Below are 288,358 nucleotides of genomic sequence, written 5' to 3' on the forward strand. Positions count from 1 at the left end.
GAAACCTCCTGTTTAGTGGTACAGGGAGTTGTGCTGGGGACATGCCTACATTGCTGCAAGTTCGTTGTTGTGAGTGGGTTGCATGTGGGTGTCATCAACAGCACAGTCCTTGATTGGTGGGCTTTGGTGGTGTTTTAAGTGGTTATTGGGGGGGGCGTGTTTGAGCCCCCCGCTCCTAGTTTGAGCACATACAGTGGTACCTCGGGTTACAGACGCTTCAGGTTACAGATGCTTCAGGTTACAGACTCCGCTAACCCAGAAATAGTGCTTCAGGTTAAGAACTTTGCTTCAGGATGAGAACAGAAATCGTGCTCCGGCGGCACGGTGGCAGCGGGAGGCCCCATTAGCAAAAGTGGTGCTTCAGGTTAAGAACAGTTTCAAGTTAAGAACAAACCTCCAGAACAAATTAAGTTCTTAACCTGAGGTACCACTGTATATGACAGTCATTGTGCTGATGTAGCAACACATAATCACAATTTCTCTTCCCCTGCAGCATAATCAGAGTATAGTAATCAGTAAATGGGGTGTTTTGTTATCTGGAAAGTACTCCCCCCCCCAAAAAAAAATCCATAGCTGATATAGAATATACAGGACCGTCTTTAGCAGATGTGGCGCTGGGGTGCAAATATCCACTCAGCACCCCCAAATTACCACAGATCGGGGGGGCGAAGCTGCGCAACTCTCCCCCATGCCGCTACAGGAGAGCAATCCCCGCAGAGGCTTGGGAGGCAAGCTGCACGCCCGCCAGCCATATGTTTGAGGGGGCGCAGCTGGCGGGCGTGCAGGGAAAGGGGAGGCCCCCAGCAAAGCTGTGCAGCTCCCCCACTCGCTGGGGCGCCCCTGAGAGGCCGACGCCCTGGGGCAACGAACCACTAAGCCGTATGGAAAAGACGGCTCTGAGAATATGAACAACCAGCTCCCGTATCCGACAACCAAGGCACCAGACCGCATTGGCTGAAAAGATAGGTGATTGTGAATATTGGTAGCAATATTTTGTAGATAGGCAGTAACAGGCTTGGTTTTTTTTAACCCCCCAGGGAATGAAATCCACCATGTGCACCTCGACCAGAACAGGTTGGACCATGTTCCCATTAACACTGTTTTGCAACTTGCTGGAGTTCAAGCAGTAAACTTCACCAACAGATCTCCAATTATTGATGTGTGACTTCGTCAAAAGAAGAAAAAATCCAGGGGGCGAGTTAAACGATACATGTCAACAGTGTTTTCAGCAAATAATTTTGGGTGAGGTTGCTATAACATTGGAAGATTCCTGGCTACTGAATAGTTCGGTTTCCGGTGGGTAAAAATGGACGTCACACTTTATTGTTTCATTGAACACAAAGTTAAGTTGTGATGTGTTTAACAACAACAAAAGTGATGTTTAAACTTGCATAAAAATATACTTGGCATACAGTGTATAGGTTTTATTCCATCACAGCCTTTATTATTATTAGTGAGTTCTGTCTTCTGAACCCCCGTCTCACAATGACTTAATAAAAGGACATGTTTTTCTACAGATTAAATAAAAATGTAAATTTCTACTGTCTGTAAAACAGCTTCTTCGATGAGTCAAAACAAAATGGTTATGATTTGGACCCAGTGGTGGAGACTGTGCAGTCCTCTTCAAGAATATTGACATGGACTCAATGGGTAGTAGACAACTAAGTTTTATTCAGAGTAAATTCTAAGAAATGAATTAATTTGTCTGCTCTGAATAAAACTTAATTGAATACCACCTGATAGGCTGTGAGGAATTGAAACGTGCAAAGGAAAGTAATTTTGTGTCCTGTCCCCCAGAACTATGTAGGGAATTACTTCCAGACCTTGAGTTAAAACTTCTGCATTTTGGGGGGGGGGAGAGATAGGAAAACCTGTAACATCAAACATTGTACTCCATGTAAGCATTTAGGGCTATGAACTTTCATACCTTTTGCCCAATTTGGTCCCCAGAGGGTTCAATACAAAATAATGTGTGGATTCACCATAGAAAATACAAGGAAGGGTAGCACAAAATATGCATGCCATATGTGGAATAAATCTTGTTATTCAGTTTTTATTTGAGAGCGGTGCTTCCTGAGACCTGAGGCCTGATTTTGCACTACATATTAAATAGCATTTCTCCTTCTATTTACATTGCTATCAGTCAACATGCAACAATAAGGCAGTGCCCTCTCTCACTACTTTACATGAAGTGAAAATGGAGCACCTGTACAGGAGTACAGTAAAGTGAGTGTTGCTGCTTGTAGAGAAGGATAATAACAATAATAATATGATTTATGATTTATATGCCACCCATCTGACTGGGCTCCCCCAGCCACACTGGGCAGCTTCCAACAAATCAAAATACAATACACACAGGGGTCAGCAAACGTTTTCAGCAGGGGGCCGGTCCACTGTCCCTCAGACCTTGTGGGGGGCCGGACTATATTTTGGAGGAAAAATTAACGAATTCCTATGCCCCACAAATAATGCAGAGATGCATTTTAAATAAAAGGACACATTCTACTCATGTAAAAACACGCTGATTCCTGGACCGTCCGCAGGCTGGATTTAGAAGCCGGATCCGGCCCCCGGGCCTTAGTTTGCCTGGCTAATTAACCCAATGGCACCATCTCATAGATCCAGCCTAACAGGAATGGATCCACTGGAGCAAAATGTCTGCAGACATATATTTTTGATCCAGACATAGGCCATGGTCAATGACATCAAAAGCCACTGACAGGTCCAGGATAATTGTCAGGGTTATGTTTCTTCCTGGAGCAGGTCATCTAACAGTGCAACCAACTTGTAGATGCCAGATGAGTGTGTGTGTGTGTGTGTGTTAGAGAGAGACAGAGAGAAACACACAAAACCACCATGAATGTGATGTGTATGCACACGTACACACATCTATTGATGTGTATCACAAACACCACATACATTGCTGCAGATAATAAAATAATAATAATTATAATAATTATAATTATAATTATAATTTTTATTTATATCATGCCCTCCCCAGCCAGAGCCGGGCTCAGGGTGGCTAATACCAGTAAAATTACAGTAAAAACATAATAGGAAAAGGGGGGGGGAAACCAATTTAAAATACAAGTTAAAATGCAATTTAAAATGCAGCCTCATTTTAAGAGTAGCCCATAAATCAAAACCAAAACCATAAGGGGAGGGAAACATAAGGGTCAGACTGAGTTCAAACCAAAGGCCAGGTGGAACAGCTCCTTCTTGCAGGCCCTGCGGAAAGATGTCAAGTCCCGCAGGGCCCTAGTCTCTTGTGACAGAGCGTTCCACCAAGTCAGGGCCAGTACTGAAAAGGCCCTGTGGCCGTAGTTGAGACCAATCTAACCACCTTGCGACCTGAGACCTCCAAAATGTTGTCATGTGTGGACCTTAAGGTCCTCCGCGGGGCAGACCAGGAGAGGCGGTCCCGTAGGTACGTGGGTCCTTAAAAAACGTAAACAATAGGGTTAAATGTCTGACATTTCTCTGCAAACTCAAATGTTTGCAGTTATGCACAGGATATAGCACAGTGGCAGAGCACATGTTTGTATGATAAAGCCCCCGGGTTCAATCCATGCATCAAGTAGGGCTGGAAAGAAAAACTATCTGAACTCCCAGAGAGATGTTGCTGGTCACCCAACGCAGCAGAGCTGTATGGACCAACAGCCTCCCTTGGTCTAAGGCTGCTTCCTCTGTTCCAGAGGTGCTGCTTTGTTAAGTCCATTGCAGCAAAAACCACAGGGTAATCTGGCACAGATAACAGCACCTAAAGCAACATAATTGGTATAATACTTTCTTCCTGGCTAAGCTAGGGTGATTGTGGAATCACCAGATGCAGCTGTTGTGAATGGGCACAAAAACACACTGCATGAATTTTGCATAGAAATTCCAGAAAATTAGCCACTCCACATTAAGACTGGTTGGCCCCATTTTTTACGTCTTCATCGCTTTCTGTGTACCCATGAGAGCCTTTTATGCATCTGATGAAGTTTGCTCTGTTCCTTAAGATGCCACAAGACTGCTTTTCATTTTCATTTTTGCTGTAACAAGCATAGTTATCCTTGCAGCATTTAGGCTTGAATTTTTAAACTCTGATGCTTGAAAATGAGATGAAAACATAGCATTTTAATATCCAGCAGATGGCAGACATATCCTAAAAGGGAGCAGAGAGAGGAAGCATTATATGTTGGTGTGTTTATGAATAGGAGGAATGGAGGGCGAGCTACGAACAATTCAGACTGATGCCTTGTTTGTGACAAGGCATGGAAATTATGAATCATGCTTCCAGGCACCTGAGGGCAACAGCACACTCCTCAGGTGTTAATTCCTAGAGATTCCTGCATTACAGGGGGTTGGACTGGATGACCCTGGGGTGGGGAGAACCCTTCCAACTCTACAATTATATATGATTTTTTTTGGGCCGCCAGGACGCCAGCCAATAGCTTTCTATACCATGGGTAGGCAAACTAAGGCCCAGGGGCTGGATCTGGCCCAATCACCTCCTAAATCCAGCTGGTGGATGGTCCGGGAATCAGCTTGTTTTTACATGAATAGAATGTGTCCTTTTATTTAAAATGTATCTCCGGGTTACAGTGGTACCTCGGGTTAAGTACTTAATTTGTTCCGGAGGTCCGTTCTTGACCTGAAACTGTTCTTAACCTGAAGCACCACTTTAGCTAATGGGGTCTCCGCTGCAGAACGGCTGCACGATTTCTGTTCTCATCCTGAAGCAAAGTTCTTAACCCGAGGTACTATTTCTGGGTTAGTGGAGTCTGTAACCTGAAGCGTATGTAACCTGAGGTACCAATGTATTTGTGGGGCCTGCCTGGTGTTTTTACATAAGTAGAATGTGTCTTTTTATTTAAAATGCATCTCTGGGTTATTTGTGGGGCTTGCCTGGTGTTTTTACATGAGTAGAAAGTGTCCTTTTATTTAAAACGCATCTCTGGGTTATTTGTGGGGCATAGAAATTCATTCATATTCCCCCCCCCCCAAAAATATATAGTCCGGCCCCCCACAAGGTCTGAGGGACAGTGGACCGGCCCCCTGCTGAAAAAGTTTGCTGTTCTATACGAATCCGTGGACAGGAAAAGAGAGGAATGTCGAGGCCTTTGTCGCCTTGACGCCCCCCCCCCACCAGACGCAGGTGCTCAGGCGACTTTCACTATGACATCACCGGGGCCGAGCCTGGGGGATTATGGCGTCACGCCTCCCGGCCCAATGAGCGCCGGGCGGGCGGAGGGAGCGCCCGAATGAGGCGGGAGCGGCGCCCGAGCGCGGGAGCGGCAGCAACAGCAGCGGCCCGCGGCCGGTTGGGAGCCGAGCGGGGCGGCGCTTCTGGCCGCCGCCCGCCGCCTCCTGCTCCCGCTGGGCTGCGTGAGCCCCGCGAGGGGGGTAAGCGGCGGGGATGAGCGCCGGTGCGCTGCCGCCGCCGCCGCCTCCTCTGCCGCCGCCGCCATGAAGCGGAAGACCTCGGCGGCGGGCGGGCGGCGAAACTCGGCCCCGGCCAGCCTGCCCGACACGCCGCCGCCGCCGGCCGTCAAGAAGACGCGCAGCTCGGCCACGCTGCCCGCCGTCCTGGAGGCGGACGAGCCGGCGCCGCGGCCCCTCCGGAGAGAGCTCTACCTGCAGATCACAGGTGAGGGGGCGCGGGTCGGGGAAGGGGGTGGGCGTGCTGGGATGGACGGGGCGGCTGTTTTCCCAACCGGGGGGGGGACGGGACTCGCAGATCCGCCTCCCTCGCTTGGAAACCGGCCTCCCGAGTTACTTCGCGGCGCGGATTTTTCCGCAGCTGCCCTTTGAGTCCGCGCGGGGTAAACAATCCCCGGGCTTCCTTCGCGCTTCCAAACGTTGCGCGCTACCCGCGATCCCTTGGGATTGAAAATCTGATGCGCGAGGAAGCTCCCGATCCCCTCTCGATAATCGCGGTGTTGTTATTGTTGTTGCTTTTTGCCTCCGAATGCAAATAGGTCAGACGTTCCCCTCCTCCACCATCCCTGGTGCTATCCTGATTTCTTTTCTTTTTCCCCCAAAAATTTTTTGGGGGGTTTTCACAACATTATAAACAAACACATAAGACAAACAGACATAAATCATAACCTTATTGAAAATTACGCTTGTTAACATTGTTAAGTGACTTCCTGGCTTCCCCTTGGGTGAATTTCGTTGCATGTCCTTTTAACGGTTTTCCAAATCACAGTTCTTATGAAATTTAACTTAAACATTAACATCCTTAAATCTTCACATTATGAAATTCAACATATTAATTCATCACTTAACATAAATAAAATCCTAAGCCAATTAAGTATCTGCAAGCTGTTTTCAGTTAATTTAACTTCACATATGTAACTTAAGTAATCATTAAATTTATTCCACTCTTCCTGAAGGAGGAGGAGTATTAGGAAGAGAGGGTGTTCTCCTGATTTCTGATCAAATCTTCGAATTCTGTGCATTGCCTTTTGTATACAGATGGGGAGGATGTTTTTTCCCCTTGGGGGAAACTGCTGCCTCCCCAGAGTCGGTGTGCCTGTGTGGGATAAACAAGACTTCTCTATTGTCACCCGTTCAATGGGTGCTTGTTTTCCTCTTCACCTTTTATACAGGAAGCTTAACATGGCTCAAAACTGTCCTGATGATACAAATCCTGGGCAAAAGGACCTCCAGGTTGCTTTGCCACTAGCTCCCTGCTTTATAGACTTGTAGAGTTGGGAGAGACCCCAGGGGTCATCTAGTCCACCCCCTGCAATGCAGACATCTCGGCTAAAGCATCCATGAAAGCATCTTGTAATTTGCAGCCATTGGTTCGAGTCCTACCCTTCAGAGCAGGATAAAACAGCTTGCTCCATCTTCCATGTGACAGCCCTTTAGATATTTGGATATGGCTATTGTATCTCCTCTCCGTCTCCTCTTTTCCAGGCTTACCATAGCCAGCTCCTTCAACCATTCCTCATAAGGCTTGCTTTCCAGACTCTTGTTCACCTTGGTGGTCATTACGGTGGGAAACACTCTGTAGCACTCTTCTGAGTAATGCAGTACAGTGGTACCTCGAGTTAAGTACTTAATTCGTTCCAGAGGTCTGTTCTTAACCTGAAACTGTTCTTAATCTGAAGCACCACTTTAGCTAATAGGGCCTCCCGCTGCTGCTGCGCCGCCGGAGCACAATTTCTGTTCTCATCCTGAAGCAAAGTTCTTAACCCGAGGTACTATTTCTGGGTTAGCGGAGTCTGTAACCTGAAACGTATGTAACCCGAAGTGTATGTAACCCGAGGTACCACTGTAGTTCTAAGCTTCTCCGTACAGTATAGTTTAAAAAAGGTAAAGGACCCCTGACAGTTAAGTCCAGTCGCAGAGAACTCTGGGGTTGTGGTGCTCATCTCGCTTTACAGGCTGAGGGAGCTGACGTTTGTTCGGAGACAGTTTTTTCAGGTCATGTGGCCAGCATGACTAAGCCACTTCTGGCGAAACCAGAGCAGCACACAGAAACGCCGTTTACCTTCCTGCTGGAGTGATACCTGTTTATCTACTTGCACTTTTTGGCGTGCTTTCAAACTGCTAGGTTGGCAGGAGCAGGAACCGAGCAACGGGAGCTCACCCCGTCGCAGGGATTTGAACCGCCGACCTTCTGATCGGCAAGCCCAAGAGGCTCAGTGGTTTAGACCTAGACCACAGCGCCACCCGCGTCCTTCCAATAGTATATTATTATTTATTCATTATTACATGTAAAGCTCATCTATCCTCCAAGAAGCTCAAAGTGGCATGCACAGTTCTCCCTACTCCCCATTTCATCTACTCAACAACCCTGTCAGGTAGGTTAGTCTGAAACAATTGACTTGCTGAACATCACCCAGGGAGTTTCATGGCTGAGCAGAGAGATGCAAACCCAGGGACAGTATCCAGCTAAACAGTTCCGCTAGCACAAAGACTTTTGGGTGACCCCTAAGTCTGGTGGGTTGAAGGTGGGGGTGGTGGGTACCCAGAACAGATTTAGGGGTTGCATAGAGAGAGAGAAGAGAAAAGGATCAGGAAGTTGCATTGCATAGCTAAATGTCCCTGCACTACTTGTTGGTTGGGGCAGTAGCCAGGTAAACATTTCCACTTGTAGATATATTATAGATATATTGCAATATGGCACTACACAGGCTGTGACATCAGCGTGAACATTCTAAAACAATGCTAGGCTGCAATTCCTCTTTTCTAGTTAAGAGATGCCTTAACCTTATGAATCACAACATGATTCTCCGTCTGCATGTTTTAGATTTCAACATTTTATTGTATGTATATATGTTTGTACATAAAATTACACCTACAGTATAATAATATAATGCATCTACAAAAATTATAATCTGTAGAATGCCCTCCCTTATGTTCTTGTAGAAGCCAGGTAAACAAACACCTTTTTCCCAGGCTTTTACAGGCTGATAGATTGGAAAGTCCCCTTTTCATAATGCTGTAAATTATGTAACTGATGAGAATTATTATTTTTTGTTTCTATTTCTTAGGCTTTATTGCTTTCATACTATCTTGTTTTTGTAAACCACCATACAGCCATTTTTGCTGAAGGGTAGTATAGAAAGCTCATGATAAAAAAATAAAAAATGAATCTACATTCTGATCATTGTTACAAAACATATTTTAAGAAGGCAAACAAAGGCTTGGGCAGGGTTCTGGAGTTGAATAACACTCAAGGTTCTTTCCACTCACATGGTTGCTCTTCTGTCTCAGCCTGTCATGCTGGATAGATGGGGAATCATCAAAGGCCGCCAGCAAACTACTACTGAACAGCATCTCTGCTTTATTTGATTGATCTGCTTTCTTTTTCCTCCAGCTTTTTCCTGGAAACACTGTGTATTGTCCTGATCTGATGCATACATAATTTATATGCACAAAATGGAGTGGATTCTTAAAAATCAAAATAAAGAAGCTAATTTTAGTTTAAATTGGATGTTAACACACATTCAGCTGTATTGAGCCTTCAATTACAGTCATTTCAGTGAAACTCTGAAAGTAAGAAACATGTATGAAAGTTTAGACTCATGAGAACAGACCCAAAGGTCTGCTTGCATGAATCAATGGCAGTTTCCCCCCCACACAGGGGATTGCCCTGATTTCTGCAGATTTCCCCTCTAGAACCTGATCCCATGCCATTCTGAATAGGTTCCCCCCAACCCTTAGGAGCAGCAGGGAGCTAAAGTAAGAAAGAGGTGGGAAAGCCCTGTTCTGTGTGCAGAATTATCTGGATCCAGCCCATGATATCTGAAAACTGAAGCCATGACCTATGTGGCAAGATTCCCAAGAGATCAGAAAAGCACTTTAAATAGCAAATGTAGTTTGGGTCTTATTCTTCAAGTAGTGATCTTCCTTGCACGTATATGGGTGCAAAGAGAGCCAATTTCACCATTGTTCCTCTGTCTCTAAGCAAATATAAATTCTGCAGTGCAAAAGCCCGGAAGACTAATGTACTTAGAGATTTCAGATTATACTCCTTAGTAATTAAAAGGCTCTTCTTAGTTATAAATGGATACTGCTTTGATTATCATTTCAACAAATTTTTGTGTGGGCTTGTTGAAGAAAAATATAAGTTGGAAAATTAGGCTGAAACCAGTGATTTGATGTAAACTTTTTTCTTGGCAGTTTTAAATCAATGTTGCAATCATGAGTTCAGTTGACTCGATTTAACCCATCTAACATACAAAGCATTTAAATTCAGCCTGTCTCTGCATCTTGGGTGGAATCTACACACATATAACAAATGTTGTGAAAATGCTTTTTTTGGGGGAAAATGATTTGAAAAATATATTGAATTTGCCTTAGCTCACCATCACCATCTAGTGTCACATTTGTATAATGCACACACCTAAAACGTTTTATTTGCAGTTAAACTGAAAATCTTTTGAGTCCAGGAAATGTGCTTTATCAGCACCATGCACCTATTTGTTTTATCTTCTTGCAAGAAAGCAGTGAAGGATTGAATTCAATATAATATTATATTGTGGATGTGGAAATCAAACATGAGGGGGGGAAATACAAAATATTAGGAGTACAACATAACTAAGAATGTAGCATTAAAAGATCCCTTAAACTGCTGTTGTAGCTTTTATTTACGCCCAAAGTCTTAAAAGCCTTTTTCTATCTAAATTTTGGACTGCTTATAGCTGCTGAATCGAATTTCCTGTTGACATCTAGCTTTGTGTTTTCTTATCCTTCCACTTTTATTGTTCTTTGAAAGAGGGTATAAATAATGTTTTGATTTTTATGAACAGCATGTAATCAATGGTACATGTAAATGCCCATATAAATATTGCAAGAGTTATGAATAGCAGACTCTAGCATATTGCTTAGAGCTAGATATTTTAAATCATGTAGGGCTTTTCAAGCCCCAAACTCCTTGGTGCTTTATTTTTTATTTAACAAAATGTTTATACTACTTGATTATAATAAAACTTCCTGGTGGTTTGCAAGAGATATTAAAACTATCAATGAAAAACACTTAAAACAATTAGAAACATTTAAAACAATTAAGATTAGCTTTAAAAGAGACCAGTGTATGTCAACAACTGCATGTCTGGCTAGGCTTGCCTAAGAAAAAATGTTTGTAGCAATGGGTAGTGTGATGGGATGGTGAGCTGCTTGTGCGTAAAATCCTGATCCCTCAGAGTTTGGCTAAGTTCCCAAACCTCTGTCTGTGATGGAGCTCCTTAAGCATGGCTCCATCAATCGCTCGTAGAATCGGACAGTGGGCGTTTACGGAACTTCTTCCAGCATAAAAGCTCCTTAACGGAAACGCGTCTTCTGGACTCTCGGCGTGACAGTTTCCGCCGAGGAGTGGGTGTCCCTACGGGAGGTCCTGAAACCTCCCCACTGTTCTCGCTTGAAGTGTCTCTGAGCCCTCCCTCCGACTCACTTTCCCTTGGAACTCCACTTCTCCCCCTGCTGGTCCCCTCCTCCGCTGAGTGGTCTCTCTCACCCTCCATGAGCCCTTTCACCTCCTTCGTCTCAGATGACAGTTCCCTGACAGGTAGGCTGTAGGGCAATTGAAGAAGAAGAGGAGGAGGAGTTTGGATTTGATATCCCAACTTTCACTCCCTTGAAGGAGTCTCAAAGCGGCTAACATTCTCCTTTCCCTTCCTCCCCCACAACAAACACTCTGTGAGGTGAGTGGGGCTGAGAGACTTCAGAGAAGTGTGACTGGCCCAAGGTCACCCAGCAGCTGCATGTGGAGGAGCGGGGACGCGAACCCGGTTCCCCAGATTACGAGTCTACGGCTCTTAACCACTACACCACACTGGCTCTCCATAGTGCTAGGCTCTTGAGGCTCAGGGCTAGATAAGCAATAAGCTACTCATCCTAGTCCCAGTGTTCTTAGTGCCCAGTCTAATAGTATTGGTTTATAACATTTCTCTCCCTTCATTTCCCCAGTTCTTTGTAAGCCCCCACTTTGTGGGATGGCATGATGGAGGAACATCTAAGGGCTGTTTCATCTATTATGTTCTCAACATGCTCTTGTATTATGCATGCTAATAAACACAGGGCTTAGAAAGTGCAGTTGGTTTCATATCCCTGATATATGTTACATATATTGGAACCTTTTCAGAAAATTATAGCCTGGTTATAAACTCCGCCTTGGTCAGGTCTCTCCACTCCAGTTGTCCATCCATAGAACAGGAATGTCACTCACTTTCTGAAAAGGGATGCAAGGCATACGGGAGATAATTGTAAAGCACATCACCTCTTAAATGCGATGCTGCATAAACGGTTGGTAACAACAATAAGTAACAGTCTGTGAATTAAATTCCCAAAACAATTTTCGAAAAAACCCAGGCATTATTTACTCACAGCTCTCTCTCTCTCTTTGCATTGCTTCGCTGGAAAGTTCTGTTTTCATTCACAGGACTCTGCATTGCTCGTTCATGGTAGTACAGTGTTTACTATGGATATTTTCTGCATTGGATATTTACAGCACTCCTTCAAATGGGCATAGGTAAAGGTAAAGGGACCCCTGACAATTAGGTCCAACTTCCGGTTAGCGCCGGCGCTTAATGGCGGATCTCAACCGGAGCTCCGGGAGAGATCTGCCTCGCGGGTTCGGGTCCTGTCAGCTACGGCGAAGCGGGGACCCTTAAAAATCACAGGCGCGTTGCCTGTGAACTGGAGACTCGGCGGGCACCTTTGCGCCCCCCCCGACGCTGCGAAATAGCCTTTTTAAAGGCTCCGGAGCAGCGGAGGGGTCTTGGAGCGGTGCTGAGAGTCGTCTTCACCCAGCCTGCGAAGCGAAGCCGCGTCGCCATTAGTGGAGAGCGCTGACTTCTTCCCGTGAAATTGGATTAAAAGAACAACTATCCGTGAGTAGGATTGACTGCTAAAGTATAATTGGACTCTAAAATAAAGAAATTGGGCACCGAGACGGATAAGCACTAAAAAGGAAGTCTGCTTTCCGTCCTGTAGCAAGATCAAAGCGAAAGGCACTCTAGCTGTAACTGCTTGAGAGAAACTTGCGGGAATTAAGAAATCCACCACCAAAGCAAAGAACTCCCCCCCCGAAGGCAGGAGGGGGGGGGAAGAAGATTTTAAAAGTGTTTCCCTGCCAATTTAAAAGAATTGGATTAAGTACTGCTGCTCTTTAACCTGGGATCGGACTGCCGGAGATAAGGAACCGGCTAAGGACTGTTGCTATAAGAAGCTAAAAAGTATCTTAAATTGACTTTGGTTACTTCCAATTTGAAACACTGTTTCTGTGGTATTACAAAGTTACTTACAGGACACTATTGATTGGGATCCCCCTGAAAGAGAAAAGAAAAATTGAAAGGGACTAGGAAATTTTTATTCTTTTTTCTGAAGAGTGTGGGATTATTTTGAGAAGCATAGAACTGACTCTACGCCCTCTAGAGGACCTACAAATTGTTTCAGCAACAAGTGGAGTTTAAAATTTGAGAACTTTTGTTTGTGAGCTCCAAAGTCTGGGAATGACCTTGACTAAAAGACTTTGTTATGGCAGATGGTAAAGAGAAAGGGGATTTACAAGAAACAACCTTGAGATCTGGCAGACAATATAAAATTGACCCTTTCATGCAAAGAAGGGCTTTTGTAACAGGAGCCTCTGGAACTATAGTGGCTGCAAAGCCAAAAGTGAAAGCAATGTCTACAGAAGAATCATTTGCTAAGGTATTGGAGAAGATAAATGACTCTTTGGAGGAACTAAAAAAAACAAGGCGCAGAGACTAAACTGCAAGTTGCTGAAACTAAAGTACAAGTTGCTGAAACAAATAAAAAAATTGAAGAAATCTCTGGGAAAATTGACCTAAATACTAAAAGTATAACTGACCTTGGGAACAAAGTGAACTCAAATGCAGAAGCAATTGGGAAATTATTGGAAGATTCATCTATAACACGAAAGATAGCTGAGGAAGCTAAGGAAATTGTAACTGCTGCGGAGGAAAAATTTCCACCAGTTTACAAGAAATTGGATGAGTATGAACTGGCACTCTCTATGCAGGATATGCAACGCAAGGAGAGGAATTTAAGGATCAGACTTGTGCCGGAAAAGGAAGGAGACAACTTGGTGGATTATTTGACAAAAGAATTTTCTGATTTTTGGAAGCAGGAGTTGAAGAAAGAGGACTTTAAGATAGAAAGTGCATTTAGATTGGGAACAAGACAGAAGAAGAATCGACCCAGAGATTGTCTTATTACTTTAAGATCAAAGGAGGAGCGAGATAAAATACTGAACCTGCACTACCAAACAGCCCTTCGAATTGAAGACTTTTTTATTGAGATTTTTAAAGACATCCCTAAGAGTATCTTGGACGCAAGAGGACATTATAAGGACCTGGTGACACTGCTGAAGAAGAACTACATACCATTCAAGTGGGAATTTCCCCAAGGCCTGTCTTTTAAATATAAGGGAAAGAAGAGAAGAATAAAGACTGTAAGTGATAAAGACAAGTTCTTGGGAGAGCACGAAGAAGACCTACAGAAAGAGACTTTTCCAGGACAGGGGCATCCATCACTGGACACGAACACGGCACCACCGACGGACGAGGAACAAAAAAAGGGAGCTGTAGGAGGAAGGAGTAAATAATCCCATCATGGCTCTGCAACTTCTAACCTGGAATTGTAACGGCTTGAACATTCCCAGGAAGAGAAAAAGTATATTTCATGCCTTAAAGAAAGACCAATTGGACTTGATTTGCCTACAAGAGACCCATGTGACAAGAGCACACAGAAAATTACTAATAAATAAAAGACTGGGACAGGAATTTATATCCTCAGACAGAGTAAAAAAGAGAGGAGTAGTGATCTATGCAAAAGAAAAATTGCAACCGAAACAAATCTTTAAAGATGATCAAGGAAGATATTTGGCAATTGAAATTCAATCCCAAGGAGAGAAGTATTTGATAGTGGGAATCTATGCACCAAACGAAGGGAAAGCTGAATTTTTTAAGAAGTTGCATGAAATCTTGATGGACCATATGGATTACAACTTAATTTTGATGGGAGATATGAATGGAGTAGTTTCAACAAATATGGACAAGGCACAAAGACAGGTAATAACAAAAGATGGAAGACTACCAAAGACTTTTTTTGAAATGACTGACAATATGGACTTGATTGATATTTGGAGAACAAAACACCCACTAGAAAGAGAGGGAACCTTCTTTTCTGAAGCCAAAATGACATGGACAAGGATTGACCAAATCTGGGTGACTAGCAGTATGGCTCCGAACATAAAAAAAGTAGAAATCTGCCCAAAAACTTTCTCCGACCATAATGCTGTAAAGATGGTGATGAGGCAAACAACAACTGGTTCCTTCAGATGGAGAATGAATGACACCTTATTCAGAGATGAGGAGATTTGCAAGAAGGCCCAAAAAACCTTGAAAGACTACTTTGAAATCAACTTAAGGTCTGAAGTAGAAAAAAGAATAGTATGGGACGCAAGCAAAGCCGTGATGAGAGGGTTTTTGATTCAGCAAAATACTTTAAAGAAGAGAAAGCAAAATGAGAAGAAGGAGAGAATTTTGGAAAAGATAAAAAAAGGGGAAAAACAATTAAGATCAAAGCCAAAATCCCAAGAGATTTTAAGAGAAATCAAATTTCATCAAACACAATATATGGAACTGATGAATCAAGAATTAGAGTGGAAAATTAAACAAATGAGACAAAAGACCTTTGAATCTGCTGATAAATGTGGCAAGTTACTGGCTTGGCAAATAAAGAAGAGACAAAAACTCAACACGGTAACAAATATAGAAGTGGAAGGAAAAAACATAAGCAACCCAGCGGAAATTAGGAATTGTTTTCAGAACTACTTTAGACAACTTTACACACAAGGGCCGCAGAAAGAAATGGACATACAACAGTTCCTCGAGGAAAATGGGCTGAAAAAGGTTTCGCAAGAAAGTAAGACAATATTGAATCAGGAGATATCAGCACAAGAAATAGAAGATGCCATTCAAGGCATGACGCTGGGCAAATCCCCCGGACCGGATGGACTGACTTCCAAATATTACAAAGTTCTGAAGGAAGGGTTGATACAACCTTTGAAGGAAGTCTGCAATGAGATTATGAAGGGGAAAAGGGCACCCGATACGTGGAGAGAGGCCTACATTACACTTATACCAAAGACAGAGACTGAAAAGACCCAACTTAAAAACTACCGACCCATCTCGTTATTGAATGTGGATTACAAAATCTTTGCTAATATTTTAGCAAAGAGACTGAAAAGAGTTTTGATGGAGGAGATTCACGGGGACCAAGCGGGCTTTCTCCCAAAAAGGCATTTATCGAATAATGTAAGGAATATAATTGACATTTTGGAAAAGCTGGAAGTGAACATAAACACTAAAGCTGTTTTGATATTTGTGGATGCCGAGAAAGCCTTTGACAACATTTCTTGGAGTTTTATGTTGAAGAACCTCCGGGGGATGGGGGTAGGCCAAGGGTTTGAGAATGGTATAGGTGCAATATACTCTGAACAGAAAGCCAAATTAATTGTAAATAATGTGGTTACAGAAGAGTTCAAGATTGAAAAAGGGACACGTCAGGGGTGCCCTATCTCCCCATTACTTTTTATATCGGTCCTGGAGGTTTTGCTTAATATGATTAGGAGGGACCAGTTGGTTAAAGGGATTCAGGTCGGAGCTAAACAATATAAACTGAGAGCATTTGCAGATGACTTAGTACTTACATTACAAGAGCCAGAAGCTAGCACGAAAAGAGTTCTGGAAATAATTCAAGAGTTTGGTCAAATGGCAGGATTTAAATTGAATAAGTTTAAGACAAAGGTTTTGGAGAAAAATTTGACACAGATAGAAAAGGAAAGGTTTCAGAATGAGACAGGGTTGACTGTGGTTAAAAAAGTGAAATATTTGGGTATAAATATGACAGCTAAAAATGTGAATTTGTTTAAAGATAATTATGAAAAAACTTGGAGAGAAGTGAAAAAAGATTTGGAGATTTGGTCCAACTTAAAGCTTTCCTTGCTAGGCCGTATTGCAGCTATAAAGATGAATGTATTGCCAAGAATGTTGTTTTTGTTCCAAGCATTGCAAATAATTGATAAAATGGATTGTTTCAAGAGGTGGCAAAAAGACATATCTAAATTTGTCTGGCAGGGCAAAAAGCCCAGAATTAAATTTAAGATATTAACGGATTCAAAGGAAAGAGGGGGGTTTGCCCTGCCAGACTTTAAACTTTACTATGAAGCGGCAGCTTTCTGCTGGCTGAAAGAATGGCTACTTCTTGAAAACACAGACATTTTGGATTTGGAAGGTTTTAATAACATTTTTGGGTGGCATGCATATTTGTGGTATGACAAGGTTAAAGCACATAAAAGTTTCAAAAATCATATTGTCAGAAAAGCACTATTAAATGTCTGGGTCAGATATAAAGACTTGCTGGAAAATAAAACTCCAAGGTGGCTGTCGCCAATGGAAGCTAAGGCAGTTAAAAAGTTAAATATGGAGTCCAAGTGGCCAAGATACTGGGAAATTTTGGAAAAGGAAGGGGACAAATTGAGATTGCAGAGTTTTGAGAAATTAAAAGGGAAGGTGAGAGACTGGTTCCACTACCATCAAATAAATGAAGCGTTTAAACTGGACAGTAAAATTGGCTTCCAGGTGGAAAAATCAAAATTGGAGATAGAACTGTTAGAACCCAGTACCAAGAATTTGTCCAAAATGTACAATTTGCTGCTGAAATGGAATACACAAGATGAAACGGTTAAATCGGTCATGATTAAATGGGCTCAGGACATTGGTCATAATATTTTGTTTGCTGATTGGGAAAAGTTGTGGACCACCGGGATAAAATTTACGGCATGTAATGCCTTAAGAGAAAACATTATGAAAATGATATATAGGTGGTACATAACCCCAGTCAAGCTTGCAAAGATTTACCATGTGCCTGACAACAAATGTTGGAAATGTAAAGAAACTGAAGGTACATTTTTTCATCTTTGGTGGACTTGCCCGAAGATTAAGGCATTCTGGGAAATGATCTATAATGAACTTAAAAAGGTATTTAAATATACTTTCCCCAAGAAACCAGAGGCCTTTCTCTTGGGTATTGTCGGCCAAGGGGTGTTAAAGACGGATATAACTTTCTTTATGTATGCTACAACAGCAGCTAGAATACTCATTGCGAAGTACTGGAAGACGCGAGAACTACCCACACTGGAAGAATGGCAGATGAAGGTGATAGACTATATGGGCCTGGCAGAAATGACGAGCAGAATCCGAAACCAGGGAAGAGAAGCAGCGCAAGAAGAATGGAAAAAATTTAAGGACTATTTAAAGAAATGTTACAAAGTTAACGAAAGTTAGAATGATGTTGGACTGGAAAGTAAATGGTTACTATTAGCAATGGTTATGATAAGGAGAATAAGGAAGAATAGTCTAAATTTAAATTAAAATAAGGGAAGATTTGCTGAACAATCGATAAGAATTTGGAATACAGAAAGGGGAGGCATGAGGAAGTCGGGGAAGATAGGATATGAAATCAGGATATGAAATGATACATGTTTTTGTTTTGTTTTTGTTTTTGTATGTTTATGTTTGTTATATTGTGTCTATATGGAAAAATAAAAATATTATAAAAAAAAAAAAAGACAATTAGGTCCAGTCGTGGCTGACTCTGGGGTTGCGGCGCTCATCTCGCTTTACTGGCCGAGGGAGCCGGCGTACAGCTTCCAGGTCATGTGGCCAGCATGACTAAGCCGCTTCTGGCGAACCAAAGCAGCGCACGGAAATGCCGTTTACCTTCCCGCTGGAGCGGTACCTATTTATCTACTTGCACTTTGACGTGCTTTCGAACTGGTAGGTTGGCAGGAGCAGGGACCGAGCAACGGGAGCTCACCCCGTTGCGGGGATTCGAACCACCGACCTTCTGATTGGCAAGTCCTAGGCCCTGTGGTTTAACCCACAGCGCCACCCGTGTCCCTCAAATGGGCATACTGACACTTAAAAGTGACTTTGTCCTGTCCAAATAAAAAGGTCATTTGTTATGTCACATTGTGATCAACATGCCGCACAGCAGCCATGGACTAGGTATGTCCATTTTGCTGCTTATTTCACATCACACAAAAAAAGGGGGAAAAAAGATTGTATATTTGTGTGCCAAATCCTTTGGCAGACCACAGTACATAGCTAGTGGTTTTTGTTCAGCTTGGGATAGCCTAAGTCAGGGGACGGTAAAGTTTTTGTGGCTTGGGCTGGTTCACAGTCCCACAAATACCTCGGTGGGCCGGAGTGTGTGCACGAGCGCACACGCATGCGCTATTTCTGCATGCATGTGCTATTTTCTTTCCAGCGCAGAGGAGGCATGCACAGCTTCCCATTGGCTGCAGGAGCTTCCTGCAGCCAATGGGAAGCCAGCCAGCGTTGCGGAAGGTGGTCCCTGCTCTGCTCCGCGCCAGTTTAGCGCAGTGCATGGGAGCCAACTGAGCAGGCAGCGGGGGTCCATGGGCCAGTTAAAAGATCCCCATGGGCCAGTTGTGGCCCATGGGCCTTAGGTTGCCGACCCCTGGCCTAAGTAATGCATGACTCTCTTATGTGTGTAGAGTTAAATTCACTCTGAGTGCTTCTGTGTCAGAATACATGTTACAAAAAAGCTCAGTATAGCTGGGACTTTGCATATTTCCTGAGAATATGTCTCTGATTTTTCTTGGTGTTGAGCTGGTAATAGAAGATTGCAGTGATGGACAGGGAAAGTGTGTCTCCGTGATAATCCCAATACATGTCGCTCAGCAGCATGTTCCCTTACATAAATTATTCCAGAATCCAATAACAAATCTGATGCAAAAGAAGAACTTTAAAATTTGGCTAGGAATCTTGCTCTGTAAATGAAATGGTACCCAAGTGCCTAAATTTATCAATACTTATTTTGCTATTTTTGGAAAGTCAAGCCTTTTCCCTTTCATCTGGGGGGCAAAGGGCATCTTGCTAATAGACTATAAATAATCAGGGCATGAAGGTTCCCTTTTCACATTTATTTTAGAACTTCTAAGTTCAAACCCAAGTTCAGCTGTACCCCTAAGGCTGGTTTCTTGCCTGTGGCATCTGAGTTTATTAAATGAAGTCAAAAAGTCATAGAATCATAGAATCTTTGAGTTGGAAGGGATCCCAAGGGTCATCTAATCCAAGCCCCTGCAATGCAGGAATCTCAGCTAAAGCATCCAAGACAGATGGCCATCCAACCTCTCTTTAAAAACCTCCAAGGAAGGTTCATGAAGGTTCACCTATATCTCAGTGATGAAATGTCAGTCGTGTGCAACCCAGACATTCTCTGAAGAGATCCCTTTGACAATCAATCAATCAATCGTTTTTCCTATAACTGGGTGCACCAAGCAACCCCAGTTGTTTAGCTTTTCAGGGGGATGCTTCTAAGAGGCTAATCTGCATCACTTGGCATCAAAACATGCTACTTTTGCTGCAGACAATGAAAGCTGGCTTCTGTATCCTCCTGTAAGCTTTAGCTAGATGCCCTCCCTTGCATCTATTCTCCCCTGTTCCTCTAAGTCAGGCTTCCTCAGCCTCGGCCCTCCAGATGTTTTTTGGCCTACAACTCCCATGATCCCTAGCTAGCAGGACCAGTGGTCAGGGATGCTGGGAATTGTAGTCTCAAAACATCTGGAGGGCCGAGGTTGAGGAAGCCTGCTCTAAGTGTTTGTTGTTTTGATCTTGGGACTAGAAAGGGACCAGCCAGTGCATTTCTAAAGGGGGCGATTTGCAGCTTTTGCTCAAATTATTTCACGTCTACCATTGCTTTGTATGAAAGACCAGTATTATCCTTATACTATTGATAGGGGGAGGCTGAGAGTGGCCTTCCTAAATATGTAAACCATGTCAAGATTTGTACCAGAGGCATCTTGACCTGCACTGCCTGTTGGTAGCCAACCTGTGTCACCTACCGAAAGACTGCAGACAGCCACCCTGTGTCACAGACTGCAGACTGCTCTGAGCACTATCTTAAAGGCCTTTTAATATTGGATCAAATGCATTTCGCTCACTGCAGAGTTTGCCTCTGTCTTGGCCTCTTGCCTAATATGTTGAAGTAAGCTGTTAAGATGGGCTTTTGAAATGATAACACAGCAAGATACTATTGCTCCACTTGGTTTCTGTAGGATACACCACATGGTTCAGAGGAGATCAACATCAGTTTATAAAGGAATGTTCATGTGACCTCCTCAGGCATTCAAAGGACGTGTAAGGGGTCATGGGGCGCCAAGGGCTAGCTCCCCCCGACCTATGCACCCAGCAGCTATGCTCCACCTCTCACCATCTTTTTCTTCAACACACGAGAAAGGGCTCCACACACATATCAACATGCCTTCATATAGCTCATCCACATGAGGGGAATCATTCTGGGCCTGTCAGAATTTACCTTTACTATGTTTCAGTGTAAGTACATGGTAGAGAGTCCTGTGACAAAAAAAATCACAGCTCCAACCTTCTATCCCTGTAAGAATTCTTTGTCTGCCAAGGACTCGTACTTCCGTAACAACAACATGAGCAAAGCATGCAATTCGAAGCTTTGCAAAGCATGCAATTCAAAGTACACAAGCACATCTGGCAGGAAAGGCAGAGAGCTATCTCCTCTGAAATCTGCTTCGGTGGACTAGGAATGTGCCAGGTATCATTATCCTACCTAAGCCATCCAGGCTGGAGCTGCAGCCTAGAGGGCATCTTTTCATCAACAGAGGCAAATGTACCTGGTTTTCAGAGGAACCAGAACTGGTGGCACAGAGGACAAGGTGGCTGGAGACCCTGATTTGATCAAATCTACTTACAGCAAGTCACTCGAGTTGCAAAATAAAAACCATTTTGCTGAAATCAATGGGCAAATTTCCACTGACCTTTTAAAAATGGATGTAAATTGTAGAAGCTTGCCAAAAACCTGGGCATTGCAGTGTACAATGCTGAGCTGAGAATTGCAGCTGGTGGGGCTTTTTACAAGGGTTTGAAAATATATGTATGGAACAGGTAACATACAGAAATAAAAGGAACATGACCTGTGTAGATCCTAACTAAACTTCAAGTGCACCAAAATATTTGGTGGTTCCTTCCCCCAAGAAGAAGAGGGCTAAGAAGTCTTTTAATATTGACAGTCTTGCCCTTCCCCAAAAACATGGAGCCTGATCCTATGCACCTTTACTCTGAAGTACATCAAATGTACTGAGTGAGGCTTATTGCTGAATTAAGTGTGCCCAGGTTTGGGTCAGAGTGGATTTCCCATTTGTGAATATTTACTTAGTACAAAGTGTTCCATAACTCAAGGATATTGCTCTTTAAGTGTCTGTTCTGATTATTACAAGGCTGTCTCATGACAACCATTAGTCACTCTCTTAACTGCAGCACTTACCCTGTAAATATTGATAACTGCTTTACAGAAGTGCTGAAGTCTCAAAGGCACAAAATGAGCTGGAGCTCTTCCCAAACGTGTAACGAAATTAAAGAACTTTCAGAATTAGCTGTGGATGGATGCAAAATGAAAGAGTGACTAGTGAAATAAGGAATGTAACTATTTGTTCCTCTTAGGCTTCAGGTGTGTTGCACTGTGGAAGTAGAATGTATCTTAACGGGCAAAGGTAGGGTCATGTACCATTTTATCAATGTTGTGATAGTTATCACAAACACTGTAGCTTACATCCGCACTTCAGTAAATGCATTAAAGTCACTTACTTTTTTAATATGGACCCTGGATCCCTGAGTGGTGTGACATTACTTGAGAACAGAGACCTTGGGCAAGTTATCTTGGATAACTAAAATAGAAATAGTGATGTTACTCAGAGTAGTCATTAAGAAGGTGGTTGTAATGATGAAAGAGATTGTGATTGTGCCAAACCTTTAGCTTTTGGTATGGTACATAAAGTGAGTTGCAGTACTTTTCAGTTAGCATGCTAAAACAAATATTTGATATCTGAAGAAACTGTAAAACATTGACCCCCTCCTAAATAAAAGTGTCCATTTTTGGCTCGCCCTTTGAAACTGTCCTCTGTAGACACATCTATTATGGAAGGGTTTAAACATTATTATTTCTACATTTGGTTTCTTTCATAGTAATAGGTGTGGTAAGGAATTGTAAAAATGTTCTGCCATGAGCATTCCTTTAAAGTTAGCACCCTAAAACAACATCTCCACACCCTGCAATTAGCGTCTTAAAACTGCTAATACTTCTTTCATAATGTTCTGCCACTTGCTTGGGAAGAAGCAAATCCTCAGCTTACAAACAAATAAGCACATGATGTTTTCTTTTTACCCATGGATTTTCCCTTTGATGAGTAGCAAAATGAGGAAGTGTGTGTAGCATGCAGAAGTGAAGAAAACTAAAAGATGTAATTCTAAAAAGGCTGTGCTTTCATAACTGAGATACCTCTATGCTTCCAGCTGTCATAAGAAAGCCGCAGAGATAGTGCAGAATAGTGCACACCCCGGAAATGATCTCTTTCAGCTTCTGCCTTCTGGAAGAAGGTACAGGGTTATAAAGACTAGGACTAGCTGCCTGAGAAACAGTTTCTATCCAAATGTGATTTTGGTTTTAAACGCAGTGTAAGGTAGTCTCTGTGGGAGTATATTATATTTAATTATGGGGTATCAGAGTTTTTAGGGGGTTAACCAGGCTGGGATAGCAGGCTTGTTGGTTTTTGAATGTCTGATGTAGGTTTTTTTTCAATTTCGTTGTTCTGTATGGGACAATGACAATAAAGATTATCGTATTGTATCTCACATGCATTCCTCCCTTAGTCTGCAAATAGTATATCCCTCCCCATAAAAAGTTTAGGAACATAGGCAAGTTTCTAAGTAAGACCACCGATCAGTTGAGCTTGGTACTATCAGTGCTGGCCACCTGCAGCTTCCCAGGTTTCAGACAGAAATATTTTCCAGCCCTACCAGAAAATGCTGAGAATTGAAACTAGGATCTTCACCATGACCTATTGGGAAGGGCAGATCCTGACAATACTCCATTCATCCGTGGCGAGTCTCACAGTAAAGTTCTATAGTGTGAAAGCTTCCCTGTGCCCCTCTGAGGCCGCATCTTGCTGCATTATACTTCTATATGTTTTCTCAGGATGTGTGCATCATTCTTTAATCTGAAATAACAACTGTTGTTGTTGTTTATATCCCACCCATCTGGCTGGGTTTCCCCAGCCACTCTGGGCAGCTCCCAGCAGAATAGTAAAAACACAAGATAAACACTTGACAGTCACTTGAGATAGAACACAAAGCAGTGGCGTAGCGTGGGGGGCGCAGGGGGGGCCGGCCGCACCGGGCGCAACATCTGGGGGTTAGGGTTAGGGGGCGCAAATCCACGGTTTAGGGGGCGCAAATTACTTGCCTCGCCCCGGGTGCTGACAACCCACGCTACGCCACTGACACAAAGCATCACACAAGCCAGTTTCCCTGTTGCTGACAAAAAGCCAATTCATTTATTAGATTTCCTAGCTATGGAATCACACCTCCGAGTGCCATTTTCTTTTCCAGGGGAATGCATGCACTGTAAATCTCAACATGCATTATCAATTCCCCTCCTTTCTACATTTAAAGGTGGGAGTCTGATTTATGGGAAAGCAGCTCACACGTGGAAGCTTTGATAGACAGAGAATTGGACTAGGACACTAGTTCAAACGTCTGGGTGCGCTTAGCAAGTTACTCCCTATGTTTTTGCTCTCGGTAAAATGGAAAGGTTAGCAAGCCATACCATAAAACTCTTGAGGTTTGCATAGCACTTTGCTCATGCTGAGGTGCCAAAGAGGTGATACTTAGTGTTTATACAGTGCTATGAAATGTTCACAAGTTAACCATATTGTAACTGTTTCAGCAAACCTGTAACTTTGTTGTTGGCATACATCTGTCTCTAGAGACAATGGAGTGTGCCTGGGGGGCAGGGGGGCCTACCCTTCAGTGCCTACCCCAGAAGGAGTCATCACCCCTAAGGTACTACCCCTCCCCTAACACCCCATACGCCTGTAAATTAAATTAAGATTATTGCCCCCATTTTACAGAAGGGGCTGAGGTTGCGAGAGAGACTCTTGTGTGGCTTCCAAGGAACCATACTAGGGAATTGCACTGCCCCAGTGGCGTAGCGTGGGGGTGCAGGGGGGGCCGGCCGCACCGGGCGCAACATCTGGGGGTTAGGGTTAGGGGGCGCAAATCCACGGGTTAGGGGGCACAAATTACTTGCCTTGCCCCGGGTGCTGACAACCCATGCTACGCCACTGCACTGCCCCCCCTTTTTATTGTGCAATCCTGCGCATGGTTCCACAGAAGTAAATCTAAACTGTACTTGTGCATTGCAACTTTTGCCAAAGCTATGCTGGAGCATGTGAAAGTGAGAGTATTCTCAAACAATATACACAAAGTATCAAATGTGGTGACAGTAATAATAATGCAAAAAAAACACCACCACCACAAACTGGCTTATAAGTATGAAACCAAATTTACTAGAATAATAGCTAGAATAGAGATAGATTTGTAACTATTCAAGCAACAAACATACCGTACTAAGGTGCCATGTGCAAAACAATGGCTGGAGATACTGTAGATACAAGCTGTACATTTATCCACTCCCATGTTTACAGCATCTCCAGGCTTTGTTTTGCACATGGCACCTTAGTACGGTATGTTTGTTGCTTGAATGGTTACAAGTCTATTCTAGCTATTATTCTAGTAAATTTGGTTTCATACTTATAAGCCAGTTTCTGGCGGTGGTGTTTTGTTGCATTATTCTCCAACAATGCCTTCCAGCTAAAATGTTTTGAGGGCACAGTGGTACCTCGGGTTAAGTACTATAATTCGTTCCGGAGGTCCGTACTTAGCTTGAAACTGTTCTTAACCTGAAGCACCACTTTAGCTAATGGGGGCCTCCTGCTGCTGCTGCGCCGCCGGAGCACGATTTCTGTTCTCATCCTGAAGCAAAGTTCTTAACCTGAAGCACTATTTCTGGGTTAGTGGAGTCTGTAACCTGAAGCGTATGTAACCTGAAGCGTATGTAACCCGAGGTACCACTGTATTTGGGAGCCGCCTTAAGCACCTCATATTGCATAAAGGTGGAATATGAGAACTCTTACTTCTGTTTTTTTATTATTATTTTAAAAACCCATTATTTTGTTAAAACACACCCAAGCTTTCCGCTTGTGAAACCTTAGCCATCTGTTGCTCTCTTGTTTTAGTCTGGAACAAACCATACCCCCCCTATTTCTCTGAGGAGACTCAAGATGGCTACGGGGCTGCGATAAAAATGTCACGGACTCCCACAGCCGCTCACATTCAAATCAGCAAATCCCAGCAGTACAAAAGCAAGACAGAAGTTTCCAGAATGGCTGCCTAACTTCATTGAAATTCGCGTTGGTTTAGCGCGGGCCAAGAAAAGCAAAGAGGCAGCGGCGGCGGGCTGTTTTTGAGTTTTGTGGCTTCGCCCGAGGTCCCTTGGAAGCCGGCGAGCTGCGAGAGCCTGCCTCAGATATGGTCGCGGAGGGGAAAGGGGGGAAAGCGAGCGAGGCGCCTCAAATGTCGTCGTGGAGGGGAGAGGTTTCTGGCCGGCGCGCAAGCCTGCGCGTCGCCTCAGAGCCACAGGCCGGGCGGGCGGCCGCCCACCAAGGCATGGAGCTCTGCCTGCCAAGTCACTGGGCGAGCCCGGCTACTGCGTATCCCCCCGCGGGCCGGGCCAGCTCTCCTGGCGGCGGCTGCTGCTGCTGCTGGGCTGGGGGAAGAAGGGCCGTGCCCCGCTCGGAACGCGAAGGGCGGCCGCTGCTGCCTCCGGCTAGCGGGAGCGGCTCTGCCCCGTTCGCCAGCCAATGGCAGCCGCGGGGAGGCCTTCACCGACGGGGGTGGCTTTTCTCCTCCAGTCGCCTGCGCTTCCCCGCGGCCGCCGGGCGAGTCCCCCACCCCTCGGGCTTAGGACCGGGCGCGCTCTCGGCCGCTGCAGCGGGAGCGGTGGGGGCTCCGCGGCGTGTTTCTGAGGAAAACTTTCCGGAGAGAGAGCGCGGAGGGAGGAGGAGCCCTTGGCTGCCTCCCCGCAGCCATTTCCAGCGAGCTCTGCCTCGGCTTCCCCAACCTCGCCCGCCTTTGCTCTTCATGCCTGTAAACAATGAACGCCGGGAAGGACTTTCGCCTGTGCGCGGAGGTGGCGAAAGGTGAGGAGGGGGAAGGAAGGCTTGGGAAACGGAGCCGAGAAGGGCGGGCGGCGGGCGGGTTTCCTTGGCTCGACTTTTTGGCCCTTTAAAGACTCGCAGAAGTTTCCCGGCCAGCGTCGTGTGAACCCGGGACGCCGGCAGTGGCGTAGCGTGGGGGGTGCAGGGGGGGCCGGCCGCACCGGGCGCAACATCTGGGGGTTAGGGCAAATCCATGGGTTAGGGGGCGCAAATTACTTGCCTTGCCCCGGGTGCTGACAACCCACGCTACGCCACTGGACGCCGGGCAGCAGGGCGACTCCTCGGGAGCTGGTGGATCAGGCCCCGCCGGGGTTAATTTTTGCCCCCAATTTTTTTTATTGGTTTTCCAAATTTATCACAAACATAGCCAGAAACATATTAAAAAAAAATCAACAAACATATATCCTAACTGTAAAAATTCCACTTTTGTTATCATTGTTGGGTGACTTCCTTGAACTGAGTTTCCATAGAAATCATTGTAGCAGTTTTCCAAAACTAGTTTCACATAAAATGTACTTGATCCATTAACATCTTTCTTCCTTTTCATTTTGACTTTTATCATTCGACAACATCACATATTTAAATCCTAGGCCAATCTGTTACTCGCAAGTAAGTTATCTTAACATATCTAACTAAATAATCTTTAAATTTCTTCCATTCCTCTTGATACTCCTCCTCCTTCTGGTCGCGGACTCTTCCGGTTAGGTCGGCTACCTCTGATAAATCCATCATCTTCATAAACCCGCTGGGGTTTATACCCTGTTTGCAAGAAGTTTGGCGGGGGTGAAATACAAATGACAGTCTCGCAGCAAGTGTCGTTGCGTAACAAAAGGGGCCCCGAACTTTCCTTTCCTCGAGCTTCGTCTTTTATATAAGCCGTTTAAATTTGGCGTCTTTGTTTGGCATTAAATGCAATTGGTTTGTGGTTATTAGCTGCTTTGCAAAAAGGATACAAACTGCAGGCTGCCAGCAGCTGTCTGTCTGCACATGGGGGTGGGTGGGTAGACTGCGTTTGTAAATACTGTGCACACGCGAGCAAGCAAATCTGCTGGTGCAATACCCCATTGCAGGGGAAATAAAACAGAAACCTCAAGAGAACAAAACGGATGAATCTGAGAATACAACCCAACCCTAGCTATGTAAGCTCCCTTGACTTCAGGAGGGTTTTCCTCCGTGCTCTAAGGCTAGGATGTATATAATTCAAGGCCTGTGACTCTTCCAAGTAAACATGTTTATTGCTGTGTTGCACCACGGCCTTACAGGTATTTACTCGGAAGTAAGTCCCCTTGGAAATGGCTAGGGCATCCTAGTGGGGCAAAGACTAGTTGATTTAAATAAATTTGGAAAAGAATCCACTGGGATCCTACAGGCTGGCATGCTCATCTGTTTGGTTTGGAAATGTTTTAGAGTGCTGCTTTTGTTAATCAAGAGGCTTTTGTGAAATGATTGTTTTTCATTCAAAAGAGAACTTAAAAAAAAAAAAAAAAAGCTTCTCATTCTTCCATTGCAGTTGCATTTCATACTTCCTCCAGTAATTTAGAGATAGCCGTAAGGGTATGATCAAAGCCACTAGTTTGACCTGTGCTCTGACCCAAAGAGACTTTTAAGTGAATAATAACCTATTTTCTTTGTTTTCCCCTCCTCTTTGCCTTTAACAAAACAAAAACAAACAAACAAAGTCCAAGGCACACATTTTAAGCAAGTTTGATTACATGTAAATGATGTGAAGGGGAATTTGCTAGACTAAGAGTAGGGTTTCTAGACCCACCACAATGTCCACCTATTAGGTGTGGATATCTACCAGGGAAAGTCTCTGCATGTAGTGGTATTGAGGCACAGAGGGAGGAAAAGCCTAGGCTTTTTCTTGCAAATGTCCATTCCTATAATGCGTGGATGCTGGAGTGGAACCAGTGTCATTGCGCAAGCGCACAGCCCTGTTCTACACATTGTTCCCCTTAATAAAACGCATACATGAGGGCGGCTTTAGTAATGTATGATTTCCTTCTCACAGTGAAACTAAGTGGTGTTCTGGTCTCTGAACCACCCTGTGAAGTAGATTGGAAGAACTTTGCCAGAAACTGCCCACTGAGCGACATAGGTCAAAGCGGGTATGAGCCTGGGCTCCCTACATCCAAACACAGCATTTTGGTCACTTAATTCACCACCATGACCAGTTGTTAATGTTTTATGTTGCCTGGCACAAGAGCATATCCGGGGGTTTTTATATCTGCTGTTTTAACTCAGTTCAAATAGGATCAACATATTTGTATGCAGATATATTGGCTTTCATGACAACTACTAGTTTCATGCCTGTTTTTCAATTTCAGATCGTGTTTATTTTGCCATTCTCTTCCACAAACCAAAGAGTGGTAGCTCAAGCACACATTATTTCTGCGTAGATGATGAATTTGTATATGAGAAGTAAGTATAATATTATTCCCTTGTTCTTCAACACAGTGAAATAAAGCAGCATGAGGATGTAATAGGAATCTTTATCATAATAGGTATTATTATAATATCCCTGTCCCTGAAGGGAAAATATAATGGGAGAAATTCAGCAAAGCACTACGGCGATCATTCAGTCAGTGCAAGTGTTTCAGCTTGCCAGACAAACCTTTTCCCCTCTCCTCCCCCTATACACTGTTCTGGGTGTTCTCCCACCCACCCTCTGGCCCATAGGTTGAATCTGGCCCATAGGATCAAGTAAGATGGTTGAAGGTAACCAAACAATGTAAGAACATCTCTGCTGGACCAAACCAAAGGACTGTCTGGTCTAATATCCTGTTCCCCACAGCAGCCAACCAGATGCCTATGAGAAGCCTAGAAGCAGGATGTGAAGGCAAAAGCCCTCTCCCACTGTTGTTCCCCACCAGTGGTATACTGCTGGGGAGCCATACTGCTTCTGAGCCTCTGTTGTCTCCACCATGACTAATAACCATTGATTATTCCATTACAGTGGTACCTCTAGATGCGAACGGGATCCGTTCCAGAGCCCCGTTCGCATCCTGAAGTGAACGCACCCCGTGTCTGCACGTGCGCGGGTTGCAATTTGCCGCTTCTGCGCATGCGTGTGACGTCATTTTGAGCATCTGTGCATGCGCGAGCGGCGAAACCCAGAAGTAACACATTCCGTTACTTCCGGGTTGCCGCGGAGTGCAACCCGAAAATGCTCAACCTGAAGCAACTTCAACCTGAGGTATGACTGTAATTAGTTTAACCAAGAAAGTAGCCATCACTAGGTCTTATAGCAGCAAATTGCATATCCCCAACTAAAAATTAGCAAGGTTCTTGAGGGACCACTTAATACTTTATACACACACACACACAGTTCTCATCTCAATTTCTCCTCATAGCAACCCTGTGAAGTAGATTAGACTGGGAGTCCCAGTAAACTTATTGGCTGAGTGTAGATTTGAACCCTGTTTTCCAGGTCCTAGTCCAGCACCCTAGCTACTACACCAAACAGGCTCTCAAAGCATATACATAGATGATATTTTAAATAGCCTTTAACTGGTACATTTCAGAAAACGATTGTAGATGATGCCAGTGCCATATTATGAAATTTGTTGTCCATGGACCATAAGTCAGGGCCTTGTTAGCTTGCATTTTATAATATGGTCTTCATGAAAACAATTTCAGTTTCCCTTGTTAAAAAAAAAGCAGTCATGCAGACACAAGAACAGATGGTCTTAACTGTTCATCAGCCTTTCTGTGGATCACCTGAATAGGCCACAGTTTGAGGGAAAACTGTGTGTAACCAGTATAAACTGCTTAATCAAGATTCGGTATCTTTGCTACGTCATTGCAAGCATCCTGTTTTCTGAAAGAAGACAGGCTCAGATCAGAGGCTTCTTCAGCAAGAAATACGTAGCATCCTTTGTGGGTTGTCTTTGGTAGATATTCCTGACTTAAACACCCACAGCAGAGGCTGATTGGTAGGAGGCAAGGACAGAATAAGAATTATTCAGAGATCCAGTGGGCAACTTCCACCTTATTCAGTTCTTGTCATCTTCAGTATATATTTTAATTTGCAACGGAAAGGTTTTGAAGGGTTTTAACAGGGTGCTAACAAGCTTTTGTAATTGCTGCATTGTTACCTTTCAGACTGACTTTTCCTAAAACAATTGTCTGCAAATTGTTTTACAGAAAATTCCCAAATTGTTTCAACACACACTGACATTGTAATCCAGTAGACACCGCAGAGCTGTTTTACAATATGTATGAGGGTTACATAATTGTTTTTCCACCGATAATTGCAACGTATTCGAACAGTAATCTAGAAGTGAATCTGAATAAGTGGTATGTCAGCTATAATGCCGGGTTATGTGGGCAGTGCTGGCAGAGTTGAGGAGGGATGTGGTTCTTTTGAACAGCCATTTCAACCAAAGTATTTCAGTTTAAGCGAACTTTTTTTCTTCTTCACCCCTCTCTTACCCACCTGCCCCCTTTCCCCAAGTTTCTATGCAGATTTTGGCCCACTCAATCTGGCAATGATTTACAGATACTGTTGCAAGCTAAATAAAAAATTGAAGGTAAAAATGAATTTGTACTCAATGGTTTGTATGTTATTATGTTCCTTTATGAAATGTTGCTGGGAGTGAACATTATTCACTTGAAGTTCATGTGTGCACTGTTTTTACTACGTTATATTCACTGGCAGAAAATATTTAAAGTGAAAGGGATTTAGGTTGGTGTTCATATGGGTAATCCAGAGAATATTGTGTGTGTGTTTGGCAAAAGGGTGGGGAAGAATAATGTGGTAGAACTTGCTTGCTTTTATGTTGGAGTACAAATAACAGGGAATTCATTCTGTGGTTAATGGATAAAGGCAGAAGGCAAGAAGCTGAAAACCATGGAACTTAAAAGTCCTCATGGTATCACAGACAAAATAAACTTACTAGGAAACACTATTTGAAGTGCCCCATCCCCCTTGGAATTCCTTGTTTCTGGCAACCTGCCAGTGTCTGAAGATAATATGTATTTCAGTGGGTTTTATCTTTTTCATTAAAAAAATAAAATCTTAACAATGTTTGCCAGTACCTCTTGACGATTAAAATACTGGTTCTTTATAATAAACATACCCTGTTGTTTTTAACATTTTAAGGAAAATGTATCTTGTACTGTAACGAAATGGGTGGGATTCTAACCTAAGTCAAATATAGGCCCCCCATAGATGACGTGCGGCACCCACACAAGGGATCAAGTTGTAGCTCCTTGTGGACCATCATTCAGCATTACGTAAGAGGCAAGCCAAATAAAAACATATGACAAAAGTTCTGAGGCACTCTGCCCTAGTCTATTCAGCGGCATTTAATCTTTTGATCAATATAAAATTGAAAATTACTTACGTAATGGAATTTCCCCACACTCAACTCTCCTTGTGCATCCTGTGCTCTCCCTCCCCAAATACATCTCAGAGAGTTGGGGCAGGGGACCCAGAGCAAATTTAGGAGGTGTGTGAGGAAAGGAGGGGGAGGGAAAATTATGTTGCACAGCCAAAAGTCCTAGCGGAAGCGCTTCTTGGATTACCTCCCTAAGACCCCCAAAGTTAGGCTGTGGTCTCCCCTTTAAAATAATTAGGAAACCAACTCCCCAGATTCCACCTCCGCTGTAATGTTGGAACAAATAACTAGAAGAAGTAAAACTAGTTTTGTTCCTCATGGATTCTGTGAAGGCTAAATACATCTAGTTGCTGTTCTTCCCTGCTACAGATCCTGCTACAGATGACCACAAGCTTGTAATCTATTTTCTTTTTCCTTTATGATCAGATGGAACAGTTGACAAGGCAATCTGTTATTTTCAAGTTTTTACAAAAATAATACCCTCGGGTGTTTTATAGAACTGTAGTAGTATATAATGGCAATTAAGCCTTAAAACTGTACTATGTAGTAGTGTGAGGGATCTTGGAGCAGCCAGCATGCTGAAGAAATTGCTCATCCAGTCAAACAAATCATACTATTTCCCAGGCTTTCCCACATTTTTTCAAGTTATTTAGTGCAAGAATATCTGATAGTAGATGGGGAAAATGTCTATTGGGAAGACATTGCAGAATAAAGAAACAGAAGCTGCAAATATGTTTTCATTCAGCCTTTGAAATGCTGTTGCAAAGTTAAACAGTGAAAACTGAAGTTTGTGACTCAGCAGTTACACACAGCTGCAAGACTTAAAAGTGATGTTTGCTGTGGAGATCTGATAAATTGTAAGTTTGGAATTTGAAGTACTATGTGGAGGAGCTGGTTATGGGATTACTCTTGGATCTTCACATTCCAATTACTCTGCTTGGGCCACATTAACACCATACACTTAAAGTGCTGTGAAAACACTTTTAACAGTCATTGCACCATTAACAAACGACCATCCCAGGTTTCTTTGGGGAAAGCCATGATAGTTTAAAGTGGTATCGCAGTGCTTTAAAAGTATGGTGTGAATGTGGCCTTGTAGTAGTTATTTTTCAGCGAACAGGAAAGCTGTGTGCTCAGGAGCTAGAGGTTTATAAGAGCATGTCTAGAGAAGGACAGCAGTACAGGTTCAAATTTATGTTAGGGTGTGTGTGTTTTTTTGCTCTTCTATAAATGACTAATGAATCTCTGAGGTGTGTAAATAAATTTCACATTGTCTGGTACAATTAAAGTTTACAAAAGACCCTTTAAAACAGCAAAGTTGAGGAAATTGCTTCTCATAATAACCTCATGTTTACACAAGTTCTTTTGTTCCTGACTCAAACACTTATGTTATATTGTGGACTTCAGAATTGTTTCATTAAATTATATTTTAGCTTTGGATATTTGATCTTCTAGCTCATTTAATTTTTTTCTTCTTACCATTTCAACCTTCATTACTATGTATTCTGGGTCCCATTGTCCCTCTTTGTTGTAGAAAGGCATTGACAAAGAAGTAATTATTTGAATTATGTCTTAAATAAAATGTAACAATGTAACTACGTGTTACCAAATGAGGCTGTTTTCTATGTGTACTTACTACTTAAATATGACTCAAATGCAACTTTTTATAATGCAAGGAGTTGGATTATAACTCCATTGTTTATTTCCTTGGTACAGTCCTTTACCATGTTAAGAAAGAAGATTGTTCATTATACTGGCTTTGATCAGAAAAAGCAAGTCAACGCAGCCTTCCTCATAGGCTGTTACGCAGTAAGTATTCTAATGTTTAACTTTAAACTGTCAAAGACCCACAAGCCTGTGTCGTCCCTGCCCCCTCATGTCTAGTGGTCAAGTAACTTGTGGTTCATGTCCTTTGCCCCCAGTTTAGGAAAAGGAATGCATTCATAGTATAAAACTGCTTTACAGTTTTATCCCTAAGCCCATTTTCTTTCCCCATTTCCCACCTCACTTGTTGCTGCTGTTACTCTTATTACTAGATATATGGATTTATTTATTGCCAGACCATTTTGGCAAGCTCACCTGCCTTGCGAAACCAGATGTCATATATGATACCGTGTGAGACAGGTGAAGATGTCACTGGACCTACAAAGCCTCAAGTGCAGTTCTTTGCAAGCCCCAGTGCTCAGCTGATCTGTCCTGGCTTCCATGCACAGATCAATGCAAAAACTAGTCACCTGGTGGTCATTGTGATGTCAGGTGATTGACAGATGAGTCAGGGACATCAACCTGACAAGCGGGGTTGTGAGGAAGATGAGGATCAGGCCCAGTGCTTTTCTTCTAGAAAAAAAGGTGCCAGTACTGCGTACATTTGAATACCCCCCAGGAAAAGAAACACTGATTAGGCCCACTGGTAGATCTAGTTATACTCTATTATAAACAGTCCAGGGGTTTGAAGTTTTGAAGAAGAAGAAGAAGAAAGACTTTTTTAAAACAGCAATTGAATTGGGACAGCTGGGAATTAAGTGGGGCTAGTTTGAGGGAGCAGTGTTAAAATACAATGGAGGACAAACCATTCCCGTGAGGAATAGTTGTGTTTTTACTTTTAATTTCTTTTTGTTGGGAAATTTCAAATACAAAAAAGTAAAGTGAGCATAATGAAAAACATAACCCACAAAGCACACAGGTGTAGACTTGGGAAGGCAGAATAGCTTTGACACATATCCATGGCACCAGACCAAAGCATCCTTCTAGAATGAACCCTGTACGACTGGAAGCGTAATCCCATATGCATCAGTATTAATGAAGGAAAAAGAATGGGAACCATGTAATAAACCAAATTCTGTTCAAGGAAATCCTGGGTTTCCTCGGACACGAAGGGGTACATCAATGAGCCAATCAGTAATGGTGGACATGCATTCCTGAAGAGCATCTTGCTCATGATTGCCTCCTGGCACATGGGTGCAGTGGCACAGAAGGGGCAGTGTGCATTTCTAGGGTGAGGGGTGAGCTTTCTCTCACAGATCATATTTCTGGAAAAGAATGGTACATTTCACATTAACACTTCCATCCGAAACATACTTTCTTTGAAATAAGTCTTGCTGATCGGCAAGGTGTTCACATTCAAGTAAATGTGCTGAGAATTGCAGCCTTAGTGTAATTTCTAGTATATGATTCAGTTAAGATTTGTATGTGGAAAGTACATTTCCTTCAAGTAACCACAGAGGTCCAGCAATGGGTACAGCAGGCATGGGGAGCTTCAGACTTGGGACTAAATGTGGCCCTCTATGCCTCTCTGGCCCTTGGAACCATGCTCTCTCCCTCTTCCCCAGGCCACATCCATCATTGGCACTGCTGGACATACTCCTCAAGTCCGGAATATGAACTTGAACTGTGTAACCATGCCTCTTGCTTGCTTGGATGAAGGGAGGGGAAATTAGGGTTGAACACTTTGAGTTTTGAATGGATGGAATGGACCACACTTTTACCTCTGACCCTGCCCATCACAAAAGATTCTCCACAAGGGACTCCAGCTGTTAGGCTGAAGAATGTTATCCACCCCTGGGGTAGAGGGCACGTTATTTGTGTGGGCTGTACTTTTAGTCCAAAACCTAAGGAGGAGTCACCAGCTTGGGTACACCTTCCTTCTCTACAGCGTACTCTAGAATCCCTTGCAATGTGCCGAGCTGCTTAAATGGACATCCCAATCTGAAAAGAGTTCTGTGCTGAAGGTAGAAAGTTGGAAAATAATTTTTCTCAACGGTAATGCTCCTTCTGATACGTCCAGGCTGCACAAAGCTTAAATTGCTTCAAAAGCTTCTTGAACTGTAACTTTACTTTTTTCATACCGAGGATACCTTTTGTAGACAATATGTTTTGGATCCTTCTTTCTCCAATCTCCAAAGGGATATAAGCTGCTCTGTACAGTGTGGCTTGATTTGCTAACTGTTTCTGAAAGTCGCATGGTGTGTCCAGAATTCTTCTCCAGCTGAGTGGAAGTTCAGCTTCAGCAGGATTTCCGTTCAAAGAGCTACGTTATTCATACCCTGTTAAGCAATGATCACACGTTGGCATGGATATGGTTCTTGATTTGTCCTGTCCAACTTAGAACAATAAACCCTGCCTACACTGGTGCATTATGCAGTTGTCGCAAAGTAGGAGAAGTTAGAGCTAGAAGGGGATGTGAATGCAACTGTATGTGTGGTCCTCTCCTTCCAGAGCTATCCTTGCAATTGCTATATTGCAGGCATCCCCAAACTTGGCCCTCCAGATGTTTTGGGACTACAACTCCCATCATCCCTAGCTAACAGGACCAGTAGTCAGGGATGATGGGAATTGTAGTCCCCAAAACATCTAGAGGGCTGAGTTTGGGGGTGCCTGCTATATTGTATTCTTGAACATAGTTTCCCCATGCGATTCTTTGATTTTATTTGCCTTTAGATTTCTTAAATGTTTGGTCAGTTGGTTAGATTATTTGCAAAACACATTTTGTCTAATTAAAAACGTGTCTTCAATTAATTGCAACACTTTTTTAATGTTAATTAATATAAAAGCTTGAGATAGCAGGTGTAATTTAAAAAAGAGATATTCCTTCTTGACTCCTTTGGTGATTCCTGCTGCAGCACATGCATACACACACCATCTAAGACAAAACAAATCAAAACAAAAAGATTGTTTTCTTTGGGCAGGATTCAATTTATGAGTCGTGTCAGTGGAAACACAAGAGCCAGTGCTTTCGTGGCTTGCCTTGTCATATGGAAGCATTCTCAGTGTTTCCATTTTGTGGGAGTAATTATAACAAATTCAGGAAGGAGCAGCATTTGTATTTAATGTAAGAAATGTGTCATTTTAGTCCTGAATCACTGCTGCCTAGTGGAGCTTTGTATTTCTAAGCTGTTTTTACTGTTTAGCTTTAAATTTTTGCTTGATGTTTATAGAGGACAACTTGAACGTTTTCCGTGGGACTGGGATTTTAACCAGAAAGTAGTAAATCTGTTGTGCTAATTGTCTAGTTGTTGTGGCTGTTTTTCTAGACATTGTGTGGTGTCCTTTACGCACAGAGAATTTGACAGTTCTCAATATGGCAAGTTTTACTGTCTTCCTATTATTGATTTCTATGACTGGAGCTGTATGAAACTAATAGTAATTGAATAGAAATTTGATAAATAAACAAACACTGTAGAGTTCTCTATTTATTATCACCAGAATGTTAATGCTTTCGAGTATACTCTCTAATGGTAAAAGGAGTTACAATAAAATATTTGTTGTTGTTTTTCAATGTTTTGTAGGTGGTTGTATTAACCTACTGATACCTTGACATCCCCCCTTCAAAAAAAGAAATGATATATTTCACATACCCCTGCATGAATGTATTAAATGCATTTTTAGATGTTACTCTGGGGCTGTTGATTTCAGATACATCTAAGAATAATACGTAATTATGCAAGTGACTACAGCACTGCAAATAGTGCTATTCCTACAAGTTTTATTTTGGAAATAAACAGAGAACCAAAGAACTGAAGGATAGTGAGAGTGTTATTGAGAAAATATTAGACATGCCTTGAAATCAGTGGTCCTTGAATGCTCCAGTGAAAATTGGGTTTACAATTCAAATTACCACATATAACCACATATAACCTTAAGCCAAATAAGGCAAAATCTCAAATTAAGAAAACTGTTTATCATACCTGTTTTATCTAGAATGTTTTCAGAAAATGAATCTGAATGTGGTGTTCCTTCATTTCATGAAGATCATGAATCATTAATGGCATTTTCATTTATGTTTTCAGTGTTTGTAGGTGATGTAGTTTCTTCCGTTTGTCTTTTCCTATCAGGCCATTTGCTCTCTTGGATCTTTCAATAAGAGTTTCTTGTGGTATACCGTATCAAAAACTGGGTTATTTGGGGACCTGAACTTTAGAAACAGAAGAAAGAAGCGTTTCAAATAATGTGCAATAACTCAAAATAATTAATGGGACGGTTAAACAATCTGTTAGTGCCTTGAACATGATTTTTGGGTAGGTTTCGTCACTAATCATCTGTATGTAATTGTGACATATATTAAATTGAGCAGCATGTGTGTGCTGCTGGAAAAGGATATGTGACAACCTTCATTGACCTGGTGCTCTTCAGATGTTTAACACACCCATCATCCCTGACCATTGGTCATTATGACGGCTGGGACTGAGACTGGGACCGTAGTCTGAAACATCCTGAGGTCATCGCATTGAGGGAGGCTGATACATGGAATATTTGGTAGCAGAGTAATGATAAGTGTTGTGAAATAAGACATCATAGCTTTAGTTTTGCTCAGTTAAAATACCAGCCTGTTCATACTTAAAAGGCAGAACTGCATTAGCTAGAGAGGTTTATAGTTCTTTGTTAGCAGATAGAAATATACTTTGAGATTACTTCTGAAGTGGGTGCTTTTGATCTCCTCTATTATTTCACGGGTTAATATCCTTTCTTCTGACTCTCTCTGTCTGTTTTAATTCAGAAATAGCTCCTGTGTGTCCTGTCCTCCTCCTTTGTCTCCTGCCTCCATCTCAGCTCTGTATCCCAAATCCTGCATTAACTTAGTAACAGTGTTTCTTTTTCTCAGGCTTGGCACTAATTATGTCCTTTTGGAGGGCTACCCTTCTTGGGTCCCACCCTCAGGAATTGCTGTAATTCAGGTCATCTCCAGGACTCATCTCTGTGTACTTTATTTTCTCATCTTCTTCCTTCAGGGTAAGCAGTTTCCTTCACCTCTTGTGTTCTTTGTTTTTTTCCTTAATCCTTCCTAGGTTCAGTTTGCCAACTTTTCTAGATGTAACCTTATTTTAGGTGGAGCTGCAAAGCAGAATCACCACTGCTGATGTAACATTCAAATATCTAACCTTTCCATTAGTACTTCCAGTAGTACCTGAAATCAAAGTAAAAATTTCTACGTTAATGCATGGGGATTTGATACCAACAGGGTTTCTTGTGTATCTTGTGTTGGCTTTCATAGCCTTCTCTACATTTAAGCAAACAGGCGTGTGTGTATTTGTGGCCTGTCTCTTTTCTAAAACCTGTATTGGTTTGTGCGGGGTTTTCCCCCCCTTACAATGTTTTCTCTTCCTCTAAGGGTGCATATTTCACCAGTGTGGTTGTGTCTCATTTCCCCAAGGAATAATATGCAATCTTCTTCTTTGATCTCTGCAAGGTCTCAGTGTTTGCCTGCTCCTGTGATTTTTCATTTTTATACTTATTTACAGAAGCTGTCTCTTGGTAGAGTGCAGCTGCTACTCTAGCTTCCTGGCAGGTGGGTTGCTGTTTTCTACCAAGAGGCATTATGCAGCTGGGAGGTCAGTGCAGTGCAAACACACTGGCAGGAGTGCCAGATTGGTTCTACCAGTGGATTTGCACTGCGCTGACCTCCCTACTGTATCAACCCTCCCAGAAAGCAATAGTAACCCACTGCCAGAAAGCCAGGGTACTGGTTCTGCTGACTAGGCAAGTTGCTTCTGTAGTCTGTTTTTACACAGTGTTATTATTGTAAACAGTTTATGACTTATGTTTGTGCCTTGGCTTAGGAAAGTCATTTCTGCTGTATTTATTTATTTTCTGTCTTTCTGTGATGCTTTCTTTCCCACTCTTTTGTAAAGCTGATGAAGAGTTGCTATTTAAAAAAACAAAACAAAATCTATAGAACACAAGGGCTTAAAGTTCTACTTTTTCTAAACATAAAAATATGCACTTAACTTCCACAGGTTTTTCTCTCTCGCACACTTGAGCACAAGTCAACTGTTTTAACTTTAACTCAGATCAGTTGTATATTATATTTCCCCAGAATATTGCATGACTGATAGGGTATAGAAATGCCAGTTCAGTTATACTTCCTGCGACAGGAGCAGATGAACTGCTACCCATTTCTTAACCATGGTTAAGGAATCTGGAATGGACCTTCCCTCTTGCACTTGAACCTCTGTGCCTGCCTATGCAATGATTTGGTATCTGTACCAATGATTTAGTGAGCAGAAGGAATACAGACCGAAGAAGGGAAGGGCTGGGGCAGGGATTGTGAAGTCTGATGAACCACTCTTAATCCTTTAACCAGGGTTACAGCCAGCTAGTGTTGTCTGCACGGTACCTTGGGCTGAGTTTTGAAGAAAATAAAGTTATTGGTTGATGATACATTCACAAGCTTGCGCGCACTTGCATCCAGAACCATTTAAAACAAAAGCATCACCTGTTCTGAAGATTTGTAATGTTTTTACATGCTTGTGTCTGACTGGGGAAAGTAATAAAGCTAAATAGGCTCATGTCAGTGGGCCATTGAATGATCTGGGAGATTGTTTTGCTGAAGTACTGTTGAAAATAAGTAGTTGTGGACTCGGTGCCTGGTAGGGAGGTTGTTATTAGACTTATCATAGAATCCTATTATCATAGAATTGTAGAGTTAGAAGGGAACCCGAGGGTCATCTAGTCCAACCCCCTGCAATGTAGGAATATCATCTAAAGGATCCATGACAGATGGCCATCCAACCTCTGCTTAAAAACTGGAGTCCGCTACCTCCCAAAGGAGTCTCTTCCACTGTCAAACAGCTCTTACTGCCAGAAAGTTCTTCCTGATGTTTTGTCAGAATCTCCTTTCTTGTAACTTGAATCCATTGGTTCAGTTGACCCACTGTGGTGGGCGGAGAGGTCTGCTTCACCAGCACATTCCCTGCAAAGAAGGCAGTGGGAAAGCAACAACACAGCAGGATTGGCCGCACAATACCTGCGGACACCACCTAGTGTTGTCAGCTGATGGATCGGTGGGTGTGGCTTGTGAAGCAAAATGACCTGGCAGGCCAAGATGGACCAATGGGCTGGAGATTCCTCACCCCTGTCTTAGAGCAAGATGAGGAGACAGCTCTGGCAGATACCGTATTTTTCGCTCTATAGGACGCACTTTTTCCCCTCCAAAAATGAAGGGGAAATGTGTGTGCGTCCTATAGGGCGAATGCAGGCTTTCGCTGAAGCCTGCAGAGTGAGAGGGGAGACCCCGCCGCCAGCCCCGCAAGCTCCGGGGACAGCAGGGAGGCGCAGCGCATCTTCCCGGTGTCCCCGGACCTGATCTCAAGGCGGGTGGCGGGGAGAAGAGCGCTTCTCCCTGCTGCCTGCCCCGCAAGCTCCGGGGACAGCGGGGAGGCGCAGCGCGTCTTCCCGCTGTCCCCGGACCTGATCTCAAGGCGGGTGGCGGGGAGAAGAGCGCTTCTCCCCGCTGCCTGCCCCGCAAGCTCCGGGGACAGCAGGGAGGCGCAGCGCGTCTTCCCGCTGTCCCCGGACCTGATCTCAAGGCGGGTGGCGGGGAGAAGAGCGCTTCTCCCCGCTGCCTGCCCCGCAAGCTCCGGGGACAGCGGGGAGGCGCAGCGCGTCTCCCCGCTGTCCCCGGACCTGGTCTGAGGGCGGGCGGCAGGGAGAAGAGCGCTTCTCCCCGCTGCCTGCCCCACAAGCTCTGGGGACAGCTGGGAGGCGCAGCGCGTCTTCCTGCTGTCCCCTGACCTGATCTCAAGGCGGGCGGCGGGGAGAAGAGCTCTTCTCCCTGCTGCCTGCCTCGCAAGCTCCGGGGACAGTGGGGAGGCGCAGCGCGTCTCCCCGCTGTCCCTGGACCTGGTCTGAAGGCGGGCGGCAGGGAGAAGAGCGCTTCTCCCCGCTGCCTGCCCCACGTGCTCCGGGGACAGCTGGGAGGCGCAGCGCGTCTTCCCGCTGTCCCCGGACCTGGTCTGAAGGCGGGCTGCGGGGAGAAGAGCACTTCTCCCCGCTGCCGGCACCACAAGCGCCTGGGGGGGAAATAACATTTTTTTCCTTTATTTCCCCCCAAAAAAACTTGATGCGTCCTATGGGCCGGTGCGTCCTATGGAGCGAAAAATACGGTAAATCATAGTGAATAATAATAATAATAATAAATTTTATTTATACCCTGCCCTCCCCGGCCAGAGCCAGGCTCAGGGCGGCTAACACCAATAAAATCACAGTAAAAACATAATAGGGGAAAGGGGGGGCAATTTAAAATACAGGTTAAAAGGCAATTTAAAATGCAGCCTCATTTTAAAGTAGCTGATAAATCAAGAACATAAGGGGAGGGAAGTGTAAGGGTCAGACCGAGTCGAAACCAAAGGCCAGGTGGAACAGCTCCATCTTGCAGGCCCTGCGGAAAGATGTCAAGTCCCGCAGGGTCCTAGTCTCTTGTGACAGAGCGTTCCACCAAGTCGGGGCCAGTGCTGAAAAGGCCCTGGCCCTAGTTGAGACCAATCTAACCTCTTTGAAGCTCGGGACCTCCAAAGTGTTGTTATTTGTGGACCTTAAGGTCCTCCGCGGGGCATACCAGGAGAGGCAGTCCCATAGGCATGTGGGTCCTAGGCCGCATAGGGCTTTAAAGGTCAAAACCAGCACCTTAAACCTGACCCTGTACTCCACCGGGAGTGACCTTAACAATTGATGTGTCCCCCATTAGAAAAGCACTTTCTTCCACTGATTCCCCCCACCCTCACCTTATGATACCATTGCAACATCCTTATGGAAGAGATGATCTTTCTTAGGACATGGTTTTAATAGGTTATCACTTATGAAGTATACCAGAACTTCCAGCCTTACTGTCCACAGCTCTCGCCCAGCAGATGCAGGTGTACATGAATTTAGGAGGTTTTACAGCAGATGTTCCGTCCCACTTCAGCTTTTGCGTAGAAGCAGCTCCCGAAGAACCAGCACATTTCTGCAATAGTATTTTACTTGTTTGTAGGACAGCATTGTGTTCAAAGCAATTTGAAGCCGCATTTCTTAAAAAGAAATTTAAGCAAGGTAGTTTTCCAAGTGCAGTGCTTCTAATTTCTAAGCCCTTGTAGGGGTGGGGTGGTGGGTCCTGCTATTCACTCCATCAGTGCATATAGCCAGCGAAGCTCTCCTTCAAGATTAACAGTAATAGCTTGTGCTGTTGAACGTACAAGCCACTGAGGGTGTTGTGACACGATTCCAGCGCCCTAGTAATCAGAATGTGCAGGAGGGTCCCCAAGTGCAACAGTGCTCATTTCCCCCACATTTTGAAGTAACTGACTACAGTTTGCCATGTAAGCAGGGTCTCCTCTTAAGACCAGTAACTCCAGAGACTAAAACTACCCAGCTGTGCTACTTTGTGTAGCATCTGTTCATCAAAACAGGACTTGGATGTTACTGAAACATGACGTGTCTCTTCAGTCCATGCAATGGATAATTGCTTTGTGTACAGGCATATTGTATTGGGAATGCTAATTGGATAATCAAGAATTGCAGCTGCTGAATTATCTTTTGCCTATCATTTTATCCTTTGTTTTGTCTACTCGGAGAGCACAGTTGTTTAGGACGGCTGATTGCAAAAATTGTATCACCTAGCATTTTTAATATTTTAAGGATTAAAAACTGGGGAGGGTGAAACTTGATAGAAGTGTGTACAGTTGCTAAACTTTGCCTATGCTGTATTTTATATTTTCATTTTTAATGAAGCATTATTCTATAAATTTTCATTGCAAACTGTTTAGCATTTAAAATAATGATGAAATAAGCAGTGTGAGAACAGTCACAGCTCATGTCTTGTGCTGTTGGAGGCTTAAAACAATTGCATTTCCTGCATGACAAAGTTAGGTGTACGATTCCAGAGGTTATTTGTTTACCACACTATGAAAATAAGTAGTACAGATAGGAGTCTCACCTTTGCAAGCAGGTGTAGGCTGGTTGTGAGAGTCAGGACTAGCTGATATATTGTGGATATGGTGTGGATCCCACCAGAGTTGTCAAATCACGTGGGTGCTGTGCTGCTTGGGAAAAGCAGTTTGTGTGAATTGGCACCAACATGGTTGCACCAGCAGTAACCATAACACTGGGCTTGGGTTGCTTACATGCCAGTCTGCTGTACAGGCAAAGTCTTCTGTAGCCAATCCTGTTAGTTTAAAAACTGACCCATTTGATGGTTCTGAAAATTTCTTGGGACATGCTAATGGCTCATGAAGAAAATGTTGCAATGTTTTGAACTGGAATCTAATTCTGATCTGCAATTCTACTGCAATAACACTTTCTGGAGCTTGAACAGCATTTATGTCTGCAGAATGGTTATTGGTTCTATTTGCCTTTTTTCTGGCTTTGTATTGACCGCCATGTTACTTTATAGCCAGTTCTCTGTATCACTGTATGCACACTATCCTTTGTCCTACTGTATGCCTTGCTTTGGGGGGTGGGAGAATTGCAGAGAATATTACCTTGTAGTTAACTTAAAAGTACCATATGAATGTTTTCTCCCCCTTTTTCTCCTCTCTCTTTCCAAAATAGATAATATATCTGAGGGAATCTCCAGAAAACATATACAGGCATTTAGTGTCTGAAAATGTGACATATCTTCCTTTCAGGTAAATGAAAGCTTGTATTAAAACCACCCATCCTTTAAAAATATTCATTTTACTCTTTCTTGGCAGATGGGGCAAGGCAGGGGGAGAAACTGATCCCCTGCCCATTTGGAATTCCTACCTCAGCCTTCACTAACTTAGTGCTTTCCAGATGCTGTTAGAATTCAGCTCCCATCCACCCCAAAGAATATGGTCAGTGGTTAGGGAGGATGGGAGTTAAACTCCAAAACCTCTGGAGAGCACCTGATTGGTGAAGACTTTTCTAGATCTTTTTTACATGTGTGCTCAAGACTTACTATCCTTAAACAAAAATAAACCAGATAGAGGAGCCCCATGCAATTTGCTATGGCAAAATGTGTTAAGGAAACAATTTTTAACACTGTTGTTTAGTTAAAGGTAAAGGGTAAAGGGACCCCTGACTATTAGGTCCAGTTGTGACCGACTCTGGGGTTGTGGCGCTCATCTCGATTTATTGGCCGAGGGAGCCAGTGTACAGCTTCCAGGTCATGTGGCCAGCATGACTAAGCCGCTTCTGGCGAACCAGAGCAGCGCACGGAAATGCCGTTATCTTCCCGCCAGAGCGGTACCTATTTATCTACTTGCACTTTGACATACTTTCGAACTGCTAGGTGGGCAGGAGCAGGGACCGAGCAACGGGAGCTCACCCCGTCGCGGGGATTTGAACCACCGACCACCTGATCAGCAAGTCCTAGGCTCTGTGGTTTAATTCACAGTGCCACCCACATCCCTTGTTGTTTAGCTACTGATCCCTAAAATATAGTTTTGTGTTTACACCAGCTGAACACTTCTCGTATGAGAGATTGGAGTGCTCTACATGTAGACACACACACAGTGCAATCCTATTCATGTCAAGTAAGCTGCACTGAGTTCAGCAAGGCTCCCCTCCAATAAGTGTTTATTGGATTGCAGCTGCAGGCTTCAAGGTTGATGGGGGGCCAAGCTAGCTACTTACTTAAGTGGCTAGTGGATTTTGCCCCCATGACAACACAGCTTCCAAGTGCAGCAATTTATTTTTCTACCTGCGGCTGACTAGTGCCTAGCATAGCAAATGAACCCAGAGCTGAGAATTCAACACACATGCAGGGCAGATCATTCCAGAAAACGAATCGAGCAGTTGGGACTTAGCTTGGCACAGGATGCTCCCCGCACTGACCTGAATACTCATCTCATCATGGTGGTTAGCGTGAGCCTCAGTGAAGCTTGCAGCATCTGCTGGCTGGAGAGCTCTCAAGAAAGGGGCAGGTTGGCCCTGGGCAGACTCCAGCTAGTGGAGTGAGCCAGTCTGACCTCTCTGCCATTTCTCTCGCATTTGCTGTTGACCCAAGAGAGCAAGGCAACCAGCCACAACGAGATCCTTCCTTGCCATGGCACTGCTCCACTGGTGTGGCTTAGGGAACCAGTGCCCATACATTGAGACCATTTGGCTTTTGCTGGAAAAGCAGTAATTGTGTGCCACAAAACTAGGGAACGGTTCAAATGTCCTTTTGACAAGTATTTATCTGCTTGCTGTTAACTACAGTGGTACCTCTAGATACGAACGGGATCCGTTCCAGAGCCCTGTTCGCATCTAGAGGTAAGCATAACTAGCGACGGCACATCTGCGCATGTGCGTGACGTCCTTTTGAGCGTCTGCGCGTGCGCAAGCGGTGAAACCCGGAAGTAACGAGCTCCGTTACTTCCGGGTTGCTGAGGAGCACAACTCGAACGCGCTCAACTCGAAGCATATTTAACCCGAGGTATGACTCTAATAGAAATCACTAGCTAGAGTGTGTTGTAGCCAAGTCAGGAAGCCTTAAAATTTTTCCTTAGGAAAGTTGGCCAACATTGAGTTCACACTTGTGTGCCTTGCAGGGATGCTGCGTTTGGTACCTGCAGCTTTCATCTAACGCTGCTCGACTGCTTTCAGGCGGTAAATAAGGTTAGTGAAATAAATTCCATGTGTGATCTGGAACCCTGTACTTTGATCAGAACCTTATGGGATTCTGGACCATTTGAAATCTGAAAGATTACTCTTCCAAAAGATTGGATAATTAAGAAGAGGGGAAAATAAGCCAAATCACAATTACGGTTTAGATCCATAGTGAGATTAGACTGTACTTCCATGTTTGTATGATGTCTCCCACTCCCCCAAATTCCTGCAATTCCCCTCTTCTTGCAGCCCCTCATTCCAAACAATGCATCATTCTAGAGGGTCCTCTGACCTTCAGGAGTGGACTTTCACTGGTCAGTAAGCCCACTGTTGTCTATTTTTATTAGCTTTGTGGTGACCCATGGTTTTAAATGAATACATTGGACTGTAGTGACTGGATTCGGGGGAGGCTGCAATGAGGAGGAGGGGAGGAGGAAGAAGAAGAAGAAAATATTATTATTATTATTATAAAGTGTTGGGAAAGTTCCATTGTGTGAGCAGGAATGGTAGTCATAATTACACTTACATAGCAATTTCTGAGTGCTTTGCATGTATCATTTACATAAGTAAAGTTTTGGTTCAGACAATGTAGATAATATGGAATGGTAAAAGAGACAGACTAAAAGTCATCATTTATGGACCATTCTACAAGGCTTCTGTTGTTGTTTTTAAAGTTACTCTCTCGCAAATTTTAGGCTTTGCGATATGGCTTCCTTGATTTCAATTCATTTGATGTAGATGAATATGAACACTATGAGGTAAGCATCATTCTGTTTACTGATGTCTACTTATAATTACTGCTGAGACTGTCTTTGCTTAAAATTGGCATGCATTACTTATAGCTCTTGATTTTTTCTGTTTTCAAGATAGTCTATATCTAAGTATGTGGAATCAAGGAAAGTAAGGTAAATAACAAAAAGATGTTTCAATACACTTAAGGCTGTCGCATGACAGTGTGAGAGCATGTGGTCTATAATCCCAGATGAAATCGGAATTACACATTCTTATTCTGCAAAACCTTACATCAGCATTCCTCGTCACCCTCACTATGTTCACCGAAGCAAATGTGACTAATGTCAGGGATGCTTTAGGGATGAAGTAAACAATTCTTCTGTTTTCTTAACAGAGGGCTGAAAATGGAGACTTTAACTGGATAATACCAAAAAAATTCATTGCCTTCAGTGGCCCACACTCAAGAAGTAAAATTGAAAATGGTATGTTTAAAAGATAGAGGCACTTGCGGCGGAAACAGTACATTATTTGTTACTTATTGCTTTACCAACTATAGCAGCCACGTCCAACTTCCAAGAGACTGTGATCTACTCCCAGTATAAAAAAAACTGGCTGTGATCTACCCATAGTCATTGGAGGGAGGAGGGACTTATTTTAGGAGGGAAAGGCCAGAATTGTTGAGATTTTTTTGGGGGGTGGGGGGAGGCTAACCATTAACTACAACACTAGCAAGCACACAAAACAATAAAGCCAACTAATGTCAGCAGCAGACTAGAAATGATTGCCCTTTTGAAGCTACGTAGGGACAGGGCAGGGGGCGCAAACATTCGTTATACGTTGCTTTAAATCCCGCAATTGATAAGGATCCTGCGACTGACCGCGATCTTCCTGGAATCTACCTGTCGATCGCGGTCGACCGGTTGGACATAGCTGAACTATAGAAATCAGTATTTGATTTTTTTTTATTTTTTAAAAAGATATTTATTGAAGTTTTACAAAAACATAAATTTAAAAAGGTCATATAAAAAAAAAGAAATACAAAAAAACAAAGAAAAATACATAAAATAGAAAAAAGAAGAATAAAAACAAATCCATTTTTTGTAACCCTAACTCATTATCTTATTTCCTTGGCCTCCTCACACCTCCCCTTTTTGTATCCCCATTTAAATAATCAAATCAGCAAATCCTTACCCTCTTTCGTTTATCTTAACTCTGTATCTTAACATATTATAACTCTATATTTTCATCCATTTTCAATTCAATTTTGCAAATCAGTATTTGAAAACAGGCTGGGTTGATAGGTTTTGGTGGGGTATTTTGGGTGGTTTGCTTGATATTTTGTTCTACACTGCTGTAAATGTTCATTGGTTCCTTTCTTCCAGGTTACCCACATCACGCCCCCGAGGCCTATTTTCCCTACTTCAGAAGACATAATGTTACCACTATAATCCGTCTAAACAAGAGAGTGTATGATGCAAGGAGATTTAAAGATGCAGGGTTTGAGCATTATGAACTCTTCTTTGCTGATGGAAGTATACCTAATGATGCCATCATCAGAACATTCCTAAGTATTTGTGAAAACGCTGAAGGTGCTATAGCAGTTCATTGCAAAGGTACAGGAATCATGAGTTAAAGTAACTGACACTAACTTTTTGGGATAGCACTCACAGCATTATTAACCATCACTTAGTTCAGCCATTAAGCAGCATTTATTTTTTTTAGCAATTTGACCAAAATCACACCAGTTTCTCTTAAAAATCATTTGTACTGCAAGGATTCTGACATCTCTGTCATTAGGATGTTGGAAGTCTGCTTTTTCTTCCATCTTATCCCTATGCTGTGGCCTCTTGCTAGGTTACTACTTCCAACTTCCATGTGGAATCTTGCTAATCATACATAGTTTAGATAGAGTCTGAGAAATGGAAGCAGTAAGCCTCTAAAGATTCTGCTTTCGGCCTGTGTTCCAGTGGATTCCACTAAACTGTAACAAGCACAAATGTGAAATAAATAAGTTACCTGCATAAATGTGTAGTAAATAAAGAGCATTCTAGCAAGGCCACCTGCTACAGGTAAGCCTCATCATAAGTCACCCCGGAGGTAGTGATAACTTATGAAAGTTTTTTATGGGGGGAAAGTGACAGTGTGCAGCTCAAGCCTTTAGAAGTAACAATAAACGTGAACATCCTTACAGAATAACATATGGATACAGTGGTGCCTCGCAAGACGAAAAGAATCCGTTCCGCGAGTCTCTTCGTCTTGCGGTTTTTTCATCTTGCGAAGCAAGCCCATTAGCGGATTAGCGCTATTAGCGGCTTAGCGGATCAGCTGATAAGCGGCTTAGCGGCTTAGCAGATCAGCTGATAAGCGGCTTAGCGGATCAGCTGATAAGCGGCTTAGCGGATCAGCTGATAAGCGGCTTAGCGGATCAGCTGTTAAGCGGCTTAGCGGATCAGCTGATAAGCGGCTTAGCGGATCAGCTGTTAAGCGGCTTAGCGGATCAGCTGATAAGCGGCTTAGCGGCTTGGGAAAAAGGGGGGGGAAGGAAAAAAACCCCGCAGGAACTCGCAAGACATTTTCGTCTTGCGAAGCAAGCCCATAGGAAATTCGTTTTGCGAAGCACCTCCAAAACGGAAAACCCTTTCGTCTAGCGGGTTTTCCGCCTTTCGAGGCATTCGTCTTGCGGGGCACCACTGTATATTTCAGTTTGCTTTTTTGTATATTACAAATCTGGGTATCGAAAGCCAAGCTCACTTTGAAAGATCCCTTCCAGAACAAACTTTTGACTGCCACCTTATGTCCAGGTATGCCTTTGGTGCAGTTTAGAAAATTTTGATTACAGATACAGCGTGTTGAATCCAAACAGGTTGGAGAGCAGTTCCCGAATGGGGTGAGCTGTGAGCAACTTGGGATTAGGAGGGAGCAGAGTTGTTGAAAATTGGGTACCCCCCCCTGCCATTTCCCCAGAGGGCCACAGGTGGCTCAGCTCAGGAGCATCTCCATACCATTGGAAGAGATTGATGAAAGCTGAGGAGCTTCATCCAGGCTTGGATCTGCTCAGGCATTTGCTGTTTAAATTTGTTTATAAAATACATCAACAGGGCACTCTGAGTTGACCACAGAGGATACTGTCAGTTACAGAAAAGAGTATTATCTCAAGCCAGAATAGGAACATAGGTAACTGCCTCATAACAAGTCTATGGGTGGATCTAGCCCAGGGCTGTCTGCTCTGACTGCTAGTGGCTTTCCAGAAGCAGAAAAAGGGCAACCTCATCATCTACATCCCGATGGATCCTATTAACTGGAAATGCTGGAGATTTAACCTGGGACCTTTTGCATGCAGAGCATGTGATGTATGACTGAGCTTATATAGTGTCGTTCCCCCCCCCACACACACACACATACCAGATACATGGCCTGATGTGCTTGGGGTTGCTTTTTGTGAAGTCCTGGCCTAAGAAATGTAGGGCCCAAGCTATTGTGGTTTGCAGAGGGAGCATAAAAGCATGATAAAGCCTGAATGAGGACCTGCTTGCAAAAGCCAGAAAAAAGAACGAGCTTATTTGTGTTCCACGCAGCTGGACTTGGCAGAACTGGCACACTTATAGCCTGTTACATTATGAAGCATTACAGGATGACTGCTGCTGAAGCGATTGCCTGGATTAGAATCTGCAGACCTGGCTCTGTGATTGGAGCACAGCAGCACTTCCTGTTAGAGTAAGTAAACCTTTAAACCCATTTCCCCCCCAGAAGATTGAATCAGTGCTGAAACAATTTAATTATTTGCATGCTGTGACCGGGACCTGGCCTCACACAAACTGGTAATGACCATTCTGCCTTCTGATATATTAAATATAGGTTAAAGGAGTTTAGGAGCATAAAACAGCAGTTACCCACATAGAGAGCAGCGATTGGCTGTGTGCCTTCTGAAGACACTGGTAATTCTGACTACTGGCTTGGTCTGCTGCTTGCTGCTTTACATGTAAATCGGAAACTGCAGTATAAGCAGCCTACAATCACCGGCATCTGGTTAGAGTTGTATGTCTTTAACTTGCCTTCCCATCAGTAGCATACCTTCCAACACTATGAAGCCCAAATCAGGGATGCCGTCTTTACAGATACCATCTTCCCATTTTTTTTAATTATTTTTTTGTGAGAGCACACCAGCCAGTTTGGTTGCTGTGATCTCATGTGATTTTGTGCTGCAGCCCTTTCCCCAAAAACTGCTTTCTTCAGGCACAGCGCCCCAAAATCCATGTTTTGGGGCACCATGCGAGCTTGCGGCCCCCCAAAAGTGCTTTTTTCAGGGGGAAATCGCACCATGAAATCGCACAACATCGCAGCAACCCAAATGGCCACTGTTGTATTGTGAGAAAAAATGGAATCTCCCTTTCTTCCCCCTGAGACACTTGCAGGGTATGCAGTAGAATTCAGCGGCTGAATGTGCATTACTGACAGAAGCTGAAATCACAGAGCCTGTACAGTTGCGCACACATTCTCCCTGGACTGTCGCATTCACTAAGCCTTAAAGAAAAGGGAAGGAAAACAGAAAACCCAACCTCAAAATTATAGACTATGGCACAGAATTGGGTAGAAACATCAATATATATGAATTACTACTGAAGTGTATACAAAAATGAAATGAAACATTATTGTTTTTTAAGGTGAAGACCATGCACAAGACATAGCAATGAAATGTTTAAAATGCAGTGATTAAAATATCAATACTGATCAATGCCTTAGCATCGGAATAGTATGACAAACAAGTACGCTGAAAGACTTCAGTTGGCACTCATTAAGCCTGCCAGCAGACTGAAAGCAACTTTTAAATCTACTAATACGTCTAATTTTTTTAAACAAACAACAGCAATAGCTCTCTGAAATGTTTGTCTCCTGCCTTTCAGTAAAACTTTCAAGGTGGAAATAAAATTATAGTTGTTGTTTAAAAAAAACAAAAAACCAACAACTCTGGTTTGCATCCATCTGTTCACAAAAGGGCTTTTGATTCAGCCGAGATCCACTCCTCTAATGTAAGGGAGACAATTTTTAATTATTCCCCCCGGCATCCCTCCACACTACTTCCCATGCTGTTCCAAAGATTCCACCAACCCTCCAGAGCAGATTGCTTTTTTTGTTGTTGGGGAGGGTGTTGCAGAGAAGAGGAGGAGGAACTGGCAAAAAAAACCCTCATTTTCCAATTACTGGAAACCACTGCTAGGTCAAAGCAATTCTGCAAATGGAAGGGCATAGTTGGATGCAATGCGATAAATATTTTACATGACTATATTGAGACCATTTTGTACCACATTAGAGGATGGCACGCCTGCTACTGGACTCTGCATAACCTATGAATTTGGATTTATAAATGTAGTCAAAAATTGATGGTAATTTCTACTGTATTTTCTCTCCGTAACAGGAAACAGTCAGAACTTTGGTTGGAAGGTGATATTCTCCGTGCAAAGCTAAGGAAGACAGCAAAATACACTGTTACAAAAATTCTTTCAGGAGTAGATGACATTTCAATTCATGATTCCAAAAGTCAGATTGGCAGCAGTAAAGATTCTGAACCGGTAATCACCCGAACGTCGTGCTGTTGTAAATCTTAGGGCACTGCTAAATGTGGGTATAATAAAGCAAAAGTGGTTGGATTCTTTTTGTATGCTCTTCTGTATTCCTATTCCTGAAAAGCATCCTAAGAGTAGGGAAAAATGTGTGACGAATGAGCAAGATTGAAAGGACATTCTACAGGTGAGGTATGGGCATAATATAGTTGAATTTAGATGTTCTTTTTTTGAGTAGCAGAAGAGAGATACACACACAAGTTTCTGTTGCTGTGGAGAGGGCGTTCCTCCTGTGGGTTTTTATGCCTGTGTTAACAAGAAAATAAACAGATACGCACCAAAATGCTAAAGAAATGTTTTCATGAAATCTGTTGCAACTTTAGGTGAAAAGTTCATTAGTTCACTGGGGGTCTGGTATGCATCAAGCTTTATGCTTCAGCATCAAGACTTTGAAGTATACTATAAATTATTCCAGTGACTTACCATTTCTTTACAGTACAGTGATGATGAAGAAGAAATGCACTCCGTTACGCAAGGAGATAAGCTTCGTGCCCTGAAAAGTAAACGGCAGTCAAAAGGAAACTCAGTTCCACTAACGTAAGTTAATTTCATTTTGCATCTGTAAATGCAAAAGCCTCTTTCTTAAAGACTGATTTCTTCAGTATTTTTTTAGGTACTCTAAAAGTTGCACACAATTAATTCATTGCCACTAGCTGTCACCTTGATGTCCAAGTCCTCAGTTCCTTATCATCATTAAATTCTCCTCTCTGCCACATCTCCTAACATATCAGGCTCATTGGCTAAATCACAAAACACTTACTAAACCGAACATTACATCAATGCCTAAAAGCTTCTTTGTTTCACTGTATTTTTTAAAACAAAACTGCTACAAAACAAGGCCCTTCCAGATTGGTTTTCCTACCCATAACTTAGAAGTTTCTTGCTTTCTGCTTTTAGGGAAACTGGAGCAGTTCCCTGTGTTTGTGTTTGTGTTTGTGTGTGTGAGTGTGAAGGCTTTTGGCCAAAAGAAATTCCTTTGCATGTGCATTATGGTTAGAAAAAAAGCATATCAGGTAAAAAGTACGCAATACTTTTAAAATATAATTTTAATGTAGAAAAGCAGCACATCTCTCTGTGTGTTTTGTTTGAAGTGTGTATGTATGTATGTTTTGATGCTGATGTGCTGTTAGATCAGGCAGACCAAATATTAATGAAGCAGATGTAGCCTAATTGATGCATAGCTGTCATCTTTTCCCTTTTCTTGCGAGGAATCCTATTCGGAATAAGGGAATTTCCCTTAAAAAAAGGGAAGCGTTGACAGCTATGAATTGATGGACCCTCCCACAGAGAGCATATAATATTGGTACGCTATATTATGAACAAGGTTTTGTGTCTGTGGAGATTGCACTCAGGTCCTGCTTTTTAGCCTCCCATAAGTATCTACCACTTATATTACCACTGTGAGAACAGGATGCTAGACTAAATGGACCATTGGCATGATGCAACAGGCTCTTAAATTGTATTCTTAAATGGCATTTGGACAAATCTGTCAGTTAATTTCCATCTAAGACAGAGTTTGGGGTATTTTAGGTGAAAAGTGATTTTCAGAATCCTTCCTAGATTCACCCTGTAAATCAAACCAAGGTTAAAATAATCTCCCTAAAAATACAGCATGGCTTTTGAGCAGGGAAGGGATTTCCCCCCACAGCACCAAAGAACACGGATAGAGCTTTTTTCCTTTTTGCAACTGCAACTGGCTGAAATGTACCACTCATTTCTAAAAAAAAGAGTTCCTGATTTTTCCCTTTGATTTCATATCCATCTCTTCCTCCCCACCCACACCCCTTTTTAGATGTCTCCTAGCTATGCTGGTGTCTGTCCTGAGTAGCATTGTCATCTGGTGGATTGTGTGTGGCTCCCTTCTTCCCAACCTCCTATTCTGTCTAGATGGGTTAAGAACCTAGGTCCAGCAGGACCTCCCTTGACAGAGTCATAGTGTAAGTGTGTCCCTATTACATTCTTTACAGAAGTTCACCTTCTCGCCTCTTTCATAAATGCATGCTCCAAGCTTTTACAGCCTTCTTCTCCCCCCCCCTTTTTTTTGCAAGGCATCATGGACCTTGGGCTACTTGCTTTTACAAGAAAAACTGATTGTGATTTGTGTGCTTTAGAATTGCCCTTCGAAAATTGCCAGACATTTGCAGAATGGTGTTATTTTCTTGTCTGTTCTCTTGTTATCAGCATATGAAAGGTCGTTTGTGGTTTCTTCATCTCCTAGTTCTGGACTAGTTTTGAATAGCTACCTTGCCTCAGTAATCTGTGCTGGATTTTAATTCTCAGATTATGGGTTTGAAAAGATGCAGAGAGTGCTTTGTCAGTGTAGTACAGGTCAGACACTGAAACTTGCAATCCTATGCTTGCTTCCCTGTGAACAAGCCTTCTGCATAGGATTGTGCTGTAAGTGAAGGAATGTAAAAGGCGAAAACTATTTTCTGGATTGCAGGTATTCTGGATTTTTTTCACATATGAAAGTCTTAAATCCCACCTTTCTGTCTGATTTAGGATGGAAATGCAAAATAGTTTATGAAAAAAGGAAAGTTTGTTGTGTCTTGGATTGTACTGGGCCGATTTAAGAAACAAGACCTTATGCCCCCTAGTGATACTTTGGAATATTTCACATTTCCCTGTATCTTTAACAAGAAGGTCTTGTGTTGAGCAGCTTGTGCTTCATTGCAACTTTCAGTCCTTAACTCTGCTCACGCTTACTAGCTTAATAGGTTATATGCTCCAATTTAAACCTACAGAAATGAGGCATAGATGATTTCCTTAACTTGATAAATATAGAATCTTAGAATTGTACAGCCGAAAGTGATTCCCAGGGCAATCTAGTCCAACCCCCTACAATGCAGGGAATAAAGAGAAAGAGCAGGATGTCATTCACATATTGCTGGAACCTTGATAGCAGCTCCTAGCCATTTCATTCAGATGCCCACTCCCATTCTATATAGCTGAAGACCATTGTCTTGCTCTGTGTTGTTTCTGGAAATTAGCATATCCTGCATTTTTAGTTTTAAAAATGTAGTAAATCACTGTATACACATCAGCCTTAGTGTGCTTAGAATAGCTTGCATTTTATTAACTCCTGGAGACTTGAGGCACATTTCTTGTCTCACAATAGAAGCGATGAGCTATGCATTGCAACCAGTGAGATGAATTGGTGTCACAAAGCGAAAGAGACAATTACAGTGAGGAATTAAACTGTCTCTCCCCTTTGCAGTTGCCACTACAGTTGCAGTCTTGCAGAACCTGCTTATCTGAAATGCACCCACTTACAAAATGTGGGGGGAGAGGGAGGGGTCACTGGTGTAGAAGAAGGTTTTAGCATCTTAATGGAGCAATCCTTTGTCCCTGCGAATGCTGCTGTGATGGAGATGGAGGTGTACCAGTGAGAAGATACTTAGATCTCCACTGGCTTAGACCTTCCACCAGTGATATTGGGTGGAGGAGGTAAGAAGGGGGCTTATCGGGGCTGGCTGTGGATACACCAGAACCATAGACCCTTTTGTTTCCCTCACATGCCCACAGAATCACTGAAACTGTGAATGCCTGTCATGGGGTGGACGTAGTTAATTCCCTCCTATTGCAGCCCCTGGCAGGGGGGTGAAATCTGTTGTCCCCCACCTCCTGCTCTGGCTACTATGAAATAGCCAAGCAGTGGACTTGGCTCCCATTGTACCAGCTGATCATTCTTTCCCTCTTCCCCAATTCTGGTAAAGGTAAGTTAGGATTGCTCTGTTAATTGTCCTCTCAATGACTGGTTCATACCCTTTGTGGAGGAAAATGTTTTTTTTAATAGCTGACCTGAATTTTTGCTGTCCTTTTAAAGTTTTCAGAAATGCCTTTTTATATATCTAAAGTGGCTAAGAATAGAATAAATAGAAATAAACTGAAAACATATCAATTTATTATTTTTAAAGTAAGAATAAAGAAATCCGTAGTCACCTAGCCATTGTCCCTCCTGGAAAGTTTCACTGAACAGAACTATTATTGCAGCCCACTTAATTACTTACAGGAACAGACAGGGGCAAATTCTTCTACAGTATCAGAGCTGAAGATATGGGATTTATTTGTTTAAATTTGTGTACCGCCCTTCATCCGAAGATCTCAGGGTGGCTCACAGCATAAAAACACCAAATGAAAACACAAAATACATAATAAAAACAAGAATAAAAAAAGAGCAAACCAATAACACACCCCTCCCAAAAACACATTTAAAAGGACATAGAATTGTTAATCAGCCAAAGGCTTGGTAGAAGAGAACACCTGATGCCCTTAGAGGTACAATGAAGGTGCCAGACGAGCCTCTCTGGGGAGAGCATTCCACAAACTGGGGGCCACTGCAGAAAAGGCCCTGTTCTTGTGTTGCTACCCCCTGGACCTCTCGTGGAGGAGGCACATAATCATAATCATAACATTTTATTTACACCCCACACTCCCTGGCCAGAGCTGGGCTCAGGGCGGCTAACACCAGTAAAATTACAGTAAAATCATAATAGGGGAAAAAAACAATTTAAAATACAGGTTAAGATGCAATTTAAAATGCAGCCTCATTTTAAAGTAACTCATGGATCAAAACCATAAGGGAAGGGAAAACATAAGGGTCAGACTGAGTCCAAACCAAAGGCCAGGTGGAACAGCTCTGTCTTGCAGGCCCTGCCAAAAGATGTCAAGTCCTTCAGGGCCCTAATCTCTTGTGACAGAGCGTTCCACCAAGTCGGGGCCAGTACTGAAAAGGCCCTGGCCCTAGTTGTGACCAGTCTAACCACCTTGCGACCGGGGACCTCCAAAATATTGTCATTTGTGGACCTTAAGGTCCTCCGCGGGGCAGACCAGGAGAGGCGGTCCCGTAGGTACGTGAAGAATGGCCTCAGATGATGATTGCAGGGTGGTTCAAATAGGGAGAGGTGGTCCTTGAGTCATTGTGGTCCTGAGTCATTTAAGGCTTTGTAGGTCAAAACCAGTACTTTGAATTGGAAACTCATTGGCAGCCAGTGCTGTCAGGCCAGAATTGGCGTAATGTGCTCAAACCGTCCTGCCCTGGTGATCAGCCTGGACGCCATCCTCAGAGGCAGCCCTACATACAGTGGTGCCCCGCAAGACAAATGCCTCGCAAGACGGAAAACCCGCTAGATGAAAGGGTTTTCCGTTTTGGAGGTGCTTCACAAAACGAATTTCCTATGGGCTTGCTTCGCAAGACGAAAATGTCTTGCGAGTTCCTGCGGGGTTTTTTTCCTTCCCCCCCCCCCTTTTTCCCAAGCCGCTAAGCCGCTTATCAGCTGATCCGCTAAGCTGCTAAGCCACTTAACAGCTGATCCGCTAAGCCGCTTATCAGCTGATCCGCTAAGCCCGCTAAGCCGCTAATAGCGCTAATCCGCTAAGCCGCTAAAAGCGCTAAGCCGCTAATGGGCTTGCTTCGTAAGACGAAAAAAACACAAGACAAAGAGACTCGCGGAACAGATTCTTTTCGTCTTGCGAGGCACCACTGTATAACACATCGCAGTAATCCAGCCTAGAGATTACCAGAACATAGACAACGGAAGTTAGGTCATCCCTGTTCAGATAGAGGTGCAGCTGGGTCAACAGCCAAAACTGGCGGGAGGCGCTCCACACCACTGAGGCCACCTGAGCCTCCAGCGAAAACAAAGGATCCAGGAGTACCCCCAAGCTATGCACCCGCTCCTTCCGAGGGAGTGTAATTCCATCAAGAGCAGGCATCCGGTCTAGGGAGCCGTCCACTGACCATGCCTTGGTCTTACCTGGTCCTGTCCATCCACTGCCTCACCTGCAGATGTAAAGGAGAAATTGCTGTGTGTCATCAGCTCATTGCTGACAACGTGCCCTAAAACTCTGAATAATAACCTCACTCAGCGGTTTCATGGAGATGTTAAATAGCATAGAGGATAAAATTGAACCTTGAGGAACCCTACGTTGAAGGCTCCACAGGGCCAAAGAGTACTCCCCAAGCATCACCCTCTGGAAACGGTTATCTAAGATGCTATGTGAGTGTGCACGAGGTCACCAGCTAGGAGGGAAAGGGTTTGCAGTAGGGTAATGTATGCTGATGAAATCTCTCCCCTTTCCAGTAATAACTGGGTAGTGAAGTGGAGGAATTTAAGGAGAAGTTTGTTCCTGCTTCACTGCCTATGGAAAGCATGGGGGGAAAAACAAGGACATTAGGAGAACAGGATAGCAGCAAAGCAGAAATTTTCTTGTTTTTTAAAAAAGTGTTGGTTGACATAACTTTTTGAAAACCAAAGAGTTCATTTGCAAATCCTGAGCCCCAGTGTAGGGATTCACAGATGGTTTTTCCATGTGTATAAAAACCAGTTTCTTTGGTTATAAACTCCAGTGGTCAAGCTTGGGCAATCACTTCTCCTTTTTATACTTAGATATTTCTTAGTATCAGTTCATATGTTGGATTATGTGGTCACCCGTGCCTTGTCTAGGACATTCAGGAGTAATGCAGAGATGTTTGTATGGTAGAATCTTGGTCCTCCATAAAGGCACTTTTGTTGCACTAGAAAGAAAGAAAGAAAGAAAGAAAGAAAGAAAGAAAGAAAGAAAGCCCTTTGCTTCTCTGTTTTGGAAGTAAAAACTTGAGCCCAAAATGTTTGGCTGTATTAATAGTCTGAATGAAAAGTTTTAGTGGATTTAAAACAGAGCCGATATCTGAATACTACCACACACTCAATGAGGAAAGATCAAAAACAGTTGTCCACAAAATCCCGTCTTTTAGGCATCCTAGGTAGGCGTTTTTAGGTAGAAAACTATATGCCATATTTATCTTCGTACATTATGTACATTTCAGTTTACTTTTAAGTAATTTCTTTCTCCTACTCCTTTCAGGGTAATTCTACAGTCCAGTGTTCAGAAAAGTAAACAGCCTGAAACTAGCAATTCTGACAGCAATTCAGGCCATTCTAAAAGAACAACCAGGTCTACTGCAAGAAAAGGCAGTTTTAAAAGGTGAGAACTACTGTGCTGCCCTGCAGACACTGTCAATTAATTAAGGCTGGACTTTAAATAAAATTCAGGCTTCTGCTGCTTGAATTAAACGCTGCTTTCAGACAAACATTGAACTGTAGTTTTAGTGCAAGTAGCAGTGAGCTTTAAGTTCACAGATTCCCCCTTCCCTCCTTCAGCACAGCCATGAGGTCAGAAGCATCCTCTTTAAGTTTTGAACTAACCTGTTTCTTTTTGTATCTGAATTTGAGGGGTGGGAGGAACTACATTTAGCTTTTGGGAGGCAGGGGTCACCTTTTCAAATAAGCTCACGTCAAATTGTGGTCTGTGATCCCGGCATACTTAAAACTATAGTTTAAACTAATTGAAGCTCTTGCCAGCTAGTTTAAAAGTGGAAGTGGATGCTGATGATGATCTCCTTATGGCATGACTCGTAAGAGGAGAGAGGAAGGGGGAGCATGAGAGACCAGGACTCCACGGCTGCTCACACACATAAAGCTAAAATGTGGTTTGGTGTTACATCCAGCCTGGGCCCAAGTATCCTTTGCTATGTATTGGAAAACTGTATTTAAGACAGAACTACTTGAGTTAAATGTGGATGTTTTGAATAACATGTATCATGAAGGCACATGAAGCCTCCATCTTTGTGAAGCTAAGCAGGTCCAACTCTGGCCACTGCCTGGATGGGTGACAACCTCAGAAGCCACCCTCAGAAGGTTGAATGTAAGCTGAAGTAAATCAGTAAAAGATGTTTTTATACCATCAGCCTCCCCTTGTAAAACAAGTTTAAAAGACTTCGGTGTGGGTGAGAGAGTCTCTTAGATATAAGAATATGAAAATTACATAAATGCCTCCTCTACTTAGATGCAAAGGCCTTAAAGAACTGAGCAGGAGGCATGGTGTTTATAGAAAACAATGGGGGGGGGAGACTTGGACATACAGAATTGCAAGTTTTTGTTGTTTAATTAGTGTATTTAAGATATATTTTGAATGACTAAAAGATGCCCATGTTTAATCAGTCACCAATTTGAAAAACATACAGGTGCTACTTTTTTTAAAAAAAAGGAAAAAAGAACTGTAGATGGCAAGCATCATTTTGGTATCGTGTCCTGTGTGAGAAAGGAAGGGGACTACATTTCTTGTAAGATGATGGCTGCTGGTGCTATAAGTGCACATCATCAAAAACAAAACAAAACACTCAAGTAGCTATGCCGTTGTTAATTTTAGAACTATTGGAGGGGGCTTTTTATAACAAATCACTTGATATTAGACTGGCCATTAGTTTAACAGAAGGAAATAGAAATCGTATTACATCAAAGTTTGAAAAAATGCATGTTATTTTTGGGGGGTGTAAATTTGGTTGTTGATGGTGCATTTTGAAATGTATTCTTGCAGTAGAGATACTAGTCTGGGTTTCCATGCTCCCCTTCCCCCTCCAACCACACGATCTAGTTCCAAGGCAGCAGGGTTGTCCTTGCTTGGCAAAGATTTACGTTCCTCCTTGGAAGTATTTGCTGAGAGTCCTTTTGTTGAGAAGCTTTATCCCCTCTATCCAGCATTTCATTCCTCTTCTCCAGCTGTTCTTTTCTTCTGTTTTCTACTAGCTCTTCACCTGAATCCACTTGCTGCAGCACTATTGTTTTGTGCTATCAAGGCGCATGGTCTTACTCTTGTGTAGTGAATGAAACACCTTATAGCAGTAACAGCCACCCAGCCTTACAATGTCAATGAAATTTTATCTGGACAATACTTATTTTTCTAAATGGCTTCAGCAGAAACAATTCCTGCTTTTATTTTTAATATTTGCTTGTTTCAAAATTATTCGTATTTCCACTACTTTCGCATTCCACTAACTATTTACTCAGCTTGTTAAAGCAGAATGAACAATGAACCAGTTTCTCAAAACCTGCTGATTTCGCTGGCTATCTTTCCTCCTTCTTTCTGCATAGTCTTACTGTTATCTTTGGTATGCCTTTATTTGAACTTCTTCGTCTTCAAATATCCCTAACATTCTATTTCCATTGCACTCTAATAGATCTCTGCCTTCAATCTCCACACTTTTTACTTGACCAGATTCAGATATTACATCTTGCCTTATTAAGACAAGATATGCACAAACCATATACACAAACATGCCACCCCTTCCCTTCTCTTTTCTCTCGGAGGACCCTTTGAAGAAAATAGGGAGGCTGCAGGGGCAGAAGAGAAGGTGATGTCTCTTACATGAGCAGATTTCTGCTGTGCAACAAGGATTCTGCCCTATAGGTTTGGTTAACCAAGAAAGTTTTCAATCTTGATGTGCCAAGGAGACAAAAAGTGGTGCAAGAACAGAACATGCAGGCACAAAGCTCAAGCCTAGTTGCATCTGAACGGGCCCTTTCCTTAGAAGATATCTTGGGTCAGTAGATTAAGGGCCCACAGGCTATAAATCGTTGCATGAATTGGATACTTTAGGCACTGGATAATTGTCATTTAAATAGTACACAGTAAGGCCAGGCAATATCTGGTTTTCACCATCATGATATATCACTGGCTAAACATTGTGATATACTGATAAATCACAACATCTGAAATAAGGATGGCGCTATGTAGAGGCATTGGCCGGCTTCACGTTTACTCCCACATTGTAATTTTTGTTGGCACCTGCTCTTGTGATTTGCTGCCTCCTGCAGGAAGCAGTAGAGAGCTGAGCAGGCAGAGTTAACGGGCTGCAGGAATCGAGAGCACTGGCTGGCTTCATGGTTTTTCCCACATTATGATTTTTGCTTAGTGCACACCCAAACACACACACACACACACATACATCGTGATTTGCGATACATTCCTAGGTCAAAACTTATGAAACCGCTAGCAAGATACGGACTTCAAACCAGTTTTGAATAATATATCAATATACAGTATCGCCCAGTAGTTTCCTGTAGTTTTGTGGTTGCCATATTTCTTTTGACTTCAGTGGAACTGAGGTCAGAGAGGAATTGTACGCTGGTGTTTGAGTAGCAGAAATTAGTCATTTACATCAGGAGTGAGGAGCCTCAGGCCTAGGCATAAATGTGGCTCTTTGGACCTCTTTCTTTGGCCCTCAGGATGCGCGCCCCCTCCAGCTGCCCTCTTCCAATAGGTCACCCTCTTCCTAAGTGCTTTGCCAAGAATGTGTGCTCAGACTGTGATAATGCCTCTTGTTTGGCTCAAATTTGAATGGACAGGTGTATGTGTAGAAACCTGGTTTTTTTGCACGGCTGGACTGTAATCTGTTGCGCAGTGGTAAGACTCGCATGAATATTACCCCTGGCTGCCTGTGAGGGTGTGACCTTCAGACCTAAAATGATTCCCCACCCTCAGTTTTCTACATCACCTTGAATAGTGATGGACGCTCCCCTTGTTCAGCCTCTTGCACAATTGTTTCAGTCAAATAATATCAAACATTTAAAAGAGAATGGAAATCCAGGAACCAGCCAAGGCACCAAGGCGCACTTGTGATGTGGCTCATCCTATCTTTTGAAAGTTTAGAAATGATATGTTAAGTGAGAAGATAACAAAAATGAATCTGTTATGCTTCACTGTGTTAAAAAGAATAGAATCAGTTTGGAAGATTATGGGTTGCAAAATCATACCCTCTGTCTTCCGTTTCCAGGTTTCCCCCAACAATAGTTTGCCAGGATGTCCAAATTCCTGAACAGAAGGACTATTTTCTCTTTGCAGAGGGGATATCAGTGGGTGTTTTCTGACATTGGCTACAGCCCATACTCTGGAATTCTAAGCTAGGGTATACAACTTAGTGGTGATCACACCTCCCTTCAGTAAAGGGCGAAGACCAGTAATTCTATAACTTGTTTTCTCAAGTCCTATGTACAGAGGGGGATTTGGCACACTGTATTTCCCATGCAGAAGTAAGTAAGGCACACAGAAGTGAATTCTGGAGTTGTGGGAACTGACTCCTATAATGCTGGAAAAGTCAGAACAAATCCTAGAAACATACAGGTAACCCAAATGGGGCGTGGAGGGAGTTGTTTTCAAAAGCAACTTGCAGTGTTGGCCACACAGCAGTTTTATGTATCCCTTGGTCCAGTGCTGTGGCACATAAACAGAAAGCAAATGCCCCTGGGGGGAAAAATAAGTGTGTTTCCTTTGGAAGCCTTGCCTCCTTCCATATCCCAGTCTCATAATCTACATTGTGCCACAGTCCTTGGTCTGGTCAGTAGATTGAACCTCTAAGGACTGATCTGGCGGTTCCCTCATTGCGAGAAGCAAAGCTACAGGGAACCAGGCAGAGGGTCTTCTCGGTAGTGGCACCCGCCCTGTGGAACGCCCTTCCAGCAGATGTCAAAGTGATAAACAACTACCTGACATTCAGAAGACATCTTAAGACAGCCCTGTTTAGGGAAGTGTTTAACGTGTGATATTTTACTGTATTTTTGGTTTCTATGGAAGCCGCCCAGAGTGGCTGGGGAGGCCCAGCCAGATGGGCGGGGTATAAATAATAAATTATTATGATTATTATCCGTTGTACATACGCAAGACACACCTGTGTGACAGATCTTGCAAGGTAGGCTTAGGCCACATTTACCGTATTTTTCGCTCTATAGGATGCACTTTTTCCCCTCCAAAAATGAAGGGGAAATGTGTGTGCGTCCTATGGAGCAAATGCAGGCTTTCGCTGAAATGCAGGCTTTCGCTGCGCACCCCGGGCTTCAGGCAGCTATCCGCAAGCCTCCGAAGGCTTGCGGATAGCAGCCTGTTCTGGGGTCGGGGGGAAGCTCAGGCTTCCCCCATCCCCAGCCCCACAAGCTCTGGGAGCGGCGGCGAGGTTGCGCGCAATCTTGCCGCCGCTCCTGGACCTGTTCTGGGGGCTGGGGTCGGGGGAAGCTCGGGCTTCCCCAGCCCCGCGGCTGGGGGGGGGGGGGAATAATTCCCCCCCTAAAAACTAGGTGCGCCCTATGGTCCGGTGCGCCCTATGGAGTGAAAAATACGGTATCAGTCTTAGCAGGTGCTCTGTGTAATGTCCCTCGATGCCCTACAGAGAAAGCCCTATGCTACCACCAGGCATTTTTTGGGTCGTGACAGCATAGAAATTCTATCGTAGAGGAAACAACCATTGTTAGAAAAGTACTTTACATATATGTAGAACTGCTTCTATATCGGGGTTGTTCACAAGTGCTTATACGGAGCGGGTGCCACCGATTGCCTCAGCCAGTTCAAAAAATAACACCGGATCTTAAGCTCCTACGCAGTTTTCAAGAGTGCTTAAGTAACTCCCTCCCTCTTTCTCTTGAAAATGGCTGGAAACCTTTGCTACAAATGAAAGAGTCGTCCCATGTTGCTACAGATAGCAGTTTAGGGAGCAAGATACTGTGTTGACACGATGAGTGGAGAGAGAATGGATTTTAAAAGGCACTTGAAGAATAGGATCAGATACACCGTAAGTCCTACACTATTAATTAAATAGTAAGAAATACTTTTAATTTCTTTCAGGGATAGTTTAACCATTTAACCATAAAAAACTGCCGGGGGGGCGGGACACACACACTTTGTTTTAAAAGATCTCCATCTGCTTTTAATATCATTAGTTGCATTTGGTCTTCCTTGTTTAAACTGAAGGCTGAATAAAACGACAGTACTTCATGCATTAAACTCTGACTGGTCTTGAATGAATTGTTTTCCCTTTACCTTTTCTTTCTCTACTTTTCCTACAGTCTGGTGCCCCAGAGGGAAAGGAGGAAAAGGGAGGCTTTACAACAAATGCGCTTATGGTACTTTCTTCCCACTGCTATCCCTTTATAGACCTGAACTCTCCCTGCCTGCCTTCCCTGCTTCACTGTTTGTAATCTGAGTTGCTTGGCCTGTGCTTTCGTTTGCTACAGATGTTGCGTCGCTTTCAAAAATGCCGTCTGTGAGTGGTCCTTTCCGTCCCCGAGCTCCTATTTTGTTTGCTTTCTTAGTTTTATATTGGCTAGCAATGCTCAAATTACTGGTTTGTGTTTTGCCATGTGTATCTGACATCTTGCACGCCTCGTTTTTATCATTTCAGCAGTGCTCCCAACCCAAGAACCAGAACTGTGTTGCGTTAAAAGCAATCAGAGTGGAAGAGGATGCAAGGGAAACAAAAGGACATGGCTGCCAATTAAAACAATTGGAAGAAACTTTTTTGTATATATAAAAAAAGCAGTGGTCTATTTTTTATATTTAGTTGGAAGACGTTTTAGTTTTGTGAAGAGAAGTTTTGTGTGAGGACCCTAAATTACTGTAAACTGTACCATTTTTACTTTTAATGCTAGGAAATTATTCCCAAATATAAAAAGCAGCGTGTAAATTTTAGCCTTCGGTCTGAATAACTCTTGTTATCAAAAGAGCTTTCTTTTCCGTACAGCGCTCATGTATAAAATGTGATGGCAATCATCTAGCTTCTGTCAACCACCAAGACGACTGTGGCATTTTAGCTATTTGGAATGACATATGTAAGTTATCAATGTAATTTCTCTCCCTAGGTGGAGAGAAGTGATACTTCACCCCCCCCCCCCATAAACAGCTCCATAAAAGTTTGACTATCCTAATTTTAATAGGATTTTTATAAAGCGGTAACAGACTACTAAACTAGCGTCCATCAAATTGTGATTTATTTTCATGTTTTTGTTTTCTGGGGTTTCTATTTTTTTCTCTTCCAAGTTACACCACTGTCTGTTGGGTTACTTACTGCTTCTAATTTAAATGTAAAGATTGTATGTGCCGTATTTTAGGGCCACTTTGGAAAGTTGTTCTCCTGTGCAAGTAGAAAAAAACTATCCTAACACTACTTGTTTTGGGCCAAAATGCAGGAGGCAAGGTGAGCTTCCTAGTAACTTTTCTTTCTTTGCAGATATTTACACACACCATCTCATGTCTATAAAAGCAATGCTAGGGAAGTCTCTCTTCAAGCCTACAGCAGGCATGACCAAACTTAGTACTCCAGCTGTTTTGGGACTACAATTCCCATCATCCCTGACCACTGGTCCCGCTAGCTAGGGATGATGGGAGTTGTAGTCCCCAAACAGCTGGAGACACAAGTTTGGCCATGCCTGGCCTACAGCATTACCTAGGAGTCTATACCTAGGAGTCTATACGCCAGCCCTACCTGAGGAAGCCAGAGATTGAACCTGGACCTTCTGAATAGAAATGCATGGGCTCTAGCACTGAGCTCAGGTGTTGCAATAGCCTCTTTGTCTGACACACTGCAGCTTTAAATTACCTTTTTAATGGAGAAGCAGTAGTAGCAGCCCTGGAGGCAAGTGTACCTGGAGCATCCTAAGCTATCATAATTTTCATTTGTGGCTTTAAAAAGTTGGAAGAATGGGGCCAAAGCACCATGATGCTGCTTTCTGCCCTTTGTTATTGGACAAAGCACTTTGACAGCTGCATTGGCCACCTTGTTAGATCTTAAAGAGACAGGTGTGGTACAATCCTGCTCCAGGAATGCTGCCTTTCTTCCACTCTGCTCTTTCCTGCCTAGGGAAAAATTGCTGTGGGAGCAAGAAAGTGGGACAAGAACACCTATCTACTCGAGGGGAGTCGCTACTACCTTTTAAGTAGGGCGTTGGCTTTGTGCCTTTGGATTTCGCTGGGGAGGGTATCTGCCCCTATGGGGCTAGCAAAAGAAACCTAAAACTAAGAGACTGCTAGCCACTTGACATTGAGCAAGCTGCTAACCATCATAGTTTCAATGAAGAAGTTGCTGCTAACAGTTGCCAAGAAATGCAACTATAGTTTCATGAATATGTTATGATTGAATTCTCACTGCCACAACGGACACATTCGGTAAAATTGGTTCCCTTATTCATGGCCTGTAACTTCCAGCATTCCACTTTAAATCACTGTGCTGCTTCATGTGACCCCAAAATTTCTCCATGGTGTAGCGGCTTTAAGAATCTGCAGACTTTATGCGTGGAAAATATTTGAAAGAATGTGATGTTTCTACATCATGCTGGACTGATAGAGCCAATATTTGGTTTCACAGCCTGTGTACATGGTACCAAATACTAGAATTACCAAAAGGTGAGCTACAGTCCCCACCCCTTACTCTGCAAAGGTGATTTATGAGTAAGGACTTTGTAATGTCTCTGTGGCTCTCCAATGCTTGGGTTACAACTTTCATCATCCCCAGCTATTTGGTCATGGGACCAAACCACCTTCTGCCCAATGGATCTACAGCAAGTAACTGGGAAGCTTCCCAGGGTCTAGTCGCCTGCTGCTACTCATTTCATATTGGGCATTTATCTTGTCCAGTATAGCTAGGCGAGTAAGAGGATCCAAATAGATAGTCTGCTAAAAGTAATGAGAAAATGTGCCGTGTTAATCTTGAGCATGGGTAGGCAACCTAAGGCCCGGGGGCCGGATGCAGCCCAATCGCCTTCTCAATCTGGCCTGCGGACGGTCCAGGAATCTGTGTGTTTTTACATGAGTAGAATGTGTCCTTTTATTTAAAATGCATCTCTAGGTTATTTCTCTAGGTTATCTCTAGGAATTCGTTCATTCCCCCCCCCCAAAGTATAGTCCGGCCCCCCCACAAGGTCTGAGGGACAGTGGACCGGCCCCCTGCTGATAAAGTTTGCCAACCCCTGATCGTGTCAAATGGACTGATACTCAAGATCTGCATATACATACACGGGGGCCTGAATTTTAGGATGTGAGAAGATAGTTTATATGGAACCATAACTTACTTTATATAAAAAAACTAAACCCAGTTGCTTCATGGGAATATAATTTGCTTTTAGAACAGCAACTCTGGGCTTTCCTTACATTGCTACCAGAGAGTTATGGTCAATACATGGACTAGATGAGCCTTGGGGTCCCTTCCAACTCTGTCATTCCATGTTAATTACCTTTGAGTTCCAAAATGTAAGCCTATTGACTCCCATTAGGCAGGGGATGAAGATTAGCCAAGATCTCAGCCTACTAGATATATAGCCTTGGCTTGTCAATTCTCTGAGTTGCTGGGGGGAAAGAAACGATTGTCTACTAATCTGTTTTGGGCAAATTCAGATCTTACAGGACTGTGAAAGGCATAGGGATGATATTCATCTTCAAAAGAGATCATCAATCCCCCCCCCCATTTTACTTAGTGGGGTTTTTCCTTCAGTGACATAAATATTCCCTTGAAGTTTGGGACTGCAATTCCTCTCTACAACATAACCGCAGAAGAGTTCCTCCTGTTGTCTTTGAAAATATTGCACTAATTTATGGGATAGCCAATGTAGAAAATACAAATACTACTAAAAACAGACAAGCAACAATATTTCAGTTATCCGAGGCCTGAACATAAGGGCCATTTGGTAGCTTCTTGCAGTGTAGGGTAGACGGAGTCCATGTCAGCTTTTTGCTTTAACTTGAAAGGAAATGCTTAAGATGTCCCATGGGAGAAGATAGATCGATCCTGGGAGGTTGACACCCAAGACAGAATTGCTTGAGCCTTCACTTAACTAAATTAGCAGCAAGGCCTTGATAGAAGGAAAGATTACTTAACAGTCCACAACTGTTGTTAGTCCACAAAACTTACTGTTTTACTAGCTGGCTTCTCTCCAAATTTTGTTCAGCCACACTTCCACTCCCCACACTCAAAGCCTTAAATGTTGGCCTATAAAGATTAGAAGACCTTTAAATTGCATGGAGGGACGCGGGTGGCGCTGTGGGTAAAACCTCAGCGCCTAGGACTTGCCGATCGCATGGTCGGTGGTTCGAATCCCCACGGCGGGGTGCGCTCCCGTCTTTCGGTCCCAGCGCCTGCCAACCTAGCAGTTCGAAAGCACCTCTGGGTGCAAGTAGATAAATAGGGACCGCTTACCAGCGGGAAGCTAAACGGCGTTCCGTGTGCTGCGCTGGCTCGCCAGATGCAGCTTGTCACACTGGCCACGTGACCCGGAAGTGTCTGCGGACAGCGCTGGCTCCCAGCCTATAGAGTGAGATGAGCGCACAACCCTAGAGTCTGGCAAGACTGGCCTGTACGGGCAGGGGTACCTTTACCTTTACCTTTAAGTTGCATGGAGAAGCTCAATCATTAACAGCCGAATCCTAGGCATGTTTGCTTTAGAAGCCCCACTGTTTTCAGCAGTATTTACTGCCATGTGTGTACAGAATCGCATTTGCTATTAGCCACCAAACTTTGGAGAGACGACTTCTCTTAAACCCTGAACATTTTACTATACACACTTCTCACACACACCATTCTCCTGTTCCTTAATAACGCAAATATAAATGATGGGAGTGCCATTGCAACAACAGCCACTTGAAAACCACTGCTCCAATTTAAGGCACCTCTTACTTCATGTAAAGTTTGGTAGTTTTTGTGGAACTCTAGTTCCAGGTCTTAGGCATCTCAAACCATCTTTGAGGGACACAGTCTGGTAAGTCAGCTGGAAAAATATATTCTCGTGTTTCTCAGTCCTTTCTCATGCCTAAAGTGGGGCTTGTTGCATTTTCCAGGCTTGTAAACTAAAGAGGGTTCACAATTCTTCTGCATCATTTGCTTTAGTTTGGGCTTTTATAGAGCTACTGAATGAATGCCATTTCCGCTACTGGTTTTGCCTTCTACGTACACACCAACCCCACCCCCTGAAATTATTCCAAGTCAGTACTGGTTTATCGCAACTGCGGCACAATTTTCAAACTTGCCAACTTAGGGCAAGGTCATTCTCAAACATCCACCTGCTATGACAACAGCTGTGCTGTTTCAAAACTGGACAAAAACATAGCCTTCCCCAACCCACCCAAGTTGCCAGTTATATTTCCCATATATGTTGCCCTACAGTTTTTATATGTATTGCCTTGGAAACTCTTGTACAGATCATTTGTTCCAAATATGTGGTGTAATCAATACTGCTCATCTTTTTTTAAAGCAAAAAAAATTAATATTTTTTAAAGAAATCAAGAAAGGAAGTTTATTTTGCTAAAGGTATTTTAAGGGTAAATTAATACTATCTTGGAAATTTGATCTGATAGTGTGTGTTTCTTATTAAACCAGTGTAATTTGATTATATAAATACTGACATATAAGAGAACTGTATACAAATAAAATATATTGCTTATATCAGGCTCTGCAATGTGTAATGTTGGTATAAAAAGGCACTGGTCCTTTCCATTCAAGGGAAAACAATTTCTTGGTAGACTGTCTCGCTCTGGAGGAATTTGTATCCATGCCTTAGCTGCAAGGGAGCCATAATTAAATTCACATGCATTACAGAATAACCCTTTTACCTGGGGCTACTTGAGGGATTCTGTATTTCAAAGCGAATGCCCAAGTACCCACACCTAAATTATCTACAGTGATTGGTGCAACTCCTACAAAATTAATTAGGCAAAGAAGCTGCAAAGCCTTCAAGCCTAGTCCCAAACTGGATGAACACACCCCGATACAATTTCAGAAGGGTCAACAAAGCACATGAAGGCTATTACAATTGTAGATGAAATGCCAACAAGTAGTGATGGATTGCTTAATCCTGTATAAAACTTTCATATGTCAGTAGCCTCACTGAAGTGGTATAACGTCTAAGGCCAGATAGCTTCAAGTATGGTTTCACAGGAAGGAACACACTGCCATACCCCAAAAAAGCACCCTCCGCCGAGAACAAGAGTTCTAACCTGGACTCACTTATCTAGTTAAGTTTCTGTGTGTATGAATGTTTATTGATGGAGGGAACATTCCCGCATTGCAGGACCTCGCCAGCAGTCTGCAGGGATCCAGCCCACCCACAGGGCTTCTCAGTTATTTCTCTGGTCATCTTCACTCCCAAGAAACCCACTCTCCAAACTGGAAATGAAACCGTAAACACTACAGCTTGCAGCTTCCGAGCGTTATGGAGTAAGAAGAGTTATCGCTGTGAAAATACCACCTCACACCCCAACCAATGAGCAGGCTTTTGTTTATTTGCTAACCTCTCAAAATTGTGCAATTGCTTTGCATAGGCGAAGGTACATTTCACTCAGGTCAGAAAAACAGCTGCCAAGTGCCTATGGGGTTTTGCCATCAAGTCTCAAAACAACCCTCTCTTTCCAAAAAAAACAACAACCCAAAATCCACCCAATCTGGTTTAGCTTACATTTCTGACACCGTGGACAAAGAGACACCCCTCTGTACTTGTTTTGACACCATCACCTTGAACCTTTATTTGAAAGCCCTCATGTACGATACCATAAGCCTTCACAAAGCTAATCCCCAAACAGTGGTGCTCAACCTTGCCTCCTAGCCCACAGGATAGGTCTAGGCGCTTAACACAATAGAAGTGCAAAATTCACACACATAAGTCATCTCTCTGTAGGCTTGGATGATATTCTTCCACAGCAACATAGAACTGTTATCGTCACAGCTACTTTTGAGGCGCCATTATTCAGTTCTTTCAAGCTAAAGCAGGGAAGTCCTCGGGGTCATCGGGGTTTGGAGCGGTGACGTGCATCTAAAAGGAAGAAGAACACATCTCAAAACCTTTCTGCTAGTTAGATAAGAACTGGCGGTGTTATCTAGATCCTGAGATGCCCATAAAATTTGACTCTTGTTCATCTCAGTTTCCATTTTGGCGCCGCAACCTTCAAACCCAAGTATTATTTACTGTAAACCTCTATTAAGCAATGGATGAGCAGTGTCTGTGTACATTAGGCATATAGGATTTCTCCTGCACGCTCAGCTTATTATTATTTTTAATAAAAATATTTGTAAAGCCCAAGTTCTTAAATTCTGAAGAGTCTGAAAATTCACAACTATAGCATTTCAATTTGAATTAGAATTCAAAGTGACCACAATTCAGCCACAAGTTGTTCAACTGGGCGTCCTTAGGTCAATCACTCTTGGCCTACCTCAACAGCTGTGGGAATAAAAGTGGGGGGGGGGGAGATCTATGGCCAAACTTTTGCAATGGCAGGATAGAAGTGGAATTATTCGTTTGTTTTATTCTAAATTCTGCCTCCTTTATTGCTCTTTTCCCCCACAAACAGTGCATGTTATGGCTTCCTCCCAACCAAAACTCCTAATTTCCACCCACACAGGTGAGCCCATCAGGTGGTCATGGTCCTGAAGCAGCAGTGAGCTCATAAATTTACCGTATTTTTTGCTCTATAAGACTCACTTTTTCCCTCCTAAAAAGTAAGGGGAAATGCGTGTGCGTCTTATGGAGCGAATGCAGGCTGTGCAGCTATCCCAGAAACCAGAACAGCAAGAGGGATTGCTGCTTTCACTGTGCAGCGATCCCTCTTGCTGTTCTGGCTTCTGAGATTCAGAATATTTTTTTTCTTGTTTTCCTCCTCCAAAAACTAGGTGCGTCTTGTGGTCTGGTGCGTCTTATAGAGCAAAAACATACGGTAGATTTCCTTGCCTCTTGAGTCTACAGACAGGTCTCAAGCGCTCTATTTCCTCCAAACTACTAGAGAACTCAGATTAATTCCTAGCCCATTTTATTCCAGATGGAAAATAAGTTCCTGAGAATTTGACAAATCTACATAATTGAGTTCGAGTGATCTGTCTAAACCAGGGATCAGCAACCTAAGGCCCATGGGCCACAAGCAGCCCACAGGGGTTGTTTAACTGGCCCACGAGTCGCCCCCAAACCGAGTCGCCCACTTGGCAAGTCCCCACACGCTGTACTAAACCGGCACAGCGCAGGGACTCGCTTCTGTGGTGCCGGAAATCGCATCTGCGCAGACACAGATGTCAGAAATCGCGGGCGCACACGCAATCCGGCCCATGGAGAGATCTCCACTGGAGTGAACCAGCCCAGGTGAGGTAAACCTTGCTGACCCCTGGTCTAAACTGTAGTGAAGTGGTCAGTCTGCACTTGCTAGATCTGGGAAGGAGGGCTTAACACAACCCGCTAATAATTACCATCACTTCCGGCCTGTGTCCTCCTGAGTCCTCAACTCTCCGGACACGCCCACGACCTCCCCGGGCTCCTCTAGCTCCACGCCCCGGACGAGGCAGGTTCCCAAAATTAATGTCCAGCTGAGAAGTGATGTCGTTTGCTGCTTTCCGGAAAAAGTGAGCATCGTCCTCAAAATCCTCCTTCAGCACCTGGAACAGAATTGATCTAGATTATAAACACACAACCTGAATTCTTCCCCCCCCCCCCGAAAAGGAGCACCCACCAGACGCTTCCTAGGAGCTGTGAAAGGGGGACATGAAAAGGAAATAGTTGTAGCTTTTAAAAAAAAAACAAAAACCCAACCCAAAAATTGCTACAATGTTCTCACCACATCTTTTGACCCTGTGGAGACCTATAAGGGGGTTTAGAGCAGGCATAGGGAAACTCGGCCCTCCAGATGTTTTGGGACTACAACTCCCATGATCCCTAGCTAACAGGACCAGTGGTCAGGGATGATGGGAGTTGTAGTCCCAAAACATCTGGAGGGCCAAGTCTGCCTATGCCTGCTGTAAGGTATGTGAGAGAAGACAGCTCTTTTATTTAAATTGCCACTAATGACAAGTTGCTCTCAAAAGTGTACTATTACCATTAAACATTTTACAGTCGTACCTTGGCAGCCAAACGCTGAAGCCAAACGCTTTGGCTCCCGAACTATCGAAATCCGGAAGTGAGTGATTTTTGGAAGCCAAACATCGAGCGCAGTTTCCAACTGGCTGCAGGACGCTCCTGCAGCCAATCAGAAGCCACGCTTGGGTTTTCGAATAGACTCCCAGAATGCATTCTGTTCAAAAACCACGGTACCGCTGTATAACAATATTACACCTTACTAGCACAGTGGTCACAATAATTTGTCTCTATGTTACAGAGATGACAACACTCCTTTTATCTTGGCATTTTAATAGCCAACTTTTTGTCCTTTGCAAAAAGGGTAGTCAATGTGCTCTGCCAAAGATACTGCACTGTAAAATGTAGGAGCTGTGCCTATCATAATTTTTGGCAGTCACACCACAATACAAATCATAAAGATACCTGGCACTCAAAAAAGCTTCAGAAAACCCCAATATTTCAATTTTGATTTCATACTCTGGATCACAAGTCTTCAAAGTAGCAAACAAGACAAATGAAAAAAGCTTGTTTGGTCAATACGACCGAGCCATCAAGAACGGAAAAACATCTACTGCTGGAAGTTAAAAAAAACTTGAGCAATTCCTAAGATGTGCAATATATTCTAATAATGTTTCATCTGTTCAGACTACCTCTCAGTATGTTTCAGCCTAATAAAGCCATTTTAAAAAAACATAGGGTTGAAAGGAATAACCCCCTAAAATCTAAGTTTTTGCTTACATCATCTCTATATTTTGACTTGTGAATCACCACTGCTTTAGAAGGAACAGTGGTTTCAGGCTTCCGGATGTTGAATTCAGGCTTTGGTCGACTTTGCTCCTGAAGATTTTTCCACTCATCCAACGTCATCTCTTGAACTACTTCTTCCACAGGCTCTCCTTCAGCAACTCTAAGGGTTTAAGTAAAAACCATTAGCCTCTAGGATGGCAAGAAGGGAAAGGCAGAGTAAAATTGAAGGCACAGAGCGCTGAAAGTGGAGATTCCCTTTCTAAGCAACGGTAAGCAGAGCTTGCACCAGTGACAGGAAGCTGCTACAAACTATTGCAGTATGGAATGCTCCTGTTCCAGCCAGCCATTCCCCCGTCCAGGCTACTCCATTCCACAACACACTGCACTGCATGGAGTATACAGAGAACTCATAGGGCAACTTAAACGGAGTCCTGAAGATTTTTCAGCTCCTGCAGACCTTGATGTTCCCCTGAGCATGTCAATACTTCCCCCTCATGCATTCAAACTTCTGGAAATCAAAATATGATCTCCAATACAGTGGTACCATGGTTCTCAAACGCCTTGGTACTCAAACAACTTGGAACCCAAACACTGCAAACCCGGAAGTAAGTGTTCCAGTTTGTGAACTTTTTTCAGAAACCGAATGTGCTCTGTTTTGAGTGTTACGCTTCCGTTTTGAGTGCCATGCTTCCGTTTGGAATGTTATGCCGAGGTCTGTCTGTTTTTGCTATTTATTTTGCGTTTTGTTTTTGGGGCTCTTGTTTTTGTGACTGTGTGGAACCCAGTTCAGCTACTGATTGATTGCTTGTGTGACTGCAGTACACTGATTATTGCTTTCATTTTATGGATCAATGGTTTCGCGTTAGATCATAAAATTCATGTTAATCTGCTGTTTTAGGGGTTGTTTTTAAAAGTCTGGAACAGATTAATCCATCTTTGCATTACTTTCTATGGGAAAGCGTGCCTTGGTTTTGGAACGCTTTGGTTTTGGAACGGAATTTATTTATTTAGTTTAAAAATCATTGATTTTTATCACCCTGGTTTCTACCCACATGTGCCTGTATGTTTGTGTGAGTGTTCACATCCACAAACTTTTGATCATGCCCACTATTGCTTCTGCCCACTGCTGCCATGAGGCCCCAGAAAGTTCGGCAAAAGCAAATATGGCCCTCAGACCCCAAAAAGGTTAGCCACTCCTGATCTATAGGATTCCACCACTATTGTTAACCTACTATACAAGTCAAAGATACACCTGAACCTTACTTTTTCCATATTGCAACAGCAGCAGATGCCTATCGTTTCACCAGTTTCTAAAACACTGACATTTGCTGTTCTGTATTGCTATAGCGAGTCCAAGATCAAAACCGTTATAAGTACATTAGGTTTACTAGCTGTACACAAGCACACCCAAGAAACATCTGAGATATCTATCTAACCCACAAACCGCTTTAAGAGCTTGCATGCTCCTATATACCATTTGTCACAGGAAAGAGAAACAGATAATAGTTCTTATTCCCTGCAGGGAATTAGCCTGACATATCCTATTGGGTGGGTATATTTTTCAGAACAATATATACAGGTATTTGATAGAGTACTTGGATGGAATAGAACATGGATATGTTATGGCTGTGGCAATAATTCAGCTGCTAGTTACACAATGGAAATAGGTAACTGGGAGAGGAGTCTTATCAAATGTGACACTAAATGCAATCTTCACCAACCAGAGAAGAGTAGCTGGGGCATACTAATTGATTGATTGATTGATTGATTGATTGATTGATGATGCATTATCTGCCTTAACTATTTCATGAGAACTCAGTTATCAGAAAAGCTTTAAAACAGGTTTAGCTACCAAGGAAAGAAATGCAAGTCTTATAAAGTCAGAATTTGCACAAGGAATTATATGCACCAAGGTTTGTATCTAACTTAAGTCATATTCAAGCCAGGTCCATTAGAATTAATAAACCTACATTACTCATATCCATTAATTTCAAGGGGTCCAAAAAGGACTAAGGTCAGCTACAAATGTAACATTGCCAGATACTTATCACATAGCCTGCCACAAGTTTTTTTTTATGAAGTCACCCAGTGTGGGCCACAACTTGGGCAAGCCTGTTGTAGAATGTTGCACTGACACTCTATGCAAGGTACAGTTGCCCAAATTTGATCTGCACCACTTGCATGATGCTAGACAATGGGCTGTGTTTTCCAATAATGACTTAACAACAAGAGCAAGATGTTCAAAACCAGCCCATACTTGGTTGGAGATTCTCCTTCAGGTGCTCCTGGGTTCTCTTCTGTTTCTGCGGTCTCTTCCATAGGAGCAGTCTGTTCCAGCTCACTGCAGAAACATGAAGTGCACCAAGTGAACTCGTTGGAAACCAAAAACTATGCTTTGCAGGGTACTCATACAAGCTGTTCAGAATAACTACAGCTTTCTGAACACCGCCTGGGCCGTGCTCAGAAAGTGGTGGTGGGGGATGAGTGTTCAGACCCCTGGGCTCTCACTTGTGGGGTGCCTCAGGGTTCTGTCCTCTCCCCCATGCTTTTCAACATCTACATGCAGCCGCTGGGAGAGATCATCAGGGGGTTTGGGCGGGGTGTTCATCAGTATGCGGATGATACCCAGCTCTACCTCTCTTTCAAATAAGAACCAGTGAAGGCGGTGAAGGTCCTGTGTGGGTGTCTGGAGGCGGTTGGAGGATGGATGGCGGCTAACAGATTGAGGTTGAATCCTGACAAGAAAAAAGTACTGTTTTGGGGGGGGACAGGAGGCGGGCAGGTGTGGAAGACTCCCTGGTCCTGAATGGGGTAACTGTGCCACTGAAGGACCAGGTGCGGGGCCTGGGAGTCATTCTGGACTCACAGCTGTCCATGGAGGCACAGGTCAATTCTGTGTCCAGGGCAGCTGTTTACCAGCTCCATCTGGTATGCAGGCTGAGACCCTATCTGCCTGCAGACTGCCTTGCCAGAGTGGTGCATGCTCTGGTTATCTCCCGCTTGAACTACTGCAATGCGCTCTACGTGGGGCTACCTTTGAAGGTGACCCAGAAACTACAACTAATCCAGAATGCGACAGCTAGACTGGTGACTGGGAGCGGCCGCCGAGACCATGTAACACCGGTCTTGAAAGACCTACATTGGCTCTGAGTACGTTTCCGAGCACAATTCAAAGTGTTGGTGCTGATCTTTAAAGCCCTAAATGGCCTTGGTCCAGTATACTGAAGGCGCGTCTCCACCTGCACCTCTTTCTGCCCAGACACTGAGGTCCAGCGCCGAGGGCCTTCTAGCGGTTACCTCGCTGCGAGAAGCCAAGTTACAGGGAACCAGGCGGAGGGCCTTCTCAGTAGTGGCACCCGCCCTGTGGAACGCCCTCCCATCAGATGTCAAAGAGAAAAATAACTACCAAACTTTTAGAAGACATCTAAAGGCAGCCCTGTTCAGGGAAGCTTTTAATGTTTAATATGTTATTGTATTTTAGTGTTTTGTTGGAAGCCGCCCAGAGTGGCTGGGGGGACCCAGCCAGATGGGCGGGGTATAAATAATAAATTATTATTATTATTATATTATTATTACTTAGTGTCTCACTGGAGAGATGGGGGCATGCTCAAACAATATCAGTCTTGGCAACTAGCACATTGCATTGTATGCCAGTAACTTGATGACAGAAATATCACAATACTTTTAGCAGAGATTTTAGGGACGTTAAACAGAATCCAAAAACTCAGCAAACAGACACTAGCATCAAGATTCTGGAATTTTTGCCAGTTTCTTAGATGCAAGATCTGAAAGCTAGGAGGCGGCATTCGTAAATGATAGATTATGACCATACAGCTTGGAAACTATGCTCCAACAAGACTACAATCCAGGATTTAACTACTAAAACACTGTCATACCTCACATCATCCTTAACTGCTCCCCAGTTGCGAGGTCCACTTCCACCCCTTTTGTCTTCTGCTCGGACTCCTCTAGAGACATAAATCGTATTCTTTTTAGTCCCCATTTTTGGAAATTAAAAATATTTGTATAAAACGGTTGTCCAAAAGGTTGGTTACAGATGCAAATTCACAACACCCACCCCCCCCAGTATTACTAAGATGCTGTTAAGGTACTAGACAAGCAGACTTACGTTTTGTCGCTCCCACTCTGTCGGTCAAATTCCCGCTTCCCTCTTTGATCAAAGCCGTTGAAAGTCCTGTTCATTCCACCACCTCTTCCTCTGCCTCTCATTCCACCTCTTCCTCCCCCACGACCTCTCATTGGCCTTTCCCGATCAAATCGGTCTATTGGTCTGAAATACAATTCACCTTAGCTTGACCCAACGTATCTTCAATAGGTTAACACCATTGAGATGCAATAGAAAAGCAAAGCAAGACATTTGATTGCATTAAAATTATACACAGCGTAGACTGAAAAAGTGGATAGGGCCTCATAATACAGTGGTACCTCTGGTTGCGAATGGGATCCATTCCGGAGCCCCGTTCACAACATGAGCAGAACGCATCCCGCATCTGCATGTGCGTGGGTCGCGATTTGCCGCTTCTGTGCATGCGTGTGACATCATTTTGAGCGTCTGCGCATGCGGCGAAACCCGGAAGTAACCCGTTCCGTTACTTCCGGGTCACCGTGGGACCTGAAATAACATAACCTGAACCGAACGTAACAAGAGGTATGACTGTACAGTCAAACCTCGGTTGTTGAACGTAATCTGTTCCGGAAGACTGTTCGACTTCTGAAACGTTTGACAACCGAGGCACGGCTTCCGATTGGTTACAAGAGCTTCTTGCATTCTAGCGGAAGCCGCGTCAGGTGTTTGAGTTCCAAGGAACATTTGAAAACCAAAGCATTAACTTCTGGGTTTTTGGCGTTCGGGCGCTGAAACGTTCAAAAACGGAGCCGTTCGAGAACAGAGGTTTGACTGTACTCAAATTCAGGGCCACACAATGAAATTGGATGATTCAGGACTGACAGTGGCTGCCAACTTGGGTGGCTTTAAAGGGGCATTATTACACAAATCCAGGGAAAAGATGGCCATCATTGGTATGCTTCTGAGTAACAGCTGCTACCACAAGGGGAGAGCAGAGTCGACCCCAGGTCCTGCTTGCAGGTTTCTGCGAAAACAGGATGTTGGACTAGATGGGCCTTTGCCCCAATCCAGCAGGGTGTAACCTTACAGCTCAGATGTTTTCCCCATGGAAATGAAATGAAGTTTATTGCGGTCCCAGACCAGATTAAAATACCATACTAAACAAACATAAAACACAATAGAATTAAGTTTGAATTTACAATCAAATATAACAATAAACAATACAAATATGACAGCCATTAGAAATGTGGTTTAGGTCTTAGTCTCTAAAATATTATCTAGGGTTTGCATCTGAGGCCTTAGTCTTTGTAATAGCACGGCTTGTTCCCTGAGTTTTATGGTAGCCGCGCAAAATTTGGCCACCCCTAGCGTGATCTCTGGATCCTTTATCGGGGATTTTAAGCATTGAGGTTCAGACCCACTTGGAATTTTCTGTACATCAGGGGTGATAAAGAGCAAGCGTATATCCTCATAAAAACGATATTGTAGCAAGACATGGGAGATGGTTTCCACTTCTATCAGGCCTCAAGGGCAGACTCGCTCCACATATCTGCCCTGCAATAAGGCAGATGGCAGCATGTTGATTTCCCCATGGAAGTTCACAAAACTAAATCAAAGCTGCAACTGCATTCCTTTTGTCCAATGTGATAATAAGCAGATTTCATTTTGCTGCTATTACCTAGAAAACATAAGCAATTGTGAAGATTTCTTCCAAAGGCTACAATCTTAAGATTTGGGTGCAGAAAAGTGGAATTCTGCCTGTGGAGTGGATCTTTTGTGGCTCTTCTACCCTACTGTAATAGGGACGCGGGTGGCGCTGTGGGTTAAACCACAGAGCCTAGGACTTGCTGATCAGAAGGTCGGCGGTTCAAATCCCCGTGACGGGGTGAGCTCCCATTGCTCGGTCCCTGCTCCTGCCAACCTAGCAGTTTGAAAGCACATCAAAGTGCAACTAGATACTTCCCGAAGGAGTCTCAATGCGGCTAACATTCTCCTTTTTCCCTTCCTCCCCCACAACAAACACTCTGTGAGGTGAGTGGGGCTGAGAGACTTCAGAGAAGTGTGACTGGCCCAAGGTCACCCAGCAGCTGCATGTGGAGGAGCGGAGACGCGAACCCAGTTCCCCAGATTAGGAGTCCACCACTCTTAACCACTACATCACACTGGCTCTCTTCCCACTTCCCACTCCAGTGGGAAGGTAAATGGCGTTTCCATGTGCTGCTCTGGTTCGCCAGAAGCGGCATAGTCATGCTGGCCACATCACCCAGAAGCTGTATGCCTGCTCCCTTGGCCAATAAAGCGAGATGAGCACTGCAACTCCAGAGTCGGTCACGACTGGACCTAATGGTCAGGGGTCCCTTTACCTTTACCTTACCCTACTGTAGTCTGCTCTCAAAAGGTTAAGGAACCCTCTGGAACAGAACATGATGGGGGCATGGAGGCCTGCAGGAATACAAGTAAATTGGGAGGTCTTGATACATGCTGCTGCAAATAAGTCCTTTCTTCTCACACAAGACAACTCTGGTTCTGAGCTGCTATTTGAATTCTTTTTTAATGAGCAGCCAATGGTTCAGAGAGGTTGCAGAACATTTCACTCCCCTCCCACTAGAGTTCAACAAGCTGTAAGATGTGCTTTAAACAGAAACAAAACCAACCCACAAATCTAGGTGTGTTCCCAACATCACAAAGTATGATAGAGCAATTCAGAAAGCCAAGAGCTTTCTCTTTGTTTTTTACATACTGCTGTGATAAAACAACTGCCTGAATTTATTGGCTTTTCAAGAGAACAATCTGCTCCAGATATGTAAACCAGAGTCACATTTACAAGACAAAGCGAGTCCAGGTCACGTAAGCAATCAATTTAGCTGAAAGCAAGTTTGAAGCACGAAAAGGAATAATGCAGTCTAGAATTCCAAGACTCAGGCACGTGCGGATACCCAACCAAGAACAGAATGAGAACAAAGACTTGGTTTTGTGGTTGAACATCTCTAGGAACCATCAGTCACAGGTCTAGCCAACTGGTGGCTTGAAAAATGAACCCGGAAAGTCCTTTCGGGTGCCATTTTTATACCTCCTCCAACAGCGCATACCTTTCTAGTGTTAACTCCGCTTGTCTTTCCATTTCATGAGGACGGTACTCCCTGAAAGAAGGTCTCCACTCAGCTTTATCTTGCTTTACCTCTGTGCCTCGGTTTTCATTCCATCCCTGCTGTTCTCCCCTTTTTGGAGCTCGCTTCTGGCCTGTGGGGTACAGAACAAACATGATTTTGTTAGGAAGATGAACTATGAGAATCACACAATGCTACTGGCTGTTAGTAACCGAGAAACCTAGATTCCAATGGTATTTGAAAGCAGGCTTCATCACCCTAGTGCCCTCCAATATCCTGGATCACAAACCCCATCAGCGCCAGTCAGCATGGAGGCTTGAGCCCAACACAATGCAAAGCATCAGCTTAGTGAAGGTTGTTGTAATGTACAGTAGTTTGAACTGTGTCTGCTAGTTTGTTTTCTACCATCTGTTAACATTTAATACTTAATAAATACTTTACAAAGTAAAATAAATAAAATATGTAGAATATTGATTTGTTTTAATGCATTTTTAGTTCGTGCTAAATTAAATTAATAATTTTGAATTATTTTAAAGAACCATTTTATATTGTTTAACCTTTGGTCAAAATGTAAGGTACAAATAATAAACTAAGCTAAACAAAACTTCAAAATGTATAGAAAAAAGTGATTTTTCAGCTTCATTTCACAGCCCATTATTAAGCGTTATAATTTTCAGTGTACAACATAAAGCTTGACAGTATGCAACTGATAATAAAAAAAGGGAAATTATTTTCAAGCCCAAATCTGGTTCAAAGGTACCACTGACAGCAAACAGACATTCAGAATTGTTGACTGGGCTTTACAAATTCAATACAAGCAACTCAGCAAGAAAGCTCAGCTATCAAAGGGGGCAGTTTTTGTGCAATTTATATGAAAACAGAGGAAGCATACCCAATATTCAGAATGTAGGACTCCCAACTAAAATATACAAGCTGCGGATATCACAACTAGTGGGGACAACTGTGAAAACCCCTATAAAATTCATACTCCCACGGATGCATGAAAGTATTCCATCAATTCCAACAAGCAATACTAAACGCCTTTCAGGAAATACAAGTATTGGTGCACAGCAAAAATCTTAGCAAGAAGATGAGGAAAGTTTGAAGGTTACAAGGAAGATGTGCTAGTGATTATGCAGGAAATAAATCTGTACTTTTAATGGGCAAGCCAAGAATGGTTAAACAGGCCCTAAAGGATCTTCACAAGCTCCCAGTGCGTTTCCGAGCACAATTCAACAGGTCAGTGCTGACCTTTACAGCCCTAAATGGCCTTGGCTTGATATACCTGAAGGAGCATCCCCACTGCCATCATTCAGCCCTGAGGTCCATCTCTGAGAGTCTTTTGGCAGTTCCCTCACTGTCACTGTGAGAAATGAGGTTACAGGGAACCAGGCAGAGGGCCTTCTCAGTAGTGGCACCCTCCCTGTGGAATGCCCTCCCATCAGATGTCAAGGAGATAAAGAACTACACAACTTTTAGTAGACATCTGAAGGCAGCCCTCTATCAGAAAGTTTTTAATGTCTGATATTTTATTATGTTTTTATATGTGCTGGAAGCTGCCCAGTGGCTGATGAAACCCAGCCAGATGGGAAGGGTATAAAGAAAATAACAACAACAACAACAACAACAACAACAACAACAACAACAACAACAACAACAACAACAATATCAACAACAACAACTACTCAATCAGTGCCCTGAACCGCCTGCTATGAATGATTATATTTGGATCACGCATCAGAAGTTACAGCATCACCACTCAACCAGCTAAGTATCACACCCTATTTATTTATTTATTTATTTATTTGCTTGCTTGGTAGTTAAAGAGTCATAAAACAACTGGAAGGACATAATGAGATACCGTGCTGAAAGAGACCTGTTCCCAGTGAACTTGGAGCTTTCAATATATGGAAAAAAAATTATGGGAATGGCTGTTGGGAGACATTACCTCATCTTGGCCTCTCTGCATAATTTGTTATATCTCTCATCTTCTGTGACTACCTACAAGCCTTCAATGTGAGGCAGAAAAACTTGTTTCTCCAGAGATGTTTCATAAAGGAATCCTGCCATTCTACCAATGACCACAATCCAAGCAGCAGCATGTATAAAGGCTTATTCCACAGTGCCAGCATTTTCTGTATCCCAGCAATGAAGACATCTAAAGTGCCATTTCACAGAATCAACAACTGATGACCAAGCAGAGCCAACCTATTTTTTCTAGAATCCAAAAGAACCCATTTTATTTCAACGGCTGGTCAGCTGCAATAGTCCAAAGGTTGTCAAGACCCAGTGCCGGCCCACCCAGGAGGCAAGGTGAGGCGACTGCCTCAGGAAGCAGAATCCACTGGGGCACCAGATCCAAATGTCAATCTTTCTTCCCCCTTGTTCCTGATTTTGATTTTCCCCTTGCCCTTTCTTCCCTAGCGAGGAGAGGGGCCATTTTGGGGTCCACCTTAGGCACCAAAATGCCTTGGGCTAGCCCTGCTAAGACCTACAAATTGTCTAAAGAAATTAAGGACATAGCATGTGTATGTTTACTATAAATATGTCTTGGCAAACAATTCATTCAAAGTCTTCAGTATGTATTATACCCACTATAATATCGCATTATATAATCATGCAGGAAGCTGCATTTTAAGCCATAAAGAATAAACGTTTTAATGAAATAAGAGCTCTTTAGCAAGCAAAGGGCTCTTCTACAACCCAAGAGGTTTACTTTTATAATTATATGGTTTCCTATTTGAGTTAGCTGAATCTCATACATATTAAAAGGCTTGAGTACACACACCCTAAGATAATTACACAGAGCTATGTTTTAAAGACTGTAATTTTTACAAGTAAAATAAGCCTGTGCTTATGACTACACAGCTGAAATTGAATGTGTAACCAATTCTACAACCCTGAAAAAGGATTGCAGTTTTTATCATTAAGTTAGCATCTCAACTACCGGCAAAATAGAAACCTAAGCAGCCTATATTTCAAATATTTACCACCCTCCACATGGAGCATGCAAAGTAGCAAAAACAAGAGGGGGGAAGGAGAAATCAGCAGTGATGCCTGGATTAAAGTTGAATATGACCAGGTAAACTGCATTCACAAAGAAAAGACCCCCCCCGAATTTGCCATTATATTGAGAGATGATTTGAAGCAAATTTCTCCCAAATCTCTTTCAGACCACTGTTCGGGCTAGGGCCAAAACCTATTACTTATCTGTTGAATTTTTAGACAATTCTTCTTCATCCAACAGAGCACATGGTAGTTCAGAAAACAAAAACCCAATATTAACCCAGCCATTTCTAAGGAGAGGATTCTATCCCAGTAAACCAGTACAGAAGTCTTGTTACACTATGAGGCTTTAATATATTCCAAGCTTTCCAAATTCTGATGAACACTGCAGCTGGAAGGAAGTGTTGCGCTACCTAAACAGTCCTAGTTGCATGATTTTTCAAACCTGTATGTAAATGTATTGATAGCAGAAAGAGATAGTTCAGATGCTGTCATCATCTGAAAGAATCAAAACAGGACAGAGCTACTAATTCCCAGGGAGAAAAACGACCCAGGGAAACAGACAAAAAGTTAACAAATTAAACGTGAAAACAGGCCAACAGCTACTAAAGACTGTTGATATGACGGGAGAAGATATAAGGGAACTTATTAGTAAAGAAGCACTAACAGAGAATGGACAAAGTTCTAAAATGACTAAATCCCAACTGCTTTTTAGCCAATAACTATTCAAAGCCCTTTTCACCATGTCAACATTTCAAGAGGGGGGGAAATGAACATAGTGTGACTTAAGAGGTATCAACCTAACCCAATGATTTGCATGAAGATCTGCTTCCAAGGTTCATTCCGGTGTGGTGCCATGGTTACTGAGTGTCGGACTAGATCCTAGGAGACCACGGTTTTAATTCCCACTCGGCTGAGAAACTCACTGGATGATCTTGGGCCTCTTGGCCTAACCTACCTCACCAGGCTGTTGTGGGCATAAAATGATGAAGGGGACTATGTACCATGTATGTCACCTTGTGTGCTCAGTGGGGGGAGGGGAGGTGTGCTATAAATGCAATCAATCAATCAATTTTCAGTTCAACAGTCTTGCGTAGCAAGTCTCAGAAACATGCTCTTCCAGGGATTCTCAACAGCAGCTGCCAATCAGAGTCAGCTGTGCTAGGCAGTTCCATAGCCAACGTTAGCACGTATATGACACAATTAGTGATAGGGTCACACATTGCGGAAAGGGGAAGAGCAGATCGTAATCCTGCAGATTTTGGGCAATGTTACCATTTAGAGCAGGCATGTCCAAAGTCCTTTTCAAGGGGCCTAATCCGGCCCGCCGGTCAGTTTAATCCGGCCCCTGTGGCTGTTTATTTCCTGGGGTAAAATCCTTTAAAAAACACCTCAACAACTTCAATCCAAAAAGAAGCTCAACTTTGGGGTAAAATCCTAAAAAAAAGGTCAGCAACTTTGGTCGGCCCCCATGGCCCTTCACTTCATCAAATCTGGCCCTCTTTGAAAAAAGTCTGGACACCACTGATTTAGGCCAAGGGTGAGAAACCTCAGGCTCAGCGGCTGAGGGCATCTCTCTCCAGCCCTTTTGGAAACACTACAGAACCACATTACCTTATAAGCAACCTATGCAGTTTCTTGTTTTGCCTGGCTAAAAGGTGTCCTTGCAGTCTGATAACACCTATTGCTTACCTGGAAGCCCTTCACTTGTGTGGGGGGGGATTGTAACTCATTGAACAAATATTAAGAGTTGCATCAGCTGCTCACCACCAGCCTCCAGACCCCCCAAAAAAGTTAACTACAAGGGATGTGATCCTTGGCTTCTAGTTTACACCTAGACAGTTTAGGCATTCAAATCTCTAAAGTGGAGTCTGTATACTTTCCCCTTTGCTCTTCTGTGTGAACAGTAAATTTAATGGAGAATGAAGGAAGGACACTTCAGACATGATAAAATGTTCTCCATCTGATCTACCCCAGTTGTCCCGGGTTCAGATTTCCACAGGGAACAATCAGCACACTACCACAGCCAGCTGCAGCAACTCATGTTATTGTGTGTCAGAAAAACTTTGCTGCTGTGATGAAACAATTGCCGTAGTCCATGGGTATCCCATCTCTCTGCATATATGTGTCTGTAGGGAGAGACATGGCATATGAAGATTTGGGGCAGTCCCAAGTACAAACTGGTTAAATTGAAGAGTCAGGATATAGAAAGCGAGAGACTGGGGACAGCCAGCAAAAATATATATTGTGTACATAATTTGATCCAATACATTCAAGAAGTATTCCGAAGCACAAATGAATCTGTCTCACACCCAATTTTACATTTAAGTGACCTGCTAAACCATTCTGCAGTTCTTTTTTTTTTCCTAAATCTTTACATCATGAAGTTTTATATTAAGCTGTGTGCAGTAAAAATGCGTATTAGGTTTTACTACACTAGTTATCCCAAGCTGCAATGTTTTTCAAGTGATTGACAAGGCACACAGAAATACATGTATTTTGTTTATCAGCAGCACTTGAGGGAGCACCTACATTTGCTTGCCTGGGTCTTGAGATCTATGGCAAAGGCCCTCTGCATGGTTCCACCAACAGCTACAGCCTTTGTGGCAACACAGGATAGCATGTTCTGAGGCGACACCCTGCCTGTGGAACTCCTTCCCTACAGGGACACGGCCATCTCCTTATGAATGATTTTCTGATGCCAGCTTAAGACATCCCCTCTGCCCAATCACTTGGAATGGCCAAACTTTTGTGGACAATGACAACGCGGGCTACATCAAAGAACCTGATGCATCTTTCCCTTGGAATAATGCCATTATTCATAAATTGGCAAGTGGGGGTGGAAAACACACCAATGTTTCATGACTCAGCCCTGCTCTGGGAATCGTCAAGTTTTAGCTTAGGTTCTCAGCACAACCCAGGCTTCCTAGTGGCACATGGGTTGGATACAACTGCCCCCACTGACTAATACGTGCTCTTGCACAAACTGAGTGGTTCACAAATCACAGAAGCCAACTCCTAGGGGCAGAGGTCCCTTCAGCCCCTCCAATAAAATATCTGAGGGGGGTTGCCCCCCCCCAAGTTGATGGGCATAAATGGCCTCGGTCCAGTATACCTGAAGGAGTGTCTCCACCCCCATCATTCCTCCTGGACACTGAGGTCCAGTGCTGAGGGCCTTCTGGTGGTTCCCTTGCTGCAAGAAGTGAGGTTACAGGGAACCAGGCAGAGGGCCTTCTCGGTAGTGGCACCCGCCCTGTGGAACACCCTCCCACCAGACGTCAAAGAGAACAACAACTACCAGGCTTTTAGAAGACATCTGAAGGCAGCCCTGTTTAAGGAAGCTTTTAATGTTTAACGAACTATTGTATTTTAATATTTTGTTGGAAGCCGCCCAGAGTGGCTGGGGAAACCCAGCCGGATGGGCAGGGTATAAATAATAAATTATTATTATTATAGCATTACCATTCAACTGGTGTGTGCGCACCACCCTGTGATCGATTATCTGCCCCTTCCCCCATTTTTTATTCAAGTCGGCACTCCTGCCACACGTGCAGTCTGGCATGCGAAGAGCAGGCGACAAAAACTTGATTGGAGCCGGATCCAAAACCTCCAGCTCAAGAGCAGCAAAGAAAGCCCTCTAGCACGAGCACCCCTCGTTCCGGGCTTGGGAGATCGGCTTGATCCCCAAGGAATCAAGGAGCCCTGAAGGCAGCCGATTCTGCCCTTTCTGACAGCTCGGCGTCAAGCGACGGAATTCATCGGGGACAAAGCCGGGCGGGGGAAAGACTCGCTGGCTCTTGGCGCCGGCCAGCCCGCGGGACGGGAACGGGAAGGCGGAGGCCGGGCAACTTTGCGCCCTCATCCCAAGCGCCTGCTCTCCCCGCCCGACGCCACAATCGCCTCGCACGCAGGCGGCGGCCCGGCCCTGCCCTTCCGCAGCCGGCAGACTCGCCCACGGCCCGCGCAGGGAGGAGTCGGAAGCCGACCACGAGGCGAGCGCGGAAGCAGCCCTCCTGCGCGGAAGGCGCGCGCTGGCAGCCGCCTGGGCCGAGAGGAGGGCAGGCGCGCCGCGGCGATCGCCGCTACCGCTGCGCGTCCATTAATCCGAACCGCCCCCGCCCCGTCCAATGTCATTCGCAGTCGCGAATCCGGATTCTCCTCACCCCGCCCCGGCCCATTCATTCCAAAGGGCTCCCTCGTCCAAAGGGCGTCGCGGCGGCGCAGCCGACCCAAAGCCCGAGCCTGGGCGCGCTTCCTCGAGGGAAGCCTCGTTCCCCAGGGCTTCCCCACCCCCCGCTCCGGGTTCCCTCCCTACCGGGCGCTGCTGAGGGGCTCTCGGGCTGCGGGAAGGAGGCGCCGCCCTTGCGCTCCTTCTGGTATTCCCTTTTGGCAGCGGCGGCGGCGGCGGCTCCTCCCGGGCCGGGCTTCCTCCCTGCCGGGGGGCCGGCTACGGCGGCGGCCGCCTCTTCGCGCTTCTTGCTCTGCTGTTTGCGCCGCTCCGCCTCGCGGAGGATGTCGAAAGGGTCGGACTCGTCGTCGAGCAGCTGGTGGAAGCGGTTGGCGACGGCGCAGCCGAAAGTCTCCTGCATGGCTGTGGCGGCGGCCACGGGGCTGGCCAGCGCGCCCTTCATCATTGCCCTGGCGGCGGCGGCGGCGGCACCGACGGCCGCCCCTTCCCCGAATGCGACAGAAAGAAGCGAGCCGGGCTCAGCGCGGCCCAAGTAACCACGCCATGGCCGCTCGCCCGCCCCGTCCGACTGCACTGCCCAATCGGCGCGCAGGCGTCGGCCCCTTCCCCCTCCCAGGCGCTGGCCGCCGACCAATCCGCGCCCTCCGTCCCTCATGGCCCTACCCAATAATGCACCTCGACGACGTTCAGAGCCACCGGCCAATCAGGGAGCTCGGGCCCTCCCCGGCCGGCCAATGAAAAGGCGGGATCCCCCTTCCGCTCGCACAATTTCCCACGCCGCTGGCTTATGACGGAGAGCGTCTGTGGCGTCACGTGCCCTGCTTTGGAAGCAAAAGCAGTGAGGGGCGGGGGTTAATGTCATGGATAGGACTACACTGGGGGGGGGGGGGGAGATGTCTCAGTAATTAGTAAATGTTAATTACTGTACATGAGCAAATGAACTAGAATGGCCCCAGTAGAGTTGATGGGTAAAAATCTATCAGAAATCCTCCATGTGGTTTATGGAATATTTTTCAGTAACTGTAGGTGACAGCTTGGATATTAAAGTGCTAGTGTAGCAAATGATAGGATTATGTTGTTATTTAGTCGTGTCTGACTCTTCGTGACCCCCTGGACCAGAGCACACCAGGCACTCCTGTCTTCCACTGCCTCCCGTATTTTGTTCAAACTCATGCTGGTAGCTTCAAGAACACTATCCAACCATCTCGTCCTCTGTCGTCCCCTTCTCCTTGTGCCCTCCATCTTTCCCAACATCAGGGTCTTTTCCAGGGAGTCTTCTCTTCTCATGAGGTGGCCAAAGTACTGGAGCCTCAGCTTGAGGATCTGTCCTTCCAGTGAGCACTCAGGGCTGAATTCCTTCAGAATGGATCGGTTTGATCTTCTTGCAGTCCATGGGACTCTCAAGAGTCTCCTCCAGCACCATAATTCAAAAGCATCAATTCTTCAGCGATCAGCCTTTATGGTCCAGCTCTCACTTCCACACATCACTACTGGGAAAACCATGGCTTTAACTATACGGACCTTTGTTGGCAAGGTGATGTCTCTGCTTTTTTAGGATTATAACTAAGTTGATTTCCCTGAAGACCGAAGGCCATTGTGAATAGGAAAATACTATAAATACCATTCATTTATCTTGGTGTTGTCTACACTGACTCACTGCAGCTCTCTGTGCTGTCATGCTGGAGTCTTTTCTCAGACCTTCTTGCAAATGACACGGATTGTACCTGGAACCTTTCCCTCATAAAACTTGTGCTCTGCTGTTGAGCTACGGCCCATCCCCTCATGCCTGAGTGGGGCTTTGAACTTGGAAGTTCCCAGTCCTAGCGCTTCTATACTGTCTAAGTTAGTATAAACACTTAGTATAACCACTTCAAAGGAAGTCTCTGATGAAAAATTGCTGGACTAGAATTTATCAGTAACTTTTAATTATATTTGTTTAGCCCTGGCTCACGATAATTGCTTCCCATCCATTTCAGATGTTAAATTAACGTTAAAAAGCTATGAAAAATTATATCACAAATGAATGCCATTGTAAATAGACACAGTGTTTAACTTATACACACTTTTACATTGAATATCACAAACTTTAGCTCTTGCATTTCATAGACACATGGCTTCATGGCTTGCAGTTTCCCCCCACTGTGCCTATTTAACTGCCTACTAAGGAAAACCTTCGGCCATCTGTTAAAGACTCTGATCTGAAAAAACAGATGCCACAATAAAAATTATTAATCTTTACTGTGCCACAAGACTTGTTTTTGCTGCAACGGACTAGGGATTTCACCAAGGCTTGGTCCCTGAGGTCAACTCAGTATTTCATAGACTCTAGTTTGCTGTAAAACTTGGTATATACCAATACTTGACATTGACATTGGCTATGTGGTGAAGGTGAAATAAAAACTGAGTTCCTAGGTTCAGTGTCAGCTAATGGTAAGTAAGGTCTCTGTTATAATATATGGAAGGGAGACTATGGCCGGAACTACACTGAACTGGAAAACGCTATTAAAAAACATTATTTGAAAATATAGCTTCCAGTGCAATTCCCCATTGGCCACAGATCGCTGCTCTACAGCACTCTCTGGTGTCACATTTTTATAACACATTTTAATGTTATAATTCACTGGTGTAGATTAATCCTACAATCTAGGGTAAAAAATCTGCCTCTCCTCCTTATTGCTCCATATACTTGAACTGCTTCCCAGAACACCTGTGCAACACTATGTTTCTTACTTCCATCCAGTCGCATTTCGGAACCCGTCTTTTCTATGATGCCTTTTCCTTACTCCTCTAATTCTCATGCCCAACATGTATAAGCCAATATAGGGCTTGTATCCAACAGTGGCTTTGCATTAGAAGCGCTTCCACTTCTGCACCTGATTGTTGCTGTCCCCACCTACCAGCGCATTTGCTCGTGCTCCCTGAAACCTACTCCTAAATATTTGGTAGATATGACACGGAGGACAGCAAAGGGAAAAGAAGGATTGGTAAAAGTGTTGTGTTAGCAGAAGTGCTTCTGCTAGAACAAAGCCCTCATTGGATCCCACACTGTGCAAATAAGTAGGCTAGAGTGCATTTATAAGAAATATGAACTTAACTAACACACTCCATACTATTTATTTGATGCAGAGCATGTTTTGTAACTTGGGGTGAAAAGAGTACAATTTCCTTTCAGTCAGGGAGAGGGGAAAATCCTTCCCTAAAGGTGTGGAGGATGACAGCATGTGTGAGGCAATGTATTGTTACTAAGGCTGCATGCCACCCCCAATCTCTGCAACAGGGTTGTGTTTCCATTAGGAAATCAAGGCACAGCACAGCAATGTTAGAAATTGAGGTAAGAAAGCTAGGTAAGAAATGGTACCTTAAACCTAGGTTATGGGCAGAACAACGGAATGTCTAGACACACTTTCTTTACAACAAGAATACAAAGCTGAAAATGAATGAACTGCAGCTAAAATCTTATATTCATTTTTCACATAGACTAGTCCTCATCTGAAGACTGCAAAAACAAAGCCATGCTTCTTCCCCTGCCTGCCCCTCTAATATACTTAAGAGGGTCTCTTCTCCAGTTTTCAGAGAGTGGTTTAGAGTGGGGAGGCAGAAAAAGGTCCTCCCTTCCTTCCACTCTGTAGTTTTAATCTGAAATCATAAGCACAGTACTGCGCCCAGAGCTCAAAAACTGCTCTCGCTAATGAAATTCCCTGTCTCAAAACATGCCTAGAACAATGGGAGTTTTGAACCCTGCAGCATAGACTAGTGCCTTTAAGAAATACGGTTCAATTTAAATATATTTACACCTAAAGCCTTCAACAGATGGGACACAGAATATTGCAGCCCAATAGTGTCCCTCATTTGCTCCTCTCATAGCTTCGGTGAGCTTGGGTCCAAAGTAAAAGGCAGTCATGGCCTCCAGTCTCTCGGCGGAACCTCCTCCTCCAGCCAGCAGCGCATGAAATTCTTTCTACTTCCTCCTCCTTGTTCCCAGAACACCTTGCAAAGCGCAACACCTCCCCTTCAGTTTCTTCGCTCTCCTTCTTGAGACCTGTTTTCCAAAAAGGGCACATTTTTCCTGTGTGACATCACGCCTCCTGCTATAACTCCTGCTTCTTTAACGGCCCGCTACTTAGTTCTTCTTGTTTTCTTAATGTCATCGCTAACAGCAATCTCCTGAACAGGAGAACTAGTTTGGCCTGTATTTTGAATCTAGTGTCTGGCACTGTTGCTTCCTACTCCAAAAATCAGCTAAATTCTACACCTTTACTGATTTCTAACATTCACTAATTCTAGCAGTTCTGGGTGCCCTTGCACCCTCAAACTCTGGTATCCCAGATCTGTAACAGTATGAATCTTGCCTGTCCAATTAAGTGCTGCCAGATGTAGTAATAAATCATAGGCCAGTAATTGTAATAGGTTTGGGGGGTATGCCTGAGCCCCTCTTCCAATTCCTGGATCCAGCATGGATTCAATTGCTGCAGTAGCCAGGCCAGGCAGGCAATAGCCTGCTAAAGATAGTTTGTTACTGTTAAGGGAACAAAGGGAGTGGCTCTGTGCAAGAGGACAAATGGGGGGTCTCCCCCACTTAGCTGTCTGTTAGTTAGAAATGCAAAAGGTCAGAGTTGAAAGTTGAGTTATATCAGCTAGAAATTGAATGCAAAAGCTGCCGGCTAGAAAGAGAGAGCTGTGGCTATGGGAGAAGCTTTATTTGGGTGTTAATGCTGCGAACCCCTCCACTGTAAGTTCAGATTGTATATACAGGCAATTCTCGTTTTGCACAGGGGTTCTGTTCTGGATTTCCACGCACGTTGGTAGAGCATGCGTAAGCCCGTTCCACCCCTTTTCATAACATCTTTATAACATCTTGGGGCTACTGGGCTTAGTGCTGTGCATGTGTACGTGGTGGCACATCATTCAGACGCGCCTAAATCGGCAATGCCTGTACATGTAAATAAACCATCATAAAGTCACCAGTCTCTGCTGCGCCTCAAAAAGAAGCATGAACCCCGGGGTAAGCACCTGGAACCTCTGAAATCTCGCACCACTCAGCAGCGGGGGACGGGGACGAGGCTGCATATGTACATTTATTTGCATGGAGTATATTCTGCACCTCCACTCTGGATTTATGTTCCTAGGATAGCTAGAAGTAAAGATAGCAAATAGATGTAGCTTTCCAAATCACTTGCTACCTACCAGGCTAATGAACTCCAGTTGGCATCTGTAAAAAGCACAAGGCTTCCTCACTACCCCAAGACAGATACACTGGTACCTCGGGTACCATACACTTCAGATTACATACGCTTCAGGTTACAGGCTCCACTAACCCAGAAATATTACCTTGGGTTAAGAATTTTGCTTCAGGATGAGAACAGAAATCGTGCAGCGGCAGCGCGGCGGCAGCGGGAGGTCCCATTAGCTAAAGTGGTGCTTCAGGTTAAGAACAGTTTCAGGTTAAGAATGGACCTCCGGAACAAATTAAGTACTTAATCCGAGGTACCACTGTATATATATGTATATGTATGTGTATATGTATGTGTGTGTGTGTGTGTGTGTGTGTGAGAGAGAGAGAGAGAGAGAGAGAGATCCTGACAGAAATTTAAAAGTTGCAGCTTTCAAAATAACTTCCTTACATACATAGGAACATATGTATGTGAATGATGGGGGGGGGTAGCAGTGTCAGACTAGGATTTGGGAGACGGGGTTTCAAATTCCCAGTCATGAAGCCCACCTTGGACCAGTCACAATCTAAGAATGCAAAAGTCTGCTAGATCATGTTAGCGGTCCAGTATCTTGTTCTCATGGTGTCCAACCAGGTGCCTATGGGAAACCCACTAGTAAGATCTGAACACAATAGCACTCTCTTCTCCTGTGCTTTCCAGCCACTGGGATTCACAAGCGTACTTGTGAAGTTGTGGATGAACATATCAGACGATATAGCGATTCTTCAAACAGCTCTTGTTTATTCACAGGCCAGGACAGAACTGAACTGAAGGGGTTCAGCCAGCCTGCTTATATAGAGCTCCAGTACAATATAACTGTAACAATTTTCTAAAACTATCCAATCACTGAACGCCACTTTTGATCCCTTATTTGCATAACTATCTACAGTATCCCCCTGCTGGCCCAGGGTGAGAACTTCAGTACATAACAGTACTAAAAGCTGAGCACAGCCATGGCAAATGATGATTGTCTAACCTACCTCACAGGACTGTTCAGCGTATAAAATGGGGTGTGGGAGAAACATGCCTGTCACCTTGAGTTCCTTGGAAGAAATGTAGAATATAAATGTGATGATTTTAAACAAAGATACATATTTAATGAATTTCTGCTTGGCTTATCCACAGAAAGGAAATGCAGTAAATATCCGGACAATACTATTCACTGCTGTTTTTCTAGAAAGAGAGGTGCAGGAACTCATCACGAATGCCTCCCTTGTTCTCTTATAATGGCAATGGGGACCTGTCGAGAGGTGCTGGAACTGAGTTCTGGTGAGTTCCAGATGAAAAAAAAGCTATGACTGTAGTCATTAAAAAAAAAAAACCTTTACAAATGTGCTACATAAATCCTAAGTTCAATTTTCTTATACATGACAATGAGAGTGCATTGTCCCAGAAGCCTATAACAAAGAGCTGACAGAATCGTGGCTGAGCATGCTAGCAAATCCCTGGCTGCATTAGGTGGGCTTTTGGTTTGATCCAGCTGGGCTGTTATCTCGCCTCTGCGATGAAGGTACTTTGGCACACTATTTTCTTCTAGGTTTGGGGAATAATTCCACTCTATTGAGAACCAGGGCTTTACAAGGATCAAGGTCTTCTGGGAAATGATCTATAATGAAATTAAGAAGGTACTTAATTGTACCTTTCATAAGAAACCAGAGGCCTTTCTCCTGGGCATGGCAGGCCAATTGGTGTCAAGGAAAGATAGGACGTTCTTTATGTATGCTACAACAGCAGCATGAGTTTTTTTAGCAAAGTATTGGAAGACACAAGAACTACCCACGCTGGAAGAGTGGCAGACGAAGGTGATAGACTATATGGGACTGGCCGAGATGACTGGCAGAATCCGCGACCAAGGAAAAGAGACGGTGGAAGAAGATTGGAAGAAATTTAAAGTTTATCTTAAGAACTGTTGTAAAATTAATGAGTGCTAAAATGTCATGGGTAACGTAAAACAGAATTGCAGTTACAAATAATTGGGTAAGAGAAAAAGGATTAAAGAAAGTGAATTATAAGTAATTGAAATTAGGGGTTGCTGGAAATGTTTAAAACAGGGATGCAGAAAAGGGAGGTATGGGGAAGTCGTTGAAACAAGGTTTAAGGAAAAGAGGTTATGAAATTATACGTGTTTATATGTTTGTTTGTTTATGTATTGTCAGTTGTATTGTGTTTTAATAAATGTTGGAAAATTAATAAAAATTTATATATAAAAAAGAGAACCAGGGCTTTAAAGCCCAATATATTAGACTGGCACAACGTCTTTCCTTGTTTATCACAGTTTTAGCTAATAACATAAGCACGTTCCCGTCCAACTGCACATTTTCCTATTCTGATTCATTAATTACATTTAAATAGAGATTGTCACGTGATAAGCGCTCAGGTGGCCTCTTGCTTAGCGCGCCTAGAGAGCTGCGTCGGCAGTTGTGATTGGCCAGATGCCTGGGACTAAATAACGCGCCAAACGCGCCCAAAGCCTGTTTACTGCGCATTTAACCGCCAGCGACGGAACCCGCCTCTTTCCAGCCCACAGCCAATCAGCACCAAGCACAATCATTCACATGAGGACAGCCGGGGGCGGGCCTTGGTGGGATGCCGGCGGCCCACCCACCCTTGGAGATTTTCGAATTCTGTTGGCCGGCGACGGCCAAGCGCCAGCCAATGGCTGAGCTCCGCTACGGCTAAGTCCCACCCAGCTGCTCCCTTTTCCCAGCCGCCCGCCTTTGAAGTGAGGGAGCTCGGCGCTTTCCCCGCAAGCCATTGGCCGCGGCAGCCCGCCACTCTCCTGACGTCGGCGCCCGACTTGGTGATTGGTTCCGCCCAGGCGCGAAATGTAACGCGGGAAAGTCTTGGATTCGGTGGCGGCGGCGGCGGCGGTCAGGGTTGCGGCCGCTGCTGGGTGACAAGCCGCGTGTGGGAAGAGGCCGCGGCTGCTTCGGGGTTGGCGGCGTCCCTGAGGGGGAAGAGCTCTGCCTGCTTGCCGGCCATGCTCCCCTGAGGCGTCCCCTCCGGGCACCCAAGAAGAGCCGAGGGCGGCGGCGGCGCGCACCGTGCGAGAGGGCGACTCCCGGCGCAGCATGTCGGAGCGGCCGGGCCTCCCCGCGCCCGTCCTCGTGTGCCCGGGCGACTCCCCGAAGCGCGTCCTGGTCTCGGTCATCAAGACCACCCCGGTCAAGCCGCCCCGCGGAGCCGACGGCCGCGCGCCCCCGCCGCCGCCCATCCCCACCAGCCCGGGCTTCAGCGACTTCATGGTCTACCCGTGGCGCTGGGGGGAGAACGCGCACAACGTCACCCTCAGCCCCCCGCCGGCCACGCCGCAGCCTCTCCGCGATGGCGGAGGAGGAGGTGGAGCAGGCGGCGGCGGCGGCGTCCGTGGAGCCGCGGGGCGCTCGGGCGGAGAGGACGAGGAGGCGGGCAGCCCGGACAGCGGCATCGGGGGCGGCGGGCACTTGAGGGTGAGTGCGGCGCCGAAGGGGTTAAGAGCCCCTGGAGGGGGCGGGGCAGGGAAAGGCGCGCGCGGCGGCGGCGGTTGAGGGGAAAGGGATCCCGAAGCCTTTATTTTTTTTAAAGGGTTCTGGCCAACGTCCGGCCGGCCCCGCCCCCTCGGGTGCTCTTTTTTTGGGGTGTGTGTGTGTGCAGTTAAGTCACTTCCGCGAGTGATTCACGCTCTGGGTGACGACACCTCCGCGCGCCAAAAGCGGGTGTGTGTATTCAGAGGTTCCCCCGCGCGCGCCGCCGCTTTTTCCCGCGTGGTAGCGCGCGCGCACGCTCGAAATCCGCGGCTGGGCGCGCGGGACCAGCTCCCTTTGGCACCTGCGGTGCTCAAGGGGGCGCGCGCGCTCTGCGTCCTTTAAATAACAACGACGACGGTAGCAACCTCGCCTCGTTATGGTCCCCCTTTTTTTAAAAAAAAATAAATTATTGATTTTCACAACATTGTAAACAAACACATGAAACAAACAAACATAAATCATAACCTTATTAAAAGTTACACTTATTAACATTAAGTGACTTCCTCGCTTCCCCTTGGTTGAATTTCATTGCATGTCAACGGTTTTCCAATTAATAGTTCATAAAATAATTTAACTTAAACATTAACATCCTTAGATCTACACATTATGGAATTAAACCTATTAATTCAACACTTAAATAAAATCCTAAGCCAATTAAGTATCTGCAAGCTATTTTCAGTTAGTTTAACTTAACATGTATAACTAAGTAATCATTAAATTTGATCCAATCTTCCTGATACTCCTCCTCCTCCTCCTGGTCGCGGACTCTTCCGATTAGGTCGGCTAGCTCCAAAAAATCCATCATCTTCATCTGCCATTCTTCTTCTTCGCCTCCTTATGTCCGGTCGATACAACTAAATAAACGGCAATCTTCTGCTTCCTGAATATTTGGCATACATGTTTTGTTTATTTTTACATTTTACATTTCTAACCCACCTGAGTCAGGGTTTGAACCCAGACCTCCCAGGTCCCAGCCTGGTGCTCCCTTCTTTCTGCTTTGGTGATCTGAGTAGTAATAATAATAATAATTTATTATTTGTACCCTGCCCACCTGGCTGGGCTTCCCCAGCCACTCTGGGCAGCTTCCAACAAAGATAAAAAATACATTAAAATGTCACACATTAAAAACTTCCCTTCAGATGTCTTCTAAAAGTCAGGTAATTGTTTATCTCTTTGACATCTGGTGGGAGGGCGTTCCACAGGACGGGTGCCGCTACCGAGAAGGCCCTCTGCCTGGTCCCTGTAGCTTTGCTTCTCGCAGTGAGGGAACCACTAGAAGGCCCTCAGCACTGGACCTCAGCGTCTGGGCAGAACGATGGGGGTGGAGACTCTCCTTCAGGTATTCTGGGCCGAGGCCATTTAGCGCTTTAAAGGTCAACACCAACACCTTGAATTGTGCTCGGAAACGTACTGGGAGCCAATGTAGGTCTTTCAAGACAGGTGTTATGTGGTCTCGGCAGCCGTCACCAATCTAGCTGCCGCATTCTTCCATTTAGGGAAGTTTTTAATATTTAATGCTGTATTGTTTTTAATACTTGATTGGAAGCCGCCCAGAGTGGCTGGGGAAACTCAGCCAGATGGGCGGGGTATATTATTATTATTATTATTATTATTATTATTATTAACACAGTCTTAACAATGAGTCCGGAAGTGGTTGTGGAGGCCAATTCTGGATCCACACGTCCTTCCACAGTGGGGACATTGGTTTCCAGGCGGAAGTTGAGGGTTTGCCAAGCGTGCCTTCCTCTTAGCATGTTTCGATCGTCTTCAAAGCCCATGACATCTTTGGTCAAGGCTGTTCTCCAATTGGAGCGCTCGCAGTCCAGTGTTTCCCAGTTGTTGGTGTTTATACTACATTTTTATTAGATGTGCCTTGAGACTTTAAACCTCTTTTGTTGACCACCAGCATTACGCTTTCCATTGTTAAGTTCAGAAGAGAATAGTTGCTTTGGAAGACAATCAGGCACCTGAACAACATGACCAGTCCAACAAAGTTGATGTTGAAGAATCATTGTTTCAACACTGGTGATCTTTGCTTCTTCCAGTACGCTGGAATAAGTTTGCCTGTCTTCCCAAGTAATGTGTAAAAATCACACCACACCAGCTTGATAGAGAACACCCTTCCTAAATAAGTGGCACACACATACCCCCGCACAGTGGTTGCGAATGCTGCCACAATTTAACACCTTGGCGCAAGCATCTTCACAATGCCAGTCCCTCCAAGTGCCCTTGTGTTGGAGGGTATGGAGATATGTGACCCCCGAACTAAGGAGATACAATTCAATCTGTTTATTTCAGTTGTAGGCCAGCATTTAACTAAGGGGCTAAGTAATACAACCTTTAGAAGAAATCGAAAGGCAGCCCTGTATAGGGCAGTTTTTAAATGTTTAATGTTTTATTCGGTTTTTATTTATGTTGGAAGCCACCCAGAGTGGCTGAGCCAACCCTGTCAGATGGTTGTGGTATAAATAAATAAAAAAATTATCGGCATTATTATAGAATAAGATGGCCCTATTTTCATTGGAGAAATGTTGGACAGTATGCAATGTGATGCCAGACTGGCATTGTGCAAAGTGCCCAGTAAGCTACCAAGCACAATAAGATATAATTAGATATAATGTACATATTAAATGTATTGACTGCATATTCAGCAAACAGGTGTTGACAAACAATGCCTGTGTTTTGGGCTCTAGCAGGTTCTGACTGATGAATACCGTAGATTTGTGCCAGGAAATGCCTGCGACAGCTCCGCTGGCCTATGAGCTGAGGTCTAATACCCCACCACTTTTTATATAGTAGTTCTGGGGAAGCATTTGATAATGGGCTGTTTTTTTACCAGGATGGGACTAGAAGAGGTCGACCAAGAGCAGACACCGTCCGAGATCTAATAAGCGAGGGAGAGCACTCTTCAAGCAGGATTCGTTGTAGTGTTTGCAACAGAGTATTCCCACGAGAAAAGTCTTTACAGGCCCACAAAAGAACTCACACTGGTAAGTGGAACAAGTCGATAAGGGGGGAAATCAAGCATGGATATTCTGTCAAAGCATGGGTCTTGGAGAAAAATAGGCTAAAGTGTTTGTTATGAACTAATTGGAATTTGTGATGGGGTGGAGTTTCATAACATGATACCGTCTGTTTGTAATAGTACAACAATCGCATTGCACCAACAACCTGAAATCCAGGTGAAGTAGTCTTGGAAGTATTCATTCCAAGGGTGTCAACTGGGATAGCTCAGTTGGTAGAGCATGAGACTCTTAATTTCAGGGTTGTGGGTTTGAGCCCCACATTGGGCAAAAGATTCCTGCACTGCGAGGGTTTGGACTAGATAACCCTTGTCCTTTTCCAGCTCTATGATCGCTGACACTTAAAGAAATGAGAGCAGGTATTTCACACATTTTATCATGTAGTAGACGCTTCTTTAGAAGAAGAGAAGAAGAGTTTGGATTTGATATCCCGCCTTTCACTCCCTTTAAGGAGTCTCAAAGCGGCTAACATTCTCCTTTCCCTTCCTCCCCCACAACAAACACTCTGTGAGGTGAGTGAGGCTGAGAGACTTCAGAGAAGTGTGACTGGCCCAAGGTCACCCAGCAGCTGCATGTGGAGGAGCGGAGATGCGAACCCGGTTCCCCAGATTACGAGACTACCGCTCTTTACCACTACACCACACTGGCTCTTTAGTTTCTTCCTTGCTTATAACTTTTTGTGAGAGATGCATTTAATCTGTGGGGAGGCTCAAATAATTCCCCTGAACTGCATGTGTTCCATATTTCCTTGTTGCTCTTCTGTAAGCCTGTCTCTTGATAAACGGTGTAGCTTCACCACAGTATGAAATACTGTGATAGTCTTTTAATTACATTTATACTAGGCCTAGGTCTTGCTTCCAAGTGAACAAACACAAGATGATGACCTGTCATTTTGGGGTGGGAAGTAGGTGGTTGGTTTGAATCTTCTGTTTTTTCTCTTTCCTTAAACTCCTAAGTTGGTCACAAGGATTCTGCTTCTTCAAGTTTATCGAGGCAGAAGGTGACAACAAGACACTCTGAAGCTTTTGACACTTGCTTTGGAATTATGGCCACGAGCCAGCTAAGATTTGGGAGTGAATCTAAGGCAATTCAGGTGCCCGATACAAAGGCTTGCTAGGTTCAACCCAGCCGAGCAGAAGTGAAGGAGGAAAGATTTTGCATTCTACAGTTTCTCGTTTCTCCCCTGGCATGTCCCCAAAAAGCCCTGTATCGGGCCTACAGCATCAAAGCTCTGACATATGTTGGACTAACACACTTCAGATTTCAGGGGTGACGCGGAAGGGAAATGCAACAGCAGAACTCCCTGCTGTGTCAGATCTCTGGCACCCTCCAAAGGGCTATAGCAGGGGTCAGCAAACTTTTCCCGCAGGGGGCCGGTCTGCTGTCCCTCACACCTTGTGGGGGGCCGGACTATATTTTGAAGGGGGGAAAAGGGCACATTCTACTCATGTAAAAACACGCTGATTCCCGGACCGTCCGTGGGCCGGATTTAGAAGGTGATTGGGCCGGATCCAGCACTCAGGCCTTAGTTTGCCCACCCATGGTCTATAGGATTGTCCTTTCAGTGGGAGAACTTTAAACCAATGGGACTTCAAAGAATCTTAACTTTGAATAATGCCCATTCTGTTGAATTGTTTGAATGAGGAAATATAGAATGCATGGGCATACCCAGCCTGGGGGGGGGCAAAGAAGGGCAGCTGCTCCCCAGCAATAAAAATAACAAACTGAGGTTCTTCCCCTCCCCCAAACAAAAATCTTGCCTACGCCCGTGATAGGATGTACCTTTTGCAGTAACTTGGAAGCAGAGGCTGTATATGAGAGAGATTAATTAAAGGTTAATTAATTAAACAGCACTTGGTCCCTTCTGAATTTTATGTACATCTTTGTTGTTGTAAACTTAATTGTATTTCAAAGCAGCTAAAAACATTTAAAAATTTGACAGCTTTACAGTACTAACAAAAATAACACACTTTTCAGAATGAGTTTTCAGTGCTTTTATTTCTACAAATACCCTTTTCAACCCCATGATTGTTTTTTTCCCCAGGTGAAAGGCCTTATTTGTGTGACTACCCAGAGTGTGGGAAAGCTTTTGTTCAGAGTGGGCAACTTAAAACGCACCAACGTCTCCATACAGGGGAAAAACCTTTTGTGTGCGCCGAAAATGGTGAGCCAAGACAGAATTAACCTTTGTTCAAATAAACTGCCGTGAATACAATTGGGAATAAGACGTGCCTGCTTCTAATATGTATTATATGAGAGGGAAGGAAGATTATGTGTACTACTAGTTTGAAAAAATAACAGTATTAACAGTAAAATAAAGTGCTTTAAAAATCCATTGAAATCTATGGGAGGGTGTTCAACTAATATTTAATTCCTCAGCTAAAACTGGTGATACTGAGTGCTTTACTTTGCCTGGAATGTGTGAAAAGAAAGCATTTTTGAAAGAATGCATCGTGTAGTGAAGCACTGGGCGTGGGGGGTTTAGGATGGCTGAAAATGGTGAAAGCTGAAGCTAGGTGCTTGGACACGGAGGTGGGGAGTATTTTGTGTAGGCCCTTTGCTTCCTTAGAAGGAGGGACCTATGGGGATTATGTTGCTTGAAGTGGGGAAAGCCATTTCATGGCCAGTCAGCATGTGTGGCCATAGGGCAATACATCTTTGGAATAAGTGGGGAGGGCATGCAACAGAAATTTGGAAAGCTAAAGGGACCGAGAACCTGAGAGTTTTATACACTGCTTGGAACACGTAAGCTGGAATTTTGGTTGCCAAGCGCTAGTGTCTACTTTGTAACAGTAACTACAGAAAAACTCCATTTGGTGTATGTTTTTAAAGTTATGTTTTCTGGGCCAAGCAGTGTTTGTGTTTTAAACATGGGAAGATAGTAGAATGTCTTTGTTTAAATTATTGGTATGTCTGTCTTGTCTTTTTAATAAGGATGCGTAAGCAGATTCACACATGCAAACCGTCATTGTCCCAAACATCCATATGCAAAGCTGAGGAGAGAAGAACCAACAGACAGACTGAATAAAAAGCAAACTGCAGAGAACAAAGCTGTTGCTGAATGGCTGGCAAAGTAAGTTATTTCATATAAAATGCAAAGCTGTTTTTTATATTATTATTATTATTATTAAAATAGTTTGCAATGTTTAAAAGCAATTCGTAAATGAAATAAGTTTAAAAGCATTGAGAATTGGGAACATTTTGTCATGTCATGTTGGATGTATTGTAAGTATGGCATTTCAAACCACACGCGGCAAGGCCAACTCCCTTCTCTTGCGGGGGCCCAATTAGTGCCTTTGCCTTCCGTTAAGAGTTTGGGTGTAATCCTTGACGCCTCCCTTTCCATGGAGGCGCAAGTTACAGCAACAGCCAAGGCAACATTTTTCCACCTTTGCCGCATCAAGCAGTTGGTCCCTTACCTTTCCCGCCCCGACCTGGCCACAGTGATCCATGCGACGGTCATCTCCAGGCTTGACTACTGTAATTCGCTCTACGCGGGGCTGCCCTTGAAGCTGTCCCAGAAACTCCAGTGGGTACAGAATGCTGCAGCGAGGCTCCTCACGGGGTCTCTGCCATGGGAGCATATTCACCCAGTGCTTTTCAAGCTACACTGGCTCCCGGTGGAGTACAGGGTCAGATTTAAGGTGCTGCTTTTGACCTTTAAAGCCCTTCACGGCCTAGGACCCTCGTACCTACGGGACCGCCTCTCCCGGTATGCCCCACGGAGAGCCTCAAGGTCCATAAATAACAACACCCTAGTGGTCCCAGGCCCTAAGGAAGTTAGATTGGCTTCAACCAGAGCCAGGGCCTTTTCAACTCTGGCTCCGGCCTGGTGGAACGCTCTGCCTCATGAGACCAGGGCCCTGCAGGATCTGATTTCTTTCCACAGGGCCTGTAAGACAGAGTTGTTCCGCCTGGCCTTTGGCTTAGAGCCAATTTGATTCCCTCCCTCCCTCTCTTTCTTTCTTTTTTCTTTTCTTTCTCCTCCTGCGATGAGGCTACATTTTAATATTTTAATGTTCCATTATTTTAATGTTGTATTTTATTTTTGTTTTTAAGTTGTAATCATTCATCTTGTTTTTATTATTGCTTGTAAGCTGCTCTGAGCCCGGCCTTGGCTGGGGAGGGCGGGGTATAAATAAAAAATTATTATTATTATTATTATTATTATTATTATTATTATTATTATTTTTTATTATTTAAAGGCTTCTTATTCCTTCTTAATTCACAGTCGTCTTTGCTTTGAATGAACCAATCCTTTCCTTAGCTTAATTAAATGAAATCCAAGGGACTATCAGGCTACAGTGGTTTCAGTTGCTATTTATAATGCTAACATTCATCTTTGCTGACAGGTACTGGGAGATGAGAGAACAGCGCACTCCTACGTTGAAAAGCAAAACTACTCATAAGCCTGACCAGGAGCAACAGGATCCCATGGAATATCTTCAGTCTGAAGATGAGGAGGAGGAGGAAAAAAATATTACCCATTCAGTTTCCTGTAGCCGCCTCCAAGAACAGCGTGAACGCTTGCATGGAGCACTGGCACTAATTGAGCTTGCCAACTTGGCTGGGGCACCATTACGACAGTAATAGGCGAACTGGACCTGCTGATAAGAAGTACTGCATTTGGTACTTAAAACCAGTTAGCTCCTGGGCATAAGCTAAGCACCTTATTTGCTTCTATAGGCTGCTATTCTGTAGAATTTATGAAGAATGTTGTTGCCCCAGAAAATGGGGTAAGAGAATTGCACTTTTTTTTTGTATGAGAAAGTCAGATGTAAAGCTTTTTAAAGTATTTTGTAAATAGGAGACTGTATAATGCAGAGTGGGAATTGCTCATGTTATGGAAAGCTAGATTTGCAAAGTTAGGGCTTTGCTCTTGATCACAATTATGTGGAAGTAAGTCTCTGCAATCAGTGGGGCTTGCCTCTATGTAAAAGTGTGTAAAGTCAGAATTCCTGTCATTCTTTGATAAAGTTTTCACAGGAAGCACTTTCTGAACTCATTAGATTAGAATAATGGTACGTACGTTCAAAGAAAATAGTTGAAACATTTTTTTAAAAATTGGATGTAAACAGTGATGCAACCATGGTTTTTCAAACATCAATATTTTACCTAGCATTGCTCGCAAGAATGTTAGAAATAGCTGTTGTAACCTTGTAGCAGCATAGAATAACTGGGTAGTATGTCGTTCAGAATCTTCACTGTGACTACTGACATGGAGACTGACTTTCCTTTTAGTAGGCTGAGGTTTTGGCAGTCTCTTGGTTGAGTAGCACTTCTTGTTCCCAACAGAATATTGGGAACATTTGCACATTGTTGGACTCACCTATAACTGAGTGATACATCTTGCAAATTCTAGGCATCATGGTAACATTCCATCAATTGAGGATTTCTTTCAGATTTAGACCCTAGAGCAATGGGATTTGTTTTTTGGTAATGGGGATATTTACAGGGTAGCATTGGTTTTAGTAAAAGACAGCAAACACTAATACTGCTTCAGAAGATTTTATTGCAGATAGATATTTCTTGCATAACGCCACCTTATTGCTTCCATTTGAAACGTTACACACCAAGTTTTGTGTTCACTAGCTAGTACAGTTATTGATAAAAATATTTGCTATACAATTAGTAAATTAGGCTTCCGGAAGTAGTTGCAAGTGTGAGATATATGGATTAGTACTTTTTCCCTTTCCCCCCAAATTAAGATATAGGGATAGCACTTAGTGCTCTTGAGCACTCAACGGGAAAAAAAGGTATAGCCTTAATAGTTTTAAGTTATCATATGCCAGGCATGTGCCTTTAATAGCGATTTGTGATCAAATTGAGTAGAGGTGCATAATAGACTAAGAGAATTTTATGCTCCTGTTTTTAGAAAAAAATTAAGGCTATTGGCATAAAAATATTAACTATGTGATACTTGTCCTAACAACCACCTATTATTTAAGCATTTGTTGGACTTCGTTCCTTCTGACCACGACAAATGAGCAAAGAATGTTATTTCCCAATATAAAGTTTAATTACAGATGTCTTGTCATTGGCAAGATAAAGATACATTTCCAGGGTTATACTTATATAGTGTCAAAATCATTTTTGTATATCCTTAAGAATTATGTATTAATGCTGGCAAACAGCTAGAAAGGGGGAAGGTAGTGCGGTAGATGGATTTAAATTACACTGTCACTTTTTGGCTTGTTAATTTCTTATGTTTGTTTGCCACCTCTGATTCTTTAAAGCAAAGCACTTCAACCTGGATTTTTCGAGCACATAACAATTGACATTAAGTCCTTGGGGAAAAAGGCTAAGGACCCTCAAATGCCAACTTTGATGCTTTCCCCGAAAGGGGAAAAACATTTTGCACTTCATGGAATCCAACTGATAACTTAAAGGTAAACTTACGACTGCAACATTTGGTATTGCGAGCAAGACCTAATTCATTGTTGGTACACACAAACACATTCCCTTTTTTCAATCTATATTTACACAGAATGCATATTGAAAATATGCATTTAATTATTTTTTTAAATAAAACCCTGCATACTGACTAGCTTTAGGCTAGTTGAGCTGCATTACCAATTATGTATAAAATACATCTTTGGAAAAACTCCAGAATAAGTTACATTTGTGAAAAAAATGGCTTTTTGAAATGGTGGTTCAGGAATTCTCTGCTTCATATGATTAAGCTGTACTTTTGGCATGAATTAAAATGCTGTAATTCTAATAAGCTTTGAATAAAAAGTTGCCTGAGTTTTAAAACTGTTTATGATGATACTGTTGCTTTGCATTGTATCCTAGAGATCGTATGCTACATTCAGAAGTTCTAGTGCATGCACAATAGTTCTGTGTCTCTGACTCTTGTACATTGAAGAACTGGTTGGTACAGTTCTCTCACTAATTTAAAAGTTATTTAACAGGAAATGCAAAGCACCTTGTGTGCATTTGAAACCTAATAAGCCTGTTTTTGTTCATATGCTTTCTTAGGGGCTGGCTTATTCTAGCACTGGAAAGTATTTTTATTAAACTCTGTGAGTGAGGAGAAGGAGCTACAAATACAGTCATGGGGAGAAAAGAAAGTGCTCTTTGAATTCTGTCGTTTTGCATATCAAGGCATAAAAGCAATCATTTGTTCCTTAGCAGGTCTTAAAATGGGGTACATACAACCTCAGATGAACAACAACACATATATTACATCATGTCATTGTTTATTTGAGAGAAATAAAGCCAAGATGGAGAAATCATGTGTGAAAATCGAAGTACACCATGACTGCTTCTATAGGAATTAAGAGGCTAAGTAGCAGACAGGGGTTGCTAATCAAATGCCCTTGCTTAATTGATCATCATCAAGTGTACCTCTTGTCATTGTTCTATATATTTGATCAGTTTGTAGTTATCATTCTTGAGCTCTTTGAATATTCATCCAAACTTCTTTAGCAATTCAGTGCCAGGTGTGTTGATGTTGAGTCACTTGTGCCAACTGTGAATTATTATTATTAATAATAATAATAATACCCTGCCCATCTGGCTGGGCTTCCCCAGCCACTCTGGGCGGCTTCCATAAAATACAGTAATGCATCAAACATTAAAAGCTTCCCTAAACATGCTCCCCTCCCTCACAGGGAGAAGATTGGGAACTGTCTTGAATGTTTTTCATTTTTGAATAGCCTTTCTTTCCCACGGTAGAATGATGGACGTAAAATTGGTTGGAGGTGGCCCAGTTTCATGAAAAGCACTTGCTTCTCTAAGAGCCTTATCGTCTTTCTTCCTTGGCATTGTGTTAAAACACACCTGAATGCTCCAGACCAGCAAACTGATAAAACTTCAGCTTTTATAGAAGAGGGCAAACTTGCTGCCATACAGTTTGAATTCCTGTATATGCAGAGTTGAGTGTATTAGTGTATGGTTAGGAGAATGTTTTTAACATGCTATTATAGGTTCATAAGTATACATTCAAAATAAGATGTCGAGATCCTGATCTCTCAAGAAAGAATGTGAACATCAATCCTGCTGCTGTGAAGGGCTGAGAAAGTTAAATATGGATCGGTTGTGAAATAGAATGAGAAATGGGTTCTAGGATTTGCTGAAGGGGAAATATGTGTAGGTCATACAAAGGCTGTTATGGCTGAGTAATGTTTGTCACTTCAATTTGCCATTCTCATGGCAGTGTGCAAAAGCATTTGATCTCCAGGACTATTTGCATCCATCAGTCTCGAGACAATGGAGTTCGCCTCTGAGGGTGAAGTCAAACTGCTGCGTTAATAGCACCAAAGTGACCTTCCTTGGGTGCAAACCTGGGCAGTGTGTATGGAGGTCCTGGGCTGCCCAGATGACATGACCCCACTCGCGGCCTTGCTGATGGGGTCTCCAGGAAGGAACCTTTAATAACGGGTGTTGCTGTGCTTCATAATGGATTAGGAATAGAAGATCTCTCAGAAAACCAATTGTAACAGGTAAGAAAGCAACCTGAGTTCTTAACAACAAAGGCACCAAAATGCAATAATAATAATAATGGGTTATAAACATATTGGCATTTGGCAACAACATAAGTTCCTTTAGAAATACAATTTAAAAATACTCATAATCTAGTCCAGGGGTTAGCAAACTTTTTCAGCAGGGGGCCGGTCCACTGTCCCTCAGACCTTGTGGGGGGCCGGATTATATTTTGAAAAGAAAAAAAATAAACAAATTCATATGCCCCACAAATAACCCAGAGATGCATTTTAAATAAAAGGACACATTTGACTCATGTAAAAACACGCTGATTCCTGGACTGTCCGCGGGCCAGATTTAGAAGGCGATTGGGCCCGATCCGGCCCCCAGGCCTTAGTTTGCCTACCCATGATCTAATAATATAATAATAATAATAATAATAATAATAATAATAATAATAATAATAATATTTATACCCCGCCTATCTGGCTGGGTTTCTCCAGCCACTCCAGGCAGCTTCCAATGGAATATTAAAATACAATAACCTATTAAACTTTAAAAGCTTCCCTAGAAACTCGCTATAACATGAAATAATAATAAGTGTAAATATACAATGCAAACTACTAATAATTATTAATAGCAGACTGTCGAGACACTATATATAGAAATGAGCAAACCAGTGATATTTTAGGGAGCAGGCTAGGAGGCGAGGCCCATTACTTACACCATAGGAGCCTACTCAACACAAAACACTGTTGCTGTATGTAAGTTTTATTTGTTTTTTATCTTATATTTTGGAAATGCACATCCAGGTGTTCCCCCCCCCTTAAATTTCTTCGGGGGGGGGGCCAAGAGAGTTAAATATGTCAAGTTAAATTAGTTGGAAACAGCTTGCAGATACTTAATCGGCTTAGATTTTATATAAGTTAAGTGATGAATTTATATGTTTAATTTCAAAATGAAAAGATCTAAGGATGTTAATGTTCAAGTTAAATTTTATAAGAGCTGTGATTTGGAAAGCCGTTAAAAGGATATGCACTGAAATTCAACCAAGGGGAAGCGAGGAAGTCACTTAACCATGTTAATAAGTGTACTTTTTTAAAAGGTTATGATTTATGTTTGTTTTATGTGTTTGTTTATAATTTTGTGAAAACCAATAAAAAAAATTGAAAGAGAGAGAGAGAGTGGGGCCCTAAGCTATAGCTTGTTTAGCTTATCTGTAAATCTGGCAGAGACATCACCTTGCCAACAAAGGTCCGTATAGTAAAAGCTATGGTTTTCCCAGTAGTGATGTTATGGAAGTGAGAGCTGGACCATAAAGAAGGCTGATCGCCAAAGAATTGATGCTTTTGAATTCTGGTGCTGGAGGAGACTCTTGAGAGTCCCATGGACTGCAAGAAGATCAAATCTATCCATTCTTAAGGTAATAAGCCCTGAGTGCTCACTGGAAGGACAGATTGTCAAGCTGAGGCTCCAATACTTTGGCCACCTCATGAGAAGAGAAGACTCCCTGGAAAAGACCCTGAAGTTGGGAAAGATGGAGGGCACAAGGAGAAGGGGACGACAGAGGACGAGATGGTTGGACAGTGTTCTTGAAGCTACAAACATGAGTCTGACCAAACAGCAGGAGGCAGTGGAAGACAGGAGTGCCTGGCGTGCTCTGCTCCATGGGGTCACGAAGAGTCGGACACGACTAAACAACAACATAATCCTCCGGCAGAATCCGAGACCAGGGAGAAGAGTTGGTGGAAGAAGATTGGAGGAAATTTAAAATTTATTTACAGAAGTATTGTAAAATGTATGAATGTGGATGACATTGAAATAAAATGAAGGGGTTCTAGTAACAAGAGATAAAAATTTGAAACTATAAATTTGGGAGGTAAAATATTTAAGGACAAAGTAGTAGGATATGAATTTGCTGAACTAATTGTTAAAGAGAGATACAAAAAAGGGAGGTGTGAGGAAGTCAGGAAAATAAGTTAATCAAAGATGAATAACTAGAAAAGAGCGATTTGTGTTTGCCCTATTTTATTTGTTGTGTGTTGATTGTTTTTTTCCCCCCTTGTTAGGTTAAATGTTTGTATTTTATGTATTGTGAAAGATTGTATTGTTGTGTCTTATATCTTTTTTGTGTTTTTATTGTTCTATGTTTGGTTGTATCTTTTTATTGTTAAACCTAATAAAATATTAATATAAAAAAATAAACAACAACATAATCCTATCATTTGCTACACTCGCACTTAATATCCAAGCTGTCACCTACAGTTACTGAAAAATATTCCATAGACCACATGGAGGATTTCTGATAGATTTTTATCCAGCAAATAAGCAACAACAACAAATCCGGCACTGAGTCCCCATAACTCTTGACTATGCTACCACTCAGTGGATTTGTAACTGGCTGACTGACCGAACCCAAAGGGTGCTCATCAATGGTTCCCCCTCATCCTGGAGAAGAGTGACTAGTGGGGTGCCACAGGGTTCTGTCTTGGGCCCGGTTTTATTCAACATCTTTATCAACAACTTGGATGATGGACTCAAGGGCATCCTGATCAAATTTGCAGATGACACCAAACTGGGAGGGGTGGCTAACACCCCAGAGGACAGGATCACACTTCAAAACAACCTTGACAAATTAGAGAACTGGGCCAAAACAAACAAGATGAATTTTAACAGGGAGAAATGTAAAGTATTGCACTTGGGCAAAAAAAATGAGAGGCACAAATACAAGTTGGGTGACACCTGGCTTGAGAGCAGTACATGTGAAAAGGATCTAGGAGTCTTGGTTGACCACAAACTTGACATGAGCCAACAGTGTGACGCGGCAGCTAAAAAAGCCAATGCAATTCTGGGCTGCATCAATAGGAGTATAGCATCTAGATCAAGGGAAGTAATAGTGCCACTGTATTCTGCTCTGGTCAGACCTCACTTGGAGTACTGTGTCCAGTTCTGGGCACCACAGTTCAAGAAGGACAATGACAAACTGGAACGTGTCCAGAGGAGGGCAACCAGAATGGTCAAAGGCCTGGAAACGATGCCTTATGAGGAACGGCTAAGGGAGCTGGGCATGTTTAGCCTGGAGAAGAGGAGGTGAAGGGGTGATATGATAGCCATGTTCAAATATATAAAAGGATGTCACATAGAGGAGGGAGAAAGGTTGTTTTCTGCTGCTCCAGAGAAGCGGACACGGAGCAATGGTTCCAAACTACAAGAAAGAAGATTCCACCTAAACATTAGGAAGAACTTCCTGACAGTAAGAGCTGTTTGACAGTGGAATTTGCTGCCAAGGAGTGTGGTGGAGTCTCCTTCTTTGGAGGTCTTTAAGCAGAGGCTTGACAACCATATGTCAGGAGTGCTCTGATGGTGTTTCCTGCTTGGCAGGGGGTTGGACTCGATGGCCCTTGTGGTCTCTTCCAACTCTGATTCTATGATTCTATGAACTCTTGCCCGGGTCACGGCTGGCGCCTTAAATGCCAACGCGCCCTAACCCGAGCGGCCTCCGCTCTGCGCTGCCTGGAGAGGCGAAAGCGGCACCAGAGGGCGCCCCAAACTCAGCGCTGGCGAGAAGTTTCCGCGGGAGCGCAAGAGGGCGCGTTGCCGCTGCCACTGCCGCCGCCGCCGAGTGGGTGGGGACGGGCAGGCTGGCTGGCTGTCGGGCCGCGATCTCCTTCCTGTTTGGCTCGGCTTCCTCCGGCGGCGGGGATGCCGCGCGGAATGGCCAGGCGCCCGGGTCTCGCCCAGAGATGAAAGGCAGCCAAGAGGAGAAGCCGGAGCCGGCCGCTTCTGCCGCCGCCGCCCCTTCCCCTCTGCTCCGGCTGCTTTCCGCCCTCTTCTACGGGATCTGCTCCTTCTGCATCGTCCTGGTCAACAAGGCGGTGCTGACGGCTTACAGGTGAGGAGGAGGAGGAGGAGGAAGAGCACCTGGACGGCTGGCGATCCCGCGCCCCGTCGGAGGAGGTGGGGGGACAAACCCCCAACTCCCCCCTCCCCGATCGTGGTTGTGACTTGAGATCCGCTTCCTGCCCCTGCCCCATTCAAAAGCTACTTTTCTACCCAAGACTTCCTTGCAGCGTCCGTCCCCGCCGCCTCTGGGCACCGATCCTGCTAACTCGACGGCAACCCACCACCCCCATTTGTCCCGTAGTTTCCTGGCTGGGCCACAAACCTTCATCGGTGCTTCTCTTTCACCCCCCTCTGTAAATAATGCTGCCCCCCGCATCTCTTCTTGAACTCACACTTGCATTTTGCAAGGTGTTTGGTGACTGGGAAGCTCAATGTGAGAGCATCAGGTTTCCTGTTCAGGTCTCTTTGGGGAGACAGTGTGGTGTAGTGGTTAGAGTGTTGGGCTAGGCACTGGAAGAGACCAGGGTTCAAATCCCTGCTGGGCCATGAAGCTCTGGGGTGACCTTGGGCCAGTCCCTCTATCTCAGCCTCCCAGGGTTATTTTAGGGATTAATGAGGAGGCAGAGAACAATGTGTCCCTCCGTAGAGGAAAAAGTGAGATATAGAATTCAATAAATATCCTTCGAAATTTGGACAGCTTTTGCTCTGGTGGCAAAGGTTGAACTGAGCTCCAGAGCTGCTCAGTCCAAAGTTCTTGCTCAGCTGTTGCTTTTTCTGGTGGTTAGCCAGCTTGGGAGAGTGGAAATGCAGGAATGTGTTTCATGAATCATACTAATAATAATAATAATAATAATAATAATAATAATAATAATAATTTATTATTTGTACCCCGCCCACTCTGGGCGGCTTCCAACAAAGATGAAAGATACACTAAAATGTCACATATTAAAAACTTCCCTGAACAGGGCTGCCTTCAGATGTCTTCTGAATGTCAGGTAGATGTTTATCGCTTTGACATCTGATGGGAGGGCGTTCCACAGGGCGGGCGCCACTACCGAGAAGTCCCTCTGTCTGATTCCCTGTAGCTTTGCTTCTTGCAATGAGGGAACCGCCAGAAGGCCCTCGGAGCTGGACCTCAGTGTCCGGGCAGAACGATGGCGGAGGAGACTCTCCTTCAGATATACTGGACCGGGGCCGTTTAGGGCTTTAAAGGTCAGCACCAACACTTTGAATTGTGCTCGGAAACGTACTGGGAGCCAATGTAGGTCTTTCAAGATCGGTGTTATATGGTCTCGGCGGCCGCTCCCAGTCACCAGTCTAGCTGCCGCATTCTGGATTAGTTGTAGTTTCCAGGTCACCTTCAAAGGTAGCCCCACGTAGAGCGCATTGCAGTAGTCCAAGCGGGAGATAACCAGAGCATGTACCACTCTGGCGAGACAGTCTGCAGGCAGATAGGGTCTCAGCCTACGTACCAGATGGAGCTGGTAAACAGCTGCCCTGGATACAGATTTGACCTGTGCCTCCATGGACAGCTGTGAGTCCAAAATGACTCCCAGGCTGCGCACCTGGTCCTTCAGGGGCACAGTTACCCCATTCAGGACCAGGGAATCCTCCACACCTGCCCGCCTCCTGTCCCCCCAAAACAGTACTTCTGTCTTGTCAGGATTCAACCTCAATCTGTTAGCCGCCATCACATACAGTCAAAACGAACAGCTTTCATGGCTCAAAAATGCATTCTTCAGGAATTTCTCTTTTTTACTTTGTTTATCCATACATTTCTAAACCCTTAAATCAAATGCAAAAAAAAAAGCTTCTTAAAGCAGTGTCTGCAGGCCACATGGCAAGGTAAGCTTGTGCAAATAAAGATGTTTTAAGATGGTATCTAAAACTAAGCACAGAAGACACCTCTTTTAATATGTGAATTCCTCAATGCAGGCTGTACTACATTATAAACTCCATTTCTTTTAGCCGTCAAACTCAGATATCACACAGGACCGTTAGCAGTGATTCTCCAGCAGATCACAAAGGACGGGCAGGCATGTATTAGGGCTGCCATACGTTCTGATTTTCCTGGACTTTACTGGGATTTCAAAGGTGGAATTGACATCCGAGGAGAATTTCTGAAAGGTGGCACTTTGTCCTTGATCTTAGACAAGTCAATAGGAAAACCACTTTTTGGGGGGTGGGGCTTAAAAAAGCTCAGCAAGTTTAGGGTGTCCTGGTTTTTACTTTTTGAAACATGGCAACCCAATGTATGGATAAAGAGCAGTGTCTGGACCACTATGGCCTTGGTCCAGGAACAGCTGCAGCCATAGCTGTCAACTTTCCCTCTTTTTTGCGGGAAATTCCCTTATTCCAAATAAGATTCCTCGCAAGAAAAGGGAAAAGTTTACAGCTATGGCTGCAGCTGTTGCATCAGCCAGAACTGATAATGGGCATTCGTAGCCTCAGGGGGCACCTGCACCCGAGGCGACAAAAGATGGATCAAGTAGCACCCCCAGAATGTAGAGCTCTCCTACAAAGAGAGTGCAGCCCCATCTAGAACCAGCAACAGGCCTATCTCCCGGACATAAGAGCCACTCAACCATGGCTCCTCCATCTTGAGCTGTGTGAAGTGGGGGCGTTTTGAAAACTAGAACTTCCCATAGGGCAAGATGGCTGTTGAATAGTCCTGTGGTTGCAGTTGACGGGGGGAAAGAGCCCATCTCATACAGAACAGCAAGAGCTAGTGGGGGGCAGCTTTTCCCATAGGGCCAGATGGTCCTCAGAAAGCCCTGTGGTGGCTGCTGGGAGAGGAAAAGGCCTCCTCAGTTGGGATATAGGAGCTGGATGTGATAGATCGCCAGATTCATGATTAAACTCCCATCAGCTCCAGCAAGCATGGTCAACGGTCAGGGAAGATGGGAGTTGCAGTTCAACATCATGTGGAGGATCAAAGGTTCCCTACTCCTTCTGTAACATGTAAACTCCACTGGATCACAGTCTTGAGCCTGTACAGGCAAAATAACTCCTGGCTGTGGGGTCACCTTCCATGTGCAAAACTCTTCCCTCGAGTCAGAAATAGACCTTTTGTGAGTGGAAGAGACTTTCTGCTTGTAGAAGGGCATCTTTGCATCCCACCCTGTAACATTTTATTTTTTTTATTTCTAAGTAATGATAAATAGTTTTACAGCTGTGGTTTCTTCCCAAGGCTTGCTGGGAACTATAAAGTTCTATGAGAAGACCACATCTCTGTAGCAGGAAATGTTCAATGCGATCACAAAAGTACGATTCCAAGCAGCTTATGAAAACAATGGAAGTTTTAGTCTGTAGCTTCAGAACCAGGAAGCTTTTTCATCTTTCTTTGCCAAAGGAAAAATAAAGTTCTGCCAGATTAGAGAAATAGGTTCATATGCTGTTGATGAGAATTGCACAGAAAAATTGCCAAGTAATCTGTACTGGCGACTTTTGCTTGTCTTGTCTTTCAATTGTCATGAAAATATTGTATTGAAAAGCTAACTGCCCCCCCCCCAATTTGCACTAACCTTCTTTGAAAGGAGATAAGCCAATTTTATTTTCCTTCAAGCAATATCAGAACCTAACTTGAAGAGCTGTTATATTTTCTATCGTTTTATCAACATCTTCAAGAGCTTTGTTTCTTTCTGAAATAAAGAAGCGTTGTCTAAATCTTGTTTTGTTTTTAAATTGCATCTGATATAGTTTTCTTTTCTTTCTAGATTCCCATCTCCAGTGTTCCTTGGAGTAGGACAGGTATGTTCAAAGATTAAAAGGTTCTAAATGACAGGTAGCTTAAGGCTAGTTCCAAAATGTGGGTTTTGTTGATGTCAGTGGCTTGGGATATCAGTGTTGAATGACTTCCGATTAAGGTTTAAGGCCTATTCATGCAATTCTGTAACTTTGGGTGGGAAAGGGATGAAGCTCAGTGGTAGAGCCTTGCACACAGGAGATCTCATGTTCAGTCCCTGGCATCTGCAGGTATAGTTGGGAGAGACTCTCATCCAAAACCCAGGAGTGGTACTGCTTTGTTGTTGTTGTTGTTTAGTCATTTAGTCGTGTCTGACTCTTCGTGACCCCCTGGACCAGAGCACGCCAGGCACTCCTGTCTTCCACTGCCTCCCGCAGTTTGGTCAGACTCATGTTAGTAGCTTCAAAAACACTGTCCAACCATCTCGTCCTCTGTCATCCACTTCTCCTTGTGCCCTCCATCTTTCCCAACATCAGGGTCTTTTCCAGGGAGTCTTCTCTTCTCATGAGGTGGCCAAAGTATTGGAGCCTCAGCTTCAGGATTTGTCCTTCCAGTGAGCACTCAGGGCTGATTTCCTTAGGAAGGGATAGGTTTGATCTTCTTGCAGTCCATGGGCCTCTCAAGAGTCTCCTCCAGCACCATAATGCTAGTCAGTGTCAATACTGAGCTACGTTGACCAATGGTCTCACTCAGGACATGGTAGCTTCCTATGTCCCATCATGTGAGATGGGAGAGCCCAGACAGGGCCCCTGGAGCTTCCCCTATATTGCACCACCATCTCTGGCTTCATCACCATCTCTGGCTTCATCAGGATCTTGAGTCACATGTCACATTTCGTGTGTTGAGAAGGTGCATGTCTGTCGCAGGGGCGTTCTCTACTCTTGAAGGTTTTGTGCTACAGACATGCACCTTATCAACATGTGAAATGTGACAGTAATGTGGCAGAGGGGACATTCAAAGCTTCCCAGTGGCACTGCCGTTCTGGATGTGCAGTGCAGACTGTGACCAATTTGCACGGTGGTTATGTTCTGGACCCCCATGTGTGGGCCCACTTAAGGTCACTCTGCCTCATTCCTCCTCCTTCCTTTTTTTAAAATACATTTTTATTGGGTTTTTTAACATATCATTTCCAACAATCATATAACATAACTTCTTATCTTATATAATGTTTTAGACTTCCATCAACACCTCTGATGATTTTTCATTCTTTATCACTTATTCTGCATTTCTTAATTTCTCTATTACTCTTAATTATTATTAACTAATAATTCTTCTCATAGTCTTTCTTGCAATATTTCAAATAGTCCTCCTTACAAAACTTCTTGCTGTCCTACTAGCGTAGTCTGTTCATTACAGTTACTTTTCAAATAGTTTGTATATTTACTCCAGTCTTCTAAGAATCTCTGGTCCCACAGGTTTCGAATCCTTCCTGTTAGTTTATCAAATTCTGCATAGTCCATTAATTTCAGCTGCCATTCTTCTTTTGTCGGTAATTCTTCTTGCTTCCATTTTTGTGCCAATAATATTCTTGCTGCTGTCATTGCATATAAAAACAATTTAACATCTTGTCTATTAATATCATCTCCTACAATGCCAAGTAAAAATGCTTCTTGTTTCTTAATAAATGAATATTTCAACATCTTTTTCATCTCATTATATATCATTTCCCATAAGTTTTTCACTTTTTTACATTCCCACCACATGTGATAGAAATTTCCTTCCTTTTCTTTACATTTCCAACATTTATTACTTGTTTTATACATTTTAGCTAATTTCACAGGGGTAATATACCACCTATACATCATTTTCATCACATTTTCTTTCAAAGCATTGCAAGCAGTAAATTTTAATCATTCTTTCCATAGTTTTCCCCAGTCTTTTAACTGTATATTATACCCACAATCTTTGGCCCAATGTATCATAACTGACTTTACCTCTTCATCTTTCAGATGCCATTCAAGCAGCAATTTATACATTTTGGACAAAGTTTCATACTTGTTATTCAATATTCTATTTCAAATTTTGATTTATTATCAACAAATCCTTTCCCTCCGTTCCTCCCCCTTCCAGCTCTGCCCCATTCTGCCCCTTTTAGCAATGTTTTTGTGACATTTTGCGGTCACTTCCGGGTTTGGCGCAGTGCAAATGTGCGCGGTCACACACATATCGGACACACCTAAAATGGTTGCTGCCTATCCAAGGTTAGGATCTGCCTCTGTTGATGAAGTCTGCAAACATGGAATGCCTGTTAGAGTCACTGAAAGGAGAACCCACTCTTGCTGTGCAGCAATGCAGCTTTTCCGCAGACTAACAGAGAAATTGTTTTGTGATTCACCCACCCGCATATTTGAAATAGTATTTTGCTGTTGCGTACATGACAATTATTATTTTGTTTTTTAGATGGTAACCACTATTCTGATCTTATATGTGTCAAAACTGAATAGAATCATTCACTTCCCCGATTTTGATAAGAGTATTCCTATGAAGGTAAGACAAAGTGCATAATTTTAGAAAGTGAAATCCTAATCTGATGCTATGTTATATGTTGCATAATATAATCAGTGCTTTAGAGCTTTTTTTGGCTCATGCTTGTCTAGCCGCTATAGGGAGTACTGAGTTTTTCTCTCCAACAAAGTATGTAATGCTGAACCATGGTTTACTGCAGGCATGATGATGATGATGATGATGATGATGATGATGATGATTTATACCCCGCCCATCTGGCTGGGTTTCCCCAGCCACTCTGGGCGGCTTCCAACCGAATATTAAAAACAAAACAGCATCAGACATTAAAAACTTCCCTAAAGAGGGCCGCCTTCAGTTGTCTTTTAAAACTAAAATAGTTGTTTATTGCCTTGACATCTGATGGGGGGGGTGTTCCACAGGGCTGCTTAGGGAAGTTTTTTAAGTTTGACGTTTTATTGCGCTTTTAATATTCTGTTGGGAGCCGCCCAGAGTGGCTGGGGAAACCCAGCCAGATGGGTGGGGTATAAATAATAAATTTTATTTTATTTTAATTTTTTAAAGTCGAACAGACTTCTGTTTGACTTCCAAGGTACGACTGTATAGGAATAGCACCCTTGCTTCTCCCTGCACCAGTTCTTATATAGCCAAAAAGGCAGGAGTCGCTTGCAAGAGCAGAGGGTAACAGCAGGCTTGGGGTGGCTTCTCCTCTCTCGCACTCCTATTCATTCAATTAAAGAGTGGACTTTGTGTTCAATGCTGCCTCTGAATTGGCCCCTACCTGGCGAACTGTGTGCCGTGTAGATCCATATTTTTCAGCCCAGATGTTGGGCTGGAAACATTAGAACAAACATAGGCTGCAATTCTCTACAGTCATCTGGAAATGAGCCCCATTAAACACAAAGTGCTCCAAGTAAACATCCATTAGATTTTTAATCTTTCAACTTGGCCCATGTTTATTGAGTCTTTACAGCAGGGGTGTGGAACCTTTGGTCCTCCAGATGGTGTTTGACTCCAACTCCCATCAGCCCTAGTCAGTGTGGGATGATAGGATTTGGAGTCCCAACAAATTCTCCACCCCTACTTTATAATGTGAAATGGTTGCCTTCCGCTGCCCTCTTGTTAGGCTTAAAGGTAAAGGGACCCATGACTGTTAGGTCCAGTTGCAGACAACTCTGGGGTTGCAGCGCTCATCTCGCTCTATGGGCCGAGGGAGCCGGCGTTTGTCCGCAGACAGCTTCCGGGTCATGTGGCCAGCATGACTAAGCCGCTTCTGGCGAACCAGTGCAGCGCACCAGAGTGGTACCTATTTATCTACTTGTACCTTGACGTGCTTTCGAACTGCTAGGTTGGCAGGAGCAGGGACCAAGCAACGGGAGCTCACCCCGTCACGGGGATTCGAACCGCCAACCTTCTGATCGGCAAGCCCTAGGCTCTGTAGTTTAGACCACAACGCCACCCGCATCCCTTTGTTAGGCTTAGTGGGGTCAAAATTGTGGTTGGTGTAAACATGACGTGTTGATTTTTTCCTTTATTTTATTTTCATGGTTCCTGGTAATCTTCATTTTTGTGAGATCAAACTTCTTTTATTGAAATAAGCAGGGCCTGGAATGTTGTATAAAACATTGCCAAAGTTCAAAAGTGGCAATCATTTACAAAGTTTGCAACTTGGTGTATTTACTTTTTTTCTCTCTGTGCTGGAGTGTATGAACTAACTTGAATAGATTTCTTCCACAGTTTCGGGGAAAGAAACTAGTTTCATTCTAAATGGTACCCTCATTTTGTTGCAGCTGTTTCCACTTCCTCTGATTTACGTCGGGAATCACCTAAGTGGATTATCAAGTACAAGCAAGTTAAGGTACAGCATAAGTTGGGTTGTTGCCGGGCAGTTTGGTTTTTATTTAGCCCCTGTAAGTGAAAATGTTTTGAGACTATTAGAGCCATGCTGTAGCTACATGTTGATTGAATGAGAGCCATATTGCCACATCCACAGATTGTTTTGGACAACACACACTGGGTAAAATTGCTCTTATGTTCTGCGTGAGGCAGTTAGAAAGGATTAGTACATACCTTCCGTTGATTTATTTTATTTTATTTATTATTTATTTATTTAAAAAAATATTTATGTACCTTCCACTCAAAATATCAAGCTGCCGTTCGACAATATATAGAAATGCAATAAAACATAAGCTATATAAAGCAATAAAAATAATAATAAGGGGGGGGGGAATCTAAACCACTGAATATGCCTATCAGTATAGCGCAGTTGGTAGAGCATGAGAGTCTTAATCTCAGGGTCAAGGGTTCGAAAGATTCCTTCCAACTGCATGATTCTGTGAAAAGCATTGAAAAATCTTCAAGAGACGTCTGAAAGTTAACAGCAAGGAGGCCTGCAGAGAGAGGGCAGGGAGAGTATTCTTTGCATGCGAGTAGCAACGTTAAAGACCTGTCTTCTAGTTGAAGCTCGTTGGGCTTCTGAAACATGGGGACTAGCAGAGCTCTTCCTGATGAACTCAGTGACTGGGCTGGGATATAAAGGCTCTGTTTATCAATGCAAGAGCCTAGAACCTGGCCTTGTGGCATATGTGTAACCAGGTGTATGTCCACCATCTGTGTGAAGTTAGGGTTGCCATATTTTGAAGAGAGAAAAAAAAAAAAGGATTCTATGACGGCCGTTCAAAGCAAATAAATGCAATTTGTCTCAAATTTTACCCCTGAAAAAGAGGGCAGGTCCTGGATAAAGAGGAGCCCTACCCAAATAACAACTCTGAGAGGAACTGAATCGTTTATTTGGAGTCATTGCGAATGGCCCTTGAACCTTATGCCCAGTAAAGAAGTTCACGCACCAGGATGTAGAGGTTTATTGCATGAAAATAAAAGAGACTGAGCACATAGATTCTCCTTCGGGCTGCTAGGTAGCAAACACCCAGGCAGCAAATTGCACAATACACACACACAGCTTAATTGTAAAGTTACCTCAGCCTGGAAGTGGGTGTACAGTGGTACCTCAGGTTACATATGCTTCAGGTTACAGACTCCGCTAACCCAGAAATAATACCTCGGGTTAAGAACTTTGCTTCATGATAAGAACAGAAATTGTGCTCCGGCGGCGCAGCGGCAGCGGGAGGCCCCATTAGCTAAAGTGGTGCTTCAGGTTAAGAACAGTTTCAGGTTAAGAACGGACCTCCGGAACAAATTAAGTACTTAACCCGAGGTACCACTGTATCGATGTGCCACAGGCCCATGCTAAAAGAAAAGGGGAGGCTGTACAGTACTTGGTCTTGAAGCAAGCCAAGTGCAAGTCAGGGATAGAGATATATGCCTTCCATGCAAGTTGAGCTCTCCCCTTCCATTTCCTAGGCCAGCAAGGCAGCAGAATCTCACGCCCATCCTTTGATTTGTGGTCTAGTGAAGTGCAGGGATAATTCTTGAGATCATAGAGCAAAGAGGGAGGAAGACGAGGGAGGGAGGGAAGGGGGAGGAAGAGACCAAAATATGACCTCCAGTAAGAGAACCTAGATAATCAGCTACAGGGATCCCGTTGGAGCTGTGAGCTACCTGACCATTGGAAATTTGGTGTTTAATTATAGTTTAGGTTCCACCAGTGCTTTTTTTTCTAAGAAAAATGTTTAGGGGTACAGTGGTACCTTGGGTTACATACGCTTCAGGTTACATATGCTTCAGGTTACAGACTCTGCTAACCCAGAAATAGTACCTCGGGTGAAGAACTTTGCTTCAGGATGAGAACAGAAATCGTGCAGCAGCAGGCCCCATTAGCTAAAGTGGTGCTTCAGGTTAAGAACAGTTTCAGGTTAAGAACGGACCTCCGGAACGAATTAAGTACTTAACCCGAGGTACTACTGTACTCTCATTTTCCTACTCATATTGAAATACTGCCCCTCAATGAGGCCAAACTTAGATTCACAAAATACAGTGGTACCTCTGGTTGCGAACAGGATCCATTCCGGAGGCCTGTTCACAACATGAGCAGAACGCAACCTGCGTCTGCGGGTCACGATTCGCCGCTTCTGTGCATGCATGTGACGTCATTTTGAGCATCTGCGCATGCGCAAGCAGAGAAACCCAGAAGTAACCCTTTCTGGTAATTTCGGGTCGCCGCGGGACGCAACCTGAAAACACTCAACCTGAAGCAAACATAATATAAGGTATGACTGCATTTAGGGGTATGTGTACCCCTGCGTACCCCCAGGAAAAAAGCACTGGGTTCTACTGTAATCTGTGGAGAGGGGAGGGGACTTCCTGGCTGAGCGAATATCACAATACTTTAGTCATTTGAACCATTGTATATTCCTGTTCACTGAGATATATTTGAAGCAGAAGGGACACAACCTTAATCTCAGGAAGACCATATGCTTCCCAAATCATAATTTTACCCTTGAAGGAGGATTTTACTGTGTGTGTGAAACCTGGTTCCTACATACAGGAGGGTGATGATTAACTTTCTGCTGTTGAGGGGGGGCCACTAGGTGGCGCATCGGAAGATGGCTGACAATAACATCTCTCCGACCCACACGAGGTAATTTGGAGGCTATGATGGGGGTAATTAGCCTCCTTAACCCCCCCAGGATTGTGGGGGGGACGGCCCTTGCCTGCTGTGCCCTATACCACCCCTGAATTTGTGGGGGTGGGGGCACTAGGCACAAAGCCCTCCTGTGGGATTCCGGCACTCCTGGACGCCGTCCCTGATTCACGCCGCTAGTTGCAAGCATCTTCAAAAGAAACAATTTGGATGAGATAAATTGCACATGCTTCAAGGAAAAAGGGGAGTAAAGACTGCTGACAGAAGAGATCTCTGATAACAAGACAAGAATAAAATATGAGAAGATACGTCAAGATACGGTATGACTGAGGGGGGAGGGGGGAAAAAACCTGCCTTCCTTTTTCTTATGTGATTTAACAAGAATCCCCTCCCCTAATGAGTCAGAAACTAAGGACTTAAGCTGTGGATTTAAGGCTGTGTGGAGATAAACTTTCGAACCAAAGCAATGTTTCAAGATGAAGCTGGAAAGCTAAGAGTTTTGGAATGACGCAGTTAAAAATGCCGTCGCCATTTTGGGAGGCATTGTTGGAGCTCTTGGGTCTGGGAGGAGAAAGAGAGAAATAGAGTTGTTTACATATCGTGGATCAACTTCTCGGTGGGACTTAAGAGCGACAAATGCCAAATTTATGATGGAAAGAGCGATGCTATCTACGAAGGAGATATATGGAAACCATCTGGACTTAGTGGAGGAACGGGAAATCCACACAGGATTATTATTTTGCTTATCGGCTTAAGGAGACTAACAGAAGAGATCGTAAAGGAAAAATAGAAATTATATGAACAAGATATGATGTGGAAACACCAAGATAAGACTGGATAGAATTATGAATTTTGTTTGGACTGATTGGGACTGATTTGGACATTAACGCAGTAATAAGAAGATGATCTGAATCCCCCTTTGGATCTTGAAGTATGGGTTCCCCCAACAAAATTTAAAAATTTGGCTTTGTAATTTGGAATTTATGTGATGTGATTTAATTTGATGTGATTGGCCAGTTAATAAAAATTATTTTTTTAAAAAAAGATGATTAACTTTCTGGTGACTTCAAGTTTAGTGTGCTGATGTTTTCCGTAAGCATTAACGATCATGATGTTTGCTGTACCTTCCCGGCCACGTTTCAGATAAAAGCTAGTGTTTTATATGTGATTCATGCTAGCTCCATGATCTCCAGAAAGGAAGCATGTAAAAAATTGAGACTAGCCCCCATCGTTACACGTGGGCGACTGGTGCACATGCTTTAGCAGAGATGTCACATGCTGTCAGCTGCTTGAACTGTGTTTATGGGAGCTACCGCCCACAGAGCCTCCATCTTTCCAGGGTTCTGACTCCATTTATTGGAGCTCAGCCCGCTCACAACTACATTTGGGCACTGGCCCAGGGCTTGGGCAGCCACTCCTGAATCAGATGAGAAATAAAGCTTAGGTGTCACCAGTGTACTGATGCCATCATGCTCCAAAACTCCTAGGGACCATATCCAATGTTGTCTTGATATGGGTTTGTTGTTTTTGTAGAAGTCCTTCAGACAGGGTAGGCCTTTGGCTTTTCAGCTTTTTATTGGGTGGTTTTGTGCTGTGTGTTGGAATAGTGGGTGATAGGCCAGAGGGATGGGGATAGTTTGCCTACTTTCCCCTGTGTGAACCTGTTCAGAGTTGTGGGGATTTTCTTTAGATTGTGTTGGAGAAATGGGTATGCTGTTGTGGGGGATGTTTTCGATGGCGTCTCTCTCCAAATGGACCCATTGTTTCGCCTCGTCTTCTAGAATATGCCGGATTATGTGGTGTACTTGGTTGGCGATGTAATATGATTCTACGCTGGGGATTCCCCACCCTCCTTCTGAGGAGGGGAGGTGCAGGTATCTGGGACTTATTCTCAGCTTTTTGTGTGAGAAAATAGAGTGTGGGTTTTTCCTGCCACTTCTGGAGTTGGGTTCGGGGAGACCCTACCCAATGTTGATGTTTGTCCTCAGGGACAAAATGGCGCCTTGTGGAATCTGCTGCTCTCCGGACTGTTCAGTGCAAGGAGGAATGAAATCACTGAAATACAGTGTCTCCAGTCCCCATCCTGAGCACTCAGCCCAGGAGGTTACCATAGTCAGTGGTCTCAAAAGTGGCTGAAAGACATGAGTGGCATACCCTCTCTCAATAAAAATCATCCATTCAAGCAACCAAGGCTGATTCAGCCCCAATACCTTTGGCAGTGACTGCTCTGATGCCTTGGCCTATAGCTAGTGATTGGTGGGAGACAATATACCATTTATTTATTTAAGAAGCAGAAATGAATATTTTTTTTAAAAAAAATCTCTTCTTAAATGGTTTGCACAAAACCTTAATTGACTCGTTGCTTCTTATTTCTTGCTTATAATTTGCTCTTTCTCTGAACAGAGCTCAGAGTGGCTAACAATGGATGCAATAAACAGCACAATATTAAAATGAATTAGTTGGCATGAAATACAATTGCCGTAGTCCAAAGCAGGCGGCGGCACAATAAAACATTGCAACAAAGCCATCCTTGTGGTGCTCCAAAAGCCGATGAAAATTAAAAAATCCACTTTAACTCGGCGCCTGACATCAATAGAATGTGAGGGACAATTGGAGATCTGTACTGGGAGGGAATTCTGTAAGTGGGGTACAGCCACTAAGAATTATTCTGCTACATGTTATGAGCCTCCCCAGCTGATCTTAAAGCCCTCATTGGTTGATACTATGACTTTTTCTCCATTGAATATTGTGCTGTGCAGAGTTCCAAGTTTTGCTTAATTTTTTGAATTGTCACTTCCAGCTATTCTGTTGTGTATTCGGCCTGTGGTGTCAGACTGACATTTGGCCATGACAGAGGCTGAGAATTTGTTCAGGCACGTTTCTTAATGCAGGATGATATCATTAGCAGAGACAAAGAAGCATTAATTGTAATAAAAAAACCTTGAAACTGACATGACATGGATATTTTTTCCCTCTCTTTCTATTTTAAACAATCCAGTTTGCCAATGTTTACAGTCCTTAGGAAGTTTACCATTCCTCTCACATTACTGCTGGAAGTGATTGTTCTTGGGTGAGTATTTGCCTCCCATTTTTGAAATACCACTGCCATCTATCAGATAGGCTATCTGGCCAGAATGCATGGATGAGTACCGTAGTTCCTGTTGGCTAATTGAATTTTGATGATAATATTCAGGCTTCTCAGAACACTATGCACTGGGTACAAAGCGGACACCAGTTAATCTACAAGCACTAGAAACTTGCAGCAAAAGAATTGGCTTGTTAGTTTGACTCAGTATGTGAAGTTTGGCCCTCCATCCCATAATACCCCACTGGTGTCTCGGCCCAACAGTAGAATGACAGCAGTAGCCACATCTTCTACAAAACTCTCAAAGGTACTGTGCACATCTGGACCTCATAACCTTGTTCTCCCAGACTTCCCTTATCTTCTCCTTCTCATTGGCTCCTGATATATCCATGCCCCAATCACATATTGTTTTCCAGATTTTTTTAGCACACTGCTTTCTTCGTTTCATTTCCTTTACTTACCTTGACCTCCTTGTATTCCATCTTCTCGAACCTTCTTCAGGTTCCTGTTCTCAGTTCATTGCCAACATGACAGCCTTCCTTCATCTTTTCCTTCCAGTCAGTAGCCTGCCTATCGTGCTTTTCCTGTTCCTAGGGCCTGGGAGAGATGATCCCAACTAAACTGACAGCTGTTCTTTGCCTCACAGAATTTGGATCACAAAGATTCCTTGCTTCCAGAGTATTTGGAATATTTGTGAACATTATAACATCACACCATCTCAGCCAGGCTGTGTCACAATACAGTAAAGATTGCAATATGCCTTTGAGTCAGGCTCCTTAATGATTGGGTCATAAAGGGGTTTTCTCCTATTAATGTCCCAAATTGAATTTATTTCACTCACACATGAAAGGAAAAAGATTTTCCTTTTCTGTGGATCATCAGGCACTGCCACAAGCATAATGTTAGACCTGCAATGCTCTGCATTCTTGTTCAAATCAGATGAATCATGTAAAAGTTTGGAATGTAGATTATTGGGATTTATTATGGGAGTTCCCAAATGCTTTCATAACGGAGAGGGAGGATGTAATCCCAACTCAAAGTTAGCACTGAGCTTTTGCAAGAAGCCCAGTGCATTGCAAGAAGTTCATCGTAAAACCAATTAGCAATTTGCATAGAGTATTTTCAGGATTCTACATATACTCTTGTCTTACTGCAGGGGTCAGCAAACTTTTTCAGCAGGGGGCCGGTCCACTGTCCCTCAGACCTTGTGTGGGGGACTATATTTTGAAGGGAAAAAATGAATGAATTCCTATGCCCCACAAATAACCCAGAGATGCATTTTAAATAAAAGCACACATTTGACTCATGTAAAAACACCAGGCAGGCCTCACAAATAACCCGGAGATGCATTTTAAATAAAAGGACACATTCAACTCATGTAAAAACTCGCTGATTCCCGAACCATCTGCAGGTCGGATTTAGAAGGCTATTGGGCCGGATCCGGACCCCGGGCCTTAATTTGCCTACCCATGTAACTGTCTCGTCACTGAATCATTAAGTATACAGTCCTGTATACAATTGTCTGGAACTATGTACCACGGGACAAAATTGTGAGTAGACCCGTCTCAGATATGCGTTGTAAGATGAAGAGAGTGAAGAGAGTTTGGATTTGATATCCCGCTTTATCACTATCCGAAGGAGTCTCAAAGCGGCTAACATTCTCCTTTCCCTTCCTCCCCCACAACAAACACTCTGTGAGGTGAGTGGGGCTGAGAGACTTCAGAGAAGTGTGACTAGCCCAAGGTCACCCAGCAGCTGCATGTGGAGGAGCGGGGAATCGAACCTGGTTCACCAGATTACGAGTCCACTGCTCTTAACCACTACACCACACTGGCTCTCATAAGATACAGATGACTTTGTCTGGAGATGCATTTGCTTTTGTTTGTATGAGATACTTCATTACCCCTTTCCATGGCTGGAGTTTCCCTCTTCTTTGAGCTATCCCCTGCAAGTTCCACTAAGCCACTGGAGCCTGTGCATCAGAAACAAATCCCTGGAAAGGCATCACAAATGATCCCTGGCTTTGACTGACCTATTTGTAAGACAGGATGGGAGCATAGGCCTTTCACTGAGCCAGACCATTACTCTATCTAGCTCAGCATTTTTTGCTGTGTCATCCAGGGTTTCAGGTGGTAATATTTGCCAGCTCTTCTTGAAGATCCCAGGGATTGAATCTGGAATCTACCACCCTTTTTAAAGGAAGCTTCAAAATATTTTAGAATGGGGGGGAAATTGGAATCTTGTCAGCCTCCAGGTGCTGTATGATTAAAAGAAATAAGCCTAATTCTTTTGTTTCATTCTGCTGTGTCACAAACCACTTTCTGAGATGCATAATGCTGGTTCAGATAAGTGTTTAGTTTGATTAGTGTTCATCCTAATTATAAACTGAATGGGATCAACCTTACGGTTTCTCTTTACAGGAAGCGCTATTCACTGAACATTGTAATTAGTGTGTTCGCAATCATCCTTGGAGCTTTCATAGCAGCAGGGTAAGATTTTAAAGTCCTTTCCTTCTGTGTTGGATCGTTGTTTCTTGAGCGTACCACGAGAATGAAACCATTTCGTCAGGAACTGTCAGAAGAATTAGTGCAGGAGATGGCTGGCGCAAAATGCTTTTATTCCGCAGTCCTTTACATCACATAATGTACGAGCCACATGCGACCCTTTGGCTGATGTCCATGTGGCCTGCGGTCCCCCTTCCCAGCTGGTTCCTTCCCCACTCTGCTGCCCTCAGTGGCGGACAGTGGGCTCTCAAATTTCAGCAGCCCTAAAATTTGGCACACCTACAACTCTCGTGCTCAGTTGTGCAGCACTGTTGTGTTGCCTCCCGCAGCACGGAGCCCAGTACGGCCACACCAGTTGTGCCGCCCTAAAACCGCCTCTGTTTCCCTGATGATTGGTGCTGGAGACAGCAGAGCAATGCGCTGATCTGCACACGCCTCGGCGACTCTCAGCACTGGTCCACTAATTTCCTCTCCTTTGACAGCACACTGCCTTTTCCATACCATATAAAAACTACAACTAAATCTCTCTTCAGTTCCAAAAGATGGGCTGTTGTTGGAGAAACACAAGTTCAAGGCTTCCTTGAGTGCTTGGAGTTATTTGCACTATTCTTTGGATCTGGGGCTATGAAATATTAAAATCACTTAAAAACTAGCTTCAGCTGAGTCAGTACTGCATTTCGTGTTTCTGCTAAACATAAAAAGTGCTTGCTCTCCTAAGCAAAGTCATTTCTTCACTTCACTCTCATTTACTAACCTTGTACTTCTGCTGGGAATTGCCCCAAAACACAGTAGGTGACACGGGTGGTGCTGTGGTCTAAACCACTGAGATTTGGGCTTGCCGATGGGAAGGTCAGTGGTTTGAATCCCCGCGATGGGGTGAGCTCCTGTTGCTCGGTCCCTGTTCTTGCCCACCTAGCAGTTCGAAAGCACATCAAAGTGCAAGTAGATAAATAGGTACCGCTCCGGCGGGAAGGTAAATGGCGTTTCCATGCGCTGCTCTGGTTTGCCAGAAGTGGCTTAGTCATGCTGACCACATGACCTGGAAGCTGTCTGCGGACAAATGCCGGCTCCCTTGGCCTATAGAGCGAGATGAGTGCACAACCCTAGAGTCATTTGTGACTGGACCTAATGGTCAGGGGTACCTTTACCTTTACCTTTTTACAGTAGGTGAATGGTTTTCCTGTATCACCACAAAAAAGGAAGGGACCACATTGAGCAAAAGATTTCTGCATCGCAGGGAGTTGAACTAGATCAGGGTTTTCAAAACTTGGGGCACCAGTTGCTTTTGGACTTCAACTCCCATCATCCCTAGTTAGCAGGACCAGTAGTCAGGGGTGATGGGAATTGTAGTCCAAAAAACAGCTGGAGACCCAAGTTTGGGAAACCCTGGACTAGATGATAGTTGTGGTCCCTTCCAACACAACAATTCTATGAGTCTGCAATAGTTATATAGGTGGGGAAATGGTCTCAGACCTAAGGGAAGATTCAAACCCTAGTCATGACCCACCAATAAACTGCTACCAACTTGTTTGGGAGGTTTGCACAGCACAAGCTCTGTCGAAGTGAACAGGGGATATTTAGCTGTAACACTTGTTAAAAGTCCACTCATGGCTATTTCCTGCCCATCTCTTTTGAGAATTAGTCTGATTTTGGCTCTTGGTTGCATAGATCAGCTAAGTCACCATTAGAGAAGTTGCCAGGAATGAATCGGAGTGATTTCTGAGTGAAATGCTATCGGGAACTGTCCAGCTGTTTCGTTTCATTTGCTGTTGTCTTTACTGCTACGGACTTCTGAACGTGCTGTTTAGTGTCATCAGGTTTTATAATATGGAACTGGTTTGGGAAGGCAGCAACGCACAACACTGTTCAAAGGATGCCTTTTGAATACCTTCATCTCTATATTCTCTCTTCCAGATCAGATCTAGCTTTCAGCATGGAAGGCTATGCCTCTGTGTTGCTGAACGATGTCTTCACAGCAGCAAACGGTGTTTACACAAAACAAAAAATTGACCCCAAGGTAACTATGTGGGGATTTCATTTCTGCGGAAAACCAAGGAATGATCATCTTTGTTCTAAGAATTTATGAATATGTTCATAGACAGCCTTAATTAGGACTTGAGTAAGATTGTGAAAGCCAACTTCAAATTTGTACATACTGTCCCTGCTAAGAGGTTGACAGTACAGCAGTTAAATATTTAGGTATTTAGTTAATCGTTTTCCAGCTTTGGCCTTCACACTGATGTCATGATTCTAAAAGGATGTGTCATCTTTCTAAGAAGCCAGAAACATCTCAGAAAAGGAAATCTAAGATTGGCTAGCTGCTAGATCAAGAAGGAAACTGATTTTTATGCAAACATAGACACAGGCAGCTTTGTAAATCTGGGCTAAAGTCTTGGGAAAGCTGGGCTGCATTGGGCCCAAGGAGTTGCTGCTAGGTTGACCAGTCCATGATTCAACTATCAGCAAAATTCAGTTATCTCATTAGCTTCTCTTGCCTTTACATGGATTTGGATTTGATATCCCGCTTTATCACTACCCGAAGGAGTCTCAAAGCGGCCAACAATCTCCTTTCCCTTCCTCCCCCACAACAAACACTCTGTGAGGTGAGTGGAGCTGAGAGACTTCAGAGAAGTGTGACTGGCCCAAGGTCACCCAGCAGCTGCATGTGGAGGAGCAGGGAATCGAACCCAGTTCACCAGATTACGAGTCCACCGCTCTTAACCACTACACCAATTTCCTGTATCCTTCATTAGACCAATTCAAGAGATCTTCACATAACTGTTACGAGATCTTTTTGGATTAAAAAAAAAAATGCACGGTGTATGGCAGCCATGCCATAACATTTTAGAATGTTATTCCTTGAATCCTTGCTGAACTCACTTTGGGAAGATTTTTAACAGCCCTGGTGTGTTGCAGTTTGGAGATGGTTAGAACAGGCACATAACCACTAGATAGTAAAATTCAGGCCATGTTTCTTCATGAGAAAAAATGAGCAGAGCATACTAGCATGTAAATGGCCTTTTACTGGCAGTTTGAGAGTTTCTTCCCCACCTGCTTGTAACATATTTCTCTTCCATCCTCCCGCCTACTTCTCAAATATTGATCTTCTGCTTCCTAGGAAATCTACTTCTGTGTTTGCTATCTTAGCCATTTGCTGTCACCACCTTTGCTGGGTTCAGCTTGTTTTGGGGGAGGGAGGGTAGAAAGGAAGTTCACATCATATATGATAGACAGAGCACGGCTAGACAAAGCACGATTGTTGGCAGGAGTGAGACCTTCTCGCTATATCACACTTGTGCTCAGAGACCTGCACTGATTTGATTATTTGCTACCAGGCCAGGTTCAAAACGTTACTATTAGTATACAGAGCACTTAGCAACTTGGGACCAATTTACCTGACATAATGTTTTACTCCATATATTCCCACTTGACTGCTTCTGTCTACAGAACTTTTCCTATGATAAAGGTAAAGGGACCCCTGTCAGTTAGGTCCAGTCGCAGACAACTCTGGGGTTGCGGTGCTCATCTCACTTTACTGGCCAATGGAGCCGGCGTTTGTCCGCAGACAGTTTTTCTGGGTCATGTGGCCAGCATGGCCAGCATGGCAAACCAAAGCAGGGCACAAAAACACCATTTACCTTCCCCGTACCTATTTATCTACTTGCATTTTTCGGCATGCTTTCGAACTGCTATGTTGGCAGGAACAGGGACCGAGAAACAGCAGCTCACCCCATCGTGGGGATTCGAACCGCCAACCTTCTGATTGGCAAGCCCTCGGCTCTGTGGTTTAGACCACAGTGCCACTCGCATCCCTTTTCCTATGATAGGTGCCACATAATCCCTGTTCAGCGTTCGCCAAAAAATCAACCTTTTAGTATGTCACCAACCACACTTTGCCTATTGATATTAGGCAAGCAGCGTTTTGATGCCTGCAAAAACATTTTGTTTAGACAAACCTGCCTAGATGCCTGGAATGATGATGCAATTTTTAGTTTATTGCAGGGTTTAATTTTTTTGAATGTTTTAAATCATTTTTACCAATAAGTTGTGTGTGTGTGTGTATGTGTGTGTGTGTGTGTGTGTGTGTGTGAGAGAGAGAGAGAGAGAGAGAGAGAGAGAGAGAGAGAGAGAGAGATTCTCTTTGTAAACCACTTTGAGGTCTTTTACAGTAAAGTGGTATATAAATAAACAAAAGATGTTAAGATGTTTGAGTGAGTGTCTACTCCAATTTTGGTCAGTTTTAACCAGGCCTGCACAAGCATTTCATAGGTGGGATTTTGCTGAGTTGATTATTTAGTAAGAAACCTCTTGTTACAGAATCTGCAAGCATATATTAAATGGATGCATTGCTTTCTTGCTAGAGTGCCATTAGATCTTTAAATACAAAATTCCCCCGTGGCTATTGTGATCTTTAACTAGCTTGTCAAACAGGTGTGTCTGTTTTATACAGGAGCTGGGAAAATATGGAGTCATTTTTTATAATGCCTGTTTTATGGTAATTCCTACAGTTCTCATAAGCTTCTTCAGTGGAGACTTCCAACAGGTAAGCTGTGCTTGCAAACCACTAAAGTCATTGTAATACATCCATTGTCTTGGACCCTCATTTCTGTTCTCAGAATGGTAGGAGTTTCTCTTCAGCTCATGGAAAGAAGATAACTTAGGAAAGTTTTGAGTAAAAAATCCAGCGGTGGTGGTGGTTTCCAGTGACCATGTGCAGCTGGTCAACAAAGCCCAGGGTCAGCATTATGGGACGGTTCCCTAAAATTCATCAAGGCAGGCATAATTCTGACAATGAAGAGGGACTATAACCACTGGAAATTAGAAGCATGATTGCAAATAACAATTGGCAACAAAAAAATGTAAATTAGCAGTCTTTCTGCCCAATCGAGAACAAGTGTGTTTTAACTAGGGGAATATTTTATGCAGATGGTTTCAGGGATTGGGTAGCAACACTTTTTTAAAAAAGAAGAAGGGGTTAATCCTTTGAATCTTGCAGAATCAAAGTCTTCCTGAAAATGGCCATTAAAGCCAAATGTAAATGGAAAGAATTGATTCAAATTTACAAGGGAGTTCCCCAACTGCAGAGAGGCCAACAGCAAACAAGTCCTCATTATTCAAACTTGGTGCAACAGGTTTGAGAAATTAGAAAGATCGCAAGTAAACATGGGGCACAACTTAAATTTCCTTTATTTTACCTTCTCTGCACATTCTAAATGCATGTCTGGGTTTGAAACTGACATGAAAACAGCACATATCTAACCTTTTGTGGGGGTCGTAAGGAATAGGTCTTTAGATCCATCTTGATTGCAAGATGATTCAAAAAATGCTGGCGGTTAAATTTAGAGCAGACATCTTGGTGCAATTCTCAAGCATCAGATATATCAACCTTGTCATCTTTCTGTTTATTTAACTGGGTTATTAGAATATCTATTTTCCATAAAACATACCTAAAACATGTCCTTCTTTATTTTTATAGGCCACCAACTTCAAGGAGTGGACAAATGTTTTATTTATCTTTCAATTTCTTCTTTCCTGTGTACTGGGGTAAGGTGTCTTTGACAAGTAATCGCTGACTGGGTTTTGTTTTGGTTTTTGGTTTTTTCATCCGGCAAAGCTGCTATTGACCTTTATATAGTCAGCAGGTTGGGATAACAGCTAATAACTACAGCAAAAACCTAGGAAGATCAGAAACCCGATTGGTTCAAATAGGGTTTTAATTCCCCATCTTTAAGGGATTTTCCAGGAAATTCAGAACCATGTATTCTGAAGCACAAGGAAGGTTATGAAGGCGGTGGACTCTTCGTTGGAGGTTGGGTGGTTATCTATCAGGGATCCTTTAGCTGCGATTCCTACATGGGACTAGATGATCTTGGGGTCCCTTCCAACTCAACAGTTTTATGACTCTGTGATTATATGATGCAGAGCAGCGGCCCTCATTTCATTTGTCTCTGACTGAGCAAGCGTCAGGCTTCTGGGAATTCTATCCCTCCCCCAGTGGCAGCAAGAAGCAAAGAAAACAAAGAAGAGTTCTGACTAATGAGTTTATTCAATCATCACAACGAGACAAAAGAATGCAGTCTGTCTCCCATTAATGGCGTTGCTCCAACTGAGCTCCTTCCCCGTCCTTTCCTAGCAACAGCACTTTCCCTTATGGTGGCCGACAGGGACTAATTGTCTCTTGAGTCCTTTGCTCTTGTACTCTCAATGGGTGCCGGGTTCTGGGAGAAGAGGGGTCAGAAATACTCTCCAGTTATAACGTGTCAGCAGGCTGCTCTGACTCTGTCCCCCCTTCCTCTTCTCCCAACAACTCCCAACTCTTCTGTTCGCCTGTCTCTGAGCTGTGACCTTCCTCAAACCGCCGCTTTAATTCAATGCAGTCGTACCTTGGTTCTCGAATGGAATCCGTTCCGGAAGCCCGTTTGACTTCCGAAAAAGTTCGAAAACCAAGGCGCAGCTTCCGATTGGCTGCAGGAGCTTCTCGCACTTAATCGGAAGCTGCATCGGACATTTGGCTTCCAAAAAACGTTTGCAAACTGGAACACTCACTTCCGGGTTTGAGTCGTTCGGGAGCCAAAACGTTTGAGTCGCAAGGCATTCCAGAACCAAGGTATGACTGTACTGCCTTCCTATTCTCTGGAAGCTTCCGAAGAAGAGGGGGGGCATCTCCACCATTCCTTCTCAGTCTCGTCCCCTTCAGTCCAGTCCCTGACAGCAAGTTGTGTGGCAGTTTTGGATAGCCCACATCAGGGTGGATTTGATTTAAATCAAATTGATTTAAATCGCAATTTAAATCACAATTTAAATCACTAGTCACTAAGGCTTGATTTACATCTTTTTTTTTACAGAAAGACTCATTCTTGCTGGTATAATCTTAATATTTACAACCAGATGAAGGTTTCATTTTTGGCATAATAAATTTTCAGAGTATGTAGTTTTTACAGTTATATCAAAAATTACTTATTTGGTTATACTATTAGAAATACATAGACAGATAATTATGAAATTACTGTGAGGTTTAAAAAGTTAATATCTGTTTATATCTGTACAACTTTTCTGCTGTACTTTATTGGAAGGAGGAAAACAATCATTTCCTTAAGAACAATTTAAACAATTTATTTAACTAAAATGAAAACATTACAGCATATGTATCCATGTTTGTTAACTGATGTAGTTAAACAGTTTTTTAAAAAAAGAAAACTTAGATTGAGTTTTAGCACACATGAGAAGCTTAAAACAAATTCTTATTTCCTGTTGAATAGCCTTCGGACCATAATATAACTGAAATAGAAAACTATCTTTAGTAAGATTTTTCCTCCAAAAGCATTTTATTTTGAAAATCCAATATATATTGTTTTTTAAAAATGGATTTTAATAAAAATAATTGGATTTAAATAAATAAAAATGTGATTTTTAAAATTATTTTTTTAAAAAATCATTTATTTTTATCCACTCTGGCCCACATGGAAGGATGTGAAAATTGTATAGTCAAACATGGGTGGTGAAGTCCACACAAGCACAGGTTTTTATTTAATCATCTTATACATAAGTCTCCCAGCTCAACTTCTTTTAGATCACGCTGGAGGTTTTAAAAATATATACAGCCCTGTTTAAGAGGAGCAGTGAAATGATGGTATCATAAGTTTGCAATCCTGTGCATGCTTGCTTCTGGGAAAAGGTGCACAGGATCAAGATACTTTTTTATGTTTACTTTAGGTTCCTTCTGATGTATTCTACAGTCCTCTGCAGCCATTATAATTCTGCCCTCACAACCACAGTTGTTGGTGCTATAAAGGTAAGCGAAACCAACAGGACCTGTTGATGAGTGACAGCATCAGAACTAGCTATGGAATCCATTCAGATTTCATTTTCGTCTTCCGATAGGGAAACTTAATTTGTTCGAAGGACGGTGCATTTGCTAAACAGAAATGGATTCGACGGGATACGCCATACAGGATTCTTTTTGTGGGCGTGTGATTTTATTTTGGTTAGCTCGTAAAATGGCAGAGACAAATCATTCCTGAGCCTATATTATCATGATAGGCAAACAGGCATCTTGAATCAGTAAAACAAACACCTAAGAGGTCCTGTTTCTATACAATAGGAGAAATACAAGACGTATGAAGGCTAGGTCTGGTCTGAGTAATCTTATACAGGGAATAAATTGGAAGGGAGTGGAATTACTGCTTAAGATTCCATAGGATTTCTCCAGACATGATTGCTGAAGGGGAAACCATATTAGGACTCTTAATATGTCTGTGCTTATCTGTACTATGTGATGCTATGCTCTACTGACATTGTACTGCGGCAGTTCTTACCATTTTTGCTTTCTTTGCCTCTCTTCTATTTTTGGTATTGTTATTTTTGAAAATCAAAATTTAGAAATATGATAAAGGTTTATTTATTTTGGGGAAGAAAAGCAAACCCTGAGAGGTGAACAAAGACGTATTCATTAATTGCCCTTAAAAAAAACCCTTTATCATGAGAACTGGGGGCTTATAAATACTGTGAACATTCCTAGGATTCTGAAGATGTGGACAGTGCCATCATGAAGGCCAAATACTTATTATCTGCAGTTCATAGCCTGATGAGATGTTACTCACAGAACAAATATCTCTTGTTTCCCCAGGAGGGCAACACAATGTTTCAAATGAAGGGAGATTGCTGTGTGCATTAAAAAACAGAACAGCATGGGGGAATCTTTTTCTTCTGCTGCCATGGATCCCACATATTATTATTTTGAAGTTTTATTGAGACATACAGTGGCACCTCAGTTTAAGTACTTAATTCGTTCCGGAGGTCTGTTCTTAACCTGAAACTGTTCTTAACCTGAAGCACCACTTTAACTAATGGGGCCTCCTGCTGCTGCCGTGCCGCTGGAGCACAATTTCTGTTCTCACCCTGAAGCAAAGTTCTTAACCTGAAGCACTCCTGGGTTAGCGGCGTCTGTAACCTGAAGCATATGTAACCTGAGGTATACCACTGTGGTGGCCATTACTGACAACCCAAAAGTACATGTTAGTTTCAATTCATCAACATTAGATCAGAATATTTTCTTAACTGCTTGTAATTCTTGAGAACAAGTATGCCTTACAGCACAGTGATACTAGGAGAATATAATAATTATAATAATAATTTATTTATACCCTGCCCATCTGGCTGGGTTTCCCCAGCCACTCTGGGTGGCTTCCAACCGGATATGAAAAACAATACAGCGTCAGACATTAAAAACTTCCCTAAAACAGTTGTCTTTTAAAAGTAAAATAGTTGTTTATTGCCTTGACATCTGGTGGGAGGGCGTTCCACAGGGCAGGCGCCACTACCAAGAAGGCCCTCTGCCTGGTTCCCTGTAACCTCACTTCTCACACCAAGGGAACCACCAGAAGGCCCTCGGCACTGGACCTCAGTGTCCAGGCTGAACAGTGGGGGTGGAGATGCTCCTTCAGGTATACTGGACCGAGGCCGTTTAGGGCTTTAAAGGTCAGCACCAACACTTTGAATTGTGCTTGGAAATGTAATGGGAGCCAATGAAGATCTTTCAGGACCGGTGTTATATGGTCTTGGCGGCCACTCCCAGTCACCAGTCTAGCTGCCACGTTCTGGATTAATTGCAGTTTCCAAGTCACCTTCAAAGGTAGCCCCATGTAGAGCGTGTTGCAGTAGTCCAAGCGGGAGATAACTAGAGTATGCACTACTCTGTGAGACAGTCTGCGGGTAGGGTCTCAGCTTGCATACCAGATGGAGCTGGTAAACAGCTGCCCTGGACTCAGAATTAATGTGCGCCTCCATGGACAGCTGGGAGTGCAAAATGACCCCCAGGCTGCACACCTGGTCCTTCAGGGGCACAGTTACCCAATTCAGGATCGGGGAGTCCTCCACACTAGCCAGCCTCCTGTCCCCCAAGAACAGTACTTCTGTCTTGTCAGGATTCAACCTCAATCCGTTAGCTGCCATCCATCCTCCAACTTCCTTCAGACACTCACACAGGACCTTCACCGTCTTCATTGGTTAATAAGTTAAAGCATGCCTCTTTATTTTTTTCAGAATGTGTCCATCGCTTACATTGGAATGCTAATTGGTGGAGACTATATCTTTTCCGTGCTGAACTTCATAGGGCTCAATATCTGGTGAGTGGGGTTTCTGAATTGCATGTCCAGTTCACACGGCGGACAGGAGACATGACTTTCTGACCGTGTGTGTGTGTTCTCTGCTTTCCCCCTTCAGCATGGCAGGAGGTCTGAGATACTCGTTTCTAACCATACGGGGAGACGACAACCCTAAGATCTCCACAGATGAAGAAAAAGCATTGCCAGGTACCAAGAGCTAGCAGAAACAAAAGGAAAGAGAATCTGGGAGGATGCAGGCTCCTGTGGAAGTTTAACGCAGAAGCGGCTGAGGAGTGGACGTTCTACCTCATCTCGCGTTGCGGTCCAGGGCATCCTTGTGAGACAAGGCATGATCTTGGAAAACAGCCAGCCGCAGGCATGTTCGATCATTATTTATGTAGTAAGACTAATTACAATAGATGGATGGGTGGCAGGGTTTGGGAATTTGCTCCTTCCACGGGAAATCTTTGCACTGGGTCAAATCCAGGGGTCCTTCCTCCATGTTTATTCTGTCGAGGGTGTTGAATGAGCCTTTTCTCCCAGACTGCCTGTAGCTATGGGTAGACTCCTTGCTTAAATTTTGAAAAGGATTGACCAGAAGATACAGACTGCAAAATATTGTTGTGCTAACAGCCACACGGGACACGGGTGGCGCTGTGGGTAAAACCTCAGTGCCTAGGACTTGCCGATCGCATGGTCGGTGGTTCGAATCCCCGCGGCGGGGTGAGCTCCCGTCTTTCGGTCCCAGCTCCTGCCCACCTAGCAGTTCGAAAGCACCCCCAAGTACAAGTAGATAAATAGGTACCGCTTTATAGCGGGAAGGTAAACGGCGTTTCCGTGTGCTGCGCTGGTGCTGGCTCGCCAGAGCAGCTTCGTCATGCTGGCCACGTGACCCGGAAGTGTCTCCGGACAGCGCTGGCTCCCGGCCTCTTAAGTGAGATGGGCGCACAACCCTAGAGTCGGACATGACTGGCCCATACGGGCAGGGGTACCTTTACCTTTTTAACAGCCACACATGTGTGGACTTCGGTTAAGAACTCGACAGCACACATCTGTCATGCCCACATCTAGCTGCCTCAATTCAGAGCTTTAGAGATCTGGGCTGCATTGTACTGGTTGAAGGATAGACTTAGACATGGGTAGGCAAACTAAGGCCGGGGGCCAGATCCAGCCTAATCGCCTTCTAAATCCAGCCTGCGTACAGTCTGGGAATCAGTGTGTTTTTACATGAGTAGAATGTGTCCTTTTATTTAAAATGCATCTCTTGGTTATTTGTGGGGCATAGGAATTTGTTCATTATTTTTTTCAAAATATAATCCAGCCCCCCACAAGGTCTGAGAGACAGTGGACCGGCCCCCTGTTGAAAAAGTTTGCTGACCCTTGGACTTAGATGTCCCCTTGGCTCCCCCCAGCTCTAGGATGCTGGAGACGAAAGGGCAAGAAATATGTCATTTGCAAAGGCAACTCCAGTGCTATCCAGAAACTAGCCATTCGATTGCAGAGATTAATGTGATCTTGTGAATGTGCCCCACCAGTTTTGTGGGAGCATAGGTCTCCAGAATGATCTGCAACCTCCAGATACATTGGGCGGTCTGGGGATTGATTGCACTGAATGATCTTACTGGATTCCAAATATGCCATGCAGGGCGTGGGCACATCCGATACCAAATACATTCTGTGCCTTAAGGATGAACAGCAGGTTGGTGTTCACTGGCATGGACCCTAACTTCTCTGAATGCAGTTCTGCTCATGGAATTGGCGTTTTCCCTCTCCCGCTTCCAGCTGAGCCTCTGGCAGCCCATGAAGCTCAAGGAACCCTCTAGAATGGCACAACACAAGCTTTGGGTCCAAGCCAGAGTATTTTTATTAAGCGCTTTCCTTCTTACTGTGCTGGTTCTGTTTGTTTAATTCTCCCAGTGGGACAATTGTCTTCAGCCAGATCCAAACCTGACTCCATCATCTCTTGCTATGCTGCCCTGGTCGGGCTGTTCCAGGTTAATTGGGCTAATTGGGTTAATTGGGTTAATTGGGCTAATTGGGTTAATTGGGTTAATTGGGAGAAAGCCAATGGATTAGGCAAGCTGCAGTGCAGGGCAAAGTTCCTTAAAATTCATTTCTCAGACACTTTTCACCTTTAGAACAGGAACATTTTAGATGGGAGACAGAGGTACAGAACGTTCATAGCTAGTGGCATAAAATAATAACACAGGTACAGAGGTGCTAGCCAGTCTGCATGGTGCAAATGCATTGAAAGGAGATGCTGTAAGTACTTCTGATTAAGTACATGAATATTGTGGCACATATGTTCTAGAGCTGGCATGGGTAAACTTGGCCCTCCAGATGTTTTGGGACTACAGCTCCTATCATCCCTAGCTAACAGGACCAGTGGTCAAGGATGATGGGAGTTGTACTCCCCAAACATCTGGAGGGCCGAGTTTGCCTATGCCTGTTCTAGAAAAATGGAAATATCCAGAAATTCAGGGAGAGGAACATGGCGGATTGAATGTATTTTGTTGGCAGGTTGCCAAAGGAGATAATTATGTGGTGATTGATGATAGTCAGACATAAATCTTGAAATGGAACTATCCCTAAATATGAAAGCACGCAACTATCTTGTAATAGGATACCTTCTTGTAAGTCATGAAAATAGTATCTGTTCTGTTTATAACTTGTTCATATCTGTAATTAAACTGTCAATTCCCTCTATGGCTTTTCTATAATAATAATAATAATAATAATAATAATAATAATAATAATGAAAAGGAATAATATTTACGTTATGCTATATATGAATATGAAAAGAAAAATCTAAGAAGAAATTTTTAAAATTCAATTTACTGTATCAATTATATATCATTCATGTAACCAATTCCACATTTCACACATTTTACAATACATAAAATGGGATCTGTGGCTTTGTGGCAGAGTATGTGGTCTGTATGAAGGATGTTTCACTCAGCTAAAAAAGAAAAAAAAAAGAATGTAAGAGGGCTGGGAGGCCCTGAAGAAACTGCTGCTGGTCAAAATAGTCAATACTGAACTATCATAGAATCATAGAGTTTGAAGGGATCCTTCAATGCAGGTTTATAAACTAAGCACCCATGACAGCTAGCCATCCAATCTCTGCTTTAAAACCTTCAAGGAAGGAGAGTCCACCACTTCTCAATGAAGTTTGTTCCACTGTCAAACAGCTCTCACTGCCAGAAAGTTCTTCCTGATATTTAGTTGGAATCTCCTCCCTTGTAACTTGAAGGCATTGGTTTGGGTCCTAGCCTCTGGAGCAAGAGAAAGCAAGCTTGCCCCATCTTCCATGTGAGAGCCCTTTAGATACTTGAAGATGGCTACCATATCTCCTCTCAGTCTCCTCTTTTCCAGGCTAAACATGCCCAACTCTCTCAACTGTTTCTTGCATACAAAATATCCTGTCTCATGAAAAGTGGTTGGAGTCTATGCCCTTTGGCTCCAGTCAGTTCTATGATGCTACTGTCAAATAAAGGGGGGGAAATGTCCTTTGCTGGTTGCATAACCTACAATGGCGCCATGAGCATCCGTTTCAGGTTTGGGGGCATGTATGGTTCCATCGTCGCTACCTGGTGTAGTGAACTGTGTGAGGCTTGCACACTCTGAACGAGCAGATCTGGTGCCCCAAAACTGCTGTGCCTGAAGGACAGGCTTAAGTGTTCAATATGTTTGCATTGAGGATTTCTCTCTTATTGCCCCAACACTCCTTGTGTGATTCTCCCAGTGGAGATATGAGTGATATGGGATCCCTTCCCTACTTCCCTCCTGTCTGCTACTCTTGGACCCACTGAAGAGCCTCTCTGGTTAGGGCACTGTGGCGATCACACACAGGGTCCCCGGACATTTGATGGTCTATTGACCCTGTGCCGCCACTGCGATTGCTTTTTCCGCTGCCACCACCCCGTATCTCACGGGGACACACGGAGTCCAGTCAGTTGTTAACATAAACAAATGATCAAGTTTATTTTTAAATGCAGGAACAAGCTTATGGTTTCAGTTAATTTTTCTCTTGTCAGTTTCTTATTCTTAGTTCCTACAACTCCAAACTGATTATTCCCAACTATCTATCTGACTCCACCTAACAATTCCTCTCACTCTCTCACAATACAACTTTACCAACCCACACCTAAACCTCCCTCTTCCTTTTTCAACTCCCAAACCTCAACTCAACTGAACTCAAATCTCAACTGACTTTCAAAACCTCCCACTCTGACTTTTATTCCCCCCTTGCATTCTCACTGGCCAATCACATCACACCTATTTTAACCCTTTCCTTATGACCCATCCTAGGAGGCAAACACCACAGGGACCATATGAAATGTCATAGAATTTGGTGCCAACTTCAGTGGGAGTTGGAAAATAGACAACATCAGGGAGCCCCTTTATTCATTTCCTCTTAGGCAATGGCATCTTTTGACCCAAGCCAGTATAATTGAGTACGAGAGTTCATTTTTATTAGTCATTTAATTCTCCCCATGAAACTATTTTCTTCAGCGATATCCAAACCTATTTCCATAATCATTTGCTGTACAGTCACAGATAGGTAGTTTTCCCTTTTGCTGCTGGATCACTTGAGAAAAAGCAATGGACAGCCAAAGAGCATAAACATGTAGGCAGAGCATTCACAACCTTGCAATGGAAGGGGCAGAGCTGGCCTGTAGCTTCTCCAGGCTTAAATGGCTGTTGGTTTGGTCACTTCTGGGTTTGATTCACCCATGCTAGATGAGGAGCATCTGGGCATGTAGGAGACCATCAATCTTCCATCACAGATCAGAGCTGGTTTCTGGAACTCTGTGCAGGGCAGGAGATACCAAGAATAGGAAACAAACACCCAGACCACGTTTCTTCCGTGGTTCAGAAAAATCCACTTGGGCAAAGCTACAGCTTCACTTTGACCCAGCTCGTGCTTAAGATTTTTCTATCCAGGCCAGGTTCTAAAACAGGCATAGGCAAACTCAGTCCTCCAGATGTTTTGAGACTACAACTCCCGTCATCCCTAGCTAACAGGACCAGTGGTCAGGGATGATGGGAATTGTAGTCTCAAAACATCTGGAGGCCTGAGTTTGCCTATGCTTGTTCTAAAACATCAGTGTGGAGACCTGTTTGTTTTCTCCCAGCCTCATTATGTGATCCTTAAAGTTAAGGCTGAGGCGCCTGTGGCCTTCTGTATATATTACTTGCCAATTCCCATCAGCTTTAGGGAACATGTCCAATGGCCAGGGGTGATGACAGGTCTAGCCCAACAACTTTTGAAGACCACAGCTGCTCCCTCCCTGCCCAATGAGTCAAAACTTGTTAAAAGTTGAGTACACTTTCACGACCGTGCATGTTCAACAGAGATGCCATATTCAGAATGATCTGATGAAAAGAGCCCCAGTATTAACTGGGGAGCAATCTTACATTAGCCAGGACAAGTATAGTGTGAAAGATCTGGACACTATTGTTATTTTGGGTTCTTTCCCTTTAAATTTTTGCAAAATAATTACAAATAAATCCATAGATAGAACGATTATATACACATATAAATTTATGGAAGCAACCAAATATTTCATCTTAATTTGTAGAGAATATGGTGCATTGGTACAGAAAACCTCAAGAAAAGGGTTGTTACATTGATATTTCTATTATTTAAAATTTATAGACCACTCTTATAAGAACGAAGTTGCCTATATTTTACCACATTGTACTATGACCTTTTATATGTCTCAAAATAAAAAAATGGGAATTCTTTCATCTTGTACTTAATTAAAAATAAATAAAATCCTTTTTGCAATGAATTCGCTGTGTTTTTGTCTCCCCTTTCCAACTGCCTTGACTGCCCTTTCCTAGAAGTTAGCAAATTTCATCATGTAAGCAGCTTCCCAAACTTTACTTCCCGAGGCATCTAGAGATAATGATATGGGAGTTTTCTGTCTCTGACACATGACTGTTTTGGCCGCTATTAATAGCTGAAAGTCATTTCCGAATCCTCTTCTGTCCAGTTATAATTACAACAGGATCTTTTGGGAAATGATAGCCCAGGATGCTTGTTATTTCTGTCAGCACAAATTCCCAAAATCTGATTGTTCAGTATGCCAGCATGACGTGAAACATGTTTGCATCAGAAGTTCCACATCTCCATCATGGGTCACTGGCCCTCAAAAATATTTTACTCAACCTGGCAGGAGTCAGGTACCATCCTGTCAAATCCGTACAGAACGTTCCTTTAAGAGTTTCCAAATCAAATACCATTTGTCTGTCAGTATTTGAATAGACAAATCTGCTTGCCATCTTGCTTTATAGCAATTCTGTTAATATTTTGTATATCTGACCTAAAGTTCCATGTGACCAATCAACTGCTGAGATCAATAATTCAAAATTCATACAATTTCTAATGAGCTGTGGCATCTTTATTTATTGGGGAATCTATATCTCACCAAAAATGGTCACAGGGTAGTTTACAAATCTAGGGTATATAAAAACATAGTACACAATAAACAGAAACATTAAAATAATTTTCATAAATTCCATAAGTAACAACATCATTAAAATTACTTAACCCACCAGCTTCTAAAAGCCTGGCATCTAAAAAAAAGAAGAATACCATATATTAAATGCAGGATTATAATGTAAAAAGGAAAGTTGAATTCACTTAAGGCGGATACCACCAACCTTTCTGTTCTTGCGGACACATTTTAAATTTTAAAAAGCCTTTTAGGGCTTTAAAGGTCAGCACCAACATATGGGACTCTTCACACCTCCAATCTAAAGTAGTACCCAGACACAGTTTCATCACCTGAGCCCAACTTTCACAGGTCAAAGGTCTTTTATACTACCCTTTCTCCCTGTGGATGGGAGGGTTTATTTTCTGGAAGTATTAGCAACATGTGGTATTTCAAATGCAGTCTATGGCTGTGAACACCATACCTTTCAAGCACATTTAAAGTAACCCCCCCCCCGAAGAATCCTGGGAACTGTAGTTTACCCCCTCATGGAGCTACCATTCCCAGCACCCTTAACAGACTACATTTCCCAGTGTTGCTGAGCATGAGCTTGGAACAGTTCTTGTGGATAAAGCCTAGGACTACAATCTAGTTAGGCAGACCAAAGACCCAGACGCATTTTGCACCCTTTAAAAGACCTCTCCCTTCGTTTCAAATTAAGTCTATGGAGGAAGCAAGGGGCAATTTTGTTTGAGAAGAGGACTTTCAAATTCCTCTCGTTTCCACGTTCCTGATAGATGCATAAAAATGCAGCACCCTTTGAACCTTAGCCTATAAAAGTTAAACTTCAATGTGATTAAATGTTCCGCTCCTCTTACACGATAGGCTGCTGCTTATCGGATATGGGTGTGACAGGTTTCCCTGGCACCTTTTGCCTCCAACTGAAGAAAGGACGGGTGAGGGAATGTGACGGGTGAGAGTTTGTTCACAGGTAGCTTCCTCTGAGCTGCTAGCAAGTGCACTGTGTACTGTGGCCCACTGCTGAGTGCGTGGCATGTAAGTCAAGCTACATTTCGTATTGTAATTAATTTGGCAGGCCAGTCAGACTCCCCATAATGTCTTCTGCCTTCGGGGAGGGTCAGAATTTGAGCAAACTCACAGATTCCTGGACTTGGCTGAGAGCAATGCCAGCTAACCTCCTCATGAGGCCATCCTGGGGACGGTGGGTCGAAACGATGGCGCTGATAGCCAGCCCCTCGATGGAAGTCCTCAACCAGGTCAAAGGTTCTGGCAGACACAGAGGGAGAAGCTGCCAGGGTAACAGAGGCCACGATGTCACCACGGGAAGAGAGGGTGCCTTTTTACAACGCAGGAAGGAGCAGGAAGTGGGCAGAGCTCTCCATAAACTCAGGTGTATATCATAGAATCACAGGTACTGTATGTGTTAATAAACCATATCTGCAGACTCTATTGTGCCTTGATTTCCCAGTGGAAGCACAACCCTGGGTGAGTGAAAAATTGGTGCTGGATTTTACTAAGCAGATCAAGTAGCACTGGGGGGTAAATTCGATTCAGTTCCCATTTAAAGGCAAACCAACCAAATCCATAGCTGTCAACTTTTCCCTTTTCTTGCAAGGAATCCTATTCGGAATAAGGGAATTTCCCTTTAAAAAAGGGAAACGTTGACAGCTATGCAAATCTGCATTTTTGCGGAAGCAATATGAGAACCCAAACACAGCCGTCCTTTGAAACGTAATCTTCTCTGAATTTTGCAATACGATTCTCCAGCCATAGTAGGGTAAAGTACAGTGGTACCTCAGGTTAAGTACTTAATTCGTTCCAGAGGTCCGTTCTTAACCTGAAACTGTTCTTAACCTGAAGCACCACTTTAGCTAATGGGGCCTCCCGCTGTTGCCGCACCGCCGGAGCACAATTTCTGTTCTCATCCTGAAGCAAAGTTCTTAACCTGAAGCACTATTTCTGGGTTAGCGGAGTCTGTAACCTGAAGTGTATGTAACCTGAAGCGTATGTAACCCGAGGTACCACTGTATACATAAGAATGCATATGTTGACAATAATAAGATACCATTTGTCTGCCTCAGCAGAAGAAATTAGGTACCTCCTAATTCCAACTGTTCATTATAAGAATAACTGTTTAAAAGCTGGTACAGTGGTACCTCAGGTTAAGTACTTAATTCGTTCCATTCTTAACCTGAAACTGTTCTTAACCTGAAGCACTTTAGCTAATGGGGCCTCCTGCTGCTGCCGCGCCGCTGGAGCCCGATTTCTGTTCTTATCCTGAAGCAAAGTTCTTAACCCGAAGCACTATTTCTGGGTTAGCGGAGTGTGTAACCTGAAGCATATGTAACCTGAAGCGTATGTAACCCGAGGTACCACTGTACCTGAGTTTGATCCCTGCCCTGGCCTCTCCCCTCCTTGTCCCTTTTCCCTTGTGTTTTTATGAGTCTTCAGGCAGTTTCAGGAGTTGGACTAAATGACCCTTGTGGTCCAACTCTGTTCTATGATCCTAAGTCTACCATGAGCAGTCTCATTTTTAATCAACACCTTTCCAGACTCCCACCTGAGATAACAGCCTCACTGCACCTCATGAGCACCCAAAGAAAAAGATGGAATTGGATTGGGGCTGCAATGCAGTGAGAGGAAGCTTGACTCTTAATCCTGTGCCAGTCTCATCAAAAGTGACTTACCCCCAAAATCTATTTACCCTGACCTAGTAAGAGTGGGAAATGGAGCTTTGCACTTGAGAATCCCCAGGTTGAACGCTCGATTCAGGAGCTTGGGCTGCAACTGACAAGGCCTAGCACTGCTGATCAGGATATGGGAGTAGGTTGTAGAGCAGAGCTTTCTAAACTTTTCATGTTGGCGACACACTTTGCAGACATGCATCATTTCGCAACACAATAATTCAGTTTTACTGACAAACCAGGGGTTAAACTAACCCCTTTCCCGCCCCGGGAAGAGTGTGGGGAGCATTCGCACAACACACCTACACCCTGCGGCCAACACACTTGTGTGTCACAACACACAGTTTGGAAAGCTCTAGCGTAGAGTGTTAGATTCAGTTGCCATTTCCCACACACACACACCCTCAAGCAGGTGATTGGTGGTAGTAAGCACTAAAAACATGCATGATTCAGCCCACATTATGCACATGCTTTCAAGGTACCTTGAGATAAAGCAGGTTTTTCCAGCAGTCAGCAATGGTCAAAGAAAGTGTCTTGTGCCCCCAGCCACTGCTCGATGCTATAGCTTTTCTTTCTCAAGGAACTGGTTGCTGTTCTGCTGTTTCTAATGCTGGCAGGAGGTCCATATGGGAGCCTCAGGGGGTTGCATAATAACTGGCTTGTGATGGTCATTCTGGATCCTGGATGGTCTCAGCCACCAGGGTTAATGATGAATCCTTGTGCCTTCATATAATGAGTCCTTTGTTCTAGAGGCAAAGGCAAAGCTAAAGCTAAAGTCCAGTCAAAGGCGACTGTGGGCTGCGGCACACATCTTGCTTTCAGGCCAAGGGAGCCAGCGTTTGTCCACAGACAGCTTTCTGCGTCATGTGGCCAGCATGACTAAACCGCTTCTGGCGCAATGGGACACCATAATGGAAGCTAGAGCGCACAGAAACGCCGTTTACCTTCCCACTGCAGTGGTACCTATTTATCTACTTGCACTTACATGCTTTCGAACTGCCGACCTTCCAATCAGCAAGCCCAAGAGGCTCCGTGGTTTAGACCACAGCACCACCCTCACTTTTTTGCTTAAAGGCAAAACAGACCATCACACAGTTGAACGACAGCAAAATGGCTGAGAATTAGCCCCACTGAAATTAGTGAGATTTACATTTGAGTATTTATTTTAAAATTTTATGCACTGCACTTTCCTATAAGGCTAAAAGCACCCTATTACAAAATAAAAATCAGAGACATCAGTGAGAGAGGGTTGGCAAAGAAACAGAGATTCAGAAAGCCTGCCTAATAAATATAGTTTTTAGAAGACATGCAAAAAGAGAAAGGTATGACTCTTGCTGAACTTCTATTAGCAAGGAGTACCACAAGGCACAGCCTGTCATACTAGGGGTTCAGGCAGTGAAGTGAAGTGAAGTGAAGTGAAGTGAAGTGAAGTGAAGTGAAGACCAGCCAGACTTCAGGGGCATGTGAGACCACAAACAGTCCCCCATCAGAAGACTTCAGTGACTGAGACAGAATGTAAGGAATGAGGTGGTTCTTAAATAACCTTGGGTGCAAGTTATTTAAGTCATTGTGAATTAACACGGGCCCCTGGCCTGATAGCAGATTGGTTGCCATTGTAGCTCTCTCAACAGAAGAATAACATCTTGCCAAAGACCTGCTCCTGCAAGAAATCTGGCTGCTACATTGTTTACTAGTTTCGGCTTCCAGACCGGATTCAAGGGCAGAGCCAACTAAGAGTGTACAAAATTGCCTTGTTCATTCAAGAGCTGGTTAAGTGGTCCTGTCACATGGACCAACCACAAAACTAGGAGAGCACCACTGGCACCCAGAGAGAAAAGCCCAGATGCTGGAAATGAGATTTATTCCAGGTCTGGAATAACAGACGACTGTGATTTCCGTAGCTGTATGTGAGTATCTTAAATAGTAGGCATATTGTATCCATAAGGGAGTTATGTTCCGGGACATCTTTTATCTCGGCGACAGACAGCAGAGAGCCAAAGGCAACATGATCCTGAAAACCAGCTGGCCTGACCCTGACCACAATGTGCCCTGAGAATGAGCATATCTCCATGCAAAAAATAAAAATAAAAAATTAGCTCTCATTTTTTGTTTGGGTAGTTTACATATCTGGGCCAAGAAAGTTATTCTATGATCTCTATGGGTAAAAAAAAATCCACATGACTCACACGTTTATGATTAGACAGGCTTCTTCTTCCTTTTACCAGAGCGAAAAGTAGCAGTGCACCAGAAGAGAGACAGTGGCAGTATCTTATCTGAGCCCACAGCATCGGTTCATCATGGGCGAATTCCTGCAGCAGTTCCTTGCTTGCCTCGGGGGCCTCACTTGTCTCGTTTTCCTGGTGAAATGCGTTCGGTTTTTGAAATATTTCTCTCCGCTTGTATGGAGTACTGTGCCTGAGTCTTTTTTCCGGTCCATGGGAGAATGGGCAGGTAAAGCAACTTTTCCTCATATTTTTATTTCTGGGGAAATGTGAACGGATGTGTTGGGATGGGAGCAGGGGAGCAACTCTGTGGGCACCAGCTTTGCAACACAAAAGGTCCCAGGTTGTGGCATCTCCAAACGGGGCTAGGAAGGACTCTTGTCTGCAATCCTGGAGAGTTGATGCCAGTCAGAGTGGGGAAATATTGAGCTAGAATCTAGATGGACCTAATCCAATCCTCTAACCACAACACTAGCTCTCAATCTTTGAAGGTTCATGGACAGTGCCAGATTTACATACAGTGGTACCTCTGGTTACGAACTTAATTCGTTCCGGAGGTCCGTTCTTAACCTGAGGTACCACTTCAGCTAGTGGGGCCTCCTGCTGCCACCGCGCCACTGGCGCGCGATTTCTGTTCTCATCCTGAGGTAAAGTTCTTAACCCGAGGTACTACTTCAGGGTTAACAGAGTCTGTAACCCGAAGTGTTTGTAACCCGAGGTGTTTGTAACCCGAGGTACCACTGTATAAGCTAAGCAAGCTATAGCTTAGGGCCCCAGTCTCTTGGGGGCCCCAAAAAAAATTTAAAGGAAAAAAACTGGATGTACATTTCCAAAATATAAGATAAAAAACAAATAAAATAAAACCTACATACAGCAACAGTGTTTTGTGTTGTATAGGCTCCTATGATGTAAGTAATAGGCCACCAATCATTTTAAGAATCACTTAATAATTCTTTCACTATTAATATACAGTCATACGTCGGGTTGAAGTAGCTTCGGGTTGAGCATTTTCGGGTTGCGCTCCGCGGCGACCCAGAAGTAACGGAACGCGTTACTTAAGGGTTTTGTCACTCACACATGCGCAGACGCTCAAAATGATGTCACACACATGCACGGAAGAGGCAAATTGCGACCCACACACGCGCAGACGTGGGTTGCATTCGCTTCAGGATATGAACGGGGCTCCGGAACCGATCCCATTCACATCCAGAGGTACCACTGTACTTCTTCTTAATTGTATTTTAGTTCAACAATTACTTTGATAAAATACATATTTTATCAAATAGCAAATGGCTTTAGATACCTATTAGGTCTATAAATTTCCATATAGCATATATTCAACACAAAAAACGTATTATAATATTGACACATGCACCCTTGAAATGTTTTTTTAATGGAGTTATGTAATTGAGAAACATTAATATGCAACTTCAATCTTTTTGAAATACAAAGAAATTCAGGCTGCAGTCCTACACAAATTTATCTGGAAGTAAGCTCTAGTAATAGGGATGCAGGTGGCACTGTGGGTTAAACCACAGAGCCTAGGACTTGCTGATCAGAAGGTCGGTGGTTCGAATCCCTGCGACAGGGTGAGCTCCCGTTGCTCGGTCCCTGCTCCTGCCAACCTAGCAGTTCGAAAGCACTTCAAAGTGCAAGTAGATAAATAGGTACCGCTTTGGCGGGAAGGTAAACGGCGTTTCCGTGCGCTGCTCTGGCCCGCCAGAAGCGGCTTAGTCATGCTGGCCACATGACCCGGAAGCTGTACGCCGGCTCCCTCGGCCAGTAAAACGAGATGAGCGCCGCAACCCCAGAGTCGGCCACGACTGGACCTAATGGCCAGGGGACCCTTTACAGTACCTTTACCTTTAAGCTCCAGTAAACTCAGTGGAGCTTGTTTTGGAACAGACACATGCAGAACAGCAATGAGAATTACTTTTGCCTATGGCAATGACTGGTTTGCCTGTGGCAGCTTCCTAGCCCACATCATCTTAATACGATTTACAAACCTAAGTTCTCCGGCCATTATCATTTTTTATGAGTGAATAGACAGATCTCCTGCTCAGTGATGTGACTACAAACTGATAATTTAAAATAAAAACAAACCCATGGACTTGGATGCTAAGATAATGGATGCTTTGTAAACTTTTATGCAAAGCAGCTCCAAAGAAATGGATGGACCTAACTTAGTCGTGTTTGTTAATTTCAATACATCTACTCTGAGTAAAAGTAGTTAAAAAAAAAATTTTTCAGTGATTTTCCAAAGAAACAAAAAGTAAAGAGTCCCCAAAAGTAAAACACAAAATATAACAAAAAGAAAAGAGGTCATGGACATGTTGCACAGCTTTTGTCAAGGGTGCCAACAAACACCAGATAATTTTGTCCTTGGGGTTTTGAAAAAATGAGAATCACACATTCCGAACGTCCAACAAAGCTCTCACATGCCATGGAATATTTTGCAGAAGAGCAATATTCCAAACATTTTTCAACCAAGAAGAAACACAGAGGTTAGACAAAGTTTTCCATTTTTGTACAATTGAGAGACCTGCTGCTGCTAATAAGAGAAGCAGTGTTTTTTTGTTTTTTTATTGCTTTTATGTCATTATTACCCTCCTCAAATAAAGAAAGGAGTACCAGTTGTGGGGTGAATTGAATAGGTTCCTTAATAATTTTAGAAATTTCTTCAAAAACTTCCAGGGGTGCCCAAACTTTTTCCAAAGAGGGCCAGATTTGATGAAGTGAACATGCGTGAGGGCCGACCAAAGTTGTTGAGAGCTTTTTTTAGAATTGAAAAGTTGCTGAGCTTTTTTTTACAGTTTTACCCCAAAGTTGTTCAGCTTTTTTTTAAGGATTTTACCCCAGGACACATACTGCCACAGGGGCCGGATTAAATTGACCGGCGGGCCAGATTAGGCCCCTGAAATGGACTTTGGACATGCCTGCTAGTTTACACCAAAGACTTTAACTAGTAGACATGCCCCCCCATAAATGGAAGTGAGTTTGAGAGGACCCACATCCCTGCTAACAATCTGGAGCACTAGTCTGGAGGTAAAACATGAAAGAGAGACTGCCCTACCATCTGCGGTTTATTTTAAGAGCGAGTTCCCTCAAATAGTTTGATTAGTCTATTGGTCCACATTCTGTTCTCAATACGTATCATAATTAAAGTCTGTTTCCCAATTTAGTTTCAAACTCACAAGTTTTCTAGTCATACTACTTACCATTTCAATAATAATAATAATAATAATAATAATAATAATAATAATAATAATAATAATAATAAAACAACAACAACAACAACAACAACAACAACATTGGTCAACAACAAATTTGTTGTCTGCGTTTTTTCAGTTGATTTAGGACGAATCTGATGCGCTGAATCCAAAAATCACATTGGTTTTGCTCAATCAGGTCAAGTTTTTGAGCTATGGCCACATGCCATTTTTTTACGTTTTTGTTCACATGTACGCTTGTGTGGAGCATTTTAGAAGAAGTTGGTGGGGGTAAAATGCCATGTCGAATAATTGTTTTGATTGGAAATGATTATTTTAATGACAAGAAGTATTCAGGTCTGATAGTTCTGGGTGATTATGTCGAAAAGGGATCAGTTTGAAGTCATAAAACCTCGAAATCTTCCATAAATTGGTGCGGCAAAGCATAAAGTTGGGGGATCAAAACTAAGTTAATGCTTATTTTGGTATTAAACTTGGTGAGCAGGATAAAGCTTGGGCGCCACACATGGTGTGCAAGGCATGCACCGAGGCTCTACGTGGGTGGACCAACGGCAAGAGGAGTCTGAACTTTGGAATTCCCGTGGTTTGGAGGGAGCCGACAAACCATGTCACTGACTGCTACTTCTGCGCTGTTGATGTGACTGGGATCAACAGACAGAACCGGAGCAGCCTCAAGTATCCTGATCTTCAATCAGCACATCGTCCTGTAGCTCATTGTGATGAAATTCCAGTGCCTATCTTCTGAGAACTTCCTGACATTAGTGACGAAGATGCTTCCAGTGTTGAAGGACATGAAGAAGAAGAAGTGGTTCTTGAAGATGATGCTCCACATCCATTTTCCCAAAAGGAGTTGAATCATCTAGTTTGCGACCTCAGCTTGTCAAAGGACTCTGCCAAACTGTTGGCATCCAGATTGAAGGGAAAAAAACCTCCTCTCTGACAGTGCTCGCATCAGCTTCTTCCGCAACAGGCATCAAGAGTACCTCCGTTTTTTCTCGGAAGAGAAGGACTTGGTGCACTGTGCAGATATTGCGCAGCTTCTGCTCAAGCTTGGAGTGCCACAGTATGAACCCAAAGATTGGAGACTGTTCATTGACAGCAGCAAGCGATCACTGAAATGTGTTCTGCTACACAACGGCAACCAGTTTGCCTCTATACCTCTGGCTCGACTACACTGAAGGAGAACTATGAAGCGGTGAAATATGTGCTGGAGAAAATTGGTTATGATCAGCATAAGTGGTTTATTTGTGTTGACCTGAAGATGGTGAAATTTTTGTTGGGACAACAGTCTGGCTTCACCAAGTGCCCATGTTTTCTGTGCATGTGGGATAGTAGGGACCGTGCTCAGCATTACACGAAGAAGGACTGGCCGGTGTGGGAGGAATTGGTGCCTTGCAAAGAAAGGAACGTCATCAACGACTCTCTGGTGGACAGAGACAGAATACTCTTCCCACCGCTGCACATCAAGCTCGGCTTAATCAAGTAGTTCACCAAGGCTCTGGACAAGGATGGTGACTGCTTCACTTACTTGTGCCAGGCTTTTCCAGGATTGACCATGGAGAAGTTGAAAGCTGGCATCTTTGACGGTCCTCAGATCCGTCAGCTCATCAGAGATCCAGAGTTTGGAAACTCAATGAACGAAGTGGAACTGGAAGCGTGGAAGGCATTTGTTCTGGTAGTGAAGAACTTTCTTGGCAACAATAAGGCCAGAAACTACGCAGAAGTTGTCAACAACATGCTGACTGCTTTCAGAAACCTGGGCTGCAACATGAGTGTCAAGATGCACTACCTATTTTCACATATGGACCGGTTTCCTGAGAACCTGGGTTCAATGAGTGACAAGCAGGGGGAGAGATTCCGTCAGGACATGAAAGAGATGGAGACCAGGTATCAGGGTCGCTGGGATGCAGTCATGATGGCTGACTACTGTTGGACTCTGAAGGGAGACCTCCCTGCCGCTGAGCATTCCTGGAGTTCCAAGAAACGGAAGTTCAAGCCCTGAAGTTTGTAAAATGGTGAAGCAACATGCAATTTATGTGTACTTACCTTTATCAATGCCCACCATTCAGTTTACAGTAATCAATGTTTCTATCAGGTAATCAATATATGTTGTTGGAAAAACATTTTTTTCTCTTAAAAACATATTTAGGATGATATGTGTTGACAAAAATCAGCTGATAATGCCACAAAAATGTAATCGATTTTGTCACAAGATCTGATTTTTTTCAAATCAACATAGCACAAAAACCTGACCTGATAGAGAGAAACGGATGCCATTTCCTGATTCAGCAGTGCAAAAATACCCCAAATCAGTTGTAGAAATCTAGACAACATTCAAAAAGTAAAAAATTGTTGCCCAGTGTAATTAATTTTATTTATACCCCGCCCTCCCCGGCCAGAGCCGGGCTCAGGGCAGCTAACACCAGTAAAATTACAGTAAAAACATAATGCGGGGGGGGGGCCTCATTTTAAAAGTAGCAAACCAAAACCATAAGGGAAGGGAAACATAAGCGTCAGACTGAGTCCAACCAAAGGCCAGGCGGAACAGCTCTGTCTTGCAGGCCCTGCGGAAAGATGTCAAGTCCCGCAGGGCCCTAGTCTCTTATGACAGAGCGTTCCACCATGTCGGGGCCGGTGCTGAAAAGGCCCTGGCCCTAGTTGAGACCAATCTAACCACCTTGCGACTTGGGACCTCCAAATATATAGTGACCTCCAAAATATATAGTGCTGCCCTAAACCCTTTCCAGTAGAACCAATATTTAGAAGTATGTCTTCTGTTCATGTGAGGAGTTGAGTAGCTTGTACACATACATATACAGTGCTTTTCTTCTGGAAAAAAAGGAAGGAACTCACCAAAATGTCTGTCTGTCTGTCTGTCTGTCTGTCTGTTTGTTTGTTGTGGGCCCAGTCACAGTGCTGCCACACACACACACCCAGGCAGTGATCTGGATTAGAAGTAGCCACAACTTTATTGATTACAGATATAGGGGATTTTTGGCTCAGGCACTGAGTGTATGTACAGTGGTACCTTGGGTTACATACGCTTCAGGTTACAGACTCCGCTAACCCAGAAATAGTGCTTCAGGTTAAGAACTTTGCTTCAGGATGAGAACAGAAATCGTGCTCCAGCGGCACGGCAGCAGCAGGAGGCCCCATTAGCTAAAGTGGTGCTTCAGGTTAAGAACTGTTTCAGGTTAAGAATGGACTTCCGGAACAAATTAAGTACTTAACCCGAGGTACCACTGTATATCTGTTACAGCCCCACCAGACCAAAAATAACAATTAATTTTTAAAAGGTAAAGGAACTCGGTTCCCCTGAGTTCCATATGGGACTCAGCTATACGGCTGCGAATAAGTGTGTTGTAAAGTGCATTATACAAATGTGACACTAGATGGCGATGGTGAGCTATGGCAAATTCAATATATTTTTCAAAACAAGCATTTTCACAACATTTTTTATATGTGTCTAGATTCCACCCTGCTTAAAAAGCAAACAAATCCCTGCATATAGGTCGTTTACGAGGTGTACAATTTTATATAATTGAAACCGACCAACATCCAAACCGATGGTCAGAGATGATGGGAGCTATTGCCCAGCAATATCTCAAGGGATGCTGTCTCTGCATTTCTCCATCAATGAGACTGGGATGCAAAAAAAAAAATAAAAAAAAATAAATCATGTGGAACCGCAGTGTTTGAAATGCAAGAAAGAACAAGCCAGCTAAAGATCATATACTGTCTTTATTGTCTCATGATTTAGTGATCACAGGAGCTGGCGACGGGATTGGAAAAGCCTATTCCTTTGAGGTATGAGAAATATGTACAGAATCTCTTTGCATTTATGTCGTGTTTTGGACTATTCATAGGGCTTTGCATACATGTTTCTCACAGTCAGTCACTCAGTCAGTTTTATTGCACATAGCCGAAGGCTGCCGCAATGTACACAAGAATCAATCAACAATTAAAATATGCTGGATTAATACAAAAAACTTAAAACATTTATATGATCAAGACATTACCTACTGTAAACAGAGCTATAAAAGTACCTTAATATACAGGTTAAGACATTTATAGGCTAAAATCGTCACATGGCCACTAATATATTAAAAAATAATATTAATTAGTACGATGTGCAATTATATTCAGAGTTTGGTGATAAAGATAGAATATAGCTTGATGTCGATAGGGTCAAATAAATTCATCTCCTTTACAGTTGGTGGCTATCTTGGCTATATAATTTGCTCTAATTTTCCTAGCGGTAACTGCAAAGAGTCACATACATGCCAGGTCACATACTTATCTGTGTCTGTGAAGAGATATAAAATCATGTAGGAGGGGTTCTGGCCAGCGGACCTTAGTTTCTCACAGCAATCCTTACAGTCCTGTAAAACTATATTTATCCGAGGGACAGGAGTGTGCATGTGGCTATGTGGGAAGCTCCCTCGACGTAGGGGAATTAGGAGCACAGCAACATGATGGTGGAATTCCATGGGATGAACAGCTTAGTGCTACACGCCAGGTCAGAGATTCTCTGCTACAGAAAGTCATTCTTTGCAGCCTCCCAAAGGAAATTGGGGGAATGTTGTCCCAAAGCTCCTGCAACATGGAACCAACAGACCTTGGGGCAAGGGGATTGCCTTCTGCCTAACACTGATGTATTGAAAAGGCAGGAAGAGAGAAGCTTCTATAATTAATAATAATAATAATAATAATAATAATAATAATAATAATAATAATAATAAATTATTTATACCCTGCCCTCCCAGCCCAGATTGTAATTGTAAAATTACAATTAAAAATAAAAATAAAAAATAAACCAATTTAAAATACAGGTTAAAATATAATTTAAAATGCAGCCTCATTTTAATAGTAGCCCATAGATCAAAACCATAAGGGGAGGGAAACACAAGGGTCAGACTGATGTGGACACAGTGGCGGAGGAAGGGGTGGGGCGGCAGTACGCCTTGGGTGCCATCCATAGCTGTCAACTTACAGATTTGAAAATAAGGGACCAGCAGCCTTGAAAATAAGGGACCAGCAGCCAAAATAAGGGACCTGCAGCCTCACCTGTTCCAGGCACTCCAGTCTTCCTGTCCTCCTGCAGTCTGGTCAAACACATGCTGGTAGCTTCGAGAACACTGTCCAACCAACTTTGTAACCAGAGGTTCAACTGAATAGAATCTGAATCACATGCACCACAAGGCCTATGCAGCCTCAACTTAAGATGGCTCCCTGGCCTGGCTTTGCACTGCAAAGTTTGCAGCAGCACGTGCAACAAAATGATGTCCAGCATTCAAAAAAACCCTCAGCTTGCATTAACTAGCCACACACAAGGCATGCAAGCTCCACTCCCCAGTCGTTCTTAGACTTCTTATTGGGTGAGCAACACAGCCAAGCAACACAGTTGGACCGTCCCTCCTCCCTGGCCGGCAGGGAGGGAGGGAGAGGAGCTGCTTCCTTTGAAATTTAAGAGACATCATTTAAGGGACATTTAAGGGACATCCATCAATAAGGGACAGCAGCGGGACATGACGCTGGAATAAGGAACTGTCCCTTCAAATAAGGGACGCTTGACAGCTATGGTGCTATCTCTGAGGGGGGGGTGACAAGAAGGCACCCCGTGGGGGGCTCGTCCCACCGCCCCCGGGCGCAGCAGCACAAGCCGCTGCCATCGCACCGCCACAGCCACGTGTGAAGGATCCTCCGCTCGTGGCTGCACCCTCCGCTGCCGTCCATACAGCACTCGAGCGGCGCCGTCAACAAACCGCCCAGTGGCACATGCACGTGTGCTGTACGTACCACACATGCGGGCTGCACACATGCGTCATATGGACGGCGGCGGTATCCGCGCCGCTACATACCGTGCATGCCTGCCCCGTATGGATGGTGGTGGGATCCCTCTTCCGCCGCTACTGCCGCGAGCAGAGGATCCCACCACCGTGCGTACTGTGTGCGTGCATGCACGATACGTAGCGGCATGCGTGGTGTGACGTTAACATATGAGAGTGCTGGAGGTGAAATAGTTAAACAGGTTACCCAATCAGAACCCAGGGGGTGGAGTCAGAGGGACTATAAAACCAGCTCTGGGAGGAGCAGAGAGGAAGAGTTTGTTGGGAGTTGGGTGGTTGGTTGGAGTGGGAGTGAATTGAGACAGAGTCTGTGGGTAGGTTGAGTTAGTGTAGCGAAATAAGCTGAGTCAGGAACATTTAGGAGCTAGGAAGACAAGTAGATATCTGAGAGGTGGTTTAGTGAGTGAGAGCAGGTAGCGGAAGTTAAAGGACTGGATAGGCACCCCATGATTGTAATTGACCGATACCATTTATGAAACCACACGCTTGTTAAACTGCAATAAATAAACCGAAGTTTATGTTCCAATTTAACCCTGACTGGACTCAGTATTTTACCAGGTAGGGCCTGGGTGGTGGCAGCGAGAAATAAAGTGGTGACACAGGGATCAATAGACGGTGAAATGTCCGGGGACCCTGTGTGATTGCCACATGTGGTAGTAGCGGCACGTGCGCATGCGCTATATGTACGGCGCGCATGCATGCGCCGGTGGGCAGTTTGCCCCGCCCCTGACACCCCGCCCCAGTTCCGGTTCTCCTTCCTTCGCCCCTGTGTGGACACATCAGAGAATCATAGAGTTTGGGGTGGAGGCCTTGTGGACCACTTAGTCTATCCTGCTGTCGGATGCAAGAAGTGTTGGAACCAAAGCATCCCAAAGAGATGCTGTCCAGCCTCTGCTTGAAGACTTCCAGGGTCTTGTCTCTCCACCCAGACACATTGGGCACCAACTGTGGTGAGCTTCTGCCGGCTGTTAAAAATGCAACTTATTTACTCAAACTTCCTTTGGCCTGATACCAGTTAAATGATTCCCGACTGCTATAATTGAGATAGGTTGTTTTTATTTTGTTTCCCCCCAAAAAATTTTTTTATTCATTTTATAACACAAATAAAGAACACAAAAAAACCTATAAAAACAAATTCTTGTCATATCCTTATTTTTCTAAACATTGTTAAGTGGGTTTCCCCAAGTCCCACCTATCTGATTTTCATTTTACTTCATCTTTAGCAGTTTACATATATCATAGTATCTAACCATCTTTTTTTAAATCAAACTTAAAATAACTTCACATTTTATCAAAATAATACTATTTTAAAATAAACTTTATTCTGCTTCTAACCCTACAGCCTATATCCACTTCCAAAGCTATTCAAAGATTTAAATATTAACCTATTTTTTCAAATATTCCTTAAACTGCTTCCAGTCTTCTTCCACCGTCTCTTCTCTCTGGTCTCGGAGTCTCTCAGTCAGTTCGGCAAGTTCCATATAGTCCTTCATCTGCCTATTGTGGTGTTTTTTAATTGGTATATTCAGTTGCTTATTAGTTGTTGTTTTGAATTTGAATGTGTGTGTTTTTTACCGGACACCGCCTCCTGTGGTATTATTTCCAAATAAACAAATGGTCCCATAATTGACCTGCATTCATTTACTCCTAATGTTCAACTAAAACCCACCCTCCTGTAATTTAAACCTATTTGATCTAGTTCTGCTCTCTGGAACAGCAGAGAAGAAGTCTTTGTCCTCTGCTATGTAACACTATTTCAAATATTTTAAGCGTGATATCTTGTACTTCTCACACCCACCCCAGTCTTGTCTTATTTGGTTCCCAGTTCTTATACCCTGGGGGAGGGGGAAGGTTAGAGAATGTAAAGAAGAGAGTTAGGGAACTTCCTTATGACCTGCTTATTGTGCATTTATCCTGATTTGTTTGCAGGAAGATTAGACGATGTTGGCTATTTAAAGCATTCACCTGATTTGTTTGTGGGAAGATTAGAAGCCATTGCATCAGAGCAAGTGTTCTGCGTCTTCCAGTTCACGTCCCGTCATTTCCCTTATTGCAAAAAGTTTCACCTTTTGATTACATGAAACTTCCCAGTCCACTATAATTGTTCAACCTGAATTTGCCAGTACGTGATCGAATCCCACCAGGAAATAGCGACAGTGAATGAGCACCTTGAATGGTGCTCATAATCTCACCCTTTATTAGCATTTCAATACTTTTGCCACTAGGAGTCAGAATTTCCCAGTTCACTCTGACCTGCATTGCACAACTGGAAAGCAATTGCTTCCTTTCATCTGCATTTGTGTATCCTCTGCAGTTGCGGATATTAGGACAAATGCAACAAGCATCTGGGTAGCTTCTGCCATATCAGTGCAGCCCAATCATTCCTGAAATACTAATATATTTATGACTTGCTTCCATAGCTCGCCAAACGTGGATTAAATATTGTTTTGATTAGCAGAACACTCACAAAAATGCAGAAGGTAGCCTCTGAAATTGGTAAGTATCTAATATGTGAAAAAGTTATCACTTGATATCTTTATGCCTTAGGTTGTAACCCGAAGCAGACTTCCTAAGTGTGCCGGAGGACATGCCTTTGAATTCAGTGGGACATTTTGCTGTATAAACAGGCTTAGAAGTGCCCTGTAAAATTCATTTTATTAATCAACTAGTAAAGGTAAAGGGACCCCTGACCATTAGGTACAGTCGTGGCTGACTCTGGGGTTGCAGCGCTCATCTCGCTTTATTGGCTGAGGGAGCTGGCGTGCAGCTTCCAGGTCATGTGGCCAGCATGACGAAGCCGCTTCTGGCGAACCAGAGCAGCACACGGAAACGCCGTTTACCTGCCCGCCAGAGCGGTACCTATTTATCTACTTGCACTTTGACGTGCTTTCGAACTGCTAGGTTGGCAGGAGCAGGGACCGAACAACGGGAGCTCACCCTGTCGCGGGGATTCGAACCGCTGACCTTCTGATCGGCAAGTCCTAGGCTCTGTTGTTTAACCCACAGCGCCACCCGCGTCCCGCTTGTTAATCAACTAGGAATAATTTAATTAGGCAATAGCCTGACTATAAAAAATTCTTTGCTGCATGGAGTGTGGGGCATCCCAGATTCTCCTTTGCCAGGAAAGTGTATGCTGTATCTAACAGCCCAACCCCATAACCCATTTTGCTGGCAAATAAAAGTTGATCCACATTTGACAGAGCATTTGAAGTTGTGGTTTACTCACCACTTGTGAACACTAATGTAGGAGTGCGGCCCTCCAGATTTGATACTGGACTACAGCTCTCATAATCCCTGACCATTACCCATGCTGACCAGGGTTGATGGAACCTGGAATCCATCAACATCTGGAGGGACACAGATTCAAAGTTGTTGGAGTCCAGTGACATGCCATTGTGGTCCACTGCATGTTTAGAGACATACCCCATCCCATCAGACGTTACTAAGGCCTCTTGGACTTGCTGATCACCAGGTCGGTAGTTTGAGTCCCCATGACAGAGTGAGCTCCTGTTGCTCTGTCCCAGCTCCTGCCAACCTAGCAGTTCGAAAGCATGCCAGTGCAAGTAGATAAATAGGTACTGGTCCGGCGGGAAGACAAATGGCATTTCTGTGTCCTCTGGTTTCTGTCACAGTGTTCCATTGCGCAAGAAGCGGTTTATTCATGCTGGCCACATGACCTGGAAAGCTGTCTGTGGACAAATGCCGGCTCCCTCGGCCTGAAAGTGAGATGAGCGCCACAACCCCATAGTCGCCCTTGACTGGACTTAACCGTCCAGGGGTCCTTTATCTTTTACTTTACCTTACTAAGTGAATGAAATGGATATTCTACACCAGTGTTGTCTGCGTAAAGTGTGAGCTGGCTGTACATACCGTATTTTTCGCCCTGTAGGACGCACTTTTCCCCCTCCAAAAATGAAGGGGAAATCTGTGTGCGTCCTATGGGGCGAATGCAGGCTTTTGCTGTAGCTTGGAGAGCGAGAGGGGTTGGTGCGCACCGACCCCTCTCGCTCTCCAGGCTTCAGGCAGATATCCGCAAGCCTGGGGAGCCCGCGGGAGTTCCCGCAGGGCTCCCTAGGCTGCGGATAGCAGCCTGTTGCTCGGAGCGCGGGGTGCGCTGAAGCCGCGGCTGGGGGGGGGATAAATTTTTTTTCTTTATTCCCCCCCCAAAAAAACCTAGGTGCGTCCTATGGGTGAAAAATACGGTATGTAGAATTAAATTTAAGAGCTCTTGTACTGGTGCAATAGTTGGAGCCATTGCTTTGGTGTAAGGTAGGATCCAGCACTCAGGTTCTCAAACTGTGACCTTGTGGTGGTCCACAAGTTTCATTAAAGTGTTTTACAGAAAAACACAGTCAGTAATATTTCTACTCCATTCTGCACTCGATTTGTTTGTTTGTTTATGATGATGGAGATAAGGGGTAGTTTTGACCAGGGCCGTGAGGCTGTCAAGACTATGGCCTAAATCTTGTGATTTCCATAATACAGTTTTGCTACAGTCTACTAATTTCCCCCTTTAAAATCACCAGTTAAAGAATCCCTTGTCAATATCCTGGCCTAGCGCCTGTGATTGTCATAATACAGCACTAGTTTTGGTGGTTCTGCTTGTGCTTAAGGAAAAGAGTTGTTAAAACATGATTTATGTACGTGTTTTGCTTTATAGAACAAAATAAGTACCAAGTTACGTGGTCTGCTGAGAACCCCAACAATATTCTAGAGATCTTGGGGGGAGGAGACACCTTTGAGAACCATTGACCTAGCATATTGCCTCAATGCATTGCTCTCTTAGCAGCAGCCAAGGAAATTCTTAAAGAGCGCAAAAATGACTCTCTTTCTCCCTCACAATTGCAGAGCAGTCCACAGGGAGAAAAGTGAAAATTATACAAGCTGACTTTACCAGAAGGAACGTGTACAATGACATTGAAGATGGTCTTCAAGGATTAGAAATTGGAATTTTGGGTAAAGTTTCCAATAGCGCTTTTCAAGAGTTCCTTTTGGGTTGCAGTGAGGCAGTGTGGTGTAGTGGTTAGATAAGGCATAGGCAAACTCCGGCCCTCCAGATGTTTGAGACTACAATTCCCATCATCCTTAGCTAACAGGACCAGTGGTCAGGGATGATGGGAATTGTAGTCCCAAACATCTGGAGGCCAGAGTTTGCCTATGCCTGGGTTAAATTGTTGGACTAGGACCTGGGAGACCAGGGTTCCTAATCCCCACTCAGCCATCTTGAAGCTCACTGGGTGACCTTGGGTCAGTCACCGCCTCTCAGCTTAACCTTCCTCTCATGGTTATTGTGAGGATAAAATGGAAAGGGAGGAACACCAGGAACACATTGAGCTCATTTGGAAGGGGAGGAAGGTGGGATAAAGGCAACAAATAAGTAAATAAAACAAACTCTTCTCTCATAGTTATTGAAATTATATAGTGTCAAACTGGTCCTCATCAGACCTACAAGTGGCTGATCTGGGGTCAATTTTGTATTATGTTTAAAAGGCCTATTATCTTCTGAATGAGTTCAACAGATGCCATGCCTTCACAGTAGCTCAGTTTAAGGCAACTTTTACTAATGGTGCCTTCCAGATGCTTTGGACTACAACTCCTATCGGTCCCAGGTAGATGTAGTCCAAAACACAGCGCCACCACTGAGCCTCTTGGGCTTGCCGATTGGAAGGTCGGTGGTTCAAATCTGCACAGTGGGGTGAGCTCCCATTGCTCCGTCCCAGCTTCTGCCAACCTAGCAGTTCAAAAGCACAGCAATGCGAGTGGCTAAATAGATACCGCTGTGGCGGGAAGGTAAACGACGCTTCCATCACGGTGTCCCATTGCACCAGAAGCAGTTTAGTCCTGCTGGCCACATGACCCAGAAAGCTGTCTGTGGACAAACACCTGCTCCCTCGGCCTGAAAAGCAAGATGAGCGCTACAACCCCATAGTTGCCTTTGCCTAGACTTAACCGTCCGGGGGTCCTTTAGTCCAAAACATCTGGAAGGCACCAGGTTAAACCAGCAGCAACTGGTCTAAGTAGTTGTGCCAGCTAGTTGTGTGACTCACTGTGTTTCTGTTTATTAGTTAACAACGTTGGAATGCTTCCTAGGCCCTCTCCAACACGTTTTCTTAATGGACCAGAGAATGACGGGGTAAGGATTATTCTATGTTTGTGCTCTTGAAAGCAACTGCTCAGAAGGCCCACACTTTCCTTTCATATGGAATGGAGAAATTAGTTTATTTATTTATTATTGTCTTTGTCCATGGAGTATTCTTGGCAGGGATATTGGAGTGGCTTGCCGGTTCCTGCTCCAGGTGGATCACGTTTGGTCAAAACTCTCCACTATGACCTGTCTATCTTGAGTGGCCCTGCATGGCATAGCTCATAGTTTCTCTGAGTTATTCAAGCCCCTTCGCCACGGAAAGGCAGTGATCCATGAGGGTAATGATGGTAGGCAAGGGTAGTGATGTATGGAAGTGAGAGCTGGACCATAAAGAAGGCTGAACGCTGAAGAATTGATGCTTTTGAATTATGGTGCTGGAGGAGACTCTTGAGAGTCCCATGGACTGCAAGAAGATCAAACCTCTCCATTCTTAAGGAAATCAGCCCTGAATGCTCACTGGAAGGACAGATCCTGAAGCTGAGACTCCAATACTTTGGCCACCTCATGAGAAGAGAAGACTCCCTGGAAAAGACCCTGATGTTGGGAAAGATGGAGGGCGCAAGGAGAAGGGGACGGCAGAGGACGAGATGGTTGGACAGTGTTCTCGAAGCTACGGACATGAGTTTGACCAAGCTGCGGGAGGCAGTGGAAGACAGGAGTGCCTGGCGTGCTCTGGTCCATGGGGTCACGAAGAGTCGGACACAACTAAACGACTAAACAACAACAACATTTATTGTTCATTGAATTAATTTCGATCAAGTTACATTTGATCTGAACAGAGCAAGTGTAGCCAGTATTGCAAGTTCCTCCAGGTGTTCTTAGATGCAAATTTCCATCAGCCCCAGCCTGAATGGCCAATGAACAGGGATGATGGGAATTGTGGTCCAGCAACATTTGAAGGGCACAACATGGATTCCCCCCTAGAATAAGACATTTCCACAGAGTTATTGGACCAGCTATTTTTAGCCAAAGTCCTTAAACCTTCCTTTATTTCCCTGAAGACCATAGTGCAGAAATGATAAAGTCTCCGCAGAATCCACAGGAAAAAATCCTGCAAGCATAAGGGAAGGGAATAGGGAAATGCAGTAGAATTAATCTATAATGCCCAACTTTATGATGGCCTGAACATAACAGAGAAAGAAAAATTGAGGCTGCTATCCTATGCACACCTACGGGGAGTAAGTCTCAATGAAAGCTATGGGACTTGCTTCTGAACAAACATGAATAGGGCTATATTATAAATCTCACTGGTCCCAGCGAATAGCTGTTTTGATCTAGCAGACTTCAGAGAAGTGTGACTAGCCCAAGGTCACCCAGCAGCTGCATGTGGAGGAGCGGGGAATCGAACCCAGTTCACCAGATTATGAGTCTACCGCTCTTAACCACTACACCACAATTGGCTTGCTCCGCTGCTAACCCTAATCACTGGGGAATAAATCAAGTGCATCTTCACTGTGCATCTAACAACAACAACAACAATAACAATTTATTATTTATACCTTGCCCATCTGGCTGGGTTTCCCCAGCCACTCTGGGCAGCTGATGTTGCACAGTACAACAATCATCCCGTTCTTGATAGTACATAGCTCAAAAGATGGTTCTGGAGATGGCAAAATGGCCCACAACATCTTGATATCCAAGATAGAAAATACACACACCCCATGCACAGAGAGAGTAGTGTTGTTTTTTTATATATATAAATAAGCTATATCTGACACTTTGTGGACCATTTAATGGTCTCCCAAAGCCTGTTATTTGAGGCAGGGCACCTCATCCCTATTGGTGGGGTGGCCCCATACAAACAAATTCATTATTTTTCTACCACATTATATTAAAAGGCATGTTTGGCCACAGACAACCTTGATTCATCCTTAAATGTTTCCTTTCTTTCCTGTGGCCCTCCAGATGTTGTTGAACTTCAACCCCTGTCCTGCCCCAGCCAGATGGCCAGTGGTAGGAGAATACGGGAGATGAAATTCAACAACGCTTGCAGAGCCAAATGCTCTCCATTCCCGTTTAAGACATTATGTGCAATTGAACTTTCTGGAACTCTTTCTCTCCACCAGATCAGTCAGCCTCTCATGTAATCCACTTTTTATTCCCTATAGGACCTCATCAACTGCAACATCTTCTCTGTCACCAAGGTATGTACCACACAATAGGTATGCATGTGTGGAAAATAAAGATTTTTTTTTGGGGGGGGGAGATTTCACAGACATCTCGGCTGTGGTCAAAGATGTTTTTCTCACACAATGTAGATAGCTGGTGATAGCTATGTTTCTTATTCATTGAGAAGATCCTGGAGGAGTTTTTGAGGACCAAACGGAATTGTGGTTGCTGTGGGCTGCTTCACACTTTATGGATACATGTTGTAGGTTGTGTGCTTGCCAGAACAAAAGTGCAACATTTGAACCGAATGCTTGTCATTCTTAGGAAGCCTTGTCTGAGCCAAGAAGATGAAGGAACATTCTGTTCAGTTCACAGTTTAATGTGAACCTACCTGATTTCCACTTCCCAAAATGATACATGAACCGAAATGCAGCTATGCTTTGAAAATGGCACTTCTCCAAATTTTGTGATGCAGTTCTCTAACCAGAAAATGTGCTAAAAATGTGTTTAACGCGGGAAATGTTAATAAAAAGGCACAGATTAGCAAATATAACATTAAAAAAATATATATTGGGAAAATTGCTTACAAATTACACTGTCCCCAAATATATTACCGTATTTTTTGCTCTATAAGACTCACTTTTTCCCTCCTAAAAAGTAAGGGGAAATGTGTGTGTGTCTTATGGAGCGAATGCAGGCTGTGCAGCTATCCTAGAAACCAGAACAGCAAGAGGGATTGCTGCTTTCACTGCGCAGTGATCCCTCTTGCTGTTCTGGCTTCTGAGATTCAGAATATTTTTTTTCTTGTTTTCCTCCTCCAAAAACTAGGTGCGTCTTGTGGTCTGATGCGTCTTATAGAGCGAAAAGTACAGTAATTTTTGTATGCAGTTTTTTGGTTGGGGAACTGGATCACAAAATTCAGAGAAGCTTGCATTCGAAAGGATAGCTGTGTTTTGGCTCAAGTATTGTTTTAGGAAGTGTGAATTAGGTGGATTTGCATTAAATGCTGAGCTGTGGAGTTTGGTATGTAGCACATTCCAGATGGTCTACTCTGTGTTAATGCTCTGGCTCATATAAATTATTATATTTTGTTGCAAGCAACCCAGAGTGGTTGGGGAAACCCAGCCAGATGGGTGGGGTATAAATAAATTGTTGCTGCTGTTGTTGTTGTTGTTATTCATGTATATATATTTTTTTAGATGACACGGATGATTTTGAAACAGATGGTGTCAAGGTAAACCTCTTTCTTATGTTCAAGATTTTAAAAAACAAACAAACAAACAGAAAAACACAAGAAGAAGCTTTCGAACTGGAATGAACTTTGGTTTAACTTCCAGAATCCAGTTGTGTTACTTGGTGCAGCCAGGGCCATGCCTCCCTGGAGAACATCATGATCACTGTGGACAAACATCGGCTTCCTCGGCCTGAAAGCGAGATGAGCACCGCAACCCCATAGTTGCCTTTGACTGGACTTAACCGTCCAGGGGTCCTTTACCTTTACCTTTTATTGGAAGCCCTTGGTCTTCTTTACATTAGGTTACAAAACGAAAGAGTGTTTACATTGCAAGTTTTATGTCATGTTGTTTTTCAGACAAAAGGGACTGATTCTGAACGTCTCTTCTGCCACAGGCACCTTTGTCTGTCCACTATATGCAGTCTATTCTGCCTCTAAGGTAAGAATTCTGCACTTGTTTTAGACATTTTCTGTGTCCTTCTAGGATTTATGGGACCAGAAGGAAATTGAAATTACAGCAGCAGCAGCCTGCTGTCCTTATCTCCAGTGGAAGTAGGATCTACTGGAAGCAAAGGCAAGGTAGCAACTCATGGGTAAAGCATATGATTTGCAGGCAGAAGGTCCCAGGCGTGATTTTCAGCATCTTCACATGGGCCTTGGAATGTCCCCTGTCTGGAGAGCTGCTGGAAGTCAGAGTAGACAGTACTGAGCTACATAGAGCAAGGGTCTCCCTGCAGCTTCCTGAGTTCCTATGAATTGTTTTGACACTGAGAACTGCAGTTCTGTGAAAGGGAGGAGACGCACCTCAAACCGAATTCTCCACACTCCAACACACGTATATTTATGTAAATACAGTGGTACCTCAGGTTAAGAACTTAATTGCTTCTGGAGGTCTGTTCTTAACCTGAAACTGTTCTTAACCTGACATACCACTTTAGCTAATGGGACCTCCCGCTGCCGCGGTCACGCGATTTCTGTTCTCATCCTGAAGCAAAGTTCTTTACCCGAGGTACTATTTCTGGGTTAGCGGACTCTGTAACCTGAAGGGTCTGTAACCTGAAACGTCTGTAACCCGAGTTACCAATGTATGTGGGGTTTTTTTTACCTGTCTGCTTTTCCATCCCACTGGTCCCATCACCTCCTGGCAAATAGAAGGGGAAGAAATGGAGGCAGTGAGAGATTTTACCTTCTTGGGCTCCATGATCACTGCAGATGGTGAGAGCAGCCACGAAATTAAAAGACGCCTGCTTCTTGGGAGAAAAGCAATGACAAACCTAGACAGCATCTTAAAAAGTAGAGACATCACCTTGCCAACAAAGGTCCGTATAGTTAATGCTATGGTTTTCCCAGTAGTGATGTATGGAAGTGTGAGCTGGACCATAAAGAAGGCTGATCACCAAAGAATTAATGCTTTTGAATTATGGTGCTGGAGGAAACTCTTGAGAGTCCCATGGACTGCAAGAAGATTAAACCTATCCATTCTGAAGGAAATCAGCCCTGAGTGCTCACTGGAAGGACAGATCGTGAAGCTGAGGCTCCAATACTTTGGCCACCTCATGAGATGAGAAGACTCCCTGGAAAAGACCCTGATGTTGGGAAAGATTGAGGGCATAAGGAGAAGGGGACAACAGAGGACGAGATGGTTGGACAGTGTTCTCGAAGCTACGGACATGAGTTTGACCAAGCTGTGGGAGGCAGTGGAAGACAGGAGTGCCTGGCGTGCTCTGGTCCATGAGGTCACGAAGAGTCAGACACGACTAAACAACTAAACGACAACAACAACAATGGGTCACCTGAGGCAGCTCAGAACAACGGGATGTAGAGAAAGTACAAGCAGCACATTAGAAGAAGCTAAGAGAGGAATAAACACCCAAACACTGCTCATACTGTGGTCATCCTGTAATAAAACTGTTTTGCTAGGTGTCTAAACACCATCAGGTAGGGGATCTGCTAGATCTCTGGGGGGAAAGTGAGTTCCACAGTCAGGGTGTCACAAGGAGAAAAGATTCTCTTCTGCATGCTCATCAACCTTCAGAGGAAACAAAACATATTATTATTAGAAAAGCCCACTGTCAAGCAGTGCCCAGAGCGCATAGGGTCACAGGCACCAGCACAGGATCTGTGTCCCTTTGGAGAATAGAAGACACAGTGGAGACTCTCGCACTTTAAGAAATAGGGTTTATTCACCTATTTACACCCTCAGTCTGCATGGAGGGGTTCCAGATCTTAAACTCGCCAAGATGGATTTCACCCTTTCTTCTTCTTTTTTTAAAAAAATATTTTTTATTCATTTTTCGTTTTAACAGTTAGCATCACAAATAAGTCATAATCATGTACACGTATGATTCTCCAAATTCCTCGACTCCCCTCCACCCCTCCATAGTTTCCCTAGTTATTCTTTTCCAACTGCATCATATAATGTTCTCCATACTTCCTTAAAACTCAGTTCTCACCATAGGTCTCGTTACATTGCAGGTGTGTTTTTTAGAATCCGGCCAATGTTTACAGTGTTCTTTTAAGTAACTTATAATTTTTCCCCATTCTTTATTAAATTTATCATCTTCTTCATCTCTGATCTTTCCGGTCATTATTGCCATTTTGGCATAGCCCATCATCTTTGCCAACCATTCTTCTCTTCCATCTTTGGGCTAGCAACATCCGTGCAGCTGTCATAGCATACATAAACAGTTTTTTTTCTACTGTTTTGGTATTTCTGGACCTAAAATTACTAATAAGAAAGCTTCTGGTTTGTTTCTTCCCCTTTCTTCTTCCCAGAAGCCCTTTGCCTCCTCCAGAGTAGATACTCCAGTCTCTGGTCATGACCCACAATGGCTCTCTTGACGGCCCCAGTTTGGCCAGACTACCCAGAAATTCCTTTGCAGCTTATATTCTCCCTCCATATCACAGATCACCCAAAATCCAAGCATTTGACACCATGTATCCTTTGAAATTTGCATTGATCCGAATTTGGCAGTGCAGCTCTCCTTCTAACTAATGTTTACAGAAATGCACATATTAGGTAAAAGTGTGCATATAAATGAATACATTCATTTAAAAACTACAAAATTGTGCTATATGAGGAAGGATGACTTGCAAAACTTGTGTTTTTTAGGAGAAAGTCACACTAAAATGCTGCTGAATTTTCATCAGGATTTTAAAAAAAATAAAATTCACAAATTTGCTGTAGAAATGGATCCAGCAAACTGGATCTAAGATTGGAAAAATTAGAAACGGAGGTATCCAAAATTAACAAATCCTTCTATCTCTAGTGATAAGAAAGATGAATCAGAGTGTTTGGGGGGTGGGGATGGGATTCTTGATGTTTCGGCAATTAATTAAAGTGCAAAACACTAACCTGTATTTAATTTTGTCTGTCTAGGCTTTTGTATGTATGTTTTCCAAAGTGCTTCAAGCAGAATATAAAGGAAAGGGAATTATCATACAGGTAATTTATATCTCTCTGCTTTTACAATAAATATAAAGCTAAATCGTCTGCATAGATGAGATACCGGGAGACCTTGGATGTTTTTGCCATTTTCTATTCTTTCTTCTTAATTATGTGAAACATGTCCATTTCTCTCCTTTAGTCCATCCTAGGAGATGCGCTTTTTTCACTAATTGTCATTTAAGCCTCCTATAATGTACAAAGCATTCAAGATTGTGAAAAGGTTGCTGCTGCTGTTGTGTTTGTTTCTTGGTTTAGGCTTTGACTCCTTTGGGTGTCTCTACTCCAATGACCAACTGGGTAGAGACCAATCTCTTCATAAAGTCAGCAGAAGACTTTGCTCGACAATCGTTGGAGTGTGTCACATTTGGCGATGAGACATGTGGATCCTTATCTCATGAATTCTTGGTAATTGAACTGCAAACTTTAATCAGATGAAGGAGATGCCTAGGATTCCCCATCATCAACATCTAGGGGCTACTGGTGGCTTTTGAAGACTATTCTTCAATAACATTATTTCTTGCCCAATCCGATCCATGCCCATTCCGAAGTCAGTCCCACTGTGTCCAGTGGGACTTATCCCCCAATGAAAATTAGGATTGCAATCTTGAGTGCAATCCTAAATGGGTAAGGAGGCTAGGGAGTGAAATGGTGGACAATCTGCCACATCCCAACCCCTTGCCAGCTTGTGGACTGAGCAAGCAGACGCAAGGTGCATTGCACGATAAGTAAGCAATGTCCTATAACTTCAGCACAAGTTTTTGTGCGAGCATCTCTGCATGGATGCTTAATAGACAGCTGGCCTGGAAGCTCCCATTGTCATTGCACCTTTCTTAAAGGTAAAGGGTAAAGGGACCCCTGACCACTAGGTCCAGTCGTGACCGACTCTGGGGTTGCAGCGCTCATCTCGCTTTATTGGCCGAGGGAGCCGGCGTACAGCTTCCGGGTCATGTGGCCAGCATGACTAAGCCGCTTCTGGCGAACCAGAGCAGCGCACGGAAACGCCGTTTACCTTCCCGCTGGAGCGGTACCTATTTATCTACTTGCACTTGACATGCTTTTGAACTCCTAGGTTGGCAGGAGCTGGGTTGGCAGGAGCACCTTTCTTACTGCCACCCTAAAAAAGGCTAATAATAATAATAATAATAGTAATAATAATAATGATGATGATGTTCGTTTGTTTATACATACCCCACCTATCTGGCTGGGTTTCCCCAGAAGCCCAGCTCCCAACAGAATATTAAAAAACATGATAAAACATCAAACATTAAAAACCTCCCCAAACAGGGCTGCCTTCAGATATCTTCTAAAAGTCAGATAGTTGTTTATCTCCTTGACATCTGATGGGAAGGCATTCCACAGGGCAGGTGCCACTACCAAGAAGGCCCTCATCTGAGCAGTAGTGTTTACTATTCACCCACAATGTGCTATCCTGTAAAAATCACATGCAAAAACGATCAGCCTGAATCTTATGAAACCTAACCATATGCATGAGATATTAATGTGTCTCCCCATTTTTATATATACCTTCTAAAGGCAAGGATCATAAAGTGCATTCCTGCATGGATCATCCACAGTGACTGGTTACAAGAGACTATACTAGTCAGGTTTACAGAAAAAAAGAATGGGAAGAGTACCTGAGAAAGCCTTCTTTGGAGCTTATGTTGCTGCAGATCCTGTCTGGATTGTCTGGTATGAACATGCCAGGAGTGAGCTTGATTCGTTGAAAGGCTTTCATTATGAGTAAGAAGAGCCCTACAACCTCTGTCTTTTTTTGTCCTGTTTCAATGCCATATATTAAGTATTTCTGCTTCTGTAGTCCCTTTGGAGCCAGAGTTTACAGATGGCGCACACTTAGATCTAATTTGATTTTTGCAACATTGATTTTGATGTTGATTTGATCTTAACATTGATCGCCACAGTGTAGTATTGTTCTGAAGATTTATTTCACTACGTCTGAAAGAATTAAAATGTAAAAATATGAAGAGAGTTTTTGAGGAGATGGTGGAGGAGGGGGGGGCTCGAAGAGCGTGTTCAGGAGCTCTTTCCACCAGCATGGACGAGTAATAGGTTCACCAGTGACTTCCAGATGTTTCGGTCTAAACTTCCGTCAGCTCCAGCCCTGCGAAGGGTTGGACTCTATTAGTTATTAGGAGGAGCAAGCAGGAGAAATGAGTGCTTTGTGGGACCACTGTCAACAAATCTTAGCTGTTTGATCATATGACTTCATAAATTTTAATTAATTGATTAAACTTGCATGTGGACAAAAGCAAATGTCCTGAATCAGGTTGCATAATTTCTCCGCTTGAAGCTAATACGAAACTTGTTTCATAGTAGGCGCCATCTTAGAAAAACTGTCTCTTTTAAAACAGTATTTTCTATGTGCAGTTATCAAGATTTGTATTAAAATGATATATAAATTTTAAAATCAGGAACACCTTCATACTTGGTTAAAAGTGTTTATTAATCTAACCAATTAAACAATTCAACATTTTAGGCTGGTAACTTAGCTGATCTATAATGTAGTGATCTTGCCTAGTTTGAGCCGAGTCGCATACTATCAAACTACTGTTAACTAATACATCTGTTATGGCTAATATCCAGTAGGATAAACTAATAAATGCGTCTTATAAACTAAAGAATATTACACTTTGTTTGCTTTTGGTTTTACTGTTTTATGTTCATTGCCTCCATTTTTAAACCCACATAACAAACATTAAAACATCAGTGGAATGTGGCCTAGTTTATAGCTAATTTCTCAACATTTATTGGGGTTTGTTCAGTCCAGACACTTGTAATGAGCTCGCTGTTGGATCCTTTTGCCTGAACTGTTGTGATACTCTAGAGACATATGGGGCCCTGGGTGCCTGATTGCCTGAGTGCCCACAAAATTTCCCATGAAGGGGCCGGGCACCCACAAATTTCGTGGCCAGGGCCATGTCGGATGGCACCTATAGCTTTGGGCACCCACAATCACAGAGCCAAGACAAGCCAGGAGAGGCATGATGTCAATAGTTCTGAACCTAGCTTTCAAGATCTTAGACCAGGCATAGGTAAACTCTGGCCCTCCAGATGTTTGGGACTACAATTCCCATCATCCCTGGTCCTGTGAGCTAGGGATGATGGGAATTGTAGTCCCAAACATCTGGAGGGCTGGAGTTTGCCTATGCCTGCCTTAGACTCATAAGACGATGTTGGTGGCATCTTGGATGAGCTCTCACAGGAAACAGGGTGCCAGTATTTCCCTAGGAAATTGCAAGAAAAAGGTCAACTGAGTCTGCTCAGTCAGGTGTACTACATTTTGAGACTTTCCAGTGGCTGAGCTTGCCTCAAGGGGACATGGCTTCATGCAGAATATTTGCACTTTGTCAGTCACAAAGAAAAGCAGATTAAGAGGATGGGAAACTGCTTTTAACCCATGACCATGTACAATGTGCTCCCAGCCTAGCAGATTACATCTGCCCTGTAGCTCTAAGGCTTCAGGTCTGCAGTCACTTGCTGTGGTGTAATCCCACCCTAGTTAGTAGGACTTTTCTGGGGTAAGTGGCTTGAGGATTGCAGCCTTAAGAGAGTCAAAGATTTACTTTTACAGAGATCAGAGCAGCAAATCTGTCTAGACAAGCAATTTACAGTGCAGTAAATCTTTTTGCTTAAGTGAGCCATTGATCTCCAGTGTTGTAAACACTCTTATTATCATGACTGGCAGGACAGACAGGGCCCTACTGTTCTCAAAAGACCACCCGCAAGAGAAAGAATTTGATGTGCCGTTTGCCTGAAATACTTTATTGTGGTGTCGCAGCATAGCCTGAAGGAACTTCTGGCGCGATCTAGGGCAGATTGGGCCTTGGAGCTGGAATGGCGGCACATATTTTCAGGATACATGCCTTTTTTGAAAGTAGCTGCTTGGAAAAATTCAGCTGGGTTTCTGTGCCAAATGCAACTGCAAAAGCAATGACAAGATAATGAAATACACAGAGACATTTTCTCACACTTGTCTTAAATCTTCCCATCGCTTGACCTTGTTGAAATGATAAAGCCAGGAATCTGTCTATTACAGCTCTCTGAACTATTGAAAATGATACGGGGGTTATTAATCTACTGTTTCATACAACAACTATTCTAAGATAGGTCAGCTATTGCTGGAAAATGGATGGCTTCTGCTGCAAGTTATATTTTTATTTATCACCTTTGTATTCCACCTTTGGGACGCGGGTGGCGCTGTGGGTTAAACCACAGAGCCTAGGACTTGCCGATCAGAAGGTCGGCGGTTCGAATCCCCGCGACGGGGTGAGCTCCCATCGCTCGGTCCCTGCTCCTGCCCACCTAGCAGTTCAAAAGCACATCAAAGTGCAAGTAGATAAATAGGTGCCGCTCCAGCAGGAAGGCAAACAGCGTTTCCGTGTGCTGCTCTGGTTCGCCAGAAGTGGCTTAGTCATGCTGGCCACATGACCCGGAAGCTGTACGCTGGCTCCCTCGGCCAATAAAGCAAGATGAGCGCTGCAACCCCAGAGTCATCTGCAACTGGACCTAATGGTCAGGGGTCCCTTTACCTTTACCTATTCCACCTTTACTCTAAGGAGCTCAGGGTTTTGCACATTATTCTCTGATCACATTTATCCTTAATGATAATCCTATGAGGCAGTTTAGGCTGGAGGCGGGTACACCCAGTGAATTCACCGAGTTTGTGAAGATTTGAGTTCAGATTCTTCCACTCTCTGTTCAGTATTCTAACTGCTACATTACACTGTGTTTATATCAGGAGTTCTCTCCTTCCCATGAGAAGAGCTTGCCGCAAATGTCAGTAAGGAAGTAAAAACAGGTTGGAATTTACCTTAGTATGGCCTACTCAGTTTCAGAGGACCACAGAGTAAGATGGCACACACACACACAAAACCCCTATTTTTAAAACCACAGTGTGGGGTAGTGGTTAGAGTGCTGGACTAGGATCTCTGAGGCTAGGATTCACATCTCCACTCAGCTATGCAGCCAACTCGGTGACCTTATGCTAGCCACAGTCTCTCTGTCTAATCTACTTTATAGAGTTGTTTTGAGGATAAATGGAGAAGTGGGTTAGAACCAGCTTTTTGGAAGAAAGAGGGGATATAAATTGAATAAATAAATAAATTCCTATGTTTTTCACTTGCTGAGGTGAGCACTCTTGGATTTCCTGCTTCGGAAAGCAAAGATTCTTGAGCCATGGAGCAGCTCTTCCTTCAGGGAAATTACCGGTATTTCTCTTATGGCAAAATCAGCCATTGGCCCATTTTCCCTCATGACCAGTTCCGCATGCTGAGAGTCCATAAAGAATTCAGCATCTTGCTCTTCGAAACACACAACATACAACAAAAGCCACGTTTATAGTGCCACGATAATTCAAACAACTGCTGACCACTTTGTGGTAAAGTAACCGCATGAATACTACACTATTTTGATTACACTTCAAAAAATATATATGCCATACTTCCTCCCAGTTACTCGGGGTTATTCATCCTCTTATTTTATCCACACAACAACCCTGTGAGAGGGGTTCCATGTAACTTCACCACAGTTCTGATCAGGGAGAGGAGAGGAGCAATGAGAACAGGAATCACTATGGCATTAATTTTCCTATAAGGGGAGGGTGGCAGCAGAAATCTTATTTCTGCTTAATTTGTCAAAACTGTGTGGCACAGATACAATGTCACTTCTGTTTAATGAGATCAACTGGTACAGAAATTTCTGTACTGCTGGTCTGTTGTTTCCCCCTATTCCATAAAAATACTTTCAACAGTAACACAATTGTTTTCGCAAAAAATGCAAGAAGGGCTGATAGTGAACTTATCATTTTGGGCTATTTAGAGAATCTGAAAAACAGTAATACTTTGTTGCCTTGAAACGAGTCGCTGGTTGCGAAAGCTGGTTGCCTTCTCAATGCATTGTATGCTTAAGGTTAGATGGTATTTCTGGCAAGAAATTGTTTTAAAAAATAAAAATGGGCAAATAGCAACTCTCCCTATACCCTGCTTCTGTCCTGGAACACATTGTCCCCTGCTGATGCTATTTGTGAAGAAATATGTAGCTGATGGCAAGCTCAGGATACAAAAATGCAATTAAAATCACATCTAATCTGATCCTGAAGAACAGTATTTTGGCTTCTTCCTTTCCCCAAACCCTGTGAATTCATTTCAGCCTTTACACAGCTCAATCTGCCTGGGATGGTTTACCCCAGAAATATATATTGCCTCTGTAGTGATCTACTTATTCGCAAATGACCTGCATGAACAGGCATTATGAGATGAGCAGCAGCAGCAAGCACACAGACAGGCTGCATTAATCTCAAGGTAACATCAACCGAGAACCTAAACCAACATTTAATTGAGTAAATTCCAGACAGATTACACTGGGCAACAATTTTTTACTTTTTGAATGTTGTCTAGATTTCTACAACTGATTTAGAGTATTTTTGCACTGCTGAATCAGGAAATGGAATCCGTTTCTCTCTATCAGGTCAGGTTTTTGTGCTATGTTGATTTGAAAAAAATCAGATCTTGTGACAAAATCGATTACATTTTTGTGGCATTGTCAGCTGATTTTTGTCAACACATATCATCCTATATGTTTTTAAGAGAAAAAAATGTTTTTCCAGCAACATATATTGATTACCTGATAGAAACATCGATTACTGTAAACTGAATGGTGGGCATTGATAAAGGTAAGTACACGTAAATTGCATGTTGCTTCACCATTTTTCAAACTTCAGGGCTTGAACTTCCGTTTCTTGGAACTCCTGGAATGCTCAGCGGCAGGGAGGTCTCCCTTCAGAGTCCAACAGTAGTCAGCCATCATGACTGCGTCCCAGCGACCCTGATACCTGGTCTCCATCTCTTTCATGTCCTGATGGAATCTCTCCCCCTGCTTGTCACTCATTGAACCCAGGTTCTCAGGAAACCGGTCCATATGTGAAAATAGGTAGTGCATCTTGACGCTCATGTTGCAGCCCAGGTTTCTGAAAGCAGTCAGCATGTTGTTGACAACTTCTGCGTAGTTTCAGGCCTTACTGTTGCCAAGAATGTTCTTCACTACCAGAACAAATGCCTTCCACGCTTCCAGTTCCACTTCGTTCATTGATCCAGTTACAGATAGGTAGCCGTGTTGGTCTGCCATAGTCAAAACAAAAAAAACTTTTTTTCCTTCCAGTAGCACCTTAAAGACCAACTAAGTTAGTTCTTGGTATGAGCTTTCCAGTGTATCTGAAGAAGTGTGCATGCACACGAAAACTCATACCAAGAACTAACTTAGTTGGTCTTTAAGGTGCTACTGGAAGGAATTTTTTTTTTTGTTTTTGTTTCATTCATTGAGTTTCCGAACTCTGGATCTCTGATGAGCTGACGGATCTGAGGACCGTCAAAGATGCCAGCTTTCAACTTCTCCATGGTCAATCCTGGAAAAGCCTGGCACAAGTAAGTGAAGCAGTCACCATCCTTGTCCAGAGCCTTGGTGAACTGCTTGATTAAGCCGAGCTTGATGTGCAGCGGTGGGAAGAGTATTCTGTCTCTGTCCACCAGAGGGTCGTTGATGACGTTCCTTTCTTTGCAAGGCACCAATTCCTCCCGCACAGGCCAGTCCTTCTTCGTGTAATGCTGAGCACGGTCCCTACTATCCCACATGCACAGAAAACATGGGTACTTGGTGAAGCCAGACTGTTGTCCCAACAAAAAGTTCACCATCTTCAGGTCAACACAAATAAACCACTTATGCTGATCATAACCAATTTTCTCCAGCACATATTTCACCGCTTCATAGTTCTCCTTCAGTGTAGTCGAGCCAGGGGTATAGAGGCAAACTGGTTGCCGTTGTGTAGCAGAACACATTTCAGTGATCGCTTGCTGCTGTCAGTGAACAGTCTCCAATCTTTGGCTTCATACTGTGGCACTCCAAGCTTGAGCAGAAGCTGCGCAAAATCTGCACAGTGCACCAAGTCCTTCTCTTCCGAGAAAAAACGGAGGTACTCTTGATGCCTGTTGTGGAAGAAGCTGATGCGAGCACTGTCAGAGAGGAGGTTTTTTTCCTTCAATCTGGATGCCAACAGTTCGGCAGAGTCCTTTGACAAGCTGAGGTCGCGAACTAGATGATTCAACTCCTTTTGGGAAAATGGATGTGGAGCATCATCTTCAAGAACTACTTCTTCTTCTTCATGTCCTTCAACACTGGAGGCATCTTCGTCACTAATGTCAGGAAGTTCTCAGAAGATAGGCACTGGAATTTCATTACAGTGAGCTACAGGACAACGTGCTGATTGAAGATCAGGATACTTGAGGCTGCTCCAGTTCTGTCTGTTGATCCCAGTCACATCAACAGTGCAGAAGTAGCAGTCAGTGACATGGTTTGTCGGCTCCCTCCAAACCATGGGAATTCCAAAGTTCAGACTCCTCTTGCCATTGGTCCACCCACGTAGAGTCTCGGTGCATGCCTTGCACACCATGTGTGGCGCCCAAGCTTTATCCTGCTCACCAAGTTTAATACCAAAATAAGCATGGTAAGAACGCCTTATGAAATGCCGCACCAATTTATGGAAGATTTCGAGGTTTTATGACTTCAAACTGATCCCTTTTCGACATGATCACCCAGAACTATCAGACCTGAATACTTCTTGTCATTAAAATAATCATTTCCAATCAAAACAATTATTCGACATGGCATTTTACCCCCACCAACTTCTTCTAAAATGCTCCACACAAGCGTACATGTGAACAAAAACGTAAAAAAATGACATGTGGCCATAGCTCAAAAACTTGACCTGATTGAGCAAAACCAATGTGATTTTTGGATTCAGCGCATCAGATTTGTCCTAAATCAACTGAAAAAACGCAGACAACAAATTTGTTGTTGACCAGTGTTATCTGAGGGTGCTTCCAGACCAGGGTGGTGGTGGTTAAATGTGGAATCAGTGCTGCTGATTGTGACGTGTGGATGACTCCATAAAAGAGCCCAGTCATGCAGCTATTTTCTGAGTCTTGATCAGTCTGTTTTGTCTTCTTGTCTTCTTGTCTTCTTGTCTTCTTGTCTGTTGTCTTGTCCTATCTCTTGCTGCCATGTTGCTCTCCTGCAGCCATTTTGTATTCTCTTAATGTAATTTTTGCTGTCTGCTGGCTCTTAGCTGGCAGCACATGAGTTCGGTCTCCACAGGAGATAAACTCAGTTTCTTTGTGTAACTACCAAGTAAAGTCTGCCTCTCAGTGATCATATCGTGAACTGAAATAAAGTGAGTAAACTTTTTGTTACTTTACTCAGAAAGACTTCTGTGTCTTTATTCTTTTAAGAAGGATTAAAGGGGACACCAGGAAATAATCTTAAATAAGAGATTCAAACGAATCTGCAAACTAGCTTCCAGCTAGTTTTTGCTTTGCTACATCACTTCACTAGCGTGAGTGAAGGAAGGATAATACTTATTCAATATATTCTTTCCTACGGTCCTTAACATTCCCACACATTTGAGGGATTGCCCAGAGACTGAAATTGCAATAAACACACCAGCAGCTAGAAGAGCCTTTTACCAGCTATGCCTGGTTTCACAGCTATGGCCATTCCAGACCCTCCAAGTGTCCCTATTTTCCAGGGGCAGTCTTGGATTTACAGAAACTGTCCTGGTTTCTGATTTGATCCCAGAATGCCCCGCTTTTCCTTAAAGGTAAAGGGACCCTGACTGTTAAGTCCAGTCGTGGACGACTCTGGGGTTGCGGTGCTCATCTCGCTTTACTGGCTGAGGGAGCCGGCGTTTTGTCCGCAGACAGCTTCCAGGTCACATGGCCAGCATGACTAAGCCGCTTCTGGCGAAACCAGAGCACTGCACAGAAACACTGTTTACCTTCCCTCCAGAGTGGTACCTATTTATCTACTTGCACTTTGACGTGCTTTCTAGGTGGGCAGGAGCTGGGACCGAGCAACGGGGAGTTCACCCCGTCGTGGGGATTTGAACCGCTGACCTTCTGATCGGCAAGCCCTAGGCTCTGTGGTTTAGACCACAGTGCCACCCGCTTTTTTCATTGGAGAAATGTTGGAGGGGACGTCTCTGTTTTCATTGGAGAAAAGTTGGAGGGCATGCATTCCTTGCCACAGTTGTTCATGCTTCAAGACCAGATTACTTCAATGCACTCTATGTGGGGCTTCCGTCACGCTTGATCCAGAAACTGCAGTTAGTGCGAAAATGCTGGAGCACAACTGCTGACAGGAATGAGGCTTTGTCAGCATATAACACGAGAGCACCTGTGCTCAGAGATCTTCGTTGGTTGCCAGTTTGCTACTGGGCCAAGTTCAAGGTGTTACTATTTGCGTATAAAGCCCTTGAGACCAGTTTACCTATGAGATCACCTTACTCCACAGATGCCTGTTTGACTGCTTCAGTCAGTGGAATTACAGGTGCCACATAATACCAAATGTGCATTTGTAAGAACTCAATCGTTTAGTGTGAATTTCAAAGAGCGATTGTCTTTCCATTCATATCTTGGTTTAAAAATGCAAACAAAAATTAAATTTCTTCCCCATCCATAGGTGGAAGAGATAGCAGCCTTAATAGATTAATAATCTTCTGAGTGCTGTGCAGGTTTCAAGTTACACCTAGGGATGCTGGAGTGAAGGAACACCTGGGGATAAAGAAACACAATATTTTCCCACAACGTAAGCAGTTCTTCAGACCTGTCTCCAGGCTTAAGCAAAACACACATGCTCTTTGTGGTACAGAAGAGCATGATGAAACATTAATGGAAAGCATGCTTGTTTTTCCTAACAAGTAAACATTGGTTCCATAAAAGAGATAACCTATTCTGTCTCTCTGCCATCCTGATTCGAAACACATTTAGTTGACTGCTGCTGCTGCTGCATCCCCTTTCACTTGAATGTCCTGACAAGTAACTTGTCATGAACCCACTAGAGGGCAATATTGTTTTATGTTACTAGTTCCAAGCAGTCAACTTCCACCCACCGGCCTCTCGCTCCCTTTCTTCTGTGGCCTTGTTCTTGCAGCTATAGAGGAGACGATGAACATGTGAGGGCTTAGACAACAAAAGCTTCACCCAGCCACCCGCATGCAAAAACAGTTTCCAAAATATAGAAAAGGGGAAAGATAAGCTAGATCTCCCTGAGAGGTCGTTCTCCATATGGTGGGAATTTGCTTGAGTGCAAAACTACATCAAAAGTGGGACTGTCCACATACTGTCCAACATTTATTTCTCCAATGAAAATAGGGACATCCTATACCCTTCTTCTTCTTCTTCTTCTTCTTCTTCTTCTTCTTCTTCTTCTTCTTCTTCTTCTTCTTCCCTACCTTACGGGGTTTCCCCAGCCACTCTGGGTGGCTTCCAACATATATAAAAACATCATAAAACATTAAATATTTAAAAAACCCTTCCCTATACAAGGCTGCCTTCAGATACCTTCTAAAGGTTGTAAAGTTACTTATCTCCTTGGCTCAGGGGGTCACATAACTCCAAACCCTTCAACCTTTCTCCGATAAAAATAGGGACATCCTAAGGAAAAGTGGGACATTCCAGGATCATATCTGAAACTGGGATGACGTCTGTAAATCCGGTACTGTCCCTGGAAAATAGGGACACTTGGAGGGTCTGAGTCCAGACTGGTGAAATTGAGGAGAGGAATGCAGAGCCTATTATGTTTACAATGCAATTCTATGCATGCATGCATACTCAGAAGTAAGTCTATTGAGCTCGGGCAAGAAATTGGGTGTAGGATTGCTGTACTTGTAAACTCTCGCTCTCTCTGTGTGTGTGTGACGCTCGCACACACAAAGCAGGATGCACACTGCAATGCTAAGCCTGGGAGTTTATTGTGCAGGCTTCAGCTGGGGCACCATTGCTATCTGAAGAGGCACAACAAAACACATGCAGGACAAAACACATGCACAACAGAACATTGGTGGCCGAAAGAAAGTTTTCAGCAGGTACCTACTAAATGGAAACAAAGCCGTATGCCACTCTGAAACTTCGGCAGTCACGAACAGTATTCAAAGTGTGATTGTGTATAAATGGCTTGATACCATCATGAAATGCCAACAAAGGTCCGTATAGTTAAAGCCATGTTTTTCCCAGTAGTGATGTATGGAAGTGAGAGCTGGACCATCAAGAAGGCTGATCGCCGAAGAATGGATGCTTTTGAATTCTGGTGCTGGAGGAGACTCTTGAGAGTCCCATGGACTGCAAGAAGATCAAACCTCTCCATTCTTAAGGAAATCAGCGCTGAGCGCTCACTAGAAGGACAGATCGTGAAGCTGAGGCTCCAATACTTTGGCCACCTCATGAGAAGAGAAGTCTCCCTGGAAAAGACCCTGATGTTGGGAAAGATGGAGGGCACAAGGAGAAGGGGACGACAGAGGACGAGATGGTTGGATAGTGTTCTCGAAGCTACCAGCATGAGTTTGACCAAACTGCGGGAGGCAGTGGAGGACAGGAGTGCCTGGCGTGCTCTGGTCCAGGGGGTCATGAAGAGTCGGACACGACTAAACAACTAAACAACAACAACCATCATGAACACAAACAGTCATGAATGCATATTAAAAATAATGTATGAAAGGGACGACAATACCCTAGTTTTATGCTGGTCTGGAGTCATTGATGTGCCCCACTCCGCTAGGGACAAGATACGTGTGAAATCAGACTTGCACACACGTTGTTGGACGGGAAGACACATGCACAGCACAATTCTCCTGCCTGTTCCAATAGCAATGCTGTGCATATTTAGCATCTTTTTTTTTTTTAGAAGCTCATATGCTGCCAGTCTGCTCAGGAAAGGGACTAGAGGAGGGGGTGACTTTAGTCCAATAGCCTCCCCCTTCCCCTCCTGTCAGTTGCTTGGTGGGGTTTCAACTTTCTTTAGCAAGGTACCTGCACACCCCTGCAATTGCTCTGCGCTTCCTCTGTTGGATTACAGCCATGAAGTCCCCCCCCCCTTGCTTCTCACATTACAATAGTCAATCAGCGATGGATTTGTTGCCTAAGCTTTGGTTGACAATGTTGTGATCCTTCAGTTTAAAAAAAGGGGAGGGGGAAATACCAAAGAGCTATCGAATGGCAATGAGCTGTGGATAATTCTCGCTGGAGTTGCATTTCATCCTATGACCTATTAAAAAATAATCCACCTACTTACTTTGGACCTGGCTTCCTCTGTGGTTGTTTTTTTAAAAAACAGGCAACCTCCCATTAACCTCCCATTGCATGCGCATTACGTACTGTAATTTGTTAGGACTTAACTTTTAAGATGGGATAATATTTTTACATTTTATCATGATGGCCTTGAGGGAAAGGTTACAACTCATTCTCTCTCTCTCTCTCTCTCTCTCTCTCTCACACACACACACACACCCCTTCATATTTATCCTGACATATATAATTAAACGTAGATAGAATTAGAGCAGCAGATTCTTATATTATTTCCAAGCTGTCCCTCCAAAAGTCCTTTTTATTGTGCATTCCTGGGAATGTGTGCTAATGATGGTATCAGGGCAGAAATCCCACTTTCAATACTATTGACACCTGCAGAGGTTTCATGGTAAATATCCTCCTTCATTTCCAATCCATGCAAGTCCTGTAGCTCCCTGCTGAAGCTCCCTGCTGAATCCCAATAACTTTTCAGGGTTTTCTTTGTCCTGTTTGGTTGTACTATAGCACAAGAGTGCGCCCCCTCTGACAGCAACAATGCAGTAACACTGGGGCAAAATATAACAACTAAATAAAGCAGAACGATGTGTGGCCAGTCCAGTATTGATCCACTGCTAATTCACTATTGTGGTGTCAATGACGTGCTGCAGAATACAGCTGCACAAAAACACCACCCATCCACCCACCCAAGCAAGTGAGTGATTGCTTCTATTAATTCACCCTATAATGACACCACAATACCCACCCAAATGCAAAGTAGGATCTACAGTCATTCTTCAGATGAGAAGGAAGAAAAGCTGGGCTTGAGCAACCTCAGGTGGTTGCCATTTAGGCAGAAGCCAAGGACCCACTTGGCTTAATGCTCAGGAGGGCACCCAGATACAGCAATGCTGGCATACCGCATTTTGAAGTCAGTGCAATAATATAGACAGATTTAGCTTTGATGAGGCCCTAAGCTGCTGAAGGTAATGGGGCCCTTTATATGTCCAGCTGTCCTTCGTCAACAACAAATTGTCACTGTTTTTCGTGTTGAATATATGCTATGTGGTAATTTATGGACCTAACAGGTATCTCAAGCCATTTGCCCATATTGCCAGGCAACCAGTCCATGCAGAATGTAGGCACCCTATATATAGAAACGAGCAAGCCAGTAATATTTTAGGGAGCAGGCAAGGCCCATTACTTACATCATAGGAGCCTACGCAACACAAAACACTGTTGCCGTATGTAGGTTTTAATTTATTTGTTTTTTTATCTTATATTTTGGAAATGTACATCCAGTTTTTTTTCCTTTATTTTTTGGGGGGGGACCCCAAGCGAGTGGGGCCCTAAGCTATAGCTATAAATCCGGCACCGAATATAGCTATACAGCTATAAATCCGGCACCGAATATAGATTGACATGTAAACCAGGGGGGTGATTACCCAACTGCACCACTGGTTCTCATAGGGGAAATGCGCTCCACAAGTTGAGCAACCCCACCCAACCAGCAAAGTTTGCATGACATGCCGCAATCACAACATGGATTCTGACACACACACACACACACACTGAGCCAGTGAGGCAAACCCTGTCATGCAAGCAGAAGTCATTGTGCAGGGCTTCCACTGATGGGGCTCATTAGCAGAATCCCACCCATGGAAAGAACTCGCAAGCACTACGAGCGAGATGGACAGCCCTTGCTGTGGGGAGGCCATGTTCGGTGACAGCTCCAGGAGTCCAGTGCATCCCCATGGCTCAAACAGTGCATGATACTGTCCCGCTCTCATCTCCCTGTGTCTCCCTCTCTGTCTCTCTCAGTCATTCTTCCAGCAAGCTATCGCAAATCACGTGCTGGCTGTGGAATCATCGCCTAGACTGAAGCAGAGAGGACTGGTGCAGGAGTGCGGAATGCGAATCATGTGCCTGCCATATGGAGATGCTGCGTGAGCGCTGCCAGGTCGACATGATTATTCCCCATTAAAAGAATATTATTCAACATTTTACTGACATCCTCCGTGGTTGCCTCAAAACAGTGAGCTCGCAACCCAGATGCGGGTGGACGGCACCGTTTACGGAGTGAAGCAATTCTGGGAAGCAAGGTGATTATCATCAGGCCTGGAGGCCACCCTGCTCGTGTCAGGGGATTGGCTTTCTGTAACGGGAGAGAAAGACAAATTGGCATCTGCTGTGTGTTGCTGAGGTGGCTCAGGCTAGTTTGGTGCCCGAGGCAGAGTGTAATTTATGGGACCCCCAGCATCTCGTCTTATGCAGTGCGTGTGTGCTTTGGGGAGTGCTACCTCAAGAGTTTCTTTTCTCTGATCCATGCAGAAGTACAGTCAGGTAGCTTCAGATTCTGGCCTTACTGCTCTTCCAGGAGCCCCCCGCTTTAGGCAGCAATATGTACAGTGGTACCTCTGGTTATGAACTTAATTCGTTCCGGAGGTCCGTTCTTAACCTGAAACTGTTCTTAACCTGAGGTACCACTCAGGAAGGACAGATCCTGAAGCTGAGGCTCCAATATTTGGCCACCTCATGAGTAGAGAAGACTCCCTAGAAAAGACCCTGATGTTGGGAAAGATGGAGGGCACAAGGAGAAGGGGACGACAGAGGACAAGATGGTTGGACAGTGTTCTCAAAGCTACCAGCATGAGTTTGACCAAACTGCGGGAGGCAGTGGAAGACAGGAGTGCCTGGTGTGCTCTGGTCCATGGGGTCACAAAGAATCATACACAACTAAACGACTAAACAACAACAACCACTCCGGACCATCTTGAGCATATCCGGTGCCGTGGTACGAAGATCCTGCCGGTGGCCTCCCCCCTTTCCCAGAGTTGCTGACCTTTTTTAGGGAGGACGGTGCTGCCGGCGGGGTTGGAGGAGGTGGACAACGGCTGGAGGGCAGCTTCTCCGGCGGGGAAGAGGTGGAGGCTGGACGCGGCGGCTCCCGGCTCAGCTGGCCGCTTCATGCTGTGGTGGCCACGGCAGGTGGAGGTTCCTGGTGTGGCACTGCTTTGGCGTGGCATGGCGGAGGTGGGTGAGGGCGGTGAGCTGATGCCGGCAGGTGCCGCGTCCAGCCTCTGCCTCGTCCCTGGTGCCCTCCAGAACTTGGTGCCCTGGCACCCTGCGCCTCTAGCCTCTATTGGTAAGACGCCCCTGGTACCACTTTAGCTAATGGGGCCTCCCGCTGCCGCCGTGCGATTTCTGTTCTCATCCTGAGGTAAAGTTCTTAACCCGAGGAACTACTTCCGGGTTAGTGGAGCCTGTAACCTGAGGTGTTTGTAACCTGAGGTACCACTCTACTTCCAAGCATGCCACACCAGCACACTTGCAATTGGGCACAGTCCTGCTCACCGTACAAGGACCTGGACCTCTGTCCTGAAGTCCTACCCTCGTGGCACCTCCACCTTCACGCAAGCAAGGGGAGTGAAGGGGCTTTCATTCCATTTGTTTTTATGGAGCGAGCAGAAAGAGACGGCAGTGAAATGGGCAGCTGACCCTACAGCTTAGAGACAACCATGTTCCAAGGGTCAGGGGGAGACTGAATTAAAATTGGAGTTCCCCAAATCCTGCTTTTTTGCCACCTTCCTTTCTGGCACAGACCTGATTACATTGGGCTGGTCCTGGTACACTAGCATGGAAGGTACATGTTTGTGTATTCTTTTTGATGTGATTTATGAGCACAGGGAGCTTTCAGGAAGAAAGCAATCTCTTCTCCACCCCCAGTATAATAAACATATGAAGATGCTTAAGGGCTGCTCTGTGAACGGTTAATCCGAGGCTCCAAGGCTTCTCCGCTGCTTCTTTGTGCTGGATGTGTCATTAAGGCTCCTTCTTTGCCAAGGCTGTTGTCACTTCCTTGGAAATTAAATAGGAGGCTCTGCCCGCCCATTTGGAAAAGATCATATCGTGGATTTGGGAGCCAGTGATTACAAGCGATAGGTTTAAAATGCCTTCAGAAGTCTTCCATCACCAGGGTCTGAATGACTTCCTTTAGAGCGAAATAAAATAAAAGAGGGGTGTTAATTAATGCCTGCAGCTGTGTTATATCATCAGGAACAAAGCCAGGCTAGCAACTGTGCAGTAGCATGGAGAGGTGCTTTTAACGGCAAGGGCTTCACATCTGCCATCATCCAGAGTCAGGCAGCCGAGAGTTAAATTGTCAGGGGCACAGCATCTTCTTCATACCCGAGATGTGCCACAGTTCACCATTTCTGCGGTTCCTCCTCGTTGCAGGCCGAGTTCCCCCAGGGGGGAGGCAGCGCACAGCTGTAGGCAATTAGTGCTTGCTCCAAAGTGTCCCCAAACCATGCCTGCTGTTCTACTTCAAAGACGGCCCTGGAAAGCTGCAGCTTTTGGGAAGCTCGGCTATTCCTGTAAATGCTTCTGAAGCTGGAGGGAGGAGGGAAGGGGAGAGCGTCTCATGCTTTAACTACAGCTGCAGTTTTGTGCGTGCTCATGCAGGGCTAGGTCCCGCTGGACCCAGCGGGACTGAGGCCGCTTCCAGAGAACCTGTTTTATTGAGCGTTCGTCCTGATTTGTTTGTACTAAGCTGGCAGGGAGATTTTAAGGCGTCTCCTTGTTTACTGAGCATTCATTCTCCTTCATATGTGGAAAGTTATACGATACCATCTCAGGCAATTATTATGCAACACTTCTCCCCGCGTTGCCCATCACATTTTAATCTTCTTTTTTATGGGGGGGGCTGGGGGGGGGAGGAAGGTTTGTGATGCAAAAGCACCCAATCCACTTTTGTTGTGCAACCTGAATTGGCTGATATGCAATTGAATAGGGACAGTGTGGAAGCTGTTGCACTTCAATGCACTTCACACTGTTCACATCTATGAAATCAGTCTGACTAAAATTGCCACTAATATAAAATCCTCTGGTGCTCATTTTCAAAGGGATATGGTACTTCACCTCTCTACGATGTGAAAGATTGATGTACGTGCCAGCAGCAGGCAGAGGGTGGGGGTGGGGCAGGGGGTAAGTAGTAGGAATAAAGTCAGTTCCAAGCTGCACCAATCAGGATGCCCCTGAAGATAAAGGTAAAGGGACCCCTGACCATTAGGTCCAGTCGTGGCCGACTCTGGGGTTGTGGCGCTCATCTCGCTTTATTGGGCGAGGGAGCCGGCGTACAGCTTCCGGGTCATGTGGCCAGTATGACTAAGCTGCTTCTGGCAAACCAGAGCAGCGCACGGAAACACTGTTTACCTTCCTGCCAGAGCAGTACCTATTTATCTACTTGCACTTCATGCTTTCGAACTGCTAGGTTGGCAGGAGCAGGGACTGAGCAATGGGAGCTCACCCCGTCGCGGGGATTCAAACCGCTGACCTTCTGATCGGCAAGTCCTAGGCTCTGTGGTTTAACCCACAGCGCCACCCGCGTCCGCCCCTGAAGATACTGTCCACCAATCTGGTGTGATGGTTCCTGAGATCAAGGAGTGGGTTTTGGAATGCAAACCATTGGATGGCATTTTGAATCAGGATGGTGAACTGCACTGCCAAGAACATCACCTAATTTGGTGTGCTGGTTCCAAACTGCACCAATATGGATACATCTGAAGATACCACTATTCCAAATTGGTGTGATAGCTCCGAAGATCAAGGAGCAGGTTTTGGCCTATGTTTGAAAACAGTTGGACGCCATTTTAAAGCAAGATGGTGGACCAAACCATTCCAAACTGCAACAACTTGAAAGCCTCTGAATATATTGTTGACCAGTTTAGCACGACAGTTCCATATTGGGCTGATTTGGATGCTACTGAAGATATCATTGCCCAATTTGCCACAACAGTTCCTGAAATTGAGGAGTGGTTTCTGGTTTTATTTGAAAATAATTGGACACGATTGTGAAGAAAGGTGGCCGAACAAACTATTCCAAACTGCACTGACTTGGATGCCTTGGATTATATTGTCATTCCAATTCGGTGTGATGGTTCCTGAATTCAAGGAGTACGTTTTGGTCTATGTTTGGATACTGTTAGATGCCATTTTGAAGCAATATGGTAGACCACACCGTTCCAAACTCCGAAGAAAATGTGCACAATTTAGCACAAATTGAGATGGAGCAGCAGGTTTGAGTTTATGTCTGGATACCACTGGCTGCCATTTTGAATTAAGGTGGCCAGCTGAACCTTTCAAAACTGTAATGATTTTAACAAAAAATTGGCATGGATCCAGGCAAATCCCAAACCAAATCAGGCTAACTTGGGTGGATATGAGGTTCAACCAATTTGGATCTGGACCACCTCAGATCTCCAGTTGGGTTAGGCCAGCTAGGGCAATACTGGGCTGTCAGGGGTGGAGCACTGGGCAGCAAGGAGACACAAGCAGCCTCCCCAAAGGGCAGCCTACAGAAGTTTGCAAGAGGGCTTTTAAACAGCCCCACACCACACTTAGACAGGGTGCCTGTCCTCATTAGCAGAACACATTCACATGCAGTCAAGCTGAGCAAAACTGAACCCCCTCCCCACTCACAAGCCGCAGGGATCTGCCTTACCAGCAGATTACTTGGAAAAAAACCAAATTACGCTATCCATTTGTACATCTCACTATTTTTTGGTTTCTTAGAATTACTGGGCAAAGCCCACTTTCAGTTAGTCCACTACATTACATATTTTTGGAAAGTTGATAGCAATATTAACATTTTAGGCCGTGGCTAGGAAGGTTTTGCTGGAAGCTAAATATTGGAAGAGAAGAGGCTTGATCAAAGTAGCCTATGTGGTTTGGAAGAGCTGGGAAAGCTGCAAGTTTTCTGCCCAACGTCCTATAGCTGACTTGAAAAGGATGAAATGGTGTTTTAAAGCTGTACGCATGACTCATTCATCTATTTTAAAGCACATACAAGGCTTTACTGAAGGTCTGTGCATCCACATAAGAAAACCCCACATGTAACTGGATGTTTCTTTGACCTACTCTTCAGTACCAGAAATATACACAGATGTTTTTAAAACTGAAAGGTAGCTTGGCAGTATGAACCATCATCTACAAGCATTCCTGCTCTGTGTGTAGTTGGGCTCCCGTGTGAATATAATTATTGCTATTTTGATTAAAAATATGCCCTGTATCTCAAGACAGTTCAATGTTTACCCTGATTGACAGACATTTTAGGATGCTATTGCTCAACAGAACCAGATGGAATGGACACTAATTATCCATTGTGATAATTGGGTTTTACATGGAATTCTGTTCAGGAGCTGAGTTGTTTCAGGTGCAGTGGAGGGCTGGTGTGTAGACAAGATTTAGGTGTAGTTCTCAGATCAAGCTAGGTCTTAGTAGCATACTGTCATGGGGCCTTGTATCTGGCATCAAGAGAACTCATTGAGTAGACTCATGTGACTGCTGCCTCCGGTAACCAAGAGTGTATGGTTCTGTCTAACATTTTCTGGGAGCCATGAGTTAGAGGGGTCTGTTGTGTTCATGCTCTGCTTGCAGGCTTTCCATGGACATCTGGTTGGGCTCTGTTAGAAGCAGGATGCTGGCTAGATAGACCTTTGGTCTAAACCAGGGGTCCTCAAACTTTTTAAACAGGGGGCCAGTTCACTGTCCCTCAGACACTGTTGGGAGCCAGACTAAAGAGGTGCCAGAAACATGCTCTTTTTCATGCATTTTTTAATATATAAAAACCTTGTTTCAAAATAATAGCCAGAACAGACACACAACAGGCGCTATCAGTAATAATATAAGTTACCTATACCTCACCTTTATACTTCATTTCTTCTGGGTTATTTTTGATGTTGTTCTTCATGCATATGACTTTCTCTGCGGGGAAGCTTTTAATGTTTAATAGACTATTGTATTTTAATATTCTGTTGGAAGCTGCCCAGAGTGGCTGGGGAAACCCAGCCAGATGGGTGGGGTATAAATAAATAAATTATTATTATTATTATTATTATTATTATTATTATTATTATTATTATTGAAGTTTATTTTCAAACTTGGGGAAGTTTGGGTGGAGAGCTTTATTTTAAAGATTAACCCGCCACTATTTACATGGAGATTCTCTTGTACAATAAACCGTTGTGATTCAGACTTCTCTTCTTGCTAATTCTGTTTGCATATGTTGCCTGTGTTTTTGGTGCTTCCCTAACTTTTAAGGTTGCGAAGGCCACTGCATGGGACCCACGAGTGTGTTAAGGGGGCAACCGGTTGGCGAGGCGCTGCTCCGGTGGGCATGGAGCTGGCCTGAGGGGACGGGAGGAGGGTAAGGGCTGGCATGGAAGGGGTTCCTTCACCGCCATCCTGCCCTCCGGCAGCTTAAAGGGGCAGTGTGCCTTTATCAAGCAGTTGGCGCCGGCGGTAAAAGGTAAAGGTAAAGGGACCCCTGACCATTAGGTCCAGTCGTGACCGACTCTGGGGTTGCAGCGCTCATCTTGCTTTATTGGCCGAGGGAGCCGGCGTACAGCTTCCGGGTCATGTGGCCAGCATGACTAAGCCGCTTCTGGCGAACCAGAGCAGCGCATGGAAACGCTGTTTACCTTCCCCGCCGGAGCGGTACCTATTTATCAACTTGCACACTGATGTGCTTTCGAACTGCTAGGTTGGCAGGAGCTGGGACCGAGCAATGGGAGCTCACCCTGTTGTGGGGATTCGAACCACCAGCCTTCTGATCGGCAAGTCCTAGGCTCTGTGGTTTAACCCACAGCGCCACCCGCGTCCCATGGCGCGGCGGTAACAACCACGTTACCAGGGCTTTGTTACACGCACATGCTTTTACCTCAGGGCTCTTCCCACCAGCCGCTTCCGAGCTTCAGGCCTTGCAGGCGGGCTGGGTTCAGGACCCTGATGGGCCGGAATTGGCCCACGGACCGTAGTTGAGGACCCCTGGTCTAAACCAGCAAGGCTCTTATGTGTTGATATTGATACCAGGTGAAATGAGTGCATGTGTGGTAACCATAGGGCAGCTGCCTTACATCCAGCCGGACCATTTGTCTATCTAGCCCAATATTTCTACTCCCAACTCAGCAACCCTGTGGCATCTCAGACAGAGATTCTTACCCCCAAGCAATACTCTACTATCTGAGAGCTGCATATAATTCAATACGGCACAAATGTTTGATATCAACAGAGCTTGGAAGTTTTTTAAGATTTAATATGCTTCACAAATCACCTATACTTTGAGGGAGAACTAAGACTGCAAGTGCAAACACTCCACCTTCAAGACCACACATAGAGCGCTGTAACCAACACAGTATTTATCTGATCCAGAAATCAGAATAACTGTAATCTACATCTTGCAGCTGCTAAGATTAGTGACCTTGTGGGGCTGCTCTCTCCCACTTACTGCCCTCAACAGCTCTTTCTCTGTAACAGATCCTCTGTAAAATACAGGTGGTTTTGTTTGAAGTGTTGTACCTCCAGGTTAGACTGTCTTCTTCAAATGCTATAAATTAGCTGCTTCTGCTGTGGCAGAGAACACATGTTTTTAAGTCCTAGTACTATTCCATTATGGCTATTCCAAGACATGCATAAAGTCTATGAACAAAAACCCATATTGAATTGTTTCATAATTCTCCCCAGAAGGTTTAGTAACATATAACAATCCAATGGAAATTTATTTCCTTAGGAGGATGCATCTGGGCAGGGCTTTTAAGGCTGGAAAACCTTCTGGGAGGCCTGGCATACAAGAGCAGTAATTCTGTGAAGAAAGGAGACGACGACTTGCACCTTTTTGTTTAGAAAAAGGGAACTATGGCAGAGATTAAGAAAATCATGCACAGTGTGGACAGTGGTTTTCTTCCTCTCCCATAGTATTAGAACCCAATGTTTCTCAATGAAGCTGAATGATGGAAGGTTTGGGACAGAGATGGGGCAGCTCTTCTTTGCATAGTCCAGGCATGGGGAATCTTTGGTCCCCCAGAAGTTGCGGAACTACAACTTGTATCATTGGCCATGCCTGCTGGGGCTGAAGGCCATCAATTTAGATGACTTTAAAATAAAATTAGAAAAATTCATAGTGGGTAAGGCTATCAGCAAAGGGATACGGGTGGCACTGTGGGTTAAACCACAGAGCCTAAGGCTTGCTGATCATAAGGTCGGCGGTTTGAATCCTCGCGACAGGGTGAGCTCCCATTGCTTGGTCCATGCTCCTGCCAACCTAGCAGTTCGAAAGCACATCAAAGTGCAAGTAGATAAATAGGTACCGCTCTGGCGGGAAGGTAAACGGCGTTTCCGTGCGCTGCTCTGGTTCACCAGAAGCAGCTTAGTCATGCTGGCCACATGACCCGGAAGCTGTACGCTGGCTCCCTCGCCCAATAAAGCGAGATGAGTGCCACATCCCCAGAGTCGGCCACGACTGGACCTAATGGTCAGGGGTCCCTTTACCTTTACCTTAAGGCTATCAGCGGCTGCTCTCCATAAAGGCTTATGCTGTTTCCAGCATTATGCTGAATGCCAGTTGCTGGGGGTCAATAACATGATAAGGCTATTCCTGTTGGGATGCGTCCGGGGAGACGGGGGCAATTGGCAGGCCCCCAGCTGCCTCCAGCCCACCGGCCACCAGCCGGGCAAACTCCGGTTCTCGGAACAGCATCAAAACTGCGACTCAAGCCTCAGAAGCCTTCAGAAGCTTAGCACACAAGCCAGCAGAGATAAGAACTCTTTGCAACAGAAGTAGCGGACAGAAGCATATATAAGCATATTTACAAGCATTTATTCAGCATCAGGACAAAGGAAAAAACATGTCTGTTTCCCTTTTTTTTTTATAATATTTTTATTTTTTTCCATATAAACACAACACAACAAACATAAACATACAAAGACAAAAACAGAACAAAAAACATGTATCATTTCATATCCTAATTTCATATACCTTTCTTCCCCGACTTCCTCATGCCTCCCCTTTCTGTATTCCAAATTCTTATCAGTTGTTCAGCAAATCTTCCCTTATTTTAATTTAGATTTAGGCTATTCTTCCTTATTCTCCTTGTCTTAACCATTGCTAATAGTAACCATTTACTTTCCAGTCCAACATCATTCTAACTTTCATTAACTTTGTAATATTTCTTTAAATAGTCCTTAAATTTTTTCCATTCTTCTTGCGCTGCCTCTCTTCCCTGGTTTCGGATTCTGCTCGTCATTTCTGCCAAGCCCATGTAGTCTATCACCTTCATCTGCCATTCTTCCAGTGTGGGTAGCTCTTGCGTCTTCCAGTACTTCGCGATAAGTATTCTAGCTGCTGTTGTAGCATACATAAAGAAAGTTATATCCGTCTTTAACACCCCTTGGTCGACAATACCCAAGAGAAAGGCCTCTGGTTTCTTGGGGAAAGTATATTTAAATACCTTTTTAAGTTCATTATAGATCATTTCCCAGAATGCCTTAATCTTCGGGCAAGTCCACCAAAGATGAAAAAATGTACCTTCAATTTCTTTACATTTCCAACATTTATTGTCAGGCAAATGGTAAATCTTTGCAAGCTTGACTGGGGTTATGTACCACCTATATATCATTTTCATAATGTTTTCTCTTAAGGCATTACATGCCGTAAATTTCATCCCGGTGGTCCACAACTTTTCCCAATCAGCAAACAAAATATTATGACCAATGTCCTGAGCCCATTTAATCATGATCGATTTAACCGTTTCATCTTGTGTGTTCCATTTCAGCAGCAAATTATACATTTTTGACAAATTCTTAGTACTGGGTTCTAACAGTTCTGTCTCCAATTTTGATTTTTCCACCTGGAAGCCAATTTTACTGTCCAGTTTAAACGCTTCATTTATTTGATGATAGTGCAACCAGTCCCTCACCTTTCCTTTTAATTTCTCAAAACTCTGCAATCTCAATTTGTCCCCTTCCTTTTCCAAAATTTCCCAGTATCTTGGCCACTTGGACTCCATATTTAACTTTTTAACTGCCTTAGCTTCCATTGGCGACAGCCACCTTGGAGTTTTATTTTCCAGCAAGTCTTTATATCTGACCCAGACATTTAATAGTGCTTTTCTGACAATATGGTTTTTGAAACTTTTATGTGTCATACCACAAATATGCATGCCACCCAAAAATGTTATTAAAACCTTCCAAATCCAAAATATCTGTGTTTTCGAGAAGTAGCCATTCTTTCAGCCAGCAGAAAGCTGCCGCTTCATAGTAAAGTTTAAAGTCTGGCAGGGCAAACCCCCCTCTTTCCTTTGAATCCGTTAATATCTTAAATTTAATTCTGGGCTTTTTGCCCTGCCAGACAAATTTAGATATGTCTTTTTGCCACCTCTTGAAACAATCCATTTTATCAATTATTTGCAATGCTTGGAACAAAAACAACATTCTTGGCAATACATTCATTTTTATAGCTGCAATACGGCCTAACAAGGAAAGCTTTAAATTGGACCAAATCTCCAAATCTTTTTTCACTTCTCTCCAAGTTTTTTCATAATTATCTTTAAACAAATTCACATTTTTAGCTGTCATATTTATACCCAAATATTTCACTTTTTTAACCACAGTTAACCCTGTCTCGTTCTGAAACCTTTCCTTTTCTATCTGTGTCAAATTTTTCTCCAAAACCTTTGTCTTAGACTTATTCAATTTAAATCCTGCCATTTGACCAAACTCTTGAATTATTTCCAAAACTCTTTTCGTGCTAGCTTCTGGCTCTTGTAATGTAAGTACTAAGTCATCTGCAAATGCTCTCAGTTTATATTGTTTAGCTCCGACCTGAATCCCTTTAACCAACTGGTCCCTCCTAATCATATTAAGCAAAACCTCCAGGACCGATATAAAAAGTAGTGGGGAGATAGGGCACCCCTGACGTGTCCCTTTTTCAATCTTGAACTCTTCTGTAACCACATTATTTACAATTAGTTTGGCTTTCTGTTCAGAATATATTGCACCTATACCATTCTCAAACCCTTGGCCTACCCCCATCCCCCGGAGGTTCTTCAACATAAAACTCCAAGAAATGTTGTCAAAGGCTTTCTCGGCATCCACAAATATCAAAACAGCTTTAGTGTTTATGTTCACTTCCAGCTTTTCCAAAATGTCAATTATATTCCTTACATTATTCGACAAATGCCTTTTTGGGAGAAAGCCCGCTTGGTCCCCGTGAATCTCCTCCATCAAAACTCTTTTCAGTCTCTCTGCTAAAATGTTAGCAAAGATTTTGTAATCCACATTCAATAACGAGATGGGTCGGTAGTTTTTAAGTTGGGTCTTTTCAGTCTCTGTCTTTGGTATAAGTGTAATATAGGCCTCTCTCCACGTATCGGGTGCCCTTTTCCCCTCCATAATCTCATTGCAGACTTCCTTCAGAGGTTGTATCAACCCTTCCTTCAAAACTTTGTAATATTTGGAAGTCAGTCCATCCGGTCCGGGGGATTTGCCCAGCGTCATGCCTTGAATGGCATCTTCTATTTCTTGTGCTGATATCTCCTGATTCAATATTGTCTTACTTTCTTGCGAAACCTTTTTCAGCCCATTTTCCTCGAGGAACTGTTGTATGTCCATTTCTTTCTGCGGCCCTTGTGCGTAAAGTTGTCTAAAGTAGTTCTGAAAACAATTCCTAATTTCCGCTGGGTTGCTTATGTTTTTACCTTCCACTTCTATATTTGTTACCGTGTTGAGTTTTTGTCTCTTCTTTATTTGCCAAGCCAGTAACTTGCCACATTTATCAGCGGATTCAAAAGTCTTTTGTCTCATTTGTTTAATTTTCCACTCTAATTCTTGATTCATCAGTTCCATATATTGTGTTTGATGAAATTTGATTTCTCTTAAAATCTCTTGGGATTTTGGCTTTGATCTTAATTGTTTTTCCCCTTCTTTTATCTTTTCCAAAATTCTCTCCTTCTTCTCATTTTGCTTTCTTTTCTTTAAAGTATTTTGCTGAATCAAAAACCCTCTCATCACGGCTTTGCTTGCATCCCATACTATTCTTTTTTCTACTTTAGACCTTAAGTTAATTTCAAAGTAGTCTTTCAAAGTTTTTTGGGCCTTCTTGCAGATCTCCTCATCTCTGAATAAGGTGTCATTCATTCTCCATCTGAAGGAACCAGTTGTTGTTTGCCTCATCACTATCTTTACAGCGTTATGGTCGGAGAAAGTTTTTGGGCAGATTTCTACTTTTTTTATGTTCGGAGCCATACTGCTAGTCACCCAGATTTGGTCAATCCTTGTCCATGTCATTTTGGCTTCAGAAAAGAAGGTTCCCTCTCTTTCTAGTGGGTGTTTTGTTCTCCAAATATCAATCAAGTCCATATTGTCAGTCATTTCAAAAAAAGTCTTTGGTAGTCTTCCATCTTTTGTTATTACCTGTCTTTGTGCCTTGTCCATATTTGTTGAAACTACTCCATTCATATCTCCCATCAAAATTAAGTTGTAATCCATATGGTCCATCAAGATTTCATGCAACTTCTTAAAAAATTCAGCTTTCCCTTCGTTTGGTGCATAGATTCCCACTATCAAATACTTCTCTCCTTGAGATTGAATTTCAATTGCCAAATATCTTCCTTGATCATCTTTAAAAATTTGTTTCGGTTGCAATTTTTCTTTTGCATAGATCACCACTCCTCTCTTTTTTACTCTGTCTGAGGATATAAATTCCTGTCCCAGTCTTTTATTTATTAGTAATTTTCTATGTGCTCTTGTCACATGGGTCTCTTGTAGACAAATCAAGTCCAATTGGTCTTTCTTTAAGGCATGAAATATATTTTTTCTCTTCCTGGGAATGTTCAAGCCGTTACAATTCCAGGTTAGAAGTTGCAGAGCCATGATGGGATTATTTATTCCTTCCTCCTACAGCTCCCTGTTTTTGTTCCTCGTCTGTCGGTGGTGCCGTGTTCGTGTCCAGTGATGGATGCCCTTGTCCTGGAAATGTCTCTTTCTGTAGGTCTTCTTCGTGTTCTCCCAAGAACTTGTCTTTATCACTTACAGTCTTTATTCTTCTCTTCTTTCCCTTATATTTAAAAGACAAGCCTTGGGGAAATTCCCACCTGAATGGTATGTAGTTCCTCTTGAGCAATGTCACCAGGTCCTTATAATGTCCTCTTGCGTCCAAGATACTCTTAGGGATGTCTTTAAAGATCTCGATATAAAAGTCTTCAATTCGAGGGGTTGATTGGTAGTGCAGGTTCAGTATTTTATCTCGCTCCTCCTTTGATCTTAGAGTAATAAGACAATCTCTGGGTCGATTCTTCTTCTGTCTTGTTCCCAATCTAAATGCACTTTCTATCTTAAAGTCCTCTTTCTCCAACTCCTGCTTCCAGAAATCAGAAAATTCTTTTGTCAAATAGTCCACCAAGTTATCTCCTTCCTTTTCCGGCACAAGTCTGATCCTTAGATTCCTCTCCTTGCGTTGCATATCCTGCATAGAGAGTGCCAACTCATACTCGTCCAATTTCTTGTAAACTGGTGGAAATTTTTCCTCCGCAGCAGTTGCAATTTCCTTAGCTTCCTCAGCTATCTTTCGTGTTGTAGATGAATCTTCCAATAATTTCCCAATTGCTTCTGCATTTGAGTTCACTTTGTTCCCAAGGTCAGTTATACTTTTTGTATTTAAGTCAATTTTCCCAGAGATTTCTTCAATTTTTTTATTTGTTTCAGCAACTTGTACTTTAGTTTCAGCAACTTGCAATTTAGTCTCTGCGCCTTGCTTTTTTAATTCCTCCAAAGAGTCATTTATCTTCTCCAATACCTTAGCAAATGATTCTTCTGTAGACATTGCTTTCACTTTTGGCTTTGCAGCAACTATAGTTCCAGAGGCTCCTGTTACAGAAGCCCTTCTTTGCATGAAAGGGTCAATTTTATATTGTCTGCCAGATCTCAAAGTTGTTTCTTGTAAATCCCCTTTCTCTTTACCATCTGCCATAACAAAGTCTTTTAGTCAAGGTCATTCCCAGACTTTGGAGCTCACAAACAAAAGTTCTCAGATTTCAAATTCCACTTGTTGCTGAAACAATTTGTAGGTCCTCTAGAGGGCGTAGAATCAATTCTATACTTCTCAAAATAATCCCACACTCTTCAGAAAAAAAGAATAAAAGTTTTCCTAGTCCCTTCCAATTTTTCTTTTCTCTTTCAAGGGGATCCCAATCAATAATGTCCTGTAAGTAACTTTGCAGTGCCACAAAAACAATGTTTCAAATTGAAAGTAACCAAAGTCAATTTAAGATACTTTTTAGCCTTCTTATAGCAACAGTCCTTAGCCGGTTCCTTTTCTCCGGCAGTCCGATCCCAGGTTAAAGAGCAGCGGTACTTAATCCAATTCTTTTAAATTGGCAGGGAAACACTTTAAAATCTTCTTTCCCCCCCTCCTGCCTCGGGGAGGGAGTTCTTTGCTTTGGTGGTGGATTTCTTAATTCCCACAAGTTTCCTCTCAAGCAGTTACAGCTAGAATGCCTTTCGCTTTGATCTTGCTACAGAACGGAAAGCAGACTTCCTTTTTAGTGCTTGTCCGTTTCGGTGCCCAATTTCTTTATTTTAAAGTCCGATTATATTTTAGCGGTCAATCCTACTCACGGATAGTTGTTCTTTTAATCCAATTTCACGGGAAGAAGTCAGCGCTCTCCGCTAATGGCGACGCGGCTTCGCTTCGCAGGCTGGGTGAAGACGACTCTCAGCACCGCTCCAAAACCCCTCCGCTGCTCCGCAGCCTTTAAAAAGGCTATTTCGCAGCGTCGGGGGGGCGCAAAGGTGCCCGCCGAGTCTCCGGTTCACAGGCAACGCGCCTGTGATTTTTAGGGGTCCCCGCTTCGCCGTAGCTGACAGGACCCGAACCCACGAAGCAGATCTCTCCCGGAGCTCCGGTTGAGATCCGCCATTAAGCGCCGGCGCTAACCGGAAGTCCATGTCTGTTTCCCTTTGTCTCCAAGCAAGCAGCATAGGCAAAAGCTATGGAAGTTCCCAGCAGACTGTGCTGGAAGTAAACAGACATGTGACATGCAACAACTCCACATGCCTGTTCTAAAGGTGGAACGGAACTATATCCTAACATCTCCCTCATGTCCTACATTTTGAGCTTCCCACAACCTGTGGGAAACAGGGTGTGGGGATTAGGGGGTGCTTTGGTCTGACGCAACAGACCTCTTATATTCTTATGGAAAGCTGAAGCTTCCTGGATATCTGCCTGACCTGGAGATGTTAAAATGCAAGTCAGGGAAAAAAATAGCAACCCTACAAGGTTTTGCTTTAGGAATCCAATATGCTATTGAATCCATCCAGGGCACATGGGGAGGAATCGTAACCTGAGCATGTATAATGCTCTCCTGCCAGGGTATGGTGCATTCTTGGGACAGGGTACTCGACAGCTTTCACACATGCACAGAGAGGCATTTCTAGTCTGCAATGAATGTCCACGTGTCTCTTGTAACTCAAAAGGGAAGAATCAGAATGCAGCTGACACAACCAATTTCTCTCTCTCTCTCTCTCTCTCTCTAGCACACACACACACACAGCATGGGAAAATATCTGCCTCTTCTTTAATGAAATCACTCTATGCTTCTGGTTTAGTACCAAGCTCATTACACAGGAAGTTGCCAGTGGATTGTGGCCTGCACAAGGCTTCCCTTGCAAACAGAAAATTGAAGCTTTAAGCTGCAGAAACCGCCTAACGATAAATAAAAGGAGAAATCCTCTTAAATGTTTTGCACCACAAAAATCTAAGCCGGTCTTTTCTTTTCGCAGCACACAAAATTACGAGAGGGCTTCTTAGAGCAGAGCTCTTAAATCTGTGGAGAAACGAGGGATGAGGCTCACCCACTTCATAAAGGAACGAAATCTTCCTTGTTAAAATTCCTCCTGTTAAAAAAGTGGCACGGCCCAAAAAACCTTTGTGGGACAATGCTGTTCCATACAAAAGGGACTCTTCAGTCAGTAGTTCCCCTCTCAGCTTTTTCAAGTCACCCTGACTTCAATAAGCTCAACCCCCTGGAACAATCGGCACAGGAAACAGTGTGGATTCTATAGGTCTAGCAGCTGTTCAGTATGCTCTGCTGCAGGTCTCCCAGTGTTTTGCTCTGCCCAATTTTGTCTTGCTTTTTCTCTTTTGCAGCCTTTCATTAATGAGGCTCGTGAAACAGGGCAGAGAAAGGAAGCAAGAAGTACTTCTCCTTAACAAACGGCAACAATAACAGATGATGGGCACTAACCTCTAGTCTCTAAATACTATCCAGAGAGAATGGCTATTTCTCTCTTTGGATTTTTAGCCTGTCCTATGCCAAGGAGATGGGGAGATGAGGCTGGTAATGGTACTTTAGGGTACAGTGGTACATCGGGTTAAGTACTTTATTCGTTCCGGAGGTCCGTTCTTAACCTGAAACTGTTCTTAACCTGAAGCACCACGTTAGTTAATGGGGGCCCCCGCTGCTGCTGTGCCGCCGGAGCACGATTTCTGTTCTCACCCTGAAGCAAAGTTCTTAACCCGAGGTACTATTTCTGGGTTAGCGGAGTCTGTAACCTGAAGTGTATGTAACCTGAAGCGTATGTAACCGAGGTACCACTGTATATCCACATAAACTTCAGAGCCTGCATATCAGATTGGAAAAAATGGCAAGGTTGGCATAAGCTAGGGTTGCCATATTTCAAATGATAAAATAAAAACCAGGACACCCCGAGAGCTGTTGAGCTTTTTCATTTTTTAGGCAAAATGTGGTTTTCCATTGACTTACCTAAGATCCAGGTCAAAGCGCAGTCTTTTGGAGATTTGCCCCAGACGTCAATTCCCCATTGAAATCACAGTAATGTATGGCAGCCCTAGACATCCACTACCTCTGTCAGAGGAGATATTTCTGGGTGAGATGATTAAACAGGATAGCTCCCTATGTTTCACCCCTAATGCTTTTCATTCCCAATGTTTCAGCACGATAGCATATATTTGGCCAGATCTTGTCCACCACCCCCTTATTGTCAGCATCCAACCTTCTAGAATGCCTGTTTTCTTTCAGGAAAAGAGAAGAGTGATTAGAATTTTACCAGTGATTGTTCTACCTTTAAAAAAAAAAAAAAAGGCTAGAGAAATAAGTCAGCTAATCTGGAAAGTGCTTCCGCATACAATGCAACATGCAACTCAGTCTGGCAGCCTGACCCGTTGCTGTGCTTTCACATTGTCCCCAGCGGAAAGGACTTGTACAGTAGTTCTGGCTTATGTCCTTGGACATTCTGTGAAGCAGATGTACATGAGTGCAGTCAGATATGCTCCAGGGCCTGCAGTTTTATGACTCAGCGGTTAATTCCTTCCGCTAATGCATTTTCCCCTCAGTTTTCAAAGTAGCTTGGTGGAACGGATTCAGTGCACACTCAGGCCTGTTTGTATACTGATAATGGGTTCAGGATCACATAGACCAGATTTACTTTTGTTGCAGGAATTTATGTATAGGTTGGGGGGGTGTTGCCCCTCCAGCAAATATCATGCACATGCAGCCCACTACCAAAATCAGCACAATCACTTTTGTGACTTTTGTGATTTGTCCCCACAAAACCCTTCATCACAGTTTCTTCCTATCTATTTGTAATGGTTATAGGGGTTGCTCGTGCGTAAGTTGCCGCCACTCCTGGCTAGGTTGCCTGGTTAAACCTTTTCTGTCTGGACAGCCCTTCACTTCGTGGCTGTTTCAGTCGCTAGCAGAATCCGTCAGTGGGCATTTCTTGAACCTCTTCCAGCAAAGAAGTTCTTTGACACCAAGTCTCCGCCTACTCTCCCTGCGCAGAAGTCTTCTGCGCAGGGTGGGTGTGGGCAGCGGAGGACCCGTGCTCTCCCGCTTCTCTGGTCTCCGGCGAGGAGTCCTGGAGCCCTCTCGCCGATTCCCCCATCTGCCCCCCTTTCTCCCTGGTGTCACGCTGATTTCCTTCCCCAGCCAATGAGCTGCCTCTCTCCCTGCTGGGCCCTTCTCCAGCATCGCTTTGGAGCCTTGCCTCCGCCTCTAGCTCCGATGGCAGTTCCCTGACACTATTCAAAGAGTCTCTTATGCACAATACCAAATGTAGCAATTCACTGATAAATGTATCTATGTACTGGCTCACTGGGAACACTTCAGAAATTCATATAGACATGTGAGCTCAGCTACTCAGCAGCCCCTCTGCCTGAGTGATAATTCCTGGCATCCTGATACCTGAGTGCCAGACAGGTAGCCATTCCAGAAATACCAAACCCAGATGAAGACAAAAGGGTGTGATTAACTTGGCTGGGAAACAGGGAAATGTAAATATCTCTTTTGTTACACTTGATGGGTGTTTGGTGGAGGGCAAGGGGAACCATGGGGCAGGGTCCAGGATGCTGAGATTACTGCCACCAGACCTCCCCTTTCATGATGTAACCATGATGTATTAGTGATGTAGTTTTTTTGGGGTGTAACATGGGGATTAGGTAAAGGTAAAGGGACCCCTGACCATTAGGTCCAGTCGTAGCTGACTCTGGGGTTGCGGCGCTCATCTCGCTTTATTGGCCGAGGGAGCTTATGGGTCATGTGGCCAGCATGACTAAGCTGCTTCTGGCAAACCAGAGCAGCGCACAGAAATGCCGTTTACCTTCCCGCCGGAGTGGTACCTATTTATCTACTTGCCCTTTGATGTGCTTTCGAACTGCTAGGTTGGCAGGAGCAGGGACCAAGCAACGGGAGCTCGCCCCGTCACGGGGATTTGAACCGCCAACTTTCTGATCGGCAAGCCCTAGACTCTGTGGTTTAACCCACAGCGCCACCCGTGTCCCTAACATGGGGATTAGCAGCTAATAAAAGTTTGGGTTCTCTTTTGTTCAGGGTTTCCATCTTGTTTCACCTTGTGGCAGGTGTCGCAACAATCTTCAATCAAGACCAAACCTACTGGCTGCTGTTTTGCTCTGGTATTCCTGGCTGGTGTCCTTGTTTTTTTGCCCAAGGGAGCCCTTGGGAGATTTCTCCGTTAACACTTTCTCCCCAGAGAAACATCGGAGGGGATGCACTGAGACTAAGAAGGTGGAACTAGGCAGGCAGGGCCACCCTCTGGACTGGTTGGTGAGGAGGAGCAGACTCACTGGGGTTGGTGGGGCATCACTGCTCCATTGGCCCCCGATGTGCAAGCTTCCACTGCAAGCAAAGGTGTTAGTGAAAGATTACTAAGTGTGTTCAAGAAATCAAGCCAAGCAGGGACGGGTTGCGGGGAGTTGGGTGGGTTGAGAATGCCAAGTTGTTTTTAATATGTCCCATTTGCTTTCTTACATTTTGCTTACTGTACACAGAAAGAGCTTGAATTTTCAAAGCTCGCAAGTTCAAGAGCTCCGCGCGGTCATCTCAGAACAGGCACAGACGCTCAAAGGGGGTTCCTGTTTCCCTCCCTGCAATTTTGGCTCCCCTAGAAGCCCTTTGTTTTCTGGCTGACATAAAACCAACAAGAGGGCAGCTTTGGACACAGCACTGAGAAACGTTCTTATTGTTCTGTTTGTTTATCCAGCATCTCAGTCCACCCCACCCCCAGCACCCCGACCCCACTGCCCTTCTAAGGAGGAAGCCTGGAGACCACTTTGGTGTTCAGTGCCAGCTGCATGAAGAAGTGTGAGAAGAATGAGGGCTGTGAGGGAAGGCTGTTGGGGGGTGGAGGGAGGGAAGGAAGGAAGGAGCCAAAGGAAAATAAGGAGCACAGTTTTCGCCCCTGGCTATTAGCAAACAGCCTGTGAGACCCTTTGCATCACACACGTACATTGTTGGCCAGCCTGTGACTCAAACTGTCATTTCCTTGCAAGGAAGGTGCCCCATTCGACGTGGGTGGCCCCCTCTGAAGACACCCGGTCCCATCCCATTCAGAAACTGCCCTCTGTCATTGCACTCAGGGCAGGCCGAATGTTTGTTGTTTGAGTAAATAAACCAGTCAGTGTCTCAGGCTAGCTGCAAAGACTCTTTCCACCCACCATAAACACCCCTTTCCATACCTCCCTTGGGAAAAGTAGGGGGGGAGATGAGATGAGGGGGGGGGGAGAGAGAGACAACCAAATAGTAACAAGGAGATGGGGGGGGGGGATTCCAGAGCTATTCAATGCCACCCACTAAGCGCTAACCTTCAAACAATTGGTGACCAAATTGTGTCAGTGCAGACCTCAGCAGTGTCCTGTTAGCACTTGGAGGGCAGCCATGGGGTGACTTTGAAAGCATCCTGGAAGGAGAAAAAAAGACTGAGAAAGCCTCAAGAAAGCAAGTTCCCACAAAACGGTTGGAATGGTTTCCAAACCAGGACGTAGCCCAGAGCCTCTATGGATTAGCCGTAATCTCAGCTCTCACAGAGTGAATAGATGTGGCACCGAGCTGTTAAGTTTCCATTCTGCAGGGTTCTGCCAATCTCTCGGCTAAAAGCTATGTTTGGAATCGTAAGTCACAGTGCGGCGGGTGATCTGCTGTTGTTGGGCCAACTTTTCCAAATCCCACCGTGAGAGAAGTCTGCGACACGTGGAACTTTGTGTATAGGCCACTGTGGGCCACTGTGAGAACAGGGTGCTGGACCAGATTGGCCATTAATAATAATAATAATAATAATAATAATAATAATAATAATAATAATTTATACCCTGCCCTCCGTGGCCAGAGCTGGGCTCAGGGCGGCTGACACCAGTAAAATTACAGTAAAAACATAATGGGGGGGAGGCAATTTAAAATACAGGTTAAAATGCAATTTAAAATGCAGCCTCATTTTAAAAGTAGCCCATAGGCCAAAACCATAAGGGGAGGGAAACATAAGGGTCAGACTGAGTCCAAACCAAAGGACAGCTCTGTCTTGCAGGCCCTGCGGAAAGATGTCAAGTCCTGCAGGGCCCTAGTCTCTTGTGACAGAGCGTTCCACCAAGTCAGGGCCAGTACTGAAAAGGCCCTGGCCCTAGTTGAGACCAATCTAACCACCTTGCGACTTGAGACCTCCAAAATGTTGTCATTTGGGGGCCTTAAGGTCCTCCACGGAGTATACCAGGAGAGGCGGTCCCGTAGGTATGTGGGTCCTAGGCCGCATTCGCCGCATCCAACAGGCTCTTCTTATGTTCTTAGGTTGTGCCCATAAAGCTTTGCTGAGGGTAAAGCGCGATGCATTTTGGGTTATTGACTTCACTCTGCACAGATCCCAGTCACTCCTTAGGTGCTAGTAAATTTCTGGCGATGTGGCAGAATGTGAAAAGGAGCAATGATTCAAGCCCCACTAGAGCCCTCGCCACGCTAGGGTCCAGTCCAGTCCAAAATAATTTCATATTTTGGCATACAGAAGCCCAAGGACCTCCTATAGAAGTTCTCAGACACTCATCACTTTCCCAATATTACCGAGGGAAAGAGGGATCCCAGAAGGCATCTTAGGAGAGATTCAGGCTTAACAGTGGAGGCTGATCCATTCAGGTAAATGGGGAACTGCCTCCCCACCCTCAGCCCCCCCCACCCGATTGCCTGATTGTGTGTCTGCCCAGAGGCGTAGGAAGGTCAGGTGGTACCCAGTGCGGAAAATTTCTTGTCATACCCCCCCTTGATTATTATTTTTTTATTTTTGCCTGCAAAAAATGGTTTTACGTTATTTCATATTTTCTCACAAAGGAATGTGGATTCTGAGCCTCTGATAACAAGTAGGCGACTATGGACAGATACTTAAATCTACAGGATGGATTGTGTTTTGGCTTGTGTTATTTTATTTATATTTATTGTTTATTTATTTAATAAAATTTATTTTTTAAAAAACCTGTAAAGTGGTTTACCAAAACAAAAAAACACAAAAAAACACCACAGCAGTAAAATCAAGAAAAATTAACAACCCTACTTTAAAACATACAAAAGCTAAAATATTAAGATTACTTCAACTTCCTAAGCATCTAGGTATGCTTGCCTAAAGAAGAATGCTTTAGCAGGTGTCCGAAAAGAGTCTAGCAAAGGCACGTGCTTTGTTGAAATTTCAACCTTCACAACATAGGAAAATGGTCAAGTAAACAGCTATTTTCGTGGAGGAGGGTCAAGATATTAACTGATATGCATGAAATTTCATATGTAGCTATATAATCCCTTGTGTGGTAAGGTAAGACCTTTGGAGCAGGCATTTTCAAAAAGGCAGTAGGGCAGTAATTGTTCCTTGATAATTTGTCACCCCCCTCCATGATGGCACCTGGGGCAAATTACCCCCCCTTTCTTACGCACCTGTGTCTGCCTACTTAGTTACTTCCAGTCCAGGAGGTGGCACTGGTTACCAGTTTAGCGTTGCCTTCATCCTTTGTGTTGCCCTTGTAGAACTCTGCAGGGAGGAGGATGGAGACAAAACTAGACTTAGCTGGATCTGTCCATCATTGGCTGTCTGCACTTGTCATTGGGTTTGGCTCCTCTTGCTGCTGGTCTCCTGGTCCTCTGCCCTACCAGTTCCAATGGGCACCAGCCACCACTGAGGCTTGAGACTCTGAATGCTACCACAAGCCTGTATATAAACATCCAGGGGCAACAGGAAGAATGCGATCTCCATTTCCCTTACTTGCCAAGGAATGGGGGTTCTTCAGTGTCTATAATCACCATTTTAATTAATCAGGTTGCAAACATCAAGCCTTCCCCTGTTTTAGTCCCGTCCTCATACCACTTTTTAGTCTTCCATGAAACTTGAGCACTAAAAATGGCAGCTTTAACATTCAAATTGGGACGCGGGTGGTGCTGGGTGCCACTGAGTGCCACTGGGTGCCACTAAACCACTGAGCCTCTCGGGCTTGCCAATCAGGAGGTCGGCAGTTCAAATCCCCGCAACGGGGTGATCTCCCATTACTCGGTCCCAGCTCCTGCCAACCTAGCACCCCAAAAAGTGCAAGTAGATAAATAGGTACTGCTCTGGTGGGAAGGTAAACGGTGTTTCCGTGTGCTGCTCTGGTTCGCCAGAAGCGGCTTAGAAATGCTGGCCACATGACCCAGGAAAACTGTCTGCGGACAAACGCCGGCTCCCTTGGCCTGTAAAACGAGACGAGTACCGCAACTCCAGAGTTGTTTGCGACTGGACTTAACTGTCAGGGGTCCCTTTACCTTTACAACCTTCAAATTGAGCTGCAATTCCTTACCATACTCCATCATCTCCAACAATCAGTGCCTGTGAGTGGATGGGACCATGTTATGCTGCCTTTAAAGATGAAAGTACTTCAAGGCAGTCCAGAAAAGAAAAGTATTGGGTGACGTCCAACAAAGTCATACTCAAATAGTGGAGCCCATTGATTGCAATGAGTCTGATTTAGTATGACTAAGGGTGCATTCAGACGTGGGGATTATTGCATTAGTTTTCCTGGTTATAATGCTATCGCTTCTGTTCTGCTGACATTCATTTTACACTGTGTTATTTATTGCCTTATGGAAATGAGGCTTGTTTAATCAATATACCACCATGTCATGCTAAAATTTATTCACATCAATGGGTGGTGTGTTACACAACAGCGGACGTCACCACCACCACTCTTTATGTATTTCTGTTGCCTCATGATTCACCCATGGAAATGACAGAAGAATTGTATGAAAATTACGTCCTGCGATTTTCTGAGTTTAAGAGGGTTGCAAAAATTTTGAGGGGGAAGCAGTTAGCATGGAAATGAGCCCAAGACTTTTAGTAGATTCCATTGGGAGTGGCTTTTACATCATTTGAAAGCTCACATAAGATGCAACAATTATCAGGTAAGGAAAGAATGGAAAAACAGAATAAAGTGTTGTCTGAATGTAACCCAACATTTTATATCGCCCATTAAGGCTGCAGACCGAACCCCACTTACCTGGGAGTAAGCCCCATTGGATACAGTAGGATTTAAAGAACTCCAAACCTCAGTTTGGGTTTACAACAGATAACGGTAAATATGACAATGGAGTGTGACATCCCCCCCATCCAAAACTATAACCATCCCTACAATTCTTAATTTGGATTTTGAAAAAAGTTAACCAGCAGCTCTACATAAATAGATAGCAGACTTTAAATAAAAAACTTGAGCTATGAAAAATAAGAGGAAAACGAGTGAACTGAGCATTATATTGAGAAAGAGAAAAAAAAACCCAAGTGAGGACAGAGAGTGCCCGTGAGTCTATTCCAAATTAATTAACATTACACTAGTTACAGATGCAAACAGATTCCCAAGCATGCTGTTTGGCTTCCCTCCACTCTGAGGATTCAAATTTGACTCCTTGCTTTGTTCTAAGGGAACAAAGGAAAATGAGAACAATATGACCCTGACCCTTCCTTTACCCCCTTGCGCACAAATGGGCCCTTTTAATATTCAGACGAGCTGGGACATGAAGAGGGCCATGAGAAGAAGCACCTGCCGTTTCTTTGGGCGGTAGCTTGAGCAGACATTGGTTTTGTGAAGAAAAAAGAAATTAAAAAAAATTAAAAAATGCTAGAACATGGGTAGGCAAAATAAGGCCCCAGGACCGGATCCGGCCCAATCGCCTTCTAAATCCGGCCCGCGGATGGTCCAGGAACCAGTGTGTTTTTACATGAGTAGAATGTGCTCTTTTATTTAAAATGCATCTCTGGGTTATTTGTGGGGCATAGGAATTCATTCATTATTTTTTTCAAAATATAGTCCGGCCCCCCACAAGGTTTGAGGGACAGTGGACCGGCCCCCTGCTGAAAAAGTTTGCTGACTCCTGTGCTAGAAGTTTACGTCTTGAGCCGGACACTCTGTGATAGATAGCCATGCAAAAGTCCACATCCCTTAAAAGGTAAAGGTACCCCTGCCCGTACGGGCCAGTCGTGTCTGACTCTAGGGTTGCGCGCTCATCTCGCTCAAGAGGCCGGGAGCCAGCGCTGTCCAAAGACACTTCTGGGTCACGTGGCCAGCGTGACTAAGCTGCATCTGGTGAGCCAGCACCAGCGCACCACACAGAAATGCCGTTTACCTTCCTGCTAGAAAGCGGTAGCTATTTATCTACTTGCACTTAAGGGTGCTTTCGAACTGCTAGGTGGGCAGGAGCTGGGACCGAACGACGGGAGCTCACCCCGCCGCGGGGATTCGAACCACTGACCTTACGATCAGAAGTCCTAGGCACTGAGGTTTTACCCACAGCGCCACCCGCGTCCCATCCCTTATTTCCTACGTAAAACACGCATACGTTGGCACCCAGGCATGCGCCTGCACACACACATGCTGAAGCCACAAGTTCATTTTTGTGGATGCATGTTGTGAGCAACTGGTATACCGTCAGGGCAATTTGTACTGAAAGGGCAATTTGTAACTGGCTACAAGTGAACAAGAATGCCGGATCAGGATATCTTTTGTCGGTTTTTTATTATTAAAGATTTTCTTGATTTACAAAAGTGTGTGCAATGTCTCTCTCTCATATTTTTCTGCATGTAACATTTTTACAAATCAGTTTCATTTGTTCAGACATTAGGAAGAAAAGGGGGAAATTGTGACACTTCAACCAGATTATGCGCTGTAAATGGACCAGACATTTGAAGTGCACGACTTCCCCCAAAGACTCCTGGGGGAACAACTCCAGAGTTGTTCGTGACTGGACCTAACGGTCAGGGGTCCCTTTACCTTTACATACAACAATAAGTGTTTTGTGTTGTGTAGGCTCCTATGATGTAAGTAATGGGCCCCGCCTGCTAGCCTGCTCATTTCTATATATAGGGTGCCTACATTCCGCATGGACTGGTTTCATGGCAACATGTGCAAATGGCTTTAGATACCTATTAGGTCCATAAATTACCATCTAGTATATATTCAGCACAAAAACAGCAACAATTTACTACCCGGGTAGTAAACTAAACAGGCACACAACTTACCTGGCCAGTCTTCTACAGATTATATTATTTATACAGTGGTACATCAGGTTACAGACGCTTCAGGTTAAAGACGCTTCAGGTTACAGACTCCGCTAACCCAGAAATAGTACCTTGGGTTAAGAACTTTGCTTCAGGATGAGAACAGAAATCATGCTCCGGCGGCGCGGTGGCAGTGGGAGGCCCCATTAGCTAAAGTGGTACCTCAGGTTAAGAACAGTTTCAGGTTAAGAACGGACCTCCAGAACGAATTAAATTCTTAACCTGAGGTACCACTGTATTTGAATAACAGTAATTCTTTCTTAATCTGCATCTACACCTATAAATTAGCATTGTGCAATTATTATTTTTGCAAATCTCTGCCCTCATTTTTGGTGATGCGTTTCCTCCTTTTAGTGATGCTTCCCTAAGTTACAGCCGTTTTAATTCCATATTTGATTCTGTATCCGTGCCTCCTGATAGCACGTACAATTCCAAACATCTGCAGCGAGGGGCTTAAGTTACTGTGCAAATTTATCTACCACACAAGCCCTCCATCTAGCTGTTGGATTTAGCAAACATGGCCGTTGAATTGGTGCTTATTTTAGTACACACAGCTCAAACATAGTACAGATGTTTGCCAGTGGTTATTACACTTCTCTGTTCTGTTCTTCTGGCCAGGAAACATATAACATAGCTGTTTTATTGGACTAAAATCTTGAGGTGAAACAAATGTAGGTCAAACTGCAGAGCCTCGGTGAAATTTTCTTAAAGTTCTTGCTGGGGCAAAAACATCCGTCCCACAAAAAAAGCAGAAAACCAGAACTGGGACTTGAATAGCTTCTGGTATATTGTTTCGTCTTTGCAATCTATGGGAAGAAATAATTAACAAATGAATCATTCCATAATTGATTTTAGTTTCAGGGTCCACAGGGAGTTGAATGTAATGTTCATTTTCCAAGGCAGGAACAACTTTTTTTCAGACAATTGAAAGCAGGTTGAAATCACGAACACAGTATTTGATATGTGTACCAGTCTATTATAGTCGCTGATCAGCAGGCTTGGTCTGCTATTGTTGTTGTTTAGTCGTTTCATTGTTTTCGACTCTTCGTGACCCCATGGACCAGAGTACACCAGGCACTCCTGTCTTCCACCGCCTCCTGCTGTTTGGTCAGACTCATGTTTGTAGCTTCGAGAACACTGTCCAAACATCTCGTCCTCTGTCGTCCCCTTCTCCTTGTGCCCTCCATCTTTCCCAACTTCAGGGTCTTTCCAGGGAGTCTTCTCTGCTCATGAGGTGGCCAAAGTATTGGAGTCTCAGCTTCAGGATCTGTCCTTCCAGTGAGCACTCAAGGCTGATTTCTTTAAGAATGGGTAGGTTTGATCTTCTTGCAGTCCATGGGACTCTTAAGAGTCTTCTCCAGCACCATAATTCCAAAGCATCAATTCTTTGGCGATCAGCCTTCTTTATGGTCCAGCTCTCACTTCCGTACATCACTACTGGGAAAACCATAGCTTTAACTATACAGACCTTTGTTGGCAAGGTGATGTCTCTGCATTTTAAGATGCTGTTTAGGTTTGTCATTGCTTTTCTCCCAAGAAGCAGGCGTCTTTTAATTTTGTGACTGCTGTCACCATCTGCAGTGATCATGGAGCTCAAGAAAGTAAAATCTCTCACTGCCTCCATTTCTTCCCCTTCTATTTGCCAGGAGGTGATGGGACCAGTGGCTATGATCTTCGTTTTTTTGATGTTGAGCTTCAAACCATATTTTGCGCTCTCCTCTTTCACCCTCATTAAAAGGTTCTTTAATTCCTCCTCACTTTCTGCCATCAATGTTGTGTCATCTGCATATCTGACATAGCTTGGTCTGCTACCCTGTTACAAAAACATGTCAAACCTGTTTGAACCGAAGAGTCAATGGGACAAAATATGTGAGTTCACAACTGGAATGAGTTCACAACCCCTTTCAAATTGTGTTCAGCTCTCTTAAAAGCTGTTGTTTGCCTACACCAGCCTTCCCTAACTTAGTGTGGGCCAGATGTTTTGGACTACAACTACCATAATCCTTGACCCGTGTAGTTCTCCTCACAACTCTTTTGTTATGTACTGAGTTGAATAGGATCCAAAATGCAGCAGTCTGATTAGTCCTAGAACAATAGGATTCAGAATGCTGCAGTCTGATTGGTCTGCAGGAGCCACCCCATCCACCTCCAGGTGGAAGTGAATCCGCAACCTGATTGGCCTACAGGAGAATCCCGGAATTAGCCAATCACATGGGGCCCTTGTGTAAATAATGTATATAAAGCAGACATTCGGGGGAACTGGTATTCCTCACCACTATGAGCTGAATAAAGAACATGAAATCCACACTCGACTCAGAGTATATTTCATCTTTTCTCCTCTCTTGGAACATAGAAGCAAGGCAAGAGTGAGCCATTCCTTGAAGTTTTATGCCCTGGGCTGAAGACACATCGTACATTTAAAGCACTCCCCCCAAAGTATCCTGGAAACTGTAGTTTACCCCCACACAGCTGCATTTCCCAGCATCCTTAACAAAATACAGTTCACAGGATTCTTGGGGGGCGGAGGCGGCTGCTTTAAATGTATGGCGTGTCTACAGACTGTTCTGCATATCACCGGAAGGCTAGAATTCTTCTCTGAACTGCTTAGAGGAAGTATGGGACACAGAATGCACCAAACAGAAAACACAAAGGGAATGCACACATTGGAAACACATTGGTCAAAAAGTTCAAATGCAAATTTCAGGGTTTGTTTGTCTGGCAGATTGTTTTGGCAGTACTCAACCTGCTCTATTTTTGCTCGGTATTTGGGTGTGCCTCGTTCTGAATGACAATGAATGCTACTTTAACAGTCCCAAAAGGCATTATTATATTATTGCACGGCACCCCAATCTCCTAGCGGTGCGAGATTCCAGGGTTCTCCTTCAGAATGAGGTACAGCCAGTGCCGGATTTATGTATAAGCTAAACAAGCTATAGCTTAGGGCCCCACTCTCTTGGGGGCCCCCCAAAATGTAAAGGGGAAAAAACTGGATGTACATTTCCAAAATATAAGATAAAAAAAACAAATAAAATAAAACCTACATACAGCAACAGTGTTTTGTTGTTGTGTAGGCTCCTATGATGTAAGTAATGGGCCCCGCCTGCTCCCTAAAATATCACTGGTTTGCTCCTTTCTATATATAGGGTGCCTACATTCTGCATGTGCAAATGGATTTAGATACCTCTTAGGTCCATAAATTACCATATGGCATATATTCAACACAAAAAAAAGTGACAATTTGTTGTTGACAAAGGACAGCTGGACATATAAAGGGCCCCATTACCTTCAGTAGCTTAGGGCCTCATCAAACCTAAATCTGGCCCTGTGTACAGCAGAGACTGTGGTGTCTTTATGATATATGGTTTCTTTATATATACAACCTGAGCCTATGTTGGAGAGATTCACAGTATTAACACCCCAAGGGGGCCTTGCGTCTCCCATAGTTGCAGCCTTGGATTCAAACAGAAATCAAAATCTCTCTGTCTCTCTTGGTTCCCATCTTGCTGCATTCCTTCTTTCTCACCTCACTTCACTCTCTACTCTCAACTCTGCCTTTGTCCTTCTAACAACCCATGAGTTGAGGGAGGGGGCTTCACCCATTTTCCATCTTGCACAGAGCCTCTTCCTTTGTTCCCATTAGTGGCCTATTACCTCAGCAGGAATCTAGCCTGGTTATTCCAAGAATTAGAGGCCCAGGCATTCATTCTAACCCCATCCCCACCCTCAAAATTCATAACAATATATTCAAATGTTGTTTTTAATCATTTAAGTTGGCATATTCACCGTTGCAATGAGATTTATAGGCCATACCATACTTCATTCTCAGGAATATTAACAGTCCCCTGGTCCAGGCATGTCCAAAGTCTGTTCCAGGGGTCTGTGGCAGTTTATTCCCTGGGGTAAAATCCCAAAAAAACCTCAACAACTTCAATCCTAAAAAAAGGTCAACAACTCACGGCCCTTCACTTCAAATCTGGCCCTCTTTGAAAAATGGGACTGCCTTAGTCCCATTTGTGAGTCATCTTTGCAACAGCTTGATGAGGTAGATGAGTAATTTTGCTAATTTCATAAGCAAGGAATTAAGGCCTGAAGGCAGAGATCAGACGTGTGGATAACTACACACATTTTATCAGAAATCACACAGATCTTAACATGCATTGGCCCTTTCCCCATCTCCACGGAAAACGGGAATTAGAGCAGGGCTTTCCTCTGAGCTAAGGTGGTTGTGGATTTCGCACACATTATTCCATTAGGCCTTCCTTTTTTGGTGCACAGCCAGTTTGACACTAACATCTGAACTGGAAACATGGGAGGGAAGGGAGAAAAGGAAGAAGGAGGGTACTCTGCAAAGATGATCTGTATGAGTCACACACAGGAGGCCACCCAGTAACTTTGTTTCTCTGTTAGGATTTGATCCAAAGCCATCCAACACTTTCCATTGAACCAGACTGACCCATATGCAGGCCAGACAAGGAACACATTTAACTAAAAAAGGGGAAAAAAGAGGAATTTGCTTTAAGATTCAAAAAGTATGAATGTGAGGCTCCTTTCAGCAACTTGTCTCTTGGCTGAGGTTTGTGTTGCAAGTTCTACAGAGATTAATTTGCCTTTCCCCCTTCCTTGCCTTCTTCCTTGCCTTGAATATTTACTTATTTAAAAAGGTAAAGGGACCCCTGACCAACTCTGGGGTTGCGGCGCTCATCTTGCTTTATTGGCCGAGGGAGCTGGCGTACAGCTTCCAGGTCATGTGGCCAGCATGACTAAGCCGCTTCTGGCGAACCAGAGTAGCGCACGGAAACGCCGTTTACCTTCCCACTGGAGCGGTACCTATTTATCTACTTGCACTTTGATGTGCTTCTGAACTGCTAGGTTGGCAGGAGCTGGGACAGAGCAATGGGAGCTCACCCCGTCACAGGGATTTGAACTGCTGACCTTCTGATTGGCAAGTCCTAAGCGCCACCCACGTCCCAGCGCCACCCGCTTCCCGTTTACTTATTTACTTGCCTGCAGATAACTCCTCTCTTCATCGCAAACCATAAAAGGCTTCCATACAGTGGTGAATAATTAAAACCGACCTTTTAGAACGATGAGCATCACATTAAATAATAAAGCAACAGAACATTCGCTGTTTTGGCAGATTATTATAATCATTTGAAAACCCTACGCTAGTAAGATAAAACAAGCATATCAGCACATCTAAAAGACCTTGGGCAAATAGAAAGGCTTTTGCCTGCCGCCAAAAATATATAGTTGGCATCCAGCAAACCTCTCTGGGGAGGAAATGCTGGAGATGAGGGGCCACCACAGCAAAGGCCCTGTCTTTGGACTCCAGCTGTGGTGAGACAGTGAAGAAGGAGCTCTGAAGATGATATCTGGGTTGGGGATGCTCATGCAAGAGCAAGTACAGTGGTACCTCAGGTTAAGTACTTAATTCGTTCTGGAGGTCCGTACTTAACCTGAAACTGTTCTTAACCTGAAGCACCACTTTAGCTAATGGGGCCTCTTGCTGTTGCTGCGCCGCCGGAGCACGATTTCTGTTCTCATCCTGAAGTAAAGTTCTTAACCTGAAGCACTATTTCTGGGTTAGCGGAGTCTGTAACCTGAAGCGTCTGTAACCCGAGGTACCACTGTAGTGAAAAAATTATTTAGCACTAATTTAAAATGATTTTTTTTATTCATAACAAAATAACGCAAACATTCATTGGGGCATTCTGGTCCTAAGCCATATTGGGCTTTTAAATTTATCATTCCTAAGGACGTACAGAGCCCTTCATTCTAGTGCTGCACACAACCAGAGGATGTATCTTCCTGACAGTCATGCTTGGGGAATTTGAGCTCAATGTGTGCCACAGGTACTTGATGTCAATGCTCTGAAATGCTCAGCAAAGCACAGTTGTGCTCAATCAACTCTTCCTATGGAAAATCTGCCGCAGATCCAGTAAGGCAAACGTACATTCCATGGGAAATTTAAAACATGTAAACAGGCTGACAGAAATCATCAGAGGGATGTGAGAAACTTGTAAATTAACAACAAATGCTGAGGGAAAATGGCCAGGACAAATGCAACAATGTTTTTCACAAGCATGGAGAAGTTCTCTAATCCGCTGCTTCAGAAACATATGGTGCGCTGAACATTAGATGGGTATAAACCCGAGAGATCCTTGGCAGCTGAGGATGGAAATATAAATGAATGCGCTTTGTTGTGCTGTGTCTGTCCTTCTTTAAATATTTACTTCTTGAAAATTTAGTTTTTGTTAGGATACAGGTTTCCACATTCATCCTGGGATGCATTTGCAGGCTGGGGTGGCAGCTGGAAATTCTGCAGAGTGCGCCCATGGTATGCAGTCATTATCTCAAAGGTCTGACTGGAACATTTATTCCCTTCTCTGCATGTATAGATACAGCCCAGAATCCAGGCAGGTGGAAGAAAATAAATGTTCCAGTCTATAAACTTCAGACTTTAATTCTTTTTCAGACATTTATCTGTGTGAAATGAATGTATGCGGGGGCAATGACTTCATATAATTACATCAGTATAGTTGGATTTCAGCTGATCATTGAAGTCTTCATCCAGATATAAGACGAATGCATTCTTGCAAAGGATGGTCCATTTGAGCAGTTTCCTCCAGAGAAAGCTGGACCAATGGGATAAAATGCATCTACTAAATATACAGATTGTGTTTTGGCATCAGTGCCTTCATGAACAATAAATAAACTTTCGGAGGAAAAAGAGGAAGCGAGGAGAAATGTTTCTCTGTGTTTATGTGTATGCAGAAGCTGTTTTGACCCTGCCCTTAACCAAAAAGAACCAAGAATGAAGACTGGGGACAGCCAATAGGATAAATGGGCAGTTTTCATAACTTACAAGACCTGCAGGGAGCACAAACATGATAGCAACAGGCTAACAACCTTTCAGTGTGGTCCCTAAACTTCAGGTCAACAATGGGGGAGCATGTATCTCCCACTGTCTACCTGTCCTGGGCGACTCCACCCTGACTAGTCTGGTGATGGGTTCTTGCCTGCTCATATTAAAGATGTGCTACGGAGGCAGCTGACTGTCCATGGTTTGACAGCCTTAGATGGGCTGAGACCACCAGGGCTGAGCAGTAGTTTCCATTTGGTACGCCTCCCACTGGTCAAGTGTGAAAGGTCAGTTGGATGCGCATCTCTAAATAATAATAATAATAATAATAATAATAATAATAATAATAATAATAATAATAATTTATATTTTATACCCCGCCCATCTGGCTGGGTTTCCCCAGCTACTCTGGGCGGCTTCCAACCGAATATTAAAAACAATACAGCATCAGACATAAAAAACTTCCCTAAACAGGGCCGCCTTCAGTTGTCTTTTAAAAGTAAAATAGTTGTTTATTGCCTTGACATCTGCTGGGAGCGTGTTCTACAGGGCAGGTGCCACTACCGAGAAGGCCCTCTGCCTGGTTCCCTGTAACCTCACTTCTCGCAGTGAGGGAACCACCAGAAGGCCCTCAGCACTGGACCTCAGTGTCCGGGCTGGATGATGGGGGTGGAGACGCTCCTTTAGGTATACAGGACCGAGGCTGTTTAGGGCTTTAAAGGTCAGCACCAACACTTTGACTTGTGCTCGGAAACGTACTGGGAGGCAATGAAGATCTTTCAGGACTGGTGTTATATGGCCTCGGCAGCCACTCCCAGCCACCAGTCTAGCTGCCACATTCTGGATTAATTGCAGTTTCCAAGTCAAGTTTGCTGACCCCTGTTTTAAATGCTTAATGATTTGGGGGGGTTTTTTATTGTTGTTGAGATCACTTTTGGGAGGAAAAGTGAAATGTAAATGTACCAAAATAATGAAAGGCGACTCATTTTATTTAAAATGAGAATAGAAAATATCGAAATCCACTTGGGAAGGTTTAATCTCCCCCCCCTTCTCCTTTCAGTTGTATCTCATTTTTAAAATAAGGGACGACACTGTAAGCTTTTCCTGTATTAAACTCAGGAACGATTACGCAGAATATAAAAGTCATCTGACTGCTAGAAAGCCAAATACTTTTTAAAAGTAATATTATTTGGGGACAGGGGCAGAACAGAAAGCAAGTATTCATTTTGAGGGATATTAATATTTCTGATTGTTGATTCATCTTTACCCCAGCCATGCTTCTCCCTTCCTAAAACATGTCTTCATTCATAATGTGGATTTATGGCACTAACAAGCCAAGTGATGTGCTTTGAACATTGCATCATTTGGACTTTCAACAAATATGAGCTCATTTAAAAAGACACACTCGCAATAAAATGTTTTAATTAAGCGATGGGAAGCCTTTTCCTACAGACCGAACCTGATATTTGTCATTTCAAAGAATGACAAGATGACCTAGATACATGATGAGTCCATGACTTCTAATGTTGAAAAGGACCACAGGTTTTATAATGCCTGGGATCCAAAGAGCTGCTTTAGGGGCTTGGCATGCCCAGTGGAATTCTTGACGCATTTTTTTCCTGAGCAGTAGACCTCCCCATGCTATATGACAAACTGATCTGGACATCTCTTTTTCCAAAGTAGTTTGCCATGTGGCATTGTGGCACAGGGTGGGGGCTGCTCTTCAACAGACATAGCCCCAAAACCTTGGGAGTAGAGACCCAGCTGTGCATTTCTCTGCAGTCTGCCCTATAATTTAGCCAAAGAATAAGTCTGTTCCGTAGGGACGTGGGTGGCGCTGTGGGTTAAACCACAGAGCCTAGGACTTGCCGATCAGAAGGTCAGCGGCTTGAATCCCTGCAACGGGGTGAGCTCCCGTTGCTCAGTCCCAGTTCCTGCCCACCTAGCAGTTTGAAAGCATGTCAAAGTGCGAGTAGATAAATAGGTACTGCTCTGGCGGGAAGGTAAACGGCGTTTCCGTGCACTGCACCCACCCACACCTTCCTACGCCCCTGGTTCCCCTTTCTCTTCTCCAGCCTAAACTTCTCCAGCTCCTTCCACCATTCCTCACAGTACTTCGCTTCCTGACCACTCGCCATCTTGCTAAACTGCCAGTTCATCAGTGTCATTTTTAAAAATGTCATGCCTAGAACCAGACACAGAACTCCAAATGCAGCCACCACAGAACAGAGCAGACCTATCATTTTTCATGATCTGAGCACTAAGCTTCTGTCAGTGCAGCCTAAGTTTGCATTAGCCCTTTTAACAACCACTTTGTGCTGCTGCACCAGGCTCAGCTTTGCGATGCACAAAGACACCTTGATCCTTTTGAAGAAAAATTCAAGCACTGCTTAATGACACAGTCTGCCATCCAAAGGAAACGCTTTCAAAAATAACATTGGGGAAGCAGGAGCCCTTTGGTGTGTCCAATTGAATTCTGGATATTAGTATTATTGCAGTTCAGCACTCCTACCTATAATGATCAAAGTCTTAGTTAAAAAATTTAAATCTTAGGTCTCATGGTTTGCAAGCATTTTTGGGACATTTCTTATAATGATGCTTTGTTGTTGTTTAGTCGTTTAGTCGTGTCCGACTCTTCGTGACCCCATGGACCAGAGCATGCTAGTATGTACCAAAGCTTTGCATACCCTGTCGAAGTTGAGTTATGTCATTAACATCTGTATGACCAAACCCAGCAATGCTGGTTTACCATAATTATTATAATTACTTTGACTTATGAGTATATATGTTACCAAAGGTGCTCGCATACCACCAAAGGCAGGAGAATAGCACTTTATGAACATGCCAAGCAACTGAGATCATCCCCGGAGGCCCTTTGCTGCATAGATTAGTGGGTGGTTACCAGAGAGAGTTTCCTTCTGTGGTGGCATGTGGATCGTGGGACTCCTTCCCAAGGGAAAACTGCCAGGCCAAATCTTTGTTATCCTTTAGAACCAGGCAAAGCCCATTCCGTGTTCTGGTTTTTGTTTTTTGAGTTTTCCATTTTGCATCTTAGGAGTTAATTTTGTTGTTGTGTTTTCTTTTTAGCAGTTTAAATTTGATTTTTGATTTTTGACTTGATTCTGTATTTACTCGGTCCTGTATATCTGAGGGAGTGTCTCCACCCCCATCGTTCAGCCCGGACACTGAGATCCAGCGCCGAGGGCCTTCTGGCGGTTCCCTCATTGCGAGAAGTGAGGTTACAGGGAACCAGACAGAGAGCCTTCTCAGTAGTGGTGCCCGCCCTGTGGAACGCCCTCCCATCAGATGTCAAGGAAATAAGCAGCTATCCTCTTTTTAAAAGACATCTGAAGGCAGCCCTTTTTAGGAAAGTTTTTAATATTTAATGCTGTATTGTTTTTAACACTCGATTGGGAGCCGCCCAGAGTGGCTGGGGAAACTCATCCAGATTATAAATAATAAATTATTATATTAATTATTATATTCCTCTGGGGTTTTTTTGGTCTGCCTGCTGCTATTTATTTTGACAATTGTACAGTCATATCTTGGAAGTTGAACGGAATCTGTTCCAGAAGCCCATTCGACTTCCAAAACATTCGAAAACCAGAAGCTCCATCAGACATTCAGCTTCCAAAAATAGTTTGTAAACCGGAACAGTCACTTCCGGGTTTGCAACATTTGGGAGCCAAAATGTTTGGGAACTAAGCTGTTCAAAAAACCAAGGTACGGCTGTATTTTTTAAATGATATTCTATCCTTTGTTCAACTGTTTTCCTTAAAAGCCACAGCATACATTTTTATTGTAAATTGTCCTAAATGTTTGTTATAAAGGTGAGGTATAAATGCTGGAAATATAAATAAATAAACAAATCTCGACCAGAGATTATGGAATGTGTGGCCGTCCACAGCTGATCGTTGGCTGTGCTGATAGGAGCTGAAGTCCATCAGTCATTGGGGAGCTGGTGGAAGTTGCAGTCCAGAAACACGTGAATGGTGAAACTTCTCCCAGCCCTGCTTTAGTACTGATTCTTGTACTCTCAAAGGCCGGGAAAGGGTCTAGGAGCATTTGGCTCTTGGACTATGGCACAACCACTGACACTTAGAGTTCCTTGTGTTAGAACAATTAAAAACCATTCCATATATGCAAGCAATTAAAAACCATTCCATATAGGAAAAAAACAATTTAAAAGTGTTTTCTATGTGAAAAGAATAATGGATCCAACAGAGATACTCACAGGGATAAAGTTTTCCATTTAAAAGCCTTGTCTTCAGCTGAGCTTGCTCTCAAGTAAATGTGCAGTGGATTGTAGCTTTACAGCACAATCCTATACATGCACATTACTCAGAAGTAAGCCCTATTGAATACTGTTAAGTTGTGGGTGAACATATCAGACGACACAGCAATTCTTCCAAAGCAGCTCTTTATTTGTAAGCTGAAACAGAACTGAACCGAAGGGCTCAGTCAGCCTGCTTATATAGAGCTCCAGTACCACGTTACTGTAACAACTTTCTAAAACTATCCAATCACTGAACGTCACTTTCGATCCTTCATTTGCATAACTATCCACAGTACCCCCCTGCTGGCCCAGGGTGAGAACTTCAGTACATTACAAATACAATAGGTCTTATGCTCAGGTAAGTGAGTAAAGAATTGCAGCTTTAAAAGTACTGATTCCTGTAAGGGTGTGTGTGCATGCATAAGCAATATGATAATCATATGCACTAATAGAATAACTATTATTATTATTGATCATCTGGTAGAATAACAAGTGTTCTGTTTTTAGTTATCTTATAGCGTGTCCATGATCAATAAGGGGGAGGGGGTGTGGTTCCTAACTAGATGAGCCACACATATTCCTCATAAAGAGGTGCAGATTGTGGGTTATTTAATAATAGTTATTTGATAGCCACCAGGACTGTCACGTGGACGCTTGCTTACTCCTGCTCTAGAGGGTAGGACCCAAACCAATGGCTTCAAGTTACAAGGAAGGAGAGTCTGAGTAAACATTAGGAAGAACTTTCTGATGGTAACAGCTGTTCAATGGTGGAACAGACTCCCTTGGAGGTTTTTAAGCAGAAGTTGGATGGCCATCTGTCCTGCATGCTTTAGCTGAAATTCCTCTTAGGATCCCTTCCAACTCTTTAGAATTGTATTATTCTAAACCATTTGGGAGAAAAGCAATGACAAACCTAGACAGCATCTTAAAATGCAGAGACCTTGCCAACAAAGGTCCATATAGTTAGAGCTATGGTTTTCCCAGTAGTGATGTATGGAAGCGATGGCTGGACCATAAAGAAGGCTGATCACCGAAGAATTGATGCTTTTGAATTATGGTGCTGGATGAGACTCTTGAGAGTCCAATGGACTGCAAGAAGATCAAACTGATCCATTCTGAAGGAAATCAGCCCTGAGTGCTCACTGGAAGGACAGATCCTGAAGCTGAGGCTCCAATACTTTGGCCACCTCATGAGAAGAGAAGACTCCCTGGAAAAGGCCCTGATGTTGGGAAAGATGGAGGGCACAAGGAGAAGGGGACGACAGAGGACGAGATGGTTGGATAGTGTTCTCGAAGCTACCAGCATGAGTTTGACCAAACTACGGGAGGCAGTGGAAGACAGAAGTGCCTGGCATGCTTTGGTCCATGGGGTCACGAAGAGTTGGACACGACTAAACGACTAAACAACAACAAAACCATTTATTCTTTGACCAATGGCAGAGCTCATCCAGATGATGTCGTAGTCAGGATAGCACATCCCAGCTATAAACCATACAAGAAGAGGAATACAAGATGCACTGACAAAACAAAAACAAAGCACAGAGATGGTACGGTTTGAAGGTTCAAAGAACATTCCAACAGGTGGCAAGATGAATAATCAGCTTCATTGGGACATGGAATGACAAAAACATTCACCTCATATAATACATTCATTCCACCCCATAATAAATTGCTTTGGTCTCCAGGCTTCTGACAGCTTCCATCCTTCTTCCTGGGAAACTGCCTCTGGGAAAAGGAATCTTTTCTTCCTTTCTTTCTTGAAGAAAGGTATTAAAAGGCAGCAAGAAAATAACTCCAATCTTAGCTATTATTGTGGCAGAAGTTTTATGTGAACAACTCATGCAGCATTTATAGATGCTATTGCCAAACCATCTGCATTCTGATAAGGGCAGCTTGTGAATGTCAGCCTAATTAGCCAAGTCTAATGTCTGGTTTCCTGTAGAGAGCTTTTGTAGAATAATTACCTTCCTTGAGGTCAAACTGCTGCAATTATAGGTCTTTAACTAATCGAGATAAACAGCCTTTGAATTCTCACAGCAAGTCCCACAGAGGGGCTTCTCATCTTGACCTATAACAATATAGGATATTATGACAGGTGATTGCAATGCCTTTTATTTATGTATATTTACCACACTGATCTGAATGCCAGTTTATCCGGCTAAGTCCTTTACAAATTACAAACATGCGCTAAATTCTGCATTGTGGCGATTGTTGGAGTCCTTATGATGGCACTGGCGACAGTTTAATGTTTACATTTGAGAGCGAAGAGTATACATTTTGACAGAATGATTGATTTGGATTTACTAGATGTCCTCAGTGAACCAAACTTCAGTCATCCCTGGATTAGATCCATTGAAATCAATGTAACCTAATTTTTCATGATTAACTTACGTCCTATTGATTTCATTAGTTGTACTCTAAGCAAAACCAAGGCCCCATCTGCATTATGAATTTAAAGCATCATGATACTGCTTTAAACAGTCACAGCTTTCCCCCAAAGGATCCTGGGAACTGTAATATGTTAACGATAATGAGAGTTGTCAAAAGACAGCGCTATTCCCCTCACAGAGCTGTAATTCCAGAGGTCAGTATGGAGAGGGAATGATTGATAAACCACTCTGGGAATTACACCTCTGAGAAGGTAATAAGGGCCTCCTAACAATGCTCATGATCTTCTCAGCTGACTACAGTTCTCAATATTCTTAGAGGTGTTGCCGGAAATATCCGAGGGCTCCCTTGGACAAAAAGTAAAGACACCAACCAGGATAACTTGGAGCAAAACAGCAGCCTGTAGGCTTGGCCTTTATTGAACTGTTGCAACAGGGTGTTCCCCTCACTTGCAAGAGAGAGGAAAGACCCAGAAAAATAGTGTGCAAGGTCTTATAAAACTTTTTGAAATTCCCCTCCTCTAGGTCAAGCCCACCCCCAGAAACATCATGCATACATTACAGAAAGGAGGGGTTGAGGGAGGAGTTGGTGGTAACCTGAGTGTCTTGTCACCTGGCTAGTTCCTCCTTTCCCCCCTCCCCATGAGTCACTTCCAGGAGACAAAGGGGAGTTTGCAGTTTCCTGCCCCCAGAGGGAAGATCTGATCATTGTCCTTTGTTTCAGTCCATGCTGAATCCACTCCCATATGCAAGTTCTTTGTGATCTTGATTGTCTTCTGTCTGGGATCATCAGGGTTGGCATAGCAACTGGGCAGGGCTCCTGTGGATGTGCTGAGACGGTGAAGGGATTATGGCTGACCAGGACCAAGGCACCCCCCTTTGATAGTTCTTGTCATATGGAGTAAAATAAAATGGAACAGTGCAAATCCGATGTATGGTTGATTTTCTATGAATTTATAACAGAAATGTGGCGTATGTAGTGTGTGAGTGTGTGAAGTTTGTACAAACAGAATGATTGGGGTGGGGGGGTTCCTGCTACAGTTCCCCCCTTCGGAGATAAGATTGCAAAGGTGGCTACTTTGCAATCCTTTTCTCCGCACAAGTTAAGGTGGTAAATATTAACCTGCTATTCTCCGTCCCAGATGCGTGTCTCCATGTGTACCTGAAAGGGACTCGGATGTCATGCTTCTTAAGGATATTTGCATAGAAATACAATGGTGTAACAGTGCACATAGTTAGACTTAGGATATCACGTAAAATTAATATTTTGTTGCTCAGTTACTTGTGGCATTCTAGTACCTTGGAAGAAATACTTTCTCAATAGTGGCGTATGCTTTACATTTAGCAGGAAGGTCCACTAATGACTGAAAAATGCAGTTTGCTTTGTCCCCCGCCATTTTTGTGTTCTCAGGTGTCAAGGTAGCTCTTCTGTGGTCTCACACCGGCCTGGTGTCACAGTAGTGGCAATCCCTGGTGAATCCACTTAGGGCTTTCATATTAACCATGTTGCCTGGCACTCACCCCAGCTGGCACAGGTTCGGGCACGTCATGAGGGAAATGTCCTTGCCTTGGCCATTCTATGGGATTTTATTATTATAGGCTCTGGTCTTGCAGTCATGGGAAGTTGCTCACTTGCACTTTAAGGACCAAAAAGCTAATTGCAGCCTGGATACACTTGCCCAATTCAAAATGAGTCCAATTTGAATTTATCTTGCCCCATGGTTCCCAACTTCTCAAACCAATCTGTTAAAGGGCATTTGTCCAAATAAGTCAATTTAACTCTATAAGGGATTATTCCTGCTAAACCAAAGCATATGCACTTTCATGTATCTTATCAGCTTCTCTTTGGTTAAGCGAGTTTTTGGCACATTTTAAAATGGGTAGGGAAGTTGGCAGAGTGCCAGGTGAAACAACTAAATGTGGTTATAAATTTATCTAGTTCTAAACATTGGACTACATAATAGCCTAGTCTGTTAAAAAGCATAAAATGTATGAGAATCCTCCACTGGGTTGTAAGGAATAAGACATTAAACATAAAAACAATTACACACAAAAATAGCCACAAAAATAGCCCCCCCTTCCCATTTGTGGAAATAACACACTTGTCAGACACATTTCAACATTCCTACATAATAACACATAATACAAAACAAACTAATTAAGTATCAGTTGCATATCTTGAGACAATTGTGATATTTTATGTATGTATCTTTAGAATCCTGGAGCACAGTCTTGAGGTTCAAAAGTGAGAAGATGTCCTTAGAATTCTACTCCACCCCCCTTTGTCAGCCCCACTTCCCCTTTGAAAGGATTTGCTGTGGCCACTTTGAAAACTTTGGTGTCTGTTGTTGTTGCTGCAGGTAATAGTCTTGTGGTGGCGAAGCTTTTCATTGGATCTGTAGTAACACATCTGTAGAAGTGATATCCTGTAAGGGGCAGGACTTAAAGACAGAGTTAGAAGGGGCAAAAAGGCAAAAAAGGATGTCCTTCAATTTACGTGGGAAGCTGCAAATAATAAAAATCTTAGCGGATTAAGCATTTTATTCATTCCAATATTATTATCACATTTCCATATAATTACTGTTATTATCTGCCAAGTTTGTTTGCTTTCCTTCACTTAGTTTGGCTGTGGAAGAAACGAAGGGACAAAACCTTTGTTAATTTGAACACAATTGGCAAGTTATTAAACTTTTTGCTTATGTGGGTCCGAGTTCACGTATCCTGTTTTAAAGGGGGAAACAAAATTTTTTCTTTCTTTCTTTGAAAATCTCTGTCAGGAATGCTGTTCCTATAATGCACACAAAGCCTGTTGTAAAAGTTAAATCCTGTGGGGGGGGGGGGACTAGTCAAGAGTGGAACTCACAGTGGGAGCGTTTTGATGTTTACCTGTGAAAAGAATTTGGCATGTTAAGATTTGGAACCTGGAAAGCTCTTGACTTTTGATGGGCTAGGTTTTTGTTTTGTTGTTGTTGTTGTTGTTGTTTTTTGTTTTTTGTTTTTTTTGTTTTTTTACCCTTTTGTCTTCCGTAGCCCCTGGGGCAAAAGACACATTAAGGGTAATTTCCCTCAATGGTTCCAAGTTTTACATAAGGAAATTTGGATAAGTTTCTCCCTGCAGCCCAAGCTCTCGAAACCTCCTCTTCCCCCTTACAGTTCCCCCCTTCTTCCTCTCTCTCTTTTGTGTGTGTGTGTGTGTGTTTTTTTTTTTTTAAGCTGATCTAGCCTCTGTGCATGTACAGAGTTCATGTCTCAGTAAACCTTTTATACTATTGAAAATGTTGAATCTTTTGGCTAAATTACCATTTGAATAAGGGAAGGTGAGGGTAAGGAGTAGATTTTAAAATAGGGTTAGATTTTAAAACAAAAAAGAGAAACTCAGCAATTCAAGTATTCACCAAAGCTAGCAATTGTAGCCCAAGCAAAGGGACTGCTTCCTTTATGTACAGGAAAGGGCTAATATCCCTCTGGCCATTCGCGGAACAATGCCACGCCCTTATATATGGGGGGAAATGGCCAGAGAGTCAAAATTCATAGGATTTATTTTATTTATTTATTTTTTAATATTCTCAGTCATTTCAGCCTTACCATTTGCAGACAAAATATATATATATTTTTTTTCTGCCCTTTATTTACAGGATTGGTCAAGGCGCATATGTATTTTTATGTGCTTAAACTTTGAATTGACTTTGAAGTCTGATTTTTAAATAGTAGACAAAATGATAAACACTTTAATCACTCAAATGCTTGATATTACCAGTTGTGCTTCAAAACCATCAAGGCTTCACCTCTCACCTTTTAAAACTAAAGAGCAAAGCTAGGCTGAATTTCAACTACATCACCACACCAGAATTTAAGAATTACCCTCCAATGCTTGCAGACACATGTCCCTTTCACACAGCCACAAATTGGGAGAGTTGAAAGAGACCCTGGGGTCATCTAGTCCAACCCTCCAAAATATAGGGTTCACAGCAAGATTTCACAGCAAGATTTGTACTATCAAAGAGACATACCCATTTAAGTACAGATTTACAACTGAGAAAGGAAACATCTATGCTCCTATCATGTACTAATGAAGAGGAAAATAAAAGTACCCAACTTTACACAGAACCCTTTTAGCAGATCTTGAGATAGCTTGAGGGAGTTTACTTCCTTAGACTAAAGAATGCAAGTTCCTAGTGAAATGATATTTAAAGGAAGATTGAAGTGAACAGTTTTTTTTTCTCTAAGATAGGGAGAGGATCTTTTATTAAGCATAGTTAAAACAGCCATAGATTGGATTTAAAGGGAATACAAAAGTGAACAATTTTTTTTTTCTGAACTTGCAGAGGAATAGTAAGCCTAATTTAGATTTTTTTTTATTTATTTTTTTAAATAACCACACATAGGAAAGTGAGATGCAGGGTACCTTAGGAAAGATTGCCCCCCCCCCTTTGCAGTTTCCTTTAAAGGAAGCTTACTCGGGAGTAAATTTACCTGGCACAGAAGTAAGAAGGGAGAAAAAAAAACTGAAAGAGACAGAATGAAACAAGGGGGGGCATTTTCTGAGAAAAGAGGCCAGGAAGTCTTATAGAGACTGATATCAGGAGCCTTACAATAACTCTTCTGTCCAATCAAATCAAAGTTAAAACTGGACTCACATATTTTTCTTAGAAGGAACACCATACTTTCATAGGCATATGCTTGGTGAAATACATACACTGCATTTTAGCTTGAGGGTGCAATTGTGCTCAACTAGGCTTTTGCAGCAGAAACATTAGATTAACTTCACATTCCAAAATAGACTGGAACACAGGTGTACTCACAAACTCAAAAGTTACAACAAAACATCATTTACCATTAGACTTAAAATCACCCTCCTCACTTAAACTAGAGGAAGGAGGTGGGGTAATCCTCCTTCCAGAACACAAGTAGCATGTATACAGGATTTTACCACTTGGGAGGAAAACTCTCTTTTAGAGCTTCTCTCAAAGAACAAACATTTGCATACTTCATTCTCCATTTTGTCTTGTTTCAGGTTGACAAGGCCCAACATGGCTTCCTTAGATTTAAAATTTTGAAGCAAGCTTGCTATTTTAAAAACTATGTGCATTTAAGAACAGTCTGTGGATGCCGAAGCCAATGTAAACACAAACCCTTTAAATATTTCTAAATCTTGGAGTACATCTCTTATTCATTTTTTTTTTAAAGAAACTAAGTTCTCTAATGTGTGGGCTCTCAGGCTGGGCTGTTATTATATCTACTGCCTTCTGAGCACCATTAAGTTTACGGTTTCATGTTTAGTTTTAGGTTATAGTTTAACAACACAAATTTGATATGTTCAGCTCTCCCTAAGGGTTCACACCCTGATTGTGTTGAAGGATCCCTGAGGTGGCCCAGGTGGTGGGCCTAAGCTACCCACTAAAAGTTACAACGGTCTCGTACTTTGTACTTGAAAGACCATTTTGCCCCTTTATTTTATTTTTTTTTTCAACTGGAGATGACAAGCTGGAGGGGCGTATTAGAATCCTCTCTGGGGCAAAAAGGCTTCATGGAAGCTTTGTTGCCAGGAGGAGTCCAGCTAGGGTGTTTTAGTGAGCTCCCATTTCCCTCTAGTATAAAGGACAGAAAAGGACAGAAAGAATGGACACACAAGGGGGAAGACAAAGAGGGGGGAAAGGGTAGAAAGAAGAAAATAATATTCTTTCAGTATTTAAGGTACCTTTGATTATCTCTTTAACTCAATTCCTGCCTATCAACGAACCGCAAATAACTTATCATCTATAAAACCTCAAACATCAGCCTTAAAACCACGGGTCTCTCTCTCTACCCGCTACACAACCACGGATCCTGAAATTCTGCCTCAGTACTGCTTACACAACTAGTCCTAGTGTGGGGCCCCAATTCCCCCTCTACCACCCACGACAGCCTCCTGCCTAGCCTTTGAGACTAAGTTCGGACCCCTACTGAACGCCTGCGCAATGCCGTGCCAGATCGGGGTCCGAGAAAACACCCAAGGTTTGAAAGGAAGCAAATGACCTTGCGTTAAAATACTTTTGAAAAGACGCCTCTGGACGACTCCGAGAGAGGGACGTCAGAGAAAACAGTAAAGAGCCACGCTTTCCCGGACTCAATTCCAAGACGGAAAACGGGGGAGAAAAGGGGACAGAATAAGACGTCCCTGGACGACTCCGAGAGGTAACGCCGGAAAACAGTAAAAGTACCACAATTTCCCGGCCACGTTCCGAAAAAGAAATTGGGGGAGAAAAGGGAAAGTTTTAGACGTACCCGGACGACTCCGAGGGGTAATCGTCTGACAGTAAAGTTCCGCGATCTCCCTGGCCACACTCCGAGGGGGAAAATCGGGGGAGAAAAGGGGAGAGTTTAAGACGTACCCGGACGACTCCGAGGGGTAATCGTCAGAAATGAAAGAAGGAAAGTCTGGCTGTCGTGGGGACGCTGCTTCTTCCACCCCCCTCCCAATGTATTTACTTCAAACCATACTCACGTTCGAAGATGTCCCCCGCAGATCCCGGGATCCTTTCCCTTTAGCCGGCTTGACCTTGCCTTTGCTCCCCCTGGCTGGGCTTTTGGTGACGATTGATTACCGCCCACAAAGAGGAGGCAGGGAGAGGAAGAAGGATCCCTGGGCTAAGGTTGCCCAGTGGCGCCCGATCCCCTCTATCTCCCTCCTCACCTTCGCAGGAGAACCAAGTGTCCCTGAGCATGGTCGCCAAACTGTTGCCGGAAATATCCGAGGGCTCCCTTGGACAAAAAGTAAAGACACCAACCAGGATAACTTGGAGCAAAACAGCAGCCTGTAGGCTTGGCCTTTATTGAACTGTTGCAACAGGGTGTTCCCCTCACTTGCAAGAGAGAGGAAAGACCCAGAAAAATAGTGTGCAAGGTCTTATAAAACTTTTTGAAATTCCCCTCCTCTAGGTCAAGCCCACCCCCAGAAACATCATGCATACATTACAGAAAGGAGGGGTTGAGGGAGGAGTTGGTGGTAACCTGAGTGTCTTGTCACCTGGCTAGTTCCTCCTTTCCCCCCTCCCCATGAGTCACTTCCAGGAGACAAAGGGGAGTTTGCAGTTTCCTGCCCCCAGAGGGAAGATCTGATCATTGTCCTTTGTTTCAGTCCATGCTGAATCCACTCCCATATGCAAGTTCTTTGTGATCTTGATTGTCTTCTGTCTGGGATCATCAGGGTTGGCATAGCAACTGGGCAGGGCTCCTGTGGATGTGCTGAGACGGTGAAGGGATTATGGCTGACCAGGACCAAGGCACCCCCCTTTGATAGTTCTTGTCATATGGAGTAAAATAAAATGGAACAGTGCAAATCCGATGTATGGTTGATTTTCTATGAATTTATAACAGAAATGTGGCGTATGTAGTGTGTGAGTGTGTGAAGTTTGTACAAACAGAATGATTGGGGTGGGGGGGTTCCTGCTACAGAGGGAAGCCATGACTCTTTAAAGTGGTAAAGGTAAAGATAAAGGTAAAGGGACCCCTGACCATTAGGTCCAGACGTGACTGACTCTGGGGTTGCGGCGCTCATCTTGTTTTATTGGCCGAGGGAGCCGGCGTACAGCTTCCGGGTCATGTGCCAGCATGACTAAGCCGCTTCTGGCGAACCAGAGCAGCGCACGGAAACGCCGTTTACCTTCCCGCCGGAGTGGTACCTATTTATCTACTTGCACTTTGATGTGCTTTCGAACTGCTAGGTTGGCAGGAGCAGGGACTGAGCAACGGGAGCTCACGCCGTCGCAGGGATTCGAACCACCGACCTTCTGATCAGCAAGTCCTAGGCTCTGTGGTTTAACCCACAGCGCCACCCGCATCCCCTTTAAAGTGGTATCATACTGTTTTAAATGTATAGTGCAAAGGGGGCATAAGTCTGTACCCACTGCCAAGAAACTGTTGATATCTATAGTCGAATTCGACTGGCGTCCTTTACCTTACCTTTGCCTTTGATTCTGATGAATAAACATCCCTAGGAAAGCATATGACTTTCCCCAAAGAATCTTGGGAACTGTAGCACTCTTAATAAACTACATTTCCCAGGATTCTCTGGGGGGACGTCATGTGCTTTAAATGAATGGTGTACCTTTCCTTTCTTTCTGATTCTACGAAATGCTTTGGCAGGTTGTATTTTCCATCCCATCCGGCATTCCAAAAGAGCCAACTTTCACAGCAAGAAATCAACATGCGATGAATTGGAACATTTCTTTTTAAACTCGGAGGTGGCTTAAATGCCTGGCAAGATGCCTGAGCTGCAGGGATGTTAGAAGGTCAAATCCAGATGAGTGATTTGATGCAGGACCCATAAGTGCATTAAGGAGTCCGCAGCACGCCCCAAGCAAAAAATATTTTGACGAAGCACAACAGAGCAACACACTGTGCTGCCAGTTTCTACGGAAAGAGCCTGTGCTCTTTCCTTTATCAACAATCACAACATTGTACAGTCATACCTCGGGTTATGAACATTGCATGTTTTCGGGTTGCGGACCACACCGAACCCGGAAGTACCGGAACGGGTTACTTCCGGGTTTTGGTGCTCGCGCATGCGCAGATGCACAAAATGACATCATGCACATGTGCAGAAGTGCTGAATCGAGTCACGCGCGTGCGCAGACGCAGCGCTGCGGGTTGCGGACGCTGTGGGTTGTGAACGTGCCTCCCACACGGATGACGCTCACAATCCGAGGTACAACTGTATTAGCAGCATGGGAATAGGATAGCCCTAAATCCTGTCTGCAGTGAACAACTTGGAAGGCATGAGCTGATGCAGAGAGACAGTTCTGGAGGACATGGTAGCGCTTCATAAAGAAGTAGAGAAGTTTTCCCCCCAAAGCAAAACAAAAACCTCACCACTCAGCCAGCTCTCTGGGTGGGCCACACTTATTGTGGTGAGCTGTAAAGTTAAAAGGAAACTAGGAGGGGAGACTTGTGACTCTCAGTGTTGCATTCAGTACACATGGCTAAGGCACACACTATCAGTAATCAAGGGGACCTCCCTGAAAGGCCAAATGGGGGCGAGGTTATCCTTCTATAAATATCCCGAGACCCAGCAGTGTTTCCCATTTAGTCGTATGAGCGGCACCCTCGCTTTTGATAGCTTGCAAATGTCTTTTTTAGGTTTTAGTAACCACAGTCATCATGTTGCATTAAATATCAAAAGGGACGTTGGGGGCGGGGGCCGGGGGGGAGAGAGAGCAAACATAGTGGCCAGGTCCTCATTTATGGTTGAAATGTTTAGAGCAGATGCCAATTTGCAAGGAATGCAAATTTAATGTAAATATCACTTCCTCCTCACTCCCCTGGATTCCAGCAGCTGCTGTCAGTGCTGGGGGGAGCCAATATTTCTCCATGGGTGAAAAGTTTCTAAGTTGCTACGATATATATATATATAGTGGTACCTCGGGTTAAGTACTTAATTTGTTCCGGAAGTCCGTTCTTAACCTGAACCTGTTCTTAACCTGAAGCACCACTTTATCTAATGGGGCCTCCCGCTGCTGCCACGCAATTTCTGTTCCCATCCTGAAGCAAGGTTCTTAACCCGAGGTAATATTTCTGGGTTAGCGGAGTCTGTAACCTGAAGCGTATGTAACCCAAGGTATCACTGTATATATATCCCCAACCCACAGTACAATAATCCCACAGCAAGTGAGTTACCAAAAACTAGAGACATCATAATTTGGGTGCTCTCATAAGAATCACTCAATATCCTTTTTGTCTCTTAACATGTTTTCATTGGGGGTGGGTGGGTTTGTAGGTTTTTAAAAAAGCAATAGGCAGCTTCCCTGCCAACGAAAACAGCAATTTCAGGACTCCGTGCTTTTTACTGCGACCATGGCAGTACAAGGGTTAGATCCCCTTAGATCCCCTTCTTATTTGCCATAGTCTTGATCACCCCTGCACCTATTTGTTCTTTATTTTTAAAAAAGTGAGAACGTGATCGTGGCTAAGTGTCAAATTGCACGTGACACTAAACTACTTTCGAAATTGCAAAAACAAACCAGTCACTGGTAGGCTGATCAGAATTAGGACCATGGTTCGCCAGAAATCCCTTAGTCATGCTGGCCACATGACCCATAAACTGTACGCCGGCTCCCTCGGCCAGTAAAGCGAGATGAGTGCCGCAACCCCAGAGTCGTCCACGACTAGACCTAATGGTCAGGTGTACCTTTACCTTTACCTTTATGCAGAGAACATAAAAGTTCTAGCATCCTGTTCTCACAGTGGCCAACAAGATGTCCATAGGAGATGTGCAAGAAGAAGATGAACACAACAGCATTCTCCCCACTTGTGATTCCCAGCATCTGATATTCAGAGGCATAATGCCTCCAACAGTGGAGGTAAAACATAGCCATAATGGCTAATAATGGTAATAATGTTGTTGTTTAGTCGTTTAGTCGTGTCCGACTCTTCGTGACCCCCTGGACCAGAGCACGCCTGGCACTTCTGTCTTCCACTGCCTCCCACAGTTTGGTCAAACTCATGCTGGTAGCTTTGAGAACACTGTCCAACCATCTCGTCCTCTGTCGTCCCCTTCTCCTTGTGCCCTCCATCTTTCCCAACATCAGGGTCTTTTCCAGGGAGTCTTCTCTTCTCATGAGGTGCCAAAATATTGGAACCTCAGCTTCAGGATCTGTCCTTCCAGTGAGCACTCAGGGCTGATTTCCTTAAGAATGGATAGGTTTGATCTTCTTGCAGTCCATTTTGTTGCATGTGCTGCTGCAAACTTTGCAGTGCAAAGCCAGGCCGGGGAGCTGCATAGGCCTTGTGGTGCATGTGATTCAGATTCTATTCAGTTGAACCTCTGGTTACAAAGTTGGTTGGAGAGTGTTCTCAAAGCTACCAGCATGAGTTTGACCAGACTGCAGGAGGACAGGAAGACTGGAGTGCCTGGAACAGGTGAGGCTGCAGGTCCCTCATTTTGGCTGCTGGTCCCTTATTTTCAAGGCTGCTGGTCCCTTATTTTCAAATCTGTAAGTTGACAGCTATGCAACAATCCTTCAAAACTGTGCAACAGCGTTCCCCCTGCGTACAAAAATGCATATACTAGGGTAAAGTATGCACGAACATGTCTATATTAGCAAAAATAACATACAAAAGGCATTATATTTGGGGGACATTGTATGCAAAAATGTGTATGTTTGGCAAAATTGCATACAAACATGTATACTAGGAGAAACTTACACTAAACTTGCAAACTGGTGTGGGAATGTAGACAACTGAACGTAAGACTGGGGGGGAGGGCAGGAATGAGAAATGGAGAGAAACAGAAATTGATAGAATCACCCATCCCTATTTGGCACCAATAGTGTGAAACAAGTGAATCAACATGCAGAATCTACAATACTGTGAAACCAAATCCATGAGTCCAATGAAACTTTATGACTCATTTTAGTCCTATAGCCACACCCATACTGGTTTTGGAATGGAGGGTAGTTTCAAAAGTAGTTTATTAGATGGTTCTGCTCCTTGAAGAAAAATAAACATTAAAAGTTCCACTGGGCTTGCGCAAGTCCCTGACAAAAGCCTAAGCAATTATTTTGATCCCAGCCAATAAGTTGATAACTTCTGCAGATCAGTGTGATGTCATAATAACACAGATGCAGGAAATTAAACAATATATATGTTTTGGTTGAAAGCACTCTACCTCCTTTTCTCAATGCAGCTAGTAGTAGCTGTGGGAAGCTTTGGGCTGTGTCAGAGCTGCCCGAGATCCCAGCTCACAAAGGACCAACGCCACTTCGTTGTTAAGTACGAAAGTCTTTATTGAAGTTCAGTTTCACTTCCACAGCCGCAGCGTGCAGCTCTACGTCTCAAACTCTAGACCGCTGAAGCTCCGTCTGAATCTCCTCCCCCCAGACACCAGTTTAAGACTCTAGCCTTGCTCCACCTCTTCCTCTGCTCTTTCCTCCTCTGGTTCCGCTTGTCCGTGGGGGTCTCGCCCTTTCTAGACTCTTCTGACGCTGACTCCCCTGAGTCTTCCCCCTCCCTCCGGCGGGCTTTAGGAGCTGGTTCCCAATCCGGGTCTCCTGCTGTCCCTCGCGCTTGTACATTTGAACTTGGCGCGCGCGCCCAGCCGGCAACTTTCCTCCTGACCGTTTCACTGCTGCTGTCACTGCTTCCCCCTTCGGGGAGGCTAGCTGCAACTGACCTCCCCTCCGTTCCCCCACTCTCCGATGGAGGCGTGGTCAGCCCTGACTCATCTTCTCTCCCCGCTGGAGGAGACGCTGGTCCTGACACATGTGTCTTTCCCCCCCCACTACGCTCTGGTGGGGAAACTGGTCCTGATCCCCCGCTGCTGCTTTGGGGGTCCCCGCTGGCTCCTTGTTTCTGGTGCGTCCCCCCTGGGACCCCCCTTGCCCTGACCATCGGCGCCCCCTTCTGGGAATCTTCTGATTCGCTGGAGAAGCTCATGGAATCTCTTGGGTCACTGTCATACTCCCCTACGCTGCCCTCGGATTCTTCCCCTTCGCTCTCCATTTCCTCTCTCCCCTGTGCTCCTTCTCCCGAGCCCCTGACAGGCTGCATCAAAATTCTCATGAGATCTCTGCCTATACTGGAGGGGAGACCTCCAGGGCACAGGGCCAGATTTTATTAAGACTCCGACAAAACATGAGCAAGATGGGAAAATCGACACCAATATCTCACCCGGAATTATTAATACCAGCACAACACAGAAATCTGAGTTGTGATCTGAAATTAATTTTGAATAATGCTGTGCACAAACAGAACATTAAACAGGAAACAGCTTTGCCTGGAGAAAACACACAACTTTCTCACAGATAATGCAAACTGAAAGAAACAAAACCCACACCAAATTGTTGATGAATATTAATGAGTAAAGGTGGACCGAAACAATAACTAGGCATAAGAACACAAATGCACATTCCGTAGTAAAAGAATGAATTTTATAAAGTTGATAAAAGGGCTTTCGATTTCATTTAAAAATAAGCAGGAGCCCAGAAGACCTTTCTAAAAACTCTGCAAAAGGTAATTCAGAAGCCACAGCTACCTAACTAAACACACCTGTATGGGAGTGTCAAGACATGTTTGTAGAAAATGACATATATAAAGAAACTGACTATGACAATCAGGGCCAGATTTAGGTTTGATGAGGCCCTAAGCTCCTGAAGGTAATGGGGCCCTTTATATGTCCAGCTATCCTTTGTCAACAACAAATTGTCGCTGTTTTGTGTGTTGAATATATGCTATATGGTAATTTATGGACCTAATATGTATCTAAAGCCATTTGCACATAACAAAATATGTATTTTATCAAAGTAATTGTTGAACTGAAATACAATTAATACCGGTTTTTTCCCCTTTAAATTTTTTTGGGGCCCCCAAGAGAGTGGGGCCCTAAGCTATAGCTTGTTTAGCTTGTAAGTAAATCTGGCACTGATGACAGTGGCCCAGATCACACATAACACTAAGCCAAACCATAGCTTAGCACAGACAAGCAAGCCACAGCTTGCTCCCCACCAGTCCTGGAACTGTGCGCTCCCCAAAGCTAAGCCATGGTTTGGCTTTGCATTATGTATAAACCTGGGGTTGTGGCTTGTCTCACTCCAGGAATACCACAAGTTGTAATTAAAGTTTGCTCTTCAATGACTGCTCATGCTTTAGAGACAAACCATGAGTCTGGTTTCAAGTGTATCACCAGGGCCGTCTTAAGCATATGCAGCGCCGGGGTGCAAAGATCCGCCTGGCGCCCCTCCGGTTGCCCAGAGTTGTTGAGCTTTTTTAAGGGGGGACACCCCAAAGTTGTTGCCTTTTTTGAAGGAAAGGTTCTTTTGGTGAGACGAAGACATCAGTTGTCTTCTACCCTACTGCGATTCCTTCCTTCACCCTCAAGACATGTTTTGTGGCCTGTGCTCTTGCCGCTCTTCTCTGCTGCAGAAGCCAGTGTAGCTGGGCAGCCTGGACTCCCTGCCGCCAGGGGCAAAAGAATTAGCGTCTCTCCGGGAGACATTGGGGAGGTGCACGGCTGTTAGGTGAAGGGATCCACCTGGAAAGCAATACTGGGGGCTCCTATGTCTGCCCGCGATGCTGCCCCCCGTGGTGTAACTCTGCGAGATCGGCTCCTGAGGAGCAATGTGAGTCCCGAGGGAACCCAGAGCAGGGCTGTGAGACGGCCGCATCCCTTTCATGTGCAAAAGGACCCCTCGCGGGGCGGGTGGCGGCGGCAGAGACACCATGAGAGATTCTTATTGGGGTCATGACCGGAGGGAGGGAAGGCGGGAGGCTGACCCACCTTCATGCGGGATTCGTGGCGCCGGTGCCCCCTCCCTCTTTCTTCCCTCCCTGGGGAGCACTTAAATTTGTCGCTCTCTCCCCCTTGGCCAAGGTGGCCACCAGCGGCAGGTCTTTTTCCCGCACAGCGGAGAGAGCCGAACAGCGCCTTTCTTTCCCCACCGGAGGCGACACGGAGGGCCGGCAGCTGCACTGGCTCAATCCACGCTGCGTGTTTGCCTGCTCGCTTTCTCAGAGAGGCGGAGGGGCACGCCAGAGCCTTGGCGAGTTGCACGCAACGCCCCTTACGAGACACTCCCCACGCAGGCTCTGAGCAGCCATGGGTTCGAGTAACGTGCGTGTGCTGGTCCCGAGGGTTAACCGTGCAGCGAGGTCCGAGTCCAGTTCAAGGTCGAGGGTGTGGTATGGAGGCTGTCCACCAAAGCTGAAGCAGGGTCCAAGGCAGGGAGCCAGGTGTGGTCAGGAACTCTGGCAGAAGAGCAGGACAGGGTGCAGGCAGGAACAGGCTACCAACAATATTGCTCCCGCAACCTGGGACTGGGGCTGGCTGGCTTTTATCTGCCCCGAGGCACAGGGCGGCCCCGGTCCACAGGTGACTCGCCTCTCCTGGCCCGGAGGCGAGCACTCCTCCTGCGGGAACTTAGTTCCCTCCACCTCTCTGCCCGGAGCCTCTGCAGTTCAGGAAAGGCGGGAGGGTTACCGGACCCAGAGGCAACCTCAGCTTCCCCTGACGGGGCTGAGAGTGGAGCACCTGCAGGCAATGGGTCCTTCATCACCTCAGGAGCCAGAGCAGACTCAGCTGGTGCCTGCACCTGAGGATCCAGCACAGGTGAGGACCCTTCAGGCTCAGGCCCCGGCCCCGGCTCAGCTGGTTCTGGAGGCGGGGACACCTGTGCAGGCTGGGATTCCTCAGGTTCAGCCTCTGAGTCCGAATCCCAGGCCATGACAGTGCGGCTGGGCTCCACTACTCCAGAGGGGGCTCTTCCCCGGACTCTCCAACTTGGCCCCAGACTCTCAGCCTGGCGCCCTCCAGAACTGGGCACCCAGGTGCCATGCACCCCTTGCACCTCCGGGTTAAGACGGCCTTGTGTATCACCAAGTAAAACCATGGTTTAGCATGATGACAGCAAGACCAGGTGAGGAACAGAAGAGCACTGCAGCCACAATCTTTGCTTCTGGAAACCTGTTCATTATTCGGCTAAGCCATTATTAAGCCATTCGCCTAAGTCATTATTCGGCTTAGCATTATGTAGGAACCGGGTCATTTTTGCGTTCCATTCCGCATGAGATAGTCTGGGTGCAAGTTCATTATGGGAGGCTTCTCTTCGGACGACAGAGGCAGTTCTCGTTATAATGTGAAATTCTGGGGGTTTTGACACAGAAAATGCAACGCGCACCATCTCATTAGCCATGCAATGAAAACACAGACAAGCCCCACGGCTGCCCGCTTGGGGTTTAAGCTTCAACCAACAACGTTGGCGGGTCTGTCAGAGCCATTGTGGAAAAGTCCTATCTGGAGGCACTGCATGTGGGAATGTTACCAATTGGGAATCCGGCTGTCTTTGTAGTACAAAATGTTTTCGTCAATTAAAAGTGTGCTCTGGGATATGGGAAAAAAACTTGCTAGGTGCTGATAGATGAGGTTACGTCATTCTCTCTCTATTTACCCCCCGAGAAATAAATTCCTCAATATAAAAATATAAATTGTCTCTCCTCAGAGAGGGTACATTTTGCTCCCAATGGTAAAGTGGTCTGTAATCTTTTCAGTCCCAGAACCCATCTTCAAACCCAATCTGCTAAATGAGATCTGCTTTTATTTTGTAACTGCATATATTCTTTTTCTTTTTCATCCCAAGAAAGATGTTAAATTATTTTTGTATGCCACAACTGCGGCTCGTATTTTGTTAGCTAAAAAGTGGAAAACTCAAGAACTACCAACAGTAGAAGAATGGCAGATGAAGATGATGGATTTTTCGGAGCTAGCCAATCTAACCAGAAGAGTCTATGACCAGAAGGAGGAGGAGTATCAGGAAGAGTGGAATAAATTTAATGATTATTTAGCTAAATTTGTTAAGTTAAACTAGTCGGAAAAAGCTTCCAGATATTTAATGGGCTTAGGATTGTATTTATGTTAAGTAATAAAATAATATGTTTAATACTATTAGGAGAAGATTTAAAGATGTTAATGTTTAAAAAAATTGGGATTTGGAAAACCGTTATAAGGATATGCAATGAAATTCAACCAAGGGGAAACGAGGAAGTCGCTTTACAAAGTTAATAACTGTTATTTTTAATAAGGTTATGATTTATGTTAGTTATGTTTGTTATGTTTGTTCGTTTTGTGTGTTTGTTTGTCGATAATATTGTAAAAACCAATAAATTTTTTTTGGGGGAAAAAAATTTGGACCCAAACCACTAGTTGAAAAATCAGTGTATCAGAGGAGCCAGGCAACAGTGCTATAGAGCCAAGACACTAGAAGAGCCATCAGATATCAACTCCCAAGCTAATACTTAGCACCTTCCTGTTGGTTTGGACTAAAGTCCCATCAGCCACAGGCAACACAGACATTGGCAAAGGCTGCCATAGGGTCTAGCCTAATAAGCATCTAGCCTAAGAGTACTTACGCAATAACAAATCATTATATCAGCAGGGAAGTAATATATTGTGCAAATTGATTTTTTTATTTTTTAAAAAAATGTTTCCAATTGCTCCCCAAATGTAAGTAAGTTATTAGGTGTTACAGTAGCAAACTCTGTTTTATATGCTACTTTGAAGAATACAAACATTAAGTCACATGAAATCAAAGTGTTGGCCAATAAGATCTCTGGATGGCTTGCTCTTTTTTCAGCTGTAACAGTCTTGCCATGCTGTTTTACAAGGCAGTAATCCGGCCACCAAACAGAGGGACTCTCAAAGCAAAGCCTTCAGACTTTATTCCAGCAAATGTGGGCGGGGGGGGGGTCAAGTTATGACCTTGTAAAACAGCACGACAGAGCTGGGACAACCTTTGCATCAACTGCCTAAAAACTATTTTTTTAAAAAAAGAAGAAGAAAGAAATCATAGTAACTTACTCAGAGGAAGAGTTGAGAGAAAAGCATTACAGGAATGCCCCATTATAACAGCGGCAAGCGATCAAATCGTCTAAGAGCCGTTCCCTTGCTTTAATCAATATCAGTGGATGTGAACCAAAAAATCAAATTATACTTGCTGGGGCTTCATAACTTGAACAAGACATTTCTTTCTTTCTTTCTTTCTTTCTTTCTTTCTTTCTTTCTTTCTTTCTTTCTTTCTTTTGTCCTTCCTTCCTTCCTTTTACAGTGGCCAACTCCGTAGTAGTTGTAGTAGTCGTAGCAGTAGTAGTAGGAGAAATAATAATAATAATAATAATACCGTATTTTTCGCACCATAGGACGCACCGGACAATAGGACGCACCTTGTTTTAGAGGGGGGAGAACAAGGGAAAAAAATTCTTCCGCTCTCTGCCCAGCGCCCCTTCAGCGAAGCGGCAGGAGGCACTGCGTAGAGAGTGGGAGAATTTCCCCCCTCTTGTTTTCCCGCTCTAAAACAAGGTGCCGTTTAAGGTGCGTTCAGGCGGCTACCTTGGAAGCCTGGAGAGCGAGAGAGGTCGGTGCGCACCCTCTCAGGTTCCTTTCGACCTGCTCTTTGGGGCTGGCGGGGGGAAGCCCACCACCAGCCCCAAAGAGCAGGTCAGGGAGCAGTGGAAAGGCGCAGCGGAGAGGCTGCTGCCATAGTCACGCGTCACTTCTCCAGCTGGGAGAGGGTCGCGGGGCTATGGCTTCTTTAGCCCCGCATGCGCTCTCCCGGCTGGAGAGGTGACGCACGGCTATAGAGGCTCCTGCCATAGCCGCGTGTCACCTCTCCAGCCGGGAGAGGGTCGCGGGGCTATGGCGTCTTCGCTCCATAGGACGCACACACATTTCCCCTTCATTTTTGAAGGGGAAAAATTTGAAGGGGAAAAAGTGCGTCCTATAGAGCGAAAAATACAGTAATAATATATTACTTATACCCACCTATCTGGCCGGGCCTCCCCAGCCACTGTGGGCAGCTTCTAACAGGATATTAAAAACACGATGAAACATCAAACATTAAAAACTTCCCTAAACAGGGCTGCTTTCAGATGTCTTCTAAAAGTCAGAAAGTTGTTTATTTCCTCGACATCTGATGAGAGGGCGTTCCACAGGGCGGGCGCCACAACCGAGAAGGCCCCCTGCCTGGTTCCCTGTAACCTCACTTATCACAGTGAGGGAACCACCAGAAGGCCCTCAGCGCTGGACCTCAGTGTCCAGGCTGAACGATGGGGGTGGAGACGCTCCTTCAGGTCTACTGGGCCAAGGCCGTTATGCTAAATATTCCCTTAACACTACCCGCTGGATTAATTTAACTGTCTAGAGCCAATTGTTGTACTCTATAGCACTATTTCTTAACAGAAAAATTCTCAGCATTTTCCCCAGACGGCATGATTTCAATGTATGCTGTAACCAGAGGTTTAGCTATCAGATCTTTATGAGGCCTGTGTTTCTTACCTCTGTGAAAATAGAGAGCAGCGCTAAAACTGGGTTTCACCCTACAATGTAACTACTGGTGACAAAAAACACTTCCTCAAAGGACTTGGCTAGATTGGTAAAGAAAAAGTGTTTTATACGTGTTGTAAATGCATTATAACACTGTGACACCAGGGAGCGCTGTAGAGTTCCATTTTTGCCAACGTGATTTCTCATGCAAAATTTACAATGCATTTAACTGTAATGCTTCTCTGATGTGTCTAGACCAGGGGTGTCAAACTCAAATTCATCGGGGGCCGCATCAGCAGTTTGGTCACCCTCAAAGGGCCGGTTGCGCTCAATATAAAAACAAGTGGAGTTTCCTGAATGCATGTAAAGTGGAGGTTTCCTGTGTCAAACGGCCGGTGCCGCTAGAGGGCAGACATTCTCTGGCTTGTAGGCTGCCGCACATGCGCTGAAGAGGCGGCTTTCTTGTGTCAAAAAAAAAAAAAGGTGAGAATAAAAGGTGAAGGCTGGCGGCCAGCGGCGGCTACATGGGCCACATGACGAGGTCTGGCGGGCCGGATTCAGCCCACGGGCCTTGTGTTTGACACCCGTGGTCTAGACCCAGCTGAAGTCTTCAGCTCCCACTATAAATGAAATACCGTATTTTTCGTCCCATAGGGCGCACCGGCCCATAGGACGCACCTAGTTTTTTTGGGGGGGGAATTATTTTTTCCCCAGGCGCAGGGCTGGGGCGGGGGAAGCCCGAGCTTCCCCTGACCCCAGCCCCCAGAACAGGCTGCTATCCGCAAGCCGTGGGAGAGCTGCGCGACTTTGCGCAGCTCTCCCACGGCTTGCAGAGAGCTGCGCGAAGCCCGAAGCCTGGGGGACGCTGAGCTCAGCGCCCCCCAGGCTTCTGGGTGCAGGCAGCTCTCCGCAAAGCGGTGGGAGAGCTGCGCGACTTCGCTCTCTCTTGCTCTCGCTCTCCAGGCTTCAGCGAAAGCCTGCATTCGCCCCATAGGATGCATACACATTTCCCCTTCATTTTTGGAGGGGGAAAAGTGCGTCCTATAGGGCGAAAAATACGGTAATGACCCCCATTTTTTACAACTTCTGAAGCATGGGGAAACATTTCCATTTGACTGATGCACTTGGATACGTGTTACTTTATAAAGCAGGCAACTACATCACTGTTTTTTCGTGCTGGTCATTGACCATAACAACAGAGATTTGATTAGATTTCATTCACTGTTTTTCCTTTATTTAATTACATACATTGGTGGGGTGCTTATTGCTATTGGAAGAGTAGCACATGGGGAAAGAAGGTTAAGTGCTCCACAGATGCAATTCTGCCCCACAAAATTTCCGGAACCTTTTTACAAGGTTCGTAAAAAAAAAATTAAATTAAAATCCCATTGACACTAATCTGTCCAGGCTCCAGTAACTCTCTGACCCCCAAGGAAGGAAGGAGATGATAGGGCTGAGGAATCATTTGCAACCTCTGCTGTGAGCTTTCAGTAATAATATTTGCACCCTAACTATGGTTCATATTCTTTCAGGTAGCCTTTGTCCTATACCTTACAGGCATGGCCAAACTTGGCCCTCCAGATGTTTTGGGACTACAATTCCCATCATCCCTGACCACTGGTCCTGTTAGCTAGGGATAATGGGAGTTGTAGTCCCAAAACATCTGGAGGGCCAAGTTTGGCCAGGCCTGCTAGGACTAAGCAAAACATGTGGTTTAGCATCACATAGCCATACATGTATCTTTAAAAAGCAACACACTGTAAATACCAGTCAGTGGGTGACCCAGTCAGGATTGGGGCCACAGTATGCTTGGAGGGGTGTGGGTGCCAGTTTTGGGGACATTCATGTTGGGCCATAGGGTGGGAGAAAGGGTTAAATTCCCCCTTTCCACCCACCATGATCCTGGTCCTGATCATAGGCTTGCCATATGTCAGGAAAATTCCTGACACGTCCTGGTTTTTGTGTGTAAAAATGTCATCATGGGGGAATTTTCCTGAATCAACCAAATGTCAGGGGAAACCCAAATGTATGACCAAGTGATGGAAAAAGCAGCAGAAACAGGTCAAAAAGCTTAAAATCAGTCTTTTTGGGTTAGGTTCCCCCCTCAAAAAAGCTCAACTTACCAAAAAACAAGGTCTTCCTTAAAAAAAAGCTCAAGAACTCTGCGGGTGTCAGGAATTTTACTTTTTGAAATAGGGCAACCCCACCTGATCAGAGGGGACGCGGGTGGCGCTGTGGTCTAAACCATAGAGCCTAGGCCTTGACGATCAGAAGGTTGGCAGTTCGAATCCCCGCGATGGGGTGAGCTCCCGTTGCTCTGTCCCACCTCCTGCCCACCTAGCAGTTTGAAAGTACCCCCAAAAGTGCAAGTAGATAAATAGGTACCGCTCTGGCGGGAAGGTAATGGCGTTTCGTTGCGCTGCTTTGGTTCGCCAGAAGCGGCTTACTCATGCTGGCTACATGACCTGGAAGATGTACGCAGGCTCCCTCGGCCAGTAAAGCGAGATGAGCGCCACAACCCCAGATTCCTTCATGACTGGACCTAAGGGTCTGGGGTCCCTTTGCCTTTACCTGATCAGAACCCTCAGTGTCTAATCTTTATAAAGGAGACAGAGAAGTTGTTGTGTGTAGTCTGGCTCTTATAAGGCCAGCTATGTCTGAGTGCAAGGGACATGGGTGGCGCTGTGGGTTAAACCACAGAGCCTAGGACTTTGCCGATCAGAAGGTCGGCAGTTCGAATCCCCACGATGGGGTGAGCTCCCATTGCTCAGTCCCTGCTCCTGCCAACCTAGCAGTTCGGAAGCACGTCAAAGTGCAAGTAGATAGATAGGTACTGCTCTGGTGGGAAGGTAAATGGTGTTTCTGTGTGCTGCTCTGGTTCACTAGAAGCGGCTTAGTCATGCTGGCCACATGACCTGGAAAATGTATGCTGGCTCCCTCAGCCACTAAAGCGAGATGAGCGCCGCAACCTCAGAGTCCGCTGCGACTGGACCTAGAGGTCAGGGGTCCCTTTACATTTATGCCTGAGTACAAATCCCAATATTAGTTTTAGTTAGATGTACACTGCTGTATAACTTATGCATGAACTATGTGCAACCTGCTTTGTTGTCCACCAAGCATGCATCGAGACACAGCAACAACACACAACTGGCACTAGAGAACTGCAATTGCTGTCCTGTTGTGAATCAGCGTTTGTACCACAGGATCCTGAGCTATTCCAGGTCTGGTTTGGTTGCCTCAACCATTTTTCCAGAATCCTGCCATATCAGTCCCACAACTTTGGACTGTGCAGCCGCAGCCCAGTATGAAAACTCTTTTTCCTTTCAGCCCGCAATACCAATAAACAAGGACCAGCTCTGCATTCCCCTCCCCAGGAGTACAAACTAGCACAATCCATTCTTTATCCCTTTAAATCATAAAAGCTTAGATTTTGAGGGAAGCAACTCTAATTGATGACAGATACATCACTGACTTGTGGATTCCACATTTATCTCACCGTAATAATTTTCCACTGTGTTGAGTAATGAGAAACAAATTGCCAGCAGCATGGCACCAAAGCGGACGGGAAGGGCAGATTCAACAGACTGTCTAATTGCAGTAAATATTTAGGGAAGGAAATCTCCTTACGTTTCAATCTAAGTTCAACTTGTTTGTTGCATCCAAGCAAATTGAATTTCCAAATACAATTACCAGCCTGCGTACATGAAATCTTGTAAAGGATTCATTAGGAAAGGAAACTGGCAGCCTTCACAATAAAATAAACAATGAGGAAAACCCATCGCCCTGCAACAATTTGATTGCATCCCCGGAAAGAACAAATCAAGAGACAAAGTTGCTGATAATTCTACATAGAAGTAGAAATTCCTGGGGCTGTTTCAAACCAAGGGTCACTAGGGGTTCCATGGTTCCATGGAAGAAGGAAGACCAACCTGGCCACGTCTATTGGTCACTGAAGCTGAAGCTGCTCCAAAGCTTGCTTTCCTCTACCCTCCCCATTCCTTTTTCCTTTCATGCCATGTGTATTACAAAAGTGAGCCTGCAGGCAGAGACTGACTTTTCGACTTGTACCAGCGCTTAGTATAGATTTAGATGATTTAGAAGTACTTTGATGTTTAGTCGTTTAGTCGTGTCCGACTCTTCGTGACCCCATGGACCAGAGCACGTCAGGCACTTCTGTCTTCCACTGCCTCCCGCAGTTTGGTCAAACTCATGCTGGTAGCTTCGAGAACACTGCCCAACCATATCGTCCTCTGTCGTCCCCTTCTCCCTGTGCCCTCCATCTTTCCCAACATCAGGGTCTTTTCCAGGGAGTCTTCTCTTCTCATGATGTGGCCAAAGTATTGGAGCCTTAGCTTCACGATCTGACCTTCCAGTGAACTTAGAAGTACTACACATTAAAAAATAAGGCATATGTCCTACTCAGCAAGTACTTCTGTATATAGCAGGCAGTGTAGAGACTGCCATACGTTTCACTGATCCAGTACAAATGTAGCATTTCTTATTTCCTAACCAAGGCTTGTACACTCTTTCCCTTCTTTCTCATCTCCCATATACGTGGTTTATTTTAACCATGGTGCAAGAGTACGTCTGAACCAGAGTTAGCTATGGTTAATGTTCCCTCATAATAGGGACGTGGGTGGCGCTGTGGTCTAAACCACTGAGCCTCTTGGGCTTGCCAATCAGAAGGTCAGCGATTCGAATCCCCACAACGGGCTGAGCTCCCGTTGCTCGGTCCCAGCTCCTGCCAACCTAGCAGTTCAAAAGCACCCCAAAAAGTGCAAGTAGATAAATAGGTACTGCTCTGGCGGGAAGGTAAACGGCGCTGCTTTGGTTTCGGTGTCCCATTGCGCCCTTGCGGCTTAGTCATGCTGCCCACATGACCCGGAAAAACTGTCTGTGGACAAACGCCAGCTTCCTCGGCCTGTAAAGCGAGATAAGCGCCACAACCCCGGAGTCGTTCGCGACTGGACTTAACTGTCAGGTGTCCTTTACCTTTTAATGTTCCCTCATAACTAGGGTTTGCAAACACATTTCAAACCCCAGGGAAATGCTGGTCAGTGCAGATGTGACACTGTACTGTGGTTAATACAAAACAAGGAAAGAAGGAGAATTCAGGTGCAACCAGAAAGCAAGTGTGCAAGCCCATGACATGCTCCCGATGTCCTAATCACGGTTAGGAGATTGGGAACAGTTTGTATGCATTGGGCCACTGTATAAATGTGCATGTAGTAAAATAAATGCATGTGTGATCTTTAGAGTTCCTCTCCCCTGCCCCTAGTTCTTCCTACATGGAAGTGATTTCAACGCACCATGTTTGAAGCGCCCCATGTATATTGTCCAGACAAAGGTTTTTGTTTTGCTTTTTCAAAAAAAGGAAAGAAAAAAGATTGAGTTGAGAATGGGATTTCATTCAAGGCCTCAGAGTAATTATACATTTTGCATACCTTTCAACACAATGCTTTACAAAGCCTGGGAATGCTCTTGCAGACTTGTAACAATATTTCCGCACTGCACATTTACTGCAGTTACTCATTAAGTCAAATTGTTAGCACATGAAGTCATTGTAGCGGGGGGGGGGGGGGGAGAGATGTAAGGCACAACATTTGCTGGATGCAAAGATGAGCCTTAAAAAAAACCCATAATTGTGCTTTGCTTCACAGTCAAAGCAAAATTCCATTGACCATACAGATTGCGATTAGTATGAAAATGACTTTTGCACTAGATTTCAAAGCAACTTTTTGTTTTCAGCTTCTTGTCAAATCACTGGTAGATATCAGAGTTTCAGATCTGTTCAAGTAGAAATTAAATAATAAACCATTAGTCTATATATATATGTCTATATATATATATATATATGACGAAATAAAGATTATTAGAACTGCAAGCTTTTCTGGGTAGAATAATCAACTAAAGTTTCAGTTGATTAATTGGTGGGGGTCAATTTTAATAAGGGGAATCATTTCTAATCAGTAAAGATGTTAAATATGGGCCGGCTATTTTGGTTCTGGCACGTTACTGAAGCATGTAATAAAAATAAAATGTTTTACATATTCTTCTTTTCTGACAATGCAGGACAGCTTTTTGCACAGGGGTGTTGCTTAGGTCACAATTTGGGGACTAGAAAAATTGCTTTATTATAAATGCATACATGTTGGTTTTTTCAGTAATGTATGCGCTTTGAAGATGATTGAATTTGCCTTCTCCCCCCGCCACAGACGCCCCCCCCCGAAACCCTTTGGCTGTAACATGAAAAGTGATTGATACTTCAAACCAGAAAAGTGATACTGAAATAATGATACATATTTTGGCTATGTGGTCCAAGAAAGACGCCTGGAGAAAGACAATATTACTATTTGCAGCTGTAGCAGGATGAATAATGATAATTTCCAAAAGGGGAATCCTGACCCGTAGGCATGAAGAGTCCACCTGCCTTATTCCATGCTACGGGCTCAACTGCACATTATGTTCACGGGCAAGTTTGCACTTGTTTCTTGTTTTCTTTCTTTTTCTTTAAAGAAAATGAGTGCTGGGGAAGAGGGCAGAGAGGTGGGTCTGGGCCACAAAAGGGGCAGAAATGGTTTTAACCCTTTCTACTCACACCAAAGGGACATGGGTGGTGCTGTGGGTTAAACCACAGAGCCTAGGACTTGCCGATCAGAGGGTTGGCGGTTCGAATCCCCACAACGGGGTGAGCTCCCGTTGCTCGGTCCCTGCTCCTGCCAACCTAGCAGTTCAAAAGCACGTCAAAGTGCAAGTAGATAAATAGGTACCACTCCGGTGGGAAGGTAAACAGCATTTCCGTGCGCTGCTCTGGTTTGCCAGAAGTGGCTTAGTCATGCTGGCCACATGACCCGGAAACTGTACGCCAGCTCCATCGGCCAGTAAAGCGAGATGAGCGCCACGACCCCAGAGTCAGCCACGACTGGACCTAATGATCAGGGGTCCCTTTACCTTTACTCACACCATTGTGGTGGTCAATTCTGGCCCCCACCAAAAACAGGCTACTGTTTTTTCTACAGAGCAAAGCCACTACAGTCGTACCTTGGAAGTCAAACAGAATCCGTTCCAGAACTCCGTTCGACTTCCAAAATGTTCGGAAACAAAAGCGCGGCTTCTCCTGCAGCCAATCGGAAGCCACGGAAGCCCCATCAGACATCCGGCTTTCAACAATAGTTCACAAACCAGAACAGTCACTTCCAAGTTTGCGGCACTCGGGAGCCGAAACATTTGAGAACTAAGCTGTTCAAAAACCAAGGTACGGCTGTATTGGTGCCAATAATGTAAAGCAATATGACTAAATGCAGGACAAAGTGGGGTCTTATCCATGATTGACCTTCCTTCACATTTGGTCCCCACAAATATTTTTCAGTTTTGTATTTATTGACTATCCTGAACCATCAGGAACTCACTTCTCTGTCGACTCTTTGGAACCTTAATTTGTACAGAGACATAATTCTCATTTTTCGGGAGTGGTTGCCTTTGTGTTCGTGTCTTGATATATGTGAAGCAAAGATGGGAAAATCCATCAATTTCAGCTTCTCTCATTTCATCATTTTTCCTGTTCTCTACATTTTCATTTCATTTCATGCAGTTTTTTTTTTTTTAAAAAAAGTCCTCATGAAAATTCACCAGCATTTTAGTGTGAATTTCTACTAATGTACACATTTTGTAAGTAATGTTGCCAAAAATATTTTTGCAAAACAATTTCTCCTACTATAATGCATTTCTATATGCAATTTTCATTAATCCATGCATTTTATGTATGCTTTACCCGAATGCATGCATTATTGTGCTGGGCTTACTTGGCTGGAGAATGGAATTGCAAAATTCAAAGAAGTGCAAGTTTCTTTTTTTCCCTTGGCTTAAAAAAAATTATACAGACAGCAAAACAAAGAAGCCTAAATTAACATTGTCTTCTACCGATAAGAAATAATAATAACTATTAAAATAATGAAAATACTAAAAGTACATTTACTTCCCTTTTTAAACCTATTCTGGTTACAATATACTACTATTCTATAAGAATCTATTATATCCTTTGCTGTCCCATATATTATTTTATTTCCCAAATTCAACCTAAACCTCCCCTCCTCTCCGCTGCTTCCCTTCACCTGTGTGAGATCTTCCCATCATCATATTTTTTTTCTAGTTGCTTTGATAAAATAGAGTAACATGAAAACTGTTAAATTATAATTACTTCTTTTGTCCTTACACTCTTAACAATTGCCTATTAAGAGTTCTGCTTTAACACCATATTTCTTCCTGTATTCCCCTATGCATTCCCATTCTGTGTAGAATTTTTGATTTGATTGCTGCAGTCATTTTTGCCATCTTGGCAAACTCACAAATCTTCACTTGCCATTCTGTCATTTGTGGCACTTTTTCTGTTTTCCAGTATTTTGCCATAAATATTCTTGTGGCTGCGGTTATATACAAAAATATATTCCTTTTGTCCTTGGGTATGTTGCTTGTCAATAAACTCATACTCATTGACTCTGGTTTTTTTGAAATAGAGCAAGTTGCAAAGGATGACTGCCTTTATGTTCATGTATTGTTTTGGGAAGGGACGCGGGTGGCGCTGTGGGTTAAACCACAGAGCCTAGGATTTGCCGATCAGAAGGTCAGCGGTTTAAATCCCCACGACAGGGTGAGCTCTCATTGCTCGGTCCCAGCTCCTGCCAACCTAGCAGTTCGAAAACACGTCAAAGTGCAAGTAGATAAATACCGTATTTTTTGCTCTGTAAGACTCACTTTTTCCCTCCTAAAAAGTAAGGGGAAATGTGTGTGCGTATGGAGTGAATGCAGGCTGCGCAGCTATCACAGAAGCCAGAACAGCAAGAGGGATTGCTGCATTCACTGCGCAGCGACCCCTCTTGCTGTTCTGGCTTCTGAGATTCAGAATATTTTTTTTTCTTGTTTTCCTCCTCCAAAAACTAAGTGCGCCTTGTTGTCTGGTGCGTCGTATAGAGCGAAAAATACGGTAGGTACCGCTCCGGCGGGAAGGTAAACGGCGTTTCCGTGCGCTGCTCTGGTTCGCCAGAAGCGGCTTAGTCATGCTGGCCACATGACCCGGAAGCTGTACGCTGGCTCCCTCACCCAATAAAGCGAGATGAGCGCTGCAACCCCAGAGTTGGTCACAACTGGACCTAATGGTCAGGGGTCCCTTTACCTTTACCTTATTGTTTTGGGAAGTTGGCATTTTATGTAAAGTCACCTTCAAAGGTGACCTGAAACAAATTTCTCCTTCATCCCTAATGGAAAGGCATCTGCCCGCATGGTTCAGATTCCTAGCATGTCTATAAAAGCCTTTGCAGTGTGGTTGCTTGCACCCTCATTGTTATTCCCATGCTATCTGGGCTACCTGTAAGGACCTGCCCAAGCAGTTAAGCTTCCTGGCTTCTGCACAAACCTCACAAGAAGCTCCTTGGGAGGTCCTCCATTTGCGTGGTTTGTAAGCATGCCTGGAAGGGCGAGGTGAACCGTACAGGCAAGAATCCTCTCACCTGTGTGGACTGCATGTAGCGGCAATTGCACAAGCATCCCGAAATTTCTTGTCAAAGAAAACAGGGTGAGAGAAATAAAGAAGGGGAACTTACATTGGGGCTGGGCAAGCTTTCTTCCTGTCAAATGCTGCATTCCTTTGGGGGCAATCTGTGGAGAGCTTCATGGGGGCTGAAGCCGGGAGTGGCCAGGGCCAGAGCGGAAAGTAGGATGGCTAGTTAGACACTGCTAGAAAATAACATCAGCAGTAAGAAATTCAAAGAATATTTAACTAAATATTGTAATATAAGATAAATAGAAAATTCTTGGAAGTAACCAATAGGCCTAGGGGTAGAATAAGGATATGTGGTAGTAAATATTAAGGATTAGAATAATAATAAAGGAGAAGTGGTTAGTTAATGAAAAGGATGAATATTATTAGAAATATGAAGTTGAAGAACTGTTATACAGGTGATATAATGAAATTCAGATAGAGGGGATTCGAGGAAGTCAGTTATCAATGTAATGAAATTATGGATGTGAAGTAATAATTCTCTTTTGTGTGTTTTTTTTTATTGTATGTTTTGTAATGGTTTTTTTCCCCTTTCTGTGATAATTGTGAAAATCAATTAAAAAATTTGAGAAAAAGAAAACAACAACAGCAACAGCAACAATAATTTTATACAACAGCAACAGCAACAATAATTTTATTATTTATACCCCACCCATCTGGCTGGGTTTCCCCAGCCAAATTAAGATTTGCATTGGATGTGTGTGATGTGCAAACAACGCTAGTGGGGTTTCAAGAAGCACTGTAATAGTTAAGATGTATTGTCAAAAAGAAATAGAAGAGGAAGGGAAGACAAATGGCAATATAATGAAGGGAATGCGTACTGAAGAATAACTGTGGATGATTACCAGAGCAGTTGAAGGAAGTCCAAAAGATTTAATTTGTTAAAAAAATTGGATACAATTGTATAATTTTCTTGGAAAATCAATAAAAAAATTATTCAAAAAAAAAAAAAAGATTTGCATTGGATTCACCTGGAGTACTGTGTCCAGTTCTGGGCACCACAGTTCAAGAAGGACACTGGCAAACTGGAACGTGTCCAGAGGAGGGCAACCAAAATGGTCAAAGGCCTGGAAACGATGCCTTATGAGGAACGGCTAAGGGAGCTGGGCATGTTTAGCCTGGAGAAGAGGAGGTTAAGGGGTGATATGATAGCCATGTTCAAATATATAAAAGGATGTCACATAGAGGAGGGAGAAAGGTTGTTTTCTGCTGCTCCAGAGAAGCGGACACGGAGCAATGGTTCCAAACTACAAGAAAGAAGATTCCACCTAAACATTAGGAAGAACTTCCTGACAGTAAGAGCTGTTCGACAGTGGAATTTGCTGCCAAGGAGTGTGGTGGAGTCTCCTTCTTTGGAGGTCTTTAAGCAGAGGCTTGACAACCATATGTCAGGAGTGCTCTGATGGTGTTTCCTGCTTGGCAGGGGGTTGGACTCGATGGCCCTTGTGGTCTCTTCCAACTCTATGATTCTATGATTCTATGAAAGAATCTGAAAGAGAACATCAGTCTGCACAATATTTGCATACGGAAAGGTACACGTATTCATGCAAATTTAGAAATAATGACTGAGATTTAAATAGAAATACATATCACCAGAGCGAGGAAGACACCAGGTGACTTGAGTGCCGGCTTGGCCTGCTGGCCCTGTGCTGATATTTGTTGACAGACAACTTCAAGGCTCCTGGTTTCCTTTTTTAAAGGGAGCCTTATCCTGGCTGCCCAGGAGGACTCCCCTGAGTGAGTGCCTGAGGGCCCTGCTCTTGCCACTTACCATCTGGCCTGGGGCGGGGCCTGAAGCCTCATAAGGACTGCTTGCTGCTTGCTACTTGCTGCCCAGGAGGACTCCCCTGAGTGAGTGCCTGAGGGCCCTGCTCTTGCCACTTACCATCTGGCCTGGGGCGGGGCCTGAAGCCTCACAAGGACTGCTTGCTGCTTGCTGCCCAGGAGGACTCCCCTGAGTGAGTGCCTGAGGGCCCTGCTCTTGCCACTTACCATCTGGCCTGGGGCGGGGCCTGAAGCCTCACAAGGACTGCTTGCTGCCTGCTGCCCAGGAGGACTCCCCTGAGTGAGTGCCTGGGGGCCCTGCTCTTGCCACTTACCATCTGGCCCAGGGCGGGGCCTGAGAGGCCTCACTAGGACAGCTGTTACTGCCCGAGGGGCACAGAGTGTTTTTTAAATGTTTTTAACAAAAATTCTTTTGGATTTTTTGTATGTGGGGGGTGGGGGTGGGATGGATGTTTGGTTGGGCTTGGGGAATTATTTTTTATTTTGATGTTTTTGTAATTTTTACTTTTTTGTTTGTATTGTTTTATTGGGTTTCTTTGTTTGTTTAAGGTGTTATTTTGTTGTTAGGGGGAGGGGTCAGGGCTGCCGGAGGAGTGGGCCCCAGCCCACAAAATGGCTGGGGCATGTTCCACAGGGGGGGATGCACTGGGACAACCGATCTCAGTGATCACGGGTAGGAGGAGGAGTTACGCTAAGACTAGACCATGTCATTACAGAGGGGGCAGGTTTAGTCGTTGTCTGAGGACTATTCCTGCCTCCGGGTCTGGTCTTGACCGGATGGATACTAGAATCAGCAAGGGATACCCACATGACCTGAAGGTGCTGCTGTGCAATGCCAGGTCAATGATTCATAAGACCACTGCCATCCATGACTTGATCATGGATGGAGGACTTGACCTGGCATGTGTAACAGAGACTTGGTTGGATGAAGCAGATGGGCCTGTCCTTGCCGCTGCTTGTCCACCAGGTTTCTCTTACGCACAGCAACCCAGGTCATGTGGGCGGGGAGGGGGGGTTGCAGTGATTTTTAGGAAGTCATTAGTTTGCACCAGGCGTCCTATTGGGAAGACCCAGTTTTCCGAGTGCATGTTCTGGAAGTTGGGCAATAGGGGCAGTACAGGATTCCTTTTGGTGTACCGACCTCCCCGCTGCACCAAGGATTCCCTGCCTGAGCTGCTTCAGGTCGTGGCGGATGTTCTCCTGGAGACACCTAGTTTGGTCGTCCTAGGGGATTTTAACATCCATGCCGACACGACCTTACAAGGGGCCGCTCGGGACTTCGTGGAAAGCATGGCCTCCATGGGGCTGTCCCTGAATAAGTCTGGCCCAACCCATAGCCGCGGACATGCCTTGGACCTGGTGTTTACCTCTATGGATGTTGGTGATCTGACACTAAGTAAAAGCGAAACGAAAGAAGTGCCATGGTCAGATCACTTCCTGGTGCAACTGGACTTCTCTGCGACCCATCCCCTCTGCAGGGAGGTGGGACCAATTCGGATGGTCCGCCCCCGCCACTTAATGGATCCAAATGGTTTCCAGAGAGTGGTAGGGGATGCTTTATCCCATGTTGATGGCCTTTCAGCTGATTCCCTGGTGACCCGCTGGAATGTGGAGCTAACCAGGGCTATTGACTGTTTGGCTCCGAAGCGCCCTCTCCGATTGCATGGAGCCCGGACAGCCCCGTGGTTTTCCACGGATCTGAGGGCAATGAAACAATCGTTGAGACGGCTAGAGCGCCGGTGGCGGATAACTCATTCCGAATCTGACCGGACACAGGTTAGAGCTCAACGTCGAGCCTACCAAGTGGCGATAGCGACGGCGAAGAAGAATTTCTTCGCCGCCTCTATTGCATCTGCAGAAAACAGCAGCAGGAGACTTTTTCAGGTGGTTCACAATTTAGCGGAACCACCTGCAACATCGGGGCCCAGTACGGGCCACATGTTCTCCTGCAATGATTTTGCAAAGTTTTTTGCAGATAAAATCGCTCAGATTCGGGAAGAAGTAGACTCCACCGTGGGAGCAGGGCCGGGGCGGGAGAGTGCTAGAGTTCTGTCTAGTCAAGTTGAGTGGGAGCAATTCCAATCTGTTACCTCCGAGGATGTGGACAGGCTGCTTGGACGAGTGAAACCAACCACCTGTCTCTTGGATCCTTGCCCATCCTGGCTTATAAAAGCTAGCCGGGAAGGACTGGGCGATGGGCTTCGTGGGGTGGTGAATGCTTCCCTCCGTGAGGGAGCCTTCCCAGACCCGCTGAAAGAGGCGGTTATTAAACCGCTTCTTAAAAAACCATCTTTAGATGCGGCCACGATGGCCAACTATCGCCCAGTCTCAAATCTTCCATTCTTGGGCAAGGTGATTGAGCGAGCGGTTGCCGAACAACTCCAGGCACGCCTGGAAGAAGCGGACCATTTGGATCCCTTCCAGTCGGGATTCAGGCCTCATCATGGGACTGAAACTGCCTTGGTCGCACTGGTTGATGATCTCCGGCGGGCTAGGGACAAAGGTGAGAGCTGTTTCCTAGTTCTGCTGGATCTCTCAGCGGCGTTTGATACCATCGACCATAACATCCTTCTGGACCGTCTTCAGGGGCTGGGAGCTGGAGGCACTGTCATACAGTGGTTCCGCTCCTTCCTCCTGGGCCGTGTTCAGAAAGTGGTGGTGGGGGATGAGTGTTCAGACCCCTGGGCTCTCACTTGTGGGGTGCCTCAGGGTTCTGTCCTCTCCCCCATGCTTTTCAACATTTACATGCAGCCGCTGGGAGAGATCATCAGGAGGTTTGGGCTGGGTGTTCATCAGTATGCGGATGATACCCAGCTCTACCTCTCTTTTAAATCAGAACCAGTGAGGGCGGTGAAGGTCCTGTGTGAGTGTCTGGAAGCGGTTGGAGGATGGATGGCGGCTAACAGATTGAGGTTGAATCCTGACAAGACAGAAGTACTGTTTTTGGGGGACAGGAGGCGGGCAGGTGTGGAGGATTCCCTGGTCCTGAATGGGGTAACTGTGCCCCTGAAGGACCAGGTGCGCAGCCTGGGAGTCATTTTGGACTCACAGCTGTCCATGGAGGCACAGGTCAAATCTGTGTCCAGGGCAGCTGTTTACCAGCTCCATCTGGTACGTAGGCTGAGACCCTATCTGCCTGCGGACTGTCTCGCCAGAGTGGTGCATGCTCTGGTTATCTCCCGCTTGGACTACTGCAATGCACTCTACGTGGGGCTACCTTTGAAGGTGACTCGGAAACTACAACTAATCCAGAATGCGGCAGCTAGACTGGTGACTGGGGGCGGCCGCCGAGACCATATAACACCGGTCTTGAAAGACCTACATTGGCTCCCAGTACGTTTCCGAGCACAATTCAAAGTGTTGGTGCTGACCTTTAAAGCCCTAAACGGCCTCGGTCCAGTATACCTGAAGGAGCGTCTCCACCCCCATCATTCTGCCCGGACGCTGAGGTCCAGCGCCGAGGGCCTTCTGGCGGTTCCCTCATTGCGAGAAGCAAAGCTACAGGGAACCAGGCAGAGGGCCTTCTCGGTAGTGGCACCCGCCCTGTGGAACGCCCTTCCAGCAGATGTCAAAGCGATAAACAACTACGTGACATTCAGAAGACATCTTAAGGCAGCCCTGTTCAGGGAAGTTTTTAACGTGTGATATTTTATTGTATTTTTGGTTTTTATGGAAGCCGCCCAGAGTGGCTGGGGAGGCCCAGCCAGATGGGCGGGGTATAAATAATAAATTATTATTATTATTATTATTATTATTATTAAACAAGACTTGGACTGGTTAGCACTCAGAGAACACTTTCAAATGTCCTCTGACAGCTCTGCAGAATAGAAACAATTGTCCTCTACTGTATAAAGTAGGAGACATGGCCACTGTGGCCAAAATAAGACAGGGCACCTCGTTCTTCCTTTCTCTCTCTCCTGTGGGGCAGCGGTGGCATGGCTAAATTTCTCTTGCCAGAGGTATGAACTTGTAGAGAGTTTTTGAAATTAGGCCAAGAAGGGCACTAGGGCTGCAGATTGTTGACTAGCCACAAAACAGAACCCATTCCTCTAGAACAGGCATAGGCAAACTTGGCCCTCCAGATGTTTTGGGACTACAATTCCCATCATCCCTGACCACTGGTCCTGTTAGCTAGGGATGATGGGAGTTGTAGTCCCAAAATATCTGGAGGGCCGAGTTTGCCTATGCCTGCTCTAGAATAAGGAGAAAGGCGATCACAAGGGGGTGTAACCTACAGACCCCAAGCACCTGATCCTAGAAATTAAGGCCAAGGGCATAATATGCCTTGTTTGCTTCAACTCGGGCACATGGTTGTGTGTGCAGAATGCTTTAAGTGTGAAGTATAGAGATTTGAGGACTTTTGAGTCACAGGTTTTGTGATTCTATGAAAAATGACAGGATTTAGTAAAATGACAAATTGGTACTCTCTGAAAGGATTAACACACTGTGTGTGTGTGTGTGTGTGTGTGTGTGTGTGTCTTTTGACCTCCAATCAGCTACAAAAGCTGGGGCCTCACAACGGAGCAAACACAAGAAAGCAGGCAGAACAGCAGAGCTGTTTCCTCTGTCCCTGTGCGAACCCCAGAGCAAGAAACAGAAAGCAAGCAGACAGCTGGCACCTTGAGATATTTGATATGGCATCGGAGAAAGACGCTTTCTGGTTTAAATCCAGAAGGGGAACAGATCCTCTTGCTTTTGCTGATCTTCACTTAAAAGCCTGACTGCCAAAGACAGAGTTGGTTTTAATTTCAAAATCAATACGAGGATTTCAGTTTTCCTTACTTCTTCTGCTCCTTGTCATTGACACATGGACATTTTGTTCCCTATTTGCTCTTCCCAGGACTCTTCAGTAGAAGCCATGGCTGTTTGAAGTGGGACAACACTGCTTTAAAGGGAGAATGAAGACGGGACCCCATTTTCTGCTTCCTTCTCCATTCCCTCCCTCTGGCTTTTTCCAGCTCCAGCTCCCTTCCATTCCACCTTTCCTACGGCCCACACCCTCTGTAGCAAAATATGTCACTTGATTAGTAAAAATGTTCATTTTCACTTTCCCCCGCCCTCCTGAAAATCACACTCTTTTCCCCATTTCAAAATGAATTGCATCCAGGTGCTGAGTGGAATCCTGGGCTACCATCGAACAGAGCTGACTTGCTGCATCCAGAACAAATTGTTTTCTTTTTACCAGCATTGCTTCAAGGCAAGCTGTGCATCTTTTTATCCCTGTTAATTTATAAACACTGTGGATTGTAAACTGTCATTCCACGAGCAAATGCCTCCTCCCAGTTTTACCAGCTGCTGAAATATATTTGGGAGTTTCAGCAGCACATATAAGCAGAGCAAGTCACGCAAATGGGTTTAACTGATAGCAGTTTATCCACACTTTTGCCAAAACAAGCTACAACGGTGAGAGCGGTTTCCTGTAATTCTGTGGTCTTTTAAAGGTAAAGGGACCCCTGACCATTAGGTCCAGTCGTGGCCAACTCTGGGGTTGCGGCGCTCATCTCGCTTTACTGGCCGACGTAGGGAGCCGGCGTACAGTTTCCGGGTCATGTGGCCAGCATGACTAAGCCGCTTCTGGAGAACCAGAGCAGCGCACGGAAACGCCATTTACCTTCCCGCCGGAGTGGTATCTACTTGCACTTTGATGTGCTTTTGAACTGCTAGGTGGCAGGAGCAGGGACCGAACAACGGGAGCTCACCCTGTCACGGGGATTCGAACCGCCGACCTTCTGATTGGCAAGTCCTAGGCTCTGTGGTTTAACCCACAGCGCCACCCGTGTCCCTGACTGGTCTTTTAGCAACACACTATAGAGCTGACCTAGTATCATTTCAGTGCCATATGGGCGAGTTTAGTGTTGACTTTGCATGATTGTAATTCCAACTAGGTGCCACAAAAACACAGCTTGCTGTGGTAATGCATCTAGGTAATACATCTAGGAAAATGAGTGAGCACCAATATGGCTCCTGGGTACACTTTTCTGACTGTTTTTCATTCTTTTTCTCAGCATGAGCACTTCAAGCTTTTGCCTGAGCTTGAAAGCAAACATAAAACCTCCATAGCAGGCCAGAGGAGAAACAGGGCAGAATGAATGCTAGCTGCAGGCAGCTAAAGGTATTCAAAAACAACGACTCACCCCCTGTGGCTTGAAGTGGCACAGTCCACAACTTTACAGCCATCTGATTTTGCTAGAAGTACTGAATAAGCCATCTGTGCACAAGAGGGAGGTATCATAGGGTAGCAGCCAGATGCAAAAGCCAGGCGAGGCTCCTGTTTTAATTTTTATCTTCTGCAGAATTCTTAAAGGTGCAGGAAGTCCTGCTTTTTGCACCTGGACACCCTAAGGTATCAGCAGTGATGGGGGAACCTCAAAGTTTCCAAAAATACAAAAAAAGAACCTGAGTGGGGGATTAAAAAACAGCCCAATGAGGACTGAGCATGCTGAATGGACATGGAATACAGACTGACCATTTTGTTGTTGTTGTTGTTTAGTCGTTTAGTCGTGTCCGACTCTTCGTGACCCCATGGACCAGAGCACGCCAGGCACTTCTGTCTTCCACTGCCTCCCGCAGTTTGGTCAGACTCATGTTTGTAGCTTCGAAGACGCTATCCAACCATCTCATCCTCTGTCGTCCCCTTCTCCTTGTGCCCTCCATCTTTCCCAACATCAGGGTCTTTTCCAGGGAGTCTTCTCTTCTCATGAGGTGGCCAAAGTATTGGAGCCTCAGCTTCAGGATCTGTCCTTCCAGTGAGCACTCAGGGCTGATTTCCTTAAGAATGGATAGGTTTGATCTTCTTGCAGTCCATGGGACTCTCAAGAGTCTCCTCCAGCACCAGAATTCAAAAGCATCAATTCTTCGGTGATCAGCCTTCTTTATGGTCCAGCTCTCACTTCCATACATCACTACTGGGAAAACCATAGCTTTTACTATACGGACCTTTGTTGGCAAGGTTATGTCTCTACTTTTTAAGATGCTGTCTAGGTTTGTCATTGCTTTCCTCCCAAGAAGCAGGCGTCTCTTAATTTCATGGCTGCTGTCACCATCTGCAGTGATCATGGAGCCCAAGAAAGTAAAATCTCTCACTGCCTCCATTTCTTCCCCTTCTATTTGCCAGGAGGTGATGGGACCAGTGGCCATGATCTTCGTTTTTTTGATGTTGAGCTTCAGACCATATTTTGCGCTCTCTTCTTTCACCCTCAATAAAAAGAAAAATATTGCATAGGAACCTGGAATGTAAGAACCATGAACCTGGGTAAGTTGGATGCGGTCAAAAATGAGATGGCAAGAATAAATATTGACATCCTGGGCATCAGTGAACTAAAATGGACGGGAATGGGCGAATTCAGTTTGGATGACCATCATATCTACTACTGTGGGCAAGAAACCCGCAAAAGAAATGGAGTGGCCCTCATAGTCAACAAAAGAGTGGCGAAAGCTGTACTGGGATGCAATCTCAAAAATGATAGAATGATCTGGATACGAATCCAAGGCAGACCTTTTAACATAACAGTAATCCAAGTTTATGCACCAACTACTGGTGCCGAAGAAACTGAAATTGACCAATTCTATGAAGACTTACAACACCTTATTGAAGTGACACCAAAGAAGGATGTTCTTCTCATTATAGGGGATTGGAATGCTAAAGTAGGGAATCAAGAGATAAAAGGAACAACTGGCAAGTTTGGCCTTGGAGAGCAAAACGAAGCAGGGCAAAGGCTAATAGAGTTCTGTCAAGAGAACAAGCTGGTCATCACAAACACGCTTTTCCAACAACACAAGAGACGACTCTACACGTGGACATCACCAGATGGGCAGCATCGAAATCAGATTGATTATATTCTCTGCAGCCAAAGATGGAGAAGCTCTATACAGTCAGCAAAAACAAGACCTGGAGCTGACTGTGGCTCAGATCATCAGCTTCTTATAGCAAAATTCAAGCTTAAACTGAAGAAAGTAGGAAAAACCACTGGGCCGGTAAGATACAATCTAAATCAAATCCCTTATGAATACACAGTGGAAGTGAGGAACAGGTTTAAGGATTTAGATTTGGTGGACAGAGTGCCTGAAGAACTATGGATGGAGGCTCGCAACATTATACAGGAGGCAGCAACGAAAACCATCCCAATGAAAATGAAATGCAAGAAAGCAAAGTGGTTGTCCAATGAGGCCTTACAAATAGTGGGGGAGAGAAGGCAAGCAAAATGTGAGGGAGATAGAGAAAGATACAGGAAATTGAATGCAGATTTCCAAAAAATAGCAAGGAGAGACAAGAAGGCCTTCTTAAAGGAGCAATGCAAAGAAATAGAGGAAAACAACAGAATGGGAAGAACCAGAGATCTGTTCAAGAAAATTGGAGATATGAAAGGAACATTTCGTTCAAAGATTACCATAATAAAGGACAAAAGTGGTAAGGACCTAACAGAAGCAGAAGACATCAAGAAGAGGTGGCAAGAATACACAGAGGAATTATACCAGAAAGATATGGATGTCTCGTACACTCAGGTAGTGTGGTTGCTGACCTTGAGCCAGACATCCTGGAGAGTGAAGTCAAATGGGCCTTAGAAAGCACTGCAAATAACAAGGCCAGTGGAAGTGATGGTATTCCAGCTGAACTATTTAAAATTTTAAAAGATGATGCTGTTAAGGTGCTACACTCATTATGCCAGCAAGTTTGGAAAACTCAGCAGTGGCCAGAGGATTGGAGAAGATCAGTCTACATCCCAATCCCAAAGAAGGGCAGTGCCAAAGAATGCTCCAACTACCGCACAATTGCACTCATTTCACACGCTAGCAAAGTTATGCTTAAAATTATACAAGGAAGACTCAAGCAGTATGTAGACCGAGAACTCCCAGAAGTGCAAGCTGGATTTAGAAGAGGCAGAGGAACCAGAGACCAAATTGCAAACATGCGCTGGATTATGGAGAAAGCTAGAGAGTTCCAGAAAGACATCTACTTCTGCTTCATTGACTATGCAAAAGCCTTTGATTGTGTCGACCACAGCAAACTATGGCAAGTTCTTAAAGAAATGGGAGTGCCTGATCACCTCATCTGTCTCCTGAGAAATCTCTATGTGGGTCAAGAAGCTACAGTTAGAACTGGATATGGAACAACTGATTGGTTCAAAATTGGGAAAGGAGTACGACAAGGCTGTATTTTGTCTCCCTGTTTATTTAACTTATATGCAGAATTCATCATGCGAAAGGCTGGGCTGGATGAATCCCAAGCCGGAATTAAGATTGCTGGAAGAAATATCAACAACCTCAGATATGCAGATGACACAACCTTGATGGCAGAAAGTGAGGAGGAATTAAAGAACAGACTGACCATAGACTGTACCAAGTAGTTTGTCAGTTGAAATATACTCAGAGTCGCAAAGTGATTTCATGCTCTTTATTCAGCTCATAGTGATGAGGAGGAATGAATGGAAGTCCCCTCAAAGTATCTGCTTTATATACATTATTTACACAATGGGCTGCACATGATTGGCTAATTCCGGAATTCTACTGTAAGCCAATCAGGTTGTGGATTCACTTCTATCTGGAGCATGATTGGGTGGTTCCTGCCAACCAGTCATACTGCTGCATTGTTCTAGGACCAATCAGACTGCTGCATTCTGAATCCTATTGTTCTAGGACCAATCAGACTGCTGCCTTTTGGATCCTATTGTTCTAGGACCAATCAGACTGCTGCAGTTTGGATCCTATTCAACTCAGTACATAACATCAGTGAAGGGATGCTTCTAGGTGCTCAGAAACTACCGTACTTAGTATGTTGTGTTTCATGGCTGAGAACTGCACACGGACCTCTGACTGCAGGGGAAAGGAGGGTCAAGGCATTTTCAGAGTTAACATGTGCCCTTCTTGTCAGGATTGGCCCTACCATTATATATGGTCCAGTATACCTGAAGGAGTGTCTCCACCTCCATCGATCTGCCCGGACACTGAGGTCCAGTGCCAAGGGCCTTCTCAGTAGTGGCGCCCGCCCTGTGGAACACCCTCCCACCAGATGCCAAAGAGAAATATAACTACCAGACATTTAGAAGACATCTGAAGGCAGCCCTGTTTAGGGAAGCTTTTAATGTTTAATAGGTTATTGTATTTTAGTGTTTTGTTGGAAGCCGCCCAGAGTGGCTGGGGAAACCCAGCCAGATGGGCAGGGTATAAATAATAAATTATTATTATTATTATTATTATTATTATTATTATTATTATTATTTAGAGTGAGATGGTCTCCTTAGGCAGCAGGCAGGGTGGAGAACAACGGTGAAAACCTGGGAATAAACCTGTGTGGGCCTTGTGGCTTGCTCTGGGCCTCTGAAACCACCCTGTTGCCCTCAGTGGTGGACACTGACCCATCATCAGTATCAAAGTAAGAATGAACAGCCAGTCTGGTTGGTTTCTGTATATGGAATGGGGAAGGCTGCCATATTGTTCTTCACCTCAAGCAGCAAAATGTCTTGGGGTGGCCCTCCACCTTAAGCAATACAATATCATCTATGCTTGTAACCCAGGAATGGGGAGAGTTCAGGTATATATACGATACAAATGGTTACAGCAGGGATTGGAAATTGGTGCTACACCAGATGTTGCCACAGATGTAGCCTGCTTGGCCTATGGTTGGAGCTAAAGCGAGTTATAGCTCCTGCAGTTCCCAACCCCTGCTATAACCATGTGGTCTAAACCACTGAGCTTCTTGGGCTTGCCGATTGCAAGGTAGGCAGTTTGAATCCCCGCGACGGGGTGAGCTCCAGTTGCTCCGTCCCAGCTTCTGCCAACCTAGCAGTTCAAAAGCATGCCAGTGCAAGTAGATAAATAGGTACCACTGTGGCGGGAAAGTAAACAGTGTTTCCATGCACTCTGTTTTCTGTCACAGTGTTCCATTGCACCAGAAGCAGATTAGTCATGCTGGCCCCGTGACCCGGAAAGCTGTCTGTGGACAAACGCTGGGTCCCTCGGCCTGAAAGCAAGATGTTAGCACCGCAACCCCATAGTATCCTTTGATTGGACTTAACTATCCAGGGGTCCTTTACTTTTACTGTTACCTTTTAGACATACCTGAAGTCCATCTCTCATGTTTAATAGACATTTCATTCCTTTTCAGCCATGCAAATGATAACGCTTTCTAGCCATTTCAAACCTTGAGTGAGAACCAAGCAGCAAAGACGACAGTGCATGAAACTCTTTCGATGAGCATGTTCAGAATTTGGCGATCAGACTGGATGGGTAATGAGGACACATTACATCTGGTAAGCGACATTTTGTACCCTTTGTCATAACAGCATAAGTCTAACTTCCCTGAAACGAAAACAAGGTAACCTAAGCTTTCCGCACCGTTAATGCTGTTAAAGACTTATGGAGGACTGAAAATGCAAATGCAGCAAAGCAAGAGGGCAAGGGAGCTATGTTTTAGGAGATTAATTAATTAGGGAAAAAAACACATTAGAAGCAAAGGCACACATGTGAATATTATTATTATTGGAAAGATGATTTCGCTAAAGAATTTTTATAAATGGAAACTGCTTCAAGTTCAAGCCATGCTTGAAAACACAACCATATGGGACAGTTGAGAGCAACAGCTGTGCCTAAATATTTTCCTAAGAGGGGAACATTTGTACTTGCTCTACTCTGTATCAAAACAACATCTATGTCTCGTTGGTTAATTTGTAAGCATGTTTGCAAGAGCCGTTGTTTTTGCCACTATGGAAATTTAGATGCCCATCTTCAAGCAAAGTGCTGTATTGCCCAATAAATGTGATAAAACAATGCTTTGGGGCTCTGGCTCTCCAAACTGTAAAGAGGGTGTGTGTGTCTATTTTTCAGTGTTAAAAAAATCAAGAAAAAACATTAAAAAATAAAACATCTGAGAGCAGTCCTAAGTCCTAAGCAGTCCTGTATTTATTACTATAAAAACATAAAATTGGAGGCCATATTGAAATATATCCTATACATATGATCATAAATCACAAAGTGCCGTGAATTTATGTAGCACTTTGCAAGGAATGGCAATCTAAATAAAAGAGTGACAGGCGCATGAAACAGAGCAACAGTTTTGTAGAGACGCAGCGGAGGAATTATTAATGGTGAGAAAGGAGCTGGCATTGTTGAAAATGCTCTGTAGAATAAACAGGGAGGAGAGAATAGAAAAATAAAGAGTTGCATTGAAATGATTAATGCACCATGTGGCCTGGTAAAGTCTACCCTGATGCAAGTGAGACGGAACATGGCCATGTGTCATATTGTCATAAATTACGCTGGCCCTGCCATGAGTCTCAAATTGCACCTCCTGGTAACTTGGTGGCAACAGAAAGATGGCTCCAGCCATCTCAGGAGCCTTGGTGGGTGGCAGCCAAATGGCTTGTGCGGTCAGGGACCCTTCATAAGCAGTGGAAGAAATCTGCTTCATGCTTAGTCAGACCACTGGTCCATGAATTATCTCCGCTTACTGGCAGTGGCCCTCCACTGTTTCAAAAATGGTTCTATCCTAGCCTCATCTGGAGACATCTGAGATTGAACCTAGGACTGCATGCAAAGCAGATGGTGTTCATAGTCTACGTGCAGCTTGGCAAGTGAGCAATTGGTGCTTTGACTACAGGCTAGGGAGACAGAGCACGGGAGAAATTTGCCTGGAGATAAGAGGACCTCGTAACAGCTTAGTGATTGGCTGAGGTCTCTCATATAGGCAGCATGACCTATGACACCGTTTGGCTAGTTAGGAGTGTGGCGATCACACAGGGTCCCCGGATGTTTCACCATCTATTGATCCCTGTGCCACCACTATATTTCTCGCTGCCACCACCTAGGTCCTACCTGGGACAATACTGAGTCCAGTCAGTCAGGTTTAAATTGGAACATAAACTTCTGTTTATTTATTGCAGTTTAACAAGTGTGTGGTTTCATAAACGGTATCGGTCCATTACAATCATGGGGTGCCTATCCAGACCATAGCTGTCAACTTACAGATTTGAAAATAAGGGACCAGCAGCCTTGAAAATAAGGGACCAGCAGCCAAAATAAGGGACCTGCAGCCTCACCTGTTCCAGGCACTCCAGTCTTCCTGTCCTCCTGCAGTCTGGTCAAACTCATGCTGGGTAGCTTCGAGAACACTCTCCAACCAACTTTGTAACCAGAGGTTCAACTGAATAGAATCTGAATCACATGCACCACAAGGCCTATGCAGCCTCAACTTAAGATGGCTCCCCGGCCTGGCTTTGCACTGCAAAGTTTGCAGCAGCACGTGCAACAAAATGCTGTCCAGCATTCAAAAACCCCCTCAGCTTGCATTAACTAGCCACACACAAGGCAAGCAAGCTCCACCCTCCAATCGTTCTTAGACTTCTTATTGGGTGAGCAACACAGCCAAGAAACACAGTTGGAGCCTCCCTCCTCCCTGGCCGGCAGGGAGGGAGGGAGAGGAGCTGCTTCCTTTGAAATTTAAGGGACATCATTTAAGGGACATTTAAGGGACATCCATCAATAAGGGACAGCAGCGGGACATGGCGCTGGAATAAGGGACTGTCCCTTCAAATAAGGGACACTTGACAGCTATGATCCAGACCTATAACTTCAGCTACCTGCTCTCACTCACTAAACCACCTCTCAGATATTTACTTGTCTTCCTAGCCCCTAACTGTTCCTGACTCAGCTTATTTCACTACACTAACTCAACCTACCCACAGACTCTATCCCAACTCACTCCCACTCAGTGGCGTAGCGTGGGTTGTCAGCACCCGGGGCAAGGCAAGTAATTTGCGCCCCCTAACCCGTGGATTTGCGCCCCCCAACCCGTGGATTTGCCCTAACCCCAGATGTTGCGCCCGGTGCGGCCGGGCCCCCCTGCACCCCCCACGCTACGCCACTGCTCCCACTCCAACCAACTACCCAACTCCCAACGAACTCCTCCCTTCGCCCCTCCCAGAGCTGGTTTTATAGTCCCTCTGACTCCACCCCCCTGGGTCCTGACTGGGCAACCTGTTTAGCTATTTCACCTCCAGCACTCTCTCATATGTTTACGTCACAAGGAGTATTCCGGAGTGCTTGGAGAGTGATGAAGTTTGTGTCTGCATATAGTAACTTGTATATAGCTTGTGAGTTTACTGCCGTGTATAATAAATTACAAAATCAAGTTACTAGTCGTCAGCTTTGTTCCTCATTGTCGTCCTGACTGAGCGGTCTCGATCGTTGCCTAGGAAAAGCTGCACTACTCTGCTCCTTATGGGGTCCTCGCCGTGGGACCACATTCACCCAGTGCTTTTCCAGCTGCACTGGCTCCCGGTGGAGTACAGGGTCAGGTTTAAGGTGCTGGTTTTGACCTTTAAAGCCCTTCGCAGCCTAGGACCCTCATACCTACGGGTCCGCCTCTCCTGGTATGCCCCACGGAGGACCTTAAGGACCTTAAACAGGAACACTCTAGAGGTCCCGGGCCCTAAGGAAGTCAGATTAGCCTCAACCAGGGCCAGGGCCTTTTCAACACCGGCCCTCATGAGACCAGAGCCCTGCAGGATCTGATTTCTTTCCACAAGGCCTATAAGACAAAGTTGTTCTGCCTAGCCTTTGGCTTGGAACCAGCCTGATCCCCTCCCCCTCTTTCCTTTTCCTTCTGTGATGGAACCCCTATTTGGGGACTTCCCTGGCTTTTCTGGCCCACGTAGGACCAGTCTGGATAGTTGGATTTGGTGAAGATTTGATGTTTTCTCCCCCCAGATAGTTTTTGATCTGGGCTTCCACTGAAATGAGGCTGCATTTTAAGTAGCATTTTAATCTTGTTTTTAAGTTGTATTTTAATCAATTGTTTTTATACCTGATGTGGATAACACCCTGTTATCCACATCAGATAACACCCTGTGGATAACACCCTGTGGAACACCCTCCCTTCAGATGTGAAGGAAATAAGCAGCTATCCTATCTTTAAAAGACATCTGAAGGCAGCCCTGTTCAGGGAAGTTTTTAATATTTAACGCTGTATTGTTTTTAACACTTGATTGGGAGCCACCCAGAGTGGCTGGGGAAACTCAGCCAGATGGGCGGAGTATAAATAAATTGTTGTTGTTGTTGTTGTTGTTGATGATGATGATGATGATGTTGATGTTGTTAGCCGTCCTGAGCCCGGTTTTGACCAGGGAGGGCAGGGTATAAATAAAATAAAATAAATAAAATAAAATAAATGGTCCACCATTGAGCGAAGTCACTTACGCCTCTGAACACCAGTTCCTAGGGAGAGTGCTGTTGCAACCAGGTCCTCCTTTCAAATTTCCTGTAGGCATCTGATTGGCCGCCATGAGAACAGGATGCTGGAATAGATAGACCTGTGGCCTGATCCGGCAGAGCTCTTCTGATCCTTCTGTTTAGGAATGCTGCCTTCAAGCTCAAGGTGCTGTGAGCGGAGGTGTACCTAAAACCAGCCTGGCCAGGAGTGCAGGCCAGCGGTATGGAGGGCAGGGTGGTGCAAAAATCAAGAATGGCCCAAAGGCTAGGAAAGCCCATCTGTCCCAACAAGCAGATTATACATAGTCTGAGAAAAGGAAGGCAGAGGAGCGGAAGTGGCAAGGAAGTGGTGGACCTGTAAAAGGGTAAAAGAGTATTGGAAAATAATCCATAATCAATTGAAAAAAATGTTTAAAAGTACTTTTCCAAAAAAAAACCCAAGAACAACAGAGTCCTTTGGGGGGGGGATAATTCACTACTATGGCCCGTGTTTCGTTAGCCCAAAAAGGGAAAACAAGTGAGGTCCTAATTAAAGAAGAATGGCAACTTAAGCTGACAGAATATGCGCAGCTTGCAAACTTAACATATAGAATAAGAGAACAAGAAGAACATACGTTTAGAGAAGATTGGTGCAGCGCGATCTCGTCGCAAGCGGGGATTTTACCGTGAGGGAAATCCCGGGCTATTTTGGAGGAAAGTGAGGAGGAATTAAAGAACCTTTTAATGAGGGTGAAAGAGGAGAGCGCAAAATATGGTTTGAAGCTCAACATCAAAAAAATGAAGATCATGGCCACTGGGCCCATCACCTCCTGGCAAATAGAAGGGGAAGAAATGGAGGCAGTGAGAGATTTTACTTTCTTGGGCTCCATGATCACTGCAGATGGTGACAGCAGCCACAAAATTAAAAGACGCCTGCTTCTTGGGAGAAAAGCAATGACAAACCTAGACAGCATCTTAAAAAGCAGAGACATCACCTTGCCAACAAAGGTCCGTATAGTTAAAGCTATGGTTTTCCCAGTAGTGATGTATGGAAGTGAGAGCTGGACCATAAAGAAGGCTGATTGCCGAAGAATTGACGCTTTTGAATTCTGGTGCTGGAGGAGACTCTTGAGAGTCCCATGGACTGCAAGAAGATCAAACCTATCCATTCTTAGGGAAATCAGCCCTGAGTGCTCACTGGAAGGACAGATCCTGAAGCTGAGGCTCCAATACTTTGGCCACCTCATGAGAAGAGAAGACTCCCTGGAAAAGAACCTGATGTTGGGAAAGATGGAGGGCACAAGGAGAAGGGGATGACAGAGGACGAGATGGTGGGACAGTGTTCTTGAAGCTACAAACATGAGTCTGACCAAACTGCGGGAGGCAGTGGAAGACAGGAGTGCCTGACGTGCTCTGGTCCATGGGGTCACGAAGAGTCGGACATGACTAAATGACTAAACAACAACAAATGTGTGTGTGTGTGTGCGTGTGTGTGTGTGTGTATAAAATCACCTATCAGAATATGGAGTGTATGATGCATATGTGTGCTGTGACGCACTGCCACTGTTGTGGTGAGATCAAACATAGGAGAAGCTTCCTGTCCTTCTTGCACAAAGGCATGTGGCAAAGTGATTTGGGGGGGAGGGGGGAGAGGACATCAATACAACTCCTTGCCCCTGGCTGTGGGCCTGAAAAGTCCCCTCCCTATAACCTCTCTCACATGTACCAATTTCTGCCTTCTCAGGGATGTCAACTGAAGCCTCGGAGAGCCCCATCCTTGAAGGACGGCGCTGCCAATCAGCATCACGACACCATCCTTGTCTGTGTATTACATATCCTGGCTGCTCAGTCATTTTATAACATTCACGTCTCATTTTACAGATGGGTAACTGAAGTAATAATAAAACTACAGAGACCTGATGAGTAAACTTTTGGTAATGTAAAGGTAAAGGGACCCCTGACCATTAGGTCCAGTCGTGGCCGACTCTGGGGTTGCAGCGCTCATCTCGTTTTATTGGCTGGGGGAGCCAGCGTACAGCTTCCGGGTCATGTGGCCAGCATGACTAAGCCGCTTCTGGCGAACCAGAGCAGCGCACGGAAACGCCGTTTACCTTCCCGCCGGAGCGGTACCTATTTATCTACTTACACTTTGACGTGCTTTCGAACTGCTAGGTTGGTAGAAGGGACCGGGCAACGGGAGCTCACCCCGTTGCGGGGATTCGAACCGCTGACCTTCTTATCGGCAAGTCCTAGGCCCTGTGGTTTAACCCACAGCGCCACCCACGTCCCAAAAACTTTTGGTAGCTGTGTACAAAAAGCAGCAGCAAGTATAGACCTCCTTTTCAGGTGAAGAAAAGGAAATTATGCAATGCAATAAGGAGGCCAGTAAGGGATAGAAGCAGGAATGGGTTGGGAGCATGCTAAGTAGGGGTGGAAAAACAGAGCTGAAACGGGCGATCTCTGCACATCTATTTAGCTGTATCATTTGCTTTATCTGAAGGGCTTAGGAAGATTAACAGCAATTTCTCATCCAAGTCTGTGTCCAGCGCTATGAAAAGGGAGGTCACAAACTTTCTCAGCGATCTGTCATGGGGAGTTCATGGCTTGTTGGGCTGGCTTGTTTCAGCTAGCCGTGTTTTTCTTTCCAACCTCATTTGTAAGTCAATGCTTATATTGGACATTTGCTATATTGCAGTTTAACTACCTAGTGACAAGCCTTGTGCAGTTTCCAAGGAATTATTTACTCTTGGCCTTTGGAGATAGAGCTGTTGTCACCGAAGGTTTTCTCAGCCAGCATCTCCTACAATCACATTAAGATAAAGCAGGGTCTTCCAAGGGAGTTTATGATGGCTGGTGTCTTTAGAAGGATAGAGCACTGCACTTTGGGGGTTGCTGACATTAACCATTTTCCTGATGGTTAAGGATGCTTCCAGATGGGTGTTTATGGTGGGACGGTGCTTCTCCTCATTCATGCAAGGGGGTTTTATGCTTTTGGGGTTTTTTGCAGCATCTAATGACATTGTCAACATCAAAACAGCAGCCTATATTTCTCCCTATTTAATCCAGATTTACCATTTATCAGGGGAAATCTGATAAGTAACAAACTAAACTGTCGCCAACGAGACATTTGCAATATCTCAACAGCCCATTTACCAATTAAGCCCCAGTCTGGAAGCACTGAAAATCTACATTTACCATGATATATTATCTTGTTACAAATAGTGGTGGGTTGTTGTTGTTCTTTGTTGTTTTTTAAAGAAATGATCAATTTACCAGGATTTGGCATAGAAAGAGGTTAACAAATAACACACACACACACACACACACACACACACACACACACATTTCATCCTGGCATTCATTACAGATTAAACAAGCCTTCCAGATTTACATTTGAATCTTTTAAACATCTGACTTCTTCTGGATTGAAGGTGCATCCTGTGAACATACCACTAGGTAAAGGTAAAGGTACCCCTGCCCGTACGGGCCAGTCTTGACAGACTCTAGGGTTGTGCGCTCATCTCACTCTAGAGGCCGGGAGCCAGCGCTGTCCGCAGACACTTCCGGGTCACGTGGCCAGCGTGACGAAGCTGCTCTGGCGAGCCAGCACCAGCGCAGCACACGGAAACGCCGTTTACCTTCCCGCTATAAAGCGGTACCTATTTATCTACTTGCACTTAAGGGTGCTTTTGAACTGCTAGGTAGGCAGGAGCTGGGACCGAACGATGGGAGCTCACCCCGCCGCGGGGATTTGAAACGCCGACCATGCGATCGGCAAGTCCTAGGTGCTGAGGTTTTACCCACAGCGCCACCCGCGTCCCTGTGAACATACCACTAACCCATGGTAAATTTCTATGTGCCCTGAAAATCACTAGATTTCCTCCTACTGCCAAAGTAAACTGCTTTGAGGAGTGGGTTTTTGCACTTGCAAGCTGCTTTGAGGCCTTTGGTGTTTGTTTGTGTGGGGTTTTTTTTTTTTTTACAATCAAGCAGTATACAATTTTTATGAAATAAATGAATAACTACCTCAGAAATGTTTGTTGAAAATTTCTGATTTTGAAGTGTTAGGAGAAGTGGGAAATGCAGCAAAATCTTTATTCTTCAAAGCTGGATGATCAGATATTGGTGCAATGAGTTCATTTTGTAGGGACCAATTGTTTAGTGGGGCAGGGATGGGCAGAGACGAAGTGTCACCACTGTGTTGTAGGAATTGTGTCATTTCATGTGGTGCTATTTCCCAGTCCTCTGCATGGCAAACAGATGCAGTTTTCTCAGGCAGAAGCCCGCCAAAGCAGATAAGAGAGAGAGAGAGGTAAATGATGACCCACTGTTAAGCTGCCACCTTTATTTCAAGAAATTTATTATGAAGAATCAGAATGTCACAAAACAGTGAGCAAGCTTTGGGTCCACCAGAACTTGTCCTTAGGATGGATGTTAAGCAAAGGAGGGGCAGGAGATGAGAATAAAGCTAGCTTGGCATTGAAGCCATTGGCCAAATTGTTAATTTTTGTTGTATAGTCTTTAAAAGGGCGTGGCTATGCTGGGTGCCACAAAGAGCACCTGCACATCAGGATTTAGCATTAGGTGGGAGCTAAGAAGAAAGAAATATTGTTCTTTTAAGACAACAAAAAACAGAACCATATTTCTACGTTTGAAGCACATTCAAATCATATTCTGTCCCTCAAAGAATTCTGGGCACTGTAGTATATCACCCACAGAGTTAGTGCTCAGAATTCTTTGAGGGAGGAAATGTGCCTCAAATGTATACCTTTTAAATGTATCATGTGTACATAGCCTTAGGAGACAAACCGCCAACTCCCAGTAGTCAGACAATGATGGTTCTAGATAGCACAATGGTAGCTGTCTCCTTAGCTATTCAGATATTTCTTCCAGCATAATGTACACACTTCCCCTGCCTACTGTAAATAATAAAAGAATATCAAGCAGTAAGAAAAAGAAGAGAAAGGCAAATGGACATTTAGGGCAGATTAATGGACTAGCCTTCACCTCTTCTTCAGTTTTTACAGCAATGTCTTTTTGGAGGTTCTTTGCTGAATGAACGATGAACTTAATGTGATTGCAGATAACATAAAAGCCTGTTCAAACTTTCTACCTCTGAATCACATCAGTATGCGAGGGGGAGAATGATGTTCATAGCTGTCAACATTTCCATTTTTCCCCTTTTTTAAAGGGAAATTCTCTTATTCCAAATAGGATTCCTTGCAAGAAAAGGGAAAAGTTTTTTTTTTTTTATTTTTTTTTCCATATAAACACAATACAACAAACATAAACATACAAAAACAAAAACAAAACAAAAAACATGTATCATTTCATATCCTAATTTCATATCCTATCTTCCCCGACTTCCTCATGCCTCCCCTTTCTGTATTCCAAATTCTTATCGATTGTTCAGCAAATCTTCCCTTATTTTAATTTAAATTTAGACTATTCTTCCTTATTTTCCTTGTCTTAACCATTGCTAATAGTAACCATTTACTTTCCAGTCCAACATCATTCTAACTTTCATTAACTTTGTGATATTTCTTTAAATAGTCCTTGAATTTTTTCCATTCTTCTTGCGCTGCTTCTCTTCCCTGGTTTCGGATTCTGCTCGTCATTTCTGCCAAGCCCATATAGTCTATCACCTTCATCTGCCATTCTTCCAGTGTGGGTAGTTCTTGCGTCTTCCAGTACTTCGCAATGAGTATTCTAGCTGCTGTTGTAGCATACATAAAGAAAGTTATATCCGTCTTTAACACCCCTTGGCCGACAATACCCAAGAGAAAGGCCTCTGGTTTCTTGGGGAAAGTATATTTAAATACCTTTTTAAGTTCATTATAGATCATTTCCCAGAATGCCTTAATCTTCGGGCAGGTCCACCAAAGATGAAAAAATGTACCTTCAGTTTCTTTACATTTCCAACATTTGTTGTCAGGCACATGGTAAATCTTTGCAAGCTTGACTGGGGTTATGTACCACCTATATATCATTTTCATAATGTTTTCTCTTAAGGCATTACATGCCGTAAATTTTATCCCGGTGGTCCACAACTTTTCCCAATCAGCAAACAAAATATTATGACCAATGTCCTGAGCCCATTTAATCATGACCGATTTAACCGTTTCATCTTGTGTATTCCATTTCAGCAGCAAATTGTACATTTTGGACAAATTCTTAGTACTGGGTTCTAACAGTTCTGTCTCCAATTTTGATTTTTCCACCTGGAAGCCAATTTTACTGTCCAGTTTAAACGCTTCATTTATTTGATGGTAGTGGAACCAGTCTCTCACCTTCCCTTTTAATTTCTCAAAACTCTGCAATCTCAATTTGTCCCCTTCCTTTTCCAAAATTTCCCAGTATCTTGGCCACTTGGACTCCATATTTAACTTTTTAACTGCCTTAGCTTCCATTGGCGACAGCCACCTTGGAGTTTTATTTTCCAGCAAGTCTTTATATCTGTCCCAGACATTTAGTAGTGCTTTTCTGACAATATGATTTTTAAAACTTTTATGTGCTTTAACCTTGTCATACCACAAATATGCATGCCACCCAAAAATGTTATTAAAACCTTCCAAATCCAAAATGTCTGTGTTTTCAAGAAGTAGCCATTCTTTCAGCCAGCAAAAAGCTGCCGCTTCGTAGTAAAGTTTAAAGTCTGGCAGGGCAAACCCCCCTCTTTCCTTTGAATCCGTTAGTATCTTAAATTTAATTCTGGGCTTTTTGCCCTGCCAGACAAATTTAGATATGTCTTTTTGCCACCTCTTGAAACAATCCATTTTATCAATTATTTGCAATGCTTGGAACAAAAACAACATTCTTGGCAATACATTCATCTTTATAGCTGCAATACGGCCTAACAAGGAAAGCTTCAAGTTGGACCAAATCTCCAAATCTTTTTTCACTTCTCTCCAAGTTTTTTCATAATTATCTTTAAACAAATTCACATTTTTCCAAATATCAATCAAGTCCATATTGTCAGTCATTTCAAAAAAAGTCTTTGGTAGTCTTCCATCTTTTGTTATTACCTGTCTTTGTGCCTTGTCCATATTTGTTGAAACCACTCCATTCATATCTCCCATCAAAATTAAGTTGTAATCCATATGGTCCATCAAAATTTCATGCAACTTCTTAAAAAATTCAGCTTTCCCTTCGTTTGGTGCATAGATTCCCACTATCAAATACTTCTCTCCTTGAGATTGAATTTCAATTGCCAAATATCTTCCTTGATCATCTTTAAAGATTTGTTTCGGTTGCAATTTTTCTTTTGCATAGATCACCACTCCTCTCTTTTTTACTCTGTCTGAAGATATAAATTCCTGTCCCAGTCTTTTATTTATTAATAATTTTCTGTGTGCTCTTGTCACGTGGGTCTCTTGTAGGCAAATCAAGTCCAATTGGTCTTTCTTTAAGGCATGAAATATACTTTTTCTCTTCCTGGGAATATTTAAGCCATTACAATTCCAGGTTAGAAGTTGCAGAGCCATGATGGGATTATTTACTCCTTCCTCCTACAGCTCCCTGTTTTTGTTCCTCGTCTGTCGGTGGTACCGTGTTCGTGTCCAGTGATGAATGCCCTTGTCCTGGAAATGTCTCTTTCTGTAGGTCTTCTTCGTGTTCTCCCAAGAACTTGTCTTTATCACTTACAGTCTTTATTCTTCTCTTCTTTCCCTTATATTTAAAAGACAAGCCTTGGGGAAATTCCCACCTGAATGGTATGTAGTTCTTCTTCAGCAGTGTCACCAGGTCCTTATAATGTCCTCTTGCGTCCAAGATACTCTTAGGGATGTCTTTAAAGATCTCAATAAAAAAGTCTTCAATTCGAAGGGCTGTTTGGTAGTGCAGGTTCAATATTTTATCTCGCTCCTCCTTTGATCTTAAGGTAATAAGACAATCTCTGGGTCGATTTCTCTTCTGTCTTATTCCCAATCTAAATGCACTTTCTATCTTAAAATCTTCTTTCTTCAGCTCCTGCTTCCAAAAATCAGAAAATTCTTTTGTCAAATCATCCACCAAGTTCTCTCCTTCCTTTTCCGGCACAAGTCTGATCCTCAGGTTCCTCTCCTTGCGTTGCATATCCTGCATAGAGAGTGCCAGTTCATATTCATCCAATTTCTTGTAAACTGGTGGAAATTTTTCCTCCGCAGCAGTTGCAATTTCCTTAGCTTCCTCGGCTATCTTTCGTGTTATAGATGAATCTTCCAATAATTTCCCAATTGCTTCTGCATTTGAGTTCACTTTATTCCCTAGGTCAGTTATACTTTTAGTATTTAGGTCAATTTTCCCAGAGATTTCTTCAATTTTTTTTATTTGTTTCAGCAACTTGTACTTTAGTTTCAGCAACTTGCAATTTAGTCTCCGCACCTTGCTTTTTTAGTTCCTCCAAAGAGTCATTTATCTTCTCCAATACCTTAGCAAATGATTCTTCTGTAGACATTGCTTTCACTTTTGGCTTTGCAGCCACTATAGTTCCAGAGGCTCCTGTTACAGAAGCCCTTCTTTGCATGTAAGTGTCAATTTTGTATTGTCTGCCAGATCTCAAGGTTGTTTCTTGTAACTCCCCTTTCTCTTTACCATCTGCCATAACAAAGTCTTTTAGTCAAGGTCATTCCCAGACTTTGAAACTCACAAACAAAGTTCTCAAATTTTAAACTCCACTTGTTGCTGAAACAATTTGTAGGTCCTCTAGGGGGCGTAGAGTCAGTTCTATGCTTCTCAAAGTAATCCCACACTCTTCAAAAAAGAAGGAACAAAAGTTTCCTAGTCCCTTTCAATTTTTCTTTCCTTTTTCAAGGGGATCCCAGTCAATAGTGTCCTGTAAGTAACTTTGTAATACCACAGAAACAGTGTTTCAAATTGGAAGTAACCAAAGTCAATTTGAGATATTTTTTAGCTTCTTATAGCAACAGTCCTTAGCCGGTTCCTTTTCTCCGGCAGTCCGATCCCAGGTTAAAGAGCAGCGATACTTAATCCAATTCTTTTAAATTGGCAGGGAAACACTTTTAAAATCTTCTTCCCCCCCCTCCTGCCTTCGGGGGGGGGGGGGAGTTCTTTGCTTTGACATTTAAAAAAAAAAAAAGAAAAGAAAAGAAAAGGGAAAAGTTGACAGCTATGATGACGTCAAGCTATCACCATCAAATAAGCATGAGTTGGAGAGATACCTTGTAAAGAAGAGAGTCTACACAACTCATGCTGGATCTTCTCCAAATTGCACAGGGAATCTACACAAGAAGTTGTTTCCTCACTTCAGATCATTGAGGGTGATAGAGACAGTGACAGAGAGGTGGATCCAATGTCCTTGTATGCATGTTGATTAAACTCTGAGGTTGAAAACTTAATCAAGTCTTTTATCATCTATCTATCTTTCCAGCGCTGTTTTTAGCATTTTCGCCGCCGGGATGAAAAGATCTGCCCAGCGCCCCCAAATTTAGTTTAGCCCCCAAATTAACTTTTATTATGCTTATGTCTTGCACCTTATCTCTTGTTTACGAAAGAAGGGAGGAAAAAGAAACAAACTTTTTAATTTGCTCATTTATTTACAATACACTTATACTTAAGTATACAACAGCACCACACTTAAACTTATAAGTATTGTTTAGGCACCTTCTTAAGAGAAACATCAATTGTTTCAAAGGTGCCGCTGACCCTGCTGCCGCATAGCAGCTCAACACAATACGTAACATAATATTTTGATGTAAGAGTTAATTTTGCATGCACAGCGCCGTTGTGAATGACAAGCGCCACCATTGTGAATGACAAGCGCCGCCGCTGGTGCGGCGTGTCTTTGGTAAATGAGCGTACAAAGCCGAAAGTCCTTTAGTGAAACAGTAGGTATACATTTCGGTAATACCTAGGTATATATGTATTTTGTTTTTCTAGCTTGATCAAAATTATTTATTATTTCATAACAGGTAGATAGTTGACAGCTTAGGTGGCTTCAGCGGCGGGCACCTGGGCCCCCCCCAGAATTTGGTGCCCACGTGCCCCGCACCCCTTGCACCCCTGGGTAAAGACGGCCCTATATCTATCTATCTATCTATCATCTATCTATCATCTATCTATCTATCATCTATCTATCTATCTACCATCTATCTATCTATCATCTATCTATCATCTATCTATCTATCTATCATCTATCTATCTATCTATCTAGGTGGAAGGAGGTCATGTGAGAGCATCCAGAGAAAATTAGATCCTGGAAGCAGAAAGCAATAAGCCACAGATAAATTTGCAGCCTCTGCAATTAGAATCCTCGTAATACTTTCATCACAGGCAAATATGGAGAATTGCCAAGCTTCCCAGCTGTAACTAGAGCAGGTGACATTAAACCGCTCATTGCTTCTGGCTCTCCATGGAGCACTGACAGGTAAGCATTTGCACACTCAGCCACAGGCTCTTATGATCAGAGGGCTGCTGCTATCAACAGTGACAGCAGGCATCCAGTTTCAGAGATACGGGGCTATGTTTGGGTTGGGAAAATCCTTTAAGGTTTATGATGGTGAGTATGTCATAACATTTCTTGTTTGATGTGATGCAGTGTAAATGCTGTAATGCTCAGTACTTGATGTAATAGGTAACATATTGCCTGTCACAAACTTTTGCATTTAAGCTTACTCGTAAGGCATGCATGTACTCCAAAATGAGATGGCTGCCATGCAACCAGAAAAGGGCTTCTGAGCAAACCACCCATTTCTAACATTGATCACTCAGCAAGAGCAACAACACACACATTTAAAGTAAAAAAATCGAGTTAAATCTGAACTTGCATATGGTATGGATTCTGTTCTGCCTGAGTTCTTTTAACTTAAAGTGGGCTTTAATGCATTCATCTGGTCATGGCTGCTGCCCTGCAACCAGAAAACAAACTTTGGGTCACCAAATCCTAATGTCACACACATACTGATGGAGTCTGAACTGGCTTGTGGCATTGGAATTAACAGTGGAGGAATTAGATCCAGTTTGCATTTAAAGCCAAATCTATCCAATTCACACTGCCTCAAACAATATGAGAATCAAAATGCAGCCAACTTTCAAAATTCACAAATCTGAATTTTGCGATGTCGGAGAGTGTAAATAAAAATGGATATATTTGTGAAAATAACACACACAAATGCAATATATTATATTACATCTTATTAGTCAAAACTGCATACAAAAATGTGTTCCTTAGCTAAAATGCTGAAGAACTTTAATGAGGACCCTTTTTTAAAATTGAAAATTGCTGCAGAAATGTGGAGAACTGAATTTAAGATTGGAAAAATGAGAATCTGAGAGAAGTGAAATTGACAGATTCTTCCATCCCATCTCTTCCCATCAAGGGAAGAGATCATGGAGGTCATCGTGAGTGAAAGCTCACTGGCATCAGCTAACATCAATCCGTTGCGCCCAAACAGTGAAAGGGGCATTTTAAATTCTGTATGTGTGCCAGGGGAATAATTTATTATCCAAAAGGCAAAGGGAAGCTTGTAAAAATCTACAAGAAACAGATTGTTGCTTGCCCACTGGCACACTGATTAGATCCAGAGGAACAATAAAACAGAATGGATATACCTTAAAGCAGCCTTCTCCAGTCTGATTTCCTCCAGATGTTCTGGACTACAACTCCCATCAGCCCCAGCCAGCATGGCCAATGATTAGGATGATGGGAGTTGTAGTCCACAATACCTGGAATACATCAGGAATGGGGGAAGCTGCCTTGAAGGATGAGCACATGTGAAAGAAGAGCAGTACTGGAAGAAGAAGATGGGGAAATGAAAAAAGGCCATTAAAAAAACAACATCTGTAAACTGCATGAGTTGAAGGACCAAACAGCTGCATTAGTGTGCTGCTTTGCCCTAGAATAGTAAAGGTAAAGGGACCCCTGACCATTAGGTCCAGTCGTGACCAACTCTGGGGTTGCAGCGCTCATCTTGCTTTACTGGCCGAGGGAGCCGGGGTACAGCTTCCGGGTCATGTGGCCAGCATGACGAAGCCGCTTCTGGCGAACCAGAGCAGCGCACGGAAACACCGTTTACCTTCCCACCGGAGCGGTACCTATTTATCTACTTGCACTTTGACGTGCTTTCAAACTGCTAGGTTGGCAGGAGCAGGGACCGAACAACGGGAGCTCACCCCGTCGCGGGGATTTGAACCGCCGACCTTCTGATTGGCAAGTCCTAAGCTCTGTGGTTTAACCCACAGCGCCACCCGCATCCCTTTGCCCTAGAATAGATGCTGTATTTTACCAATATTTTAAAATATTGGAACCGTGGCAGGTTTTGAACAAAAGAGCAACCAATCTTTATTCCTATACAAACATGGTTTTTGTCAAAGAACAAAGTTAGTAGCAAACACCAGGGATTATATCAGAGTACTGACTCCTAGTGCTTCCCAATCATTGTTCCTGATGAACTAGCTGCACAAATTGCCTGCTGGACACTCTGGTGCACAACAATAATTTTCTCTAAATTCAAATCATTATTCGCATTCTGCATCCTATCTAGCAGTGGGCAAACCAGCTTATTTGCTTGAAACAGCAGTTATCGTCTATACAAAAGGCACTTTCAGCATATTGCACATTTGGCTTGCAGGCCTGAGGTTCCTCGTTCTTGCTCTAAAAATATATAGAAACATAAATATAAATGTAGAACTACTGCTGTGGAGTTGGTCTGAGAAAGCTCACCTATTTGAGTACTCTGGTTATCAGTGTTTATTGTGTCTGTCTCTCACAATTCTGATCTTCCTCCATTATGAAGACATACCCTTTAACATTTCTCTGGTGAAAATAGGGACGTCCCATTCCATGACGTTAATTTTACTATTTATACCCCACACATCTTACTGGGTTGCCCCAGCAACTCTGGGTAGCTTCCAACATATATAAAAACATAGTACAGTGGCACCTCTGGTTATGAACTTAATTCGTTCTGGAGGTCCGTTCTTAACCTGAAACCGTCTTAATCTGAGGTACCAGAAATGGCGCACGATTTCTGTTCTCATCCTGAGGTAAAGTTCTCAACCTGAGGTACTACTTCCGGGTTAGCGGAGTCTGTAACCCGAAGTGTTTGTAACCTGAGGTGTTTGTAACCTGAGGTACCACTGTAAAACATTAAACTATTTTTTAAAAACCCACTTCCCTATACAGGATTGCCTTCAGACGGCTCGGAGGTCGGATAACTCCATATCCTCCAATATTTCTCCAATGAAAATAGGGACATCCTAAGGAAAAGTGAAAAGGGATGCGGGTGGCGCTGTGGGTTAAACCACAGAGCCTAGGACTTGCCAATCAGAAGGTCAGCGGTTCGAATCCCCGCGACGGGGTGAGCTCCCGTTGCTCGGTCCCTGCTCCTGCCAACCTAGCAGTTCGAAAGCACATCAAATTGCGAGTAGATAAATAGGTACCACTCTGGCGGGAAGGTAAACAGTGTTTCCGTGCGCTGCTCTGGTTCGCCAGGAGTGGCTTAGTCATGCTGGCCACATGACCCAGAAACTGTACACCGGCTCCCTCGGCCATTAAAGCGAGATGAGCGCCACCACCCCAGAGTCGTCCGCGACTGGACCTAATAATGGTCAGGGGTCCCTTTACCTTTTAAGGAAAAGTGGAACATTCCAGGATCAAATCAGAAACCGCTTCTCTAAATCAGGGACATCCCTGGAAAATAGGGACACTTGGAGGCTCTGTGAAGAGCATGTGTGTATCATACAGGGAAAACGTAACACGCAGTTCTTCCAAAAAAGGATAGTTGTGGCCTAAGAAGAAGGAGGGTGATGCATGGGAAGAAAAGGTAAAAAAAATATATTGTTTTTCCATGTCCCCCTCCTTAAGGAATTTACCAGCATCACACTTATCCTCTCCCCAGGCATTCTTTTTTATATAAGGGTACAATAGGGTGCTTAAATTTTATTACTATGTTAGCCAAGTACTTCAGTCTATATGCTGTATGTCCCTCTAGAGGCCAGCAAAGTATCATAAAACAGCTGCGGCAAAAACAAAACAAAAAAGACGGCTGCTGTGTAAATCCAAGACTTACTGCACTCTGTATATTGCATTACAAGCTTCCGCCAGCTTTCCAAGGTCTGCCTGGCTGTTTTATTCAGTCTGATTCACACAGCACTTACTGCTGCAATTTAAAACCATTCTGTTCCTTGTTAGGACCACAGATGTTCAAAATGCAAATATACCACTCAGTTAAGGCCTCTTGCCCTGATGTGCGTAGATGGATCTGCTGGGTTTTTCAACATGTACACAAACACATTCCCGGGAACAAGGAAACCAAACCTCGCCGTTGCAATGTGTTTTAGAAGGATAGAGGCAGGGAAATTAGGGCCCTGCGCAAATTCCTGGTTTATAGTGTCTCTGGCATGGATTGCTACCTCTACCAATATTATTTCCCTTTCTAAATAATGGATATTACAGTTTATCTCCCCAATGGAATGTCTTCTAAAACTCTTTGCACACGGATTCACATTACTGCTTCCAGTTGCTGTGGCTGACAAGATGGCGACACCATGTCGGGAAGTAGCAATGGGAGGAATACTTTGAAACTTTCTGACTTGAGGTAAAAACACAGCTAGGCCATTCTTTTTCTCAATCTGGATCAAAGCTGGTTTAGGGGGAAATGCACCAAAATATCTACTATGAAAAGAACAGATTCAGGATGCATGTGGATTGGGGCAAATGTCGTGTGTACCCAACTTCCCAAATCCGCAGTTGGAGCACACTGGTTTTAAAGTACACAGGAGTGTTTACACAACCATGTTGCTTCCAAATATAGCCTTTGCCTCTCCGAAAGGTGATGCATTGTGAGCTGGATCCACGTCTGCAATGGCTGGATTGAAACATCATTTCTGGTCTAAGAGGTGCGTCCTTCATCAGGGAAATGCTTCTCTGGTGGTTTCTGTTATGTACTGAAGTTCTCACCCTGGGCCAGCAGGGGGATGCTGTAGATAGTTATGCAAATAAGGGATCGAAAGTGACGTTCAGTGATTGGGTAGTTTTAGAAAATTGTTACAGTTACATTGTACTGGAGCTCTATATAAGCAGGCTGACTGAACCCTTCAGTTCAGTTCTGTCCTGGCCTGTGAATAAACAAGAGCTGTTTGAAGAATCGCTGTGTCGTCTGATATGTTCACCCACAACTTAACAGTTTCTGAATCATGAGCAAGGCTTATATTACTCAGAATCAGCAGCCCAGACTGAGGAGGAGAAGGTGTTAAGGTAGGAAGAAGGTACAGTGGTACCTCGGTTTACAACCATAATCCGTTCCGGAGGTCCGTTTGTAAACCAAAACAGGTTGTAACCCAAGGCGCGCTTTCGCCAATGGGGCCTCCAAAAAAATTTGCTCGTTATCCCAAAAAAAGGGGGGGTTGCAATCCAAATAAGTTTGCAAACCGGGACACACACTTCTGGGTTTGATGTGTTTGTAATCCAAGACGTATGCAAACCAAGGTACCACTGTACCTGTGACCTTCCAGATGTTGGATTCCAACTCACAATCAACCTGAGCCAATATGGCAGGTTGTCAAGGATGACAGGAGCTGTAGCTGAGCTATAACTGGAGAGCCCCTGGTTCCTCAAACCAGGCTGATTATCATGTCATTCCCTGCTCCTGTGCTGGGCCTGGGGGTAACCCGAGAACCACGGTCCAGGTCCGGTCCAGAATCCATAGGAGTCAGTCCGACAGGGTCAAGGCAGGACACGAGGCAG

The 288,358-nt window shown here is 44.0% G+C and overlaps 6 protein-coding genes and 3 long non-coding RNA genes across 35 annotated transcripts in view; 7 read left to right on the forward strand and 2 right to left on the reverse strand.

Moving 5' to 3' along the window:
* The window catches only part of PRXL2C (peroxiredoxin like 2C), a 9,597-nt gene extending 8,044 nt beyond the window's left edge, over nt 1-1,553 (forward strand). Inside the window, exon 6 of the mRNA XM_083577178.1 lies at nt 1,038-1,553. Coding sequence (XP_083433304.1) covers nt 1,038-1,165 — 128 coding nt within the window. The 3' untranslated portion in view covers nt 1,166-1,553. The remainder of the gene's footprint in view (nt 1-1,037) is intronic.
* Nucleotides 1,554-4,983: 3,430 nt separating this feature from the next.
* LOC310745039 lies at nt 4,984-70,647 on the forward strand. Its single transcript, XR_014539830.1, has 2 exons — nt 4,984-5,015; nt 68,135-70,647. It is a non-coding gene; the product is annotated as an uncharacterized lncRNA (long non-coding RNA).
* Nucleotides 5,235-125,872, forward strand: CDC14B (cell division cycle 14B). Of its 23 annotated transcripts, none has more exons than XM_083576926.1 (17): nt 5,251-5,632; nt 28,966-29,059; nt 31,095-31,170; nt 33,697-33,789; nt 44,281-44,357; nt 46,227-46,293; nt 46,980-47,042; nt 47,411-47,498; nt 48,399-48,629; nt 50,592-50,730; nt 52,430-52,583; nt 53,071-53,171; nt 54,427-54,571; nt 59,481-59,600; nt 64,900-65,013; nt 65,288-65,344; nt 65,623-70,647. In XM_083576926.1, exons 1-13 carry the CDS (start codon nt 5,452-5,454, stop codon nt 54,536-54,538), a joined length of 1,476 nt encoding a protein of 491 aa, XP_083433052.1. In that variant the 5' UTR covers nt 5,251-5,451; the 3' UTR covers nt 54,539-54,571; nt 59,481-59,600; nt 64,900-65,013; nt 65,288-65,344; nt 65,623-70,647. The 23 variants fall into 23 exon arrangements, with proteins under 23 accessions (XP_083433070.1, XP_083433051.1, XP_083433069.1 ...); XM_083576928.1 differs by lacking the exon at nt 64,900-65,013 and having other exon boundaries at nt 65,623-66,512; nt 66,658-70,647; XM_083576939.1 differs by lacking the exon at nt 5,251-5,632 and adding an exon at nt 26,062-26,620.
* On the reverse strand, nt 71,695-89,788 carry HABP4 (hyaluronan binding protein 4). The gene is made up of 8 exons (XM_083577010.1): nt 89,334-89,788; nt 81,995-82,145; nt 78,948-79,109; nt 78,715-78,786; nt 77,076-77,159; nt 74,810-74,978; nt 73,429-73,614; nt 71,695-72,010 (listed from the first exon to the last, which is right to left on the reverse strand). Exons 1-8 carry the CDS (start codon nt 89,650-89,652, stop codon nt 71,954-71,956), a joined length of 1,200 nt encoding a protein of 399 aa, XP_083433136.1. The 5' UTR covers nt 89,653-89,788; the 3' UTR covers nt 71,695-71,953.
* ZNF367 (zinc finger protein 367) lies at nt 96,759-107,702 on the forward strand. Its single transcript, XM_083577121.1, has 5 exons — nt 96,759-97,866; nt 100,763-100,913; nt 102,991-103,110; nt 103,881-104,019; nt 105,299-107,702. The coding sequence occupies exons 1-5, from the start codon at nt 97,489-97,491 to the stop codon at nt 105,534-105,536; spliced, it is 1,026 nt and encodes a 341-aa protein (XP_083433247.1). The 5' UTR covers nt 96,759-97,488; the 3' UTR covers nt 105,537-107,702.
* SLC35D2 (solute carrier family 35 member D2) lies at nt 112,993-139,888 on the forward strand. Its single transcript, XM_083577123.1, has 12 exons — nt 112,993-113,265; nt 116,933-116,966; nt 119,362-119,448; nt 121,215-121,282; nt 126,963-127,034; nt 129,470-129,538; nt 131,468-131,570; nt 134,004-134,096; nt 135,030-135,097; nt 137,267-137,345; nt 139,595-139,677; nt 139,775-139,888. The coding sequence occupies exons 1-12, from the start codon at nt 113,117-113,119 to the stop codon at nt 139,875-139,877; spliced, it is 1,008 nt and encodes a 335-aa protein (XP_083433249.1). The 5' UTR covers nt 112,993-113,116; the 3' UTR covers nt 139,878-139,888.
* A 2,499-nt stretch (nt 139,889-142,387) lies between these two features.
* On the reverse strand, nt 142,388-149,797 carry LOC310745043. 3 transcript variants are annotated; one of them, XR_014539839.1, is made up of 3 exons: nt 149,287-149,797; nt 147,259-147,408; nt 142,388-144,468 (listed from the first exon to the last, which is right to left on the reverse strand). It is a non-coding gene; the product is annotated as an uncharacterized lncRNA (long non-coding RNA). The 3 variants fall into 3 exon arrangements; XR_014539840.1 differs by having other exon boundaries at nt 147,259-147,456; XR_014539838.1 differs by lacking the exon at nt 147,259-147,408.
* HSD17B3 (hydroxysteroid 17-beta dehydrogenase 3) lies at nt 146,913-175,677 on the forward strand. Of its 3 annotated transcripts, none has more exons than XM_083577137.1 (12): nt 146,913-147,155; nt 151,030-151,255; nt 158,017-158,063; nt 162,526-162,601; nt 164,954-165,061; nt 166,171-166,238; nt 168,359-168,394; nt 169,559-169,593; nt 169,951-170,032; nt 172,973-173,038; nt 173,297-173,446; nt 174,575-175,677. In XM_083577137.1, exons 2-12 carry the CDS (start codon nt 151,102-151,104, stop codon nt 174,677-174,679), a joined length of 927 nt encoding a protein of 308 aa, XP_083433263.1. In that variant the 5' UTR covers nt 146,913-147,155; nt 151,030-151,101; the 3' UTR covers nt 174,680-175,677. The 3 variants fall into 3 exon arrangements, with proteins under 3 accessions (XP_083433263.1, XP_083433262.1, XP_083433264.1); XM_083577136.1 differs by lacking the exon at nt 146,913-147,155 and adding an exon at nt 150,031-150,711; XM_083577138.1 differs by lacking the exons at nt 146,913-147,155; nt 151,030-151,255 and adding an exon at nt 152,175-152,238.
* On the forward strand, nt 158,070-162,519 carry LOC310745082. Its single transcript, XR_014539911.1, has 3 exons — nt 158,070-159,213; nt 159,834-161,803; nt 161,834-162,519. It is a non-coding gene; the product is annotated as an uncharacterized lncRNA (long non-coding RNA).
* Nucleotides 175,678-288,358: the final 112,681 nt, after the last annotated feature.

The sequence above is a fragment of the Podarcis filfolensis genome (assembly GCF_964270895.1).
Source record: "Podarcis filfolensis genome assembly, chromosome: 11".
Classification (NCBI taxonomy): Eukaryota; Metazoa; Chordata; class Lepidosauria; order Squamata; family Lacertidae; genus Podarcis; species Podarcis filfolensis.

Bases quoted from the DNA above. Each gene is read 5' to 3' on its own strand.
- CDC14B (XM_083576925.1), top strand. From the start codon at position 5,452: ATGAAGCGGAAGACCTCGGCGGCGGGCGGGCGGCGAAACTCGGCCCCG. The intron at 50,731-52,429 runs GTAAGTAAACCT...TCTCCGTAACAG, and splicing joins CAGCAGCACTTCCTGTTAGA to GAAACAGTCAGAACTTTGGT. The intron at 65,345-65,622 runs GTACTTTCTTCC...TTATCATTTCAG, and splicing joins TTACAACAAATGCGCTTATG to CAGTGCTCCCAACCCAAGAA.
- HABP4 (XM_083577010.1), bottom strand. From the start codon at position 89,652: ATGATGAAGGGCGCGCTGGCCAGCCCCGTGGCCGCCGCCACAGCCATG. The intron at 82,146-89,333 runs GTAGGGAGGGAA...TGTACCCCACAG, and splicing joins GAGCCCCTCAGCAGCGCCCG to GCCAGAAGCGAGCTCCAAAA. The intron at 77,160-78,714 runs GTATGACAGTGT...ATGTTTCTGCAG, and splicing joins GCAGTTAAGGATGATGTGAG to TGAGCTGGAACAGACTGCTC.
- ZNF367 (XM_083577121.1), top strand. From the start codon at position 97,489: ATGTCGGAGCGGCCGGGCCTCCCCGCGCCCGTCCTCGTGTGCCCGGGC. The intron at 97,867-100,762 runs GTGAGTGCGGCG...TTTTTTTACCAG, and splicing joins GGGGCGGCGGGCACTTGAGG to GATGGGACTAGAAGAGGTCG. The intron at 100,914-102,990 runs GTAAGTGGAACA...TTTTTTCCCCAG, and splicing joins CCACAAAAGAACTCACACTG to GTGAAAGGCCTTATTTGTGT.
- SLC35D2 (XM_083577123.1), top strand. From the start codon at position 113,117: ATGAAAGGCAGCCAAGAGGAGAAGCCGGAGCCGGCCGCTTCTGCCGCC. The intron at 119,449-121,214 runs GTAAGACAAAGT...ATTTTGTTGCAG, and splicing joins ATAAGAGTATTCCTATGAAG to CTGTTTCCACTTCCTCTGAT. The intron at 139,678-139,774 runs GTGAGTGGGGTT...TTCCCCCTTCAG, and splicing joins TTCATAGGGCTCAATATCTG to CATGGCAGGAGGTCTGAGAT.
- HSD17B3 (XM_083577137.1), top strand. From the start codon at position 151,102: ATGGGCGAATTCCTGCAGCAGTTCCTTGCTTGCCTCGGGGGCCTCACT. The intron at 168,395-169,558 runs GTATGTACCACA...ATATTTTTTTAG, and splicing joins ACATCTTCTCTGTCACCAAG to ATGACACGGATGATTTTGAA. The intron at 173,039-173,296 runs GTAATTTATATC...TTCTTGGTTTAG, and splicing joins GAAAGGGAATTATCATACAG to GCTTTGACTCCTTTGGGTGT.